At 43.7% G+C, this 288,358-nt stretch overlaps 2 protein-coding genes across 2 annotated transcripts; both read left to right on the top strand.

Annotated features, from left to right (window-relative positions):
* The first annotated feature begins 24,944 nt into the window (after positions 1-24,944).
* Positions 24,945-25,895, top strand: LOC146813125 (olfactory receptor 1L4-like). The gene has a single exon (XM_085615267.1). It carries the CDS (start codon positions 24,945-24,947, stop codon positions 25,893-25,895), a length of 951 nt encoding a protein of 316 aa, XP_085471393.1.
* A 52,097-nt stretch (positions 25,896-77,992) lies between these two features.
* On the top strand, positions 77,993-226,034 carry LOC146813124 (putative DBH-like monooxygenase protein 2). The gene is made up of 13 exons (XM_085620079.1): positions 77,993-78,347; positions 88,854-89,000; positions 122,870-123,031; positions 127,046-127,129; positions 128,926-129,090; positions 153,075-153,177; positions 162,880-163,046; positions 166,000-166,091; positions 199,801-199,897; positions 206,051-206,110; positions 211,686-211,816; positions 213,219-213,324; positions 220,560-226,034. Exons 1-13 carry the CDS (start codon positions 78,084-78,086, stop codon positions 220,770-220,772), a joined length of 1,791 nt encoding a protein of 596 aa, XP_085476205.1. The 5' UTR covers positions 77,993-78,083; the 3' UTR covers positions 220,773-226,034.
* The last annotated feature ends 62,324 nt before the right edge of the window (positions 226,035-288,358 follow it).

Genomic DNA, 288,358 nt, shown 5'->3' with positions numbered 1-288,358 from the left:
GCTTTAAAATGGCCCCAATATGGTAGTTTTGACACAGAGATTCTGGATAATCTGGAGGTTAAACTTTTTAAGAAGAAAGCCCGGCCGGCGATGTTTGACTCTTTCCGCCTATGGCGTAAGGAAGCCAAACAGAAGGAAATTAAATTAGCAAAGAGAAATAAGAGAGAAAAGGGTATCTCGATAGTGCAAGCTGCTATGCAGTTTAAAGATAATGAAGAAGAACAGATGAGTGAGCAGTTGCACAGGCAACGCAAAATGGTGATTGATAAATGTTATCCAGTTTTGCCGCTTCTTCAGCAAGATGCAGCAAAAGAAATTGAAAAAGATCCTTTAATGTCACACTTCTTGAGTTCACCACCCCCTTATGCGCAGAGTGCTACAGCACCTCCGCAACCTTTAATTGTGCAACCTCCGGTTATTGTGCCTCAGGTTCTTCCACAGCCGCCAGCTCCTCTTCAGTTGGCTCCTACTGTTATGGCGCAACCCCCTCAAGGGCCGCCGACTTTGCTACCTGCTCCATCTGTACTTCCTACGACTTTGTCTACTACATCGGCTGCCTCTTCTGGTGTTCTTCCTGATACTGTCTCTGCGTCTGCATCTGCGTCTGCTTTGCCTCCCTCTGTTTTTCCTCCTGTTCTTTCGTCAACTTCTCCTTCTATCCGACAGAGAATGACTGATACTGTTGCTAGCCTTATATTTCCTCTCTTCGGGTCATCTGGTGTGACCCCTGATTCAGAGCGTAAGCAGTTGTGTAGTCAACTGCCTAATTCGAGAGAGAGAGAAATGTTGGACCATATGGCGCGTAAATGCACCGAAACAAATATACATTTTTGAGAAAATGTGTGCTTTCCTTTGTGAGGAATTGGAGGATAATGAGTTAGAAACAAATCCGCCTGATTTGTGCCGTGTACGGTTTGAGTTTTCAAAGGGCACGATTGTGGGTTCCGATGTTGAGAAATCAGTTGCGACATTGTTGTCCTTTAGGAATATGGATCCTTCTCAGTCACTGTTTGAACATGACTCCTCTGTTAAGAAAAAAGTGAGACAGTTCCCAATGAGAGCTGTCCCTCCGGTATGGAAGGACGCCGTTGCGGCTGATGCCGCTCGTCACATTGAGGCTATTCCAGCTCATTTTCAGCGTGTTTGGGTACATGTTCCTTGGAAGCGAGCTGAAGTTTTAGCACTTAAGCAGACCTTGCCTGACCCCCGTAAAAACCCTGCAGGGTATTATAAGGAATTATCACAGACTGCAGACTCATGCGTTATGAATTTAGCCGACATAGACATGTTATTTGGGAATGTTGTTCCACAGCCTTTGTGGGGATTGATTCGCCATACAGATCATGCGCAAGAGTTAGGTGACTCATGGGCTAATATTAGCACTGCTAATGATAGACAAGTTGGTGGTGCCAAGCCTGAGCCTTTGGTAGCAGAACTTCCTGCCAGGATCATTACTTACATGAAGACTTTAATGCCTGCGATGCGTGTGAATTGGGATAAATTGTCTGCGTGTAAGCAGAAGAAAGATGAAACAGTGTCTGACTTCTTCACCAGGTTTGAGGAAACGTTTATCGACCACAGTGGTCAAGATATGAGTACAGAAGGTGGTCAACGGTTGTTCGTTGACAAGTTTGTGCACAAATTGCTTCCCGAGCTGTGTAAGAAATTGAAAGATTCAGAGAGTTCTTGGGCCGTTTCCTCTTCAGCACAAATATTGGCTACTGCACAGTACTACGAAAATAGGGATAAAGATGAGAAGGATAGAGCAGACAAGAAAACTAAAGAATTAAAGACGAAGGTTCTTTTACAACAGGCGTATCCGCCACGTGGTGGTCAGAGTAACTATCAGCAACCTCAACAGTTTCAGAGAAACTCGCAAAAGTTCGAGTATTCTCAACCACGTGTTCCTGTAGGTCCCAATCAGTGTTCATATTGTAAAGAAGAGGGTCATTTCAAGTATAGTTGTCCTATTTTGTTACAGCGTACGAATGGTGCTTCTGGCGCAAGAGGTCGAGGTGTTCAACAAGCTCCTAGAGGTAAAGGACGTGGAAGTTTACCCCAGAACGCGCGTTCCCTTCCGCCTCAGAATTCAATGAATAGTTTTGACCAGCAAAATAACGCGTCTGGTAGGACGGCTCAGTACTATGCTGACGACTACTATGCAGAAGATGAGACTATCGAAGGTAATGATTGCTAGGACAGCCATAGACAAAGAGAGGGAGTTGTTTCAGTTCCATTAGATCAGAGTGGACCATATGTTAAGGTGATTACATCAGGTGTGTCAGAACCTTTTCTGTTGGATACTGGTGCTACAAAGAGTTCTATTATGCACTCAAAACTCCCTGGCGCACCTTTGTCTGGCAAGATGAATGTTTCAGTAGGTTTTTCTGGCGCCCCGGTTAGGAACCCGATTTCTAGTCCTATGTACCTTTCTGTTGGACCTTGTGAATTGGAAGCACCCCTTATTCTGATGACAGGTTGTGGTGAAAACTTGTTAGGATTGGATTTATTGAAAAGATTGTATGCAACATTATATTGTTCTCCTTCAGGAGTACAACTTACACTGGGTAGGAAAGTGATCTCTCCAATGTATTTGTCGAAGGATAAACTTCAGACCGAATTGTCGTTTCTTCCTGATATTCTTTGGGCTACTGGTCCTAATGATGTGGGTCTTTTGGAAATACCGCCATATGTTGTGACATTGAAAGCCAATGATAAATTGCCACGCATTCCCCAATACAAGATCTCTAGTGAAGGTGAAAAGGCGTTGCTAGCGATCATTTATGATTTGATTGAATAAGATGTAATTGAAGAGACAAGAGGCAACGTTTGTAATAGTCCTGTTCTGCCTGTTTTGAAACGTACTGACCCTTCTCAGCCACCTGTTTACAGGTTTGTGATTGATCTTAGAGAGGTCAATAAAATAGTTGTGCCACAGTTTCCAGTTGTTCCTGATATCACTGCCCTATTGACTATGATTCCAGCTTCCGCCACCTGGTTCTCGGTGATTGACTTGAAGAATGCTTTCTTCAGCATCCCGATTGCCGAGGAGAGCAGGGATATTTTTGGCTTCAGTTTAGGAGGCCGAAGTTTCCGCTTCAAACGCGCTCCTCAAGGCTACTGTGAAAGTTCATCAATATATAGTCAGGCTTTAAAAACACAGCTTGATGCAATTGTTTTACCTGATGGCGCTACCCTTATTCAGTACGTCGATGATTTACTAATCGCTGCAGATACTGAGGAGGTTTGTAAAGAAGCCACCTTGTCGTTGTTGCGTCATTTGTCTGATTTACATCACAAAGTGTCTCTTTCGAAACTGCAATATTGTCGACAAGAAGTGACCTATTTAGGTCATCTCTTATCGAAGGAGGGAAGGAAACTGACCCCAGAAAGAATTCAGGCAATTGCAAAATTGAGTGTGCCAAAAACACAGAGAGAAGTACGTGCTTTCTTGGGCATTACATCATACTGCAGGCAATGGATACCCAATTTTTCTTTGCTGGCCAAACCTTTGGTAGCATTGACCTGTAAAGATACAGCAAATCCCGTTCCGTGGTCTGAAGATTGTCAGAAAAGTTTTTCTGAATTGCGTAATGCATTATGTTCGGCTCCTGTGTTGGGTACCCCCGACTACAGTAAGCCCTTTACACTGTATGTCCATGAGAAAGAGGGTTGTGCATTGTCAGTGCTGACACAGTCTTTTGGAGACAAGCAGCGTCCATGCGCATATTTTTCATCAACTTTGGATCCGGTAGCTAAAGCATTGCCGAGTTGCTTGAGAGCCACAGCGGCAGCAGCTGTTTCTATTCGACAGTCTGCTGGGTTAGTGATGAATAATATGTTGATTGTGATGGTTCCACATGCAGTGGACACGTTGTTAAACAGGACCAAGACACAGCACTTAACTAGTGCCCGATTGTCAGGTTACGAGTTAACACTGTTAGCGAGTCATGTGCACATAAAGAGATCCAATACGTTGAATCCAGCCACGTTATTGCCGATTTCAGTAGAGACAGATGATGTTGAACAGCATGATTGTTTTCTCAGGACAGAAGAAGAAACAAAAGGGAGAGTGGATCTTAAAGATACTCCTCTTGTAAAGTGTGATGGTACCTTATGGGTGGATGGTTCATGCTTCAAGCTTCCGAATGGTGATACGACTGCAGCATATGCTGTCACGACTTTGCATACGATTGTTGAAGCTGCACGTATACCACATAATTCAGCTCAAGCAGCAGAGTTAATTACACTTACGAGAGCGTGTGTGTTATCGAAAGGAATGAAAGTGACCATATATACCGATAGCAGTATGCGTTTGGTGTGGCTCATAGTTTTGGACGATTGTGGAAAGAACGTGGGTTCCTGACTTCGCATGGAGCTAAGATTCAGCATGGTCAGTTGGTGAATGAGCTTCTTGAGTCACTGACCTTGCCGTTACAAGTTGCGATTGTGAAATGCAGTGCACACAAGAAGGTGACTGATGATGTTGGTCGTGGTAATGCATTTGCTGACGAAATCGCAAAAGAAACAGCGAAAGATGTGATGAATCGAATGTATGTTGCAGGCCCTGCAAGATGGGTTGGTGACGTTGGAATGTGTGAAGATACGATAGAGAGTGTGAAATCTCTTCAAGCTGAAGCTTCAGAGAAAGTATTGAGTGTGTGGAGAGAAAGTACGGGTAAATTGGATGAAAATGGATGTTGGGTTGACTTGTCAGAACATCAGCGATGGTTGTTACCTGATGCGTATGTGCTTGCAGTGGTGACAATGGCTCATGGAATGGCCCATATCAGTGTGAAAGGGAGTTGTAAGTTGTTGGCTCGAGGATGGCAAAATGCTGGAATTCCTAAATGTGCAGAGAATGTGGTCAAGAATTGCATGGCGTGTCTGAAATACAATCCTGGTAGGGGAACCCCAACTCCAGCTGGTCATTTTGCGCCTGCAACGTATCCGTTCGAGGTTTTGCAGCTAGATTTCATCCACATGGAAAGGTGCAACAATTTGAAATACGTACTCGTTGTTGTTTGTGCCTTTTCAAGATGGGTAGAAGCATATCCCTTAAAAGACAACACTGCCTTATCCACAGCTAAAGCCCTTGTCAAAGAATTCTTCCCTAGGTTTGGAATGCCGAGAATGGTCTGGAGTGATAATGGGAGTGAATTTGTGGGTCGAGTGACGAAAAAAGTATGTGAGGGGCTAGGTATTCAGCAGAAATTTCACGCTGCAAATCACCCCCAATCAGCTGGACTAGTAGAGTGCTATAATGGCACGCTCAAACTAAAATTGGCGAAGATACAAGCAAGCTCTGATCTTAAATGGCCTGACGCTCTGCCTTTAGCACTCCTATCAACAAGAATGACTGTGCATTCGTGAGTGGGACTTAGTCCCTATGAAATTGTGTTCGGCCGCCCGGCCAACATATGGGGAGTGCCAAGGCCGACAAAATTCAGTGAAATCGAACACCCTGTACTGCTTGATTATCTGTATGAATTGACGGCTAAATTGCGTGTTTTACACCAACAGGTTCACAATACTTTGCCTCAGGTCTCTGAAGCTCCAGGACATCTTCTAAGATCCTGGATCATGGGTACTGGTCAAAAACTTTCAGCGGACAAGGAATTACCAGCCCCGTTTGACCGGCCCCCACCTCGTCCTTCTCTCTACAAGATCAGCTGTTCGAGTGGAAGGGAAAAAGAACTGGATTCACGGCGTACACTGCAAGAGGGTCCCTTTGCCTCTACCGTACGACCGGTGGGTCCAGGAGGGGATCGCTGACTCTGAGACTGAGACCGTGCCTCGTTTTCTGCCTTTTAGAGATGCACGTCTAAAAGGAACACTTTCTGAGCAAGAAAGTGACAATATTTTGCAAGAAGCTGTGCCCCCGTCAATTCGATTGAACACTACAGAGCCTGAACTCTTGTTCCAGAATCAGACAGTACCTGGAAAAAGCCGTTATAATTTGAGGCCGAGAACTATGGACAAATACAAATTCTTTTTCTTTGCTATTTTTGAAAGTGCAGCTCTCTCATCTGAGAAACTTTCTTATTTTTGTTTTTCGAACCGCCATCCGGGTTCAGCTGTAGGGTCGTGGTTGCCCAAGCCTTTGGAGTGCAGCTGAAGACGTTAGGTCGACAGTTCTGGTCGGTCTAAGGGAGTTGCTCTGGACTGACAGAAGCATTCCTTAGCATAGAACACCCTACTACCACGAGCAGCAATTAGAGAGGATGGAGTTTTTCGAGAATGAGAGACCTGCCAAACAGATGAACTTTAAAGCCAGAATGTGTATAATAATGACAAAGAAACGATTTTTGATATTATGTATTTTCATGTTACTTAGTGTAATGACGTTTTTAATAGGATGTGTTTTATTCTCTTTTCAAGTGACATTTGCACCCACTACACAGCCCATACCTCCTTCTACTGTTTCTTCGCATTCTTTTCACCCTCTGCCTGAACACGAGTCCGCTAGAAGATTAGAATTTGTCAATAATTCATTTGTTCAGCTTCTACACCAACACCAATTAGTAGTGAACACAACTAACTGTTGGGTGTGTGGTCTTATGCCTCATACTACTGATAAAGGTATCCCTTATCTGGTCCTGCCTTTCAGCCATAATGGTTCTGTGTGGGCATATAGGACGATATTCATATACGCTCATGAAGCCAACCCCCTACGTTCTGTGAAAGATAATCCTAAGAATAGTGCTCTAGTTAAGCGTATAGTAGATATGATTAGGGAAGATATCCTATGAGACTATCCGAGAGATGAGACACTAGCATATATTGGATGGAACATAACAGGATATGGAGTTACTCTGAGTGAGAACCAGCGAGCAAAGAGATCCTCCCCAATCTGGATTGTACCCCATCAGGGTCACCTATGTCTGCAAGGTAATGGCAAGAATCCTAGAGCTCAGTTAGGGAAAAGTATCTGCACTGAAACATATGTTTTTGCGTCTCAGACTTCCCCTTCGTTCTAAGCAGCTAAGGGTACCTATTTCATCTGCCATAATAGAGCCTATACATGGTTGCCCCCTGACTTCTCAGGCACATGTTTTGTTTTGTTCCTGTTGCCTCCCACCTACACGGCCGCGGCAGATTACCATAAGACAAGGATGGTTAGAGGTGTCATCAGTAAAGAAGACACTACAGGACAAGAACTTGGAGATTTCGTAAAGGGTTTTCTGCCGTTTTGGGGGCCTATGGTTAACAGCAGGAACATAAGGCAATTGACAAGGGTGGTTGAATCCACGGTAGATGAAACAGCCGGTGCCCTTAGTAATTTGACTGCTGAGCTCCAGTCGGATCGCCTTATGACTCTTCAGAACAGGGTCGCATTAGACGTCATACTTGCAGACAGAGGTGGGGTATGTAAAGTGATCCAATCAAGTTGCTGTGTTTTCATTCCAGATAACGCTCCGACAGTTTACCAGGCCATTTCCAAACTGCATAAGATCTCCAAATCTATTCACGTGGATAAAGGAGATTGGTCATTGATGGGGTGGTTCTGGGAACTGATATTCGCCTGGGGATGGAAGATTCTGATAGTCATTGGGATGATCTTAGCCATTACTTCCTGTTCTGTCTGTGTGTACAGTGTGCTCCTGCAATATGTGGCCTCTGTGCTACATCGTGTGTAAGGAAACCTGTATCAAGAGACGAGCTAAGCAATAGGATGATGCTACAGCAACATCTCAACGACTTTATGAATATAGACCTGGACTCAGACCTAGACTCAGATTAACGTGAGTGTAGGTTATTGCCTATGTAAGGGCAAAAGGAGGGTCTGTGGTAGTGAAAATTCTGGACCCGTGTTCTAAACATCGTCGTATCTTGACGATTTTGGTATCAGCAGACCGAGAATGAGCAGAATACTATGCACAAGCATTTTCGTCATATTCGGGTGACGAAATCACCCTGAAATCAGAGTTTCCGTCCTGAACCCTCGGTTTCTATTGGAACGCAGCCATTTTGTGAGTGCCCTCACATAGGCCAATGACTAAGGCCAAAAACGAGTCTGAAGGACACATACACCTTTGCTGACTCCTCTGTGACCTGGGCAAGCTGACTCCACTGCCTGACGCCAAACCTGTTCGGCCAGTTTCTTTCGCAGTGGCCGAATGTGATTAGTATCAAGGCACAACATATCATAAAACCTTTCATCACACACAAACCATGCCTAATCTTACACACACCTGTCCCTGTTTCTTACTTTATGACTTGCTTTACGAGGAGGAGGTGCCCGTTTTTATTGGGGGTCCGTCGATATCTGATGAAAGTACTGAGCCTTGCCGGGTAATTGATTGAGGGCTGGACAAACTGAAATATGGGCTTGTCATCATGACTCCGCTTTTTCTTTGTAGTGAAAATATGTGAATAGTCAACTGTAAAATAAGGAATGTTTGCCTAAAGCATAATATTTTGTATAAAAAGAGAAGGCTGGCTTTGTAAGGTTGAGCAGTCTCCTGAGAATATACACCGTGTTGTACTTCTAGGATACCTGTCACTGGTTGCAGCCAATCAATACGATCTCTGACTTCACCAAGAAGACTCTGGGTTTCTGTAGTCTGAAACAGGAAGGACTCGAAGTCTTTGGGTGTGTTCCCTAGCACCGCTGGGTTCTGAAAAACCCAGTACTTCAGGTATAGCTCTGCCCTAGGCCATATGGGCTGAGGGCATTGGTGTCTGCTTCTGAGTTGCACAATGAGATTTTGGAGGCCCCCCCTCCCGGCATCACGGACATCCTGTCTTGTGTTGGTGTTGTGTGTGGCCTGTGACTTGGCATGGCCTTGCTTGGTGCATGGGGCATGGAGCCGATAGTGGCATGTGCGTGTTGTTGGAATGTGGTTGCGTCCGGTGATGGATTTGGGGTATTTGCGTGCATTATCGGGAGTTGGGTTGTGGGTGCGGTTCCCCCATGTGGGGTGATTTGTTTGTGTACTCACCAGGCTCGGCGAGTCCTTCTACTCCGTGTACTCCCACCGGCGGCAGCGTGCGCATCACCTTCTCCTCCCAGGGATGGTAGTGTACCGGTCTGCGGGGCTGCCCACCTCCAGTGATGTTCCCCTGGTTGTATTCGTCGGTCATTTTGCGGCGGACTGTCCTCCGCAGATCGTACCACCTGGCTTGGCATTCATGCCTGGTCCTTCTGATGGGCGCAACAGCATTCACCCTCTCGATGATCCTCTACCACATGGCTGATTTTGCTGCTACGCTGGTCTGTCTGACCAATGTTCCAAAGAACTGTGGCTCGACTCTGATGATTTCGTTGACAAGGATCTCCAGCTCCGCTGTTGTGAACTTTGGATTCCTGTCTGTGGGCATGGTGTGGGGTGTGGGTGTGGATGGTTGTGGGTGTGTGTGTGTGGTTGTGAAGGTGTGTGTGTGAATGTGATGAGGGGGTGTTTGTGAAGGTGGTTGTGTGAAGGTGTGCAAGTGTAAGGTGTAGTTAAGGTTCAAGTCTGGTGCTGTGGGTTGTCTGTGGGGTCTGGCAGCAGTGGGTCTGTTGCAAAGGCTCATTGTTTGTGTTTGTGGGACCTTTTTATTGGTCCATTTGTGGGTGTGGCTGTGTTTGAACTTTGGGTGGGTGTGTTATAAGGGGTGGTTGTGTTTTGGGCCTCTGTTTACCTGTTTGGCTGTTGCAGGTCAGTGTATTGGATGTATTTGGGCTTGTTGGACGTGTTTTGTGGTGTTGTGCGATTCGAATTGACTCTCCTTGTGGTGTTTTGCAGGGTCCTGGTTCAGTACGTGTGTTTTTCGCGTCTGTGCGGTGCGTACATCGGCCATGTTGTTGTACAGTGCTCACATTTGCTATGGCTTGGTACGACTCGTACATGCGCACGGCTGGGGGAGGGTGCTTGTGTAGGGGCCTCGGGTAGGGTACGTACAGACACGGGCAGGGTGTGGGGGCCTGGGGGTACATGCCATACATACGTGAACTGAGGGTACGACGTGTACATGGGGGGCTGGGGGTACGGCGCGTACATACAGGGTGCTGGGGGTACGGTGTGTGCCCCCACCCCCGTAAGGACGGTGCATACCCCCAGCCTCCGTATGTAAGCACCGTCCCCCAGCACATACCCCCACCCCCGTATGTACGCACAGTACCCCCAGCCCCCCCTATGGACGGAGCGTACCACCCAGGTACGGAGCGTACCACCACCCCCGTAGGTATGCTGTGGACCCCCCAGCATGTAACGCACCATACATGGGGGTGTGGGGGTATGCCTCATACCTATGGGGTGGGGGTATGCTCCGTACCTACAGGGTGGGGGTACGCTCCGTACCTACGGGGTGGTGGTACGCTCCGTACCTACGGGGGTGATGGTACGCTCCGTACCTATGGGGCGGGGGTACGGCGTGGACATGGGGGGGTGCTGGGGTACGGCGCATACATGGGGGGTGTGCTGGGGGTGTTCGGCGCGTATGCGGGCAACTATTTGGACGTCTCTATAGTTGCTATGGGAGTTCGCACCGTACAGTGTTTTTTACATACGGTTGTGCATTCAGACGGACGGGACGGATCGTACTTGCGTGCTCGGACTTCAGTTTCCCGATTCGTAGGTAAAACTGTCCGGGGACGTGTCGGACACTTTTTCCGACCCGATGACATGTCGGGGTATTTTCCCAATGCGATTCGTATGGATTTTTTCACATACGAATCGTACTTGCCAGTTTGTACAGGACTTGTACGATTCATACGGTAAAAAATCCAGATACGATTCGTACGGGGGAAATTTTTAACGGATCAGAATCGGCCCCTTGGTTGCCAGGATCCGCTAGCAGTGATTCGGACACGCCAACATAAACAACATCTTCGCTCACCCAGGCTTGTCGAACACTCGGCGGGTGCTTCCAATGGCTGGGGGTGGACCGCATCTGTTACACAAAAACTACGAATCGCGGAGCACTCTCGGGAGTTTAAGGTGATTTTATTGTGCAAATGCATTTCGGCATAGGCCTTCTTCAGTGCATGAAATCATTGATTTGGCACATCTTGCATTCTTCTTTTAAGTTTTCATTATGTTCCCTATTGGTGGAGTTTGGACCAATCATAGGGCGACATTCCCGTATGTTGAAAATATCTATGGCACCCTGGAAAGGCATCAATGTCACATAATGCAATATTATTGTTCAATCATATCCCACATTGGTATGTTGCACTTATTGCCATTTCCCTTTGCTAAATATTTTGCCGCCTCCGTAGTAACTCCTATCTGCCCGCTGCGCCTATCTTCCTCAACTGTTGCTTAGGTCATTTTCACAGTATCCCGTAGGTGTCCCTCATATGGTAGGAAAACTTGGACTCGAATAGACCAGACCCTCTTCAGTTGCCGGCATCCACTAGCAGTGGTTCAGACAGGCCAACATAAACAACATCTTCGCTCACCCAGGCTTGTCGAACACTCGGCCGGTGCTTCCAATGGCGGGGGGTGGACCGCATCAGTTCCACAACAACTACGAAATGCGGAGCACTCTCAGGTGATTAAGGTAATTTTATTGCGCAACTGCATTTTGTCATAGGCCTTGTTCAGTGCGTAAAATCATTAATTTGGCACAGCTTGCGTTCTTCTTTTAAGTTTTCATTATGTTCCCTATTGGTGGAGTTTGGACCAATCATAGGGCGGAATTCCTGTGTGTGGAAACTATCTATGACAACATGGAAAGGCAACAATGTTCTATAATGCAATATTATTGTTCAAACATATCCCACATTGGTATGTTGTACTTATTGCCATCTCCCATTGCTAAATATTTTGCTGCCTCTGTAGTCACTCCCATCTGCTCGCTGCACCTTTCTTCCTCGCCTGCTCCTTAGTTCGTTTTCACGGTATCCGGAAGGTGTCCCTTATATGGTAGGTAACCTTGAACTCAAATAGCCCACACCCTCTTTGGTTGCTAGGATCCGCTAGCAGTGATTCAGACACGCCAACATAAACAACATCTTCACTCACCCAGGCTTGTCGAACACTCAGCCGGTGCTTCCAGTGGCGGGGAATGGACCGCATCTGTTCCACAACAACTACGAAACGCGGAGCACTCTCAGGTGATTAAGGTAATTTTATTGTGCAACTGCATTTTGGCATAGGCCTTGTTCAGTGCGTGAAATCATTAATTTGGAACAGCTTGCGTTCTTCTTTTAAGTTTTCAGTATGTTCCCTATTGGTGGAGTTTGGACCAATCATAGGGTGGCATTCCTGTGTGTGGAAACTATCTATGACAACATGGAAAAGCATCAATGTTCTATAATGCAATATTATTGTTCAATCATATCCCACATTGGTATGTTTTATTTATTGCCATTTCCCATTGCTAAATATTTTGCTGCCTCTGTAGTCACCCCCATCTGCTCGCTGCGCTATTCTTCCTCGCCTGCTGCTTAGTTCGTTTTGATGGTATCCCGAAGGTGTCCCTTATATGGTAGGTAACCTTGAACTCAAATAGCCCACACCCTCTTTGGTTGCCAGGATCCGCTAGCAGTGATTCAGACACGCCAACATAAACAACATCTTTGCTCACCCAGGCTTGTCGAACTCTCGGCGGGTGCTTCCAATGGCTGGGGGTGGACCGCATCTGTTACACAACAACTACGAATCGTGGAGCACTCTCTGGAGTTTTAGGTGATTTTTTGTGCAAATGCATTTCAACATAGGCCTTCTTCAGTGTGTAAAATCATTGATTTGGCACAGCTTGCGTTCTTCTATTGGTGGAGTTTGGACCAAACATAGAGCGGCATTCCCGTTTGTGGAAATTATCTATGGCAACTTGGAAAGGTATCAATGTCCCATAATGCAATATAATTGTTCAATCATATCCCACGAAACCACCGGGGAGGCCAATTGTCTCGTCTATTAATGGCCTTTTAGAGAATGCCTCCATCTATTTGAACTACTTTTTGTCACCTTTTGTTGTAGATTTGAGATCATATTGTAAAGATACGACAGACTTTTTGAAAAGAATTGATGATGTTGAGTGGGAGCCCAGCTATGTTATGATATCATTAGACGTATGCTCTCTATATACTTGCATAGATCAGCGTAGGGGTGTGGAAGCATGCTTGCATTATTTGTTTCAGCAATCATTGGACAAACTAAAACAAAATCTAATGTTGAAACAAATGATGCTGTATTGTTTAGATTAGAGTATCTTCCTTTTTGATAAAACACTATACCGCCAGAGATCCGGGACAGCTATGGGTACCTGCTTCGCCCCCAGCCTAGCGCAACTTTTTCTGGGCTGGTGGGAGGAGTAGGTAGTGTGGACTGACACACTAGAAAAATACACTGAGCATATCCCGTTATGGCTGAGATACATCAATGATCTCTTTATCATCTGGGACGGTGGCCTGGATCTGGCCACCAAGTTCATAGATGTGTTGTCAGCCAATGACCTGAATCTGAGCTTCACACACTATATCAGCAATAAGTCCTGTGACTTTTTGGGCATCAGAGTGAGTGTAGAGAATAATAAATTGACCACAACACTTTTCAGAAAAGAAACTGCCGGTAATGCAATCCTGCACGCACGCAGCCACCATCCATCATCCCTCATTAATAGCATTCCCTATGGGGAGCTGCTTCATGCTCGCAGGAACTGCAGCACGGAAGCATGTTTTAAGGCAGAGAGTGCAAAAATGATTCAGAGGTTCAGACAGCGAGGTTATTCTGAGCGGGTTTTGAAACAAGCTGCAGATAAAGTGAGCACGGTCAAACAATCAGAAGTCCTCTTTAATGAAGAAAGAACCAGACCCATGGGAGATACCACGGCTAACAATCAACGCATGATTAATACATATAACACCAAATCAGGTAGTTTCAGAGCACTTATGAAAAAACATTGGGGTCTGGTCAAAGTGGATCCCGTCACTGGGAAAGTCATGGGAGAATCACCTACCATCACCTACAGGCAACCACTGTCACTCAAGGATAGGTTAGTTCACAGCTACCAAAAGGTACAACCTACTGGGACACGGCTACAAAGAAAGGAGGGATTCTATAAGTGTAATGCTTGTAAAGCGTGTAAACACACAAGTAATTGCAAAACCTTTAAAACCCATGATGGCAAGGAAAGACCAATCAAAAAGTTCATTACGCTTACTACCGAATATGTGTTTTACCAATTGGAATGCCCATGTGGTATACGTTACATAGGGAGCACTAAACACCAACTTAAGAAACGTATGCTTGAACATCAGATGGCCATAATGAACTTAGAGTTCACATATCCCATCGCCCGTCACTTTAACAACTCGCTTAACATGACAGAAATCTGCTTTCATTCTGTGGCATTGACAGAGTTTTCAATCACATACGGGGTGAGAATATGGAAAAACATCTTAGAATACTTGAGTCAAAATACATTATTGATTTAAATACCAGATTCCCCTATTGTTTGAACAAAGAGGAAGAATTGACCACACAGATTAGGCTGCAGATTCATTGCCCCATTAACTATTCTGTAAGCTGTCTACCGCCTACCAGCTGTCTCTGTACCCACGGACGTGTGTCCTATTAAATGTAGTATATACATATATGTGTTTTTTGATTTTGATTTAATTGGTTTCATTTGGGATGCTTCTTTTTACAAAGGTGGCACTGCACAGTGAGTGACTAGATAACCACAGCCAGGTCAGGGAGAGAGAATTTGAGCCTCTGTCAGGGTGAAAATAGATCCACCATTGATGGACCATCACCAGTGGCAACTTCATAGGCCCCTCATGTAGAATTGGAGACACAGCCGATGGGATCATGATTCGTCATGATTTTGTCCAATAATCCCATCATGGGAAGGAACCCCATCAGCTTCATCTGGGTAGACATTTGTCACCACCTAGTGAAAAATAACCCCTCAGCATTTAGGCGATTTACCACTTAGTACATGCCAATTGAATCCATACTACATTACGAGTACCTCCATTGGGAGTGTATAGGAGCCTTCAGAACTAGCCGCCAATGCAATGACCTATGCTGCGCATGAGAGGCACATACGCATTTTTGAGTAGTCCCGGTTTCTAATAACCTACAGTTTATCTTGAGCACTTTTTCACATTGACACGTGCAACCCTTTAAATAAGGCAAGCACATAATTCTTTGTAACTCAAGTGGGGCAGCTGTATGTACATTAAGATACGTCTGTCAATGGAGAGTGTAACTTGAGCATGCGCATTTGGTTTAGGCCTCGATGATAAAACATTGGGTTAATTTTGGGCCATATTAGGACCTGTGACCACACCCCATAACCACACACAGGGTAGTTGTTCAGTAGATTTGGTGCAGTCAGCAACAACATTGGGCTATGATGAATCCATCTTAATATGCTTTTCTATGCTTGCTTTTTATGTAACCGCAACAAATCGGAATGGCGTTTTTCATCATCCTCCTCCATTTTCTTTCACTGCCCGTTACTTGTTGACAAAGTGTTCTGTGGTCCCGGTTGGGATCGTAATGCATTAATAAATTGTGAAGCCGATGCATGCTGTTCACAACAGGATATGGTGTTAAGATGAAATGTGAATTATAAATTTCAATATGATGAACATTTTTGATTGATTCATGGAATGTGACCATTGATGATGATTTATACACAGGTTATGTGATTTGAAAATAATTAAAATTTCATTTATCACTGTACAGAAATAGATTCGGCACTTCTGTGTTAGTAACCCTACCATGTCTATGATGACGTTTCTTTGGTGTGTACAAAATGTTGTTTCTCCCGCTTCCGGGTAACTTGACAAAGACCTTTACGGCTGAAACGCGTTGTTTTTTGAGCAATAAAACTCCTCACAGATGTGGATGGTGTGCCGCCTCATTCCTTTGCGGTCTGAACATTTCAAATAATATATATATATATATATATATATATATATATACATACAAAAAAGTATATATAAACATTCACACAAATATATATGTATTTGTGTTTATATAATTCTGTAATTATATATATAATTACATATTAGTGAGATTTAATTAATTATCATTATAATAATAGTGTATATTAAAATATTTAAAATATACTACTTTAAACTATATATGTATATATCAAGAAATAATATTTTTGTATGATTTTTCACGCTATTAATGTGAATTATATTTTTGACATGATATTTGGGTTTACAAGATATTGTTCATTACGATATTGTGGCAGTGCAGTCAAGCCAGGGGTCCTCTCTGACTGCTGCACATTCGCGAGGCAATCCTGTTTTAAACAGTATAACTTGAGAAGATTATTTTACACGGTAAGTGTGCAGGAGATAATTATTGCACTTTCATATTTACAATGGAAAAGGAGAGAGAGCCGCACCTGCGGCCGACTCCTAGCCTACGATCATGAGCCTCCTCAGACCCACTACTGCCAGAGTTATTTACTCTGTGCTGAAAGCACTTGATTTATGAAGATTAATTTCAACTAAGCTGCCTAATACCTAGCACTTACTTTGCCAAGGTTATTTTATTATTAAGTCCCAGATCCTACCAAAGTACACATATTTCCAACTCCCATAATTGCTGCTAGATATTCCACAAATTTTCATAATTGCAGCCCCAAGCAAGCTCATGCTGAGATCTTTTGAAAGATGGACTCAGTAGCCTTGAATTTCACAGCCTGTAAAACTTCTCATTGGGGTCCCAAACGTCTATTTGCCATAACTAAATTTTGTTGGGCTTTGTTTACCTGTTTTCATATTCTGATCAATCAAATACTGCACACTCTACTTTAGAATGGTATTTGAAATCAGAATGGAAATAGTTAGCATGCTTTTCACTCTGAAAAAGAACACTTCCACAGCTCTGAATGCACTATTGTGTGAGTGATAAACATCATTGTCAGAAAGTGCCCACTCATTGCATAATTTTTCTGGGGTTTTGAGTTCAACCTAAATTATTACTCAAGGGATTTATTGCACATATTTGAATGAACAAATAATGTTTGAGTATACCAGTTCTACAGCTGCGGCTCTCTCCATATCTTTGCCTTATTTATCTTCAGGGATCTGATCTCAGGTGGATATCCACTGATTATAAAATATATATAACCATGTAAGTTACAAGGCAACTGAGTAAAGTCTCATGAAGCTTGTAAACTGAAGGCAGTGTGTTCACCATTTAAAGGTCGGTAGACTCCTCTAAAAAAATGTATAATGTTCTTACTCTTTGTTTTATATGATTGTGGTTTTCTCCTTTGGAAGTTTGAACTCTAGCGTAGATGAGGATTGCATATCCTATTTAGGCTTGCCCATTTTTCAAACCCCTCTTCAACCAGACATCCTACGAAATATTCCTGGGCACATCACAAAAATTCCATTATTACAAGTATTATATAATTTACTAAATGGGTGTTGTTGTTGATCTTATTATTATTATTATTATTATTATTATTATTATTATTATTATTATTATTATTATTATTATTATTATTCATGGGATCCTGCAGTCCCTGAATAAATATCTGTCTCTAATTTCTTTGTGATAGGCAGCTTGTGGCACACGTATACTAAGGAAATGGCAAAGCCTCTCAGCTGTAATAACTCATTGTCTTCGAGTTCTGACATCACAGTGCCTGCTGCCAGAGCCAGCAGCCGAGGGAAGAGGCAGGTTGGACCAAAGAGCTTAAATAAAGCAGCAGTTTAAAGAACAAAAAAGAAACATTGCTTTTCATTCATCTGTTCTGTTTTTCCAGCTTTACAATGACAAGCAGAAAGGAGATATTTATGGCAACGCATATATTTTTTGCACTCCTTAGGTAATTATAGAAACGTTCACATTTTCTACATGTTTCTACACATTTGGAGCTACTGTGTCTTTTTCTAAAAATAAAACTGATGTATTAAACTGATTTTAATGTATTTTTCCAATAAATACCTAAACGGCTTAGGCTTCATTCCTTGATACATTCATGAAAATCCTCAATGACTTGCAATATACTTGTAATGTATGTTATCCCATGCATTATAAAGATTGTATTGTTCCTACTTTGCGGTAAGGTGCTATTAATGCATGAGGGGCTTCGGGCATCTTCCTGTAACCTAGTCTCATTAATAGTAATGTCCAAACTCTATCTGCTGTAATCTGGTAATTTGGCTTCAATACTTTGTCCTCAGGGGATGAAACCCAACATTTCATCAGACTGGATGTCTATGCCCTTTCGTAACTGACACTGAAAAACCAAATGGTAGCCACTAACTAATGTTTGGGCTACCAATTTCCTGAACCTCAGTGACAGCAAGACCAAGTAGCTTATATTCTGGAACCACCTGCAGCATTGGGAGAGGACACTATAACCCTGGGTTTGCTGTCGTATCAGGACACTACACTAAAGTTGCAAGTGTTGTGGCCATCCCCTACTTTACTCCATTGCAACTTTTGAGATAGGATTTCTCTCTTAACAGCTTCATGACACTATAATGCTGCATGCATTTTCTGCAGGCATTACTAGGAGAAAAGATCTGCTTTAGTTGTCTGCCTAGCTCACATTCATCTTACCGTGTGTGCAGAATTGAGAAGCCTTAAATCTCAGAACATTTATCAAATGTTAGTTGCTCAGAGGCAAAATAGTATGTTTTAAAGTCTGTGCCTTATCAACAAATCTTCCTACTGCCATGAAAAATCCAGTTGGCAAATGCACTCATATGTTGCCACCGATTAGCTCTAGGCTGAAAATCTGCGTGTGTCTAATTTCCATGGGTATAGGTAATACACTGGGTGCCCCTTTATATATGTCATGTCCACGCTATGGGCCTACATGGAGAAAATGGGTTTCCCATAGACGCATGTGTGGTGAGCGTCCCAGCCAACCATAATGCTGACATTGTAGCATTGTGATTGGCTTAGAGGAGGGAAGGGAGGCTGTCTGCTTCCTGTTCTGCAGGTCCCAGCCAGGAGCTGAACCGGCACAGGACCAAGGAAGGTAAGTTAAAAAAAAAAAAAAAAACTCCCCCCTTCCCACCCCCCCCACCCGCGACTGGTTATGCATATAATATATGATGGCTGTGACAGGCTTAGTGAGCAGCAGAGAGGCGGTATCTAGTTTCTGGAGATGTTTGCTTTTGTCACCGCTTACTCCCAGGCTTTGCTCATACAGGTGATCAAAGATGAGCAACGTGCAATTCAAGCAGTTCAGTCGATGATTTGTTATCGACATGATCATTGGCATCATAGGGATTCAGACAGTAGTGGAGCATTGCCAAGCAGCAAATTGGAAAAATCTCTACAAAAATCCTATGCCTGGCTGATATGAGATCTGATGTGAGAGGTGAAAACAGGTATCACCCCAGCAGACAGTGGGTGCAAGTTGAGATTCCGCAAGGTGGAGCCCAAAGGTAAACAGAGGGACCTACATTGCCACCAAGTGAGTATATTCACTAGTATTCTCTTCCCGCTCAGCTTTCTGGAAAGTAGAAGAATATATTGTCTCTAGTACCCATGTGTAGGATAGCTGCAACATTAGGTCATCATCCATTTTGAAAGGAAGAGCAGGGAGAAAATTGCACAGTGGTTCAGTATCCAAAGCTTTAGAAGTATTACAGGCAACACATTTGTTGTGGCTGCATAGATCAGTCTATGAAAGTGGTGGTGAGCTGTGCAGATCTATTTTCAATTTATGACCGGTTGCTTCATAGGCTAGTAGGTGTTTCTAATCACATGGGTCATAGCACTTCTCTGAATGAGCAACATTGTTGTGGGATATTTATTAAAGGATCAGAGATCAAATGGATACCCCCACCCATGCACTCATAACCAGCAGACTGGACTACGGCAATGCCCTCTATGCCAGAATAAACAGAACTCTTCTACACAAGCTCCAGACAATACAGAACTCCACGGCCAGACTCATCCTTGAGACCCCACAGCAAAAACACATGACCCAACACCTACAAGACCTCCACTGGCTCCCCCTTGAGAAGAGAGTGACCTTCAAACTTCACCCACGCCTACAAATCCCTCCACACATCGGACCCAAGTACCTCAACGATAGTGTCTCCTTCCACGTACCCAAAAGGAACCCCCACTCTGCCAACCTCTTACTGGCAGAGACCCCCCTCACCTGCAGAAACAGAGCAGCCGGAAGAGCTTTCTCCTACATCACAGTCAAGACCTGGAACGAGCTCCCAGTGAACATCAGAATCTGGCTGACCCTGCACACCTTCAGGAAGAACCTCAAGACCTTGCTCTTTGATTGACCAGAGCTGGGCCCCGCCTTCTCCCCCCCCCCCCCCAGCGCCTTGAGACCCTCACGGGTGAGTAGCGCGCTTGATAAACCCCTGATAGATTCATTGATTGATTGGTTGAGTCAGGACTCAATCCTAGCGACCCACAAGGTGATGATGTTCTCTGTGGTGGTGGGATCTTAGTGATGTAACCTGCTACTTGTGAAGATAAGTAGCTCAGATTTCGTTGCTGTAGTTTTTCAGAATAATGTTTTCTAGCTGAGGAGACTCATTTAGAATGCAGCTTATGTAGACAAATGTTACCCTTTTCATCACACATTTGGAGATGTGAGTTGGTGAGAATATCACTGAGCATTTCTAGGAGCATCCTCCCTTTGATATCAAGACTGTGGATTCAGTGGTGGCTGGCAACATTGCAAAAATGGAGAGGCACGGAGCGATTCTGAAAAACTCACCATATATGCTGCTGGCCCTCCATCCTGTGTGTCGCTCCTCTCCTGGCGGGATGAGAGTAAGGGTGCCTCTTGCTAGCTCTTTAAATGGTCTAATATGTTGCTGGGCCCAGATCTCGTATCACATACAGGACTCGCCTCTCAACTTACTCACATTTACTTATTACATACCTCTTACACAGATCTCCGTGGACCATTACACCACTGTGCACATGCATAGTCCGCAATAAACTTTATTTTCTTTTGCAACACAATATAACTCACGAAGCATACATTGTACTTTATGTCTATGTATCACAATCCGCATATCTGCACACCGTATGTGTAACAAACCTCATCACCAGTCACTGTCACAACTTCATAAGTGATACCACTAATTAACCACATGGTAGCTATGGCAAAGGGCAGGCTTCACTTAGGGCAATGTGTAACATATTTGTGCAGTGCCAAAAAAGTAATTAGTAAAAAAAAAGAATGTAATCAGGAACCTAATCAGAAAAGACTGTATATTTTAATTTAAAACAATGACAAACATATCCAATTAGAGGAAATTGATATTATAATTTTACATTTTTAAGTGAAAATAGCACCAACAATCACTAAGAGACCTGGACCTAGGTTTAGTTTGAGGTATACCTAGATAGACTCAAAGATACACCAAGCTTGATGGCCCAGTTATAGCATTTTATCTTCTAAGTTAGGGTCTGATTTAGAGGTTGGCAGACAGAGTAAAGGACAACAGGATAGCAGGGGACTTCATGTTCGCCAACCCGCCTTTTCTCTGCCTTCTAAATTCACCACTGGCCAAGTATTAAACTCTATGGGGCATATTTACAATAAACTAACGCAGCACGATGCAGCAAGGCATTTTGCTGCGCCATGCTGTGTTAGTTTGGAAAGCATAGCAATGCAACATATTTACTACAAGATGTCGCATCTCTGTGCTTCCCCCTGCACTGGCGCACAAACTGCTGCCATGCGCTGATGCAGGCACCATTGCATCATGGTGCAAGGATGCCTGCGTCGTGGGGAGATTGTTTTTGTTCAGGAAGGGTTCCCTTCCTGCACAAAATCAATCTGAAATGCTGTTTTCAACTTATATGTGTGCTGCATTAGCACATATAAAAGTTGAAAAACAGCAGTCATTAGAGGGGATTTCCTCTTTCAATGTGTGCTATACATTTCTCCTCGTTGCGCCTTGCTACCCGCCCTCCCCCCTTCCCCCCGCGGGAGGCGTAGCATTCACACGCATTTCCAGATTTACGATTCCTCATAAATCTGGAAATGTGTCTCGTTCCATGGGTGTTGTGTGGAACACCCACAGCAACACCCATGGAACGCCCCTTTCACGCAAAGTGCTGCGTGGTAAAGGGCCATATTTACAAGGACAAGTTCCATCACTCCCACAAAAAATGATAAAGTCACTTTCTATGCTGTCATTTCAAAAGCCCAAGAGAGCCAGTGGAACTAACTTGCTTTGAAAATCCAACCTTCAGTTCCATGGTGGCAGATAAATATTTAGCCTTGCCCACTTGGAAAATATGTTCTCTCCCAAAAAATTTCAAAGGTCCTTGTTTGATTTGTACTTTGAAACTTTTGTAAAAGGTTTGAATTCAGGAGTTTCACTAGGATCAATGGTCTTGGTGTATTTCAGCAGGGCTCCATCGCAGGCGCTTTTTTACTTTATTTTCACTTAAGTCTTTGTAATTTGATATTATTTGTTTATGTGTTATTTTGTTGATTACATTATACTCCTGGTTTTTTTTTAATTTGGGATTTTTATTGTTAGGCTTTTTGACTTTCTTACTGAATTGGTACTGCAAAAATACTTTCAGATTGCCCTAAATTAAGTTTATCTGCTCGGTGCCATAGCTACTGAAGGGTTGAGCTCAGATCAAGATAGGGTTCACCCTGACACATTTGTGAATATTCTTTGAGATGAGCAGTGCCACTCCAAATAATATCTAATTTCTTATGGTACCTCACACGTTCTTTTCCAATGTCGATTGCATAGGTGCTTAGAGAGTCAATTTCTCTGGAATGTGAAGACAATGAGGAGCAGATTCACAAAGATGTCATGCAACACAGTGAAGCAACTAAAGATGCTGTGCTGCATTGCATGGGAGGTAGAGAGAAAGAAAGTGGCCTATCTACTGACATGTGGCACTGTCCTCTTCTCTCATAAGTGCAGGCCCACTGTAAGGCTGAATAGCGCTGCATACACACCTTTGCACCATAATGCAACAGTGTCTGCATACTGTCTATCCTAGTTTTTTATTGAAAGGGGATCCTACCAGACCAAAATTACTATGCCTAATAAAACTCTGAAAATGTTCATCCTTTGGATGTGTGCTGTACAGTGCAGCATACCTGCAAATCCAGAAATATTTCCAGAAATAAAAGCATTCTCAAAGTTAATGCCAATTTCAAAGAGGCACTGAATTTTGGTTCAAAACCCTGTCTACTAATGTTAGTTGATAGGCACTTGGGTCAAACCCATGGGTGGTTGATCATCCATGTACTAACTATGGAACACACCCTCTACGCAAAGTTCAGAATACTTTCAGGCAATTCTGCAGCACAGAACACATTTTACACTGGAAAGTAAATTCCAAATAAGTATTTTGGGCAAGTTTCTGTCACTTTTGTGGTGCAAACCCAGTGAAAAAATGTAAGGAAATCTGCACCTTATTAATACACCTTATCCTCTTGCTGCAGTAAAATAGCAGCATGGGACATGCTGGGGCCATACAAACTGCCTACTATATTTGGACCTGCCAGCACTATTTGTAGAGTTTCCTAATATCATATCCTACTTGGGCTGCTTATTCCCAAGTCATAGTGTCCTAGTAGTTCATAAACACCCTTGCTGCAACAGTCATGGATTGTGGCTAGAGGTGGTAATAGCACTGGCATGCGACTGCTGCTGACTACTCTGGTACTGTCAGTGGTTAGAATGATGGCCAGGGCCCGGTCTCAATGCAGGCTTCACATCAGGGCCGGACTGGCCATAGCGGGCACCGGGCATTTCCCAGGAGGGCCGTCAGGGTGGTGGCTGGTTTTAGACCTCTGGGGGGCCATTTTTGATACCAAGGGCAGCCTCTGCAATATCGGCCCACTGCAACAAAAGTGGCACCAAGCTTTACACTACCAGCACCCCCCCCAACCAGGGCTGGCCGAGCTCTTTGCAAGGGCCAGTTTTGGTCCCCAGTCCAGCCCCGCTTCTCATCTAGAGCTAATGGTAGGGGGTTTTGGTTTTGCAGTTGGAGCAGGAGATTTCAAGGGTCTGTAGGTGTTGTAGTCACCTTCTCCCAGGATTTGTCGATTATTTATCATCCATGAAACAGTTGTGGTTAGACATGCTGAACACATTACTTTACTAGCTGGCCGGTGCATGGATGGTTGTTATCACTAATGAAACTGTGCATTTTTGCCAATCACGTTTGTGATCAGCTTGGAACCTCATTGTGTCTTTCAACTGAAAGTCATGTTGCCACCAAAGGTCTAGGCAACACAGATGTCTTACCTTTCGAGGTGAAGGGCTTTCAAACAAACCACCTCCATTAAACAAATCATCTTCTGCATTCTTTCTGATCAAATTGTAGCTGCCAATGCTGTTTGTTCTAGTGTGTGTGTGTGTGTGTGTGTGTGTGCGCGTGGGGGTGTGCGTGCGTGTGTGTGTGTGTGTTTTTGTCCGCTTCAGTCATTCAAAAGGCACTTGGAAGAGAAAATGGCATCTGCCAATGTAAGCAGAACCTAGTGCTCCACCCATGTGAGTTGGTGAGTGCAGAGGAATTAAAGGATTTGCATACGAAATACTACAGGTAAGAGTGACATTCTTTGCACCAACGATTATGTACAGAAGTGACAAAGGTGGTTAGGGGACATATTTGTACCATATTATCATGTGGCGTCCTCTTCCTAAATCCTATGCCAGATTAAGACATGCAGAATAACTGCAAAACTGGTGACATATCTTCTGAAATGAAGTCAGTCTCTGCCTCTGCTTAAGCTACATTGCAGGGCCCTTGTTCATGCACAGATTGTGGATAAGGCTGGTTGGCATGTGTGCATTCATGTCACATATATCCCTCCCCACCGCCCGATTGTGTTTTATATGTGGATGCAAGTAGGGCAGGTTGCAAAAACATAGTTTATCAAACCAACCTTAATTAACACATTACATATGTAATGAATGTTAGCAGAAAAGTATGAGTTGTACCATTACTTTCTACCAGCTGTACCATCTGTGTTCACTTACAAATCTTCTGTGCTTGTTTTCAGAGTGCCTTCCAATTTCCATACGAACTGGGACGAACATAGAAATGAAATGGGTGAATTTTACCTCAATGGAAGGCTTTGTTATTGTTGGTTTTTCTGATGTTCCTCAGATAAAAGTTCCCCTTTTTTTTGCATTTTTACTAGTTTATCTGATGACAGTACTGGGAAACCTACTTATCTTGGCAACGATTGCCTCAATCTCATATATGCACACTCCTATGTATTTCTTTCTAACAAATTTGTCATTCCTTGACATTGTTTACACCTCCTCTATTTTGCCCAAAATGCTGATCGACTTTTTCATGGAAAGCAGGTATATTTCCCTCACTGAATGCTTGCTGCAAACATATTTTTTTGCATTCTTTATGTCCACAGAATTTGTCCTCCTTGCTGTTATGGCTTACGATAGGTTTGTCGCTATCTGCAAACCCTTGCGGTACATGACCATCATGAACAAGGCTCTTTGCACCCGATTGGCTGCTGTAAGTTGGATAACTGGTCTGATGGATCCAGTCCCACACACTATAATGATGTCTAAGCTTTCCTTCTGCGCCTCCCACGCAGTCAACCATTTCTTTTGCGATATTACAGCCCTGATGAAACTTTCATGTACCAGCACCAGTACAGTTGAGGCAATGACATATATCTTCGGAACTATAGTCGTACTTGTACCATTCATTCTAATAATCACATCTTACATCCACATCCTCTTAGCCATCCTCAAAATCCGGTCTGCTGAGGGACGGCACAAGACCTTCTCCACATGCGCCTCCCACCTGACTGTGGTTATTTTATTCTATGGCTCTGTTTGTTCAACATACATGCGACCAACATCAACATTTTCAGTAGAAGCCAATAAGGTCTTGGCTTTATCATACATCGCTGTTACTCCACTGTGTAATCCCATCATATATAGTCTGAAAAACAAAGAGTTTAAGATTGCCCTGGCAAAGGCAAAAAATAGAATATTCAATGTAAGATCTACAACTTGTTAATCAATAAATGGGGAACATCTAGTTTACTGTCAATTAACACATTTTCTGATTTGTGAACAGACACTCAAATAAAGCAAATGAGAAAAACAGGGTCAGTTGTATAAGTCAACCATGTGGCTGTGTTACATCACTCTGAGCCCTTCATCAAGAACATAGTGTACTAATGGAGCAGGGTACAAAGGAGCAAAGTGCACTGATGCAAACATTGACCTACCTCAATTAGGACCCCCTCTCTCTTCCATGAGTCCGAGGGATGTGAAGAACCAGTTGGCTGGTTCCGTGCTTGAACTTCAAACACTTCAACAAGGTCCAGATGCCTCACTTCCTTTTCCCTGACCAGAACCTGGCTGGGCATTTGCTTGCTGCTTTTCCACCTCGGAAGGAGTGAGTCCTGACCCCCCATTGCCTGTCTTAAAGGTCCAGAACCCTTGGGAAATGTCAGAGGGTGCTTCTCCCCACAATACCCGCAAGTTTCTGCTCATTGAGTCTGAGTGCACAAGTGCAGCACTGTGATCACCCACTACAGCTCAGAAGAGGTTCTGATCAACAACTTCTGAAGGGCCAGATGCCCAACCCTCATCAAAGCCTATTAGTGGTTCCACACTCCAACACCCTACTGTCTGACTCCAATGACAGCAGCGCCCATCGACGGCTCCCCAACTCTGGTTCCAAAGCAGACCCCGACCTACAACTCCAGTGCCTCCAACGCACGGCAACTTCTGTTCGACAAGGATGACTGCAACCCCATTCCAACAGAATGCTTCAGCTCCAAAAACACAGCTGCAGCTCCTCTCAAGACTATCTACAAGCAGCCAGGATCATCGATCACTGAGACTCCGCCAGCGAGCGGCCATTGCCTGGAAGCCTCCCAACTCTGTGAACTCTTGCATTTTCAGTGCCCAGCCTGCAGATAACTCTTTAACCAGGCCTAACTTGGTCCTCGATGCCAGCACGACTCCTGTGTGCCCAATATGAACTTACCGGCTCCAGCCCAACTCTGAGTCCTTCTGCACATTCCTTTTCTAAGTGCTATTTTTCCCTAATACTTTACAATTGCATATCTCAAGATCAACTGATGGATTTTTCTCATTTTGGTGTAATTCTGTTCATTAAAATGTACTCTGTTTCTAAATCTCTTTGGGACAGTTGTTGTGTTTTGGTTTCACTTTATCAATGCTTGCGTGTTGTAGAAATACTTTAACTATTGTGCCCAAGTTAATCCTGGCTGCTTGTGTCCACGTTACCTGAAGGTTACGCACAAGGTTTGGTTTGCAACAGTTGTGGTTCACCCTGACTAGGATTGTGGTACTTGCTTGAAGAGGGCTCACACCCACTTCAACTAAGAACCCAGTTTCTGATATTCAACATTCCAGGAACAACATTTGTACTTTACTGTGAAATAAACAATGCAGGGATTGGGTAGTGATCATAGGATTCTTTATAAAGAAAACATTTGCAAGAAGATGTCACACAAATAGTGTCCCACCATAGATTGATTAATCTTTGTAAATAGTTATAAACCTTCCTGGATAGATGGTAAACACTTGAAGCTTTCAGGCTGCGAGACAGCTCCTAAATCATTCATAAATGTACTGGTACATGTTAGGAGAGGCACACACACAGATCACTGTGGCTCGCAATGCATCGCAAAATGGCACTTTTTCTCTGCAGTACTAATTTTGCACATTGTGAATATGGACTTTGCATTGGCAACACCAAGCACCTCGTCCTGTTTTTGCTTTGCTTGCGATATGTCCTACTGTGTATCTGCTACATAACTTACTGATTTGTAGGTGTTGGATGAGTTGTGGAATCTTACAATTGTTTGCCTCCACAATAAAATGCTTAATGTAAAATAACATTTAAGTGTATGTAGCTATTTAAAAGAATATTAACATCTTTTGGGCTTTCCATGTAAATAGTAGCCATGTATGTGCTGCCTTCATGTATGTAATGAACCCATATTCTATTATGATTGCTCCATACATTCAATTGGTTGTTACATTTGATATCTATAAAAATAATACTCCTTTCTTCCATGCATTCAAAATACTTGAGGATTATCAAAAATTTTAATTAAAACAGATTACAAAAATATGGATGAGTTGCTTCATCTGCCAATGGAGCATGATAAAATAGAAATTGCTGATTGTTTTGCCAAATTATTTTCATTTTCTACTCTGGCCCCAATAGGTTTCCAGGTGCTATCACATATTATAAATGTACTGTGAATGCAGACATGCCTTGGAGTGTCAATCATACCTTAGGTCATCTTAAGGCAGTACTTCTGTCTCACCACCATACTTTTGACTACTTGGAGTATTATTTGTAGAGTTTTTCAAAAAATTTGGCTCTGCCGGCAGAGTTTGTAGAGTTTTGACCACTCTGTGCTAAGCGAATATCACAGAGTTCCGAGAAAGCCCTGTCAAGCACCGTGTGGCGACGTTTTCTCTCCCATGAGGCTTGCCAATGTTAAGTTTGCAAGTGTTGGGCAGAATTTGTTTCCTCTAGAGTGATTTTCTCAACGCAGGTGGTCGCAACAGGACACATTGATAAAGCTGCTGCCCGAGTAGAAAATCTACCTGAGTAGCAAAAAGAAGCAGTGCCCTCTGACTTTTGAGAATAGCACGGAACAAGCTTCAGGCGCTAAACGTCTGCAAGAGCAGCACGACGTAATGTAACTCCACAGTCTGTGAGCTCCGTTCACCCCTAGTTTCTCCTCCTTCCATTTAAGTGCATGAGGTGCAGTGTTTTCAACATGGAACTATTTGGTAAATGAAGCAGTCTTTTTGAAATATACTGAAATGCTTAAATGAAGTATATCTTAGTTCATGTGAGCCTTTCTTTTATATATAAGTGTAGCTATTTTCTTGTCTGTGCCAACCTGAACTAGGCAGCATGTAAGCACTCTGGGAAAGAGCATCACCTTTTGTGGCCTTTCTTAGTATATTTTCCAGGTATTTTAGCACTGAACTCTGAGAACAGGGCTTTGCAAGACCAACAACTATTTGTTTATATACCACTTAATTAGACAGGAGCATGGCCTCCAAGGACAAAGCCAGTGCTATACTCAGACAGACACTTTACACAACTTGTTTATCCTTTACAAAAAGGGCTGGAACCCAGCTACAGAATGGAGGAAATCAATCAAGGTGAGGTCTAGGACGATTATGTATGAAGTATCCACTGGCATTACTCAAATCTCTAAGTGGCCTTCAGACTGAAAATTCACGCAAATTGATCAACATTTTATATAAGCAGAGACTACAAACTGTCCACAAAAATCGCAAATAGACCAACCCAGAACCAGTCAGAATTCAAAAAGTTAAATGGTGTTATCACTCTAATTAATGCTCTAGTGTCTATGGGCTGGATTTCAAAACACTTTTATCTGAGCGTTGTTATATGCCCTTAGTGGTAAAAAGCATAGTACCTGTGCACACACTAGAGTAACACAACACCACATGACAATACATAAAAAAGTAGCAAAATGGTAAGTAAAGGTCAATGACACAACATTGCAATTCCACAAAACAAAAGTACATTACAACTATTTTGCAAAATAAAATCCTGCAGGATTAAATCTACTCATGTTTGTCATTCTACTAAAACAATGACTAATAGCGTGGAAAATTATTAACATGGGTGACAAATTTCTATTAAATAGGTGCAAAACAAAGCACACATTGGAAGCATAAGGGAAAAAGTGCAAAGTGAAGCGCAATACATGTAGAAAAAAATGAAAGTAGCATTCAACGTATGGAGAGCATGAAAAATATACTTTATGCGAACTAAGACATTGACGAGAGAGAGAAATGGAAAATATTAATAGAAAGTTCTTATGAAAATGTTATTCATAGATGCTTATTTTCTTTTTATGTCATGTAAAGGAGACATGTTAATTAATCCTATAATTAATTAGAATAGGCTTTGTCGGTTTAATGGAGAAGTGATGATTCAGTTGTCATGATGATCTTTTATGAAAATATTGTGCTAACATAAATGAAAGAGATGCATTACAAAATCCTATGAAGGCCTCAAAACTTTTTTTGAATGATATTTTTCTCTTTTAATAAAACATAGGCCTTTGTAGAAAAAATGTGGTTTGGCTTTCACCTTTTAAAGTGCTGTGTTAGTTTGTTTAGCTGTGCACAAGTTAATCTGAAGGAATTTCCTCTTGATTATTTACTGTCAACAAACTCGTTGAATGAAAGTTACCAACTGGCGGGATGTGCGTGAAGATGTGGATACATTTTGCGAGATGTTTTCCTGCTTCCGCAGAAGGAGAAGGGTCACTTCATTAGAACTAACAATGACTTTCTTCAATGAATTTTGTCGAGCTAGTATGGTCAGATGGTCAACTTATTTTGAAAAATAATGAGAACGAGAAGAAACTGTGAATGATAATTTCAAGAGATTGTACATTAATATTTAGGGTATAAATATTTGTGTAAAAGAGAATTATTTGGAGAGGAGAGTTTTGCTGCTATTTCTAGCTATGCTACTCTGTCTTACCGCATACTTTGCTAAACCTGTCTGAGACTGTCCTAAGATCTTTGAACTTCATCAGCTGGTGATGTTACTTTAACCTATACCTTTTTGGCCAAGAGGTTAGCCTCCTTTCTCACTGCACGCTTCGCTAGGCTTGTATGAAATCGAATTGCATATTGACAATTGCAACAAAATGTTTTTCTCCTTTCTCTCTCTCTCTCTCTCTCTCTCGCTCCACTCAAATGCTTGTTATTGATATTGTGCTGAATTTTATCAAATGTTTCTTATATTTGTGATTTATCTTTAATATTCGTTTATGAAGAAACTAATGATATTTGCTAATATACACATGTATTGACCATTCATATTCTGAAAAACATAGATAAAGTTGACTTGATAAGTATTCAGAGTTTGTCGTCATTATTATGAGGATTTATATATTTGTATATATTATGGCAATTGTTGTTACTGTTAGATATTGCCTTCATTAGGGTCCTCATGAGGGGAACATTATCCGTCTTTCCATTACCAATTCCCTATTAGATTTACTAGAAGAACCATCGGAGGACCTGTTGTTGAAAGTGGTTATTGAGTTCTTTTGGGCCCGAACTGCTAATCATGAAAGAGTCTAGTTGGTATATAATTAGTGATACTATTGAGGATGAGTAAAACTTTCACCCACTTATTCTGCATCAACTGCAAAACAACACAACAAAAAACAACATAATAAAACAGCAATGCAAAGCAACCATAAATCCAGAATACACTACAATACAACAATACTGTAACACAGCAGCACAATCACACAGGAATACAACAAAATATTGCATTGATTCAATCCAACATAGCAGAATAGCATTGTAATTGGGCTCTGTTTCTATGTTGTGCTTTGCCTATGTTGTTACACTGGTATGTTCCATTATGCTATCATGATGTGTTGTGATTTAAAGTTCCTGTATGAACTTCAGCAAATGCTTCGATGTTTCCAGCCAAAATCAGCACTTTTTATTACAGTTCTATAGACAACCAACCATTTACCACTGATAAAGGTGGTAACCTACGGGGGAATGCTAAAAATATCACATTGAGAATATTCTGTGACATAAATATCATGTCAAAAATATTGTATATACCAAAATATCATCGAACAAAACATCTAAGGTTAGAATATTGTTTTCATTTTGGTATAGAATAGCATTTATACAAATATTGCAGTATTTAAAATTGTGAACTTTAACAAAGTTGGAATGGCTTTTTATTGGTCTAATATATATTAGTCAGTATATTAATTTTAACTGATAGTATTATTAGCATATATAATATATAGTTTGTAATTTTAGATTAGATTTTTTGTTCTTAATTTATTTAGTAATTTATTCATGTGGTAGCAGTTTGATCAGTTTGCAGGGGTGGGAAGGTAATTAAGGTAAAATTAATTCAAATGTAATTTTATTTGTATTTTGTTCTTAGTTAAATAGTTGATTTATTTATTTGCAAATTGTTTAATTGTGTATATGTTATTTTATTTGTTTAAATTTAATCAGTTAATTTAAATTTATATATACATTTTTGAAAGTATATTAGAAATGTATATTTTAGAACTTGGTTGACTGGTTCCTAAGTGAACAGGGTGGGATTATTATAACTAATTTAATGTATTTGGTAAGTAATTTTATTGTGAACTACATTATTATTTGATTAATAATTGTTTAATTACTTAATTTTTAATTTAATTCAGTTTAATCTGTATATTACAATGTATATTATAGTTTGTATACTTTTGTTAGTATTTTACTTTTTAGAAACAGGTTTTGAGTTAGTAGGTGAATAAGGTGGGAAATTGCTTAAGATACAGTGCCTGATTTGGATGTCGGTCACAAAGCATCCAACCCTACGTCAGAAGCTTTATGACTGACATCTATGATTTAAACTCCAATGGCCTATTACAAAGACAGTGGTCTTTTAATCTGACTGGGTTCCAATGGGCACTAGAAGCCCATAAACCCTAACAGATTGCTTTTCCGCCATCGGTATTATGATGGCTCTTTCCGCCAGCAATTCCATGTCGGCCTTTCCAAAATGAAACTGCTGTCGGAAAGTGCCTTTGGGGGGCCTAGCAGGGTACACCCTTCAACCCTTGCCCTCCAGTTGTGGCCCTGGGTGGCACATATGGTGGCCCCCTTCACATCCCTTGAGGTGCCTGCCACACAGTGAAGGGATATGAGAAACTTAGATTTGTTAATGGGAGCTTGTGCTGTGAGTGGTTTCAGCCCACCGCACAAGTGACCATTGAAACTTGTGGTTGCACCATATGCAGTCACATCTTAAGTCGGTGTGCGGATCTGCCGAACTATGGTTGGGTGGTTTTCTCACTGAAACAGCACTGTCCAAAATGATAATGAGGGCTAAAGTTTTTTTCAATTAATTGCCAAAATTTATAATTTTTTATTCATAATGAATTATGTATAATTTCAATAGTTTGTTTTATCTGAAAATATTGTGTTTTATTTGCTTTACATAATATTTATTGTTACATGTTTTCAGGAAACATTTTTTCAGCAAAATGTATTATTTCCGTAAAATTATTTTTTTCATTATATTTCTTAAATGTAAGTAATAGTTTAATTTAAATACATTTTCCTTTTTTTAGGTGTTTGTGTTTTTTAGGTTTTATGGATGGAAGTGTTATTAATTTTAAATAAATAATTTATTATATATTTTTTGAAAGTTTATATTGTAAGCAATATCAATGTTTTCCATAAAATATAAGTTTGAATAGTAGATTGTAATTCTTAAGAAACGCAATTCTTTCCCTATGGTTCTGAATTTTGTCTACATAAAATAACTATTGGGAATAGTAAATGGAACCACTCCAAAGTACAACACTTCTGCTACTGTTGCTTGGACTAGAGTGGGAATAGTAACTTTAACAATTCCATAAACTAACACTTTCATTAATGATACATATATTGTAGTGGGAAAAGTAAATCTAACCCCTCTGAAGATCAACACTTTCCCTAATGATGATTAGATTGGAGTAGAAAAAGTAAATCTACCCCCCATGAGAGTTCAACGCCTTCCCTATTGTTGCTTAAACTGGAGTTGAAATAGTAAATCAATTCTCTACAATCTCCAATTGAGTCCCTAATGTTGGATAGAGTTAATTTTCATTGCTGTTGTTATGTATATACATATATATATATATTACCTACTGGTGGTTGCCAGTCGGTAGTTATAGTTATGACCTTGTTTCTATTCAAAAAATGTTTTATCTTTTGCCATTATCTTTGGCGCCGTTTGACGAATGTCCAGGAAATTTCTGAAACAAATTGTTTACTAAGGGCAGCTCCTGTCTTGAAATATTTGGGGTGATTCTTTAAGCGAGTGCTGAGAAAAAAGGGGTGGTGCCAAAACGCATTTCCCCCATGTTAATTTCCATAGGAACTTTAGACACGGTTACAGCCTGAACTGATGAATGGAATTACACCAAATTTGGCAAAAAGGTAGGTCTCGGTCCAGAAAGCGACTCTTTTTATAAATGGTGTGAATCCGTTCAGTAGTTGCTAAGAAATTAAAAAAATAAAAAATGTGATATCTGAGCACCATTGAGGAGCCCCAAACCCTCCCGAGCACGAGTTTCATCCTGATTGGCTGCCGACACTCCAAACCAGAATGTGTTGGCAGCCATCTTGTGACTCGGTAACTGAGTCACAAGATAACAGTCCCAAAAGGACCCCCGGAGTAAAAAAAAACATTTAATTTTACAAAATCAGCCGAATTTGAGCTGGGTGCGCAAATCCGGCCGAGAAAATAAAAAAACAAAGCACGGGCTCCTGCACTTTGATTTAATGAGCCCCTGGGTGGGCCAGGTCCTGAGGGCAATATGTAAATATATGTGGGGCTGTGCATACCCCCGCAGCACCTGGGACCACCACCTACCTGGGGTAAACAGTGTTTGCCATGCATGCCTAACAACACATGCCACATGACCGATTTGTTATTTCGCATACCATTACAACGGAAGTCCAAACAACGACTTGCGATGGGGGGCAGAATGTGTTGGATTTAAAATCCAACACCTTCCCTAGTGTCTGCACAAACTAGAGTTGGAATAGTAAATTATAATATTCCAACATCCAGCGCCCCCTAACGCAAGTGGTTGTTCCGACTTACGTTGTAACGGTATGCGAAATAACAATGACATGTTTTGTAAACGCATGTGAAGAAAACATCATATATTCCCTACCTGGGGCTTGTTTAATTAGGTGTGCAGGTTCTCCCAGGCCCCCCCAAGCCCCGGGGACCGTCACGTCCCCGGGGATTTATTTAATTATGCACGGGGGGCACACGGTCCCCCCGCAGACCCGAGAACTACCATCTCCTTGGGGCTTTCATTAGTTATTTTCTGGGGGGTTTGTAGGTCCTCCCAAACCCCGGGGACCACCACCGCCCTGGGGCTTCAGACATGATGGGAGCCCTTGATGGTCATGGGGACTGCCACCATTCAGGGCCTGCTCCTGCAATGTCCCAGGGTGCCCACCCCCGAGACATTGCCATTTTCTATGGCAGGGTGGGAGCACCGCAAACACTGCACCTCTCTTGCTTCTTTCCGCACCCCTGTTGTCTCTTTCTGCACCCCTGTTTTCTCTTTCTGCACTCGTCTTCCCTCTTTCTGCAACTCTCTTGCTTCTTTCTGCAATTCTCTTGCTTATTTCTGCACCTCTCTTGCTTCTTTCTGCACCCTGCTTCCCTTTTTTGCAGCCCTCATGCCTCTTTCTGCTGTTCTCTTGCCGTTTTCTGGACCTCTCTTTCCTCTTTCTGTACCTCATGTGCCTCTTTCTGCACTTCTCTTGCTTTCTTTCCACACCTAAGTTGCTTCTTTGAGCTATTCGCGTGCCTCTTTTTAAACTTCTCTTGCTTAATTCCGCACCTCTCTTGTGTCTTTCTGCACCTCTGTTGCCTCTTTCTGCACCTCACTTGCTTCTTTCTGTACCCCTGATCCCTTTTTGGCACCTTTCTTGCCTGTTTCTGTACTTCTGTTGCTTCTTTCAGCACTTCTCTTGCTCTTTCTGCACCCTTTGTGCATCTTTCAGCACCTCTGTTGCTTCTTTCTGCACTTCTTTTCTTCTTTCTGCATCCCTTCTGACTCTTTCTGTACTTGTCTTGCAGCCTTGTGCACCTATCCTGCTTCTTTCTGCACCCCTCTTGCCCCTTTTTGTACCTCTGTCGGTTCTTTCTGCACTGCTCTTGCTTCTTTCTGCACCTTACATGCCTCTTTCTGCACTTCTCTTGCTTTTTTCTATACCTCTGTTGCTTCTTTCAGCAATTCTCTTGTCTCTTTCTGCACTTGTCTTCCTTCTTTCTGTACCATTCCTGCCTCTTTCTATACAATCCTTGCCCCTTTGTGCACCACTCCTACCTCTTTCTGCCCCCTCTTGCTTCTTTTTGCACCTCTGTTGGTTCTTTGTGCACTGCTCTTGCTTCTCTCTGCACCTCACTTGCCTCTTTCTGCACATTTATTGCTTCTTTCTACACCTCTGTTGCCTCTTTCAGCAAATCGCTTGCTTCTTTCTGCACTTCTCTTGCTTGTTTCTGCAAATCTCTTGTGTCTTTCTGCACCTCTTTTGCCTCTTTCTGTACCTCACTTGCCTCTTTATGCACCTCTCTTCCCTATTTCTCTACCTCTTGTGCTTCTTTCCGCACTTCTCTTGCTTCTTTTTGCACTGCCCTTACTTCTTTCAGCACCTTTCTTGCAAATGTCTGTATCCCTCTTACCTCTTTCTGCACCACCTGTTTCTTGCCTGTTTCTGCACCTCTCTTGCCTCTTTATGTACCTTTTTGCCTCTATCTGCACCCCTGTTGTTTCTTTCTGCACTGCTGTTGCTTCTTTCTGCACCTCTGTTGCGAATTCCTGCATCCCTCTTTCTTCTTTTTCTATCCCTCATCCCTCTTACTGTACCTGTCTTGCCTCTGTCTGCACACCTGTTCCCTCTTTCTGCACCCCCTTTGCCTGTTTCTGCACATCTTTTGGTTCTTTCTGCACTGCCCTTGCCTCTTTGAACCCCTCTAGCCTCTTTCTGCACCTCTGTTGCAAAAAGAGGCAATGGGGTGCAGAAAGAGATAAAAGAGGTGCAGAAATAGGCAAGAAAGTTGCAGAAAGAGGGAAGAAAGGTGCAGAAAGAGGCAAGAGGGGTGCAAACAGAAGCAACAGAGGTGCGTAAAGAAGCAAGAGAAGTGCAGAAAGAGCCAAGAGATGTACAGAAAAAGAGAAGAAGGGTGCAGAAAGAGGCACGAGGGGTGCACAAAGAAGGAAGAGAAGTGCATAAAGAAGCAACAGAGGTTCTGAAAGAGGCATGAAGGGTGCAGAAAGAGGCACGAGGGGTACAGAAAGGCAACAGAGGTCCAGAAAGACACAATGGAGGTGAAGAAACAAGCAAGAGAAGTGCAGAAAGAGGCAAGAGAATTGCTGAAAGAAGCAAGAGAAATACATAAAGAGGCAAGTGAGGTGCAGAAAGAGGCAAGAGAGGTGCAGAAAGAGGCACGAGAGGTGAAGAAAGTGGAAGAGATGAGCAGAACGAGGCAAAAGAAGTGCAGAAAAAAAGAAAGATGCAGAAAGAAGCAACAGAAAAACAGAAAGAGGCAAGAGAGGCACAGAAAGAAGCAAGAGTGGTTTGCACACCATTAGTACCAATTTAGTAACCACATTTAGAAATAAGTAAGAAGTGAATATTCTATGTTTGCAAAGGGCCTTCCACCACGCTGTAACACTTGTTGCAGCATTTTTGGTAACGTTTGAGCCATTTGAGCTAGAAACAAGATTTTTTTTTGTTCAAATCTGCAGATTGTACAGCAGATGATGGATTATGTGGCAAATGCAGAAAATGCATAATTGTGCAAAAGTCGGTACAGCCAAGCAGTCGCAAAATTCCAGTGGCCCTGCTCATTCCTCTGACTAGGTCCAGATGTGCTCATCAGTAATTCCTTCTTTTTTTTGTCTCATTGAGTTTATAGTTTAGATTCTATGGAAATGAAGAAGACGAAACCTGAGGTTACCACTCCACAACACAGACTATCATACCACATAATTAGCCTCCATAACATATAATCCCACTCCACATAATTCCTATACAATAAATACCACATACTTTCTATCCATATAATTTCACTGCACAGTATACCACATAATTCCAGGACACACAAACTACATCCACTGCACTCCACTCCAAGAAACATTTACAATGCCAATAGATCTAACTCACGCAAATGTGGATCCTATTGCATTGCAAATGCTTCTTTAACTAGTAGTGGTATTTGTAATGGGAGTGATTAGAGTCTCACATCCTTATGCTCATCCCACTGTGTTGCAGCGGCTGGTTCTGTACTGTAGGCTTCCACTATTAACACACTATTCTGTCGGTAGCCACAAGAGAGGCTGCCTATGTTTTTGGAATGTGTGGCTTATCGGAGGAATGTATGGGACAACTTAGCAGTAGCACCTTCTAGCTCAGTGCAGGTGAAGACACAGCACAGTAGATGCAGCCTGCTATGGTCATGTGCAGGAATCAGGCTGTACAGTTGGTGAATCTGAACAAAAGGCAGTACAAACTAACTCATTTTTATAGTTGCATACCAACATGGGCCCTATTCAGATTCACACAGCTTGGCAGTTATTACCGGACAAGGGTTAATGCAGGATTATCACAACACCCCTGTGCCTCAAAGAGGGCCTTTGATCAACCCAGGGTCAGTTTCAGCCCAACGTGGATCACAGCAGAGTCACTCAGCATGAACTTTCAGCCTAATAAAAGGGATGGTGTGTTTATTGTCAAGAATCGCTCAAAGAACAGATGACCAAGATTAGCACAGGTTTCTCCTGGCTTCCGTCTCTCATCATGCCCCTTTCTAAGGCTGTTCCTCTACCAGGAACAAACTGGGGTTTTCTTCTGGGACAGTCTTTCCTCCAGTATGGCCAGGCTGACTCCTTCCCTGTCCTCAGCATGCATGGAGACAGGCAGGCTTCTAGGACTCATATCCAAACAATCAGCTCTTCCAGCAAAAAGTGTAGACTTCAGGTGATGTATTTCAACTCTGTGAGACTGGCTTTCTGGCAGATACTGGCCCTAATCACACAGGAGTCCTTCTAGTACTATGCAAAGTTTGCCTTGCTTGGTTATAAACAATTTGGACCTTGAACAAAGAACAATGGTTTGGGTCCTACGTTTTATGCACACTTTCAAGGCAGGGATGTGGATCCACTATCTCAAACTTCATAACTAGTTTTGGATGGTTCTCTGTCAAGTTTTGTGCTCAAGCTGCTCCCCAGCCATAGCCTATATGTAAAGTAATGCTTCTAACATAAGGTAACACTGGGGCTTTTGCCAAACTTGAGCATACATATCATGAATGCAATGAAGTGTTAGACTTTAGCACACGAACACTATCAGCCTCTCTGAAAAAGTAATCAGGGACAGACAAAAGGGCACACCTCACCTAAAAATGTCCTTGCCGGGAACATCAAAAACTGCAGTCCCACCCCTCTCTCCTACCATTACCTACAGGGCAGTGATCCGGAAGAACTAATTATTCGTTCATGCCCTAATTAAACTATAACTTGCGCCCCGTCATGTACAGCTTTCCCATCAATAATGTAATTGCAAATGTTGCAGTGATGTTATCAATGAGGTCATACAAGATGTCATGATTGATTTAATATGTGGGGTAATTAGCAGTGCATGGCGAGGGTGTAAGTTATAGTTACCTTAGGGCACAACTTATAGTTCCTTGCAAAAACTATAATTGGTACATTTCAGTGTTTTTAGAGTTTAAAACATGATGTTGTTACTGGACATTTTACTTAACTATAATGTTACTTTCACTTTGTTTATAAAAATTCAACATAATTTATCTGAATCTTTTTTTACACCTTTGACCACACTAAATGCAGCCAGTCCAAACTCTAGAGGTCCCTGCACTCTCAAGCTGTAGAGCAAAAGCTCCAGCCCACAGTGCTTTAAAAACTATGAAAAATGTCAGCAGTTCATGCATTCTGGGACTTGGGAGATATTGGGTTAATTATTCACAGTTGACCAAGAGGAGCTGCTGTGCTCCTGCAGCCCACACTCACTTCCTCACAACCATTGGTGGTGCACTTACCTGTCATTTGAGCATCAAGAGGGAGAAAAAGGATGGAAAAAAACCCTTGCAAGGTATTGTGGGGAGCTGCCAACCGGGAGAATGTTTATTATTAGGCTTTTCTGTTTTCAGTTTCTATTTCTGGTAAATTCTGGTGGTTTTTTTCCCAGTGTTTTCAAGTGATTTCAATACCTTTAAAAAACAGTGGTTATCAGTGGTTAAACATTTTCGCGCCATTAAAAACAACCGAAACAGTGTTTTTCCGGTGTTTATGGAATGTTTCGCTCTTATCATTGCTTGCTTTCGGCACTGATAGCACAGTATATAGACAGTGTACGTACAGTGTGCATTTTTTGCAGTGAACATCTGCAAATCAATTACCAGCCAATTCGAGTGAAGGAGACTCATGTAGCAAGAATCACAATAAAGGTAAAAAAGGGGCTGTCAAGAATGAAAAAATCTTTGCATACTAAATCAGTGGAACCCATTTGAAACAAATGTTCAGAGCATCCAGTCAGCTGGTCCATCAGGCAGAATGAGAGGACCAGTATTGGGCCCTTCTTAAGCAGATTCAACAATACATCAAGCAGAGGAAAATACCAAATACCAAAGCACCTTTGCCTGAGATGGACTGATATAAATTAAACTGAAATCTAGCTTCATCTGACTCTATATCCATAGGAAGTTGCTTGAGGCATTTCTTCCCTGAGGAGTCCACTGCCTTGTCCTGAGCAGTGTTTAATCTGTGATGGGCAAACTCTCTAAGGGTTTCAGCAGACCATGGACATATTCAGCAAGATCCAATAGCACCTAATCGTCATCATAAATAGTAACAATAAGAGGCAGAGGAGGTTTGCAATGAGGTTGCAAGACAAGGTGCCTCAAGTTGGCAGCATCAACCAAAAAGGGACAGCTCAGTTAAACGAGAGAGAGAAGCACACGTTAAAGATGAACCTGCCTGAATGCACCTCTGTCACCTCCAGATCTGACATGTTGCTGAAGCATTAGCTGATCCCATTGCTTATTGGCTCAGCCTGCAAATCTCCATTGGCCCAGAGGATATTTTGTAAATTCTCCAGTTGCCTCATAGTGCTGAGACAATGGTAACATACTGCTGCCTTCTTGTGAGTGAGTTGAAACATGTGCAGACTGAATGTTATTTCCTGGTGCTGCTCAGGCTTTGTTAATCGATTGTGGCCACTGGATCCTCAAACGTCTCTACAAGGCAGATGCGTAAGATGCCCTTAATGATCATCTCCTGCGCATGCCTTCACCATGGCCAGCCCTAAGCAGCAGTACATTGCTCCAGTGCCATAGAAATGTCTCTGGATGCAGACTCTTGCACAGTAGAATATTAAGGCAATAAACAAGGAAAAGTCCATGTGCTTTTGACTGAAAGGTCCAACTCGGAATCGGTGCAATGTTGATTGATGCAAAATGTAAATGACACTAGCAACCAGTAATGGTTGAGAGGAGCTGACCCGTTCACCCTGTGTATTATTATATTGCCAAAAGATCTGGCAGACTACTGAATCTGTCTCTGCCACATGTAAAAATTGAAAATATCTGGTCCAGTGGCTTTAGCCCAGAAAATGAACTTGGCTAGTAAATATGGTGAAAAAGGAGAGCTGGTATAATTGTAATTGGAGGAACTTTCTGGTCTAAATCCAAACAGGATTATAAAAATGGGAAATTATTGGCAATAACTATGCCGCCACCAGTGTTTTTGTAAACTTTCTCTCAAATCAAAAACATGACCTCACCCGATAAACAACGTAGCCTATGGTACTGTAAATTGTCAGGGCAATAAATAACACCTTTGCTCATAATCAGTCCATTTGTCAACATGATCATAATGTTTGGGTGCAGCTCATTCTGTCAGTTGTGACTGAGGTTCCTGGAATTTGGTCTGAGTGCATGCACCAAGGGGCATATGTATGGGAATTTTGTGCAGGTAAAAGTGAAAGGGAAGGAAAGCACTGTATCTATTTGCTGGCACCATTTTGCCTTGGGGTAAGGGAACCTGATTTGCATGCAGGACTGTTTTTGTGCAGGAAGGGGCACCTTCTTATACAAAAACAATACTGGGAGGCTATTTCAGAATGCATCACACATAGAAAGAGGAAAAAGCAAGGAGAAAATAAAGAGGCTTATTTATGGGGATTTGGCGCAGGGCTGCGCAGCAAGTGACCTTGCTGCGCTCCCCTGTGTCAAATTGAAAGGGCGGGAATGCACTGTATCTATGGCAAACAGCACATTCATGTCCATTCCCCCTTTGCTGGTGCTGTTTCAGCAGCGTAGCACCAATGGAAGCACCCTTGCACCGTGGTGCAAGGGTGCCTGTGTTGCATCCAGAATTGTTTTTGTGCAGCATAAAAACCAACACAATAGGCATTTTCCTCTTTCTATGTGTACTGCAGAATGCAGCACGCATAGAAAGAAGAAAAAACAAGGAGAAATAAACTTATTTCTGCTCGTTGCACATCCTCTGGAGAGGAGTAAGCTTTACGCACATCCCCAGGTTTACATGGTCTTCTAAATCCAGGGATGCATCAAAATCCATGGGTGTTGCATGGGAACACCCACCACAATGCCCTTGGATTGCCTCCCTAGCGAAGAGCAAGGCAACACAGCAATTTCCACTGCCTTTTTAGGCGAAGATTCACTGATTGACTCATGATCATGCATTTTCAGAGCTCAGAGAGAGACAATAAGCTTGTGAAGTGTGGCACAAGCTGCCATGGAGCTGTTTGAAAATACAGATGGTTTAATGTGTGAGGTGACAGTGCTTTCAATCAGCCTGTGTATCGGAAAAGAATATGGCAATCCTGGGACAATTACTGGGTTATTGATCATATGTGTATTATTGAGAGACTATGTGTTCCAAACTTTAGCAGTGTGAGGTATCACTGAGAGACTTACATGATCTTGGCAAGTAGACTTATTACTTTAAGGGATACAAAACTTTTGCAAGTAAGATTTGTGACTGTGATACATCCAAAATAACCTGGGTGACTGTGAGGCTATCACTATAACACTCCATGGTCACAGGGATTGTTGTGAGTGTTATCAGTACAAGATCCTGCAAGCTAGAGGGTGCCCCATTGTCAGTGAGTCACTGAGACACATATGTGTGAGACTCATACAGACTACACCTCTGCAATAGACTACAGGGAGTGAATATGTGTGTAGGAGAGGAAGCACGGAATAGAATAGTAGCCACGATGAGCAAGAAAGTCCATAAAACAACACATAGGGTCTGATTCACAAACTGCACTTTGATTTACTGCATGTTTGTAGTAACTTACACTTTAGTTTCTATGGGAGGGTGTTGCAGTACCAGTGTTTGGGCATGTTACTGCAAAAGTGTACATTACTACAAAAGTGCTGATTGTGAATACCGAAAAGTAGTAATCTTGCCCAAAAGTGTAAACTAGCATATAATTGTAAGTTACCATTGTGAATCAGGCCCTTAATATTGTTATTTTTTAGAGCACCCATTTTGTTCAATCACTCTTCACTTAATTGGTTTTCCCGGTGACCCAAGCATGTAAAATAAGATAAAAAAACTACTTTGTAGTCAATTTGCCATGTCTCATACAACATCCTTATTATTGTCTGAGGGCCTTTGATGTAAGGGTGCTTATTCTCAAGCTTGCAGGTGCACATCATTGTTAATATTGAATTCAGCACATGCAGCAATAAAATTTAAATATTGTCTTTCTTATCAAAATCGCTCGTTGTGAACTCTACATCAGCCTCGACTTGCAAATATCTAATTAGGCAGGCCCTGAGACCTAGGCCTGAGGATTGCTTACTGATAGTTCACATGTGAGAGGGTGCATAGCTGGTAGGCAAACATTCGGGCAGGAAACTCTTGATCAATCCCTCAGATAGGCGCAGCGACATTTGAGTGGTCAAGAAAGATTGCCCTAATAATGGCCAGTGGGAATATGCGCGCTCCTAGCAACACCAAAATGTCAGATGCCACATGAGTTAGGAATGCATAGCCAATCTGGACCTAGCACACGTAGTGGTCAGATGGTCCCCATGCCAGACATCTGGACACGTTATCCACTGGCTGTATTGTGTCTATGCGAGGTTGCAACCCACCTGTGGTAACCATTCAACAGTACATTTATGATTTTAAAGGCAGCAACCAACATTCCTCACCCTATATGGTACACCAAAACCTATTACAACTTGTCAGACTTCGTATATAAAAGAAGTTGAGTTACGTATTGTAAATTGAGACAATCCTCAGACCCTCTGACTGTTCTCCCGGCCATAAAGTTTAATTAAACAAACTGTTCCTCTTTTGTCGAATGCCTCTTGTCTTCTGTTTTTGTTTTTTTAAGGGATTTCAAACTCAAGTAACATTATGAAGTAGGAGGCCTTATTGGGTGAGTTGTTTGTGCAATTGAGTACCAATTTTGGTAACCTACAGAGATTTTGTACAAGACACAGAAAAAGTCCACTTGGTGTGAGGTTGATCGCAAAAAATGGGGGGAGTGGTCTGTTAATAAAGGGAGTGTCTATGTGCTAAGTGATCTAGCACATTTCGCCCACTTCCCAGTGAAAGGAGCAGCTGTGGTACATTTTTTGGGAGCATGTTCAAGATCTCCCAGTGTGAAAAAGGGATCCACGAAAATCACAACGGAGATCTGACCTGGTTTCTGCAGAGTCACTCAAGGACTATTAAGAGCATGCTTAAACAAGTCTCTGGCGGCATAATCTGGCAAACATTTTTTTGCATAGTTTAGAGACTTTTCATGCATATTCAGATGTTGAAATACAATTTCCTAGGGAATAAATTAAAAGATGAAGAAATGTGACCTACTTTTCACCAAAAGCACAGATTATCTCTGATGCATCAACACCACATTCTGGGCTATATTTAGCACAGTGTCACCCAAGTCAGCACAGCTGCCAAACATCCTGTGCTGCATGACGGGGAGGTAGCAGGTGAGTGCGATATCTACGGAGATATGGCACTCTCCTCCCATCTTGCTGGCGCCGGCTCAGAATTTTACTGCTGAGTGCCACACACACACACACACCTTTACGCTATAGTGCAAGGGTGTGTGTGTGAGTTAAGCTTAAGAGTTGAACTGGACTTTTCCTACTTTGTATGTGCGTTGTACAGTGCAGCACACATTCAAAGTCAGAAAAGAAAGATGAAATGAAAACATTTCTCCTTTTAACGCTTGTTTATAAGGGGTATTAACTTTTTTAAACAAACCACTGTCTACAATTGTTAGTAAATAGTGTTTTGCATCAAAAAGCGTATGGGTGGTTGCATGGGAATGCCAATGAAACACCCATGGAACACCTCCTTGACCCTAAGTAGCGCAAAGCAGTGCTTCATGCTGCTTGTCATTGCTTTTAGGCAACTTTCAAGGGCAAAACAAGTTTGTGCAATAAAATAAAAGTACTGCAGGCCTCTGTTTTACTGAAGCAATTGATGTGCACCCCACATGTCAATTTCAAATCCTAGCAGGCTGACTCAGCCTTTCATACTTCTGAGATCAAGTAACATGTACATTCATTTTAGATTTTTATGAATTGTATAGGTCATAAAGTAAATAGTGACAGCGTCTATTATTTTGTTTTCTTTAGTACTGCATGAGTGGGGCATCATCCCAGAGCATCTACCGCAGAAACCCTGGGAAAATAATGTGAGGGTTCCAAGCAGGGACCAGTTCTTTTGTGTGGCCTCTGTGCCAAAGTGCCACTATCTGAGGGTACCTTGATTTGAGGCATATTAAACATCATACTTTAACATCATAGGCAGTCACTGTACATGTGGCTGTCCTTGCAGACTTGGCAAAGTATGGCTGGTTGAGTGCAGGATGCTGGGAGCTCTTCTAAAGTTAATCAGAAGTAGACATGCTGAGCATTACTTTATTACTCAGTGTAAAACTCTCAAAAGAACAGGTTATGAGAGATCATTCAGCTGTCAAGTTTCTTCCATCACCCCTCCTTAAAATATATCACTCTTCAACTGCTCCTTTCGCAGCTACTATCTAGACTGAGGGCATAGGTGCCAATGCGTCTACCTTCTGGCACCCCTAAGTCTCAGTATATTCTGCTCTGATATGTTTCGGCAGTGGGTGGGAGAAGCACCCTTTAACAGGTAGTCAAAGCAACTTTTTTCTTCTGCGGAGTTATTTGAGGTGAGAAGAGTGCCTATGCACACACAGGGTCTCTTTGGCTGCCTCGTATGCCTATTAAAGTATATTTACATTAGGCAGCACAGGATTCCTCCTAAATGTTGGTTTGGAGCTTATTCTCATTCTCACAGGAAACTTTCTGGCCAAGCAGGCTCTAGTCTGGTACTTTGTTTTCTCTGTCTTCAGAAACGCATCTCAACAGCTCAAGATCTATGGGCCTTACTTTCTTTGGATGAATTTCCTTCTCCCAACATCATGTCCCTTGTAGTCAAGGAACTAATTTATCTATTGGGTAGTTCTTAGATATCAAGTGTCACACTATGACATTGTAAGAGAACAGAAGCCAGGGAGTGAGTTGAGATGCTAAAGTGGCGAGGAGCTAAATATCAGGCATGTATACTTTCATCGACATTAGTGGAGTTCTAGTTTCCTTTTATTACACAGATATGGAAGAGCGTGGTTTGCAGTGTTCCACCTATATCTGCACAGGTTCTGTTGAATGCTGAAGACCAGTTATTCTCATATATGAATTCCTCCATTTCCTTCCAGTTTTTTGGGATGAGGAGGTTTTCAGGTTCCACTAGACCGTGTAATGGTTGTTTTGCTATGTTCATGATGTATTCAACTTGCTCCATGCCTGTGAGCCTCATGACCTCCAGGACCTCCCCAGCAGGCTTTTGTGTTGAAAGACACTGGGGTGTTCTTGTCTGCTGATGATCTTTGGGTCTACTGCCAATAGCGAGCTCCAAATGTTAGCTCCTGAAGACCATTGTCCAATTTAAGTTATGAGGTTGTCCTTCAGAATGCAAGCTTGGAATCATGGGCTCTGTGAGCTCAGTCCTTGAGTATAGCACAAAGCGTCAATCTTCAGTTGAGGTTTTTCTAGGCACAGACACAAGTTCTTGCTGTAGGTCAGGTGTGATAACGCAAATGTGTGTGTGTATTGTTAATTTCTAACGTGGCGGTGGAGTTAAAACTAACTTGAAACTATTACATTATCCTATATTGCTTTGTCTCTATGTATCCTCACTCTTATGAGTTTTTTATTTACAAATACAATATTTTCAACATTTTCTCTGCTGCTATCATTAACACTTGATAGCCCTGAATGATTCTAGACATATAAAAGTAATTAACTTGTGGAATATCATAATGAAATAAAACATGATACAGCTATAACTGCACACTGAAAGTAATGGTAATAGTTGCTGATTATAAACAAACCTATATTAGCAAGTTCAATGTATTTCTACTGTAATAGGAAAACTGCTTGTCAAGCTTCAGTAACACAAAAGACACAGGTGCAGCACGGGCCACAGCAATGCAACCTTACCAGGCACACTTAAGTAAAGGGCGTGGGTTCTGTGTATGTGAGCTGATATGGCGCAAGTTACCTCAGGTAGCAGGGCCTACTTACACTCACACACACTCTCCTCACACTCTCCCCAGCTTCAGCATGTGCATTGTGGTCAAAGCTTCCCTTACAGACACCAAACAGTAAAGACATAGGAAGTAGCGGTGAGCACTAATTATAGTTTTACCAGATCAGAACCTCCTGAATGACCAAATGAAAGGAGAACCACACAAGAGATATACAAAATAAAAGTATTTATTACTAAACACTCTCTGCTAACCTCTTTATGTGATTAGAGCACAAAGCACACAATATTAAGTCACTAGAATGACAGTAAATAGCACAATAGACAGCGGGCTCGAGGGGGAGACCAAACCATATACTAAGAGTGTGGTATAACAATCATGACTTAACTAGACACAGTGCCTAGAGCATGTAGAATCGCTGGGACCCCAAGGAACCACCCAAAATAGTGACACAGGGGACCCACAGAGGACGGGCGCAGTGTGTGAACACAGGCACGAGCTCCGTACAACTCTATGGGAAAGTCACGGTTGAAATTTTAGAGTTTAAGGACACTTCAGGGAGGACTTTAAGCAAACCCCTTAGAACATAGAAGGTTCTAAGGCCAGCACCCTTTAGAATACTGAGATACCCGAGTGACCTATTCCACAGAGGCTGGGTGCATAGAGGTCAAGTGGTGTCGGAAACCTTAGAAGTGCTGCTGCCGGGAAGATGAAAACTGTCAGCTTGTATCCGAGGTGAAAAGAACCTTAAAGCAGAGGGGACAGAGTCTGGGTCACTTCAGAGTGACCAGGGGCACGATAGACGAATGCCCACCGATGTTGGGTGCTTCAGGTGTGAAGATGCGATGCTTGACTCTGCAGCCACGGGGACCACGACAACGTCAACGATGACCAAAGTCTGGAGGTGAGCTATCCCACGAAGGATGTCGAGTGCTGGGGTTCAGTGTTCGGATTGAATACCAACAAGCCTTGGCAACTGCAACCCATGCGGGCAGAGGAAATAAGCTTTGGTGAGGACCAGCAAGGTCCTGGGGACTCTCCAAGCAATGGAGAGTCAGAGCACATCTGGAGCAACCAGGAAAGCCCAAGGAAAGTCAAAGTTACCTCCACAGGGACCCACAGGCCAATGGACCAAGGATCGCAAAGGGACCTCGTGCTGAATCAGGTAATACCAGTCCACGGAACCTCGTGGTGTGTAGGCCGGAAATCTTTGAGTCACTATTGCTCAGGGTCAGGACTACGAGTAGCCTAAAGTACAGCCTCAGGGATTGCCAAAAAGCATATGCAGCTGCAAAAGTACACGATGCACAGGGGTTCGGATTACACGGTCCCACGAGGGATACTGGTCTTAGAATTGCTGAGAGAACAGATCGACCTCAGAGACCTCGAGAACCCACCTCCTGTGTTGCAGAAATCTTCAGAGTCCTCAGGAGCTTGGGAGATAAAACCCGGTCAGATGTGTTTAGGTGCCTGCTGCTGCAGGGGAGAAACTCCTTTCCTCCAAGGGAGATTCTTCAGTCATGCAGCGTAGTGTAGATCGTCGAAGTACTTGGTTTCTGTAGCAGAGATTAGTCCAGGTAAAATCTAAAGTCCTGTAGTCAGGGTTCCTACTCTATACCCAAGGATGGGGTGGGACGAACTCTGGGGACCCACCTATAGGAGGGTCAGGACAGAGGGGTAGCTACACCCATGTCCTTTGTCCAGTTTTGCACCAGAGCAGGAGCAAATGGCTCCTGCAAACAGTTTGAACTGGACTATGCACAGGGACACCAAATGTGCCCTCAGTGCAGACTTTCAGACTCTCAGAGTGCACCCAACCAGCCCCAATACACTAAATCCTGTGTGGGAGGTGGTCACACCTCCCTGTGACAGGAAACCTATTGTCAAGCCTTCCCCTGCTCGAGCTTGGCTCAGCAGCAGGAGGGCAGACTCGTGTCTGTGGCTGGCAGCATCCATTTTGTGATGCCCAGGTCAAGATAGCTGGTACCGGGTGTACCTGTGTTTCACATAAGTCCCTCTAGAGGGGTGGAACCATACCTCCCATACCTGTTACTGTTGTGGAGGTATGATTCCAAGGTGTTTGACAGCAAACACGACCTGTTCCTAAGCAGCTGTTTTAAAGTTAGCATCTGCCGCGAGGTTATAATGCACTTAAATATATATGGTTGGCTGCATCACAAACAACCCCGGAAAAAAGGGTTCCGAAGGTTGCAGAGGGGCTCTGCTCATGCAGGGGCACCCACTCACATAAAAAAAACAGCACCCTGCCTTCAGGATTGATAAGGCCTACCATTCGGGGTATTTAGAATAGATATAGTGAACCTATATCTAAGTAAGGGGTGCATGCACCACCTTACACAGGCTGCAGTAGCAGACCTGTGGTGTCAGTGTGAATGGTCTCTCAGGGGTGGCATAATACATGCTGCAGCTCCGGGGAGGCCTCTGTGGTACCTATGCTGTGGGTACATGGTGTACCATATACTAGGAACTGATAAGGGTACCCCAGTATCCAATCTGGAGTGTACCTAAAGTACATGCACAACCAATTTAGGGAGAACACAGATAAACTGGGGTCCTGATTTGCAGGATCCCAGTCAGACTAGTCAAAAACCAGCAAAAGTCCAGGAAAAAAGTGGGGGTAACCATGCAGTCAGAGTCCACCTTCCTACAAATGCAACATAGGTTGACCAGAGCCTAGTGTACACGAGGTGCCCTCTGGATGATGCCCATGCATGAGCAAGGAACCGGAAAGCTTAGAAGTTGTAGTAGTGATGTATGAAATTGGATGCAGGAGGTGAGTACCCATGATGCTGTACCGTTTTAAAAAGCTCTTATGCACATATACATGGGCATTCAGGCGAAAGTTAAATGGAACGAATTTCAGAATGTATATAATTTCAATAAATCTCTAAATTGAAAAGGCTCAATAAATTTAAAAAGGCTCAATAAATTCAATTGACCTTTGAACATCTTTGTTTACCTTATTGAAATGATGAATTAATTTCACTTTCTGAGTGCAGTACGAGTGACACTCTCCTACATAGGAACGTGCATACAATTGTGATATTTATATTCCGACTCAGGGGGATCTACCCGTCTGCACCTACGACTTACTTGAAAATTCTACACCTTTGATTAAACCGAGTGCGCATATTCTGTTCCTACCTGTTGTAAGGGTGAGTGACTCTCATCTGGAGGGCAAGCCACTTAAGCTGCTGTGGGGCAGAATACCCGCCTATACGAACAGCCTTCTTGTCAGGACTGGCCAGAAATCAAAGGTCATTGGGGCTTTTGGGTGATAAAGGTCTGTTTGTTGGCTCACCGAGAAGGGCAAGCAGAGGTAGTCACCCAGTGAAGGGCTGCCATGTCTGTGTGGACATGACTGAAGAGGATCTGGCACTTTCCAACTATGCCTACTACCACCTTACTATGCAGGCGTGATTACACATAGCATGATGGTTCTACAAGCAGGACAACCTTTCCCAAAGTATGGGTATCTAATGCGCCCAGTGACTTCATGTCTTGAAAGGTATGGCTGCAATTTTCCACTTATTGATGCTAAATAGTGAGGGCAGCAGAAGGTAAACAGTGGGGGCCATCAAGGCTTTCATGGGTGCTTTTGGCCTGCCTGCTCATGCCCTTTCAATATCATCTTATAGAGAGAAGCATCTTCAACATGAAGTTAGGCGACAATTTTGCTATAATGTAAATGCTTTCCTTTTCACTGAAAGAATTCTTCCTTCAATGACCAGCACTTATCCCAACCAACCCAGAGAAAAGGGCTCAGTGTCCTTCACAGCTCTTCCTGAGCGTAACACTAATGGATTTGAGGGGACAATGTCCTTATGATTTTACTCTTCGTCCACAAGTTTGTTGACAGAGAATGAGTTTATAGTGCCTCACGATTCTAATGTCTCTCCTTTGGCTTGGGTGTTCAAACATTCCCTACTAAAGTGGGCATTCTCTGAGCAGAAGGGTCCAGTGTAAGATCCTTGCCTTCAATAAGAGCGACACAAATTAGGAAACATTCAATAGACTGAAAGACCCACTTAACGCAATCACAAATATGTAATTTTCAGGAACACTCATGAAGGGCTATGCACATAAACTGTACACAGCCTTGTTTTGTTAGAAGTGTTCTCAGACCGGAAGCAGCTCCAGATATTTGTTTGTTGCAGGCTATAAATCTAGACAATATTTACTTGCATATAATTAACAATATCATCATTGACTGATACATTTTACATTACACATTCGACGATGAAGGAAGTTTCCATTACTGTATTGCTTGGTGTGTTGTGCTTTTGCCATGATTCAGCAGCACTTGTGACTAGCACTTACAGGTAAAAAAAAATGGTACCTTCTTTGTGTGTTTAAAGCAGACAATGCCGAATCACACATTGTATCTATTTGGTAACACATTGTGCTCTCATTTTGTCGCTTACATATCTTATTATGCGCTTTGTGCAAATTCATTTGAGTTTTCATTGTGGAGTAGGTGTTTGTCTAAAATGTTTATATAACTTGGTGTAGCATCTAATCCATGTGGTAGTTGATTGCACGAACCACATGAAGCTAGTAAGCGTTGTTTCCTGCTACACTTTTAGATCATCATGCATGCTATCTGAAAACACCTCCTCTCACTAGGGGCCAGATGTATCAAGCGTTTTCCCGTTCGCAAATGGGGCGATTCACACAATCTACCCGTTTGTGAACGCGAAAAAGCCTTTTTGGATGTATCATCCCAAAAAGCATTTGCAAAATAGGGAATTGAAATTTTTGCGCTTACCTATCTTGCCAATACAGGAAGCGCTTTTTAAATGGCAACCCTGCTGTAAGGAATCGAGTTGGTTGTAAATTGCAAATCCTTAGAAAAACTTATGGTATGTATGTGTGCCACATGAGCACAAATGCATATTTCACGGGTGTAGCAGGGTGTCCTTGCACCCTTGAAATTGCATGCACAATTTGCAAGTACGTATTGGGCATTTGCAAATTGCGCATGCAATTCCGATTCATTCCTATGGGCCACTAGAAATTAATGGGAAGCCATTCCTTTTATGTGACTCCCAATTAAAGAATGCGTAGGAATTGCAATTTGGTTTGCGAAACCTACATACATTGCATTTTGAGCGTCCATAATAGCGAATCGGTAAAATTCGCTATTAAGGACAAGCAAAATACAATGTAGATACATCTGGCCCTATATTCCTAAAGACCTGCATGAAAAACTGACCTTAACTCAAAACAATTGATTTTTCTCTCTACTTCCTTTCTATCAGAATTACTTTCTCCTTACCTTCCATCCTCCATATGCCTTACTGCCTCTAAGTGTAGCCTACTCCTTGTTGTAGTTCTTGTATCGTATTTCTGCAAATTTCCTACACATCACCTCATAGAACACAACTTCTCCTACTTTAAAACTATATCCCGTGGCATAACAATGCGTAAAGCCACATGTACTAACATTGGAAATTGTGAGTTCCTAATTGCAATATCATGCAAATCGCAATTCCAAATGTACGAAACTCCATTGAATTTCATTTGCGATTCCCAGTGGGTGGCAAATGACCTACCTCGTTAATACTCATGAGGTAGATTGCAATTTGCGATCCTTTGGGAATTGTTAAAAAACACAGGAATAGTGGCTTGCTGGGGACAACAGACCACCATGTCTATGTCTTTGTTTGCTTTTAAAAAAGCATTCTTTTCAATTTTAAGAGTAGGCAGTTGTCTGTGGGACCACTACCAGCTCTGATTTTTTTTTTACATGTATTCACAAAGGGGAAGGGGGTCCCTTGATGAACCCTTCCTGTTTGTCAGTGTGTCAGCACGAAAGTGAAATTGATGTTAACAAGTGAATGTTTTGCAACCACATTCTGATCGCAAACATTTGTGCATACCTTTTTTGGGACAAGAAAATAGCTTTATACATTTGGCCATTTCTTTGTTCAGGGCTACCAATGCACTGCACCAACCATCTACATGAACTTACGTACCACCGCTAATGATCTCCCATCCTATACATGTATTCTACCACAAAGAAACTGGAGTATGTGCATTGAATCACTTATAACCAAGAGTAATTAATAACCCTTTGATTAGCCAGTAATCTTGGTTCTGCAATGACGTGCTACCCACCATAAAGAACCATACCACCTCGTCAGGAGTTGTATAAGCTATAAATGCAATTATAATAGAATGTAAATACCATATGAGTAAATACCATATGAGAAAATATAGAATATACAGACGTTGACAACAAAGCTATCTTTTTGAATACCCAGTGCAGGGTCCTTCCCCTGATAACATAGGGTCTGAGTACGATGGTGGTAAACCCACAACCGTCAGGCTATCTGTTACGGGTTCATCGCCATCATGAGGCTATTTCCCACCCACCATATTATAAAGGCGGGTGGTACCATGGCGGTTGGAAACTCCGGTGCTGCAGAGGCCTCCCAATCCCTGAAATGGCGGCAGTGCCTACCATCACCCCCATAGGGATTACGAAGGTCCATCCCCACCAGCCTTTTTACTGGTGCTTCACCTACCATGGAAAGGCTGGCGAAGATGGACATTGGGGGCCTGCAGCAGGACCTCTTGACACTGGACCCTTTAGTTTGTGGGTGGGGAGGCCCCTCAACATCTCCATGCATCATGTGGCAGGCACCGCATGGTGCCAGCCAGGTAGTGCAGGGAAATGTGAAATGTGCTGCCAGCAGCATCCGCCGCGTTGTAAAATATGGGAAGTGCAACCGCCATGGTGGAAGTCTCATTGTAATCAGCACTGTGGGACCGCCGCCTTCTAGGAGGGCAGTTCCACTTCGTGATACGATGGCAGATGGACTGAAGTCCGTCAGCCATCGTAATCAGAACTGGGGTGGCATAGTGGGCAAAAGAACGATGGATTTAACCCAGATCTCTTGACTGGGGGAGAATGTCTGCATTGTCAGCATTCCGTCCATCATTTGTTTGTTTGTAACCCTTTTCGCCCTAAGTGGGATGGGTATTCCCAGACGTGGGACCCGTGCTCACTACGCCACTGGAGTCAAGCTATCCTGGCTGATGACGGCTGATAGCCAGAGACAGGTCCTAGGATGCTTGATTCCGGTCCAGGGAAGACATGGCTTGGCAGTTCAGGCTGGACTGTTCCCATGAGGCACAGGGTCAAGACTGATTTGCATATGGCCATGTCTGACCTGGGGTGGCGTAGTGGGCAAAAGAACGATGGATTTGACCCAGATCTCTTGACTGGGGGAGAATGTCTGCATTGTCAGCATTCCGTCCATCATTTGTTTGTTGTATCGCTTTTCGCCCTAAGTGGGATGGGTATTCCCAGACGTGGGACCCGTGCTCACTACGCGACTGGAGTCAAGCTATCCTGGCTGATGACGGCTGATAGCCAGAAACTGGTCCTAGGATGCTTGATTCCGGTCCAGGGAAGACATGGCTTGGCAGTTCGGGCTGGACTGTTCCCATGAGGCACAGGGTCAAGACTGATTTGCATATGGCCATGTCTGAACTGGGGTGGCGTAGTGGGCAAAAGAACGATGGATTTAACCCAGATCTCTTGACTGGGGGAGAATGTCTGCATTGTCGGCATTCCATCCATCATTTGTTTTTTGTAACGCTTTTCGCCCTAAGTGGGATGGGTATTCCCAGACGTGGGACCCGTGCTCACTACGCCACTGGAGTCAAGCTATCCTGGCTGATGACAGCTGATAGCCAGAAACCAGTCCTAGGATGCTTGATTCCGGTCCAGGGAAGACATGGCTTGGCAGTTCGGGCTGGACTGTTCCCATGAGGCACAGGGTCAAGACTGATTTGCATATGGCCATGTCTGAACTGGGGTGGCGTAGTGGGCAAAAGAACGATGGATTTAACCCAGATCTCTTGACTGGGGGAGAATGTCTGCATTGTCAGCATTCCGTCCATCATTTGTTTGTTGTAACGCTTTTCGCCCTAAGTGGGATCGGTATTCCCAGACGTGGGACCCGTGCTCACTACGCCACTGGAGTCAAGCTATCCTGGCTGATGACGGCTGATAGCCAGAGAATGGTCCTAGGATGCTTGATTCCGGTCCAGGGAAGACATGGCTTGGCAGTTCGGGCTGGACTGTTCCCATGAGGCACAGGGTCAAGACTGATTTGCATATGGCCATGTCTGAACTGGGGTGGCGTAGTGGGCAAAAGAACGATGGATTTAACCCAGATCTCTTGACTGGGGGAGAATGTCTGCATTGTCAGCATTCCGTCCATCATTTGTTTGTTGTAACGCTTTTCGCCCTAAGTGGGATGGGTATTCCCAGACGTGGGACCCGTGCTCACTACACCACTGGAGTCAAGCTATCCTGGATGATGACGGCTGATAGCCAGAAACCGGTCCAAGGATGCTTGATTCCGGTCCAGGGAAAACATGGCTTGGCAGTTCGGGCTGGACTGTTCCCATGAGGCACAGGGTCAAGACTGATTTGCATATGGCCATGTCTGAACTGGGGTGGCGTAGTGGGCAAAAGAACGATGGATTTAACCCAGATCTCTTGACTGGGGGAGAATGTCTGCATTGTCAGCATTCCGTCCATCATTTGTTTGTTGTAACGCTTTTCGCCCTAAGTGGGATGGGTATTCCCAGACGTGGGACCCGTGCTCACTACGCCACTGGAGTCAAGCTATCCTGGCTGATGACGGCTGATAGCCAGAAACCGGTCCTAGGATGCTTGATTCCGGTCCAGGGAAGACATGGCTTGGCAGTTCGGGCTGGACTGTTCCCATGAGGCACAGGGTCAAGACTGATTTGCATATGGCCATGTCTGAACTGGGGTGGCGTAGTGGGCAAAAGAACGATGGATTTAACCCAGATCTCTTGACTGGGGGAGAATGTCTGCATTGTCAGCATTCCGTCCATCATTTGTTTGTTGTAACGCTTTTCGCCCTAAGTGGGATGGGTATTCCCAGACGTGGGACCCGTGCTCACTACGCCACTGGAGTCAAGCTATCCTGGCTGATGACGGCTGATAGCCAGAAACCAGTCCTAGGATGCTTGATTCCGGTCCAGGGAAGACATGGCTTGGCAGTTCGGACTGGACTGTTCCCATGAGGCACAGGGTCAAGACTGATTTGCATATGGCCATGTCTGAACTGGGGTGGTGTAGTGGGCAAAAGAACTATGGATTTAACCCAGATCTCGTGACTGGGGGAGAATGTCTGCATTGTCAGCATTCCATCCATCATTTGTTTGTTGTAACACTTTTTGCCCTAAGTGGGATGGGTATTCCCAGACGTGGGACACGTGCTCACTACGCCACTGGAGTCAAGCTATCCTGGCTGATGACGGCTGATAGCCAGAAACCAGTCCTAGGATGCTTGATTCCGGTCCAGGGAAGACATGGCTTGGCAGTTCGGGCTGGACTGTTCCCATGAGGCACAGGGACAAGACTGATTTGCATATGCCCATGTCTGAACTGGGGTGGCGTAGTGGGCAAAAGAACGATGGATTTAACCCAGATCTCTTGACTGGGGGAGAATGTCTGCATTGTCAGCATTCCGTCCATCATTTGTTTGTTGTAACGCTTTTCGCCCTAAGTGGGATGGGTATTCCCAGATGTGGGACCCGTGCTCACTACGCCACTGGAGTCAAGCTATCCTGGCTGATGACGGCTGATAGCCAGAAACCGGTCCTAGGATGCTTTATTCCGGTCCAGGGAAGACATGGCTTGGCAGTTCGGGCTGGACTGTTCCCATGAGGCACAGGGTCAAGACTGATTTGCATATGGCCATGTCTGAACTGGGGTGGCGTAGTGGGCAAAAGAACGATGGATTTAACCCAGATCTCTTGACTGGGGGAGAATGTCTGCATTGTCAGCATTCCGTCCATCATTTGTTTGTTGTAACGCCTTCTAGGAGGGCGGTTCCTCTTCGTGATACGATGGCAGATGGACTGAAGTCCGTCAGCCATCGTAATCAGCCCCATAGTACTTACAGATTGTCAAATAAGCACATATATGATATGTGAGGCTATGTAGAATATAAGAGATCTAGCCTTAGGGAGGATGGTACACCTCAAGTCACAAAGAAAATTCAAGCACAGGTCTTAGACAGCAAGTCACTGTATTTTGTTCAGTCCGCAGGGGTATTTCTCTGGTCGGACAGATCTGACAATCGAGGTCTTCTCGAAGCTGTCTCTATAGTTAAACTGCTCCTTTCACATGGCTGAATTAACATAACATAGCTCAACTGTATGCGTAGGGAAAGAGCGCAGCAAGAGTCTGAAAGGAACTAGAACTTCTCATTTTATACACATCTCATACATTGCCTTTCTGCTCTTCTGCTCATTGCTGTCTCTCATTTATGCTGTATCATGAATTTTCAGTAAAGAAGGGGCACTTGGATTGCTATATTGATTATATTCTGTGATTGATTATATTACTCTGAATTAAGCAGCCAAAATTACCTGTTGCAAAGCAGTCAGAGTCATTGAAATTAAGCAGCTGGAAAGGTGAATTATGTGACACTTAATTCAATTGAACCAAAATTATGTAGCAAGCCGTGGCCATGAGCGTAGCTGCAGGGGACATCTGTGTTTGAGGTGGTGTGTCACCAAATATATGCATTCTAGGCTTGGTAGTTGGATCTTGAGGCCCTGAGTTAGGTTTGCATCTTTGGGTCTGATTCATAAAGGCATACTTAGACCTGAAGTCTAACTTTAGACCTAAAGGCTAACTTTACACCTGAAGTCTAACTTTACATATGAAGTCTAAGGGACCAAAAGTCTATTTTTACTACTTCTCGGTATTCACAAAGGTAAGTCACTACTAGTAACTTTACTACTAGTAAAGTTACTAGTAGTGAAGTCACTAGTAGTAAAGTTATTACTAAGAAAAGTACAAGCAGTAAAGTTACTATTAGTAACTTATCTTTGTGAATACTGAAAAGTAGTAAAGTTAGACTGTTGGTCTAAGTTTACCTTTATGAATCGAGCCCTTTGTGTAAGTCAAGATTGAAAAGAAAACAGTGACCTTTTCTGGAAATAGGAGTGGGAGAGACAGAAACAGAGATAACCATTTTGTGGCTAGATTTCAAAATGTAATAGCAGACAACCTGTAATCCACACCAGCTTCTCTGCTTGTCCAAATTGTGTGTTCCTAGGCCATTTCAGAGAGCCTCCTTATTCTTCATTATTAAAAACTTTAAAATTCTTAAGTTCAGGCTGAACTTTTTATTTTTGATGTAATAGGCTATAATGTTGCTTCATATATAATTAGAATATAGGCCACATTTAGGGAGTTATATGAATACTGGCTTGTCTCTTAGCTCACTAATGGAATTGTCATTGGGGGCGATGATGAATGTTTCTAAAAACTACCACTTTAATAAACGTTCACCTCAGCAGTTATATAAACTGATATACTGAGGTGAAACGCTTCTGCATGTTAAAGAAATACACTTTTTTGATTTTGAAGAGATTATTTTTACATTATATTTGTTACACAATATACATGGCAATGTTGTCATTGTTTGGCTCGAATGATGCATCTCTGCCCACATGCACCAATTTGACAACTCTACTGTTAAGGCTTCATGAAGCAGAGATGAATAAGTGTGCGTACAGTGAAAATACATTTACATCTAAGGGGCCAATTCTGATCTCGCTTGGAAGGGCTCCAAACGCGATCCGGCCGTAAATAGTACGAGCCGTAGGCGTGTTTACTGACCAACTCGTACAGCTGTACAAGTGAGCAAGTACGATGCGAAAGACGCAAAATCACCGACCGACTTGTGTCTGGGTCCGAACCGCTCCGTACGTCTCTTGCGTAAGCAAACCATGCCATGCAAATGAGGCAATTTCCGACCATGCCAGTAAGATGCACGATTTGGACAGCCGGATCGAGTCAGAGCCCCCGACACATAAATGCACCGGGTAGCAGACTTCACCCATAGACTTACAAATCGGTCACAGGGGGAGACCCAAGGGTCCCCCCTACACATGCATGTATGGTGCAGATGGCACCAACGTGTACACACTACAGGGGGCACCCTTGTTTGCAAAGTACCCATTCAGTTAATGGCAGCCCGTGTACGCGTCGTACGAATGTCCCCCATTGACTTCAATGGGAGTCCAAGCGACCCGAGTCTGTCAGCAAACGGCTGCATCGTACTGGCTCGGTCGGACTCCAGGGGCACGGCTCGGTCGGAAAACCCTCCGGATCCAACTCGGACGGAGGGCTTTCTTAACGAGATCGGAATTGGCCCCTAATTGTTGTGTATGACCATACTCATGAATTCCCAGGAAGAACCATTAGGCCCAGGTGGAATGGGCAAGACGTAGGTACCGCAAGGGTGTTCAGGTTCTGTCACCCCTCAATTGCATTCTTGGTTTGGTAGTTGGGGCCGGGCGTGCTTGAGTTGGGTCTGCTATGTCTGTGTCACCTTTTCTCATCATTCTCATTTCACTAAGAGCTTTTCACTTGTTCATTTGTTTGGAGCTGAAACATAAATGTGTAGAGTAAACAGTTTACCAAAAAGTACTAAGGGACTCCTGGGGGTGCAGCAGTGGCGGTCTTCTGACCACACATTTATGACCAGGGCAGTCGGACCACCTTGTATCCACTGCAACCACTAGGGTTCAGAATTCCCTGGCGGTGGTGCAGAGGTCTTGATGCTGCAATATGCTTGGCGGGACTGTTGTGGTCCCTCCAAGCATATTACAAGTTTCTTCTCTGCTTTGGTTTTCATGGTGGTGAGCCCGCCATGAAAACCACGACAGAGTGGAAACAAAGAGGGCCCTACAGGGCCCTCTGCTGCCTGGGGAGCATGGGGTGCAAGCAGGGGGCACATGTTTCCCCCCTTGTGTGCATGCACCCCAGTACCAGCAAGCCATGGACTGCAGCAGTCCATGCCGTGCAAGTACTGATTTGGATTTTTGCATTGCGGTGCCTATTTCATAGGCACCGTAGTGGGAATGCCAAAGAACTGCCTGCCAGAAAGGGGCAAACTCCTAATCTGGCGGCGGTTCAACTACGGGTTTGGTGGTGCGGGAGCGAGGCGCTCCAGCTTTGCCAAACTCGTAATGAGGCCACAGATTGCACCTTTAGAAATTCTCCCTGAATAGATGCAAATTAAATATATTTTGGAATTCATGACCATTGGCAGTAGTAAACTTGGAAAGTTGCTCCAGTCTCAACATTCCAGGCACGCTATGAGTAATCAAACACCCAAAATGTGAAGAGATACGCATTCTGAAACCATGTTTTTTTGCTTACTGTGTCACTCAAGACTGAGAATCACCTGATGCAAATCAGTACTGACCCTGTCCCTCATGGAAACAGTCAATCCTAAACCGTAATCATCTCATCCCTCCACCCTGCAGCCCACTGCTTTTTTAGTTGGAAAATTTGAGATTCACACCTCCTCAGAATATCACTGACTAAACTACACCCCTGGCTGTGCCATTATTATGTAGCAATATTGACATTGTAACACGGTAACTTGAAAGGTATGCCATTACTTAAAAACAAATGTCTTAGTTAATTATAAACATGTATCAGATTCTATTTAAGTCAAAATTAATACTTTGATCTAACATCAAAGCACCGGAATGCCATTGTATTAAGAGTGTCCTTTAAACCATCAACAGTTATCAAGCATTGGCAAAACAAGTTGGTTTGATATTTGTATTACAGCTGCACACTTGCATATACCATTTATAAGGGGACAGAACACAGCATACTGTCCTGTCAAATTCAACTGCAGTCTTTAACATGAAGTGTGACTCACACATTTAACATTGTGCTGATAAATTCTGGTCTCACCTGCAAATAAAACATTTGAGTTTTGATGGGATAAGCTCAGCATTTCATCCTTCCCAAAGTGGTTATCTTTACAATGCTATGTGTGGGAGTTGACTTGAATGGTACTACAATATTATACGATCTTGCGACCGGCGGCTTACTTGAGCATAACGTACTCTATACATTTAAAAAGGAAACTGCTAGCAATACGTCTTGGGGCGCTACCGACTAATGCTGATCAACCACTCTGGAAATATAGTGGTCCGACTTATGCACTTTATGTGGTGCTCCGAAGAAGGACTTTATTCATCTGATCTGTATATATCCCGTTTTAAAATTAAATAGTCTTTTACTGTTAAAAATCCTTTTAATGCCAGGGGCATACACACTTGTAGATCTGCCATAATAAGGTGTCTTGATCCAAATGACCTGCAACTTAACTGTAAATTGGTAAAAAGTTTACTTTCATATGAGAAATTAACTTGAATTTTATTTAAATGGTATTTAGGACTCCTAAATGCCTTCTGTGAATCCCGAAAGTCTTAAAATTAGGATTTTTCTCAGTTTAGGAGTCCTAAAGTTAGGACTCCTAACTTCTGTGAATACCGAAATGAGTAAGTGCCTTCTGTGAATACCAAAATGAGTAAGTGCCTTCTGTGAATACCAAAATGGTAGTAAGTTTAGGATTTTGTCTTAAATTAGTTCTGTGAATCGGGACCCTTGAATATATTTAATGTAATATTACATTCTGAATACATTTTTATGTATCCATCTCTATATTTTTTAATTTGCAAATGTTTTGGGAGTGTGTTCTCTTGGGGGTTTATGTGGTGAGTCTTTGTATTTTTTAGTAAAAGGTCTATATTTTATTTAAAATGATATTTTATTTAATTAATTTTGTCTTGTTTATTTCACTTAAAAATGTGGTCACATATTTATGTTTTGTAATTTTATAATGATACTTCCATTTATAGTTCTGTAAAGTATTGTTATTTTATTGTTGGTTATATATTTATTTTCACAAGTATTAAATTGTATTTTCATAAAATTATTTAAATATTATTTCTAAGAAAGTAAAATTATTTTTTTTGCAAAAGTTCAATAGTTTTCGATTTTTTTTTAGGAAAAACTGTTTTATTTCATTGAAATTGTTTTAAAATATAGATTTTGTAAAGTGCATATTTTAATCTTTTTAGTTTATGTTTTTTTAAATTGGAAAAGAGTTAATGTATACCTTTAAAATTATTTATATTTTAAAGTAAATAACATTTCAATGAATATCTCATTACCTATATAAATTTTAGTATTTTTAAATGTTTTTCTATTAAACCTATTCTAATGGATTTTTATTTTGTTGGCTATAGGTTTTCTATTTTTTATAGTACTGCCACTGATATGTTTTTTATTCGATGGAAAGTATTTTATTTATATTTTATAAAGTCTGGCTCTATTTATATTTAGGGATTAGATTGGAGTAGGAGTAGTTGATGTAGCTCCTCCATAGACAAACCTATGCCAAATAAGGCTTAGATTTGAATGGTAATAGTAAATCTAACCCACTCAAATTTCAACGCTTTCCCCAAATATCTTAGATTGGAATTGGGATTGTCAATATAATCCCTTCAAAGTTGGACAATTTCCCTAATGTGATTTAAACTGTAGTGAGAATAGTAAATCTACTTCCCTCAATGTCCAATGTTTCTCCAGTGTGGCATACATTGGAGTGGAAATAGAAAATCTACACCTTTCAATGTTTAAAATGTTTCAAATGTATCTTGGTTTGGAGTTGCATAATTTAATCTTTTACGTAAAAATCTTTTTAATAAAGAGTTAGGAATAAATATGTTGTTTTTGATCATTGTTAATTTTTGGGTTTATGGTGTTTGTAGTTTTATGAGTGAAAATACTGTATTTATTTAAATGTGACATTTTTAATTATATGTTTTTCATTACATTTTAGGTTGTCAAGTAAAAATTCAAGAATAATCATGCTGCTTTTATAAGGTAAGTTGTATTCATTACATGTATAATAACGTATAGTGGAGAACTTGCTATTTGCATATGGATTTAATTCGAATTCCAACATAACTTTTCATACATATTTTAATGTAATTGTCATACACATACATCTTTTATCAATTTCTAGATATCTTTTTGTATTTTTTTCAGAACATGTTTTAACATGTGTTGAACATTTTCCAGTTATATATTTTTTGAGTACATATTGTTTTAATTATTTATTCACACAAAATATTTTGCATTGTTACATACAATTGTATAAATTGCATATTCAAATGTATTTTAATATTTTATAATTACTATAAAATATTTGTAAGTATGTAATATTCTTTTTAACATGACTTTCAATTATGGAACATTTACATTTTTAAAAAAAGATTGTAATTTATTTATTTATTTATAATATTTAAAAAAAATAAAACTAAAAAACATAAATAATATTTTTTTAATTTGTATTGTTCTCAATGGGGTATGAGTATTTGAATATGTATTGTTTTCCGCATTATTAATTAAGTGGTCTGTATTTGTAATTTTGGGCTGTTCCTGGTTTCCTTTGGTCCCAATTCCCTGTGTATGTTATCCAGGTCGGGAACATAATTGTTTTATTATTTTCAGGGGTTTTAGTGTTGTGGGGTGGCTATAGCAATAGTTTGGTTAGTTTGGGTTACTGGAGTTTAGTAGTTAGTTTGCTTAGTGTTAAGATATGTTGCAGTGGTGATAGACAATCGTGCAGTAGGACTCATTATATTGAATTCATAGGTATATTTTGTTTCTTACTTATGTATTGATGATGTGTATTCTTTTTACAATGTATGATTTTCCTGTTGTGTGGGTGGTAGTTTTGTGATTCTTTTACAGGTTTCTCATTTGTCTTGTCAGAGATACGTTTGTTTGGATGCTACTTTTTAAATTTACTAATATTATTTTTAATGTCTTTGTTTTTTTCAGTTTTCCTAGAGTGTTTTTTTATGTTCATAGGTCTCCATGCATTGTTATACGTTCTTTGGATTTACACCTGTATTGATTGCAATGGATTTTGAAACATTTCACATAGAAATATGTTTTTGTTAATTCTGTCAATCACGCACAAACCTTCACGCACTTCTCATTCACTCTCATTATTCTCAGCACTGTTCACACCAGACCCCTCACCTCAACATTGTCAAATATGCCTCTGAAGTACATCCCTATTCTATGATATCCAAACACTTTTACCACATCAGATATGGATTGAACTGGTTAGGTAAGCTGCCTTTTTTACTTCTGGATTTACAGTGCAGCTGTTGCTGGACCTTTGTGATCCCAAAATAAAGATCTTCAAGAAGCAATATTGAGAACAGGGTTTAGGTTCCACCCTCATGTTCCTCTTTCTCTCAGAAAAGGGCAGAAAAGGAGGTATTTCACTGTACCTTTTGTGTTGTGGAAAAACCTATGATCAATACTAAAAACCTGATTTGGTGACAAGCCAATGATCAAAGCTTATCAGTTTATTTATAAATGTTAGGGTAAAGGAAGCAGGACTGACTTATTTATGGATTTTATGGCAAAATAAACATGCTAAAGCTAGAAGGTTTATAAGGTTGAATTGTTACTGCACATGGGCCGATTCAGATCCGGGTCGGAAATCACTGCGACCGAGTCGGATCCGGAGTGTTTTCCGACCGAGCCGGACCCCTTCAGTCTGACCGAGCGAGTACGATGCGCACGTATGCTGTCGGACTTGGTTCGGTCGGACTCCCATAGAAGTCAATGGGAGCCGGTCGTACGACGCGTACATGGGCTCCCATTGACTGAATGGGTATGTCTCGAACAAGTGCGCCCCCTACAGTGGGTACGCGTCGGTGCCACCCGCACCATACATGCCTGTTTTGGGGAGACCCATAGGTCTCCCCCTGTGTCCGAGTCATAGGGCTGCGGTTGTCAGGGGGGCTGACGTGGACCCCCAAAGTCCGACTCCGGGAGCTTTTGCGAGCCGGACACTCCGGCTCGCACAGCCTGTCCGTCGTGTGCATCGTACTGGCTTGGTTGTAAATCGCATCCATTGCACGCCACGGTTAGCTTCCGACCGGGACGTACGGAGCGGTTCGGAGCCGGAAACGACTTGGTCGGTGAATTTCATGTAGCTTGCATCGTACTTGCTCGCTCGCACAGCCGGAAAACACGCGAACGGCTCATAGTTTTTCCGGCTGAACCCGATTCGGTGCCCTTCCGACCGAGATCGGAATCGGCCCCACAGTGTTAAAGTCTGTAAATAGTCATTTTGTGGAATAAACGCTTGCAGACTATCATAGTAGGCAAGCAAGTTGGTTGCTGCATTTGATCAATTCTGGGGTGGAAGATTTGTACTGTAATGCTGATAATCATCATTAATGCTGGATATTGCTTTGCAAAATTTAAATTTGCACATTTGTTATATTATAATAGCATGATAGATATATGCACAGTGACAGTGCATATGCTAAATACAGGAAGTCTGAGTTAGTTGTAGTTACAAGCCAATGATACAGGTTAAATGCTTAGTAGGTTTATTGCAAATCGTTAGGTCAGATGTGGCATGTCTGTTCTGTTTATTAGTAAAAGGTCCTCAGCATCACGCTTGCAGCCACATTTTGCTCTGCCTCAGTCTAGAAAAACACTACAGAAATATGTTGCGTATATAGAGGAAGCTTCAATGTATCCTTGTGAACCAGCCTCATGCTGAGTAACTCTTCAGAGAACTGTTATTAACATGAATGTAGGAAACCTTAGTCTCTGACTCAGATACTTAGGACATGCCTAGCCTGAATATAGCCTCACAGAGGAAAATGATTCACACACATCCCTGCTTTTCACACAGATGGTGGGCTATGCCTAAATGTCCAGAATGCTAGTGGTCCTTATACATCCCTACAAGGTGATATTCCATATCCTTTAGTCCCTCCTTCTGAGGAAGTCTGTTCATTTAAGGGTATGTTTATCAACGTTTTGCATAGCCCTTACGCCACGCATTGTAACCCAATAATAACATAAAACCTAGATGACATTTACCAAGTTGGGCAAGGCTACCTTGCATGCCCTTTCGGTGCTTAGTGAATCTGCAGTACTGTAGGGCAGCACAAGTCACTGCCTTGTGTTAGTCTGTCCATGGGTGGAGCATAGGTGTTCCAATGCTTCACCCATGGATTCTGGCACATTTCCAGATTTACCATATGTGGTAGAAGTGTGGATGCGTCAAAATGCTACGCCTTCCCAGGGGAGGCCTAATGAAGATAAATATATTTATTTCTCCCTGTTTCTCTTCTTTCGATGTGTGCTTCATTCTGCAGCACAAATGGAAGAAGGATAAAGCTTCAAATGATTGTTTTCGTGCAGGAAGGTATCCCTTCCTGCACAAAAACACTCTTACCTACAACGAGGAATCCTTGCACCATGGTGAAAGTGTGCCTGCATTGGCCCTAGGCAGCCAAATTTGTGTCATCACAAGGAGAGACTAGGAATGCACCATATCTTGGTAGATATGGTGCCTTGCCACCCTCTCACATTGATGCAGCTCAGCTCAGCAAGGAGTCTTGCTACACTGCATTGTGTGAAATAACAATAGATATGGCCCTAACAGAGGTGTATGTTTGCCTTCATCAACTGAAGAGCCCACACCACATATATTGGTAGAAATCCTAAAGTCATATTTTGCAGCCTAAGAATCTGTTTATTAATTGACTATGGCATTGCGCAAACTGGTTCTGCGGATGTAGGAGTAACTTTTTTCTGAACTAGCATTCCACAGATCTCTTAGTGACATTGGCCTCTGACTTTAAGTTCTTATAGGTGCATCCTACTCCAGACAACTTGACGGTTAAAGCATCAACTGCAAATAAATAACGGTGCTCCTTTCTGGTAACACCATGAGTCCACATGACCTGACTCCATGTCTCAAAATTTGTTTGCTTTGGGCACTTAAGTCCTGCGCTCTGCTACCATTGTGTGCTTCATTAGATAACATGTCTCGGTCTTGTGTGCATTTGCTAGGATGGCTGTTGTAAGCCTTCTTGATCACATGAAGAAACATTTTCCTGATTTGGTCAGAGGACGTCTGCACTTGTTTAAGTATGCAATAAACCATTCATGATTACGGTGGTTACTCTCTGCAGGTATGGCTGCATGTATTACAGAAGCTTTCTGAACATGCCCTTCGATAACAATCAGCTGTTTATTGGCAAAACTGGATAAGTGGCATTTCTCTCTAATGGTTCAAAAATAGACTCGCTAAGGTGCTCTTGCAGGCTCTAGCCTATGGTTTGTATTGTCTATCTATCCTCTTCTCTCTAGTGCTCCTCAATGTATGGTTCATGGTCCACTAAAGTTCATTTGTAAACTAATCCTTTTGCTTTGAATATATATTAATTTGGCTTTAATTCACACATTTATGCTGCCGGCTCTGAGGCATATTTCAAGTTTTGTTGTTTTACTGATTTTCCTAGTAATACCTGTCTTTCTGCCCTTTAAAAACTGGAAATCATTTATTTACTTAAAATTAAACCATAAGAAAACAGAGATTCTTTTTACCTGCCTTTTTCAGCTATATTTATTCTTTCTTTGATGTATTTCTCTTCTATTTGCATTTTTTCCTCAACTAGGAATCTTGAGATCTTTGAATCACCACTGAATGTTTCTGAACAACTCTCATCGGTTGTTAAGAGTTGTCAGTGTCAGCTTCTTAATATCTATAAAATTAAATACCTTCTACCCTTTTTCCTTTGTCAAACTGTTGCTTCTATGTTGACATTTCCTTGAATGAACTACTGTTCCTCACAGCATGTTACTATTGTATTCACCTTCTTCTCTCACTTCAGAATCATACACAAGTTTCAGCCTACTGAGGTCAGCTTTGATGGTTACCACTCGGGGTGATAAATGCAAAGACAACAGTTAATGGATAGAATGCAGAACAATGTCATACATTCACACCAGTGCAAAGATGTGGGCCTAAATCCATCGTTTTTATGCTCATCATGCCATTCCAGTTTGAACACAGCCATATGCAAATCAGTCTTGACCCTGTGCCTCTTGGGAACAGTCCAGCTCCAACTGCCAAGCCAGGTCCTCCTTGGACTGGAAACAAGCATCCTAGGACCGGTTTCGGGGTTTCACCCCTGTTCAGCCAGGATAGCTTGATACCATGGCATGGAGAGCACGGGACCCACGTCTGGGCATACCCGTACCACTCTGGGTGACAAATGCAAAAACAACAGTTGATGGGCAGAATGCAGAACAATGTCATACATTCACCCCAATACAAAGATCTGGGCCTAAATCCTTTGTTGTTCTGCTCACCATGCAATTCCATTTTGAACACAGCCATATGAAAATCAGTCTTGACCCTGTGCCTCATGGGAACAGTCCAGCCCGAACTGCCAAGCCAGGTCCTCCCTGGACTGGAAACAAGCATCCTAGGACTGGATACAGGGTTTTACCCCTCTTCAGCCAGGATAGCTTGATTCCAGTGGCATGGAGAGCACGGGACCCACGTCTGGGCATACCCGTACCACTCGGGGTGACAAATGCAAAAACCACAGTTGATGAACAGAATGCAGAACAATGTCATTCATTCATCCCAGTACAAAGATCTGGGTCTAAATCCATAGCTTTTTTGCTCACCATGCCATTCCAGTTTGAGCCCAGCCATATGCTAATCAGTCTTGACCCTGTGCCTCATGGGAACAGTTCAACCTGAACTGCCAAGCCAGGTCCTCCCTGGACTGGGAACAAGCATCCTAGGACCGGTTTCGGGGTTTCACCCCTCTTCGGCCAGGATAGCTTGATTCCAGTGGCATGGAGAGCACGGGACCCACGTCTGGCCATACCATACCACTCGGGTGACAAATGCAAAAACAACAGTTGATGGACAGAATGCAGAACAATGTTATACATTCACCCCAGTACAAAGATCTGGGCCTAAATCTATCGTTTTTTTGCTCACCATGCCACTCCAGTTTGAACCCCGCCATATGCAAATCAGTCTTGACCCTGTGCCTCATGGGAACAGTCTAGCCGGAGCTGCTAAGCCAGGTCCTCCGTGGACTGGAAACAAGCATCCTAGGACTGGTTTCAGGGTTTCACCCCTCTTCAGCCATGATAGCTTGATTCCAGTGACATGGAGAGCACGGGACCCATGTCTGAGCATACCCGTCCCACTCGGGGTGACAAATGCAAAAACAACAATCGATGGACAGAATGCAGAACAAAATCATACATTCACCCCAGTACAGAGATCTGAGCCTAAATCCATCGTTTTTTTGCTCACCATGCCACTCCAGTTTGAACCCTGCCATATGCAAATCAGTCTTGACCCTGTGCCTCATGGGAACAGTCCAGCCCGAACTGCCAAGCCAGGGCCTCCCTGGACTGGAAACAAGCATCCTAGGACTGGTTTCGGGGTTTCACCCCTCTTCAGCCAGGATAGCTTGATTCCAGTGGCATGAAGAGCATGGGACCCACATCTGGGCATACCACTTGGGATGAAAAATGCAAAAATAACAGTTGATGGACAGAATGCAGAACAATGTCATACATTCACCCCAGTACAAAGACCTGGGCCTAAATCCATCGTTTTTTTTGCTCACCATGCCATTCCAGTTTGAACGCAGCCATATGCAAATCAGTCTTGACCCTTTGCCTCATGGGAACAGTCCAGCCCGAACTGCCAAGCCAGGTCCTCCCTGGACTGGAAAGAGGCATGCTAGGACCGGTTTCGGGGATTCACCCCTCTTCAGCCAGGATAGCTTGATTCCAGTGGCATGGAGAGCACGGGACCCACGTCTGGGCATACCCGTACCACTCTCGGTGACTTTTGCAAAAACAACAGTTGATTTACAGAATGCAGAACAATGTCATACATTCACCCCAGGACAAAGATCTGGGCCTAAATCCATCGTTTTTTTTCTCACCATGCCATTCCAGTTTGAACGCAGCCATATGCAAATCAGTGTTGACCCTGTGTCTCATGGGAACAGTCCAGCCTGTGCTGCCAAGCCAGGTCCTCCCTGGACTGGAAACAAGCATCCTAGGACCGGTTTCGGGGTTTCACCCTTCTTCAGCCAGGATAGCGTGATTCCATTGACATGGAGAGCATGGGACCCACGTCTGGGCATACCTGTACCACTCGAGGTGACAAATGCAAAAACAACAGTTGATGGACAGAATGCAGAACAATGTCATTCATTCGCCCCAGTACAAAGATCTGGGCCTATATCCATCGTTTTTTGCTCCCCTTGCCATTCCAGTTTGAACCCAGCCATATGCAAATCGGGGGTGGTGGAGTGAGCTAAAGGGTGAGTGTTTGATTTGCTCAAGCGCTCCGTCCATCATCCCCTTTGGTATTGCTTTGCTCGCCCTAAGTTGGCAGGGTATGCCCGACGTGGGTCCTTTGCTCACTTTGCCACTGGATTCAAGATAGCCTGGCTGATGAGGGTTATTAACCCGAAATCGGTCCCAGGATGCTTGTTTCCGGTCCAGGGAAGACATGGCTTGGCAGTTCGGGCTGGACTGTTCCCATGAGGCACAGGGTCGGACTTATTTGCATATGGCCATGTCTGAACTGGGGTGGTGGAGTGAGCTAAAGAATGATGATGGATTAAACCCAGATCAGTTGACTGGGGGTGAGTGTTTGATTTGCTCAAGCGCTCCGTCCATCATCCCCTTTGGTATCGCTTTGTTTGCCCTAAGTTGGCAGGGTATGCCCAGATGTGGGTCCCTTTCTCACTTTGCCACTGGATTCAAAATAGCCTGGCTGATGAGAGTTATGAACCCGAAACCAGTCCCAGGATGCTTGTTTCCGGTCCAGGGAAGACATGGCTTGGCAGTTCGGGCTGGACTGTTCCCATGAGGCTAAGGGTCGGACTGATTTGCATATGGCCATGTCTGAACTGGGGTGGTGGAGTGAGCTAAAGAATGATGATGGATTAAACCCAGATCAGTTGACTGGGGGTGAGTGTTTGATTTGCTCAACCGCTCTGTCCATCACCCCCTTCGGTATCGCTTTGATGGTTACCACTGCCATCTCGGTTGAGATTCCACTTTCCCTGTATAGTGTGTAAGTGCCTAAACTCATGTGCTTCACCATATGTTCTTTTATTCCCCTGTACACCTTAATTACGTAATACAATCAATGAATTAGTAAACTAACATTTAAAAATCAATAACAAATACAAAACTTAAATATTTAAAAACACTTCCCACCCATCTCCCCTACAAAACCCACAACCCGCCAATGAAAAATAACATACGAAAAATAAACTATCAATTAATATCATTATTTAGAAAATATACTACTAATACAAACACAAATAAAAATGCAAAACATTACAAATATAAATGATTAATAATAAAACATTTTATTATTTAATTATTTAGATAATTAGTACATTAAGCTATTAACATTTTAGTTAAACATATACAAAAATAGTCTCCCTCTACTTCCAATGAACCCAACAGCCCGCCAAACAAATCATAATAAAACAATATATGACTATATACCATTAACAACATAATTAATAAATGAAATTGCAGAAGCAAACATGAACACTAAGACAAAATATAAGTTAATAAATATCCTCTAACAAAATACAAATAGAAATATAATAACTTTAAAGTAATCAATTTATTTTCTAGTATGAAGAATGTAGTTATGTTTACATCTGAGATGATCTCAGGTGGCTACCTGTCAGCATATAAACAGTGCAGACCCAAGGGCAAAACACTTGTTAGTTATAGACATTTCCACACATTTTCTTTCAGGTCTATGGAATATATGCCCTGATGATCGTTACTAGTGAGAAACTGTGTAGTGTAAGGACTTTCTTTGCAACATGTTTCCGCTTGCGCATTGGATCGCAGGTGCGGCCTTGCCCTGCAGGACCCACTTTGTTTTTCTGCAGTGTCAGGTTTCCTAATAGCACAGTGGATTCTGGGGGGGTTTGATGCATGCTGGGTCCTGGCATATGCTGCCTGCAGGAAAAAAGTTACACCTACTCTCGCGTCAAATCATCTGTTTTCTTTGTATACTTATATTGCTCTAGGCATTATTTACAATGTCAATATTTTTTTATCATTAGATATGTTTCTTTTCTTCCCAATTCACGATAGTCAATACTTTTCTAGAATTGCTAATTTCTTGTTTTTCAAAATAAAAGTAGTTCCATTGGGATGTCCAGTTGTGTCGCAATTGTTCCTGAGTCATTGCCTACCCACTGGACTATTTGGACTCCACATCTCTCCAGTTCTTGCCTTTATTCTCTACTTGTCCTCTGCTGCTTGGCCTGGTCAGCTTGAAGGTTTTTCTGGTCTCCAGTTTTTTCTCCTTCCTTCTGAGTTATGTTCTGTAGCAGCTCCGTACATCCTGTTTCAATCTGGATACCTCTACTGCCTCTGGAAGTAAGGGGCATTATCTTCGAACGAAGAAGACTCTGACAGCGTTGCACAAAAGACAGGCCTTTCAACTGGTCTAGATTCTTTTGAAGACATGGCCATGCTTCATTGCATAGTCCTGGTTATCATTACTACAGCCTTTGTGGAATATTATTAGTACTTTGGATGCATATGTAGCATAAAACACTGACCAAAGCCATAACATACAAAGTATCTACTGTAGGTTATAAATTTAGACTATTAGGAACCCCTATTGATTCTGGACTATTGCGTTTATATTCACTTTCTAAAATGTCATATAATTTTGCATCTACCAATTAACTTTATTTGAATGAAAATAAAGATGTGCACATTTCGAAGCAGGGCAATGTATGGCTTGCTTATGTAAAGACTTTACAAGCACTTTGGATACTCAACTTAGTGTGAGTAACTTACAACTTAACATCAGCATACCTGATATTCCTATTCTTCAAACTAACAAACAGTTCAAAACCATTGCCTTAGGCAGTTTTTACCACAGTGGCACCTCTGCATCCCATGGACCTCTCAGTTGTTAAAAAGCAATAACCGTGTTCTTTGGTAGGACTGATCTCAAGAAGGTAAATTTCCCATTTTAGTGATAACAACTGCCCTCAACTACACCTAACCAAAGAGAAAAAAGAGAATACAAGTTATTTTCTGCTCGTCACCAGCCCAGGACATTTGCCTTTCTCATTCATTCAGGCCAACGGGCTGCCGGAGTAGTCACCCCAAAGAGAATCACACATAGTTTCTCTCAGTGCTACACCTGTGAGGGTCCTCCTGGTATATTGTTTATCCTGTGATACATCAGACTATATCTAATCTCCCAGTACACCACTGAAGTATGGCTGTAGTCTGGATCCAGATCAAAATTCCCAACAAATGTGAATTTCCTCATGACCTAAGCGGCCCCTATAGTATTATTTAATTGTTATCTACTCTGTGAATTCTTTCATGGAAGCATCTTCCAAGAAGCTGGTCTGCACTTTCTTTGTCTTCAATGCTAACTCCTGACCCCCTCCTAGTGTTGTCTGTCACATGAAAATCCCCTCACAGTGCTTTTCAGGCTGGTTAACACCTCTAAATTGACATTTGTTACATCATACAATGACTAGGATCAGGTTGCCCCCATGTAAGACACCACATCACACTAACATGGGCTTATATACTATGGGGCAGATTTATGACGATTGGCGCATCCCTGCATATCAGCAGGGATGCACCAGTTATTATGCGCCACAGCTGCGCCACCATGGATGCGCCGCATTTATAATGCGGCGCACCATGGGGCAAAAACAGCACAGATGCGTGACGCATCTGTGCCGAAAAGTGGCGCATTGCTGGAGTTGCGTCGCAAGCGCGACGCAGTTCCAGCAATGATCTGGGGGGCCCTATCTTTACAATGCTGCGTCAATCCTTACGCCTGCTTCAAGCAGGCGCAGGGTTTTGACGCAGCATGGGCCTAAAAGTGACTGAGTGAAATCTTGTAGATTTCACTCAGCCACTTTTAGGAGGCGTTCCTGCGTCGGAACGCCCCCACCTGCCCTGGAACGCCTACATGTGGCGCAGGGCTTTACAACGTGACGCATCTCCCAGATGCGTCACGTTGTAAATACCCCGCACCATGGCGCAGGATTTGCGCCGCTGCTGCGTCACAAAAGTGACGCAACGGCGGCGCAAAAGTGGCGCAAGTGCAACATAAATCTGCCCCTTAGATTATACTAAGGATATACTAACAATGAGTCAATAACCTAATTATAGTTCCTCCCATGTGCTACACCTTCACCAATCTATCCATTTAACTACACCCATACTTTCCTCATCCCAGGATCCATGCACTGCTCTGTATGTCCATGAATTCACATTCCCATCCACCCATGTATTCTCAGTTACTTACCTATGGGCACTTCTACTCATCCTACTATCCAGACAGCTATTGACACCATTTACACATCCATCCACGCATATCCATGCATCTAATATACAACCTTCCAATGCATGCATCTAATTATTGTCATCCATGTATTGATCCATAAACCTAAAGTAGCCCAGATCTAGTTATCTAACCATACCCGTCATCCTTCTCACAATTATAAGCAGTCCTACTCACCCAGCCATCTATCCATTCCTATATACACCCACACAACCATCAATCCATTCTTAAATTCATTGATTATTTTCAAATGCCAGACCCAGTTCAGAGGGGGAACATGGAAAGCAGGGGATAAAGGGTGTCAGCTGTGTGCTGCAGTCCTTATCGTCTGATGTCCTGGGGTGCTTCTGCTATGGGTCCACAAAATAGGGCCAAGTACAATCCCTTAGGAGCTTCACTCTCAGTGGCGGCAATGACAAGGGGTCACAGCTGCTCTGGTGTTTCACTTATCTCACACTTAAGCAGGGTTAGTAGGCTCTCTCTCAGCAGCATGTTGGTTACAAGGTGCTTCAGTCAGAGGATCAGTGTTTTCCAGCAGCATTAGACCCCAGATGGCTATCAAGCAGACCCTCTCTCTGGTGGCACAGCAGTCCCGGGTCCTCTGCAGTGCACTCCCTTACTTGGTCAAGGAGAGCTTGAAACTGGGTTAAAAGTGGTTCAGTGTCTCATGCACATTCAAAGCAGGAAGGGGATGTGGTTTCTCTATGATTTCAGAACAGGTTAAGGCTGATTCTCTTTCCATGTGTCCTCTATGGGGTGTTCTCCAGACATAGCCTCTTTGTAGAGTGATGTTCATGACAGCAGGATGGTTTGCAGCCTGGAGTGCCCACAAAAGAGGCACAAAGAGGTATGAGATTTTTGTACCTAGCTATCAACTTCTAGAATGAACAGTGATCAGAAATGAGACCAAAGGCTGGCCTTGTCAGAAGGAGCCCTTATAGTATCCTGTCCCTGAGCACATTAACGCATCATGCATACAGAGAATGACCTAAATACAATGTGATACACCACATCAGACTAATAAACGCACATGCACTGATGATATAATCAGTTTACAACAGCCATTAGATGAGTCACAGGTAGCTTTACCCACTGTGACCTCTGCACATGAATAAACTAATTATAATTCCACCCATCCATCCAGAACCACGCCCATATATTCTTCATCCTAGATGAATACTTTCGTCTATACATGCCATCATATAAACATCCACCCATTTATTCATACATACACTTGGACTCATCTGTTCATCTTTCTATCCAGACGTCCATCGTTATACACACCCACACAATCATCAATCAATTAATCCATCAATCCAGTATTCACAGTTGTTGCTTGCACCTGTATGTGTATCTGTAAATGTGTGTGCATGTGTGGCACATTTAACCCACACTGTGGGTATGTGGGAGCAAAATCCAATAATTTCACTAAACACCAATATTTCAGATCACCTCGAATGGATTCAATCAAACACCCTTGATCTCGACGTAAAGACGCCACTATTATCACAATGGGGGACAACCAAATAACATCAGTAAATAGGTGAATAAATAAGGTCACTAAATAACTAAGTTTTAGTCCATGGAAAATGTTTAAAGAATTTAGAAAAAGACAGTACAGAATAATTAGTTGTCACGAAGATAATGCAATACAGAGTACATAGTCGCACAAATACAGCAAAACCAATAAAGCATTATTGAGACCTAAGCCTGAATGGTAAATTAGGAAAACGTGGGCACCCTGATGGTAATCAACAGCATCTCTGGGTAAATGGCATGAGCATTACCTTCTACATCCCCACCTCACACCTCTTCTCAGCAAACCTTCAGCTCTCCACTACCCACGCTCCCTCCATCCGAGGAGTCAAAGCGGTGGCTACGCCTTCCCGTACCTATCCCCTGATGCCTGGAACATACTCCTCCTTCACATTAGGGCCACCAGTTCAGTCTTAGAATTCAGGCAGAAACAGACAACTTGATTTTTCACATAGGACCCAGACAGGGTGGAAGTAACACTCCTCATCAGTTTCAAGATACCCTCCCGGGTGGGTAGTGAGCTTTCAAAGTGCACATAACATAACATAACACGCTCCCTTCCTCATAATCCTAGGCTTTCTAAATCACGAAATATGACATTTAACATTATGCATTTTCATTTCCTGCTTTCTTTCCTTTTTCGTTCTTACTTGTCTTCCTTCTTTCCTCCTTACTTTCTTTCTTTTTGGCTCCTTTTCTACTTTTTTTCTTTTTTAACCATCAGTCCTTCCTTCCTTCCTTCCTTCCTTTCTTTCTTTGTTTCTTTCTTTCTTTCTTTCTTCTTCCTTTCTTTCCTTCTGTCATCTTTCGCATTTTCCCCTTCTGTTTTCTATTTTGCCCTCTTTCTTTCTTTCTTTCTTTCTTTCTTTCTTTCTTTCTTTCTTTCTTTCTTTTCACATTCCTTCATCTCCTTTTACCTACCTCCTTTCTTTCCTTTTTCCCTTCCTTCGTTCTTCCTTTCCTCCTTTTTTTGTCCTCCATCCTTCCTTTTTTCTCATCCTTCATTCTTAATGTGGCTCGAGGTTAGTGGCCTTATACGAACGTGCATTTTTCAGTGCTACTGCTAAGGAAATCAGTCACATCTCAAAATGAAAAGGAGCTCAGAAACTAGTCAGTCTGCGTTTTACACCTGCTAGTTCACAGCCTGTCCTTTCTACAATAAGTGATTAACACTTAGAATAAAATGTACTTCCTCAAAAGGAAACCTAAAGGCAGAATCAGATCAAAATGTATAACTAGGGTACTAGATTTCGCCCACGCTGATCACCCACAATCCACCTGGAACTGTAGAGTGAGTGAGCCTCTTTGCTATAGAAAGCCATGCAGCAAAGTAGAGGTCAATGGACCAGATCAGGCAAATGTTTTTGTCCCAGTTCTGGTGAAAGTTATTTGAAAAATAGAAAATGATTTGTGTTGGCAGGATTTCAATAGATCACCTATAAGATATGGTAGTTGTATATAAATGTGTTGTAAAACGCTATTCTTTGAAACACTCGTGACAAAAATGAAAAATACCATATAACACAACTAATTAATTCACCGCTGCCTAATTAGATGACTTCTTGCAGCTCTAATTAAACATATAAATTGTAGATCAACATTTGTTTATGTGAGCAAAAGAATATCACAACAGATTCCAATACCACCAGCTCAAACGTGTGTAGGTGGTCCGTGCCACCCAGTTTACTGAAGATAAAATCTCAGTCTAGAAACTTCAGTCCAAGCCTAAGGCACACAAAAAATATCCTTTGGAAAATCTAAGATTTACCCCTAAATTCAGAGTTGTAGTTTACATTTCCTCACTTACCTGGGAGATCCTCTGCAGACCATCTCCCTGCCCCCTCGCCAATTGTCTACAAAAATGGGGGCAATTTATTGCAAAGAAAGGCAAGATATTTGTTCATTTTGTCTTAATGAAATAGCAGCAAATAAACAAATTAGCAGCAGTAACGACAGTACAATACCAACAATGCCAGCCAACCAGTTAGACAGTAATGTCAGAGGAATTTGATGATAGGCGTGAAATCATGGGCAGTTTACTGCACCAAAATAGAAAAGCCGCCACCCTTCCTGAAGGTTGCTGCTCCGTCTGATCATGACCTCATTTGTTTTGACTTAATTTAATTTTGCGTGTTTTGTATTTAAGCTGGGTTGTCGTAAAAATGCAGTGGGTTGGACTTGAGAACCTCATTCCAAGAGTGGGTGATAAATAAGAGGTGCATGCTCTGAGATCCTCAGAGAAGGACTCTTAAAAAAAGCTGCTGTTCTGTCCATTCTGATATTCAGTGGACCACTGTAGGTCCAATTCATTAAACATGAGCCACCAAGTACTATATTTTCTTTCCTTACTGTCTCTGGCTGCAGGTCAGATGGATGATCTGAGATTCTCAAAGGTCTTGAACCCTGAAGGTACAATGGTTCTTTGGTGGGGCGTCAACAAGGCCACGGAGGAGATCACACTGCAGATTGAAGCGCCGACGACCGGATGGGTCGGCTTCGGAATCAGCCCCAGCGGAGGCATGACTGGGGCAGACATTGCGATTGGTGGAGTGATGCCGAATCAAACTACCTATTTTGGAGTAAGTGGACCAATTCTTGGGGTACATATGCTGGTGGTTTCGTGGGACCAAATCTTAGACTATGGTGGATCCTCCTCTTAGGAATAGCTCACCTCTTGTTAGAAGATGCCCCTTTTCAAACAGTTGTGTGAAGTTCAGAATAGAGGACAGGTAGTGGCAGTGAGGAAAAGAGTGGATGTAGCAGTTATTGGAGAAAGAAGGAGTGATGGAGGTAACCCTTGATTAAAGGTCTAGCAATAATAATAATATTAATATACCAGTATTTGTAAAAGTGCAAACAATTACCCAAGGGTATTAAGGCGTTGGGGGACATCGGGAAGATTAAGTGAGCTATTACACAGAATCACATTGTGCTGGGCTAACCAGCCGCCGGCGATCAAAGAATGAGCCCACAGGTACCGTATACAGCCACCGAGGCCACTGTGCCACACCTCTTTACTAGTTGACTAATTATGCATGATTGTGGAAATAAATAACATAGGAGTTGTCCAAGAAAACTGAACTAAAATTCAGATCTCTCATGTTACTTCTAAAGCGATAAGCTTTCAACACTTTTCCTAAATGTTAAGAGTACCTGAGCACTTACCTTGTTCTTTATGCTGCTGTGCTTTCGTGCTGCATTATTGCAATGTGGTTTGTTGTATTCTTCAACCGTATTTAAATAGCCTTCTGTTCTCACTGTTTTGTTGTGAAGTGTCCTATTATGTTTGTGCTGTTATGTTGCTTTCTGCATGTTATTGTGTTAGGATCTGCTCATCACTGTAAAATATGTCAACAAATTGTGCTAAAATTCCAGCAAAAAGAAGTATTTGCATTGAAACTTCCTGTGTCATTAACCAATGTCTATGGTGGTAAAATATCGCTGCTCTCGCTCCTCAACTACCTAAGACATCACTCAGCCCAAAACAGCGGCAGATACTGAGTCTAAACTTAGAACTCACAGCGTTAGTTGAATGTGATACAGACACAGGTGTATAGATTTAAGCAGGCTTCAGAATCAAACAGTCTTGCTTTTGCTTTGGGGACAAAACAGTGCTTAGTTTGTTTAAGAAAAATACAAGCACAGGAGTCAACAGTTTTTCTTAGGAGCCTGCCCACGGAGCGGCAACATGTATATATGGGATATTTTTACAGATAGATAGATAGATATTTATAAACATATAAATATACATATTTTAAAAATAAAAACACATTATAATGTACTAATTAGTAGTTAATAGTAATCTAGTCTATGCTAAAATGAAAGAAACTATTAAATTAGTAAATGCTAAATTCCTAAAACTTATGAAATCAAACGTCATTCATGTAAAATTAAAAAATATATAAACACATTAATTTACATAATATTATTTTAAAAATGGGTTCAGATGTGAATACCGTTTTGGGGATAAAGCAACTTTTTATTTATAGTTGTGGGTAGCACTTTGTGGGGTAAGGGTATTTTAGTCCAGTCAAATCAAATCAGCTTTATTCAGAGTAAAATCTACAGCCATAAAAGCATACCAAGAATACACTAATCTGATTTAAAAACGACATTTTCAAATATATACATTTTTTATAAATACCAATAGTTCATAACTTTCTAATTTCAATTATAAATATACAAAATACATATGCAAAAATTCCCTATGTACAAAATAGAATGCCTGATGTGTAGAATAAGTATGATAAGCTATGAAATATTATTTTGTTATTGCATAACATTTTAAATGGCTAAACTAAATTCAATTACTGAAATCTTCATATGTTAAGACATCCAGATAAGACAAGTCTTTTCTCATCCCAATTGCCCTTTGTATAAAAGAGATAACAGATTGTGCTGTTTTTATATTATCCCATGTTACATAAAAGATGAAAAGCACAGTTATAATGATAGAGCCTATTGGTCAAAAAAAGTAGTTTTACTTTTATACCTAATATCATTATAAAAGCTACAGAACAATAAAAAGTGAAAAGTGGACTGGGGTGTTTTTTTTCGTCGCACTGACAATTTAGAAGTTTATAAGACAACTTTTCCATGGTGGGAAATGCTATTATATAGTGTAATGTACCAAGTCTAAGCCTTTTTAGATAAAATCTGTGTTGGATATTGCTTACCAGGAACAAATATGCTTGTCTACCCAAAACAGAAGGGATTTCGCAATAAACAATAACACTTTGTTTTCGACTTGCGTTTTCCATTCTGTCAAATTCCTTTGCAGAGGCATATCTCAACTTCAAGTCACTTTTACTAACATCCTGGATAAGCTCAGGGTTCACCTTATCAAGTGTTATCTTACAATATGCTAGCAAATTATAGATATGCACTAGCCAAGGAATGTTTCTGCTATGGTCAAGGGTCAGATAATTCTTTATTAAATCTTTAGTTAATTTAGTTTCTTCTTTCACCCATATTTCTCTCCAAAAGGTAAGCCTGGCTATATTAATAAAATCACTTATACACGGTACAGACGTTTCTTTATGCACTATATAATTAGCTGTGGATTTTGGAACTGCCAGCACTCTCTTTAAAAATGTATTTTCTTTAATTTGTAGGGACACAATATTCGCCCTCCCCCACATAGCTGCCCCATAGCAAGCTCCTGTCACACATTTACTTCTGTACAAAGCAAGGATTTCCCTTACAGGTTTATTTCCTAACTTCGCTGAAAATCTAAAAATACTCTCAATAATTCTTAAAAATGTTAAGTTACAAGATTTGTTGTGTGTATCCCAGGTGCCTTTTCTAATAAAAAAATAAACCCAAATAAGAAAAAGTTGGAACTCTACTTATAACTACTCCTCCCACGTGATGTAAAATATGCTTTGGCATGTTTACTAAGATTTAACTAGAGATCTTTTTCTGACATGTACAGGGCAAATGTTTCTATTAGACATTTTAGTCCGTTTGCTGTCCTGGACAACAACACCACATCATCTGTGTACAGTTTTACTGGGGTTATGCGTGTTCCAACTTTTGGAGCGTCTACTTTTTGTTTTTGTAAAAAGGGGTCCACATTATTGATATATAAAGAAAAAAGGAGAGGCGCCAGTACGCAACCTTGACTTATTCCCCGTGTAACCCTAAAATCCTGGGTACATTCCCCCATCTTTCCAAACCATGCTCTAGAGGTTAGTAGAGTGTAAATCTGGGATACATATATAATAATATCAATAGGTGCTCCTAGCTCTTTCAGGGTTTGCCACAATTTAGCGTGATAAACAAGATCAAACGCACTTGTGAGATCTACAAAGCAGGGATTTAATACTCTATCCTTAGCTAGGGTATAGTTTCCGATTAATAACTCCAGATTTAAACACTGTTCCACTGTTCCGATACCCCTTCTAAACCCATAATCTGCTTCTGAGAGGATATTATTCTCATCACCCCATTGTTCTAACCTACCCAGCCGGATTCTGCCTATCAATTTGGAGGTGAAGTCAAGAAGGGATATGGGGTGGTAACAGTTCTCCTTCCCTCTGTCCCCTTTTTAAAATATGGTAACAATAATACTTTCTACCAAGGAGGCTGACAATACCCCCCCAAAGCAGCATTAAAAACATTTAGCTTCAGTGATAGCTTGTAAGTTCACGGATGGCTAATTTTTTGGGTAAGGTTTTTTAAGGTTTCAGGTGTGGGCAGTGATTTAGGGGTATGGGAAATTTTAGGTTTCAGAAGTGAGTAATGAATAGGAGCATGCAGGGTTTTTCGGTTTCATTGATGGCTGTGGTTTAGAGTTAAGCAATGTTGGGCTTAGAGTGGGTTTTCTCATGTGGTTGGGGTTGTGACACCATTGTGGCACTCATCACATCCCCACTGTGATGTCGCAGTGGTGTTGTAGGGTGTGCAAATATGCCTTTTAGTTACAAAAGTTTGTATGGACCAGTTGGACCTGTTACCAGAGTCAACTGTAACTTACACCCCCACAATGCGCTGCTTATGACCTCACATATTACATCACTCATGACATGGTCAGTGACATCACTTGTGACATCACTAATGGCATCACTCATGACACCCTTTATGACATCTCAAATGACATCACTCATGACATTACTCATGACATCACCAAGTGAGTATAAGTATTTTGTAAGCGTTTATGGCTGAAAAAATTATACTCACATATAACAAAAGTTAACATTGAATTCTAGGTGCAGTTGTACTAAGTAATACTACTTTTAACAAATATATTGCGAATGGCAGTGTCATTGTATGTATGCTTGTTTGTATCAGAGTATATAGTTGTATCTGTATATAAGTGGGTGTGTGAAATGCTGTGTGGGTGAGTGAGATAGTGTGTGAGTGGCTGTATGAATGAATAAGTGGGTGTGTTTCTATAGAGGAGTAAATGGGCTCTATAGAGGAGCAAATGCTTGAATGCGTACTGGAATAACTGTGAATAAGTATGTAGGTGGTTGTGTGGCTGTTTAATTTCCTATACAAGAGGTTGTATGGGGGTGTGAGTATGTGTAAGATATCATCCAGTGAGTGATTTTTAAATGTGTTTCACTAGTAAACATATATACTAAGGTAAGTGGCTGTTGGAGTACCTCTATGGTAATGTGAGTGGGTGAGTAAGTGGTAAGCAGAACCTTGAGTGGTATGTGAGGCAGTCTAAATATGAGAGAGTGTGTGTGTCAGTTTCTGTATGGATGAGTGAGTGGCTGTGTTAGTGGGTGTGAGTGGTTGCGTGATTATCTCTATGAGTGAGTGGGTTTATAAGTGACTGTACTGTCGAACGAGAGGGTGACTGAGTGAATGTGTGGGTGTGTGGGTGTATCAGTGTCTGTAAATGTTAAATGAGAGGTTACATGAGTTGCTGAATGGGAGAAGATATGTAAATGTATGTATGGGAGAGTGAGAGGGTACACGACTGGCTGAGTTCACAAATGTGTGCGTAAAAGGGTATATGGGTAGGTACGTGGGTATGTGAGCTTTATGGGTGAGTGAATTGGTGTGTGAGAGTCTGTATGGGTGAGTAAGTGAGTGTAACAGAGAAGTTGTATTGGAGAGTATGTATTTGTGTCACTAACTTAGGTGAGTGGGTTTGTGTGCAACTATGAGTAAGTGTGTGGGAATGGGAAGAACTGTATGGGTAAGTGGGTAGTTGTATGGTTGAGTATATGGGAAGTGAACAGGTGTCTGAGTAGCTGTATGGGTGGCTGATTCAGTATGTGCATATTTCTAGAGGTGTGAATGTCTGTATTGATCAGTCACTATGTGCATAATTGGCTGTAGATGTGAGTAAGGGGTTACATTAGTAGTGTGTGGTTCAGTTGATGTGTGAATGGCTGTATGGATGAGTGAGTACATGTATTAGTAACTGTATGCATCTGTGAATGGGTATGTCATTGCTTGTTTGAGAGTGGAAGTGGGGGTATAAGATGCTGTATGGTGAAGTAGTCGATGTGTGAGTAAATCCGTGGATGATGTCATGAGTGATGTTATGAGTGATGCCATTTGAGATGCAATGAGTGATATATATATCAAAAGGAGGGACACAGGGGCAAGTTTATCGAGGTCCAACGTACATGCCCCACCAAGACTGTATACAAGAAGGGTACGAAGTTCCTCTAGGATTCAAGGTAAGGCAAGGAGAGATACTGTAGTGTGGGGGAGGGTCACTTCTGACCCCACTTATGTTGGAAAAAAGGGGGGAATCCCCCTTGTCGGAATTAGGGCTCTCACACACCCAGCAAGCTAGGTGTCATGCTTCATCATTTGAGCCTGCCCCTTGTCAGGTCGGCGCTGCAATGCCTGACGGGCACTCGAACCGAGGCTCTTTATCGGGGATCTTTTGTTCCTGCCGGTAGGTGAAGTGGGGGTGAGGGGCCTAGTGTGTGTAGATGTGGGAGGGGGGTGAATCTAAAACAGGTCAGTTAGTCCTAACAACAAGTTTATTATGAAGGTAAACGGCCTGATTAAAAGATCGAGAGGGGCAAGAAACTAGAGACAATGGGCCTCATGCAGGAAGCCAAATACCGGTCGGTAACGGCCGAAATTCGGTAAATATCCCGTTACCGACCAGTATTTAGGCATTTGCTGTGTAGGGGGCTGATTTCTGGATTCGGTATTTACCTAATCGGAAATTAAGAAATCGGTAAACTACCGATTCGGTAAATACCGAATCCAGAAATGCAATGTAGGGAGCACTCTAAAGAGTGAACATCAGTATTAAGTATTCGTTATTTATTCACTAAATACAGGTTGGTGATAAATAACGAATACCTTGCAAAAAGCAATATTTTGCTGATTTAAGAGTGCCATGTGGCAGACATACATGCCCTTAGGGCATGAATGTGTGCCACATGTTCACACATGCAAGATTCAGGGGTGCAACAGGGTGTCAATGTGACACCCTGCCACCCTTGTATATGCTCCCCCCATTACCGAATCGGTATTTACCGAATCGGTAATGAGGCATACCTTCCCATTGATTCCTATGGGCCTCCAGGCCCATAGAAATCAATGGGAAGGTATGCCTCATTACCGAATCGGTAAATACCGATTCATAATTTCCGATTTTTTCCGATTCGGTAAACTTTACCGAATCATTACCTACATCACATTTACCGATTCGGTATTTATGAATCGGTAAATGTGAGGCTACCTACATATGGCCCAATGTGTCTAGCTGTGTATGGCCTACTCTCAGGTGATCGGCATGTTTCGTGCCATAAGTGTTGTAAAGATCTGGGCACTTCCTCAGGATCAAAGTGAACGCTATCTACACTGCATGGATAAGTGAAAATCTACAAACCATGTTCTCTGGTTGATAACCTGAAATTGCAGAAATGAAAAAAAAAGTTTAAAAGAATGCAGCTGGTGCAATCGTACAGTATCTCGTAATTCCTTTATTAGAAAATGCCACAGTGGGCATGTGTGCTGGAAATAAAATAATGGACACACAATGTTATCACCATATTATACTGTGCAAGCCAGTGAACTAATGTTAATGGTTAACAATATTGTGTGCAAAAATTATCTATAAAAACTCATAAAAGAGCATGGGAATCACATGCAGTCAGGACAGTGACAAAACTCACCTACACTATCATTAATAGAGTTTAAAATCATAAAGTATTGTCAGTGTGCCGGAAAGGTTAGGGTCGTGTTGGTATATAAAGCCGGGGTACACTCCATGCTGCAACTTCGTATTTAGAGACTGCATCGTAATTATTGACATATATAGCCTCTGTTAATCATGAGACTAAATAGTCGTCATCAAGTGTACGTCCATGGGATGAAATAGGAAAGGGGAAGTCAATGGAGCCAGCATGGCCAAAGGATGTCTTGTTTGTTATGACTTTAAACTCTATTAATGATTGAGAAGTGTTGCTCTGATAAACATCCATGTTTCCGTACAACACAATCTTGTTGACACCGGCTTTCCGGGATGTTCAAATATGACCGCTGTGTTTACTACTTTTTTCCATTAATTACACACACAGCGCTTGTAGTCACGCGACTCTGCCACGTCATCTGACTTGTGGCAGTGTCTATTGAGAACACTTTGTTCCTGGTTTATTCATTCTTGTGAGATTCCCCATGCTTGCCCTTTTCTGATACCCATTCTTTTTTTCCCAGTTTGAATATGGATCCATCACTACAGTAGTTGGTCCTAATGAACTGAAGAGTCCCACTCATTGCGGAACAGTGCTCCCACACGTAATTGACCTATGGCTTAGTTGTATCCAGACAGCTTAAAGAGGGTGTGAATGATTAGGGTTCATTTATTGGATTAACTCTATAACTATCCCTTTGAGTCAGGCCACCAGCAGCTCGACTGCAGCACTTAGATATGCTACATCTGACTGTGAAATCATTGATTTGGAATCACAATTACTAGCATCACCCTAGCCCTAAACTGTGTTTCAAATTCAAGAGTTGCAAATCCTTGAAGACATGCTGATCTGCCATTTTAGGATTAGTATCTACTGGTTCCATTAAAAGTAGAATTATTGATAACTCGAGGTCCTACTAATCTAGATGAGAATCTTGTTGGGCATAGGAGTAATATTGGCTTGGTGTATGAGCTGAACCATCCTCTCAATGCTGCAGCATGTAGTCACTGCCTATTGGAGATCTTGGGTTTCTGCTTCAGCCCTTGATTACCAAGTAATTCCATTCAGGTTGGTCAGAGAGGTGGCTAAAGGGGCTGAATTCCAGGACTTTCTTGGCAGCTCTCCAGTAAACTAAATGCTGAAATGGCAGGAGGATGTTCCACTTCTTCTTATTCTGGAGCAGTCATCAGATTTTTCATTTTTTGTGAATAATTTGTAATTTAATCTGCAATCATCCCAAACACCTTCATGCAATGGATATGAAGTGGGGTCCTCTCAGAGAGACTACTTTTGAGAAGATGGGTGAAACAATGGTTTCAAGATTGATGCATAACTAATCAGACAGATATGCTCCTAAATTACAATGTGTCAGGGAATTTAACAGAAAACTCAACCAAAACAAGAGTTTATTTGTTAACTAAAGTGGTAGAATTGTTTTGATAGCTGATAAATGTAACCCCTACACTTTAAAACACAAAATCAAACTCTGGCATTAACACCAGGGGAGATGCCATTTTACTACAAACCTTTGGCAAGTTAGGCATGTCTAGCAAACCTATTTCACATTTAAGCACATTCTAAACAGTAAAAATGTGTACTCCTCAAAGATCTTATGTGCCATTGCAAACCTTTGTGTAGCAGGCTGGAATCCCAGCCTCTTGTTGGCCCCAGTTTCTGTGTAAGCCTGAACACAATCTCCACTACATATGTGTATTCTTGGGTCATTTCTGGTATTTCACAGATATGATATATAATGCTTTGGATTTAACAATTACGCCACACTGTGGAGAATGTCTGAGGTTTGGTAGTTTAAACCATTATGTTTTAACTGACCTTTTCACCTAACTGTAACATCACCATAACCTCAGCGATGTACATAAAAAAATGACATAAATGTGTACACCTCAGCTTTTTAAATCCGTTACCTCACTGTTACTTTTTTTGTCAACTTAACCTTAAAAATCTCTTAGCTCCCTTTATCTCTACCCACAAATAAACCCTAAAAAAACGTTTGTCCCTTTTGCCTCTGTGTGCCTTTTAAACTGAAAAAGCCCTCACTTCCTTTAAGCGCAACCCATCTTTGAATCCAATCACCCTATACATCCATTACTACCCCATACCTTTAGACATCCCTGAACATTAAAACCCCTTTACAAACCTTACTAACCTGTATCTTAACCCACCCCTGAACCCTAAATACACCTTTAAAACCCATACCACCCTGAACTCTTACCCATCACTTAACCCATACATCCCTGTTTCTTAAAATACATTTCTTTTATGCCATTTAAAAAAAAAAAAATACTTACCTGCATTATAAAGTGCAGCATGGTAAAATAACAATAAAAATAAATGTGTGGTACTTACCTGTGCGGTAATCCCCTCAGGATAAGGACCCTGGGATGAAGGCTACATACCACTGAGATAGATGGTGGGTAGTGTTGCGATATCCTTTCCTGTAGAGGTGGTTGTGATACATGTGATCATGGTTGGTTTGGAGGAGGATTAGCCTAAATTGAGTGTTTGCTTGTAATGGAGAGTAACGAGAAGCAGACCAAAGTAGAAACTTTTTTAAAGATACACGCCTCGGTCAAGGATTTTAACAAGCTTAGGTAGGCCAACGCATGCAAGCCTGCTAATAAACCAAGACAATCAATGATGCTTCTAATATGCAGAGAATGTCATCTAGAATTGTTTGTTTCACAGTATCTGTGCGGCGCTATTTGGTTACAGATTGGTATGAGAACAACAGAGAGATTTTATTGATGTGGGATGATATATGTTTCCCCATGACTTTTTGCCACAGAAAAGTGGTGCCAGCTCTATAGTTCAACACATGATTAGATCTGCCTATTTTATTTATTGTTAATTAGTGATGCTTCTGAGTTTCAGAGCTTGTAGTGATATTGCTGGAGTTCCTTAGCAATAGATGTTGTGTATAGAAATGTCTTAAACATGTCAAGTTGGGTTGCATTGATAGGTTACTGTTATAGTGGAAGATTCCTTTGTCGTAAGCAGGAGTAACGTACCCTGTCCTCATAGGTTAACAGGTTGTCGGTATATTGGTGAGGTTACAGGCTACTTAGAACACTCCACCAGAAGCACCATCCTCTCTGCTCAACCCACTCTTTCTGACTGACATCTATCTTTTCAGTCATTTACCAACATATGACATTAGAAGCTTGGCTGACCAAAGTAGGCGAATAAGGTTGTGTGCACAGAACACATTACAAACACAGCATAACATAAAAGATACCTTCCCATATCTCTTAATAGTGATATTAGCTTTTATAATAAAATGTAATTACACTCACATTAACATTATGTAATGCTATTATGTACTCCAACCACCTCCAACAACCTAATACAAACATATTTGCAAAGGCATCTGTGCTGACACTTAAAACCAAGAAAGGGATATCTATGCACTGATGAATAATCGACAAATTGTGTTCATTTCAGGACTACCATGCGATTGGGCATATTAAGCCAATATTGGATCCGGTGCAGAACTTCAGGCTCCTTTCTGTGACTGAAAACGAGACAAGTACCATTATGAGGTACATCCGCAAATTCAGAACATGCGACCCAGATGATGTCGATGTCACAGTAAGTGGTGATGGTTTGGTTGTGGGGTTCTTGATTTTCACCAATCGCAGTATCATGAATCCATATAGGCGCTTGTAGGATCAGGATTGACTTGAGAAGAATGCGATTATTAAAGCATTTCCCCTGTGCATTGATGAAAGCAATCTCTAAGCTTAGAAAGATGAGATGACAATATCATGCAATCTGATGTTGGTGATGGTGATTGTGTGTTATTGTTGTCTTGTGATTTTGAGTCTACTGATTGGCATAGAAATAACCATCCCCAACAGTGTCTTGTAGTTGAGGTTTCCAGCCAATTAATAATGACAATGTCCAGCCACTTAGACATGACTCTCCAAGGTTTCAGCCTAGTCTCATCTTATGGTCGTAGATAATATACAGACCTAAATGAAGTACAGCATCATTCCATTTAGTTAAAGAATCAGGAACAATATGTAATATGCTAATCATGAGACACATGCCTAATTACATTTCAAAATGATCTCTGAAGATCAAAGTAAGTCAACAGGTATTACATTAAATCAAGTTTGTCTTGGGCCAAAAAGACAGCAAATGGTCCTAGGTATTGTTTTCAGTGGTTTCTTATTAACGACAGAGTGAACTGGGGTTGTTGCAGTCCTGATTGTTCAAGCTTTTCACACAAGAGCAAATATTAGATCAGATTGGAATGAAAGATTCTTTGATGAGTTGCATGAAAGGAGAACATTTGAGGAGTGCCATATCTACTAAGATACAGTGCTTTTTGTTGCTCCCTCTGTGCTGCTTTACTTTAGAGTGTCCTGTGTCAGCACATATTGTGCACCACATTGCAAGGGTGTGTGCGTGATATTAAGCATAGATTTTGTAAGGGAAGAGTACTCCAGTAGAAAATGTATTAATTTGACAAAGTTTAACACATGTTTGGAATGTGCCAAGTTTGTAGAATTTGGTTGTGCCTATTTATGCAAAATGACAGAAAGATTGCGTGAAATTACAAAAAAGCAGTGTGCATAACAGACACTCGCATTCAGTTATGAATCAAAGTCCTGTGCACACTTATAGATGCCTGCAGGACTTTGGTACGTTACTTTGTGCGGGTTTTCTCCTTCACATACATAGGGCTTATAGGGTGTTTCCCCTACCTTTTGGCACCGTACTTACAGGCATCCAGCACATTACACGCAGTAGCAGCAGGGCGCCACCACTTCCTAGACCACCAACACCCCACTTTCAGACTTTTAACTCGCATTCAGTTATTTTTGTGCATTTACTGTAATTTATTTTACCACAAATGGTGCGGTTCAGTAAATGTTTTACTACAAATGACCAGTACAAACCATTCGACTTAGAGGTTAGGAACAGGACGGATAATATACAGTTGATGGAGGCCCATTAAAGGTAGATGGTAAAAATGTATATGGCTTTCATGTCAATATTCGCCCTGATTTACTGGGCATATTATTCTCTCAACCATTTGAATTTCAAATGGTTGACAGAACATGATCTTGAAATAAAGCCAAGAAGAACATCTCAGTCATTGCCTGTTTCCTTTGGAATCAACTTGCCTGTCGGGCTCTCTCAGTGGTTTCAGAATTCTGGTCTACATAAAAAAGTTGAGGCACATATCACTGTTTCAGCTAAAGTTTCCCAAATGACCAGCGTCCGAAGTGAAAAGTTCCTAGCATTGCAGCCTACTCTCTGCAAATGTTTTATCTTATTTGTTCTCCTAGATTTAGCTACCATGCTGATCAAAATTCATGGGAAATCTAAAGAATTTTGTGATTCATCAGACTGTAGAATTGTGTCAGAGACACTTCTTTGTGCAGTGCTGGGCACTCTAAAACCTATGATTAGAAAAAGCAAATTCCTACACCCTTGCTGACCAGACTGAGAGTGACCAGGGAGAAAGATTGCATGCCGATGTACAGGCTCCAGAGAAGGAGACTTCTAACACTGCTTATGCTGACCATTAAAACACCACAACCATTATTCACGTTGCTTCCTCTTATTAGAGAACACTAGGCTCAACTCCCCCAAATCTTTTCTCAATATTTACTCAATCAATCAATCAAACAATCAATCAATCAATCAATCAATCAATCAATCAATCCATTCGTAAAGTTTAATACTCACCCGTGAGGGTCTCAAGGCGGTGGGGGGGTGCTGCTACTGCTCGAATTGCCAGGTCTTGGGAAGCCTCCTGAACGTTAGTAGGTCCTGGGTCTGCCATAAGAGGATGGGGAGGGTGTTCCAGGTCTCGGTGGCGAGGTGGTAGAATGATCTGCTGCCAGTGGTTGCTCTTCAGGTGTGGGGGAAGGTGGCGAGGGTGAGGTCGGCGGAGCGGAGCTGTCGATTCGGGGTGTAGAAGGTGAGTCGTCTGTTGAGGTATGCTGGTCCGGTGTTGTGGAGTGCCTTGTGTGCATGGGTGAAGAGCTTGTAGGTGACCCTCTTGTTGACAGGAAGCCAGTGAAGGTCTCTCAGGTGTGGTGTGATGTGGCTGTGGTGCGTGATGTCGAGGATCAGGTGAGCGGAGGTGTTCTGTATGCGTTGTAGACGTTTCAGGAGTTTGGCTGAGGCTCCTGCGTAGAGGGTGTTTCCGTAGTCCAGCCTGCTGCTGACGACGGCTTGGGTGACCGTTCTTCTTGCTTCGGTGGGGATCCACCTGTAGATCTTGTGGAGCATGTGGAGGGTGTTGAAGCAGGAGGACAAGATGGCGTTGACTTGCTTGGTCATGGAGAGAGTACAGTCGAGGATAAACCCCAGGCTGCGTGCATGGTCGGTGGGTGTCAGTGCTGCTCCCAGAGCGGGCGGCCACCAGGTGTCGTCCCAGGCTGAGGGATGGAGCCAAGGATGAGAACCTCTGTCTTGTCTGAGTTCAGCTTCAGACGGCTCATCTACTCAGCGACCGCTTTCATTCCTTCCAGGAGGTTGGTTTTGGTGGTCCTTGGTGAGGGAGAGGATCAGCTGGGTGTCGTCGGCATAGCCAATGATGCTGAGGTCGTGTAGTCGGGCGAAGTGGGTGAGCGGTGCCATATAGATGTTGAACAGTGACGGGCTGAGGGATGATCCTTGGGGTATGCCGCTGATAATCTCAGAGGCTTCGTAACGGAACGGGGGAGGCGGACACTCTGGGTTCTGCCGGAGAGGAAGGAGGTGGTCCATTCCAGAGCCTTGTCTCGGATCCCTGCGTTGTGAAGGCGTGTGCGTAGAGTGCGGTGGTAGACAGTGTTGAAGGCGACTAATAGGTCCAGGAGGATGAGGGCCACGGTCTCGCCATTGTCAAGTAGGGCCCTGATGTCATTGGTGGCAGCGGTGAGGGCAGACTCGGTACTGTGGTTGCTGTGGAACCCGGACTGGGACGGGTCCAAGATGTTGTTCTCCTCGAGGTAGCAGGTCAGCTGTGTCTGTTGACGGTCTTCTTGATGACCTTTGCTGGGAACGGAAGCAGAGAGATGGGCCGGAAGTTCTTGAGGTCCCTTGGATCTGCCTTGGGTTTCTTCAGTAGGGCGTTGATCTCGGCTTACTTCCAGCTCTCCGGGAAGGTCGCGGTCTCGAAGGAGATGTTGATGGCCTTGCGGAGATGGGATGTGATGGTGGCGCTAGCTTTGTTGAAGATGTGGTGTGGGCATGGAGTGGATGGTGCTCATGATTATGATGATCTCGTTGTCGTTTATGCTGGCCCAGGTCAGTAGGGGATCGAAGTGGGTGGAAGCCATGGGGTATGAGGTGTTGGTGGTTGTTGGGGTGGTCAGGTTGTTGAAGCTGTCATGGATGTCTGCGATCTTGCGATGGAGGAAGGTTGCGAGGGAATCGCACAGGTCTTGTGATGGTGGGATGTCGTTGGTGTTGGAGCTGGGGTTGGAGAGTTCCTTCACGATGTTGAAGATCTCTTTGCTGTTGTGTACATTGTTGTTGAGTCGGTCCTTGAACGAGGCCCTTTTGGCGAATCTGATGAGGTGATGGTGTCTGTGGATGGCGTTCTTGAATGCCGCGTAGCTGTCTGGTGTCTGTTAGCGGTGCCATGTCTTTTCTAGTGTACGGCAGGTTTGCTTGGAGGCCTGGAGGTCTGCGGTGAACCAGCTGGCTTTCTTGTTAGTGTGTCTGTTGGAGGGTTTCTTGATTGGGTCGAGAGCGTTGGCATAGTTGTCGATCCAATAAAAAAAGGTTGCGGGCGGCGGTGTCGGCGTTGGTGGGGTCAGCGGGTGGGACATGCTAAGCCACTACACCACAGATGATGTGCACAGCTAAACCAGGAATTCTCTGTAAAATAATTGCCCACCTTGTAGATATTTAACCTTACACTGCACATGATTACAAATGTAGTTGGTTATTTCATCTGCTGAAAATTGGAAACTTTGGAGATGCATACTAAGAGAAGAGCACAAAGCCAGAAACATCAGCTTAGGGAATTTTCTCTGCAGAAATACACTAGTCTGGCAGATGTATTGTTCCAGTCACACTTCTAAGCTGGCACAAATCCTACCAAGATAGAGTGAGCTGAAAAAATTAAAGCATTCAGAACTAAAAATGTATTCTGCACGGATCAAACCAATCTGCTTTAGTTTCAAATGCCAGTTATGACTCTTGGCCAGTACATTTTAGGCCCTTGTATACATTCTATCTTACCTTCTCTACCCTAGCCACTGATATGAAATATAAGACTGTTAAGGGATTAAATAGTTCCTTTTGATGTACAGTGATGTTATGACCATCAGCATGCATTCCTTCATTTGGGCTTATGTAACAGATACTGCAGTACACATTTACAAAGTTGATGGATCAGATGGACTCATAAAATTGCTGATTGTGTGAATAGGGCATATTGATGCAATTTTTCTCTGTAAATGTGATTGTGAATGTATAATTTTCTGAACAATTTAACACATCCAATTTGCCAATTCTTCCTGCATAGTCTGTACGTTATGAATTTCCTGCAGGTGCCAGTTTGGATGCAGAAACTTGTTTTCTCTAGCAACAGCTCTCCTGTGACACCAGGTGCATTCATGTGTTATCAGTATTGACTTCCTCTGATCTAGATATGATGATATAAGGGAATATAGTGTTCTAACTGGTGTGCTGGCATCAGTTCACATTTTTAATGTCGGAGTGTTTCACCAACAAAACTCTTCAGCTTTTGACAGTAACTACATCAAATGTTCCCTTCTTAGTTTCCAGGGTCCAAATCCTATTGCAGATGGTTAAAGCAGAAGTTCTTCTCAGACCTGCAGGTCATCCTTAAGTGGCGTCTAGGATCTGAAGACTACCCCTCAGCCAGTTTCTGTTTATTGATGCACCCAAAGACCCCAAAGACCATCACAAATTAGCCAAACTAGTTTCGGCCAATAACTGCAAAGTCATACAGAAGCAACCCCTGTACCCTTCAGGTAAGCCTAGTGGACCAGATTCACCTTCCAGCAGGGCTTTGCCATCACTAGCAAAACACATTAGTCCTGCCAAATTCCCCTGGTTCTGTTGCCTCCCCCCTCTACAAAACCACCTTCCACTGAGGGGTATGGTCTTTATTTATCAGCCAATTTTGAGCCAATACAACACACCATTGGGTGATCGTGCTGATCCACAAGGGCCACCTGATTGCCCTTCAACTGTAAGACAGGTCTTTTTGCACACACACCCATGATGAAATTGGAGCTTCTTGATCTGATGAAGAAAGGGTCCTCAAAAGTGTTAGAAGTACAAAATTCTGTTCCGATTATTTCTTACTTCCTAAAAAAATATGAGAACAATCTTCGACTTGGGGGACAAGTTCAAAATGCCTTCCCTGTGCTAGATTCTTTTGCCCATTATCTTGAGGGGATGTAACCGAGCCCCCTAGATCTCCATGATGCCTACTTTCATCTGCTGCTCTGTCCTGCTCACAGGCTTTCCAAGAGATCTGAGATTTGCTGTTGGGTCTCAGTTTGTCATTCCATTGTTCAGGCATTTAACATAGTGCTGGTTTCCTTGGTAGCTTCACTGTGATGGTAAGGAGCCTGTGTGTTTCTCAATCTGGATGACTGACTGATGAAGGTAGGATCCCCTACCAAGGACACAGAACATCTTCAGCATACCATGACCCACCTGCATGACTTGGACTTCACAAAAAAACTCAGAACTACTATCTAGGCACAGAGGTTGACCTTCGTGGGAGCAGAAGTGAAAACAACTTCCATGATGATTTAGCCTCCTCCTTAGAGGTTTGTAACTATATAGGATGTGATTCAGCAAGCCCTGTGCTTCTAATCTTAGGTTCAGATCTGCCATTCTTTCCTTCTGGGTAAGCACTACTGTTGGTTGGTCCTCCCTTTAGTCCTTAACAGTTGTAGGCTGCCACAGTTACTGACATCTTCTTCATTGTGCTACACTGACGACATGGACAACATAACAGAATTGAGTCTGTGGTCTGTGTTGGAGCAGCCTCTATACATAAATGTGTTGGAGCTGTGGATTTTCCATCTTGCCATTAAGACTATCTACCTTACTGTGAGTGCTGTTTAAGTTCAGAAATAAGATCCATCTGAAGAAAAAGTTACTCTCCTAAAATTGCAGGGTTTATGGCTTAGGTTGCCATGTGGCCTGGCCAGTATTTGTATGTCAAGATTAGTGAAAATAGAACCAGAAACAGCCAAAGATGTATTTTTTTCCTTTTTCAATATCATCCTAAAAAAGTAAATGTAAGACAGAAGAAATCACTTAAAGGTATTTTAGAGTGGTCAATAAGACTTTTGAATGATAATGAAATTAAATGGAGGCACAATTGCCATGTTAAATTTGAATAAAGAGGATCTTCTTGAGATTCACTTTCAAGTACCCAGTTGCTCCAAAATCTATTACACATGATCAAATAGCGAGTAGTTGCCTCTGTAAATTGTGGCAACCCTAAGAGGGATGCATGTTTTGTATTGCATGGTCACAATTAGAAACATTAAACATGATTATATGAAACATGATATTGTATACAACCCCTTAAGTTTTGTAACCCCTAAAGTATTGCATGATAAAGCAGATCCAAAACCAACAAATGAATTGGCACAAATGACAGATGAATGTTTTGATTTAAAGTCCCATTGAGGAAGACAGGTATGGTATAGTTTGGCACTTTACAAAAAATGGGCCTAGGCAAGCTACATTTTACATGCCAGAAAGCAAATCAGGCAGAAAAGCAGCTCAGCTCTTCTTGCCAGTTGCAACAGTTGGAAAGGGAAGACACTGAAGACCTCAAAATATGAACAGTAAAATACAATTTCTGACATGTTTTCCAAAGCAGGTACAAATAAAAATGCAAAAAAAACAGAAATGTGTTATATGTTTAATTCTCTCCTTGACTTTATACTGCCTCTGGTTTTGCCTCCGTCTAATTTGTTGATGATGGGGGACTTTAAACTCTGGATTGAAACATCCTCTCCCTCTAATCCCATTTCCACTTTCATTGAAGGCATAGCCTCCATGGAGCTCTTCCAGAATGTCCAGAGTCTGCAAGCACTACAATAGCCACACATAGGATTTAGTTTATGGTTCAGAAAAATATATAGTGTGGAAACCCTACCTCAGGCCTGGTCAATGCCTATCTTGTTATTTTGAATCTAAATTCTGACTGTTCACAGGGCTTTGCTAGCTATATGGCACCATGATTTAAACGCCTATGGAGCAACATTTCTATTCCTAAGCTCATCAACTACTTGGCGGAGGTCAGGAAACAACTGAACTTTGATTCCTTAGACATCAGCTATACTCACTATTCTCTCTAGATTGAACCTTAACTGGATGTGGTTCTGCACTTAAAAAAGTCAGTTAAGAAAGAACCAGACAGATCACACACTGTGGCGAAAAAAAGGTGTAGGAATTTAAGAAGGGATGTGGTGCATTGACTATCCTTTCAAGTCTTAAGTTTTAGTTTAAAACAGGAACTATTTAAATATGAAAAAAAACTCATAGCATCTGCCAAAGCTGAATTTTGCTCCTAGCAGGTTATAGCAGCAGAGAACACCACGAAGGAAGCTTCTAAAGTTGAATGGTCACTTGCAGGATCAACCACTGTTCTTTCTCAGGAATTTGGTGGCAAACTCATTCACTACTTTTCTGAGAAAATAGGTAAGATCTGCGACTCATTGCAAGCTACAAGGCAGAAAATAGAGCCTAATTTGTACTACAGGTCAAAACGCACTGATTCCTACATCGAGCCTGTAGGAGAGTAGGATCTGCTTCACATGGGTACCCCCACTTTTTGCTGGTGTTTCACTGTTTTTTTACCTTAGTCTGGCTGTGGCCCTGCTAATCAGGACCACAGCCTGCTGCTTCCTCTCTAAAATGGTTTGCATGCACATTAGGTACATATCTAATTGGATTCTGGAGTGCCTTATGAGCCCCTAGTATATGGTATACTATGTAACTAGGGCATAGGTACCTCAGAGGCCTACCAGGGGCTGAATCATGTATTATGCCACCGCTGGGAAGCACTCCAAAATGGCACCACAGGTCTGCTACTGCAGCCTGGGTAAGGGTGTGCTTGCACCCCTTACTGTTGTATAGGATTTCCTATATCCACACATATATACAGACACATATAAAGCTATAAGCCACTTCTATGGCAGGCCTTGACAATCCTGAAGGCAGAGAGCTTGGTTTTGTGTGAGAGGGTGCCCAAGCATGAGCTGAGCCCCTCTACAGCCTTTGGAAATACTTCCTTATGGCTGTTCTGTGAGACAGCCATACCATATACTCTTAAGTGCATTATAACCTCGCGGTAAATGCTTACTTTGGAATGGCTGCATCAAAACATGTCGTGTTTGGTGTCAAACACTTTGGAATACTACCCCCCCCCACCAATTCTGGCGGCAGGGGTAGCATTCCACCCTTCTAGAGGGAGAGACATGTTCACACTGGTCAAACCCGGTAGGACTTTCCTGAGCCCTGGCATCACAAAATGGATGCCTTTGCCACAGACACGAGTCTGGCCTCCTGCTGCTGACTGAAACTCTGGCAGGGGAGGCCTGGACAATAGGTTTCCTGTCGCAGGGAGGTGTAACCACCTCCCCAGACAGGCAGATGTGTATTGGGGCTGGGCGGGAGCACTCTCTGGTGCTTTGAATTCCTGCACTGGGGGCACACTTGGTTTCCCTGTGTATAGTCCAGTTCAAACCAGTTGCTGGGGCTACCCGCCCCTGCTCTGTCGCAAAACTGGACAAATGAAATGGGTGTAACCACCCCTCTTTCCAAGCCCACCCATAGGTGGGGCCTTAGAGTTAGTCCATCCCTTAAACTTGGAATTAACCCTGGGCGTAGCACTATGCTTCGCCCACGTAGTGTACGTAGCGCTGCCTGCTTCGCAATTATCGAAGTAGGCGAAGCAGGCAGCGCTACGCACACGCCGGGGCGAAGCGTAGCTGCCTGCCGCCCGCCACCCGCCTCCCGCCCGCCCTCTTTTTAAATAATACCCAGCATGTGTTAAATAAATAAAGTAAAGTGACTTACCTGAAGCGCGGCGTCTCCGGGGCTCCCTCTTCCTCCTTTCCAACTTCTTGCGACAAATGCGCATGCGCATTTCTTGCAAGAAATGTGCATGCGCGGGCGTCCGCGCATGCGCATTTGTCGCAAGAAGTTGGAAAGGAGGAAGAGGGAGCCCCGGAGACGCCGCGCTTCAGGTATGTCACTTTACTTTATTTATTTAACACATGCTGGGTATTATTTAAGGAGGGTGGGCGGGAGGCGGGCGGCGTGTAGTGGGGCTACGTGAAGCGCGCGTGTGTGCGTAGATTTGGGCACACTACGCGCTGCTTCACGTAGCCCCACTACGCCCACTACGCCCACCCTTACTTGGAATAAGTATAGGAATCCAGTCCCTAGGACTTTAGATTACCCTGGATGAAACTCTGCAACATATATACAGGACCTTCAACTTTCTATCACGACTACAAGATGGAAGAAATCTCCCTTGGGGTCAAGGAGTGACTCCCCTGCTTGGCAGGCACCAAAGAAGCAAATGACCGGTCTGCATCGCTAAAGCTCCCGCTGGACGCTGAAGTCTTTGCATCACCAGAGGTGGATTTCCAGACTTCCCCGAGGCTACCCTGAGTCCAAAGCAAAGCTGTGGCCCGTGGCTATCGTTTGTGACGTGGAACCATGACCCCTGGACACCGGGATCTTTTGCAGCAACAGCATCTTTCTGGTCTTCCTTGAAGTTGTGCTTTGGGCTTCAAGTAGCCCCAGCCTTGAGCACCTCCTGCACCGAAGATTGCTGGCCTCCACTCCACGAGTGACCCATGGGCCAGTTTCAAGTGCGACTGCTCAAGGCTCCTTTGCGATCACTAGCAGGTCCCCATGAAGGCAACTCCTCTTCTGTTTGGGCTTTCCTGCTTGCTCCAGACGTGCCCTGACTTACCCTCGCTGGCTGAGTCCCTCAGACCTTGATGGTCTGCACCGCAGTCCTTTCTCTGAATTCCTGTGACTTGCCGTTACCAAGGCTTGTTGGGTCCAATCTGGTCGCTGACACTGCAGTACTTGACAGACTTTGTGGGACAGTTTGAATCCGGCTCATGGACTTTGTCGACATCTCCTGGACCTCGTGGTTGAAGAGTCAAGACACCCATCAACTCACCTGAAGCACCCGACATCTGTGGGCATTGATCCATCCTGCCCTTGGTCACTGGCTAGTGACCCAGACTCTGTCCCCTCTGCTTTCAGGTTCCTTCCATCCCAGATCCAGGTTTGGATCTCTTCGGACACTTCTCCTCTCCACGGCAACAGCAGTTCTTTGCAGGCTTCCATTGCAATCGACGACGCAACCCGACACCAAAAGACACCTATGCATCCGGCATCCCTGGGTGAGGTAACTTGAGTACTCTGGTACTCCCATGGGTGCTAGCCCTAGAACTTCTTAAGTCCAAAAGTGTTTGGACCTGACTCGATTAGAAGTGTCCCTAATCTTTAAATTTCCAACCGCGACATTGCCCATAGAAGATAACGGGAACCCGCGGTTGTGTTTACACACTGCATACAGTCCCCGTGGGTCCCCTGTGTCACTACCTTGGGTGGTTCCTTGGGGTCCCAGCGATTCTACAGGCTCTAGGCCTTGTGTCTAGTTCAGTCGTAGTTCTTATGCCACTTTTTTGGTATATTGTGTGGTACGCCCCTAGGGCCCAAACGTGTATTTGTGCTATTAATGGTGATTGCTATCTTGTAACTTAAGTACTTCGAACTCCAGTCTCATAAAGAGACTAGAGGGGTGTGTGTTAACCTAAATACATATATTTTAAATATATACCTGGTGTGGTTGTCCTTTCATTAGATCATTCAATAGGTTATAGACTGGTAAAACAAGCTGCTTTACATTCCATCAAGACTTAGCCTGAAGGCTGCTCTCCATAGCTACCACTAGGATAGCTTTCAATAAAGGTTGTCTTTAACCTATCACCATAAGGGGCTGTTTGGACTAATACAAGGTGCCCATTAGAACTAGTGGACAGCATGTATCAGGCCACCTTCTCACATTGGTGTGCAGCGTGTGGGATTCCAGCTTGCTATTGTTTTACCAGATAATCTCAATTTAATTAATCAACTGAAAACCACTAAAGGTACCTGAGGTACATATAATATCAAGTTTAGCTACAGTAAGTTCTACTGAACTTAGAGTGGTGTGTTAAGGGATAGCACACCCTTTAAACAACTCAAGAGAGTTTAGTAGGCCACACTATTGTAGGTAGTGCAATACACCACACCACATTAGTAATGTCTAACCAGCCAGGAACCAGTGGGTCCCTAAAAGGAACCAGTGAGCTCCTTCCCTATAAATATGAGTATCTCCCCTTTGCTCAGCTAAGGGCCTTATGTTCCGTTAGGAAGCTGAAGACAGGCAAAAGTCCATCCTCCCAACATCTCATAAAGATACTTAAGCTGGATGATATCACAGGGCCTAGTGGGCCTTATGGGATAGACAGTGTGGGTGGGTCAGCACCTGAGGGTGGGCCTAGGGGTGGACACTCCCCTGACCCTACCTCTGATGCTGACCAGACTGGTGACAATGACCAGACTCTGGTGAACCCAGATCTCCTGGATGAGGATGAGGAGGATGACAATAATGCTCCTGCCTTTATTCCTCCAGGTAGACCTGACAACAGGGCTAGAAGGGATAGATCTCTGTCAAGGGGATCCATCCAGTCTAACTCCTCTATAGGGATATCTGTCTCTTCTCACAGAGGGAGGGAAACTTCCCAGGAGAGGAGAGAGAGACTGCTGAAGTATGAGCAAGACAAGTTCAACCTCAGGAAGCAGCAGATGGCCTTAGATAGGGAAGCCCTAGAGCTCTACATAGCTAGTACAAAGAAGGGACTAAAGTCCCTTGGTGGCAGCAATTTCCCTAGAGATAGGGAGAGGTCTTATGACCATAGAAACCTAAGTAAGATTGTCCCTCCCTACCAGAGTGGGGATGACATCCACAAATGAATAACTGCCTTGGAGAGGGCCTGTAAAGTACAGAAGGTCCCTCAAGGTGAGTGGGCATCAATCTTATGGCTCTCCTTTGCAGACAAAGGTAGAGATAAGCTCCTCACTGTAAAAGGAGAGGATGCTGATGATTACCAAGTCTTGAGAAGTGAACTAACAGATGGGTTTGGCCAAACCACTGAACAATAGAGGTTAAAGTTCAGAGACACCCAAAAAGCACAAAATCAAGACTGGGTTGACTTTGTTGACTGTGTTGCTAAGGCTCTGGAAGGTTGGTTATTGGGCAGTAAAGTGTGTGACTTCAAAGGATTGTACAATCTGATAATGAGGGAGCAGATTCTTAATAACTGTCAAAATCAGCTGTTGCACCAGTACCTGGTAGACTCTGATCTGACCCCTCCCCAAGAATTGGGAAAGAAGGGAGACAAATGGGTCAGAACCAGGGTGAGGCAGAAGGTACAGAACCAAGGTGGTTACCCAAAGAAGCAAGATTCCAAAAACTCTGACAAGGGTAGGGACAAGGGTAAAGACTAGAAGTCTTCTCCGGGCCCAAAAAATCTTCAGGTGGGGATTCACAGTCAGGAAAGGGTAAAGGCCAAAAGAAACCTTGGTGTAAAATCTGTAAACAGAAAATTCACTGGACTAGTGACTGCACCAAGGCCAAAGAAAATACTCCAGCCCCCACCAATGCCCCTAAGGCACCTGCTCCCCCTAGTGTGGTTACAATTAGTGGTGGGAATACACAGAATAAGGGTGTAGTAGGGTTGACTCTGGGTTCTGAGATGGACTCTGGACTAGTCAGAGTACCAACTCAGGCTCTGCTTGTCAGTGATGGGGGCATGGATATGTCTCCCTTTGTGAGTCCCAGTAACTTGGGCAAATACAGACAGCAGCCTTTAATAAATGGAGTAGAAGCTTGGGCATTCAGGGACACAGGAGCAAGTGTCACAATGGTGACAAAAGATCTTGTGAATCCTGGGCAGATTATACTTGGTGAAATGTACCAAGTGACCAATGCTACCAATGTCAGAACAGCCCATTGTCTGGCAGCTGTTAACGTCTCCTGGGGAGGTGTAACTGGCCTTAAGAAGGTTGTGGTAAGTGCAGACCTACCAGTACAGTGCTTGCTTGGCAATGATCTAGAGACTTCAGCTTGGGCTGAAGTGGAGCTCAGGACACATGCAGAAATGTTAGGGATCCCTGCACATGTCTTTGCTTTGACCAGGTCACAGGCTAGAATGTCTAAAACTGGACAGGCCCTGGATTCTGGAATAATGGACCAGGTGCCTCACAAGAGGAGGAGCAGTAGGGTTAAGGCAGAGCCTTCCCACCTGTCTCAGGATACTGATCAGTCTCCTCAGGGAGATGAGCTTGAGCCTAAAGAAGGAACTGTCCCAGAGGAGCTTGAACCTGACCAGGTTGAGTTCTTGGGGACAGGGGGCCCTTCCAGGTCTGATCTGAGCCAGGAGCAGAAACTCTGCCCCTCTCTTCAAAGCCTCAGACAGCAAGCTGCTGATGAGGCTGCTGGGAATGCTAGTGGCACCCATAAAGTTTATTGGGATGATGGGCTTCTTTACTCAGAGAGTAGAGACCCCGAGCCTGGTGCATCCAGGAGGTTGGTTATACCTCTGAAGTTTAGGGGTTTCCTATTATTATTTGCCCATGATATTCCCCTAGCAGGACTCCTAGGCCAGAAAAAGACTTGGGACAGAATTGTTCCTCACTTTCACTGGCCCCACATGTCTGAAGACACAAAGGAGTTTGTCGCTCCTGTGTAATCTGCCAAGCCAGTGGCAAAGCAGGTGGCACTCAAAGGTCCCCCTGATACCACCACCTGTGATGGGGGTGCCCTTTGAAAGGGTTGGGATTTACATTGTTGGTCCCATGGATCCCCAAACAGCATCTGGGCACAGATTTATACTGGTGGTAGTGGATCATGCCACCAGGTATCCAGAAGCAATTCCCCTAAGGACCACTACAGCACCTGTAGTGGCAAGAGCTCTCTTGAATGTGTTCTCAAGAATAGGCTTTCCTAAGGAGGTAGTATCTGACAGGGAGGCAAACTTCATGTCTAGTTACTTGACTGCTATGTGGAAGGAGTGTGGAGTGAACTACAAATTCACCACACCGTATCACCCACAATGCAATGGTTTAGATGAAAGATTCAACAAAACCTTAAAGGGCATGATCAAAGGACTCCCAGAGAAACCTAGGCGAAAATGGGACCTGCTCTTGACCTGCCTTTTATTTGCATACAGGGAGGTGCCTCAAAAGGGGGATGGTTACAGTCCATTTGAACTTTTGTTTGGACACCCTGTCAGGGGTCCATTGTTTTTGGTGAAGGAAGGATGGGAGTTACCTCTCAAGCCCCCAAAGCAAGACATAGTGGACTATGTACTTGGTCTCCACTCCAGGATGGCTGAGTACATGAAAAGGGCAAACAAAAACCTTGAGGCTAGCCAGGAACTGCAAAAAGCCTGGCATGACCAAAAGGCTGTACTGACTGTTTATCTGCCAGGACAGCAAGTGTGGGTGTTGGAGCCTGTGGCCCCAGCAGCTCTCCAGGACAAGTGGAGTGGATCCCACACTATTGTTGAACAGAAGGGAGAGGTTACTTATTTAGTAGACCTAGGAACTCCCAGGAGTCCCCACAGGGTTCTCCATGTCAACAGGCTAAAGCCATATGTGGACAAGGCTGACATGGGCTTGCTCATGGCAAATGATGAGAGACAGGAGAAAGAGAGTGACCCACTCCCTGACCACTTCTCACAGAACCCTGATGATGGGTCAGTTGATGGTGTAGCCTTGGCAAGCAGCCTGACTGCCCAGCTACAAACTGATTGCAGACAGGTGTTCAATCAGTTCAGACAAATGTTCTCACTGACTCCAAGTCAGACTACCTGGTACACTCACGAAGTGGCCACTGGGGACAGTCTGCCTATTAAAAATAAGATTTATAGGCAACCTGACCATGTCAGGTACTGTGTAAGGACAGAAGTCCAGAAAATGTTGGATTTGGGTGTTATTGAACCCTCAGATAGCCCTTGGGCTAGTTCAGTGGTCCTTGTGCCAAAACCTCACACCAGTGCTGGAAAAAAAGAGATGAGGTTTTGTGTGGACTACAGGGGTCTCAATGCAGTCACAAGGACTGATGCCCATCCAATACCAAGGGCAGATGAGCTTATAGATACTTTGGCCTCAGCCAAGTACCTTAGCACATTTGACTTGACAGCTGGCTACTGGCAGATCAGACTAGCTGATGATGCAAAGCCAAAGACAGCATTTTCAACCCCTAGTGGGCACTATCAATTTGTGGTAATGCACTTTGGTCTGAGAAATGCACCTGCCACGTTCCAAAGGTTGGTGAATACAGTTCTCACAGGTCTGGAAGCCTTTAGTGCAGCATATCTAGATGATATTGCTGTCTTTAGCCCCACCTGGGAGGATCACCTGGTCCACCTAAGGAATGTTTTGGAGGCCCTGCAAAAAGCAGGCCTAACTATCAAGGCTACTAAGTGCCAGATAGGGCAGTCAGGTTGTGTACCTGGGCCACCTTGTAGGTGGAGCCCAGGTTTAACCATTGCAGAGCAAAGTCCAGACCATAATGGAATGGGTTTCTCCAACTACCCAGACTCAAGTGAGAGCCTTCTTAGGCCTGACTGGGTACTATAGGAGATTTATTAAAGGGTATGGATCAATAGTGACACCCTTGAATGACTTAACTTCTAAAAAGATGCCCAAAAAGGTTCAGTGGACAGCTAGCTGTCAAAAGGCATTTGATGACCTGAAGCAGGCCATGTGCACTGTTCCCGTTCTGCAGAGTCCTGACTACTCCAAGAAGTTCATTGTCCAAACAGATGCATCTGAATTGGGGGTAGGGGCTGTACTGTCACAATTGAATGATGAAGGTCAGGATCAGCCAGTAGCGTTCATGAGCAGAAGGCTGACCCCTAGAGAGAAACATTGGTCACCCATTGAGAGGGAGGCCTTTGCTGTGGTTTGGGCTCTGAAGAAGTTGAGGCCATACTTGTTTGGAACTTACTTCCTTGTTCAGACAGACCATAAGCCCCTCTTATGGCTAAAACAAATGAAGGGTGAAAACCCCAAACTGCTTAGGTGGTCCATTTCCCTACAGGTGGACTCTCTAGGAATTTCCACTTAGAACAAGAATCAACTGGTCAAGGTTAGTTTAATGTCCCTGTGTTTGGGGGGGTTGTGTAGGAGAGTAGGATCTGCTTCACATGGGTACCCCCACTTTTTGCTGGTGTTTCACTGTTTTTTTACCTTAGTCTGGCTGTGGCCCTGCTAATCAGGACCACAGCCTGCTGCTTCCTCTCTAAAATGGTTTGCATGCACATTAGGTACATATCTAATTGGATTCTGGAGTGCCTTATGAGCCCCTAGTATATGGTATACTATGTAACTAGGGCATAGGTACCTCAGAGGCCTACCAGGGGCTGAATCATGTATTATGCCACCGCTGGGAAGCACTCCAAAATGGCACCACAGGTCTGCTACTGCAGCCTGGGTAAGGGTGTGCTTGCACCCCTTACTGTTGTATAGGATTTCCTATATCCACACATATATACAGACACATATAAAGCTATAAGCCACTTCTATGGCAGGCCTTGACAATCCTGAAGGCAGAGTGCTTGGTTTTGTGTGAGAGGGTGCCCAAGCATGAGCTGATCCCCTCTACAGCCTTTGGAAATACTTCCTTATGGCTGTTCTGTGAGACAGCCATACCATATACTCTTAAGTGCATTATAACCTCGCGGTAAATGCTTACTTTGGAATGGCTGCATCAAAACATGTCGTGTTTGGTGTCAAACACTTTGGAATACTACCCCCCCCACCAATTCTGGCGGCAGGGGTAGCATTCCACCCTTCTAGAGGGAGAGACATGTTCACACTGGTCAAACCCGGTAGGACTTTCCTGAGCCCTGGCATCACAAAATGGATGCCTTTGCCACAGACACGAGTCTGGCCTCCTGCTGCTGACTGAAACTCTGGCAGGGGAGGCCTGGACAATAGGTTTCCTGTCGCAGGGAGGTGTAACCACCTCCCCAGACAGGCAGATGTGTATTGGGGCTGGGCGGGAGCACTCTCTGGTGCTTTGAATTCCTGCACTGGGGGCACACTTGGTTTCCCTGTGCATAGTCCAGTTCAAACCAGTTGCTGGGGCTACCCGCCCCTGCTCTGTCGCAAAACTGGACAAATGAAATGGGTGTAACCACCCCTCTTTCCAAGCCCACCCATAGGTGGGGCCTTAGAGTTAGTCCATCCCTTAAACTTGGAATTAACCCTGGGCGTAGCACTACGCTTCGCCCACGTAGTGTACGTAGCGCTGCCTGCTTCGCAATTATCGAAGTAGGCGAAGCAGGCAGAGCTACGCACATGCCGGGGCGAAGCGTAGCTGCCTGCCGCCCGCCACCCGCCTCCCGCCCGCCCTCTTTTTAAATAATACCCAGCATGTGTTAAATAAATAAAGTAAAGTGACTTACCTGAAGCGCGGCGTCGCCGGGGCTCCCTCTTCCTCCTTTCCAACTTCTTGCGACAAATGCGCATGCGCATTTCTTGCAAGAAATGTGCCTGCGCGGGCGTCCGCGCATGCGCATTTGTCGCAAGAAGTTGGAAAGGAGGAAGAGGGAGCCCCGGAGACGCCGCGCTTCAGGTATGTCACTTTACTTTATTTATTTAACACATGCTGGGTATTATTTAAGGAGGGTGGGCGGGAGGCGGGCGGCGTGTAGTGAAGCGCGCGTGTGTGCGTAGATTTGGGCACACTACGCGCTGCTTCACGTAGCCCCACTACGCCCACTACGCCCACCCTTACTTGGAATAAGTATAGGAATCCAGTCCCTAGGACTTTAGATTACCCTGGATGAAACTCTGCAACATATATACTGGACCTTCAACTTTCTATCACGACTACAAGATGGAAGAAATCTCCCTTGGGGTCAAGGAGTGACTCCCCTGCTTGGCAGGCACCAAAGAAGCAAATGCCCGGTCTGCATCGCTAAAGCTCCCGCTGGATGCTGAAGTCTTTGCATCACCAGAGGTGGATTTCCAGACTTCCCCGAGGCTACCCTGAGTCCAAAGCAAAGCTGTGGCCCGTGGCTATCGTTTGTGACGTGGAACCATGACCCCTGGACACCGGGATCTTTTGCAGCAACAGCATCTTTCTGGTCCTCCTTGAAGTTGTGCTTTGGGCTTCAAGTAGCCCCAGCCTTGAGCACCTCCTGCACCGAAGATTGCTGGCCTCCACTCCACGAGTGACCCATGGGCCAGTTTCAAGTGCGACTGCTCAAGGCTCCTTTGCGATCACTAGCCCGGTGGCTAGCAGGTCCCCATGAAGGCAACTCCTCTTCTGTTTGGGCTTTCCTGCTTGCTCCAGACGTGCCCTGACTTACCCTCGCTGGCTGAGTCCCTCAGACCTTGATGGTCTGCACCGCAGTGCTTTCTCTGAATTCCTGTGACTTGCCGTTGCCAAGGCTTGTTGGGTCCAATCTGGTCGCTGACACTGCAGTACTTGACAGACTTTGTGGGACAGTTTGAATCCGGCTCATGGACTTTGTCGACATCTCCTGGACCTCGTGGTTGAAGAGTCAAGACACCCATCAACTCACCTGAAGCACCCGACATCTGTGGGCATTGATCCATCCTGCCCTTGGTCACTGGCTAGTGACCCAGACTCTGTCCCCTCTGCTTTCAGGTTCCTTCCATCCCAGATCCAGGTTTGGATCTCTTCGGACACTTCTCCTCTCCACGGCAGCAGCAGTTCTTTGCAGGCTTCCATTGCAATCGACGACGCAACCCGACACCAAAAGACACCTATGCATCCGGCATCCCTGGGTGAGGTAACTTGAGTACTCTGGTACTCCCATGGGTGCTAGCCCTAGAACTTCTTAAGTCCAAAAGGGTTTGGACCTGACTCGATTAGAAGTGTCCCTAATCTTTAAATTTCCAACCGCGACATTGCCCATAGAAGATAACGGGAACCCGCGGTTGTGTTTACACACTGCATACAGTCCCCGTGGGTCCCCTGTGTCACTACCTTGGGTGGTTCCTTGGGGTCCCAGCGATTCTACAGGCTCTAGGCCTGGTGTCTAGTTCAGTCGTAGTTCTTATGCCACTTTTTTGGTATATTGTTTGGTACGCCCCTAGGGCCCAAACGTGTATTTGTGCTATTAATGGTGATTGCTATCTTGTAACTTAAGTACTTCGAACTCCAGTCTCATGAAGAGACTAGAGGGGTGTGTGTTAACCTAAATACATATATTTTAAATATATACCTGGTGTGGTTGTCGTTTCATTAGATCATTCAATAGGTTATAGACTGGTAAAACAAGCTGCTTTACATTCCATCAAGACTTAGCCTGAAGGCTGCTCTCCATAGCTACCACTAGGATAGCTTTCAATAAAGGTTGTCTTTAACCTATCACCATAAGGGGCTGTTTGGACTAATACAAGGTGCCCATTAGAACTAGTGGACAGCATGTATCAGGCCACCTTCTCACATTGGTGTGCAGCGTGTGGGATTCCAGCTTGCTATTGTTTTACCAGATAATCTCAATTTAATTAATCAACTGAAAACCACTAAAGGTACCTGAGGTACATATAATATCAAGTTTAGCTACAGTAAGTTCTACTGAACTTAGAGTGGTGTGTTAAGGGATAGCACACCCTTTAAACAACTCAAGAGAGTTTAGTAGGCCACACTACTGTAGGTAGTGCAATACACCACACCACATTAGTAATGTCTAACCAGCCAGGAACCAGTGGGTCCCTAAAAGGAACCAGTGAGCTCCTTCCCTATAAATATGAGTATCTCCCCTTTGCTCAGCTAAGGGCCTTATGTTCCGTTCGGAAGCTGAAGACAGGCAAAAGTCCATCCTCCCAACATCTCATAAAGATACTTAAGCTGGATGATATCACAGGGCCTAGTGGGCCTGATGGGATAGACAGTGTGGGTGGGTCAGCACCTGAGGGTGGGCCTAGGGGTGGACACTCCCCTGACCCTACCTCTGATGCTGACCAGACTGGTGACAATGACCAGACTCTGGTGAACCCAGATCTCCTGGATGAGGATGAGGAGGATGACAATAATGCTCCTGCCTTTATTCCTCCAGGTAGACCTGACAACAGGGCTAGAAGGGATAGATCTCTGTCAAGGGGATCCATCCAGTCTAACTCCTCTATAGGGATATCTGTCTCTTCTCACAGAGGGAGGGAAACTTCCCAGGAGAGGAGAGAGAGACTGCTGAAGTATGAGCAAGACAAGTTCAACCTCAGAAAGCAGCAGATGGCCTTAGATAGGGAAGCCCTAGAGCTCTACATAGCTAGTACAAAGAAGGGACTAAAGTCCCTTGGTGGCAGCAATTTCCCTAGAGATAGGGAGAGGTCTTATGACCATAGAAATCTAAGTAAGATTGTCCCTCCCTACCAGAGTGGGGATGACATCCACAAATGAATAACTGCCTTGGAGAGGGCCTGTAAAGTACAGAAGGTCCCTCAAGGTGAGTGGGCATCAATCTTATGGCTCTCCGTTGCAGACAAAGGTAGAGATAAGCTCCTCACTGTAAAAGGAGAGGATGCTGATGATTACAAAGTCTAGAGAAGTGAACTAACAGATGGGTTTGGCCAAACCACTGAACAATAGAGGTTAAAGTTCAGAGACACCCAAAAAGCACAAAATCAAGACTGGGTTGACTTTGTTGACTGTGTTGCTAAGGCTCTGGAAGGTTGGTTATTGGGCAGTAAAGTGTGTGACTTCAAAGGATTGTACAATCTGATAATGAGGGAGCAGATTCTTAATAACTGTCAAAATCAGCTGTTGCACCAGTACCTGGTAGACTCTGATCTGACCTCTCCCCAAGAATTGGGAAAGAAGGGAGACAAATGGGTCAGAACCAGGGTGAGGCAGAAGGTACAGAACCAAGGTGGTTACCCAAAGAAGCAAGATTCCAAAAACTCTGACAAGGGTAGGGACAAGGGTAAAGACTAGAAGTCTTCTCCGGGCCCAAAAAATCTTCAGGTGGGGATTCACAGTCAGGAAAGGGTAAAGGCCAAAAGAAACCTTGGTGTAAAATCTGTAAAGAGAAAATTCACTGGACTAGTGACTGCACCAAGGCCAAAGAAAATACTCCAGCCCCCACCAATGCCCCTAAGGCACCTGCTCCCCCTAGTGCGGTTACAATTAGTGGTGGGAATACACAGAATAAGGGTGTAGTAGGGTTGACTCTGGGTTCTGAGATGGACTCTGGACTAGTCAGAGTACCAACTCAGGCTCTGCTTGTCAGTGATGGGGGCATGGATATGTCTCCCTTTGTGAGTCCCAGTAACTTGGGCAAATACAGACAGCAGCCTTTAATAAATGGAGTAGAAGCTTGGGCATTCAGGGACACAGGAGCAAGTGTCACAATGGTGACAAAAGATCTTGTGAATCCTGGGCAGATTATACTTGGTGAAATGTACCAAGTGACCAATGCTACCAATGTCAGAACAGCCCATTGTCTGGCAGCTGTTAACGTCTCCTGGGGAGGTGTAACTGGCCTTAAGAAGGTTGTGGTAAGTGCAGACCTACCAGTACAGTGCTTGCTTGGCAATGATCTAGAGACTTCAGCTTGGGCTGAAGTGGAGCTCAGGACACATGCAGAAATGTTAGGGATCCCTGCACATGTCTTTGCTTTGACCAGGTCACAGGCTAGAATGTCTAAAACTGGACAGGCCCTGGATTCTGGAATAATGGACCAGGTGCCTCACAAGAGGAGGAGCAGTAGGGTTAAGGCAGAGCCTTCCCACCTGTCTCAGGATACTGATCAGTCTCCTCAGGGAGATGAGCTTGAGCCTAAAGAAGGAACTGTCCCAGAGGAGCTTGAACCTGACCAGGTTGAGTTCTTGGGGACAGGGGGCCCTTCCAGGTCTGATCTGAGCCAGGAGCAGAAACTCTGCCCCTCTCTTCAAAGCCTCAGACAGCAAGCTGCTGATGAGGCTGCTGGGAATGCTAGTGGCACCCATAAAGTTTATTGGGATGATGGGCTTCTTTACTCAGAGAGTAGAGACCCCGAGCCTGGTGCATCCAGGAGGTTGGTTATACCTCTGAAGTTTAGGGGTTTCCTATTATTATTTGCCCATGATATTCCCCTAGCAGGACTCCTAGGCCAGAAAAAGACTTGGGACAGAATTGTTCCTCACTTTCACTGGCCCCACATGTCTGAAGACACAAAGGAGTTTGTCGCTCCTGTGTAATCTGCCAAGCCAGTGGCAAAGCAGGTGGCACTACAAAGGTCCCCCTGATACCACCACCTGTGATGGGGGTGCCCTTTGAAAGGGTTGGGATTTACATTGTTGGTCCCATGGATCCCCAAACAGCATCTGGGCACAGATTTATACTGGTGGTAGTGGATCATGCCACCAGGTATCCAGAAGCAATTCCCCTAAGGACCACTACAGCACCTGTAGTGGCAAGAGCTCTCTTGAATGTGTTCTCAAGAATAGGCTTTCCTAAGGAGGTAGTATCTGACAGGGAGGCAAACTTCATGTCTAGTTACTTGACTGCTATGTGGAAGGAGTGTGGAGTGAACTACAAATTCACCACACCGTATCACCCACAATGCAATGGTTTAGATGAGAGATTCAACAAAACCTTAAAGGGCATGATCAAAGGACTCCCAGAGAAACCTAGGCGAAAATGGGACCTGCTCTTGACCTGCCTTTTATTTGCATACAGGGAGGTGCCTCAAAAGGGGGATGGTTACAGTCCATTTGAACTTTTGTTTGGACACCCTGTCAGGGGTCCATTGTTTTTGGTGAAGGAAGGATGGGAGTTACCTCTCAAGCCCCCAAAGCAAGACATAGTGGACTATGTACTTGGTCTCCACTCCAGGATGGCTGAGTACATGAAAAGGGCAAACAAAAACCTTGAGGCTAGCCAGGAACTGCAAAAAGCCTGGCATGACCAAAAGGCTGTACTGACTGTTTATCTGCCAGGACAGCAAGTGTGGGTGTTGGAGCCTGTGGCCCCAGCAGCTCTCCAGGACAAGTGGAGTGGATCCCACACTATTGTTGAACAGAAGGGAGAGGTTACTTATTTAGTAGACCTAGGAACTCCCAGGAGTTCCCACAGGGTTCTCCATGTCAACAGGCTAAAGCCATATGTGGACAAGGCTGACATGGGCTTGCTCATGGCAAATGATGAGAGACAGGAGAAAGAGAGTGACCCACTCCCTGACCACTTCTCACAGAACCCTGATGATGGGTCAGTTGATGGTGTAGCCTTGGCAAGCAGCCTGACTGCCCAGCTACAAACTGATTGCAGACAGGTGTTCAATCAGTTCAGACAAATGTTCTCACTGACTCCAAGTCAGACTACCTGGTACACTCACGAAGTGGCCACTGGGGACAGTCTGCCTATTAAAAATAAGATTTATAGGCAACCTGACCATGTCAGGTACTGTGTCAGGACAGAAGTCCAGAAAATGTTGGATTTGGGTGTTATTGAACCCTCAGATAGCCCTTGGGCTAGTTCAGTGGTCCTTGTGCCAAAACCTCACACCAGTGCTGGAAAAAAAGAGATGAGGTTTTGTGTGGACTACAGGGGTCTCAATGCAGTCACTAGGACTGATGCCCATCCAATACCAAGGGCAGATGAGCTTATAGATACTTTGGCCTCAGCCAAGTACCTTAGCACATTTGACTTGACAGCTGGCTACTGGCAGATCAGACTAGCTGATGATGCAAAGCCAAAGACAGCATTTTCAACCCCTAGTGGGCACTATCAATTTGTGGTAATGCACTTTGGTCTGAGAAATGCACCTGCCACGTTCCAAAGGTTGGTGAATACAGTTCTCACAGGTCTGGAAGCCTTTAGTGCAGCATATCTAGATGATATTGCTGTCTTTAGCCCCACCTGGGAGGATCACCTGGTCCACCTAAGGAATGTTTTGGAGGCCCTGCAAAAAGCAGGCCTAACTATCAAGGCTACTAAGTGCCAGATAGGGCAGTCAGGTTGTGTACCTGGGCCACCTTGTAGGTGGAGCCCAGGTTTAACCATTGCAGAGCAAAGTCCAGACCATAATCGAATGGGTTTCTCCAACTACCCAGACTCAAGTGAGAGCCTTCTTAGGCCTGACTGGGTACTATAGGAGATTTATTAAAGGGTATGGATCAATAGTGACACCCTTGAATGACTTAACTTCTAAAAAGATGCCCAAAAAGGTTCAGTGGACAGCTAGCTGTCAAAAGACATTTGATGACCTGAAGCAGGCCATGTGCACTGTTCCCGTTCTGCAGAGTCCTGACTACTCCAAGAAGTTCATTGTCCAAACAGATGCATCTGAATTGGGGGTAGGGGCTGTACTATCACAATTGAATGATGAAGGTCAGGATCAGCCAGTAGCGTTCATGAGCAGAAGGCTGACCCCTAGAGAGAAACATTGGTCACCCATTGAGAGGGAGGCCTTTGCTGTGGTTTGGGCTCTGAAGAAGTTGAGGCCATACTTGTTTGGAACTTACTTCCTTGTTCAGACAGACCATAAGCCCCTCTTATGGCTAAAACAAATGAAGGGTGAAAACCCCAAACTGCTTAGGTGGTCCATTTCCCTACAGGTGGACTCTCTAGGAATTTCCACTTAGAACAAGACTCAACTGGTCAAGGTTAGTTTAATGTCCCTGTGTTTGGGGGGGTTGTGTAGGAGAGTAGGATCTGCTTCACATGGGTACCCCCACTTTTTGCTGGTGTTTCACTGTTTTTCGACCTTAGTCTGGCTGTGGCCCTGCTAATCAGGACCACAGCCTAGCTGCTTCCTCTCTAAAATGGTTTGCATGTACATTAGGTACATATCTAATTGGATTCTGGAGTGCCTTATAAGCCCCTAGTATATGGTATACTGTGTACCTAGGGCATAGGAACCTCAGAGGCCTACCAGGGACTGAAGCATATATTATGCCACCGCTGGGAAGCACTCCAAAATGGCACCACAGGTCTGCTACTGCAGCCTGGGTAAGGGTGTGCTTGCACCCCTTACAGTGGTATAGGCTACCTATATCCACACATATATACAGACACATATATAAACCTATAAGCCACTCCTATGGCAGGCCTTGACAATCCTGAATGCAGAGTGCTTGATTTTGTGTGAGAGGGTGCCCAAGCATGAGCTGAGCCCCTCTACAGCCTTCGGAAATACTTCCTTCTGGCTGTTCTGTGATACAGCCATACCATATACTCTTAAGTGCATTATAAAGTCACGGTAAATGCTAACTTTAGAATGGCTGCATCAAAAGTAAGTCGTGTTTGGTGTCAAACGCTTTGGAATACTACCCCCCACCAATTTATTTTTACACGCAAGCCATCCCTTCTATCAAAGGTAGAGCCAAAGGGGCTCTAATAACACTCATTGTCAACACACTTGTGTTTGACAAAATAGTATTTGTTAACAGCTCAAATTATTTTCACATCATAGTAGTGAGGGGACGGAAAAATCCTGATTTAATATTAATACATTTCTACACCAACAACTTCATAAATCCAGCAGAGGTTGTAGAAGAACTGGGACACACAATGGAGGGATTGGTTTCTAGATATACCAAATGGCCATGTATTATATGGGTCGGGGATTTTAACTCTCACACTTATAATCACACTAACCCTAACATATGTGGGGTTATTTATGAAAAGGGTCATCCCCTGACACCCTAAATAACTTACTGATCGCATGGCACTTGGAAATTGTCAATCCAAAATGCTCTATCACAGGACAAATGGCGGCAATGTTTCATCGGGCAGGGGGGTCCTCAAGTATTGATTTCATTTTGTTCCCTATGTCCTCATGCAGAAGCGTAAGGAACTTTGAGGTCACACCATCTGAATTCCTTTCTGCATTTTACATTTAGCTGGCATTTACCCAAAAGACTGGCCACCAATTGCTTACTCAAACCAACACTAGCCAGGAAAAACGGCTACACTTTGAAATGGGAGAACATTGACCCCACAAAATTGTTACCGAAAATAGTGTCCTCCTCATATAAGGAGATTTGTCTATGTTTGAACTTACTTTCCAAGGTTAACCAAACCATGGAAGCATTTAGCAGTATTCTAACTTCCTTAAAGGAGCACCTTATTTGTCAAATATCCCAAAAAACACCCTCACAACAAAGGTGGTTTGGGAAAAATTGCTCACGAGTATTAGCAGATCTTCATAAAGCACTCGAATTGCAACCTAGAGACCAAAATCTTATCAGAAGCCTCAGGTCTGCTTATAAATCTGCAAGGCAGGAAAGAAATAGGGTGATGGCCAACGAAGCCTGAGAAAACCTGAGATCAGCTTCCATTTCCAAAGACAACAAATCTTCCTGGAAAATAGTTAATAGTCCTCTTTTCCAGGAAGAGAGTGGGCCATCGCTGGACCTCCACATAGATAAGGCGACATGCATAAGCCCTTTCCTAAAAATATTCCAGGATCAAACACCCAAAATGCTAGAGCTACCTGAGCCATATTCGAGGACTCCACCAGCACTGGAGTTCTCCATAGATGAAGTAGAACTAGCTTTAAATCAATCACCTGTGCTGAAGGCAACCGGGCCAGATGGGGTTCCATTGGATGTCTTTACAACTAATAAACCTCTCTGGGTACTGGTCCTCACAATAGCATTGAATGCCATAGCTAAAGCCAGCCCTCTGCCGTCTTGGAGACAATCCGTCATAGTCCCAATCCATAGGAAGGGGAGCAGCGCAGATCTTGCTAACTACCACCCGATCTCTCTATTGGACAGCACAGTAAAGTTAATGGGCAGACTGCTGCTAAATAGGCTGGAGGAGTGGGCATTTGAGAACAGAATCCTCACTGAAGCTCAATACGGCTTCAGGAAGGGGAGGGGCACAAAAGACCAGTGCCTCAACCATGCCTATTTTTGGCATTTATGGATCTGTCAGTGGCCTTTGACTGCGTGGGCCACAATAAATTGTTGTCGACCATGGAGTCATTGTCCATGGACCTATCCATAATCTCATCAATCAGAGAATTGTACGGAAATGCAGAGGAAGTAGTCCGATACGGAAAACAAGGAGCGTGCACAAAATCTTTTAGGATTGATAAATTGCCTTAAGTATATGCTGCAAAATCGTGCCCCACTGAAGTTAATATTTGAAAACCTATATCCAGGGGTATAATAATTTTACAGAATATTTAGGATAGTTTATATAGAATAAAGGTGCACCACAATCAAACTCAATATTGTAGCAGCTTCCATACAACTTTTGTCTCAGAAGCGTCACTCACATACTGATCATTAGAGCAATTGACACCAATTGACACCAATAATATCAAAGAATGGGCGGTCTTTTACAGCATCCAAAAACAATTCAGGTTATTTACAAGCCTTTTGCGCCGTCCGTGCGTCACTTTTAATATTGGAAAAAGTGACGTACCGACGGGGCACTGGCCTTGTAAATAAGCCCCAATATCCTGTTGGAAGCAAGACCATTAAATGTTGCAGATGAATAGAGGGAATCAATCCGTCATCACTCCAGGATATGAGGGGGTGCTGTTATGTGGCTGATGCCGCTTATTGTAGTGCCATCACGGACAGACCTGAGGCACTGAGCGGTATATGTTAGACAACCTTTGAACCTGATACCCCCATAATACCCAATAAAATGCCTAAAATTGACCTCACCAAAATTTTCTTAATTTCTTTTACAGTGTAATAATGGCCTGGGGGAAGGACTTGGCATTCACTGGGCACCTCTTTTTTGAATGCTCGTCTACTGCCAATTCCAACCTGTTATCTACCGTCAAGACGCCAGAAGAGGTGCTTTACAGATAAACGTTATGTTATGCTAGCGCCCCTTAATCAGGAAACTGACTTTGAATAATATTGAGAAAGAAAGAAGATCTTTAAAGTTCAAAACATATCAGATCGGACACTTGGGGATTCTACAGTATCGAAGATTGTTTTATTAAAGGCTGTAGTGTCGCGGTGCAGCCTTCTGCCATCACGTTACTCGCCGCAAGGCATTATGGGAGTGACATGACGCAGACGGCATTGCAATAGCGGCACAAAAGAGTTATGGACGGCTCTCCCTTTGAGGGTTAAATAAAGTGTTTGGCACCATCCACATGTCCTGTCCTCTCTCTGGGAGGACCGCATCTATCCTACAAGTTGGTGACGAGGCGGCAGTCCCACGGGGCCGAATCCAGCCGCCGCTATGGAAGGGAGAGCTGGCAAAGTTGATGCGGCAGGCATGGCCAGTCCACCGCATCCATCACAGCAAGTACTGAGGCGGCAGCATTCAGCCCTCTCCGCGTGAGATCACTGGCGTGCACTTCTGCGCGTGTGTCATGACATCCACCTCCTGCTTCTGCACCCTGCTACACCAGCTCACGTGCATGGGCTGCGAGGGCGGCGCAAATACTGCCACGCATGTGTGCCTCACGGAGAACCTTCACAGCCCCAGGGGAACATCCACGCGCTAGTCTGCGCGCTCCACGGCCACACAATGGGCAGCTCAACCACCGCTGCAAGCCAGCCAGTATGAGAGCACCCTATTCACGGCCCTGTATTGCCCCACTAAAAAGGGGGTCAACAGTGCATAGCACAACCCCAACTGGACATCCCCGGGTCTGACGTTCCCAACTACAAGGCAGCAATCGTCAGCGTAACGTACTCTGGTGCACAACTACCGGCCACTACTCTCATCAAGGCACACCGTCCCCCCTCACCTTCCTCACAATGTGCGTGCAGACCTTCTCCTTGACAAATCCAGTCCCTTTCCCACTGAAACCAGGAGAACCAGCCATGAAATGGGCCGACTGGAAAGGGTATTTCCTGAACTACCTATTGGCGCTTGAAGACGAAGGTGAGGAGGCGTTCTCCAGTAAGCGCATGAAGAAAATCCTACTGATAACTTGGGACCAGAAGGCCTGCGCACCTAAGAAACATGGTAAAGAACAAAGAGCCGCCGCCGCTGCCGACGTCTATCAACATGCTTTGGAATACTTAGACAACCATTATCAGCCAGTAATTTGCACAGCCATCGACCAGTACAGTTTTTCCAGTGCAAACAGCACGAGTCGGAAACAGTAGAGGACTACGTGGCAGCCCTCAAGAAGCTCGCCATAAACTGCAAGTTTGGGACCTTGCACGAGGACCGCATAGGAGACCAGATCATAATGCACACCACACACACCAGCGTACAAGAGGAGCTGTGGGCCAGTGGCAAAGCGCCCCTCCCTGAGATCATCGCAATCGTCAAGAGAGCGGAGCTCTCTAAGTGATGCGTGATCGGTGCCAAGAAAGAGACTGAACACCAGCCCACAGTTTGGAAGGGAACAGACCGGAAGAAGCCGAACTTAAAACCCACAGCCAGTCCTGGCTCAGCCATCAACAGGCAATCTGCGCCCAAACCCACGGGGCCCAACCGTACCAGTTTGGACAAGAGGGGAACCTGCTACAGATGTGGCAGTCAATCCCACATGGCCAACGACAGGAAGTCCCTGGCATTCCACGTCAAGTGCTCCTTCTGTGGAGTCACAGGACACTTCGGCAAAGTCTGCATACGGAGACCTAGAAGTGCCGCAGTCAAATATGTTCAGTATGAATCCGACGACCAAGTCGGGGTGGACCAAACGACCAAGATTGCATCCTCTGCATCGAAGACCAAATCCTGGGTGTTGGCAGCACCACCACGAAAAAGCTGTCCTGCCTGTTAATAATTGGGGGCGTACAGATAGCCATGGTGGCAGACTCCGGTTCTCCATACAAGATCATCCAAAAAACCCTATGGAACAGGGACTCTGCCCACGTGGTGGGGGACCACCTCCATCCCACAGATGTCAACCCCATCACCTATACAGGAGAGAAGATCCCCATGGTGGGGTTCCAGCAGCTACGTTTTGGATTCAAAGGCAAGCACGCGACAGGGAAATTGTATGTTGCACAGAAAGGACCATCCGTCCTTGGGTGGGTGGACCAAGGGGCACTTGGCATACAACTCAACCCTGGTGGTGACACACATTTGCTCATGATGGACGACCAATCCATGCCAGCCTCGTTGAAAACGGAGTTCCCAGAGGTTTTCAGGGACCACATCGGGAAGATGTCCAAGTTCACCCACAAGATCATGCTCAAGGAAGGAGCTGTGTCAGTCTCCCACAAAGTCAGGAATATCCCATTTAACTGCAGAGAGGCTGTACAACTGGAACTGAAGTGTTTGGAGGACAATGACATCATTGAACCAATAGAATGGGCCGAATGGCTAGCGCCCTTAATAGTGGCGCGGAAACAGAGTGGGAAAATACGTCTTTGCATAGACCTTTGGGAGCTGAATAAAAACATCATCGTTGACAAGTTCCCATTGCCCAAAATCAACGAAATGCTGGCCCAGACCAACGGAGTAAAAAGGTTCTCTACCATTGACCTCAAAGCAGCTTACCACCAAGTATTGCTCCATCCGTCGTGCAGGAAGCTCACCTCCTTCATCACACCCTTCAGCTGCTATAGATTCCGGCATCTGCCTTTTGTCCTAGTATCCGCTGCAGCTGTCTTCCAAAAACTCATGCACACACTGTTCAAAGACGTCCACGGAGTCCTATACTTCCAGGACGACATCCTCATCATGGGGAAGACCAAGGCTCAGCACAACGACATACTGCACACCGTACTGCACACTCTAGCAGCCAACAGCCTCACGGCGGAGCTTGAGAAGTGCAAGTCTGGCATACACAAGGTTACCTATCTGGGACTTGAGATCAGCGACACAGGCATCTCCCCAAAAACAGCCAATGTGGAAGCCATCATGTCCGCTCCCACCCCAAAGAACAAAGACGGTGTCCGCTCGTTTCTGGGACTGGTGGACTTTTATAGTAAATTTGTCAGGAACTTCGCCACTAAAACGCACTGCCTACGTCAACTGCTAAAAGAAAGGAATGCCTTTTCCTGGACTGAAGAATCCGAAGCAGAATTTACATCCATCAAAAGAGATATTGGCGAAGTGATTCCCTTGCACAGATTTGACAGCTCCGCACCCAGAATCCTGACCACGGACGCCAGTGACAAAGGGTTGGGGGCAGTCCTCTCCCAGAGAGCAGCGGAAGGCACAGAAACCACCCTGGGGTTCGCCTCACGCTTCTTCACCCCCAGTGAAGAGAAGTTTAGAGTGATAGAAAAGGAGATGCTAGCGTCCATCTGGGCGATGGAAAAATTTCGACAATATCTGTGGGGGTCAAGATTCACGCTTCGAACGCCCCACAAACACCTGATCAAAGTCCTCACATCCAGCGGCAACGTGACGGCCACCCCACACATCGCGAAAATGACTCTTCGTCTCTTGGACTTTGTTCACGATGTCGAATACATCCCTGGCCCAAAGAACAGGGTAGCGACTTCCTCAGCAGGGCGGCAGCCATAGAAGGGGCAGTCATACAATCTGACTGGGACGAGTACAGCATAGCATTCATGACAGATCACGAATACACCATCAGTGCCCAGGACTGGGCAGCAGCGTACGCACAGGATGCAGAACTCTCACAGGTCAAACTGTATGTTACTCAAGGCTGGCCAGAAAAGAAGCACACAAGGGACAACCTCAGGAAGTACTGGGAGGTCCGCAACAAACTCTCCATTAGCGACGACACAATGTTCCTGCTACGAGGCGACAGAGTTGTGCCACCAAAGGGGTTGGTCGATTGCCTACTACACACGAAGGCCACCTGGGCATCGTAAAAGCAAAAAGAAGAATGAAACTATTGGACTGGTGGCCAGCCATGGACAACCATGTAGAGAGATTCGTGAGAGCATGTGAGCATGGTGTCAGAGCTGACAAAACACTCACAATGACGTGACCCCCCATGGGGGATTTCCACACCCCCAACAACCCCTGGGAGGAATTATCCGTTGACATTGTGGGCCCCATTCTGGTCTCCTGGGGCACACCCAAGCACCTCATCGTCTTAGTGGACCGATACTCGAAGTGGCCTGAGGTCAAAATCTGTGAATCAGTGGACTCTGACACTGTCATCTGCTTCCTCACCAATACCTTCCTGAGGGAAGGCATTCCCAAAATAATCACAAGTGACAATGGGCACCAGTTCACATCGGAAAAATGGACAGCCTTCACCACCCGAAACGGTATCCAAACCAAACATACCCCGTCTACCACCCAACCGGCAATGGCCAGGTAGAATGCTTTAACAGTGTGATCATGGGCTCCGTCCAGGGGGCCATCAGTGCAGGAAAGAATTGAGAGACAGAAGTCAGAAGCACAGTGTGGGTGTATTGCATCACACCCACCCTCACTGGCTATAGCCCATTTAAAATCCTAAGGGGCAGAGAACCTTTCACCAGAGACAACACTCCAGAGCAAATGGTCCCCGGCAGTCGTCCGGAGCAACATAGAGAAAGTCCAGCACATCTACAAAGCCAACTACGACAAGAGGCACAATATACGAGAAGTCAAGCCGGCAGAGGGTGACTGGGTCAGAGTCAAACAGAGCCACAGAGGAAAAAAGGAAGACAGCAAATTCAGTAAGCCCCTACGAGTTTTGGACCTGTATACATGCTCGGCCTTGTTGAGAGACGGCAAGGTGTGGTCACAATCCAGAAAGGACAAGTGCAACAAAATCCTTGATTGGGGCATGGACAGTACCAACACACACACCAGCGATCAGAAAGGATAGACCTACAGCGCCAATGAGGAAGAAGCACCGACTACAGAACCAGCGAGAGAAGACATTGGTAATGCTACTATGAGTGAGACTAGTACCTCGGCAACTGCTAATGAACTGGTAGCCAAGAGGCAAGCACCGTGTCTGCCAAGTTAGGACACAGACAGCGCTGGTACCTTGCAAGAGATTTCTGATACTCAAGAAAGAGGCCACAAGGAGACTACGAAGACGGCCAGATTCAGGGAAGGAAGGGCGCAGGGGATCCAAGTACCTGTCATGCACACCCGCAAGGGCCGAATAGTGAAGCTTCCGAAACGGTTCAGTGAATTTCACTTGTGAATCTCTCTCTCTCTCTCTCACGCTCTCTCTCTCTCTCTCTCTCTCTTCCTGTTTACTGGCACCCCTGTTATTGTTCATTGATGTTAAGGGGGAAGATGTGTAGTGTTGCGGTCCAGCCTTACGCCGTCAGGTGACTCGCCGCAAGGCATTGTGGGAGTGACGTGACGCGGACGGCATTGCAATCGCGGCGCAAAAGAGTTACGGATGGCTCTCCCTTCGAGGAGTAAATACAGCGTTTGGTACCATCCACATGTCCTGTCCTCTCTCCGGGAGGACCGCATCTATCTTACAAAGGCCACCATTAATACATTCACTTCTGCGTAAAAATGGGAGAAAGTGCAATTCCTGAAAATGTGCCTTTTCTTCAATTTAGTATCAATATGAAATAACAAACAGAATACAAATAGGAATTTTAGGTAACATAATGGCTTCTATCTTTCCCCTCTATAGGCAAACACCCAGCGCATCATTGCTGCCTATGGGACATCCGACACCCTTGAGTACCATGGTCCGACTCATCATTTCCAGGAGTCTGTACAGTTGCTGTCAGAAACACCCGTTCCACAGCCTGATCCCGTTCCGTCCTTTTCCTATGACCTAAAAATGACGAACGTGAGCATTCTTTATTTTTATTTATCTAAGAATTTATTTGCATCTGTGTTAAAGTGTGTCTTAAAGAGGCCTTGTTTGATGGTCATTGACTATATATGTTCGATGGGATGGGATCTATAGGTATCAATTATAGGCAATTGCCTTTAAAACTGTCCACTTCTCAGCAGGTAAAATGATTCCAATTGTTGGTAATTTGGAGTTGATTGAACCAAAGGAAATGTGAAGCATGCTTGGGTCACCGAAGAAATCGATAATTTTGCTACTGAAGTATTCAACATGCACTAATAAGAAACAATTTTAAAGTCAACAGGTCTTCCCTTTACAGATCAATGTTGGTTTATGGGTATTTCCAGTGGTTGTGTGTCGTATAACTTAATTAATCTCGATACACGTGCATCCATTGTTTGGATGAATTTGCAGGCACGTGGTACCAAAGCAGCCATCTTTCATCCCATTCCAAGATGGCCACTATGTGTGCACATGTGCTCATCCATCGCAGCATTTGCGTCATTGCACAAGAATCATGATGCACTAATGCAAAATATTAGGTGCTATTTCCACTGTCTCTAGGCAGACTTATTGTTTCCAAAATATACCATATGTTTGTAGTAGACTTATGTTCAGACACATGCTCATGATTGGATGGTATTATTGTCTGTACCAGATTTTTGCTCTTGATTTGAGGGCTGTATTCCCCATACTTATGTTTGTACCATCCAGGAGCATTCTGAAAGGATGACTAGAATCCTTCTACTGCTGACTTCAGAGGTTAATTTGTAAAAGTGCCAGGGCTCCCGTCAGGAGGCAATTGGCACATGCACATTTCTCCTCTTAGCGCTGCCTAAAACATAACCAACTCCTAACCGTGCAAGTTGGGAGAGGATGTGGTGTAATGGCCACAGCTGCTGACTTCAGAGCTGGGAACCAGGTTGGAGTCTCGGCGTCTGGCTCAAAATCCTTTGATTCCAGGCAAATCACTTAGGGGCAAATTTACAAGCCCCTTACGCCAGATTTGCGCCGTCATTGCGTCACTTTTGTGATGCAGCGGCGGGGCAAAGCCAGCATCATGCTGCGGGCTATGTACAACGTAATGCGTCTAGGGAGATGCGTCACATTGTAAAGTCCTGCGCCACATGTGGGCGTTCCTGTACAGAGGGGGGGGGGGGGCATTCCGGCGCAGGAAAGTGGCTGAGTGAAATCTACAGGATTTCACTCAGTCACTCTTACGGCCATGCTGCGTCAAAACCTGCGTCTGCTTGAAGCAGGCGTAAGGATTGACGCAGTATGTTAGGGATGGGGGCACCCCGAGCCTTGCTGGAGCTGCGTCGCGCTTGTGACGCAAGTCCTGCAATGTGCCGCCTTTCTGCAGGGGGGATACGACACTCATCTGCCGATCTGTGCGCCACGGTGCGCCGCATTGTAAATGGGGTGCATCAGTGGTGGCGCACGGGTGGGCAGATGCGTCGCAACTCTTCTGGGGCATCCCTGCTGATTAGCAGAGATGCGCCAGAAGTAGTAAATCTGCCTCTTAATCTCCCCATGCTTACCATAAATAAATGTGTCCTTAACTGATGCTCATGAAAAGCGGCAGTGCAGAGCAACAGGAACCACTGGCTCAAATTAAGCACTTGCTGTATGAAAGAGTATATAGGTGTGTTTGCAGGATTTTGGTCCAGATAAGCTATTTTCTGCTTGCAAAATCCTACTACAATTTTTGTGACCAGTATTTTTTCAACCAATAAATAATTTTCCAAAGTGACCTAGTACAAATAGGTTGGTTTGGAAAATTGAGATTTGGAGTATTTTTTGCTAACTACATAGGCAGCAATAGTGCCTCTGTAGTAAGAGGGCCTCATTACAAGTCACCCGGAGCCCTGCACAATGATAAAATCTTTGAGGTGTTCTGATTTTATTCAGTGAAAAATTAGCCACAGAATGGGTCATAACAAGATGTTGGGGCTTGTCGTGACAGTTTCCTGGTACGTTTTCCCTGGTGAATTGCAATACTTTAAATCGCCACCAAGTATGTGTGTCCTACCTTACCCCCATGCCATGAGTAGTTCTTGGAAAGGAGGTGGGTTAGCTATGACTGCCACACAGACTGTACTAAGGGGAAAGACAAACACTATACTGACGAGCAGCTTATGGCTGCCACCTTTCTTTGAAAAAAATGATGGTCATTTGTTTATGTTTTGCTATACTGAAAGAGCCAGGTGCCTGAAGGTGAAAAATATTGTGTAAAATTGTCAATGTTATTTCATAGTAACACAATTATCCCTCTGTTCGTTTATATAATCAATTATATACTGTGAGACAATTGGTTCTGCCCTTCTAATCTGCCCAGAATTTGCGCTTTTTGATCACCCCTTGTTGCCCTTTTACTGTGGGAGAGCCTCATAACTTCTGACTCACCCATGGTAAACTCATGGAAAATGGATTGCACATGTTTACCACCAGAGTCTGCCTCTTAAGATAAGGCCACTGCCGCGCAGCATGTGTAAGTGCAATTGGCTGGTTACACATGAACATGTGAACACGTGTGTGCACAAATGTTAGGGCTGTATCTGAGAGACTCCTGTCCTTCGCAGCCTGGTAGCTGCGCACAGGTAGCTTGGTGCATCGGGGACTCTGCAGTTTTGTATATTGACCTGGGGTGGGCCTCATAATGTTAGTGTACACTCATAGGGAAAGTCACTGATGTTTCCTATCTTGTCTGCAGAGACACTCCCTTGAGTTGGCCTTGGACTGATCTCCTCTGTTATCCTGAGAGAGTCAAGGGCTTCAATGGAGTGTGTGGTTCCCATTGGACGGCAAATGTGGACCCATTAATTGTGCGTGGGAAACAAGTGCCATATAGGTAGCATCCAGGACATACAGGGTGCTCAAGAGGGACCAGGCAGCCCTGAAAGAAAAATAAAGCTAATAAAACTGTAGTTTGCGCAGGCTACAACTAAGAGAGAGGCCGAAGCCGCTAATAGAATATACATTCTATTATCAGGAATCATGAATAGTGGTTACATGCCTACATCACCTCCCTTGAGTAGGCCTTGAACTACTCTGCTCTGCTACCCTGACCCTGACAGAGTCAAGCGCTACAAGGTGGTGTTTAGTTCCCAGAGGAGGGCAAATGTGGACCCATTACTTGTGCAGGCCACACATCTAGTGGCCTGTTTTCTTACACTTATGATTTTGCTCTAAAACACTTCTTAATGAAATTCCTCTTGTGATTTCTGCTTTAGGATTAGATTTAAACAGGTAGAAAGTAATGGGTATCACTGCTTGTTTCAATGTTTTTATTGGCAGATGCAGAAAAATAAAGGCTAGGTGCTACATCTGCATGCAATGTATGCAAATTTCTATTGAGTCAAAAGCAAGGAGCTGACTGACTATGCCAGTGATGCAACTGTATGTAGCATGGGTTGCCTGCAAACTCATCCATTCATTCATTCAGTTACTTAGTCGTTCATTTATGCACTCATTCATCTTCCCATTGACCTAGTCTATATTTGGCCAATCACATGCACACGTGCCCATCATTGAAAAAGCTCTTTCAGCACACAAGAACTTTTGGAAGTTTTAATTTTTAATTAGAATTCATTACTTGCTTTCAAGTGTAAGGTGAAGACCCTGCTTGGCTGGTAGACACATCACTCAATTCCACCTGATTGTGGTCTTTAACACAGCCAGTTTTGAAGACTCCTTGAGCAGGTGTTTGGAATTTCCTTAAGCAATGTTACTGCTCATAATTAGGTATTTTAACATTCTGAAGGTGAAAGCATTCCATGCACATATTTGAATCCTGCCTCTGTAATGGCGAACGGGTTGATTTTCACTCATAGTTTAAGCAAGGGACACACATGTAAAGCTAGGGAGTAAAGCAATTTTTTTTCTAAATACTGTCACCAAACACTTGGGAAGGTTTGTTCTAGAAAAACTCTTATTGATAGGATCGTCTATCAGGGTATTGAAAACTGTTCTCTTACATTATCGTTTTTCATCATTCCCTATTTTTAGTTTCCTGTGCCATCTACTGACACGACATATGGCTGTGCATACCTACAGCTGCCACAAGTGCAAGTGAAGAATCACATCTATCAGGTAACTTTATGTTTACTCAATAGAGTTCATTGCCTTGTTAATCCGCTTCCCATGCTCATCATTTTAGAATTTAGAAGATTACATTGATTGGCATTCATGTAATTGACCAATTTATTGCTTGATACAGGTGGTTTACCTGACTTTACACCACCAGCATCATGAACAGGCATGTTTATCCAGTTAGATCGCACCCTGGTCCGTAACATCCACATTGCACATCTATCAGCGGCCAGTGCTATGAAAGATACTTGATAGTGGTAAAATATGGACCCTGAAACCAGTCCATTCAATCTCTAAAACCTGTTGGCCAAATTCCACTCCACCGGTGGAGTTCGACAACTTTTGCACACTCCAGTTGGAGTGAAGATGTCCGAAAACTCAGCGAACTGATGCACAGTGGAGTTATTTCTCTTGCTCAGCTTGCCAATGTTAGGTTGTGCGAGGGAGAGGAATCATGCCTTAGACGACCGCCCTGCTAGATTTCTGAACACGGGCAGTCGTGGCAGGTCACTACCGTGCATACTGAGAAACCTGCCGCTCGCATTGAGGAAGCTGCCGCTCGCATTGAGGAAGCTGCCTCTCGCATTGAGGAAGCTGCCGCTCAAGTAGAAAAGCTACTTGTGCTGCAGAAAGAAGCAGGGTCCTCTGCATGAAGTCATTCGTGCTGATTTTGCTGCATGGGAGAATCTCAGTGTGCTAAATATCATCATGAAAAGTGTGAGGTACTGTACTCTGCCTCTGGTGGATTGCAGGTGGACTTTTTTGGGCACTTCACAGAGTTTTGCGTAGCGCAACTCCGTGAACTCCGACCAGACCTGCTTAAAACTCCTACTATTCAAAACGAAAACCGAAAAGCGAATAGATTATGAATTATCTAGAGACACATGGATGGGATATGTGTTTACTTGTTTGACTAATGAATAGTAAATCCCAGTTGGGTGTTAAGGATGACTAGCAAGTAGGCAAATACTGTGTTTAGAGTATCATTATATGTCATTTTATTATGAATATTCATTGTGGATCTCCAGAAGAATTGAATTTCACCTTTGGTGAGTTGTGAGCTCCAGTTCAAGGAATACCTCTATCAGAAAAAAACATTGGTGGTCCAGCAATATTCTTAAATTTAAATATTAAGAAATGCATGCCATTAATAGGTTGAGCAACACATTCAAGGGTGTATCTATCAAGGTACCCCTAACATCTTTAATAAATGTAAAGCAATCCTGATGCCTTAAAATGGAATAAAAGCTTGAGGGTGTAAGTAAATATATCAATATATCGCTAGTTAATGGTCAGGGTAAGTTAGCTCAATGCCTGTTTAACAGTGGACTGGACTTCAGTCCGGTGAATAATTGCCACTGTACAGATTGACATTATAATTTGTTATGATCCTCCAATGAGCAAGGCTTGCCTAAATAAACTGGAGTGACGTGAGAAAGCCCATGGGTTCATACAAATGTATTTAATTTTCATCTACAAGTTTCAAATATAAAACAGATTTTCTGGATAACCATAAAGTAGCAAGATTAGACTTAAGTTAATTTGTATGGAAATGTATTCTATGTGTGTAAATGGCCTGAACATTACTCTTGTCTACGATCCCTGTATTGGATACTTCAACACAAATGAGTCTCTAGAAAAATAGGAAAAGTTGTGACTAGTGAAGAACTCCACTGGCAGTGAATTAATTATATGAAATGTTACAAGCACCTGAGAGCCATATCTGAATGCAAGTGTGTCCTCCTGCTCATCAATACAAGAGACCTTTCTATAACATGTGTCTTTCCCCTTCACAGTTTGATCCGATCATACAAAGTGGCAGCGAGAATCTGGTTCATCATATGATTGCCTACGGATGTCCCAATGCTACGAACGTCTCCATCCCACCGGGGATTTGTATGAACAATACAGATTTTTTCCCCTGCAGACAAGTAATGGTTGGATGGGCTGTTGGTGGTGGGGTGAGTTAAAGAATAAAGCACTGAGGTTGTCCAAAGTCTATGGTCATAAAAAAACATGTCTTATATACTTCCACACAAAATTTTCAACAATTGGCATGCGACAAGTGACATCCCTCTTGGCCAACCACCATTGCTTGCTTCTATGTTCAAACACCACTTCCCATATAGCATCACACGCGATTCTTCTATATCACACCATCTCTTACCCTGATTCACTACTTTTATCAAACTTGAAACTCAACTAAAGCTTCTCCTCTTGTGCCCTTGGTTGCACCACCATTACGTTATATGATTCTCATCTGTCACTGTACGATTTCCTTAACTCAAAGAATGAGAGGTTCCTTCAGCGCTGGTTTTCAAAATATCAATTATGGTGATTTTGCTCAGGAGTAGAACAGCTTAAAAAGTCTGAAAAGCCATTTAACACCAAGAAGATAAAAGATAAGGGCAAGGGAAGAAAGGGAAAAAAAAGAAAGGAGGAGAAAAAACAATCAGAAAAATTGTCAAGCATATGTCAGAAAAATTGTTTAACAAATGTTTCTGAAATGTAGTGAATAAAAAGTCGGTAACTGGGCAACCTGAAATCACAGGGCTTCAATTTTAACAACCAGAGTCTTTCACTTCTATCTTCCTGAAACCCCCGTTGCGTGGAATCCAATGCTGGAAACCAAGTACCTGTCTATCAGGGAGGAGAAGTAGCTCAGTCTAAGGGTTACTCCCAGAGGTGTCTTGGTGAGAGATACAGAACTCAGCAACCGAAACAAATAACAATCAATCAAATTTCAATCTGTGATTTCTCTCTAAAAATAAACCATACACAATTACAGACATACACAATATGGCAGGTAGAAATACCAATGATAAGATTTGTAAGGTGCCTCGAAATTTGCATGGAGCTCACACTAAGGACAGGTCATGGTCACCAAATAACTCCATCCATGCCAGCTAGACCCAAGGCGGGAGACATTCCTCATGGTTGGTGCTCAGAGGCAGAGGCCTAAAGCTGCAATACTCGCCTACATCCCTACAGCAACTCACCAGAGATGTTCAGCAGATCAGTAAAGCAGCTGGGAGTTCCTATAAAAGAGACCTTGAACATGTTGCAGAAGTTGAATTTTATTCAAACCTATGGAAGGAGCTAAGGAAGCTTCTTCAAGAGAGGGCAGATGTGAGTAAATTTCCTTTTCTCAGTGAGTAATTGGGCTGCAGAATGCAGTACGAATTTTAATGGTAGCATGGTGCTCACTGGAAAGCCAAGGTGGTATTGCGGGTTTCTAACTTCTGAGCAACAGTCTTTAATTGATCATTGGATAGCAGATGCTTTATTCTTTTTAGTTGTTGCAAATGGAAATGTGCAGTTCGGACCAGTTTACTAATGTGTAGTTTAAATAAGAGGTGCTGTAAATGATGAAGCCATAGAGGAAGAAGGAGGACATCCATAGTATGGATTATAAATGGATCAATCCTGTTTGTATTGATAACAAGGTTGCTGAACAACCAGAGAAGACCAAAACAACTCAGGTACATGCACTCCTAGTAAACCAGAAGGAAGATGCTGGGAACACTGACAGGAGCTTAAGCCAGGCGCCTGTTGCCCTGTAATGAGGGAGCACCCCAGGGTTCCTTGTTTTGGAGGGGGCCTCCTCACCTCCTAAAGCCATGCCCATTAGTAAACGCTCAGGAAGTCAGTCTGCTATCCTAGCAGGCCCCTGCATAATAGATACCCAGCATAGACACAAAGCACCAGGATACCCAGGTAAAAAGCTGTGCTATATAAGCACTGCTTGATTGATTGATAGGTGGGTCCTAACCCTTCAGGGAGGCCCTATTGAGCCCAAGACTAATGGATATCTGTGTGGTATTTAAATTGATAGGAGGGTACACACTGCTGCTACGACATGGCCCCCAAGCAGAAATGTGCTGCTTTTTCAGTGCTCCGACCCTTCTGGGGCATGGCCATCAAATATGCCCATTTCCCTGCAGAGTCACAGTAGCTTTCAGGGTGATACACTGGGTCTGGCTAGGCTTTTTATATAGCTGACAAGGGCCAGTAATTGTCTACTTTTTGTTTTTGTTCAATGTTTGTTGCAAATACTTTTTTTGTGTGCATGCCCATGGCTCCTCCTTTTAGCCCTGACCCACACTAGTTGGCCCATGTACCCACATGGCACCATTTCCCCCAGCTCAACGGTGGAGCCTATTCTCTGCTCTCCTTGTTGTCTTCACAAAAGTTGCACCGCTGAACCTGTTTTTTCCTACTCCCCCAGGTGTAATCATAGGGAGTGGGGAACAGAGTGCAGCAGTTCTCCAGAATCTAAGAGAGCTCCAAGCTCCTAATGGGCCATTAAGCTCAGCCCCAGACGTACCCCTGCGCAGAAGAAATGTAGTTGCGATATATCACCTTTAAGGGAAAAATTTAGAAATATTGTGACTGCACTTCCCATCCTGTTGGTCCTCTAGGGAGACCCAAAGCCTTACAGGCTTCCAAGGGGTTTAATGTAAATTCCACTTAGGATTTCCTTGCTTCAGTGCATGTCTTTGCACAGAGCCCAAACTGTGGTGTTCCAGAGAGCTGCACATGGATGCTTTAGTTTTTAGAGAGTATTTAAAGGCCTGTTAGCTTAATCAAATGGGGTTCATAGCTCACTGGACCAGGTGGTGTGAGTTAACATCCAGAAGTGCTTTTTGGACATTTCATGACCCTCAATTTCTGGGTGCAGTCGCTGTGGTGGATCCATTACTGTTTTAAAGTCCCAAAGAATGCTGCCTCCTCCCTTTAGCAGGAGTGGGGTGAAACAAATTTGCAACTACTTTCCTTTCTTAGCCCCTAGTGTTCTCCTGACCTGTGGTCTCCCTGGAGCAGCGCCCATGGTCATCAGGCAGGCCACTCTGAACAAGAGAGTGATTATCTTGCATGTTTGGGGATAATCTGACCTGAGCCACAGAAGGTGGATGCGGTAAACACTTTACTACCAATATAGTTTAACCAGAGTTCTACCATTGCTCCTCCATTCATACTCATGGTCTGTAAACAGTTTACAGTCAGAATCCCATCCCAGATCCTATTTGTTTGTGCAATAATCCAACATTCTGTGAGTGATATGACAATATTGACTCAGTTCAAGTTGGGGACTAGAGCATTCTCTTCCAGAGGATAAATATAATGTGTTCATGTATATAAAGGCCAAGGGGAGAGGCTGTGGCTTAACGGCTAGATCGGTTGACCTCTAAGCTGGGGAACCGGGCTCAAGTCTCGGCAGGGACGCTCAATATCCTGTGATTCTGTGCAAATCACTTCATCTCCCCGTGTCCAACAAAAATTAATGTGTCCTTGTGTAACACAACTGGTGCTAATGTAAAGATCTCTGATACCTTCGGGTCAAGTTCGCGCAATTTAAAACTCTGGGAAAAAAAAGTGAAATGTGAGCACCTTGACACCTAAATCAGATCTCGATGCTTTGCAAATGCCCCTGATGAAACACATCCATGTATAGTTTGCACAATTCAATACAAAAATATTCTCAATCTGAACAGGTGAAATACTTTAGCGGTTTTCACTTTGATTTGTCTTCAAGGCATTTTAAATCTGTCAAGCCACCTTGGGATTCCAAAACCTGCCCACCGCTTGCCTCCTACAGCAAAACCATATGGGGTAGTTCTGGGGGCAGAAAAGAAATAGTTGACCATTTGTGAGTATTACAGATGACATACATGTAAACCAGCTATGTATACTATCAGAACTGAAGTTTCCTACCATTACTAAGTCAAAATCCTCCAGCCACAGGTGATGCTGAAAGTGCATGCAACATTTTGTGAGAGGTAGATTTTGGCCCCTTGTCTGGGTATTTGCTACATTTGCATTTTATGTGAGTAGATTTCATTGTACTACATACAGTCTTTACTACAGCACTATCCACCTCAGGTGTGAGCCACCTATCTAGGTTCTTAGACTTGATGCATCTATGGGCACATACTTATGCCTGGATCTCACCCCTCGTACTTTCGCCTCTGGTGGTGGCATTGTCAGTTAATATAGTAGAAGTACACCCCTATGTGTTATAGTGTATATCAGATACCACAAGTTAGCACCATAATGCAAATCCCATGATGCTCTGTGATTGTTACTTTAATGTGACCTTTATTAATTACACAACAATGGATCACACCTCAGCTCTCTTCTGTGTGGTGAGGGTATGTGATGTATTCTGCTAGTAGTCATTCCCTCTGCAGAGATATCTCTCCACTATATACTGTTTATGAAGATTATCATGTGAGATGATCCATGGAATAGAGCTCAGAATTGCATCACCACCAGATGTACATCACAAACCAGATACATGTCAATAATGTTTTATATTTTACTATTTCCATATACCTGCTCTGGCTCCTTGGAAGGCACACATTCTTCATGGGTACTATCCGAAGCGTCAGATGGCTTCGGGAATCCCTTCTTGTATAAGACATGTCTTGAGAGCATTTACTGTCTGAGGTACTGTTGCTCACACATACACTACTTGATATCCTGCTGAAGGTGGTCTCAGCTACAGCATACTAACTGCACACTGAGCCATGTAGTCTTCTAGTCTGGAAATTGGGTTGGGACTAGTCCATATATTTAGGTTTAGTTCCAGTGCATCTTTATTGGAAGTCAGCAGGAGCTAGATGGTCCCTTTATGCAGCCTTGCAGAATACAGACTGTGGACATGTTGAGGTGAGCTGCTGCAAGATTAAAGCTTGAGCTAGTGACATCTGTCAGATACTGTTCAGTGACACTCTTGGCTGTCTGACACTGTTGAGGACTGACACCTATTATAAGCATTTTAGTTCTTTCACTGAAGAATAAGATGTTTAAGAGTTCTTAAATGCTGTTTAAAAACTGCAATTATTTGACATTTGGAATTCTTGTTTTTATTTATCTTTCTTTCTTTCAATTAATTCAAATTCTCATTGGTCAGTGCCACTTGTGAAATTAATTAGGAATTCCTTTGGATCACCCAGAGAGTTATGGCTTAACAACTCTTAGCTGTCTTTTGATTTCTTATTGGTCCCTGGAGCTGTATGTGATGTTCTGCATTTGAGTTCTGAAACTTAATCAAGCAGATTGAATGCTCCGGCTGTTGCCACTTTGCCCCTTATGATACCATAGCTCTGCCAGTTGTGTCTCTTTCTAACACTAAATGGTAAATGTGGTTCAACACAGCCGCTGTTAATACTACATATATGTACCAACCAGGTACAAAAGACAAGTGCATGTCCTCCAATATGTATCAATACTCTTTTTAATGAACTAGAATATGTAATTGGCTGGACGATTAAAATATGTTTTCACATTAAAAAGAAATTAAAGGCGTGAAACTGAGGAAATATGAATTTTGTGATCAGTTATGTCCCCTATCGTAGACCCCAACGGCTCCATGTACATGCTATACGTACATGTATGTTCCCTCCTGCTCCAGTTTTGAAGACGCAAATATATGTGCGTCCACCGTCAACATGTCCTCTTTCAGATCCACCATGAATGGGTCAGATATTCCTTTCCTAAGTATGAAAGGCCACCGACTTTATGTGGTTCACTTTCCACATTTTACAGATTCAGGCGAGTAGGCCCGAATTCTGTCATCAAGCCTTTTCCTGCCTTCTGCCTCTGAAAGCTCCAGTCTGAGCTTGCATCTATGACCATGAACTTTGTCTTACTCCCTGCGCGGCTAACGGTGCCTGATCCAGCCCGTCGCCTGCCAAGAACTGTATTTCACCTTCAAGATTATCTCCTCCGCCCCTCATCCGATGCATTCCTGTCTAGTAGTTTAGGTAAACATTCCTCCAGCTACCGTGCAAAGGGGCCAGGCCTCGCTGTCCTCATGCAAGTAATTCATAGCCCTGTTACCATGGAATATTCCTACCCCCTCGCATCTAGTGTAGACACTTAGACGCTTGTACACGCACTAGTCAGTATAGTCAGTATAGAATAAGATTCTATCCTAAGAGACCTCTCTTTTTGGATAACACAGTTCTTTAAACATAGGATATTAGATATGATTTGGGATTAGGTTGACATAACCCCAGACTTTTGTCTCCACATGTAGAGCTAAATGTCAAGTCCCTTTCTCCCTCTAGTTGCACGTCAATCACACGTCATGCGGCTGCGCACGCATCTCTGCCAAATATTTCTGCTGACATTGCAGGATTCTCTTATGGATCCACCCACTAATGACATCATGTATGATGACGTTGTCTAGTTACGCCTATTCTAGTTACGCATGCATAGTTTATTTTTCTTATCAGTTGATACGCCTACTACATCTGTTTTACTGTAATGCCTTTTCTATAAAAATGATTACCTGTCAATAATATATGCCCTTCCTTCCTGAACTTTCGTGGTGATGGAATAGAACGCCTACAATTTAAATTGTATTCCTTTGTATAGGAATAAAGCCTTTTTAAACCTCTAATACCACGGATTCTGCCTCTCATTTTACTGAGTTATTTTTAATAGACTTTACCGCATAAAAAATAGTACCGGTAACGAAATATTTACCACATAAATTGGCGCCCGAACAGGGACACTTTCTCATCTCACGCGCCGGCGGTGCGTTGCAGGCCCGGTCTCCTGCCACAGCTGAACGGACAAAAACGCGTACCCGCAGGATTTCCTGTATCTCCCTCCGGCCAAGCGGGGACGACTGAGGCTGCGATCAACACCCAGACGAGGCGGTGAGAAGTGCGAAGTATTCCGACCAGAGCCTAGCTGAGAGAGCAAGATCCGAGGTATACAGAGACCCGCCAGGTTCCGAAGTTCCGAGTCCAGTCCGGTCCAGTCCAGTTTCAGTTCCGTTCCGAGGCCTTCCGTTCCGAGCTACCCGGTGAGTACCATTACCGGGGAGGCATTTAACGTGCACACAGTTTGTGCCGGTCAAGACGGGTTTGGGTACACAAATCCGGTCTGCACTGTTTTAGCAGTGTATTTGTACTGTTTAGCAGTATATATAGTATGTTGTGCATATAAATAAATATAAATAAGTATTATCTAGTGTCAGTATAATGTCAGTAACTAGTTTTCTATTAGTTATCATTGTTCGTAAAACTGTTAAGTGTTAAATGTTTTAAATACGTTCTATATACTGTGGTGTGAATGACTGTTCATTATTGTGTTTTTGTAAAGTGTGTTCTAGTAATAAGGTCTAAAAATGCCGCTCTTTTCAAAACTAAGACAGATCAAAACTAGAAAAGGTGTACTCGAAGAAGCCGTTCCCATCCCACCTAGGGACACTCCAGGGTACTTTATGTATCATAAGCATGGCCTAGATGCCGTATTATTTCTTGATTTATGGGTGGACTACACCAAAGAATTACCAGAGAGTCAGAGATGGCCCGCAGCGGGGACCTGGGATGCAGATTGCATCATGAGAGTAGAAGAAGAATTATGGAAAAAGAAAGCCAGACAGTCGCAGAAAGATGCCATTGAATTATGGCGTAAAGAATCATATAGACGCACGGAAAAAGCGCTCAGACAGGAAGAGAAAGGTAGGGAGAATTCGAATAAAACCCGAGAAAATCTATTACTTGAGGAAGGTACCCGAGATAAATCAGAACAAGTAGACAGACAAAGAAACGCTCTTATGAATGGTATGTATCCACTTCTGGCTGAAGGGTTACCTAAGGCTACTCCGGAAATACCAAAAGACTTGCCACCTCCATTGTTTCCGATAAAAGCACATCCCACCGGGCATCCTAGAACCGCAGAAGATGTTTTCCTTTCCTCCTATTTAGATGACGCAGCTCCCGAGTATGCAAATACCGCAGCACATAGACCGCTTGCCGATGGTGCTCATCGCCAAGATTCTCCGTCTGTACCTCCACAACAACAAGCTTCGACACACATTCCGACAAACACATCTGTTTCTACAGTTTTTCCCGCAACGACGGTTGCTGTCTCACCTTCAACAAATCCTTTTACGTCCAGCACCCCAGGCGGTGCTACAGGAGGTACGACAGACATTTTCTCTACGCCACCCAGAGGAGATAAATTTTCCCTTAGAGAATTAGCACACCAACGTACGCCCAAACTAGCAACCCCCGACATGCTCAAGGAACTTCTAGTAGATTGTAGATATGATCCTGTACCCGGTAAACGGGACGAAATGCTGCTGTCATCATTACGTATTCGACGAGCCGCAATATATTTAACGAAGCTACCAGGAATGGCTACACATTTAGAAAATATATATCACTTTGTCCAGTCAGGACGAGGTCCTGAAAGTATTAGCAGAGCCATGGAGTACCAGAAAGTGGAGGTACAGGGACAACTGTTACGTTTCCTCATAAACTGTGTAATCAGAAATCAAGACCGGCCAGGGGTAAATCCGGAAGAAATGCAAAAACTTGTCACCTGGGGTAAGAATATATCAGAAGGGAGACATGATAAACTATTATGTATAATAGCTATGTACCGAAAGATCCGCAAAGAAGTAGAACGAATACACGAAGAAAGATTAGAGGTAGACCCCACTGACTTAAACAGAGAGGAGGGGGAGCAAGAATCAGACCAAGCAGATACAATAGCTTATGTAGGTAGAGGAAGATCCCATAATAATACCAGAGGTTTTAACGACCCAATACGTCCAATACGTCCAGAATGTAATAGACATCTTCCAAACCCTATGCTAAATGCAAAATCCCCTGAACACTTATTCCAAGCCGCTGATAAATTACTCCGAGATCGAAGGGGGTACCACGTGCTTGATTCCATGGACGAACAAGAATTAGCCAGGTCAGCAGTACAATGGGCAGACAGTCCCGGCGAATACAATGACGATGTACTTGCACACACGTTTCTGAATCTAGACCCCTATGAACAGCGTTTAGCTAGTATATACATGATTCAACACCTCCTTATATTATATAAAAACCAACACTCCGATCCAGGACCCTTACCTGACATATTGACAGAACTACTCACGAATATATGGAGAGGGTCAGGTACTGATTTAATTAAGGAAATTCTAGTATCTCGAAATCAATATTTAAATTTCGTATGCCCAGAACACGTTCCAGTTCCCATCATGGGGAGAAAAATGTATCACATAGATAGACAGAATCCGTTACGCGAAGTACACCCAATTAGAGGTGCCGATGATAATTTTACACGCGTGTTTGTATACACGCCTATAACTAAACTGAAATTATTAGAAATGAAGAAAGTAGTACCCAGCCATGACAAGGACCCAGCAGGTTTCCACCGTGAGATAAAAGACATGTTACTCATGGGAGAGTATACCTACCCCGACATTATGAAAATATTGAAAGTCCTATTACCTGCCGGTGTTTATGAGAAACTCAAAGAAAAAGAATGGGAGGTGGGAGACCAAAAGATAGATTGGACAGCATTAGAATACGAAGAAAAGGCCCGAGCTGCAGGAGCAGGGCTTGGGGATAAGACTACAGCACTAGCAGGATTACTAATACAGTGTCAAGAATTCCTGTCATACGAGGGGAGGAAAACGGTAACCAGCGAAAACGGACTACATCTCCCAGGATGCTTAGCGGTTGAGAGGTTATGTAAACAGGAGAGCTGTTACATAACTCAAGGGAAACACGCCCTTATGTAAACAGGAGAGCTGTTACATAACTCAAGGGAAACACGCCCTTATGTAAACAGGAGAGCTGTTACATAACTCAAGGGAAACACGCCCTTATGTAAACAGGAGAGCTGTTACATAACTCAAGGGAAACACGCCCTTATGTAAACAGGAGAGCTGTTACATAACTCAAGGAAAACACGCCCTATAAAGGGAGGAACCGGGAGGTACAAGGCTGTCGGATATTGTGTTTACACCGACGTACCTGCTTCGTGAAGAGCAGTGTTCCGGAGTGGTGCTCCAGTAAGGCAAGAACGGAGGTAGGTCGAGTCGTTACTCCCTGGGCCGTGTCTTGCCCCATCGTCACCTGTGAAGGACCCGGAAGCTCTACCGGTCAACCATTGAGCTTCGCTTTTTGACTCGGCTGAGTCCAAGCGCAGTGGCGCTTTTGCTGGTTGGAGTCGTAACTCCCAGCCCGACCAGAGACACAGGGACTGCCAGCTGTAACGCACACCAGGAGGTGTTTGCCGCGTTACAGACTCGGAAGTCCACAGGATCGATCGAGCGGCTGCTCTCGGTTCAGTCTTCTTGCTTGTGATTGGGGTATCGGTGACGCATCACCAGGAGGTGACTCCGCGTCCCGGTGCAGTCTGAGGAAGAGGTTGAGCGGCTGCTCCCTTCAGGTAGAGACCCCGGCTGGGTGTTTCCCTGACTCCTCGATTCTCCCCAACACTCTTCGTGCCCCTCACAGCCTACCGATTGGCATTGTCGGCCATTTCATTTCTGCCCTCTGTTGGCATACGCCGGGATCGGCGTATATGCAGAGGACGGTTAGGACCATCCGTGCTGTGGGCTGGTAACGTACTTAGCCTGGAGGATTCCAGTGACTATAACTTTTGTTTGTTCTTTGTATTTTATTTGCCTTCATTAAAAGAACTAACCCTTCACAAGTGGTTGCGTCCTCATTGTTGTGTCTGTTAAACGATCCTGAGACGTTCAGGGCGTTACAAAATATCCGACCTTAATAACACTAACTGTCTCCCGGTCGATAACAGACATGGCAACACTTGATGATGTGCTGGCTGCTTTAGCGGCCATGCAAGTTGAAGTGGCTGCCTCTAGGCAAGAAACAGCCGATGTAAAAGCCAGACTGGATGCTATCCAATTGGACCCGCTCACGCCCAGCACCTCCCTCACGAACCAGACCCCTGCGGTAGTAGTGGAAATGCCGGTAGCCATCCCCTTGGCAACACCAGAGAGGTACAGTGGGGATCCTAACACAGTGCAGGTATTCCTCACACAAGTGGCGCTACATTTATCGTGCAAACCAAAGGCGTTCCCCACGAGTCAGGCTCGTGTGGCTTTCCTTATATCCTATTTGGCTGGAAACGCGGCACAATGGGCCGTACCTCTGGTGAGCAGGGACGACCCCCTCTTATGTGATTGGGGTGCTTTTCGCGAGGAATTCCTGAAGGTCTTCGACAGAAGGGCTGACTCGTACACGGCGGACCGTGAAATGCTTGAGTTGAGACAGGGATCCAACGACCTGGTGCAGTATCTCAACGCGTTCCGAAGGCTGGTTGCGGAAACCAAGTGGCCTGTTGCTAAACAGACGGCGCTCTTCCATCAAGGGCTGTGCGATGAGCTCAAGGACGCCGTGGCTCATATTGACCCTCAACCCAAGACATGTGAGGGCCTTATCAACCTGGTATTACGGCTGGAACATAGGCTAAGTGAAAGAAAGGGGGATCATGGGAGAAAAGGAAAATCCCTTCCATCCTATGTGACGGTGGGAAGTCCTGAAACTTCCACCGCATCCAAGGGAGAACCCATGGACATCAGCGCAATACGAGCGAGCCTCACAGCCACGGAGAAAGAGTCACGCCGTATACAAGGATTGTGCCTATATTGTGGCAAAAAAGGCCACTACGTACGTGAATGCCCTGCCAAACCGAAGACGTCACGTTATCGGGCCAACCGGTCGGTAACAGCCGTGGTGGACATACCGGCGGAAAACTAGAGGACTCCAAGACCAGAGAAGGGGCATCTCGGAGTCACTCATCCATCCCTTCACTTTCCAACTCGGTCACTAAGGGACAACGACACCTGTTTATCACGGTGCACGTGGGAGTGCATGACCAGTGGATACCCGTTGTGGCCATGGTGGATTCAGGGGCCACTGGCATGTTTATGGACCACAACGAGGCATGCAGGCTAGGGCTAGTGCTTCTTCCCAAAGCAGTACCCGAAGACGTCTATGCGGTAGACGGAAGGCGATTGGTGACGGGGCCCATCGGACAGCACACAGGGGTCCTTCCGATGAGATATGGGAGGAACCATTTGGAACAAATCGATTTTAACATCATCCGAGCGCCCCAATATGGCGTCATATTGGGATTGCCGTGGCTACAGAAACACAACCCCTTTGTGGATTGGCCAACACATCGCATCGAAATGACGTCACCGTATTGCATCCTGCATTGTGGAATAAGAACGGAATCCCTTGACGCAGATGAGAGCGGGAGTCAGACGGTGGCTACAGCGGCAGAAAAAGATGTGGCTCTCCCCCAGGCTTATCACAGTTTTGAGGATGTATTTGATGAGGTGAAGGCGGAAGTGCTACCACCACATAGACAGTTTGACTGCCAGATCGACTTGGTGCCAGGGGCCAGCGTTCCCAGCGGCAGGCTGTATGCCCTGACGGAGCCTGAAAACGTGCATCTCCGGGGGTACCTGGATAAACTCCTCAAGCTAGGATTCATCCGCCCGTCCAAGTCTCCGGCCGCCTCGCCACTCTTCTTCATCCCGAAGGCTAATGGGGAGCTGAGAGCCTGTGTGGACTTTAGGGCATTGAATGCGATAACCATAAAAAATCGGTACCCCTTGCCTCTCATCAGTGTACTTCTGGAACAGGTCAAGAAAGCTCGTATCTACACCAAGTTGGATTTGAAAGGGGCATATCATCTGGTGCGCATGAGGGACGGAGACGAGTGGAAGACCGCCTTTAAGACCAGGTTCGGCCTTTTTGAGTACCTCGTCATGCCGTTCGGTCTGTGCAACGCCCCGGCAGCCTTTCAGTACTTTTTGAATGAGGTATTCAGAGAGGAGTTGGATATCTACGTGGTCGTATATATCGACGACATCCTCATCTATTCGTCCAGTGTGGAGGAGCACGTACACCACGTCAAAGCTGTGCTCCAAAAGCTGAGGGAAAACATGCTGTTTTGTAAACTCAGCAAGTGTGACTTCCACGTCACATCCGTGGAATTCCTCGGAGTGATGCTGAGTCCAGAGGGACAGGAGATGGCAGAACGAAAGATCAAGGCGGTGAAAGAATGGCCGGTGCCCCAAAGCGTGAAGGACGTCCAAAGTTTCATTGGCTTCGCCAACTTTTACAGGCGGTTTATAGATGGATTTTCAGGAGTGGTGGCCCCAATCACACAGCTACTGAGGAAGTCCAAGGAGTTTGTCTGGTCCCCTGAAGCGAACAAAGCCTTTGAGGCCCTGAAAAGCGCCTTTGGTAAGGCGCCGGTGTTGGCTCACCCCGATCCGGATCTCCCCTACGTGGTGGAAGCGGACGCGTCGGATGTGGCGCTGGGGGCTATCTTGTCCCAACGCAACCACGACACAGGGGTGCTTCATCCCGTTGCGTACATGTCCCGCAAACTCAACGACGCCGAACGCAACTACCATATTGCGGAGAAGGAGCTTCTCGCAATCAAGGACGCCTTCACCGAATGGAGGCATTGGTTGATGGGGGCAAGACATGTGGTATCGGTGTACACGGACCATCGGAACCTACAGTTCATGACGGCCACTAGACACCTTTCTCCCAGGCAGCTGCGGTGGATGATCTTCTTTGCGGGGTTCAACTTCCGCATCACATATCGGCCGGGGACGGAAAACCGGAAGGCGGACGCCCTGTCCCGTCAATCTGCAGTTAAGGAACCATTGCCTGCAACCGAGCGTTCCATCATTTCCCCGAGGATGGTATTGGGGGTTATCCAACCGGATACTTTCCTGAGGGGAATAAAGAGAGGGATCAGGTCATTCGCATGGCGTAGGTGGCTCCTCAGTCACAGAGAATGGCAGCTGAAGGACGGGATACCCCTGAAGGGCAGGTGCCTATTGATACCCACGCCTAGGCTAAGGAAACAAGCATTCATCTGGTGCCATGACTCTCCATGCGCAGGTCATTTGGGCTTTGAAAAAACGGTGGCTAGCATGGGACGGCATTTCTGGTGGCCAACCATGAGAGTGGATGTCAGGAGGTGGGGACAGGAGTGTCCTACGTGTGCTACCATGAAGGCCGACCATGGCCGAACCCAAGGGCTCTTACATCCACTTCCGACCCCGGATAGACCATGGGATAGCATATCACTGGACTTCGTGGTGGGCCTACCGGTAGACCAGGGGATGACGGCAATACTGGTGGTGGTGGATTACTTGACGAAAATGGGGCACTTCATCCCCTGCAAGAGAGTCCCTACGGCCGGGGAATTGGCGTCACTACTCCTAAAGAATGTGGAACGACTGCATGGATTACCTGGGGTGATCGTGTCGGACCGGGGGTCGCAGTTTACTGCGCAATTCTGGAAGACTTGGTGCACTGCGCTGCATGTTAAGACCGCCCTGTCCACCAGCTACCACCCTCAAACGGACGGCCAAACCGAGCGCCTGAACCAAACGCTCAAACAGTATCTGCGATGTTTTGTGGACCAGGGCAGGGAAGAATGGGTCGACTTGCTATGGGTTGCAGAGATAGCCTATAACAACGCCACTCACAGCTCCACACAGTCATCTCCGTTCTATAGCAACTATGGCCAACATCCCAGGTTCTTGCCATTTCTACATCCGTTCAGAGAGGACAGGATTCCCGCCACAGCGGACAGGGTGGCACACATAAAAGACACGTTGATGCGCTCAAGGGCTGTCCTAATAGAGGCCAAGAGAAGATACAAGGCTGCGGCAGATAGGAAGAGAAGGCCCGGGCCACTGTACCGCACTGGAGACTACGTCTGGATATCCACAAGAAACATGAGGTTTCGAAAGAACAGTGTGTTCCATCCCAAGTACATGGGCCCCTATCGAATTACCAAGTGTATGGGTCCCGTGAACGTGAAGGTGTGCTTGCCCCAGTCATTGCGGATACACCCTGTCTTTCATGTATCATTGCTCAAACCAGCACCCTCCAAGCCGTCTGGGACACCTAGGCCGGTATGCGTGGAGTCGGAGGTGGAGTATGAAGTGTCGGGCATACGGGCGTCCAAATGGCGCAGGGGGAAGCTGTGGTACCTGGTTGCGTGGAAAGGCTATGGCCCGGAGGAGCATTCATGGGAACCGGCTGAAGGGGTTCATGCTCCGCGCTTGGTCTCCTTGTTCCATCGGCGTTTTCCTGCCAGCGCTGGACCCGTGGGGAGCCGCTGAGAGGGAGGATGTACTGTCAAGAATTCCTGTCATACGAGGGGAGGAAAACGGTAACCAGCGAAAACGGACTACATCTCCCAGGATGCTTAGCGGTTGAGAGGTTATGTAAACAGGAGAGCTGTTACATAACTCAAGGGAAACACGCCCTTATGTAAACAGGAGAGCTGTTACATAACTCAAGGGAAACACGCCCTTATGTAAACAGGAGAGCTGTTACATAACTCAAGGGAAACACGCCCTTATGTAAACAGGAGAGCTGTTACATAACTCAAGGGAAACACGCCCTTATGTAAACAGGAGAGCTGTTACATAACTCAAGGAAAACACGCCCTATAAAGGGAGGAACCGGGAGGTACAAGGCTGTCGGATATTGTGTTTACACCGACGTACCTGCTTCGTGAAGAGCAGTGTTCCGGAGTGGTGCTCCAGTAAGGCAAGAACGGAGGTAGGTCGAGTCGTTACTCCCTGGGCCGTGTCTTGCCCCATCGTCACCTGTGAAGGACCCGGAAGCTCTACCGGTCAACCATTGAGCTTCGCTTTTTGACTCGGCTGAGTCCAAGCGCAGTGGCGCTTTTGCTGGTTGGAGTCGTAACTCCCAGCCCGACCAGAGACACAGGGACTGCCAGCTGTAACGCACACCAGGAGGTGTTTGCCGCGTTACAGACTCGGAAGTCCACAGGATCGATCGAGCGGCTGCTCTCGGTTCAGTCTTCTTGCTTGTGATTGGGGTATCGGTGACGCATCACCAGGAGGTGACTCCGCGTCCCGGTGCAGTCTGAGGAAGAGGTTGAGCGGCTGCTCCCTTCAGGTAGAGACCCCGGCTGGGTGTTTCCCTGACTCCTCGATTCTCCCCAACACTCTTCGTGCCCCTCACAGCCTACCGATTGGCATTGTCGGCCATTTCATTTCTGCCCTCTGTTGGCATACGCCGGGATCGGCGTATATGCAGAGGACGGTTAGGACCATCCGTGCTGTGGGCTGGTAACGTACTTAGCCTGGAGGATTCCAGTGACTATAACTTTTGTTTGTTCTTTGTATTTTATTTGCCTTCATTAAAATAACTAACCCTTCACAAGTGGTTGCGTCCTCATTGTTGTGTCTGTTAAACGATCCTGAGACGTTCAGGGCGTTACATACAGGTACTGCCACGTTTATTAACTACGAAAAAGGAAGACTGGGGTGCAATCTCAGCCTGTAAACAAAAACCAGATGAAGACACTAGTGATTTCTATTCCAGATTTGAAAAATGTTTTAGTATAAATAGTGGCATAAAAGCCAGTAGTGAGTCATATCCACATCTGTTTGTGACAAAATTAGTTGAAAATTCTCTGTTACAAGTCAAGAATAGAGTATTGAAATTCGAAAGTACCTGGCAAGGTAATACCCCATCACAGATGCTGCAGATGTTACAATATCACCACAATAGAATTAGAGAAGAACAAGAACACGAACAAAGACGTATGAAAGATTCAAAAATGAAAATGCTTGTTGCACAGTCAGTTCCAGCCGATAGTCATCAAAAGAGTGATTCCGCAGGTCCTGCGAAAGGGACATGCAACTATTGTAAACAACCAGGTCATTATATACACGATTGTCCAGTCCTGAAACATAATATTGCCACAGGTAGAACACATGAGAGACCACGTCCACCTAGACAGGATCAGAATCAACAACTAATGCCTCAGCAGGCACAACCTAGGTTAGCTCCGCAACAATTAGCTCCGCAACAGGCAGCTCCACAACAGATCGTAGCATCACCACAAGCGCAGCCTGTTGCTGCAACACAAGCAACAACACAACAAATGTATCAGTACGCACAAACAGATTATCCCGATTATCAACGATACTCATGAGATAGCCTAGAGAGGGAAGTTGGCTTACCCCTTATAGAGGTTCCTGTAGACCAAGAGGGACCTTATGTACATAGTGAACTATTAGGGGAAGACAGAAAGTTTTTACTTGATACAGGGGCAAGCAGAACAACTATAAGACGCAGTGAAGTTCCAGGGGCACCCCTCTCAGGCTCACAAAATATTTCCCTTGGATTCTCAGGAAAACCTATAATTAATGACGTAACACAACCTCTTCCACTTACAGTCGGTCCATTAACACGTACTACAGATTTATTGCTTACTAAATCATGTCCAGAAAACTTGTTAGGCATAAAGACATTGAAAGCTCTAGGAGCCATTATATGTTGTTCTCCGGAAGGAGTGCGACTATTTTTACGTGACTTTAAAGGTCACTACGTGTCCAGAGACATGGATCACCGACTGCAGAATTTACCTACACATTTATGGGCACAAGGCCCCACTGATGTTGGTTGCATGAACACTACACCATATCGAGTCACACTAAAAGCAGGAGTGATACTACCACGAATGCGACAATACAGGTTACCACCAGATGCTGTAGTGGCTTTAATGCAAATCATTGACGAGCTTATTGCCCAAGGAGTGGTTGTCGAAACTGACTCCAATGTATGTAATTCCCCGATAATTCCAATTCTTAAAAGAACGGATCCAAAAGCTCCGCCAGTATATCGATTGGTTATTGATCTGCGCGAATTAAATAAATGTATTGTACCACAATACCCTGTGGTCCCAGATATCTCCTCATTACTCACAGCTATTGACTCAGAAGCAACGTTTTTTACTGTAATTGATCTCAAGAATGCTTTCTTTAGTGTCCCAATTGATCCAGAAAGTCAATACTTATTCGGTTTTAGTTTAAATGGACGAAGTTTTAAATTCACACGCGCACCTCAAGGATTTACAGAAAGCCCCAGCATCTATAGCCAAGCACTGAAACGAGAACTTGACAGTATCCACATGCCAGTTAACACTGCCTTGCTTCAATATGTCGATGATCTGCTGATCACCGCCCGAAGCGAACCTGAATGTGAAAAAGCGTCACTGACGGTTTTGAAATTTCTGGCTGACAAGGGGTACAAGGTGTCCCCTTCCAAGCTGCAATTCTGTGTCCAGCGAGTTGTTTATCTTGGGCACTCGCTGTCCAAGGAGGGAAGGCAGCTTACACCCGACCGCATCCAGTTAATTGCTAACATGCCACCACCCAAGACACAAAAGGAGGTGCGGGCTTTTATAGGCCTCACTTCATACTGTAGGCAGTGGATCCCTCAATATGCATTTCTAGCAAAACCACTCATCCAGTTGACAACACAGGAGGCAGCCACATCGACTGTCCTCCCTTGGACTCCAGAACATACACATGCCTTTGAAAGCTTAAAGAAAGCTTTATGTCAAGCACCTGTCCTAGCAACACTATGTTACAGTAAACAGTTTACACTCTTTGTTACAGAACGCGAAGGTACTGCTTTGTCAGTACTCACTCAGGAACAAGCAGGATCACACAAACCATGTGCCTATTTCTCTAGTACATTAGATCCAGTAGCACAGGCACTTCCAGCGTGCCTAAAATCAGTGGCAGCAACAGCTTTAGCAATCCGACAAAGCGATGCCATAGTGTTAGGACATCAATTGACAGTACAAGTACCACACGCAGTAGAGGTTCTCTTGAACCGCACACAAACACAACACTTGACTATAGCGAGACTCACCGGTTATGAATTAACATTGTTTCAGCCACACATAGAAATCAGACGTTGTAATACGTTAAATCCTGCCACACTGTTACCAGTAGGCGGAACAGATCCATTGGCACATGATTGTGTCGAAGTCATTACTATCACGACGAAACCCAGACAAGACTTGACAGATATCCCTTTGACAGATCCAGACTTGACATTATATGTAGATGGGTCATGTATGAGAACAAGTACAGGAGAGTTAGTGGCCGCTTACGCAGTCACAACAGACACTGAAGCCATTGAAACAAATTGTGTTAACACTTTGTCAGCTCAAGCAGCAGAGCTCATCGCTCTGACACAAGCCTGTATTCAAGCCACGAATAAAAAAGTCAACATATACACAGATTCACGTTATGCATTCGGAGTCGTCCATGACTTCGGCGTACTGTGGCGAGAGAGAGGTTATTTAACTTCTCACGGTGCCCACATCCAACACGGACCCCTCATTCAAGCCCTATTAGACGCGATTCATCTACCTACTGCAATATCAATTATGAAATGCAAAGCCCACACAAAAGTCACCGATATTATTTCTCAGGGTAATGACCTAGCTGACAGAACAGCTAAACAGACTGCTCAGAATCAGACTCTCGCAACTGACATGACAAAGACAATAGTCCTGACACCAACACATTGCATGACAGTCAAGGATCCCGCCCTTGATGTAATTGACATACAGACACATGCTACACCTGAAGAAATAAAGAAATGGACTGAATTAGGAGGGATCCAAACAGATCAAGGATGGATGACGAAGGAAAAATCTATATGGTTTCTTCCCGACTCAATGGTCCAAGTCATCATTAACACTATACATAGTCCAGCGCACCTAGGAGAAAAAGCTATGCTAGACAGCATTCAACACATTTGGTTCAACAAACACTTGCGAGCCGCCGCGAAACAAAAAGTTCGTACCTGTATGATATGTTGTCAGTTTAATCCAGGTAAAAGCATCCCCGTAGAGCAGGGTGGATTCCAAACTCCCGATCACCCTTTTGATGTCCTCCAGATGGATTATATCCAGATGGAACGATGTAGAGGATTCAAATATGTTCTCGTAGTTGTCTGTGCTCTTTCCTGTTGGACAGAAGCATACCCGGTTTCAGATTACACTGCCCCGACTACTGCCAAACAGTTAGTTCGAGAATTCTTCCCACGGTACGGTTTACCACGTGTTGTCTACTCAGATAACGGCCAGCCGTTCTCGTCCGAACTAATGAAACACGTTTCCCTTCTATTAGGATACCAATGGAGATTTCACTGTGTCCGACATCCCGAGGCGGCAGGTCTCGTGGAACGTCATAATCAAACTCTGAAAATTAGATTGTCTAAAATATGTAGAGAAAAAGGAGTCGATTGGATAGTAGCTTTACCAGTTGCGCTCTTTTACATGAGAATGGTAGCACATTCTCGAACAGGGCTATCCCCGTATGAGGTGATCTTCGGTAGACCACCAAATATGTGGGGGACGCCTGTACCTCGTAAAATAACTGACGTTGACTGTAATATGCTGACAGATTACCTGGCTTCCTTGATGTCTGCACTACAATCTTGTCGTTCACAGGTATCCGCAGCTTTTCCCGACAATACTGAGGTGAAACCCCATGACGTGGTTCCTGGGGATCTGGTTTTAGTCAGGAATTTCGACCGGAAGACCCAACTGGATCCTAGGTGGAAGTCACCGAAGTTGGTTTTACTCACCACAAGGACAGCCGTGAAAATCGAAGGAAGAAAAGGGTGGTTGCACTCGAGTCATATCAAGAAATTTTATGGACTACCATCCAGCGTAGAGACTCAACCCTGTATTCCCTCACAGACAGACTCAAAGCTCCCCTTGGTTGAGCAATCGAACTCAGAACTGTATAAACTAAAATTGAGGTCCAGTAAGTCAGACAATTTGATTGTTTAAGTCCTCTCCAAGGTGAATCGGTTGAATTTGTCTCTGACATGTATCCTCTGGACCGGAATAGAGAAAGAAATAATCAAATGCTGCTCAAAAAGCATGCGTATTGTAAATCATTTCGTAGTCATTGTACAGTAACATTATTAATTTTGTTTTTTCTAAGTCTTCTGATCATCATTGTCAGCATCCTATTGCACATGTATTACCCTATTCCTAAGCATGCTTATAATATAACTGCAGAACATTCTTTTAGTGAATTACCTCCACATGAATTATCCTATAGATTTGCGCTGCGCAATAACACTTTCATTAGTATGCTACATCATTCTCATCAAACCAGCAATGCCACAAATTGTTGGATATGTGGCCGACTCCCTCCCTATCAGAACTATAAGGGAGTTTTGCCCCTCTTTCCCTATCCGTTCACACACAATGGCTCCTGTGGAGCATGGTTTAGTTTGATCAATTCCCTAGATTCGAATTCCGCAGTTTATCAAGACAACTGGGTATGGGGAAACCTGAACTTAGTTTTGCTCAAAGTCTGCTACCCTAACAAGGAGGGACTTCCCAAAAGAACAGGAACTGATCTAGAAAATGAAGTATATGGATTAGGTAATTTTACGCTTAACCTCATGATCCTGAACGTTGAATCTGAAGCTACACCAATCTTGCCCGCCATGTCAGTATTCCCAGTAAAAGGGGAACTATGTATAAGAAAGAATGGCTCCATACACATGGGCCATAGTAAATGCACCACTGTAATAAAATTCAGTGATCAAGGCAAGTCTACATTTAGAGCTTCTCGTCATTCCTACTTTATATGTGGCCAGACCGCATATATACGCCTACCTCTGGATTGGGATGGTACCTGTTACATAGCATTCCTCCTACCACCTGTTTTCCTAGCTCCTCCTGATTATCACAGAAATACTCATTTAGTACACAATAGACAGCAGAGAGATCTCCCAATTGTTGATTACACTGAAACAGCATGGGAAAAATACACAGATTTCAATAAAGGTTTCTTCCCCTATATAGGTACAGTCACTAATAGTAAGCTGATACGTAGATTAACCAGAACCCTTGAAGCAGTAGTGAACGAAACTATTTCCGCCTTAGGCAATTTAACAGAAGAGCAGTCTGCTATGCGGATTGTTGTGCTTCAAAATCGTCTTGTCCTTGACGTCATCCTAGCTGATAGGGGCGGAGCTTGTAGGGTCATCGGATCAAGTTGTTGCATTTTCATACCAGAAAATTCGCCGTCAGTATATAAAGCCATAACACGCCTTCATAAGATTGTAAGCCAGATACACCAGAGTCCAGGCACCTGGACTTGGTCCGGTTGGTTCTGGGGCGTGTTGTCAGCCTGGGGATGGAGACTGCTCTCCTTCCTAGGTATTGGCTTTCTCATACTATTCAGTTGCTGCTTATGTGTACAATGTGGGCCAGCGATTTGTGGTCTGTGTGCCACCTCGTGTATCCCACATCCAAGTTTTCGTTCGAGATCCCGGAAGAAGAAAGAAGAACAAATGATGCTATATGAACAGATCGATGGATTGATGAAGATCGATATCTCCTAAGGGTCCGAAGGGGACAAGGAGGGAATGAGGAAATATGAATTTTGTGATCAGTTATGTCCCCTATCGTAGACCCCAACGGCTCCATGTACATGCTATACGTACATGTATGTTCCCTCCTGCTCCAGTTTTGAAGACGCAAATATATGTGCGTCCACCGTCAACATGTCCTCTTTCAGATCCACCATGAATGGGTCAGATATTCCTTTCCTAAGTATGAAAGGCCACCGACTTTATGTGGTTCACTTTCCACATTTTACAGATTCAGGCGAGTAGGCCCGAATTCTGTCATCAAGCCTTTTCCTGCCTTCTGCCTCTGAAAGCTCCAGTCTGAGCTTGCATCTATGACCATGAACTTTGTCTTACTCCCTGCACGGCTAACGGTGCCTGATCCAGCCCGTCGCCTGCCAAGAACTGTATTTCACCTTCAAGATTATCTCCTCCGCCCCTCATCCGATGCATTCCTGTCTAGTAGTTTAGGTAAACATTCCTCCAGCTACCGTGCAAAGGGGCCAGGCCTCGCTGTCCTCATGCAAGTAATTCATAGCCCTGTTACCATGGAATATTCCTACCCCCTCGCATCTAGTGTAGACACTTAGACGCTTGTACACGCACTAGTCAGTATAGTCAGTATAGAATAAGATTCTATCCTAAGAGACCTCTCTTTTTGGATAACACAGTTCTTTAAACATAGGATATTAGATATGATTTGGGATTAGGTTGACATAACCCCAGACTTTTGTCTCCACATGTAGAGCTAAATGTCAAGTCCCTTTCTCCCTCTAGTTGCACGTCAATCACACGTCATGCGGCTGCGCACGCATCTCTGCCAAATATTTCTGCTGACATTGCAGGATTCTCTTATGGATCCACCCACTAATGACATCATGTATGATGACGTTGTCTAGTTACGCCTATTCTAGTTACGCATGCATAGTTTATTTTTCTTATCAGTTGATACGCCTACTACATCTGTTTTACTGTAATGCCTTTTCTATAAAAATGATTACCTGTCAATAATATATGCCCTTCCTTCCTGAACTTTCGTGGTGATGGAATAGAACGCCTACAATTTAAATTGTATTCCTTTGTATAGGAATAAAGCCTTTTTAAACCTCTAATACCACGGATTCTGCCTCTCATTTTACTGAGTTATTTTTAATAGACTTTACCGCATAAAAAATAGTACCGGTAACGAAATATTTACCACAAAACTAATAATTGATTTTTGGTTTAATTATTCTTACAACTTCTTGCTGCACTTCAATATTTTTTAGAAATTGCACAAGCAATGTAATTCTCTTTGTAATGTCAAAGCAAAAGAACCTCACTTCGGAAAGAGAATACATCTATCAATGAAGATGGATTTAAAAACATATTTTGGATGTACACAATTCAAAAGTTGTACCTTTTGTTTCCAGAAGTGTGGATCAGTTTGTTTATGGTTGAACGTAGCACTGCATGTTTTGTACAAGTTGTTGTATTCTGGGAGTTAGAGAGGACAGTATAAAGAAAAAGGCGATATTGAGTTTCTTTGCCAGAAAAAAAAAACATTTTCCACAGTGTTTGTCCGATTTGACTGATATTGATTTTGTATCAATGTACGTGTTGAAATGTCAAATAGCAAGATAATAGTTCACAGAATGTGCCACACAATTCTGCATAATATAGTCTACCCACTCATCCACTGCTGCATAATTCCAGTGGCCAAGGACATAAGATGCATAGTTACACACATACATATCAGTGGAATATTTTTTCAATCCCAAGTGCATTGTAGGTTGCATTTTCTATGTGCCCCATGGTACAAAGGGGGTGATGCTGAACAAAGTTTGCAAATATCATTGCTCCTATTCCTTTTGTAAAAATTGATTCTTGTTTCCCCATTCCAGTCATTCAGATTGCCAGACAATGCTGGAATCTCATTGGGCACAAGCCTCGATCCTCAGTTCATCAGACTAGAAATCCACTACAACAACCCGCAGATGCTAAGTGGTAGGTGTTTGACTGTGGGACTCATTGTTTCCTTCTAAACTTATCATTGCATGATTTACTGATATGATCAGTGTCAGAGACAATTCTTCCCATCGTCTTGGGACTTCCTCTAAAGTATACTGCTCTGTTTTTCTATTCATTGTTGTGTCTGATCTATGACTAGTGTTCTACATGCATCTGCTTCACCTCAGTGCAGTGGTCCACCTACCTATACGGCGTGGATGTGAATTATATGTGAATTTTAGTTACCACAAGGAAAGGCTTCCACTGCCTATGGTCACATAGGTGCATTCAATGTGCATCTTATGTGGTCGCAGAGCAAAATATTGGAGGCACAAATAGTGAAATGCATACATTTATCCAAAACCCTGTAGTGGACAAAAATATCAAGTTTCCATTCTTACAATGTTAAACTAAAAAATATTGTCTACATAAAATACAAAAGACCAAAATATTATTACAAACCAAATGAAACACTGTTGGACTTTGGAGAGGTCAGATTTACTATTCCCACTCCAGCATAAACAACAGCTTAAATTTGTAAGGTTCATATGTACTATTCTCACTCCAATGTATGCAACAGAAGGGAAACTGGTGGATATTGCAGGGCACTATTCCCACCTCAACCTGAGCAACAGTAGGGAGAGTGTGATCTTTAGAATGGTTAGATTTACTATTCTGACTCCAACCTGAGCAACAGTAGAGAAAGTCTGTTCTTTTTAAGGGTTACATTTACTATTCCCACTCCAACCTCAGCAACAGTAGGAAAAGTCTGATCTTTATAAGGGTTAGATTTACTACTCCCACTCCAACCTGAGCAACAGTAGGGAAAGTGTGCACTTTAGAAGGGCTAGATTTACTATTCTCACTCCAACTTGAGCAACATTAGGGAAAGTGTGATCTTTGGAAAAGTTAGATTTACTATTCTCACTCCAACTAAATCGACACTTGAGGCAGCCTTGGACTTTGTAGGTATTGATTGTGTTATCCCCACCACAACCTGAACAACATCAGAGAAAGTGTTGGTCTTTGGAGGGCTCACATTTGCTATTGTCAATCTAGCATAAACAACAGTAGGGAAAGTGTTGGACTTTGGAGAGGTCAGATTTTCTAGATTTTCTATTGCCACTCCAACCTGAGCAACAGAAGGCAAAACGTTGTACTTTGGAGGGGTCATATTTACTATGTACACTCTAGCATAATAAAAAATAGGGAAAGTGATGGACTTTGGATGGGTTACGGTTTTCTACTCTCACTTCAACGTAAACAACAGTAGGGAAACACTGTGGCTTTGGAGGGGTCAGATTTACTATTCAAACTCCAAAATAAGCAGTATCTATACTTAAAATTGTTAACATAAAATAAATTTTAACAAATGTACAAAATACATATTTTGTACATTAGGATTTTATAAAAATCATTACAACTTATAACTAACACATTCGGAATAAAAAATAATTACCAATTAAAAATGGCAAAACACTTTCAACTTAGTGCCCCAAACAAAACCCACAAAATAAATTAAAACAACACTCAAAAAGAATTAACTGTACACATTAAGTTAATAAATAAAACAAAAAATATTTCATATACATATTATTGCAGTCAATTAATATACACATTATTTTATCCAATTAAATATTAAAGAATCAATTCTCTAATTCACCAAGTAACTTTTAAAAATAATAATCCTTTATTTAACTGATCTATTAAATGATTTACAATTAACTTGATGAACATAATTAATCAATAAATAAAGACATGCTTTAGAACATTTAACAATAGATAGTGATAAAGCTTCCTCCCACACTTCCCTACCGACCCAACAACCTGCCTCTCTGTATATATATATTTATACAGATATATCTTCAGATATATATTTATACCTATGTATCTGTGTTACAAAATCAAACAAACAAACTATACTGAACAAATTACAGATTCTTAACATTAAAGCAATAATAACTGGCAAAATAAACACAGAGGGGCCGATTCACAGAACTAACTTAAGACAAAATCCTAAACTTACTACTTTTGGTATTCACAGAAGTTAGGATGTTGTCTTAAGTTTGTCTTAAGAAAAACTTAAGACAGACTTAAGACAGTCTTAAGACAGACTTAAGACAGTCTTAAGACAGACTTAAGACAGTCTTAAGACAGACTTAAGACAGACTTAAGACAAACTTAAGACAGACTTAAGACAGACTTAAGACAAACTTAAGACAAAATCCTGACTTAAGTCTGTCTTAAGTTTGTCTTAAGTCTGTCTTAAGTCTGTCTTAAGTTTGTCTTAAGTCTGTCTTAAGTCTGTCTTAAGACTGTCTTAAGTCTGTCTTAAGACTGTCTTAAGACAAACTTAAGACAAAATCCTAACTTCTGTGAATACAAAAAGTAGTAAGTTTAGGATTTTGTCTTAAGTTAGTTCTGTGAATGGGGCCCTAAGTAAACACAACAAAAAATAAAAATTAGACTGTATTTGAAACTAAAACAATATTTTTACTCTTTATATTGTGTCCTGCACTATTTATGACATACAAATATTTATGACTAATTTTGTTGTGTCGAGCACTCTTATTGCTCCTGTGCTTGCACAGTGCTGTATCCTGGACAGCCATTTATTTATATTTCATATGCATCATGTTCACCTTTGTACAACGACCTGAGGTTGCCATATTAATAAGTCATTTATGTCTATTCTGTAAGCTTCCTATACTCTTCAGTACAGTGACCACACTCCGAGGTAATCTCACACTATTCCCAACTCATAAAATGATTCAATAATAAGTCAATCAAATTAAAAGAATGTCATACAGAGTCTAGCAGCAGACACTAAAAACTGTTTTAAATTAACTTTGCTTAGATCTTAACATATTTTTTAGTTTATTTCAGATCACATAGGACCCATCAAATATCAATAATTTTGTATTTGAATCCAGCGGCTGCTACATACAGAGGCTGCTCTATGGATATGGTGATGTGAAATACTTACTTTTTAATGTTAATGTTCGTTTTTAATTAGAGTATAAAACATAATGGAAAAGGCCCAATTTTTGTAGATCGATACACTTTACCTATTCACGCATTCAGAAAGTGAAAACACAAACGTACACAGAAAGAGATGTTTCACTCCAAGTTGCTGGTATGGTGCCAAACTGCTGGAAAGCCATTAGGCCCAGCAAGTTTAATATTTTGGAGCCCTAAGGTTGCCACTGAAAATTGGTTCTAGTAAATGTGACGACCAGTTTCTTGATCATGAGGTATCAGTATAATGCACTAAAAGCCAATGGATTTAATTCACTGATCAAGAGTGCTCTCCAGAAACTGGCAGGAAATTACCTCCGCTAAGACCTTCAAATATTCAGTGTCACCCTTTACCAATAACAAAAATTGCTTCACTTAAGCTAGTCTGTGAGAGTCGACGTATGTAATACTGATCCAGACAACCCTTATGGTGATTTTAGTGGTCTTAGACAACCTTAGAAAGCTCTCTAACTGGTAGCTGTGGAAAGCAGCCTTCAGGCTTAGTCCAGAAGAAGTGTAAAGCAACTTGTTTTACCGGAACATAATCCTGTAGTTATAGATTAAGTGAAAAAGAACCACACAGTGTAGTTATAAGAATATATATTTATTAATAGACACTCACTTTCATACAGATATCTCCTAGCCAGAGATATATACAATTCCCACAATACTTGGCAATAGAAATAGGTAAGTAGCACAGAATACACAGTGGTCCCCAGGGGGAGACCAAACCATATACTAAAATAATGGTTTGCGAACCACGACTCGAGTCAAGACAATACTCAGAGGACGTAGAAGTGCCGGGTACCCAAGGAACCACCCAAGGTGAGTATTTAGGAGCCCCATGGAGGTTGTGTTCACTGTAGAAACATGACAACGTTCTCCGTACAAATCAACATGTAAGTTGCGGTTTAATTTTAAGAAAAAAGGACCCTTCCCAGTGGATCCTGACGAAACCCTGTGGGAGGCAGAAGGTTAGAGAGCCACCCCACCCGTGGATACCTTAGGAACCAGGGTACCTGCCCAAGGGTAGCCGGGTGCATAGGCGTGAAGTGACGTCAGAAACCGCAGTTGAACCCATGGAGGACTTCAGGAAGATGTCACTGCTGGAGAAGGAGAAAGTGTTTGATGGAACCCAAAGTTGGATTCAAGTCGATAATTACCTGAAAGCAGAGGGGACAGAGTCTATGCCACTTGGAGGTGACCATGAGGCACAGTAGAAGAATGTCCACCGATGTTGTGTGCTGTAGAAGAGTTGAGAGTGAACTTGGAGCTGCAGCAGTGGGGACCAGACAATGCTGTGGAAGACCAGGAGCCATTCATGAGCTGTCCCACATGGGATGTCAAGAGTTGAGGGGTCGGTGTCCACTAGAAGCGCCAACAAACCTTGGCAACTGTAAACAATGTGGAAAGCAAATAAGGTGCTGTGTCAGGACCATCAAGGTTCAGGTGACTCACCACAGCCAGGGGAGTCAGGGCAGGTACCCAGCAGTCAGGGGAGCCAAAAGAATTCAAAGATGTCCCTCAAGAGGACCCTCAGGCTGGAGGCACTGGAGTCGCAAGAGGACCTTGAGCAGCTCATCAAAGAAGCAGGCTTACGATGAAAGTGATGTGGTGAGGACAAAGATCTCCGTCTCTGGAGATGCTTGAGGTTGGCGCTACTTGGGGCCTGAAGATCTTGGTGGAAGCAAGCCAACAAGCCTTTGCAACTGCAAGTCGACGCTGTGCACAGGGTTTCAATTCCTGCAGTTCTGACGAGGGATACTGGCTACAAATGTTGTCAGAGGACAGGGCAGGCCTTGAGGGAGTGCAGAACCACTACCTGTGTTTCTGAGCATTTTGGAGTCTATGGGAGCTTAGTTGCAGTGCCTGCAGATGCAGGGATGTGACTCCGTCACTGCAAGGGATATTTCATCAGGTATCTTGGATGCCCAACGGCATTGGAAGGTTTCAGTATGGAGCACATGCACGGACATTGCAGTAGACAAGCAGGGTGCCAATACACTAAAACCTGTCTTGGAGGTGGTCACACCTCCCTCTGTCAGCATACCTATTGTTCTGCCTTCCCCTGCTCAAGCTTGGCTCAGCAGTAGGAGGGTAGAATCGTGTCACTGGTCGGTAGAAGCCATGTTGTGCTGTCCGGGTCTAGAAGACTGGTACCAGGAGCACTAAGAGCCTAACGGAGGGCCTTTACAATGCTTGGAACATACCTCCACACCATTTACGGTGTGGTGGTATGATCACAAAATGTTTGATACCAAACATGACAGGGTTTGTTACAGCCAGTTCCGGATAGTCATCGTGTAATGATGCTCACTTACAAACCTGAAGCATGGACTCCAAAGGCTGTAGGGGTGTCCTGTCTCATGCAGGGGCATCTTAACACTTAGAACCAAGCACCCTGCCTTCAGTATTGAAACGACCTGCTGTAGGGGCGTGTTACAGGTTATAAGTGCAGTGACCCTAGATATAGGGAACCTATTTCTGTTTTAAGTGGTGTAAGCACCGGCTAACACAGGCTTCAATGGCAGCAGGCCTGTAGTGACAGTTTGATTGGTCTCCCATAGATGGCATAACACATGCTTCAGCCTAGGCGGGACCCCTGGGGTACCTATGCCCTGAGTACCAAATACAAGGGACTTATAAGTGTACCTCAGTATCCAATCTGGGATGTACCTAAGTACTTACCATAACAATTTAAGGGAGAAAGCAGAGACACTGAGGTCCTGATTAGCAGGATCCCGGTCAGACAATTTAGAAACAGCTTAGCACCAGGCAAAAAGTAGAAATAACCATGAAAGCAGATCCTACTTTCCTACACAGTCCTATCTGAGGCTTTTGCCAATTAGGCTAACGTTTTCTCGGTAAGATGGTTGGATGAGTGCTTGATTGATTTTTTCTGGATGGAATATTGGACTGAAATATAAACAAAGAATTGAGAATACAACAAAAAAGACTCTCTGAAGACTTTCCTTGAGTGGGAATTTAAATTGGACAATTAATAACCATTTTGCTTTTGAAGTATCAATGAACTGCACGCGCCTTTTGTATATGTTGTAGCTTTGTTGTAAGTGGCCTAGGGGTGGTGGGACCACAGAAAGTAGAGCGTGACTGGAGCAAATAACAAACTTCCCAGACTATACACCAGTGTGCACATTTTCTTACTGCCCTTGCCGCTATTGAGATGTGTTATTGGTAGATGTCTGCTTGATTGCTTGATCTTCTAAAACAGGATTGTCCAAGATATACCCAGAGGGCAAAAATGTGCCACTTTAAAGTGTTTTGTTAAGCCCACAAGAGTGGGTGTGATTTTCTTTAAACTATGTTAGCTCTGCAAGGAAAGAACTCTCTGAGCGCACCATTGGAGGAGTGACAGATCACATAACACTAGGGGCTTAATGACCATTCAGCAGAATGTTGGCAGCTGGCCAGCTAATCAGAACGCTACATTTGCTGGATATATTTAACCTTGCGAGCCTCAAAGGTCATACTGTTCTACCAACTTGTAACTTCTATTCACTGTGCAATGGGCCTAATGAGCACAGTGGATAAGGATGGGGTAGGTACCTGGAAAGTTTGCTTAATGAAATGGAACACAGTCGGGAGATACTGCTTTACATCTCCAGCCTATAAATCTACTCATTTATGTGCCCCAGCAACTAGAATACGGACCAAGATGACTGCAGGTCACTCCCCAGAAGTGAAAAAGATAATATTTGGCTGGAGGGAACTCTACTTCAGCCAAATTGACGACGAGCATTACCAGCCTGATTTAAGTGACAATCTAGTGACATCTTTCGAAAGTGCAGATCTAGTGTGTGGAAAATAGATAACTCCACCACCCTCAATTAGTTATGAAAAGATGGACCCGTGATGGAAAGTAGCAAGTTAAAAAACATTCCAAATTTCGACAAAATGCATAAAAGATCTCACAGATGGTCAAATGATCAACCATGATGCACACTTCCTGGATTCTCTGTGGAGTACTTTATAGTCAAAAACCAAAGGAAATGATGGACGGAGTGTTGAACATTGCAAGCACTCACCCCCAGTCAACTGATCTGGGTTTAATCCATCACCGTTCTTTAGCCCACTCTGCCACCCCAGTTCAGACATGGCCATATGCAAATCAGTCTGACCCTCTGCCTCATGGGAACAGTCCAGCCCGAACTGCCAAGCCATGTCTTCCCCGGACCGGAAACAAGCTTCCTAGGACCGGTTTCTGGCATTTCAGCCGTCTTCAGCCAGGCTTGCTTGTATCCAGTGGCAAAGTGAGCAAGGGACTCACGTCTGAGCATACCCTGTTAACTTATGGCGAACAAAGCAAAAACCAAAGGAAATGATGGACGGAGTGTTGCTCATTGCAAGCACTCACCCCCAGTCAACTGATCTGGGTTTAATCCATCACCGTTCTTTAGCCCACTCTGCCACCCCAGTTCAGACATGGCCATATGCAAATCAGTCTGACCCTGTGCCTCATGGGAACAGTCCAACCCGAACTGCCAAGCCATGTCTTCCCTGGACCGGAAACAAGCTTCCTAGTACCGGTTGCTGGCATTTCAGCCGTCTTCAGCCAGGCTTGCTTGAATCCAGTGGCAAAGTGAGCAAGGGACTCACGTCTGAGCATACCCTGCCAACTTATGGCGAACAAAGCAAAAACCAAAGGAAATGATGCACGGAGTGTTGAACATTGCAGGCATTCACCCCCAGTTAACTGATCTGGGTTTAATCCATCACCATTCTTTAGCCCACTCTGCCACCCCAGTTCAGACATGACCATATGCAAATCAGTCTGACCCTGTGCCTCATGGGAACAGTCCAGCCCGAACTGCCAAGCCATGTCTTCCCTGGACCGGAAACAACCTTCCTAGGATCGGTTTCTGGCATTTCAGCCGTCTTCAGCCAGGCTTGCTTGAATCCTGTGGCAAAGTGAGCAAGGGACTCACGTCTGAGCATACCCTGCCAACTTATGGCGAACAGAGCAAAAACCAAAGGAAATGATGGACGGAGTGTTGAACATTGCAAGCACTCACCCCCAGTCAACTGATCTGGGTTTAATCCATCACCGCTCTTTAGTCCACTCTGCCACCCCAGTTCAGACATGGCCATATGCAAATCAGTCTGAACTTGTGCCTCATGGGAACAGTCCAGCCCGAACTGCCAAGCCATGTCTTCCCTGGACCGGAAACAAGCTTCCTAGGACCGGTTTCTGGCATTTCAGCCGTTTTCAGCCAGGCTTGCTTGAATCCAGCGGCAAAGTGAGCAAGGGACTCACGTCCATCATTTCCTTTGGTTTTTGCTTTGTTCGCCATAAGTTGGCAGGGTATGCTCAGACGTGAGTCCCTTGCTCACTTTGCCACTGGACACAAATTATGGATATCTGATTGCGGCAGACCAGAACGAAGTTACAAGTTCAGGCTGACCACAATTGAGCACGCTGGTTGTGGAATCAAGTTGGCCCACTGAGCAATGTACTTTAAATCCTGGTTGCAAACTCTTATAAGGGTTGCGTCAAGGATGCGTTGCACTGCAGCATTTCCAATCAGCTGCAGGGCTGCAATATGGTGCCCAGTGTCTGGGATGCATCATACAGTGCCGGTTCTCATGAGGTGTGGTTTAGTGATACAAGGTCCTATGTCCGGGTTGCATTGCTCTGTGCGGCGAGGAGATGCATTGCACTGATCGGTTCTTGCTGAAGGCCACAGCTGTGCTGGCAGAGCACCTTTATCCCAAACTCCATGTGTTCAGGACTGGAGTGGCACCATTTGGGAGGTTAAGATCCACAGCAGGCACAGTCCTGGGTGCAGAGTTCAAGATGGATGGAACCTTTGCTGTCCCTGAGGCTCTGATCAGGAGATCAGCTTACTAGTCCTTGGAATCACATTGGGTTCAGGGTGCAGGCCCAGTTCTCCTCCCTCAGGCAACAGGGCAGCAAAACAGAAGAGTAGCAGGGCAGCAGAGGAGCATGGGAGTCCTTGTTAGAAGACTTTCACACCTCCAGAAGTGACCTGAAGAATGGGTATAAGGGTCCCATTTTTCTACCTGGTGCCTGGAGAATCTTATGGAGACTTCACCCACAAAAGTGTCTCAGCTTTTCTGCCTTCCTGCTTTGACTTCAGAGTGGCTACAGGCACAACAGGCTAAGTGAAGTTCTTTATGTGTAAGCAGGACCCAGCCTATTGATGGGCAAGTGGGGCTGTTCACAGCTGTGCCCCCATCGTGCCTGTGATGGCCCATCCACGCACACCTAGTTCCTCTATTGTGTGGCTATTCAGGAGGAATACACAAAGACCAACGGCCAACTATACATGGTCATGTGACACAAGAACAGGCTGCAGGCAAATGTGTAGGGCAAGAAATATCAACTTTGTGTGCTTGATCAAGAAACTTCATAACAGAGAGTTAAAAGAAATAAAGTATATCCAATGTTTTAGTGTATCTTTAAAACCAGCTTTGGGATAAATAATTGTAACTTGGACAGTTTTTGTTTAAGACAAAAGAGTGTAGCTAGAAAATTAGCTACACAAAAGAAGGCTAGAGATATGAATGCAAATTTTACCCAAACTGTTTTAACTGAAACATATTTGGTGGCACATTGTACCGTTTGGAACGTAGACTGATATAAGTTTCATGTGTTCAAAGAATTGCAGTTATGAGGTGTTGTTTGTCTCTTTTCTTCAGGTCGAATAGACAACTCTGGTTTTCGTATTCACTACACCACAGTGTTGAGGCCACTAGATGCTGGAGTTCTGACGACAGGGATCTTTGTAGAAAGACTTGCCTTTATCCCTCCAAAGGCAGATGCATTCAAATTGACCTCAGTGTGCAAAACAGATAAGTTCAATAAGGTGAATACATTTAACAACTAGATTAATTTACAATTATGCTGTCTATCCTAGGCATACAGGTTAAAGTGAAATTACTATGGGGCAGATTGAGCAACTGCGTTTTGTAGTGCATTGTTTAGTATTAAATTAGTCATACTGACATAATACAAAATTCAGATCACAAACCTATGACCAGAGACTTCTGCCTCTGCCTTTCGTATCTTTTCTGTTCTTTGCACATAGTTCGGATACTACTATGTAGTAAGTGTGGGCAGAACCAGGGACAATAGAACATATTTGTGGCTGAAAGGGTGGAGTTTTGGGAAGTTTAAGGAGGGACCTGACATATTCCCAGATTTACGAGAAATGCTCCTTTGCATCATTGTACATGTAGTCCATAATTTGCACTCCTCTCAATGTTGACTATAGTGTTACACCCCACTCAGTTTTGGCTGTAGTGTTGTACCAAACTTTGGTGTAACACTACAGTCAACACTGAGGGGAGAGTATATTGTGGGCTGCATATACCATGATGCAAAGGAGCAAATGTTTCTGGGATGTGATGTAGTGTCTAGCCACACCCTTTTCCCTGCCCAAACAGATTTTCATGACCTGCTCTACCATGTATCTCACAATCCTTATGTTCCTTTTGTAAAAATTGTATTCCGGCCCATTGATTGTACTTCATCCAGCCAGAACCATGGATTCCAGCCCAAGCCTGAGAATATGGCTTGAGCCAAATATTCCAGCCTGACTGCAGACATAAAGTATGACTCATAAATGACCTCTGGGAATACCAAAAGTCGTTAAGTTAGACTTTTGTCTCAGATTGCCTTTGTGAATCTGCCCTTTGTAAGGAACCCCAGATCTCCTAATATTTCATAACAGCCTAAAACACTCAGGCTCTTTCTACCATAATTCTCTCTTCCTGATTGCTAGGGAAAGTTATGATAATTGCCGTAGATAGTCATGGGCATCTTTGTTGGACGCTAATGTTATAAGTGTTCTATGTTTTGAAATATTTTTAAGTAATCTGCCTTGTTGCTTTTACAGTGAGACGAAGCAAAGTAAGGATTCATAATTACAAACAATATCATTAATATCTTAATCCATGTGGTGAATATTTGTGCATCTCGCCCATCTACTTTATGATTGGATGATCAGTCAACATAAAGTTTTCGATTCCCCTCACACATGTTCTAGATATGCTGCAGTGGCAGCATTGTCAAGATTCATTTTCTGACCCCTCAACCTTCCCTCTTTTGTGTGCAATTTGAGAGCCATTATTTTTGTAAAGTTGTGAAATAAATATATATTTTAAAAAATCCACTTATAGAATTATTCACTAAAAAGCTACATACTGATGTTAACCACTGGTTAAATCCTGCAGCATTAACAGTCTATGATAATAATTAAGTTGTAATGTATTTTTCAAGTGGCAATATCAACTATTTGCCCACTCTCCTAATATGGGACTAGACAAATGTGAGGATGTAAAATGGAAGGGAAAGCAAGTAGTTAATTCCCAGCTCCATGTGGTCATGTCTAGAAGTAGCCACTAACCAAGCTCATGTCAGTTAGAATGCAGGCCAACTACAGCATTTACAACTTATAAGCTTTAAAATGAGGTAGGTCAATCTTACCATATTGTGCAGAATGCCCCTATAAGATTAAAACGTACTTATAAGGGTGTGATCAGCTACTCAATGTCTTCATCCAGAGTCAAATGCCCAGCTGCACTTGAGGGTCTCTAATGAGGGAGTATGGCCAGGGCCATCTTCAGCTATCTACATAAAATACAGGTCTGTTATTTGCAGCCGGAATATTAACCCTCTGTGCTACTTTATGGTGAGTCAAATCTGCCACTAGACAAAACTCAAATCTCTCTCTGTTGCAGGAACATTATACACAAGAGTTCTCTTGATTCTTGACCTTTTTATTGTTGCCTGACGGCTGAACGCACATTGAACTCAGTAGCAGGTGCTTTTAAATTTTAAGTTATTGCTAAACAAAGCACACTACCCTGAGCTCAGTGCCCCCACTCAACCATTACCAAGGTTGGCCACACTGGTGGCACCACTCTAAAGCCGGCCCTGGGCATAGTCAATGGCATTATGGGTTTAAAGCAACTGGAATGTGCAATCTCTTGAGAGCAATGTGTTCCCGAACACACACACAATCCTGAATCACCCCCACTAAACTCAGTATGTACCACACTTTAGGATGCAGGTGAATGCTGGGACAAAAACCATCTGCTGCTCATTGTTCATCATTTTATAATTTGTTTATGGCAATATTTCACAGCTCAGTGCAACTAATTTTATCAAGCTCAAAAGAATAAAAGGTTTAGACAGCTTCACAGGCATAAACATGCAAGACTTTCTCGACACAAAAACATCTTTGCAAAAAAGCCAATAAATATTAGATTGACTTTAGCTGTTACATCACACTAATAGATATCTGAATTGTACTACTTTTATCAACCATAGATGACTGTAATGCGGAATGTCCATGTCCAGATTCAATTGAGTGATTTCCACATTATACTCTCTCTGTCTCATGAGTATTAACATAGTACAAACTCACAAAGTTGCTACCGATTTTTATTTAAATATAATACATTGTTATACCATTGTTTCAACTAAGTCAATTGTTGTTAAAACAAACAGAATTTATATCACTATTGGCTACCTTCTTACTCTCTTTATTAGGTAGTACCACATTTCTAGATCATGTAAATTCTACAGACATTTGACTACTGATTTTTTTTTTAAAACTATTCAAACATTAGAACAAAAAAAATATATGAATGGCTTTTGTAGCTCACCATTCAGAGTTAGCACCCCAGCCCTTTAGCTGATAAATCTATTGATGTAGTGTAATTATTGTGATTCTGAAGAGCTCTGATGGTGGCTGGCTGTTGGCTTTTCTATTTTGCAAAATGATTAAATGTGTGTTTTATGTCTTCTGGCAGGTGGTCGGTGAGCCAATTCCAGACCTGCAGGTGTTTGCTACACTTCTCCATACTCACTTGACTGGAACAGCTCTACAAGTCACTCAGTACAGGTAGGCTGTCTCTAAGCAATGGTTTGATGCCACTGCCAAGGAAAATTGGAGGACAGGATGGCCTTATGTGAAGTACCAGTAAGGAAGGTTGTATGGTGTCCGAGTCTGGCTGGATCGCTAAATATTGTAGGAATTATGTTGAACCATCCTTGGACTCTGTGGGTGTATTTACAAGCTGAAAAGACTGATTTGTCATTTAGTTAACGTTTAGAAAGAAGCAATCAAAAATATCTATTTTTTCTTGAATTTTTGGTCTTTCTTCAGACTGCCATTTGAGTAAGAAACAGTAAATGAGATCTAGGGGTAAATTGATCATGGTTTTGCAGGGGTAATGCAAAAAGTAAGGTGCCACTTCCTGCACACAAAACAATCTTCCCCGAAACACAGACATCTTTGCCTCCATTGATGCAAGCAGCACGTAGTGCACCAGCACAAGGAAAGGACAGGGATGCGCCATATTATGTTACATACAGTGCATTCCTGCCCTCTAACACAGCACACCGTAGCAAGCTGTGGGAAATAATGATAAATCTGTCCCTTAGTGTAGCTTGTCAGGTTCTACTATGGATGGAGCTGTAGGCTTCACTGAGGGTCACTAAAGAAGTGAATGTGTGGTTAAATGGTCCCAAGGTATGTCATATTGTTATTATTGATGAGGATGTATTTGTAACCGCCTTTTGATCTCTCTGGGTTTGCCCATACAACTCCTCTCTCTATGCTCCAGCATAGATCTTACCACAATGATACAAGGGAGTCCTAGCATTCTCCTCACAGTGGGGTTCACTGAACTGAATTTATTTTTAATTTATGTAGGTCATTGTTGACAGTGTGACTCCTTAGTAGGTTTATAATGCCATTTGTATTCCGACCATCTGTTACAATACATGGATCTATGTGTCTCTAATTTACCTACGAAGGTAGCTGTGAGAATAGGATAAGCTGTTCTCTTTCACCTCTTTTGCAGTTACCCACAGAACAGTGATCAATGAAAATTCTCATTTTGTGTACCTGCAGTTCTTGAGTGTGTGAATACTTTCAGCTTACCAGCCGCTTGAGGGAGTGCTGTGGCCTTAATATCGGGGTCATTTATTTACTATATATGAGACATGGTGGACATTTCCAGACTTGCAGTTTTCCTTAACTATTATGACTCAAATAGTTTTTACAAGTTGCTAATAAGTGATGCCATCTTAGATCATCAGAATCTGTCTTTGCTGTAATAATAACCCACACATAGTTCCTGTGTGCCTCACTCAGTGCATCTTAGTCTGAGGTTTTAATGAACAACCACAAACTTCTGAATGGGGAGGCATATTTCAATTTATGGTCATTAAAGGCAGTTATCTTCTCCCTAGATCAGCCCAAAATGGACCACAAATATCCACAGGTAACATTGTACAGAATAGTAGTGGATTCACAGTCTACGCAACTAGTAGTTTTAAAGTAACTTCACCACCCCATTCTTTAAGGGCATCCTTCACTCTAGAGGACCATAAGCACAGAGTATTTGAACACATCAGTTCTCCCAACACACTAAAAGACTATCAGATTGGGGGGGCGTGGCCAACCGGGCAGCGAAATGGCCGCTCTGTGAGCTAGCTCCGCCGGCTGCATGAACTAATCCTTCTTAAAATCCTGCCCCACTCACGTAAAGTGTCCCGATTTATGCACCGGAGGGCGCCGCGTAGCGAGACGAGCTGCTGCCAGGAATCTTGAGGTTGCCGGAGACCGTGGAGCTGAGCTGTGCCCCTGGACGTCCTGCCCGCACAGATCCTATGGTGCGAGCCCGCTGCCGTGGAGGTCGGAGGCGGACGGGTGAGGCTGCGAGAGTCCGGGGCTGTGTGGGCCTGGAGCGGAGCGGTCGGCTGCTGTCTCAGCCCTGTGGAGTGCGGACAGGAGGTGGTCGAAGCCGCAGGAGCGGAGCAGTTTGGGGGCCTTGCCGCTGCGCTCCGTCCGCCGCGCTGTGTGAGGCGCTGCCGAGCCTGCGTGCGCCTGACCGTGGAAGAGGAGACCCGAGCGGCGCGAGCGCCATTTTGTGATCACTGTGTGAGACGGACGCGAGGCTGGCCGGAACAGTGATTGGTGGGTGCCGGACTGTGGCTGGGCCCACGCTTCTAAACACTCGCTGCGGTGGAGGTCGGTGGCCGTAGTGGGGAGACCTGCGGGAGCACCTGGCACCTGGGAGGCCACCGAAAGCACGTTGCAGACCGGGATTGCCTGTGCTGGGTGGCGGCCTGTTCGTGTACGGACCTGCAGGGAGCCACGGAGCTGCCTGTACATACCGCGCCGCTCCAGTCAATGAGCTGAAGGTTGCCGGACAGGGGACGCAGCTGGGACGTGTAAGACCGGAGGGCATCTGAGCCTTGGCGACTATACTCCTGTGGACACTGGCGGACGAAGTGGAGGCGGGATTGAGGCCCCATGAGTTGACACAGGTGAGAGATCGTTGGGCTGCCTGTAGCTCGTAAAACCGTTCCCACGTCGCCCTGCGGAGTGGGGACTGAAGCGACCCGGCTGGCGAGTGTGCCTAGCTCGGGGGGGTGCTACTCTGTGGCCCTATCCTCCTGGCCTGCCCAGGCGCCGCTCGTGACTTCACGCTGTGCCCCTGCTGATCTGGAGTCGTAGGAGTGGAGGTGGTGCAGGGAGACTGCTGTACCCCGGGGGTCGCAGCCGGCACCTACGGCGCCGCCAACTAAATACTGCCATACCGGACTGTCTTCGTGGCAACCGCCCTATAAGTGTCCGCGACTGGCTCGTCGCCATGGGGGGGAAGAATGAGGCGAAGCAGTCCAGGCTCACTTTCGACCACAAGCGCCAGGCGGCGGACCAGGAGACGGCGGAGTCTACCTCGCAGGGGACGGGGCCTGAGGGCGAATACCGCGCTCTGATGCTGGAGGTTCGGTCGAGCCTAAAGAGTATTGATGCCAAACTAGACGCCATGGCCTCCCAGCTGGAGTCTGTCAAACAACAAGTGGACTCGCACGAAACACTGCTAGACAGCCTCGAGAACGAACGCACTGAATGCTGTGAGTTCAGACGTGAAACCAAGAAACACCTTACGTTCGTGGACAAAGAACTGGAATTCCTCCGGGCCAAAACTGATGATTTAGAGGCCAGGTCCCGTAGATCCAACATTCGAATCACGGGCATACCAGAGACAACGAACACGGGCAAAATGGAACTATATGTGTCAGAGTTGCTCCACGAACTCTTTGATCCGGCGCTTTCCCCGGTGTTCGCGGTTGAAAGGGCGCACAGGTCGCTGGGGAAGAGGCCGCCGGTGGGGGCGGCGCCGCGCCCTATCCTGGCTAAGATCCTGAATTTCCAAGACAGGGACCTCATCTTACGCCTTGCCCGTGAAAAGGGGAAAATCGTACATAAAGGGAATAACATCTCCTTTTACCCGGATTTCACTCCTTTGGTGCAGGCTGCCCGGAAGGAATTTCTACCTGCCAAAAAGCTGCTACTCCAGGCTACCGTCCCATATGCACTGCTATATCCAGCGAAGCTGAGGGTGACACACGAGGGCACCACACACTACTTCACCGAGGCAAAGGAGGCGTTGAAGTTTGCTAAGCGGCTCAGAGGTGCTGCGGCTAGACGCACGTCGCCACAAGTGGAGATGGAAGACGGTCGCCTGAGTGACAATGACTGACCAGGGCGTGAGTAGGTGGCATGTGCCACCCGTGCTGTGCATTGTGTTTGGTACGTGCGGGCCGTTCCCTTCCCGCCGGTGGCCCAGGTTCCAGTTTCTGGAGTGACGCGGGGTGCCTGCCCCCGGCATGTGTACTTTAATTCCCGAACTGCAACTCCTTGGCAAGGCGAGTGACACTGATGTGATGTGGGGTTCACTATGGTGCAGCCACCCTGTGCAAGCGGGGGAGTACGCCTGGAGCACCACGCCCCATGGGGTGTCTCCCATTGTTTGTGGATTTCAGTTGCAAACACGTTTTGCGTGTACATGGTGGGGATCTGTCACAACCTGATTGGGGGGTTGGTGAGGGTGGGGGGTGGCGGGGGGAGTTGGGCTGGTTAAAGTTTGGTATGTTTTGGTACGATGGCTATGAGTCTTCGCAGTTTATCACTATGCTGCCACACGCAGGGCACAGGCTATACATTGGGACGGCGATACAGTGTAGTTGCAGGGGCGGAGGTGATGTGACATAACATGACTAATGGGATGGCGAACGTTAGGTTATTGACGTGGAACATTAGAGGGCTTGGGGACTACAAAAAGGCTCGGCTCATGCAGGGGTATCTCACTCGGCACAAGGTAGATATCTGCTTTCTGCAGGAGACGCACTTGTCCTCCACACCCTCACATCGGCTGAAGCACTCAAGTTGGGCGTGGGTGTACTCCGCTGTTTATTCGAATTATGCTAGAGGGGTGGCCATACTCATACGGGCCGGGCTGGACTGGAAGGAACACCACACTCTATTGGACAAAGAGGGCCGATATGTTATTACCCATGACGTGCTGCAGGGGAGGGAGATTGTATTGGCGGCGGTGTACGGACCTAACGTTGATGACCCCGAATTCTTCAGGGAGCTATGGGCACAGATCATGCTACTAGATTGTTCCACGATTATTCTTGGTGGGGATTTTAATGTAGCACTGGTGGATGCGGTAGATCGCAGGGGTGCGGGAGGGCCTACACACACCAGAGTGCGGCAGGCCGTTTTCGATATCATGGAAGAGGGGTTGTTGTCGGATATATGGAGAGCTAGGCATCCTAATGACACTGTGGGGACATGCATAACGAGCCAGCATGCGGCGTGGTCCCGTCTGGATTACTGGTTGGTCTCACCGGATGTGGCATCCTGGGGAGTTGAGGTGGACATTCAAGCACGGTCACTCTCTGATCACGCCCCTTGCTTGCTGGGGGTTAGGGTACCTGATGCCCCTACCCGCGCGTTCTCCTGGCGGCTGCCCCCGCATGCGCTTACGGACTCTGCTTTCACTGAAGAAATTAGAGAGGACATTGTGAAGTATTTTGAAACCAACACGGGGTCAGTGTCTACCGAGGCGGCCCTCTGGGACGCATTTAAGGTGGTGATCCGGGGCCAGTGCATCTCTAGGCAGGCCAGGGTTCTAAAGGCCATTCGCGGGACTCTGGGCCGGCTGGAGGGGGAGTTACGGGAGTTGGATGTGAGATTCTGCACTGACCCGTCACCCGCACTGGCGGTCCAAATGAAGGCTAAGCTCCTAGAGTTCGGAGTCGAGGCGCAGCGCGAGGTGAAGTTCCTGGGCAAGCAGGCGGAGGCCCGTCGATACGGTGAGGGAGATAGACCTAGTAGGACCCTGGCACGGCTAATTTCTCCGCGAGCGCAGTCCCAATTTATAACTTCCATAAAGGACGAGGAGGGGGAGCTCCGGTTAGGGCACGATGCAGTTCTGACTGCTTTCGCTCAGTTCTACTCGACCCTTTACACTTCCAGACAGACCACAGTTCCAGAATCCCTAGATGCCTTCCTAGACTCGATCGCCATTGTCTGGTTTAGCGACCACCACCGCCGATACATGGATGTCCCGTTCACTGCCCGGGATGTGGCGCAGGTGATAAAGAGCATGCCCGCGCACAGGGCCCCTGGCCCTGACGGACTGACCACCACCTTCTATAAAACGTACTATTAAATTCACAACGCTTGAATTTAATATAAGATAGATTTATTCAGCATGGCACGGCAGACCTGCTTCCAGCTCCAGACTCCAACAACCACTCAGTCTTACGCTGGAATCGTACAATAACAGTTCCACATTAGAACATAGAACAACACCTAAAGATAAACACAGCGCATGCCAGGAATACAGTGAATGTTACATACGTAACCAAATAAGAATACAACACATCCCCCTCCTTTGAAAGGAACAAACCCAAAACCAACTAAAGAAAAACAAAACTAAAAAAAACAAAAATACAAGTAACAAGAAATAGACAAAGCACAATCCCCTTATAAGCAACTAAACAAAATCATTCAATTTCTTTGGAAAATATTTTACACGACTTGACGTTCTGACATTTAATCCAACAGGAACTTTTCCACTCACACTGTTAGAATCACAGGAATCCCCAACATTGTGCTCACTGTCACGAACACCATTTCCTGACACCGGATTAGAAACAAACTTGTTTCTACTGGGAGGGCACTTTGCCACTCTTCTGACATTCCAAACCTTCCCATCTTGAGTAGCTACAGAGTTTCTAAAGACTCTTTTAATTTGTATAGCTTTCCCAAATCTACTAGAGCCCTTACAAAGAATACCAGGTTTTTTGATCCTAACCCAATCACCCTCTGCAAAAGAAGGAGATTGAGTTTTCCATTTTTTATCAAACCACGCACAAGTCTTGCCTTGCTTACTCTTAACCTTCAAAGAAATGTCATCCACACAAACATCATTAGAGTCTTCTTTCGTGCACTTTTCTCTAAACCACCACGGACAAATCTTTGATGCTGGCTCTCTTCCCTTCAACAATTTAAACGGACTGACTTCTGTGGTGGTATGAGGAGTAATTCTGTACAACCAAAGCTTCTCTCTAACCCTGTTTAACCAATCATTTCCAAACTTAACTGAATCAACCACAAACTCCTTCAACACTCTATTAAACCTTTCAACTTGTCCATTTTCATGCGGTCCATACAGAGAAGTGAAAATATGTTTTATACCACATTCACCAACAAAATCCTTCATTTCAGCCGACTTAAACTGCACTCCATTGTCTGTGACCAAATACGAAGGACAACCTTCACGTGCAAACGTCTCTTTTAAAAAATTAACAACAATATCCGTTGTAATCCTATTTACAAACTTTACCTCCGGCCATTTTGAGTGGTAATCCACCAACACCAAAGCAAACCTGCATTTCTCTGGAAGCATATTAAATGGCCCTGAAATATCAAAAGCTAACCTTTGCCAAGGTACTTTTGGCCATTCCACCATTCTCAAAGGTGGAACTCTAACGCTCAACATTCTTTCACTAGAGACACATAGCTCACACTCTCTTACTACTCCATCAATAAATCTGTCAATTCCAGGCCACCAAAAAAAATTCCTTACTAAACGTTTCATAGATGAAATACCAGGATGTGTTTTATGTGCAACTCTTAGAATAACATCCCACATCCCTTTTGGAGGGATACATTTAGAATTCTTGAAAATAAAATCTCCTTCCACCTCCAGTTCATCTGCAACCTTGCAAAAAGACAATAATTCTGATCTTATTTGCCTTTTATTAGGCCAACCTTCCATCACAAACCTCCTGACCTCCAACAAATCCTCATCCTTACACATGCATTCTTTCCATAATTCCTCACTGATATCATTAAATTGCACTGGAATTACATCACTAATCTGAAGCACAAAATCGACCTCTTTCACAAAATTTACACCACTACTACCAGATGGAAGTCTTGACAAAAAGTCAGCCGTAACATTTTTTTTCCCTGGTACATACTCTGTCTTGAAATTGTACTCCTGTAGCCTTGAGGACAACCTAGCAATCCTAGCAGTTGAATTCCACCCTCCACCAGAAGAAAGGATGTTTACTAAAGGCTTATGGTCCGTCCTTAACGTAAACTTGCTCCCCCACACATACAATTTGAAATGTTCAATACCCCACACACACGCGAGTAATTCTCTTTCAATTACGGCGTACTTTCTCTCAGTCTCATTAAGTGTTCTAGAGGCAAAAGCCACGTTCCACTCTTCCCTTCCATGCCTTTGCGATAACACACCCCCAATACTGTACAAACTTGCATCTACAGTTATGATGCATTCTTCCTTAACACAAAAAGGCTTCAAAGTTGGTGCTTTCACAATATCTTGCTTGATGTTTTCAAATGCCACTTGTTGGGTACCACTCCATTTAAAATCAATATTCTTCCTGAGTAACTCTCTCAACGGCTCCATTTTGTTTGCAAAATTCACTACAAACTTACTATAATACTCGCACATGCCAGCAAAGCTCAATAATTGTTCCTTGTTTGTAGGAGCCGGAGCATTGATAATGGCATCAACATTTGACTTCTTAGGAACTACCCCATTCCCAGATAATGTATGCCCCAAATACTCCACCGACTTCTTATACAATTTACATTTACTCTCTTTTAAAGTGAGACCGTTCACTTCCAACCTTCTGTAAACTTCCTTAAGGTGTGAATCATGTTCTTCATTATTCTTAGAAAAAACCAAAATATCATCTTGAAAACACTTTACAAAACGGTCAACATCTCTAAAAATGCTAAACATTACCCTTTGGAACACCGATGCCGCTGAGGCTAAACCAAAAGGCATTCTGGTGTAACGGAAAAGCCCTTGTGGGGTAATAAATGCTGTAAGGTTCTTTGACTCTTCAGCAAGACAAATCTGATGGTATGCAGAACGCAGATCCAAAGTTGAGAATACATTAGCTACTTCCAACATAGATACCATCTCGTTTATATTTGGGAGAGGATGGCAATCAATCACTATGTTAGAATTAAGTGATCTGAGATCGACACATACCCTCAAATTTTTATCAGTCTTGCGTACTAAAACAATGGGTGAAACCCACTCTGAAGATTCAATTTCTTCAATAATACCCTCATCTGTAAGTTGTTTTAACATCTCTCTAAGTTCTTCTCTCACATTAATGGGTACTCCTCTTAGTTTTTGTACAACTGGGCGAGCATTTGACTTAAGAATGATCTTGTGTTCAAAATCTTTAAGTTTTCCTAAATTTTCACAAAATACTTTCTTAAATTTGTTTACCAAATTTCTTACTCTGACATTTTGATCAACCACAGCAATATTTCCAATTTCCCAATTGTCCCCTAAAATGACAGGATCTTCTGCTCGTGGATTTAACATAATGCCCAACTTCCACTGATCGCGCCATCCTAAAACATTAACTCCTCTTTTCGCAATGTACAATTTGATATCTGCGCATCTGCCCTTGCACTGTAGCGATACCTTGAAAAAACCTTCCAAATCAATCCTAGTGCCATCAAAACTTTCAGCAACAACATCATTAGCATGTAGAATTCTTCCAACACAAGCTTCTTGCAATCTTTCTCTGAAATAATCTCTTGAGATTATGGTCCATGGCGAACCAGAATCAGCCATAAGATGAAGTTCAACCCCCAAAACCTCTACTATACATTTTGGAGCCTCCAACCGTAACTCTTCCTCTCCTACCGACTGCTTATTAATGATTGAAACTACAAACCCTCTTTCACATTCGTCAGAAGACCTTTCTTTCCCTTCTCCATCCTGCACTATATCTGTACCACTAATGGTCGAGACAGAACCAGAAAAAGATGTTGAAACATTATATCTCCTTATCTCCCTGCAGACAGTACTAAAATGGCCCATTCTCCCACACTTCCTACATTGTCTATTTATGGCAGGACAACCTCAAAAAGACGCAAAATGTGACCTACTGCCACATCTGAAACACATATTATGTCCTCCCATATTCACATTACTTCTGAACTGGCTCCCACCATTATATTTATTGCTTAAGCTTCTCTTTTGGACAACTTCAACACTGTCTTTCTTCAACTGCGTATTGTTCCCAGAACTACTCTTCAAAGCACACACTTCTTCCACACATTCTCCCTTCTTAGTACTCTGCTTAATGGTTTGCATCCAGCTCTCTGATTGTTCCACTGCTTTCGCATTAGCTATTGCTTCAGACAGACTAGGGTCTCCCATGACCCACAAATTTTCTTGTACTTTTTTGTTTTTTACATGTACAATAATCTGATCTCTAATCATTTCGTCTGCCATAACCCCAAACTTACAATGTACACATAAAGATCTTAACGACGTTAAAAAATCGTCAAAGGATTCCTCCTCCTTTTGTGCTCTAGTATAGAAGTTGAATCTGTTAAGAGCAAAACTTGTTGTTGGTTTGAAACGTTTTTCTAGCCTCAGTAAAGCCTCATTATAAACATTCAAATTTTCTTCCCCCACTTGTGCAGTCATTTGTGGAAGAGCTCTGAACACGTCTTGTCCTTCCGATCCCAAGCAATGTAGAAGAATACTTTTTTTCCTCTCTGCACCCATACGTTCTCCGTCAATAGCTTTCATGTAGGTTAAGAACTCTTCTTTCCACCTTGACCATGGTAGTGGTGGATCTCCTTTACTTTGCAAAAACTTGGCTGGAGGATCAAACTGCATTTCTTTTACTGCACTAACTGAGTGTCAAATGACAAAACCCAAAAATAATTAACACAAAAAAACGATTGAGACCCAACACCAAACTACCTTTAGACTAGGTTAATAGTTCAAGTCACAAACTATGTATGTAAATTGAGAAAACAAAACAAAATTAGTCAAAAATAAGGTTCATTCCAAATCAAACACCTCGTATACTTCCTTAAACCAGAAAGGTAGAATGACTCTCAACTACAACATGTGTAGTCCTGATCTGTGCTTAAAAGGTGCTAAATAGAATGAAATCCCACCTTGACATCTGCCTTTATGCTCAGAACTTCCTTCCACTCAAAGCACCCAACGATTACCGACACTTTATTGGCTTCCTTGCCAAAGCGAAATGTTTCCTTGCTCGCGTTACACTCCTCGTTGCGCAGGCGCTCTTCTTCTTTCCTTGCCCGTGAAGTTACTAAGCAACCTCTCCAAACAGCATTAGACGTCACAACGTGTACGCCTGACGTGCGCTCTCACAGGTTCCCCTACAGCTTGTCAGCGCGTTGCCAGGAAACGCCCACTGACGTGCAGACTCTCTCGTTCCTTTTCCGCCTGTCGTAGTCGTTGCCAGGAAACGCCGAACCCGTCCTTATGATGCGCTCCTGTACGTCCTCGTCACGCTCGCTCTCCTCAGTGCCTGGATACCCCGAACACTCCTCGAGCGGTAAAGTACGTTACCACTTATGTTTCCCTTTGAAATTGTCGACAAGTATTTTCAGTGAATTCGCCTCTTCACACTTTTCCTCTTGCCACAACAAATCTTCTTTCTTCCTCTTCCTTGCTCCTCTAATACCACGACGTCCTTCTCTTTTATTTTGCTTTTTCCTTTTTCTTCTTCGATTTTCTTCGTGGGTTCTTCTGCTCTCCGTACCCGTGCCTTCCTGACAGGAGAGACTTAAACTCGTCGCCAATATTAAATTCACAACGCTTGAATTTAATATAAGATAGATTTATTCAGCATGGCACGGCAGACCTGCTTCCAGCTCCAGACTCCAACAACCACTCAGTCTTACGCTGGAATCGTACAATAACAGTTCCACATTAGAACATAGAACAACACCTAAAGATAAACACAGCGCATGCCAGGAATACAGTGAATGTTACATACGTAACCAAATAAGAATACAACACGTACGTTGACGAACTGGCCCCCAGGCTCCTCTCGGTATTTGCGGAGGCCCAGGAGACTGGTTCCCTACCGGACTCGATGCGGGAGGCACTAATAATTACGCTGCTGAAGCCGGACAAGGATAGCCAGCTGTTGGACTCGTACCGTCCACTCTCCCTCATTAACGTAGACGTCACAATCTACGCTAAACTGATCGCAGACAGGCTTCAACCCTTGTTACCGATGGTGGCGCTGCCCAATCAATCGGGGTTTATCCCCGGCCGAGCCACGTCACACAATTTGCGAACGATATTTTCAGTACTGCACTATCTACACCCCTCAATACAGGCGGCGGTCATTTTCTTGGACGCCACGAAAGCGTTTGATTCGCTAGAGTGGCCCTACCTGTTTCGGATTCTTGGTAGAATGGGATTTAGTCCCCTCTTTATAAACCTGATACGGCCCCTGTACGCCGCTCCCAGAGCGCGGGTGCGGGTAAATGGGCTGATCTCCCAGCCCTTTGGCATATCACGCGGGACCAGGCAGGGATGCCCTCTGTCCCCTTTACTTTTTGCCATTGCCATGGAACCTCTGGCGGCTCGGGTCCGCCAACACCACACGGCCCGGGGTATAGGCTTCAGCTCTCGCAGCTTGCTAATTTCCCTGTACGCAGACGATGTGACGCTGTATGTTACTAACCCCGCCGAGAACCTGAGCCCACTGCTGAGGGAATTCGTCCGTTTCGAGGGATTGGCGGGAGTAGCTATTAACTGGTCCAAGTCTGTCGCATTCCCTTTGACGGATGCCACCTCGGAGGTGACCTCGGACTATCCCCTGCGCTGGGAAACTGACTCGGTCAAGTACCTGGGGGTCTGGATAAGTCGTAATCTGAACGACTTGTGGACGCTGAATTTCGGCAGGGCGGTGGACTGGCTGGAAGGGAAAGTTGAACTCTGGAACAAGCTCCCCCTATCTTTGGTTGCACGGATCGCCCTAGCAAAAATGGTGGTCCTTCCAAAGTTTTTATACCTATTTGTGAATGTACCTTTGCCCCTGACGGCGCATTTCCACGCTCGGGTGCAGTCACTGCTGTTGACGCTGGTTTGGGCTGGGGGCCAGGCGAGATCGTCCTGGGCGCTGCTCACCCTCCCGTTGAGGCAGGGTGGACTGGGGGCCCCAGACATGGCACTATACTCACTGTGCGCGCAAGCGCAATTTCTGCACTTCTGGGTTTTCCCCACTCCCTACCAACCGCATGTTGCAGTGGAGATGGCAGTTGCAGCTCCTTTGCCCCTAAGTGTGGCATTATACGGTAAGTCGCCCCGCCCCTTTAGGGATGTGGACACGGTGGCCTTGCTTCGCTGGACGTGGTGGGAACTGGGAAGGCGGGCGCGTCTCCCTCTCCTGTATGCGCCGGCTGCTCCCCTGAGGGGCAACCCTTTACTTCCCTGCCTGCATGACAGAGGGGGGGACGTAGTGATTAGAGGGAAAACCCTGCGCACCTTCGCCGACATCTACCCAGGGGGCACCTTCGGGGTTCCCACGGAGGGTGAGACTGACTCACAGGAGACGTTCACTGATCTTTTTACCCTACACCAGCTTAGAGAATCCTGTAAAACACTATGGCCTCACTTCCCGGATGAGCCCCCACAACTCCAGGCGTTACAAAATTTACTCTCGAAAGCATCTCCCAAAAAACTGGTTTCCCGGTTATATAACTGTATGCAAGAGCAGGCCCCTGTCGTTGTACCTTCCTCGTTGAATGCGTGGAACGCGGAGCTGGAGGCCCCTTTGTCTGAAGAGCAGTGGGCCTTTTGTTGTGGGCAATTGAAGGAACTATCACCTAATTATAGGCTGCGCCTTGTGCATTTTAAGTTCTTGCACAGGTACTATCGCACACGCATCGTATGGGCCTTAGGGAGGATGATAACTGCTGGAAGTGTGGGGCCGAGCGGGCTACTTTCATGCATGTGGCATGGAGCTGCCCACGCCTGGAGGAATACTGGGTGAAAATCTTCACTGCTATTAATCAAATCCTCCATAGAACCGACACGCCGACGCCACATCTGGGGCTGCTGGGATATGTACAAAATACCCCACCAAAGACTAGGAAATTACATGCGCTATTGCTCCTATATGCTAAGAGGCAGGTGGCGGTGCGCTGGGGCCGTAAAGCCGTGCCTACATTTACGGAATGGGTGAAAGATGTTACATATGGGAATACACAACTGGAATGTTATTGGGAGTCGATGCCGACCGCTTCCCGTCCCAGGGACATCTGGGAGCCCTTTCTGCAGTGGGCCCGGGAGGGGGCGGGCTCCCCCGGCTCTACACGTTCCTTGTCTGGAGCGGTTTCTGATGACATGGGTTGAGGGTGCTGGGGGTGGGGAGGTGTTCGCCTCTGTTATTGGGCTCTAGCCTATTTTACAACCGTCGGCAGCCGGCTGAGCGCGTATGAGTGGAGGTGGGGCATTGTAGGGTGTGGGGTGGCTCGCCGTGTCTGGCTGGTCCCTGTGCCCGTGGGTGGTATGGCTGGGTCCACGTCTGTCGCGTTATGTTGGGGTCCGATATACACACAAGATCGTTACTGCTGTGCGCCACTTGATATTGGGTGCTCCCTTTGCAGGTTTCGCTCCTCAATTGCCAAAAGTGAACTGCTTGGGTACTGCTGCTTTCCATCTGTAACAGTGTTTGTGTTGGTTATGGTTATGTAAAAGTGTATTTGGGTGTAAATGAAAACTGAGCATTATATTCACGCTGATTTACAGTAATCGATTTGCTCGGATATAGCCTGCTGTTGCGGGAGCTCGGTGCATCTATAACTGTAATGTCATTGACTTGCAGACCTGAATAAACAAATATAAAAAAAAAAAAAGACTATCAGATTTGCCTACAAAAAGTGGAATTTCGTCTAGCTGGTCACAAATGAATAACATAATTTCTAAACCACATGCCAGGCTAAAGAATGGACTGATCATTAATACAAACTGGCCTAATGAACTATGTACAGCAGATGCGAAATCATACAAAAGTCACATATGGTCCGCCAAGAAGTGGGTGATCAGTTCACAGATAGTGTTGTGGCAACAAAAGATGTCAATGAGAGTACTTGCCTACTGATAGTCAAAAAATAAGGTTTGAGATTTTTGCCTGTCAATGCTTGTGTACTGTGTGGATTAATCAATTTTAGGATCCATCCATACACTAAGATTTTGCATTAAATATTTATCCGGTTCTCAAACAAAATTGAACTTTGCTCCTGAAATTGAAGCAATGGTTAAGAATGTGTGAATTATCAGTGCCCACTTCCTCTCCTCACCCAATTTTGAGACAGATTTGTAAATGCTTAAGTAGGAGTGGGATTACAAATCAGCAGAGATGTAGTTAGTCTTGTCTGGTTAGCGAGCTGAAAAGAGTGTGAATGGTTGTGTGCTACTCATAATAATTTGAAATGTGGTGGATAAGCTGCAAATGAAAGCTATAACTATAACTTTAGAATTTCTAACGTTTGTTAGTTTAAATTTGGTTTGTATAGAAACAAACATTTTCTTAACTATAACTAAGCTTTAACCTTTCGTTTTTTCTTTAAAGTTATGTTTTTTTTCAAATTGTTAATAAACATGTGTTTCAAATTGTAGAGTTCAGTGTCATTGAGTGGAATGCGAGTCATTATAGGGAGTGTCGTACCATGGAGTGGAGAAAAAAGTTATACAGTTTAATATAATAGAGTGGAGTAGAGTGAAGTGGAGTACAGTGGAGTGGTGTAGTGTATAGTGAAGTAAGGTGCCATAGAGTGGAGTGTCTTCTCTTAGAGTTGAGTCATCTCGAGTGCAGTAGAGTGGAGTGGCATATCATGGAGAAAGTCTCATTACTTGGAGTGGCGTGTTGTACAGTACAGTGGAGGGGTGTGTCATAAAGTGTGGGAAAGTCTCGTGAAGAGGGGTAGAGTGTTGTACAGTGGAGTATTGTGGGATACAGTGGAGTACAGGATTGTAAAGTGGAGTGTAAGGGAGTGAAGAATGTAGTAGAGTTATGTAGAGTAGGGCTGGGTGGTAAATTCCATTCCGCTCGCGGAATTTGCGTAATTTCGCGTTCCGCGGAGAACGCGAAATTGCCCAAAAGTCTGCTTTCCGCGATTTCGCGAAATATTTTGCTTGTTTGCGTTCTCAAAATGCGTGTTCGCGAGATATTTCTCCCCGAGCACGCAAACATTGATTGTGAACAGGAAAAAAGCATCGCGAACAAGCAATTCCGCGTGTTCGCGGAATTTCTGCGTGTTCGCGGAGATTTTTTACCGTTTCGCGGAGATTTGCGTAACGCGATTACGCAAATTCCGCCCACCCCTAATGTAGAGTAAAGTTGCATAGAGTGGAGGAAAGTGAGGTAGAGTGGAGTGGTGTCAACAGGAGTGTCGAACAATGGCGTAGAGTGGGGTAAAATATTGCAGGGTGAAGTGTCGTCGATGGGAGTTGCAGAGGATAGATTGGATTAAAGTTCCATAGAGTGTAGTGTTATGTTGTGGAGTAGAGAACCGTGGAGTGGAGTAAAGTGGCCTGACATACCATAGATTGTAGTAAAATGTCATAGACTGGAGTAGAGTGTTGTGTCATACAGTGGAGCGGACTGCTATGTTGGAAAGTGTTAGAAAGTGTCATACAGTGGAGTAGAGTACAGTGATGCAGAGTGTATTGGTGTGTTGTAGAGTTGAGTGCATGGAGAAAAATAGAGTCCAGTACAGTGTGGTAGAGGGGAGTGGCATTGAATGTTGTATAGTTGCCAGTGGAGTGGAATACAGTAGAATAGCATACAGTAGATTGTCTTAGACTATAGTGGTATACAGTGGAATTGTATTCAGTGTACTGTTGTACAGTGGAGTGCGTAGAGTGGAATAGTATATAGTGGAGTAGTGTACAGTGGAGTGGCACATAGTGGAGTACGTAGACTGGAGTGGCATACAGTGGAGTGGGCTAGAGTGGAATACCATACAGTGGAGTGGCGTAGACAGAGTTGAGTACAGTGTAATCATGTAGCGCCGCGTACACTGGAGTGGCATACAGTGGAATAGAGTGGAGTGGAGTGGAGTAGAGTGTAAAAGAGTTGAGTGGAGCACGGTACAGTGAAGTGGTATACAGTGGAGTGGCATACAGTGAAGTGGTATAGAGTTGAGTGGTGTCTAATGGAATAGCATAGAAGGGAGTGGCGTAGAGTGGAATGGCGTCCACTGGAGAGACAGAGAGTGGAGTGGAATACAGTTGAATAGTGTACAGTGGATTGCCATAGAGTGGATTGCCATAGAGTGGCATACAGTGGAATAGAGCCCAGTGGACTGGCATACAGTTCAGTGGCGTAGAGCGGAATAGTGTACAGTGGAGTAGCGTGTGGGGAGTGCCATAGATTGAAGTGGCATACAGGTAAGTGGGGTACAGTGGGATGCCATACAGTGGAGTTGCATGCAATGTAATAGTGTAGAGTTGAGTGGTGTACACTGTAAAGTGGTATACAGTAGAGTGACGTACAGTGCAATAGCATATAGAAAAGTAGAGTGGAGTGGTGTAGAGTGGAATAGCTTTGAGTGGAGCACTATATAGTGGGGTGGCATAGAGTGGAGTGGCATACAGTGGAGAGGTGGACAGTGGAGTGGGGTACAGTGTAATTGCATATAGTGGAGTGGCGTAGAGTGGAGTGGTGTCCAATAGAATACCGCATAATGGAGTTGCGTAGAGTGGAGTGGCATGCACTGAAGTGGCATAAAGTGGAGTAGCATACAGTGGAGTGGCTTACAGTGGAATATTGTAAAGTGGAGTTGTGTAGAGTAAAGTGGCATGCAGTGGAAGAGCGCAACGTGGAGTGGCACACAGTGAAGAGACCTACAGCAGAGTGGGGTAGGCTGAAATACCATACATTGTAGCGGCGTAAAGTGGAGTTGCGTACAGTGTAGTAACATAGAGTAAAGTAAAGTAGCGTACAGTGGGGTGGCATAACGTGGAGTGGTACACAGTGGAGTGGCATACAGTGGAATAGCATAGAGTGGAATGGCTTAGAGTGCAGTAGCGCACATTCAAATAGTGTAGAGTGGAGTACAGTGGAGTGTTGTACAATGGAATAGTGCAGTGGAGTAGCATACAGTGGAGTAGCATACAGTGAGGTGGCATAGACTGGAATGGTGTACAATGGAGTCGGATAAAGTGAACGTTTTTAAGTGAAGTGGCATAGTGGAAAGTGGCATCCAATGGAATAGCATAGAATGGATTAGCATACATTGGAGTGGCATACAATGAAATAGTGTACAGTGGGGCGTCATAGATTGGAGTGGCATACCGTGGAATAGCAGAAAGTGCAGTGGCGTACAGTGGAGTGGTGTACAGTGAAATAGCACATAATGGAGTAGCTTGGAGTACAGTAGCATATAGTGTAGTGGCATAGACTGGAGTGTAGTACAGGGGAGTGGGCTAGAGTGGATTAGCATACAGTGTAGTACCATAAGGTTGAGTGGCATCCAATGGAATAAGGTACAATTCAGTGACATTGAGTGTAGTGGCTTACACTGGAGTGGGGTAGAGTGCAGCAGTGTACAGTGGAGTTGCATAGAGTGGAACAGCATACAGTGGCAAGATTACTGCTAAGTGAAGCTGTATACTGGTACTGACAGTGCTACAGATTTAGATATCCCCATGTACTACTCAGACTTTTGCAATGACCAATTTAGCTGTGAACTTACTGCTCAGGCAGTCAACCCTCCAGTTGAGCATCCATCCTACAGTCATCTGCATCAATCCCGAGGCCCACAGCCTTGAATTTAAGCCCAGAGCAGCAAGACAAGTCAAGCTGTGAACAGTGAGTGGACCTTTACCTCGAGAAACCAGAGATGCCAGCTACGGTTTCCAGGTAGGGCCCAATGACACCCACTGTAAATAGTGGGCTGGTTGTCACAGTGCCGCATAGTATCGGCTGGCTCACTAGACTTGGCTTAGTGCAGCCTCCTCAGCCCCTCTATTGCTACACCTATTCCACCCTTAGCATCCCTCGATTTGGGTGCAGAGTCTCAAGGGGGGTTACAGGGTGTAGGGAAACTTGTGTCCGGAAGTTCAGGCCAGGTGCAGTGAGACGGGGGAGGCATGGAGTGGCAGCTGGGCTGGACTGTGCAGAAGACTCACCGATTCAATGACTCAATGAACCTGAGAGGGGAGGGTGGGAAAGTACAGTCTACGGCAAGAGTAGTTCTACTGCAGGTGATAGGCCTCAGAACAGCTGGGGGCCCACAGATGTTTTCACGGAAGCGGGCAACTGTAGGGATTGGTGAGGCTTTTGTTTCTGATCTTTGTGGCCCCTCCACTTCCTTTGAGTCACTCAACATCAATGTGCCTCCCTCTTTAGGCACTATAGAGCAACAGCCCTAGCTAGTCTGTGCTGGTCACTGTGAAGTACAAGGCACTATCAAACCACAATTTTAATGAAAAATTATTGTTAATAATTTAAATTGTCTCAATAATTCAACATAATTCCAGGCACATGCTGTGTAGCTGCTAAGACAATAAAGAGCCTAAGGCATCATAACTACAACCTCATCCTTAACTGTCTCTCTTTGTCCTCTAGGTAGATTTACTTCTTCCAGTACCCAAAATACCTTATTTAAGCAGGATGAGATAAACAAGCGTGCGGTTGAAGGTCCAGTGGGGAGGGAATGTGCCACAAAATCCTCATTGAAAAACTACTGGAAATATACTTCCACTAATCCACAGCCCTGCTTGTACAATCAGGGAAATGAAGTCTCATAAGAAACCTAGAAATGCGCACTATAGTGAGGGAGCTGCAACTGATGTCGATGAACTTCCAATATGCACACATAGCTCACCAACAGTACTGACCCCTGAGCCTATTAAAATGCAAAAAGGGATTCAAGAACCCCCCAGGTCTCGGCCTAGTTTGACCAGCTTTGGGAACTGTGGAATAGTAAATGCTGACGTACACTGAGAAACTTTGCACCCCATCTTCAATTTCATGTCCGATGAAAAGCTCCCAAAATATTTGCAACCTTAATCAACACATACCAACTCATCAACTATGGCACTAAATGCCCAGGAAGAGGGATCTTGCCTGAAAGCACCAAATTCTCAGATCACCTAGGTTTTTGTGAACAACCCAGCATTCCAGGAAATGGATATAATGCAGAAGTACCCTGGAAACTTAACAAGAAAAAATTAAAAAAGACAAACAAATACAAACGTGTAAGTAATATTGCAATATTCTTGAATTTAAAAAAACAGCAGTTAATGCAAACCCTTGAGAACAAAACAAATGGCTCAGAGAAGGCCAGCCAACTCCCAATCTACGCATATATATCCGACAAAGCCCCAGAGAGTCTCCACCCGAAAGGGCACGTTCCCACTTATTCTGTGCAATCACAAGCAGCTCTGTTCTCTGAGGCTGCCAAAAGTGGGGCTCTCCCCTAAAGTGTGATAACTTCTCCCAAATAGATAAATCTTACAGAAAATACATTTGCACAACAGGAGCCAAGTGTAAGGGAAACAATGATTCCCAAGTTAGGCAATCCAGCACCTGCACCAATAGAATGAGCAATAGTTGCTGAAATACAATGTTACTTAGCACAAGCAGATGGAAGTTTCCAGGCTCAATCTTGGGATACAATACTTAAAATAGAAACTGTGTTTGATAATCCTTCCACCAGATGTCAAGCCCTGGCACTCAAGTTGCTTCCACAATCTATGTCAACAAATAAGATGGATTCAATAGAACATGGTTTAATTGTGACTGTGAACATTATCAAGCATCAGCAAACTCTAGCATCAAAATAGCAAGCCACTTGAAGCACTTGGAACGGGGATCTGAGACCAATTTACCTGCTTATGAAAGCCTTATCCTTCAAAATCATTGGAGAGCTCCACCTAATTGTTCAATACTATTCACACCCCTACATAATAGCAAAGTCCCACATGACATTATCAATTGGGGAATGATCTTCTGTCTAGTTGCTGTAATTCAGTCCCTTTCAAATATTAAATCAAGCAACATTGATTGCGTCATCTTTTTAGAGGAGACACATTACAGCAGAAAACTGTACCTAAGGAAAACAAAAGTTACCTGTAATAATGAGGATGTCTCTACCCTGATTCAGTTACAACGAATTAGCTTTCTTGAATGGGGTATCGGTATGCAGCCAGTAGCTAAATTGTAATACCCACTGCGTTGAGACTACCTATAACCAGATGGTCTAGCCCCCCCCAAACAATAAAACTCAGTCCTCCATGTAATCTGTGAAGCACACATGGCCCAATGACAGCCCCAGTGTTAACTGAAAACATATCAATCACTGGAGATGGGTCTAGAAACGGGACAGTCAATCGTCTTGTTATAAATCATAAAGTAACCCCTGAACAAGCACATAAGATGTGGAGCTGGCTGCCCGGCGTTCATTCTGCTTCTCCCATGCACTAACTACAGTTTTGCAATGAGAGTGCAGATGCTACAGCTCAATGTCTCTCAATGATCTCTTGGAATTTGCCGGGGGCTCATTAACTCAAAAATGACACATAACTGACAGGATGCCTCACAAGTGTTTCTATAATTTGTTTGCAGGAATCTTGGGGTAGGCACAAGTTTGCCCTTCCTGGCATTATTTGTATGGGAAAAACAGCAGTGCATGTATCCATATATGGCTGACTCTCGTGAGGATTGCCCACCTATATTTCATTGTATTTGAAATTCAATTGGTCTGCAGTCTTGATTTCATCAGATTATCTCCTGATTTCCAAAATATTATCTCACAACATGCCATGAGTTCTCCTTAATATGGTGCATATTCCCCCAAATCCTATCAGATAAAGACCTTATCACAACATTCTATTTCAGCATCTTGGCACTTATCAATCAAACATTTCGGAGCATGAAGTGATAGTAGATGGAGACCCAAATGAGATACTTACCTCTGAAGCATTACAATCACCAGTTCTCCATAAATTAAATAAATTGTACTACATTACACCTATGTCCTTTTCCCCAAAGAAGGAAAGTATGAAAAGTAAGCACTTCTGGTCACTATTATTTGCTCAGGTCTTGATTAATCTAAATGGCCAGTTTAAACTGTTCATTCCTGCAATGGCCATTCATGTATCCACACATTTTACCACAATACTGGACAACACTTTGGTCCCTCCATGTCTCTTAGCGGCAATTGAATTATTTCGAATTGTATTCGGCAAGAAAAGTGATAATTTTCATCAAGTGCTAAAAATGAATTGAAAGCCAAAGCTTAGTGACGCTTAAAAAACAATCGCTTCAGAGAATACTATTACTAGCCAGTATAAAAGAACAGGATTATCCATTCTGAACTCAAATATAAACAATGGAGGCAGATGGAAGGCATAACCTGATTCCCAACTCTCCAAGCAGAATGCAAACAACAAGATCAGCCCTGGATGGTCTATCATTTTGAATTCTTTAGTCAACTATCATTATAATCTGTGCCTACAAATAGGCCCAACACACTGGGGCAAGAAGGAGAAAACTGAGAAGGGTACACTCACCACCTGGTAGTCACCTGAGCTAAGAGATCTAATAAAACCTTTACACAAATTAAAAAGGCACTCATACTATGCTGAATAAAATCATATAATATGAATCTGCATTCAACAGCTAAATAAAATCTAAAAAGCTAAATGTTGGAATGCAAGGACTGAATTTTAAGCCAAGAGATGGTTTGACATCAATAAATAGACTCACATCAAAGACAGCTCAACATTTTGGAGCCTGATTCACATCCTAATCACACTCAAGTGGTCATTCAATACAATTGGTGAACGAACCTGGGATGCTTATTTGACAAACCTCTATTAGATCCAAACTTCAACAACTAATGGTAGTTGCATTTCTTCCACCATCATTTCAAACATAGATGCCAGATTGTCTGGCAACTTACGGTCATGATCCATGTTGCTACACACTCAATATGCTATATTCCGAATCTCCAGTGATAAAATTATAACAGCGATAATGGGATCAAATGAAGTTCCTATGACTGTGTTCAAGCAAGTCTTAGCTAGTTAGCTCACTCTGCCCTTAACTCTATACTCAGAAATATGATCTCGTAACAGCATCTCAGGCAACTGGCATTGCTCAGTTCTTCAATCCAATCATAAGAAGGTACCAAATAATGAACTGCAACATTTAAGAACTATTGTCCTATTAGATGCTGAGCCTTTGCCAGCTTACTCGTAAAAGAACTAGAAGAGTGGACCTTGAATCTGAAATTCTAGAGTGGGTTTAGGAAAGGCTGCAAAACTCTCAATAACATCTTTGAAATCAGCCTACTCACAATCACAGCCTTAAAACAAAACTTGCCTCTTTATCCCTGCTTCCTAGACTACAGCATAGCGTTTGATAAAGTTGAACTGTGGCATAATATGGGAGAAATTGCAAGGATGGGTTATCTCTGACAAGCTTCTCAAGCCAATAAGACTGCTGCACATGGAGGTTTGGGTCTGTCTTAAGGTGGGTCCTAGCTTCACGTTCTCAAAGTCTAAAAAATCTGGACTTGAAGCAAGGCTGTGTATTGTGTCCAGCTCTTTTTAATTTTTACACAGCTGACCTATTACCATCTCTTGCAATCTTGAGAACTCTACTACCAAGATTGTAGTCAGCATGTGGCCTTACTAAATATGCCGATGATACACTTTTGCTTCACCAAATTCAAATTGGCCTTCAAAGGGCCTGGTCTTGTTGAAACAATATACAACATCCAGCCCCGCCGGGGTTGGCAAAATGCCCACTAGACGCCAGGGATTTTTTTGGGGCAAATTTGAATTAGGGTGGGGGTTGCCCAAAACAGGCATGCCCATGCCCCCACCCCCTCCCTGCAGAAATTATAGCCTTCCTACCCCCCTGGTGGACAGATGGGGGCATTAGCCCCCAATCTGCCCCACCGGGGGGGCAAAAAGGCCACTAGACACCAGGGATTTTTTGGGGGCAAATTTTAATTAGTGTGGGCATTGCCCAAAACGGGCATCCCCAATGCCCCCACCCCCTCCCCACAAAAATTACAGCCTTCCTGCCCCCCCGGGGGACAGAAGCCCAAAAGACTCCAGGGATGTTTTGGGGCAGCCCAAAACATGCATGTCAATGCCCCCACCACCCACCCACAACAATTACTGCCTTTCTGCCCCCCCTGGGGGGAAGATAAGGGCAGTAGCCCCCAATCTGACCCCCGGGGGGGCAAAAAGCCAACTAGACGCCAACGATTACGCTGGCTGTTTTTATGCGTGGGGGTGGTTGCTGCCCAGAATGGGCATACCAATGCCCCCATCCCCCCAAAAATAGCCACAGTGTTTCTGCCCTCCTTGGGGGCATATTGGGGCAACCCCGTCCCCCCGATATCCCCCCGGGTGTCAGAATGCCAACTAGGCACAGAGTTGTTTTTAGCAATATGCCTACCTGTGGATTTTGGGCCCTAGCGCAGCCGGCACATAGGGAAACCTACCACACTTTTCTGAAAACTAGACACCTGGGGGAGTCTAGCGAGGTATGACTTGCGTGGGTCCCCCATCATTCTCCTACCCAGAATCCCCTGCAAACCTCAAATTATGCCGAAATATTCACTTTTTTCTCAAATTTCTGTGTCGGAATGTTCTGGAATCTAGGTGGATCCACAAATTTCCTCCCACGCAGCATTCCCCCAGGTCTCCTGACACAAATGGTACCTCACTTGCGTGGGTGGGTCAAAGGCCCGCAACAGGCAAGGGCCCAAAACCTATTGAGGCGACATCAAAATGACCTATCACAAAACAACCTGGTTTTGCAAGGGGGGGGTCACCTGGGTTTTTGTCCACGGGCTCGGCGGCCATCTTGGAAAACTACCAAACCCAAACATTTATGGAAACTAGGCACCCAGGGGAGTCCAGCGATGTATGGCTTGCATGGGTCCGCCATCATTCTCCTACCCAGAATCCCCTGCAAACCTCAAGTTTTGCCGAAAAATCACTTTTTTCCCAAATTTCTGTGTGGGAAAGTTCTGGAATCTGGGTGGATCCACAAATTTCCTCCCACGCAGTGTTCCCCCAGGTCTCCCCACACAAATGGTAACTCACTTGCGTGGGTGGGTCAAGGGCCCACAACAGGCAAGGGCCCAAAACCTACTGAGGCGACATCAAAATTACCCATCACAAACCAACCTGGTTTTGCATGGGGGTCCCAAGAGTTTTTGGCCTGGGGCTCAGCAGCTATATAGGGAAACCTACCAAACCCACACATTTCTGAAAACTAGACACAAGGGGGCTTTCAGGGAGGTATGGCTTGTGTGGATCCCCCAAAGTTTCCTTACCCAGAATCCCCTGCAAACCTCAATTTTAGCTGAAAAAATCACTTTTTTCACACATTTTTGTGAGGGCAAGCTGTAGCATCACCGGTCTCACACAAATTCCCCACCACCCAGCGTTCCTCCAGGTCTCCCGATAAAAATTTTGCCTCAGTTGTGTTTGAGGACCAAGTACCCGCGACAGGCAAGGGCCCAAAACGTAGTGAGGCAACATCAAAATTGCCTATCTCAAAACTGCCTGCTTTTGCAAGGGGGTCACCTGGGTTTTGGCCCCGTGCTCAGCAGCCATCTAGGGAAACCTACCAAACCCACACATTTCTGAGAAAATAGACACCCGGGGGCTTCCAGGGAGGTATGGCTTGTGTGGATCCCCCAACGTTTCCTTACCCAGAATCCCCTTCAAACCTCAATTTTAGCTGAAAAAATCACTTTTTTCACACATTTTTGTGTGGGAAAGTGTGGCATCACCGGGCTCACACAAATTTCCTACCACCCAGCCTTCCCCAGGTCTCCCGACAAAAATGGTGCCTCACTGCGAAATTGAGGTGTGACCACGTTGTGTTTTGCGCCGTTACCTGTCGGGGGCACTAGGCCAAACCACACAAGTGAGGTACCATTTTTCTTGTAAGACTTTGGGGAATGCGGGGTAGGTGGACATTTGTGGAGCCACGAAGATTCCAGAATATTCCACCACAGAAATGTGGGGAAAATGTGTTGTTTTTTGGATAATTGTTTAGGTTTGCAAGGGATTCTGGGTAACAGAACCTGGTGGGAGGCAGTCAAGTAATCCCATCCTGGATTCCCCTGGGTGTCTAGTTTAAAAAAATGTATAGGTTTGCTAGGTTTCCCTAGGTGCCGGCAGAGCTAGGGTTAAAAAACAACAGCTAGGCACTTTGCCAAAAAAGGGTTATTTTCACTGTGAAATTGAGGTGAGAACACGTTGCATTTTGTGCCGTTTCCTGTCGCGGGCACTACGCCGACGCGCACAAGTGAGGTACCATTTTTCTCGTAAGACTTTGGGGAACGCGGGGGGGGTGGAAATTTGTGGATCCACGCAGATTCCTGGACTTCCACCACAGAAATGTAGGAAAATGTGTTTTTTAAATAATTTTTTAGGTTTGCAAGGGATTCTGGGTAACAGAACCTGGTGGGAGGCAGTCAAGTCACCCCATCCTGGATTTCCCTGGGTGTCTAGTATTCAAAAATGTATAGGTTTGCTAGGTTTCCCTAGGTGCCGGTAGAGCTAGGGTTCAAAAACTACAGCTAGGAACTTTGGCAAAAAAGGGTCATTTTTCACAGCGAAATCGAGGTGTGTCCACGTTGCGTTTTGCACCGTTTCCTGTCACCGGCACTATTCCGACCCACACAAGTGAGGTACCATTTTTCTTGTAAGACTTTGCGGAACGCGGTGTGGGTGGAAATTTGTGGATCCACGCACATTCCAGAGCTTTCCACAACAGAAATGTGGGGAAAATGTGTTTTTTTGGATACTTCTTTAGGTTTGCAGGGGATTCTGAGTAACGAACCCTGGTGGAAGGCAGTCAAGTCATCCCAACATGGTTTCCGCTGGGTGTCTAGTTTTCAAAAATGTATAGTTTGCTAGGTTTTCCTAGGTGCCGGCAAAGCTAGGGTTAAAAAACTACAGCTAGGCACTTTGCCAAAAAAGGGTCATTTTTCATTGTGAAATTGAGGTGTGACCATGTTGCGTTTTGCGCCGTTTCCTGTCGCGGGCACTAGGCCAACCCACACAAGTGAAGTACCAATTTTCTTGTAAGACTTTGGGGAATGCGGAGTAGGTGGACATTTGTGGATCCACAAAGATTCCAGAACATTCCACCACAGAAATGTGTAGGAAAATGTGGGTTTTTTTGGATAATTGTTTAGGTTTGCAAGGGATTCTGGGTAACAGAACCTGGTGGGAGGCAGTCAAGTAATCCCATCCTGGATTCCCCTGGGTGTCTAGTTTAAAAAATGTATAGGTTTGCTAGGTTTCCCTAGGTGCCGGCAGAGCTAGGGTTAAAAAACAACAGCTAGGCACTTTGCCAAAAAAGGGTTATTTTCACTGTGAAATTGAGGTGAGAACACGTTGCATTTTGTGCCGTTTCCTGTCGCGGGCACTATGCCGACGGGCACAAGTGAGGTACCATTTTTCTCGTAAGACTTTGGGGAACGCGGGGTGGGTGGAAATTTGCGGATCCACGCAGATTCCTGGACTTCCACCACAGAAATGTAGGAAAATGTGTTTTTTAAATAATTTTTTAGGTTTGCAAGGGATTCTGGGTAACAGAACCTGGTGGGAGGCAGTCAAGTCACCCCATCCTGGATTTCCCTGGGTGTCTAGTATTAAAAAATGTATAGGTTTGCTAGGTTTCCCTAGGTGCCGGTAGAGCTAGGGTTCAAAAACTACAGCTAGGAACTTTGCCAAAAAAGGGTAATTTTTCACAGCGAAATCGAGGTGTGTCCACTTTGCGTTTTGCACAGTTTCCTGTCACGGGCGCTATTCCAACCCACACAAGTGAGGTACCATTTTTCTTGTAAGACTTTGGGGAACGCGGTGTGGGTGGAAATTTGTGGATCCACGCACATTCCAGAGCTTTCCACAACAGAAATGTGGGGAAAATGTGTTTTTTTGGATACTTCCTTAGGTTTGCAGGGGATTCTGAGTAACAGACCCTGGAGAGAGGCAGTCAAGTCATCCCATCATGGATTCCCCTGGCTGTCTAGTTTTAAAAAACTGTATAGGTTTGCTAGGTTTTCCTATGTGCCGGCAGAGCTAGGGTTAAAAAACTACAGCTAGGCACTTTGCCAAAAAAGGGTCATTTTTCACTGTGAAATTGAGGTGTGACCATGTTGCGTTTTGCGCCGTTTCCTGTCGCGGGCACTAGGCCAACCCACACAAGTGAGGTACTAATTTTCTTGTAAGGCTTTGGGGAACGTGGGGTGGGTGGAAATTTGTGGATCCACGCAGATTCCAGAGCTTTCCACAACAGAAATGTGGGGAAAATGTGTTTTTTTGGATACTTTTTTAGGTTTGCTGGGGATTCTGAGTAACGAACCCTGGTGGGAGGCAGTCAAGTCATCCCAACATGGTTTCCGCTGGGTGTCTAGTTTTCAAAAATGTATAGGTTTGCTAGGTTTCCCTAGGTACCGGCAGAGCTAGGGTTAAAAAACTACAGCTAGGCACTTTGCAAAAAAAGGGTCATTTTTCACTGCGAAATTGAAGTGTGACCACAAGGTGTTTTCTGCCATTTCCTGTCGCGGGCACTAGGCTGACCCACACAAGTGAGGTACCATTTGCTCGTAAGACTTTGGGGAACGTGAGGTGGGTGGAAACTTGTGGATCCACGCAGATTCAAGAACTTTCCACAACAGAAATGTGGGGAAAATGTGTTTTTTTTGGATACTTTTTTAGGTTTGCAAGGGATTCTGGGTAACAGAACCCTGGTGGGAGGCAGTCAAGTAATCCCATCCTGTATTCCCCTGGGTGTCTAGTTTTAAAAAATGTATAGGTTTGCTAGGTTTCCCTAGGTACCGGCAGAGCTAGGGTTAAAAAACTACAGCTAGGCACTTTGCAAAAAAAGGGTCATTTTTCACTGCGAAATTGAAGTGTGACCACATTGCGTTTTGTGCCATTTCCTGTCGCGGGCACTAGGCTGACCCACACAAGTGAGGTACCATTTGCTCGTAAGACTTTGGGGAACGTGGGGTGGGTGGAAATTTGTGGATCCACGCAGATTCAAGAACTTTCCACAACAGAAATGTGGGAAAAATTCGTTTTTTTGACAATTTTTTTAAGTTTGCAGGGGATTCTGGGTAACAGACCCTGGTGGAAGGCAGTTAAGTCATCCCATCATGGATTCCCCTGGGTGTCTAGTTTTCAAAAATGTATAGGTTTGCTAGGTTTCCCTAGGTGCCGGCAGAGATGGGGTTAAAAAACTACAGCTAAGCACTTTGACAAAAAAGGGTCATTTTTCACTGCGAAATTGAGGTGTGTCCACGTAGCGTTTTGCACCGTTTCCTGTTGCGGGCACTGGGCCGACCCACACAAGTGAGGTACCATTTTTCTCGTAAGACTTTGGGGAATGCGGGGTGGGTGGAAATTTGTGGATCCACGCAGATTAAAGAACTTTCCACAACAGAAATGTGAGGAAAATGTGTTTTTTTTGGACAATTTTTTAGGTTTGCAAGGGATTCTGGGTAACAGAACCTGGTGGAAGGCAGTCAAGTCACCCCATCCTGGATTCCCCTGGGTGTCTACTTTTCAAAAATGTATAGGTTTGCTACGTTTCCCTAGGTGCCGGCAGAGCTAGCGTTCAAAAACTACAGCTAGACACTTTGCCAAAAAAGGGTAAATTTTCATTGTGAAAATGTGGTGTGTTCACGTTGGGTTTTGAGCCATTTCCTGTCGTAGGCACTATGCCTACCCACACAAGTGAGGTACCATTTTTATCGGGAGACTTAGGGTAATTCAGATTTGTAAAGCAACTGTTATTACCTATTGATTTTTGATGCATTTATGCCTTCCAAATGAAAGACTTTGTGTAAAAAAGAAGTCATTTTGAAAAATGACCGATAATTCTCATGCTAGTATGAGTATTCCCAATTTCGAAAATGTGTAAATATGTACTGTTTCTAAACTCTATAATTTGTTCCCATTTCAGAAATGCATAGGTGTCTTTCATACCGATTTTTCCATGTATATATTTTCCCACAATAATATACCCAGAACATAATAAAAAAACATTGCAAATTGCTGCTCAGCTTTTGACTCTGGGTTCGTCGGGTTCTTAGTGAACCTACAAGTCCTATATATCCCCACAACCAGGAAAGTCCAGCAGATGTAACGGTATATTGCTTTCAAAGAGCTGTCATAATTAGAAGAAGTTACAGGTGAAAACGTTGACACAAAAGGCTGTTTTTTTCAACTAATTTTACATTTTTTCTATATTTAACTGTTAGATCTAGAAAGAAACCTTGATGGATCTACACAAATGACCCCTTGCTGAATTCAGAATTTTGTCTACTTTTTAAAATGTATAGATTTCCAGGATCCATTACTACTTTCACACCCATTTCTACCATTAACTGGAAGGAGGTTGAAAGCACAAAAAATATCAAAAATAGGCTATGTCCCAGAAAAATGCCAAAACTGTTTACAAAATGTTGGTTTTGTGACAAAAGTGTGTAATTCCCTAAAAGCTGGGGAAATGGTGCTTTTAGCCCCACAAACCCTATTTTGATAACGTTTGCAGGGGAAACCCCAGATGCTTTCATTTGCAGCCTGTTTTTCCCATTTTTCCCAAACAAAACAAACTTTAGCTGTATTTTGGCTAAATTCTGGGTCCCTCCAGGGGAATCCACAAACCCTGGGTTACTTTAGAATCCCCATGATGTTGGAAGAAAAGGATGCAAATTTGGCGTGGATTCCTTATGTGGTCAAGACGTTACAGGGACCTAAGCGCGCACTAACCCAGATAGCCAAAAAAGGCTTAGCACAGGGGGGGAAAAGGCCTAGCAGTGAAGGGGTTAAAAAAACGGCCAAAGCAGTCGTAAAGTGTGTCTACATCAGTACCAACCCAGAGGGCTTTGCTAAGCTACCAAGAGCACAGCTATTATTGGCATCTTTCACATTGCTAATTCAACAACTATACCTTTCTATCAATTTGAAACATTCTTTACATCTCAGTTCACCAGATGTAAATATCTAGTGTTATCATTCAAGTCCATCCAGCCCTGCACATTTAGAGAAGCCTGTCCATGCTGTAGGGAGTGTGGTAGTAGTTCAAAATTATTATTGCACATCATTTGCCTCTGTCCCTTTCTCTTAGACCTCAGTAGGAAACTTTTGCATGCAAATTTTTTTCCCCTGGGAAATAGATCCACCAAATTAGCACTAGATGTATGGCTGCATGGAACTGATATACAGATAAACAGATCTTGACTAGATTTCTGAAGTGCCTGGACCTCGCACTAATTCAGCTGGGGCAAACCAGCATCTATCGCCACAACCAGACATGCATTGAGTCCAATCATGCACCAACAAAGACTTTCATCTTATAGGACACTTTAAACTTTTTTTTACTGAAATGGCCATGTATTAGCGGCCTAAGGGCATAGCTTCAAATCTGGTTCTAATCGACATCAAGAGCCCAGATGTTTGATTTCTATCACAGTAAGGATTGGCTCTCATCATATGGGAGCGCTCTTTGTTTGTCTTTTCCACATGAGCTATCCAGAAAGGCTATCAACTTTTGATACTGTCTAATCTGACTTAGAGTTTAATGACATTTTATTTTACTGGGGGGTAGAATATATGTTAGATTGTCATTGATACTCATATTGTAATGGTTTGTATTACCTATCAATAATTTAAGCTGAATTGATTGTTTTTTGTGACGTGTGGAATATAGAAAAGTGAAGTATCATACAGAGGAGTGGCTTATAGTAGAGTGGAGCAGACTGGAGGTGTGTACAGTGGAGTGAGGTAGAGTGGAATATTATACAGTGGAGTGGCAAAGAGTGGAGTTGCATACACTGAGCCTATAACTAGGGTGAAACTGCTTGTGGATTTCTTGTATTTCTGGCTTGGAGCTTCGGGGGTAGACTGTTCCCATGAGGATCAAGGTCAAGACTGATTTTCAGATGGCTGGGTCTAAATTGCCTCCTATCACATTTTGTGTGTTTCATGTATCACCCCCAGTGACATGGGTGTGCCCAGTAGTGCATTCCATGTTCAATGTGTCACTGGAAATTAAGCCGTACCCGGCTGATCAGCCCACAACTCGGGTGAATCTGGTTCTGGATTGCTTGTGTTCCAGTTCAGGGAGGACCTAGCTTGGCAGTTCGGGCTGGACTGTTCTCATGAGAAGCAGGGTCAAGACTGATTTGCATAGTGCTGGATCCAACCTGAGGTGGCATGGTGATTTAAAACAATGATGGGTTGGTGCTTTACCCAGAGCTATTGTTGGGGTGAGATTTATTGCAAGCAGCCTCCAATCACCTTCTGTGTGTTTTATCAACTGCCCTAAGTGGCATGGGTATGCCCGACATGGGTTCCGTGTTCACTGATTCACTGGAGACAGGCTGTCCTTAGCTGATGAGTCCATAACTAGGGTGAAACCAGTCCTGGGTTGCTTGGGTTCAAGAATAGGGAGGACCTGGCTTCACAGTTCGGGCTGGACTGTTCCCATGAGACGTAGGGTCAAGATTTATTTGCATATGGCTGGTTTCACGTACTGCCCTAAGTGGCATGAGTATGCCTAGACGTCGTGGCCCGTGAGCTTATAACTAGAGTGAAACTGGACCTCGCTTGGCAGTTCAGGCTATATTGTTCCCATAAGGAGCAGAGTCAAGGCTGATTTACATTTGAGTGGGGCCAAACTGATATGAAATGGTGAGCCAAAGAACGATGGGTTGGAGTGCAACCGCCAAGCTCATGCCGGGGGATAGATTTATTGCAAGCAAACTCCTGTTGCCTTTTGTGAGTTTCATAAACAATAGAATGTCATTTGCATATGGTGTAAATGTAATTTATTTATTCTTGAAATGTATTCTGCAGCAGACATAAAAAGAGGAAAATGCATCTGAGGATTGTGTTTGTGTGGGAAGGTGTCCCTTCCCGCACAAATACAATCATGTCTGCAACAGAGACACCCTTTTTCCATTGTGCATGTTGATATTTTTGTTATTCAACAGCCATTTTGCTATTTTCGTCCACAACATATCCTAAAAAATGCTATGATGAAGGAGTATTTCCTTGCAAGTTGAAAACTGAACAGGAATTTTAGACGTAACTTTGAATTACAAGAGGGTGAAAATACATCTATACTGTCAATTAATGTCACATAAACAGAAACAACAAAATGAGCCAGATAATGTCTGGCATCCCATTAGTAATTCATTATCTAAGAATTAGATTTGAGGCCAGAATGGATTGGTTTTCCTTTTGGAGTAAGACATTATTCTGTGCTGGTCTCAAAAAGGTACCAAAAAATTCCTTAGCAGGAAAGAAAAAATCAGACAACTTGTCCAAATATTCAGGGTTTTTTTATAGTTAGACTATTTGTCTTGTGGTCTTCCATAGTTTTGGAACATGCTAAATGAATCTGAGGCAAAGGGGTACCTCAAGTGTTTGCACCTGATGGGAAAGGTATCTATAATTCAGACTTTTTAATGCTAAATTAGGGTATAAAAACGTATTTCTTGCTTGACGAAGCCTGATGACTGTCTTCCGCCTTGACAGTCTTGAGCTTCATTTTTTTTTTAAAAAGTCTGTTTTGGCCGATGAGAGTTTTATCTAACATACTGTCTGGATAAAGATAGGATTAAAACTCTTAGGGCCAGATGTAGGTAGCCTAATACCGGTCGGTAACGGCCGATTGTCGGTAAAAATCCCGTTACCGACCGGTATTCAGGCTTTTGGTATGTAGGGGGGACATTTCACGATTCGGTAATTTACCGAATCGGTAAAATTACCGAATCGGTAATTTTACCGATTCGGTAAATACTGAATCCTGAAATGAGATGTAGGGGGAGTGTGTGGGTGTTGTGTGGATTCGTTATTTACCACCAACTAAAAGTTGGTGGTAAATGACGAATGGCTTTGAAAAAGCATTTTTTGGCACTTAGAAGTGTGCAATGTGGCAGACATACATGCCCTTAGGGCATGTATGTGTGCCACATGTGCACACATGCAGGAATCAGGGGTGCAACACGGTGTCACTGTGACACCCTGCCACCCTTGATTGTGCTCCCCCCATTACCGAATCGGTATTTACCGATTTGGTAATGGTAACTGGCTTCCCATTGATTCCTATGGGCCTCCTGGCCCATAGGAATCAATGGGAAGCCAGTTACCATTACCGAATCGGTAAAAAACGATTCTTAAATACCGACCCATTCCGAATCGGTAAATATTACCGATGGATTACCTACATAGCATTTACCACTTCATAAATACCGAATCGGTAAAATTCGGTATTTATGAAGTGGTAAATGTTAGGCCACCTACATATGGCCCTTAGTCTTGTTACTCAAAGATGTTAATTAAGTGAGAAAGATCTCAACAGCCTTTCTTTTGTTCAAGGAATGGAGAACAGATCGGATTCGTTGGCCGTGACATGACCTATGATTTCAGCCTGCAGGAGGCAAGATACCTGACTAAGCTCACACCCATCAAAATGGTAAGGACACCAACCTAGAATATATGGAAAGGCATCTAGAATGAATGACTCTGAATATATAGAGCGCCACTATATCTGACACAAGCTCCATTGAAGAATTTGTTGAAATTTTTACACAATTTCACTGCAGAAAAATATATTATCATTACACAAATTGTGATTTTAGTAAATTGATTATTAGGGAAACAATAAATACCCAAAACCCTTGGAGCTTCATTACATAGCACAATATGTGTAGGTTTGCATTATTGCTGCAGATACCATGTTGATGATGGTCACAAGTGCTTTTTTGTAGCCTAGATTCCTGGACTATCTGCATAAATAACCCCTATCCCTTCATAGATAAGTGACCTTTATGTCAGCAGTTCTAGAGTCTTTTTTCTATGAACCTTCCACAAGTTTTTCCTCATTTGTACCGGCCTCCCTGCATTTCTTCCCTAATCTTTTGCTGTCTCCTATTGCTCAACACAGCAACCATATGGTGGTAGCATCACAGTGTATTTTCTGTCTATGACATTCGTCCTCTGTCTCCCTTTATCTATCTTCCCAGTTGTGCACCCTACTTGCAACCATGGCCATCATGTGATGGTGGTCAGCAGCTGAGTGTACACTCAAATAGTGTGGAAAGGGGCATTCTCTAATCTTTGGTGAATGTCCTGCATCCACATTTCACTATATAACACCCTTAAAGTTTCTTGATATTACAGTTATTTTCACAATGAGAATTAAAACAATATAACTGTATAGGGAAAAAGAAAAGTGACACCTCTGATTGACTTTATAAATACAGAAACCATTAGCCAGTATTTAGTTGTAGATTTGGTGTCTCTATATTCAGTAGAAACAGTATGCTAGGCTAAAAATAAAAAAGAATTTAAGTCACATCTAGGTTTAAAAAAAGTCTCAGTTTTTACTGGCAAGTTCTGCATGATCATAAGTTTGTACAGATTTTGCGGATGATTTTTACCGAGACAGTAGCTAGTCATATAATGATGCAGTAAAGAACTCATTGCTCACTTTTACAAATATGGATACAATTCTTCAAATTATTTGGCAATTGATATATCTGACCAGGAATAGAATAAAGAGGTTGATTCAAGACAAACTTTGCTTTAGACTGCAGTGGGCATTGGTTGCAATGAGGAGACTGTGGATTCTCACATTGTATATGTGTCAGAAGTGCAAACAAGATTTATTCAGCAATAAACCTTTGTGGCCACCATGTTCTGAAAGTACACATCAAAACCTGTTCAGGTTTCATGAGGAACACAGGAAGTCTATGTCACAATCTTGGTGATTTACTCATTGCACCACTGATGATCAGTCTGTCCTTCTATGAACTCTGAAAACTGAGCAACATGTACACTCCTTTAGTAGCTTACAGGGAGAATAGCAAACATTTCAAAGCTTATCTGGGAGATTGGTGTGGGGTTAGAGACTCAGAACTCATTAACCCCCAAGCACCTTGTGCCAAGAAAATACTGTAACTTGATTTATAAAAAAAGGGACTTTATTCTACAAGAAATACAATACTACACAAAGAAAGTGTGTGTGATACAGCAATTAGTATCAACTACAGAAATTACTAGCAAGATTTGATATTATTAGTAACTATAGAACATAGTGTGTCCCAATTCTGGTATAACAGTTCTGATCACACCCCATGTCTCTCAAAGTGCCAGTTGGCTCATTACCTGTGTGACTGCTGCTGAGATAACTAAAGTTTTTAGGGTACTCTCTGGTTGCGACTGCCTGATCACAGTTTTCCCCATCTGCCCCCACCTTCTCTCAGATGCCTGTACATATAGCAAGGTAGTTGTTTTTCATTTGTGGCCCTTCAAGCACTGTTCACAGGTCCAAACACAATTGTCTGTGCTAACTGTGCTAGACCTAGGATTCTTCAGAAGCAGATTCATTTGGAGGCCTAGAAGTTAGCCTGCAGCTTGTGATTCAGGATTCCTGAGTCATGAAAATGTTGATGATGCTAAGAGGGCAAATGCCAAAGTGGTGCTCATGCAAGTTCTGGGCATGGCCTTTAGCAAACTGGAAATATAAACAGAATGTGCGCACTCAGTTTGGTCATGGGGTATCACAGTTTAAAGTAAGGTGTAGGTGCAGACGGGTAGATCCCCCTGAGTTGGGATGTAAATATGAAAAGTTTGCATGTTCCTATGTAGGAGCGTGTCACTCGTGCTGCACTCAAAAGTGAAATCAATTCTTCAATTCAATAGAATAAAGTAAGCGTTAATTTTGCTCCAAGGTCAATTGCGTGTTATTGAACCTTTCAATTTAGGAATATCTTGAACTCATGTACATTCTTTAACCCAGATCTCTTGACTGGGGGAGAATGTCTGCATTGTCAGCATTCCGTCCATCATTTGTTTGTTGTAACGCTTTTTGCCCTAAGTGGGATGGGTATTCCCAGACGTGGGACCCGTGCTCACTACGCCACTGGAGTCAAGCTATCCTGGCTGATGACGGCTGATAGCCAGAAACCGGTCCTAGGATGCTTGATTCCGGTCCAGGGAAGACATGGCTTGGCAGTTCGGGCTGGACTGTTCCCATGAGGCACAGGGTCAAGACTGATTTGCATATGGCCATGTCTGAACTGGGGCGGCGTAGTGGGCAAAAGAACGATGGATTTAACCCAGATCTCTTGACTGGGGGAGAATGTCTGCATTGTCAGCATTCCGTCCATCGTTTGTTTGTTGTAACGCTTTTCGCCCTAAGTGGGATGGGTATTCCCAGACGTGGGACCCGTGCTCACTATGCCACTGGAGTCAAGCTATCCTGGCTGATGACGGCTGATAGCCAGAAACCGGTCCTAGGATGCTTGATTCCGGTCCACGGAAGACATGGCTTGGCAGTTCGGGCTGGACTGTTCCCATGAGGCACAGGGTCAAGACTGATTTGCATATGGCCATGTCTGAACTGGGGCGGCGTAGTGGGCAAAAGAACGATGGATTTAACCCAGATCTCTTGACTGGGGGAGAATGTCTGCATTGTCAGCATTCCGTCCATCATTTGTTTGTTGTAACGCTTTTCGCCATAAGTGGGATGGGTATTCCCAGACGTGGGACCCGTGCTCACTACGCCACTGGAGTCCAGCTATCCTGGCTGATGACGGCTGATAGCCAGAAACCGGTCCTAGGATGCTTGATTCCGGTCCAGGGAAGACATGGCTTGGCAGTTCGGGCTGGACTGTTCCCATGAGGCACAGGGTCAAGACTGATTTGCATATGGCCATGTCTGAACTGGGGCGGCGAAGTGGGCAAAAGAACGATGGATTTAACCCAGATCTCTTGACTGGGGGAGAATGTCTGCATTGTCAGCATTCCGTCCATCATTTGTTTGTTGTAACGCTTTTCGCCCTAAGTGGGATGGGTATTCCCAGACGTGGGACCCGTGCTCACTACGCCACTGGAGTCAAGCTATCCTGGCTGATGACGGCTGATAGCCAGAAACCGGTCCTAGGATGCTTGATTCCGGTCCAGGGAAGACATGGCTTGGCAGTTCGGGCAGGACTGTTCCCATGAGGCACAGGGTCAAGACTGATTTGCATATGGCCATGTCTGAACTGGGGCGGCGTAGTGGGCAAAAGAACGATGGATTTAACCCAGATCTCTTGACTGGGGGAGAATGTCTGCATTGTCAGCATTCCGTCCATCATTTGTTTGTTGTAACGATTTTCGCCCTAAGTGGGATGGCTATTCCCAGACGTGGGACCCGTGCTCACTACGCCACTGGAGTCAAGCTATCCTGGCTGATGACGGCTGATAGCCAGAAACCGGTCCTAGGATGCTTGATTCCGGTCCAGGGAAGACATGGCTTGGCAGTTCGGGCTGGACTGTTCCCATGAGGCACAGGGTCAAGACTGATTTGCATATGGCCATGTCTGAACTGGGGCGGCGTAGTGGGCAAAAGAACGATGGATTTAACCCAGATCTCTTGACTGGGGGAGAATGTCTGCATTGGCAGCATTCCGTCCATCATTTGTTTGTTGTAACGCATTCTTGGGTTAGTTACATGTGGCACTTGTTATTCGTATTGGCCTGAATGTCCAATGCATTTCGGGATGTCAGAGCCCTTCATCAGGGGCAGCACTACAAAAATAAGAGGAAACGAGGAATCAGCCAGAATTTTAGCGATAAAACATTGTACAATGTATTGAAAATAATTGTGGGATCAAAAGGAATGAAACAGATAAACTGGTGAAAAACAGAACAAGGATGTGGTAGTCCCAACGTGCCAAAAGTTGTGATCTGAACAGAAAAGTGGTGTATCACTGTTCTAAACATTCATGAACCAAGCCGGTAGTTTAAAGTCTTGAGAAAGGTGAAAAAATACAGCCGTAATGAGACTAGTGTGTTGAAATGGGCGGAAGGACTGTGTTAACAAGAGCAGCGTGAAGACACACCGTGATTGAACCGGGAAACTAGTGCGTTGGAATAGGCGGAAGGACTGTGTTGACAAGAGCAGCGCGAAGACACACCGTGATTAAACCGGGTAAACCCAAGAAGTAACTAATAAAGTAATAGATCATATACACACAGTTTCAACTATAAACAAGATCATTCTTTCAATAACCACACAATGTTCTTTGTGCATACACACCTTCCCTGAGGTCCCAGGATGCTTGTTTCCGGTCAAGGGAAGACATGGCTTGGCAGTTCAGGCTGGACTGTTCCCATGAGGCACAGGATCAACACTGATTTGCATATAGCTGAGTTTGAACTGGGGTGGCGAAGTGAGCTAAAGAACGATGATGGATTCAACCCAGATCTGTGACTGGGGGTGAGTGTCTGAAAAGTTTCAGCGCTCCGTCCATCATCTCCTTGTGTTTGCTTTATTTAAAAGCAGTCCCAGACGTGGAGGTCTGCTGAGCCTAGCAGGCCACCATCCCTGGGAGGGCCAGGAATTCCCAATGGGGTCACAAATTGCGAGTGGCTCATTAATATTCATGAGCCTCTCTTTTAGCGGCCCCATTAGTCTGAGACACTGTTGTACATTCATTCACAATTTGGCGCAATTTGCGACTCACAAAAATGAACGGTCGTACATCGGGCCCTTAATGCTTACCTAGAGCTATATGGAATACCTCATACTGAAATGACAGTAAAAGTGTGTGGACTTAGGGGACACTGTTGAGGTCATCAGTAAAGCTATCCTAATCATTTACAGACATCCGCACATGCTGTGAAGAGAGGAAGAAGGTATGTGAGATGAAAGTGGTTGGTAGGAGAAGGGGGTGTCAAGAACATAACCTGGTTACAGTTGAGAAGAGGTCCTATGGGAGTGATGTGAGGAGGTAACAGGAATATCAGGTGAAAGTGGCCTGGTGCAGGGAGTTTCCACAGTGGCTAACTATTAGTGTTGTTATAGAAGAAGAGTTAGAGAAGATGAATCAGGAAATAATGGGGGGGGCTCAGGTTGTTTGTTATGGGCTCCACCGCAGCACTAAAAAGAATAGTAGAAAGAGGAGTGCAGGCTTCCGTGGGAAAATTAGGTTAGATAGTGGGAAGAGAAGAGGAACTTGGAAAGATAGTGGTGTTAGTCATGTGATACCGAGGTACGTGAGAAAGGACTAAGAAACCCAAAAGGCATAGCCGTTATGGATTTTCAGGAAGGGGAGATAACATTTTTGAAGGTTCTCACCAGAGGCCTGATCATAATCTGTTTGTTCTTGAAGGTGCTATCAAGAGGTTTGCTTTGAGGGGGGATTATGGAATAGAGGTAAGTTAAGGATCATAGGGAATCTTGTTCTTATGATAAACTTTCAGTCCACTAGTGAAGAGATCAATCCACAGGGACATTTTGCGAGAGATAACCATGAGAGTGGTGTTTAGATTTCCATTCCTCAGACGTCTATGTTTGGTCAAAATCAGGGTTGAAGGATGTTCTTGCATCAGCCTGTATTATATTTTTGCAGCATTTCTTGAGAGTTTTGGGAGGTAAATAATCTTGTAGCATTCTGAATTCCATATGATTCAGCTTAGGTGCACCTTATTTTACTATGTATTGTTCTCTTTGGCTATTCAAAAAGTTTGAAATGTTACAAATACCAACACGGAGAGCACATTGTGTAGAGCATACTGCAAAGTGTAAACCCCGATTGTACAAATACAAATCAATTGTCTTTCTTTTCTCCTACAGGGTGATGAGTTGCAGGTAGAATGCACCTACAACACCATGCAACGTGCCGGTGTAACATATGTAAGTTTACTTTGACAATAGTGCTTTCATTCACTAGTTTGAAATTGCTTGGCACAACACGTATACAAATCTGTTCCTTCATCAACTGATAAAGACCCACTGTGCCTGCAAGAAGTAAAGGAAATCAGCGTCGAGCTGATAGGCCATGACAGACAAAAAAAAAGTTAATACTAGCCCTCAATTTCTGGTGAATGTTTGAATACAACAAATATTTCCTTAACCTGGAAAAATCCATTCAAGGGCCCTAGAGCCTGGGTCGGTGCTACAATTGGGTCAATGTACACAGCTATTTTGACTCTGCATAAAGAATGTAGGCAAGTGTGTTCCCATGTACAATAATGATCTATAATAGGCTTTCCTGCTAGGAGAACGAGAGTACCTGAACAGTAAAATTACATTTTGCCTGGTTCTCTAAAAATGTTTCACCTGATCAGTATAGAGGGAAAGGGCAGCAGGAACCATGCTGCAATAAAGCGCTCCCGTCTTTTCAGGTGTTGGTGTCTGGGTAACAGGTCTGATGACATTTCCAAACCTTTCATTCATGACGATTCAATGTTCCTGTTTATTCCTTTTCTTTAGTACGGATGTTAGGGCCTGAACCACTTTTTGGCCCCCTTTCTAATCGTGTTCCATCCCTTTCTTCAGAATACTTCACTTCCCTCACAAGTTATTTAATTCCACTTTCAACTGCCCTCTTACCGTATAGCTAATTTCTTCAAATATCATTTAAAAAAAAATTACACTAATGCATAATTATGCACAATATGGTTTGTCACAATATGTTGGCACATCATGAAACTGATGAGGTAGATTAAGCATAGTACTCTCACACTCTAGTCAGATAGTAGATGTCCAAAACTTCTCTTCATTTTGTTAATCCAATATTTAATACATGTCATATCATATGTAACTTTATTCAGTCATTTGTACAAAACACCATCAAAGTATGCAAAAAATAAAAAATAAGTAAGCAATTAAAATAGTATTAAACCATTTTGAGCACAAGTACAAATGACATCCCGAATCAGGTTAAAAAACATAAATATACAAATTCATTTGACCTGACCAAGCTAAAAGGGAGTGCTATACAATCCACCAGACATTTTGGGTGCTGAACCATATGTACCAACTTAATATTTTAAGATACATGTACAACATAAGGAGGGAAAGAATCAAAAAATGACTTCATGACTATAATAAGATTTTTTTCCGAATTAGCCAGAAGGATAATAGAAAACGACTAAGATCAAAAACTATTGGCCCTGAAGTATCTGATTTTAAAATAGTGAACGCAATCTGGTGCTGCCTAGCACCCAGATTAAGGAAAAATGTTCTAATCCATTTCCTACTCAACTGCCGATACTTTGTGAAAAAAAAACAAGATGTGTTCTTCAGTGTGATAAACTTCGCTGCAAGCAGGGCAAAACTCTAAAACCAGGCCAGTTGCCTCTTTCCCTGAAAATTTCAATAGCAGATTACCATATCTAAACCTAATATACAAGCTCTTAGCAAAAGGGGGTGAGATCAGGTCAAGAAAGGGTTCAAACAGAAAGCTAGATTTAACATTTAAAAATGTAGATGTTAGCTGGCCACTTCTTTGATTATTAGTATAATGTTCCCCTACTGCACTCCAATACGTAGGTTTGAGGATCAGGATGTCACGTTTAGTGGCCCTTTCTGGGTGCTCCCACAAGTCCATCAGGTTCAGTAGTTTGCACCATTTAGCAATATGTCTGAACCAAGGTAGTTGTTTTGCCCCATTGAGTGCTAGGACCTCCTGTAGGGAATTACGTTAATCGATTAATTGCAGAGTGGTCCATAGACGCAGCCAATAAGTTAGTGGTCTCAGGACGGTTAGATCACCTATTCTTTTTATGCCAAGATCACAAAAAAGTGGTGTGAGTGGTGTTGCGACAGGTAGGGAGATGAGCGCCCTTGCAAAATTATTCTAGCAAATCGTTAGTTTGTTTACAGAGATAAATCCCCATATCTCTGCTCCATAAAGGGCACCACTTTGGGCTTTTGCACGATAAATTTCAAAGGCCGGTGAGAGGGGTTGGGTGTAAGATTGCTTTAAAAATCTTTGGCAAAGTATTAGAGGGCTCTTCCTCAGCTGATACTCCCAACTAAGCATCTCATTTAAACCTATGCCTAAATAATCAAAACTTTTTACCCGCTCCAATGGTTCATGTAAAATCTTAACCTCTCGTATAGTGCCAGTACTTTTTCGAACACCATAAATTTAGTTTTGGAGGTGTTTAGTTCTAGTTTCCTCTCTTTGCAAAAGCACAGAAATGTATCTAATAGTGCCTGTAAACCCATGGGGGTTGTAGATATTAATAAAGAGTCATCTGCAAAGAGCAGGATGGGGACTTTTGCATCATTCATCGTAGGGGCATCATTCTTACAACCCATAAACAACTAACCAAATCATTGATAAACAGGGAAAACAGTGTGGGGGCGAGAACACACCCTTGTCGCATCCTCTGTTGATTCGGAATCCTCTCTGTCAATTGCCCGTTTTTCCCCCACCTGATCTGAGCATAATTGTCCTTGTACAATCTGGCAATTATAGACACCAGATTTTCCGGGGATCCTTGTTCAAGCATGGTCTTCCACAGCAAGTTGCGCGGAACAGAATCAAATGCGGCTCGCAGGTCCACAAATGCTACGTAGAACCGCTGTTTCCTAAGTACCACGTACTTCCATGCCAGAAGGGAAAACCTGAAGGCTTGGCCGCATGTGCTGATTTTGGCATGGAAGCCCGCTTGGGCAGGGGACAATACCATATTAGCATCCATCCATTCTTGAAGTTTATCTAAAACTTGCCTGGAAAAAATCTTCTGAAGATTATCGATTAGACTAATAGGTCTATAATTGGAGGGAATCGCAGGATCGCCCTTTTAAAAAATAGTTATTACCTCTGCTCCCCTCCAAGTTTCAGGAATATCCCCACCAGCCAGTATAGAATTAGACAGAAGATTTATGTATGGTCCCCATATCATTAGTTCCGATTTATACAAATCCCCCGGTATCAAATCGGGTCCTGGGGCTTTGCCTGCTTTTAGTTTGTTGATTGCAGACATAGTATCCTCTAGGCTAAAAGGTAGTGGGGGATTATTTACGGTGTTATTAAAAACAGTGTTAGCTACGATTGGGGCAGCCCGGTCTGTGTGTAAATCCATAGTGGCCACATCATCGGAATATAAGCGCGAAAAATGTTCCACCCAAACTTCCTGTTGATTGGTTATTGGAAACGGGGTTTTCCACATTGCCCTTAGATACAATGAGCCAAAACTTGCAGCTATCTCTGGCTTGGGCTGCTAGAACCAGATCATTCCAGTTTGTGTCAGCATATTTGCTCTTTGCTTTGCTAAGTGCTACTCTATAAATATTACGAGCTGAGATTATATCCAATCTATAACGCTCTCTAACTGCTTTTTGTAGGGCCTTTTTGTCTTTCTTACAGTCGTTGTTAAACCAGTTGCAATCCCTTGAGCTGGCAGTTCTTCCAGGACGAGTCTGTTTTAGGAAAACTGATTCTAGGACCTTAAAAAATCTTTGTGTACTGAGAAAACATATGGAGCATCGACTGAATCAAGACTATCCTTGTGGCCGCACAAGTTAGCTAGAGAGGACACTGGGAACTCGTATATTCTAGCATGAAGGACCTCGTCTGCTTGAATTTTCGGCCACGATTATTGGTTATACTTGGCTCTATTGAATTGGAAATATGACAATGAACATCCCTATCCAAAACCATACCCTTTAATTTGAAAAATAAAGAGTTATGATCACTGTCTAACCTTGGTTCAATGATCATATCCTCTATTAGTAGCCATATTCTGACATCAGCAAAAATATAATCTATTATGCTTGTTTAGGCACCCCTCTTAAAAGTAGCCTTCCGTTCTATGTCAGATTGAGTTCTTTCATTACATGCCCTCAGATTCCTACCAGTAATTAGGGAAGCGATCTGTAGTGAAACATTTGAGTAGCGTTGGCCATGTTTACCAGCTACCACATCAGGAGAAGCACTTAATATAGCGGAGGGCACGAACGCAGCATTAAAGTCCCCAGCAACTATAATTTTAGAGGACACTTGAAAACCCTCTTCTAGATCATCTAATAAGGAGACTACTATGGATTCGCTATTAAAAGGTTCTGACCTAGCATAAACATTTAGCACGGTCAGAACTAGGCAGATGGAAATGTGAGCTGGATGCCCATAATGTCAAGTGAATTTATTAAAAGTTGCTGGTATCTACAGGCTAAAGTGTTTCTAACCAAAACTAACAGACCACCACTGGCCCTACCTGACATTTTTGGAGGGACGGCATCCACGCAATATGAGGTGTAGCCATTGATTTGTACCTTTTCTACGGCCCACGTTTCTTGGAAAGCACAAATATCAATATTTCCTAGACCGAGCAACCATTCGGGGTCTTGGAGCTCTGAGTGTATCCCTGCTAAGTTCCAGGATAATAAGTTTAGGCTATTGTTTGTCCTGTTTCCACCAACAGGAACACACTCAGAAACAACTGCTGCACCATCGGTTGTATGTGCCATTCTGACCTCAGCGCCAATAGTTAAAAAAATTCCAACTGCTTGTCCTTTCAAGCACATCAGTCTTTGACTTTTGGAAATAGAGAAGATTTAAGAAGGTGTGCTCATATTAGGAAGAACAATATTGCCATCTATTTGATATTTGCTCCTAGCTGTACTCACCTGGTGAACCCTTTTGGATTTTTACATCCATAAACTATCTCTGATTTCATTTGGTCCTATACACTTCCATCCTTAGTCAATACTTAATCAATATGGCCACTGCTGCCCTATTTAAAGTGAATAGTGTTCCATTGCGTTGCTGTTGGTCACTGCCAAGTAAACCCTGGAGGTGAGGGATGGTGAAAAAAAAAATGACCCCCACACCTGGTTAACAACTCCCATTGTGTTGGTTTTACTTTGAAAGTTTGTTTTTCCAAAAATACAAAACGCTTCAAAAGTTTGACGGGCAGCCGTCATTTTTAATGGAGCATTCCATCAACCTTTCACAACATTGACAGGACCCACTGTGACAACACAAAATTAGGTGGTAGGAGGACCCTAGGTCTGCAGCGTTGAAAGTCCTATGCCATACCGACAAATGTATCTCTTCCCGCCAAATTCTAAACCAGGCTCTAACAAAATGTGCACTTTGCAGGAATAAGCTTGGAATTCCACACATGGTCCTCTGATGACCTTGAAATTAATTTCAAGATGTAATAGCTAAACAGTTCTGCAACTGTTAGGAAGAATGGGTAGGGCTACATATTTGTATCACTGACAGAATACCTTTTTGGCCATGGTTTATGTCAGGCAAACAATTTAAGAGGAGTTGCCAGGCAAACAGCCCTTGCAATTTTGAGATATGGAACAAGAAGCAAAACTTGTCTACAACCATGCACCTACAATATTGAAGACAATATGTTATCACTTGGTGTGCAGGTAAAGAGTCTACTCACTAATGTGGCCATGCACTGTGATAGCTGTACATGACTAAACAGTTTGTTGTTTTTATTTTGTCTTACTTCAGGGTGGTTATAGCACAACCTCTGAGATGTGCTTTGGTTTCCTGTTTTACTATCCTAGGAACATGATCGCTGAGTGCTCAAGCAACCCAGATTATGGATCGCTGTCATCAACTTTTGGCTCCAATATAAATAGGTATGGCTACATTCTCATTTCATGTGTCATGTAGGTAATCATTGTCCTGTAATTTTCTCTAGACAACAAGAATACCTTTCATGTAGTTTACAAAAAATGCTGCAAATTTTTCAGTTTCAGTGTTGATTCTATCATAACTGGTTTCTCAGATCTTTCAGACTCTGCATTTGAGACATCTGCTGTTATTGGTAGTAGGCCCATTCAAATCAGCAAAGGCAGCCTTTTCTAGGCTCAACTTCTCTCAAAGCTGCTTCTTCCCATTTTTTTTAGAAATACAAACCTATGGATCGAGATTACTTATTCAGAAGATCCGATCCACAAAAGATTCTACAATTGCAACATTGACCTTGAGACCTAATGCTACAGCTCCATTTTAAACTGTACCACCACCAAAAGGAGAGCGAGAAACTAGATTCTGTAGGAGGAACATATATGGCACCTCCACTGTATCCATGAAAGCCACTAATACTACTGCACTTTTAAGCAGATAGATTTTACTCTGTGAGGCTCCTTCTAACAATGATTACAGATTTACTCAGGGATAGACAAGATGACTTCCAGGAGACTTTCAATGAAGGCATGACAGTCTTAAACCAAATATTATTAGCTACTGCAGATTTGGCAACCTTTGAATACTACGATGGTCTCACAGAGCAGAGAGCTTATGGGCTCCATCTTATCATAGTTAAAACTAGCTCAATAATAGCTTAAACATCATTAACTACCACCATTACCACAAAGCTGTAGAAGCTTGTAAACATAGCTGCTTGCAGTCCTAGAATTCACACCTTAACATCAAGAATGGTGCATGTCTAGGTCCAGTGATTGTGAACAATGTGCTAGAAGGTTGTGTCAGAGGGGTTTCCATACATGTTTCACTGAAATACATATCTGCTCCTCAAGTTCCTCTAGTTCCTGTTGGTAAGATTGCTTTCCATTGAGAGATATTGCATTGATATTGGTCCACCAAAATGCCTGGAATTTGAGATCATGGGACATTGACCACCTGTGGTACGACAGTAATGTCTTCTTGTGCCACTGCTGTTGTAGAATTTGCTATCTTGTTTGCAGCATAGTTGGCTCTAGTAATGAAAAATAATAGAATCCAAACATGGTTCCTATAGGCGTTTTTACTTTGTTTTCCTTCTGCTGCCTTCACAAACCAGCACCATCGATAGCCGGGGCAGTTCCGGGGGGAATCAAATCAAAAGCGTGGAAAAGTAGATTCTATTCATGGCTGCCCATCTTCATGATGTGTTATTTGTCTTTTTTTAGAAGAGTCTCTCTAACTCTAAATTATGTGACGCTTCATCATTGTGGGGGAGGAGGATAATTACTAAATGAAATTGTGTGTCGCAACAATCTCTGCATCCAAACTGTCCTCTCTTTAACTTTTTTTAAGCAACCCTGCTGCATTGAACATGGTATCCTGGACACCTGAAAATGTTTCGCTGGTACAAAAGGTCACCAAGGAATCAACTCAGAATATTCTAGTAATACATTTTAATGTAAGTTTTTCTATTTTCATGTCAGGAATGAGAGAGTTTGTAAGATGTCTTAGAGGGATAGCAATACTGTGACCTGGAGAAATATGCAGAATGCTTGAGCATTCAATATGTGCACAAGTCTTCAGGTTGAGTAATATGGCATGGACACAATCACCTTTCCCACTGATGCACTTTAATGAGGAGGATGGAGCAACCATACTACTGCCTTATAAGCTGTGGTAACTATTTAAGGCCTCTTTAATGTGGAAATACCAGCATATCCACAAGCTAGATTGGACTCATCATCTAAGATGCTCCCTGTGGTGTGAAAACACCTGTCAGCATGCATGTCCCCAAAAAGGGAACACCTGACTGATATCTCTTACAGGCACTGTCAATGTTCAGACAGGCAGCATGTGCAATTGAAGCTTGTCTCACATTCTGTGCACTGATGATGTTTCTTTTCCAACCATCGTATTTCATCCATCTTCAGAATAAACGTCCAAGTGTTGTCCTTGTTTCCCTCCTAGATATTTTGCTAATAATGACTTTTGCTAAAATTAGGTATCTTATGGAAATCTATCTTGAAGTTGCCTTAGGATATCTCCCAAAAAAGGCAAACAGGTTACCAATTGCCATAATTGGCCTTGTTTCTAGCGGAGAGGTAGCACCCTAAAAACAAACTGGGACTCATTGCACCAGAACCTTGCCTAACTACACTATACAGCAAGGGAAAACATTTTTATAACTTGCAGGCTATCATTGGGTACACCAACACAAAACACCATATTGAAGAGTAAACAAATGATGGAGAGCACCTCCTGAATCCTGAACAGTATACATGTGGGGCTGCTGGTTTTATGTTGCACTTTATAAATTATGCAGAAATTAGTAGGCATGTTCTGTGATTAAATGTTATTAATACCATATGTTATGCTACATTATTTTTGGACAATTATTAGGGGTATTTATACAACATGGATTTCAATACCTCATAACAGAAAGAATTGCTGCAATTCTTGCAGATACTAATTCCCAAACAATTAATAAATTGCCACTGACCTCAGAGTCAAAGGTTTGTGTAAAGTATATACAATATTGACCAAATCTTACTTCAACATTTATTGCTGCAAATACACTGCTGCTTTTGTGAGAATTTCTTGATTGCTCTCTCTCTCTCCCTCTCTCTCTCTCTCTCTCTATCTTGCTCTCTCTTGCTCTCTCTTTCTCTCTCTCTCTGTCTCTCTCTCGCTCTCTTTCTTTCTCTTAATATTCCAGAACAAAAGAACATCAAAAATTGAAAGAGATTTACACTTACAATTTTGTTTACATATTTAGTAACTTTTTTACATGATTGCCTCTTCGAGAGATCTGCGATGTAAATATATGAATCACAACATTTGTATGACTGAATCGTCATTTTGAGTTTGGGGTTCAAAGGTTGGGGAGAGAGTCTTGCACCTGCAAACTCAGTGCATATACATACATCTGTCCTCTTCTGACCGCTATAGCTGAGCTGGTTGTAAGAACAGGGTTGGAGTATGTACAAACATTGTTTCATTTTTTATTTATATAAAGAAATCATTCTCCTTAAAAACTGTTTATAATCAGATTTATGGTATTAGGTTTACTTAGGAAGTACAAATTGAGATTTGAAAAGTAGTGATGCATGGTGCAGAGTCAGGGTCAGGGCTCACCATCTGGCATTTGTGAATTTTGAAAAAAAGGTTGAGAGGGCTATTGATTGATTTATGTGCATTTGAGAAATCAACATGGACAGAATTAAAGAGTGACTCCCAAGAATGGTCTTATCTCGATATATAATGCATAAAAGTTTGATCCACTCACTTTGCCTGAAGAGTATTCACTTACCAGAGAGATGTAATCATTATCACCAAAGTCAGTGTTTATGTTAGAATGCTCATGCCACATCTGTGCATGGGCTGATAGAAACAGTTTTGATGGTACAGTATGAGGATCCTCTAGAAAGCCGATGTCCTGACTAAAGGAAGTACGGACAACAGGTAAATGTTATATGTGGTGTTATGACTCAAAAATGATCTCTTATCAAAGAATGCTGAAGATATTACTTTGCAAGCAGTCACAAATGTAGTGCAACCACCTCTCTCTGGCATGAAAGGGGATATTTACAATGTGAAAGGCACTACTTGCAGAACTTCCTTAATTTTCTATCATAGGAAGCATTTGTTAAATATTGTATGCTTGCCATTAACATGTCTATGTATTTCTGTGGAAAGGTTAGAGGTCCATGATGTGGGACCTCAGGACCCAGACAGTCAGGCTGAGAGAGAGCTCAAGTTGTGAAAGAATAGTATTCCCTGGTTTCTGAATAGCATGTACAGTATGCTAGGAAGTCTTATAAAATGTGACAGAAAGCATCAAAATGCCAACATACCATATCTGCCTTGCTCCAATGAGAATGATCATGGATGCCAAAGTCCAGAACATCTTCAACAGAATTGACGGGAGGGATATAATGATGCCCCTAACAATCATATTCTACCAAGACACCAGAAACTGATGATCACAGGCATAGTGTTTTGCAGCAAGTAGACCATCAAGAGATTCAGTCAAAGTGTTAGAGATTTTGCAAAGTATCTAGATTCAGCTCTTAATTGTTCTCCTTAGATCATTTGCTTCCTCATTGCATAAGCCTGGGAGGAGAGCACTTGAGGTTGCAAGGAGAACACTGTGTCTTATCTCTCTCTGCCAAACCTATTGGTCTTACCTAGAAAAAGTGATCTACCTTGTTCCCTTCTGCTCCACCTAAACCGATGGATTATTGTCCCTGAAGCTTTCAAAACACTATGTGAAGCACCAACCTGATATCAGTGAGAATCAGTATGATTAAACAGTAAAAGATCCCAATGGCCATCAAAGATTTTGAGCATTTGAACTCTGTTTTGCTGCCTAAACTTTAAGGGAAGCTTCCCTAAATACAGTATCTTGAATTTGCAGTAGCTCCTTAAAGAACATATTCATTGTGTTTCTAAGGTCCATCCACCAGCCTAAAATATGAATCTCTTTAGACCACATTACAATTCTGTTTTCACAATTCATCAAAGTCTGTGCCCACTGGAGTTCACCACATTCTTGCAAAAGCTCATATGGAAATGGATGTTTGAGATCAAAGAGGAGTAACACAACATCATGCTTAATAGAGATGCAATTATTCTTGCCAAAGGGAATTGCTTGAATCTGATGCCTTTGCGCTCTCTCTGAAACATAAGCCTTTCAAAGGAAAGTGGATCAAGTCATTAACAGAATAATCTTTCCTAAAGACTGCGGGCCCAATTCACAAAACTAACGTAAGACAAAATGCTAAACTTACTACTTTTGGTATTCACAGAAGGCATTTAGTAGTAGTAAAGTTAGTATTTTGTCTTAAGTCTGTCTTAAATCTATTCTTAAGTGTCTTAAGTCTGTCTTAAGACTGTCTTAAATCTGTCTCAAGTATGTCCTGAGTACAATGTTGATCTTGCGGTAAACAACCATTACAACGCAGTAATCACAACGCACTACATTTACAATGCAGCCATTACAACACAACTGCCTTTACATCGCATGCCATTGCAACACAGCCATTACTACGCATGTCAGTACAACACATGCCATTACAGCGCATGTCACTACAACGCATGCCATTACAACGCATTACCCCTACACTATCCAAGACTTACCCTACTGTTGCACTCACTGGAATGGGAATAGTCATTTTTACCCCTACACTATCCAACACTTACCATACTGTTGCCCTACAAGTATTATGTGTTGTGATGGTATGCATTGTAGTGGTATGCGTTGTAATGGAATACGTTGTAAATGTAGTATCTAAAAATGCATTGTGATGGCATGCGTTGTGATGTAAAAACTGTCTTGTAAAGGCATACGTTGTAAATGTTTGCGTTGTAACATGTCCTATTCAATCTTGCAAGTTTACCCAAGTGCAGGTTTAGACTACCATGTCGATCGGGCAAGTGTACCTTTTTGCCAGGCCCAAACCTTCCCTTTCATCACATGTAAGGTACCACTAAGGTAGGCCCAAAGTAGCGAGTGGCGAGGACTCGATACCAAGCCATGCCCGGGCCATTATGTTTGTAGGTATAACAGTACTAAGGCTCTGTCTGGCCAAAGGATAACTATACCCAGTCCCGATCACAATTCAGAATTGAATGGCTCGAGTCTTAGCTATATATCATATGAAATCAGCAGTTAATGTTCAGACAGGCAGGGTAGCAAAGAAAAGGGGGCTGGAAATGTGGGCACCTTTGAGGAACTGGATAAGAAATTTGGATGGGGATGCCATAGAGGGGGAAGGTGCTCGGGGGTGTAGGCCAGGGCTGGAAGGGAGTGGGACAGCCTAGGCCATTACCCGTATAGGAAAGTTCTAATGATGAGCTTGTTCTGATGATTTCTTTTATCCTTTCCTCTATGTGGGAGTTTTGTTTTTGTTTTTTTTCTTTTTCTTCATTTGTATCTTTCTCAATGGATGAATTGGATTGTTCTTGGCTTGGAACTGGTTTAGAGAGAGGGGGGTGCACTGGGGGATTTGTATGTTAAAAAGTGCAATAAAAAGATCTATACAAAATTAAATGTTCGTGCCAGAGGAAGACCAACTATGACTTTAACTATTCCTTGCAGGCTGCCCTTACCCAAGTATATGTTTTAATGTCTGATGGCCTAAACACTTCCTCTATGTGGATCCTACCCCTTTTGCAATCTCAGGAGAAATCCTGAGGAAAATAGGGCAGCGTTGTTAAGGGATTAAAACAGTTTCTAAGTTAAGTCTTTTTAACTATCTGATTATCAATAATAATGGCTAGTTGATGCATTACCTACTGGCCCCATGTCACCAACTCCTACTTATTTTTAAGAGATGTATTCCACAAAAATAAAGAATCATGTTATTCTTAAAACATTATCCAAAGAAAGAGGAATGAGGTGGCAATTCTAAAGTATAATATATGTTATGGTATATGCCAAATAACAAACAATGAGTTCACTCCACCATTTTCCTTTCCCTTTCCCACTCATTCCTTCCCTTAACTAATTGTTGCAGGATAACATTGTACATACTTGGGCAATAATAGGTTCCCAGATATGTTTCAGGTGTTCTCATAACCAACTCCTAATGAGTTAAACTATCATGTGCCTCAATACCTATGGGAAGATGCTATATTAAAGACTATATTGATAAAATTGTGTGACATATAGTTTATCGAAACAGATTCTCTGAAATGGAGAGATCATATCCACATACTTGAACTCAAAACCTCTATGGCTTCAAACGTAATCTCTAGGAGTCTGCAGGCCTCTGATTTGGGATTCATAAGGCATTTAGTATAGTGTTTAGCACATAAAACAGATGTTTTTCTCTAACGAGGTTCTCCTTCAATGACTAGAGAGTTTTGTGGCCTAAAGACATACATTTGATCCTATAAATTCCTATAAAATCAAACAATTAGACTAGTTCCCTTCATGCTGGCTGACAGTACAAAATAGGAGAATCTTCATCAAACAGGAAAGATGATGTTTTGAAGGAAGTTCATGACAGGGAATTATATATTAGATGAAGGTATTATCATACTTTCCCTAGTATTGTTTTCCCTAATAGACAAATGGTTAATAGAATGGGCAGGGAGCTCGGTTCTCTATTGTGGGTGCCCAAAGACTTTTTAGACCTACCATATAGTCAGTATATGAAAATATCTTCTACATGCCAACCACCAATTTGTTCTTCTTGTTTGTCTCTTGTATTTGAAGACTTTTCTCTTTGATGTCAAGCATTCACTTGAGCTACTTTAAAGATTTGATTTTCCGAAACCTTGCTCATGGTCCTGTGCACTTCAAAGTGTTCTGCTGTGTTAATAGAGTGGGATTAGTAGCACTTTTTAAGCGTCAAATCACAAAAAAAGTTCTCAGAAGGCAGATGCTGTTAATATAATACTTTCCATTTCTGTTTAGATCTGTGGATTGTGGCCTAGACAATGTGGGGTTTACAAATGTACATATGCACACATATATTTTCTCACATGTATACTTACTACTACACCTAGATGCAAGTCTTAACTTTTTTGGTATTCATCTTTTCCAAGTGAAGACTTATTTGACTTTACCTCCTCAGTTCAGGAGGATAAGGAAGGATTTTACTACAAGTAACTTTTTACATGTACGTGGAGACCTCCACCACCATGTTGAAAATTTGCATATGGGAAAGCATCAGGACATTTAATGCTATTTTTTAAGAAATGAATACCATCATTTAATGTAAAAGTATAGTAATATACTTTAACCCTACAAGTTAACGCACAACTAGTGTAGCTGTCTGTTGAATTTTTTATGAGCTGGTTTTTAGTTGATTTCTTTATTATTTTAATTTATATTTTGCATTACAATGTATTTAATGTGTTGCTTTTCTAATAATTTCCCAATCAACAGGTAAAAGGTGACTAGCAGTAACTTTACATGTAGGAGTATCCTCTCCCTCATGGTACATTTAAACACAGAAATAATGAATGGCAATCAAGTGGAGAGTTATATCTTGCTCCACATGAGCAAATCTACACATGTATTTTATCATTTGTAAATCAGAACCTATAGGTAAAACAAATGTATTAATTCATTAAATTGAAAAGAAATCTATTGAACCTGTATTTGAAAGGACCTATGAGAACCTGAAAAAGAATCATAAAAATGCAAAACACCAACATGGAATGCAATTGACAGCTTGGAAATATGGCATTAGGGTCTCGGTTTCACTATCATGCTGTCCTTGCCTTGGGCTGTAAGGAAGGTGCACGGAATTTGCACCTGAAAGGGCGCATCAATAAACCCTCTTTTCCCAGAGAAAACCAAAATGCATGGTCAAAAGTGACAGGCTGACCAAAGCTTCCCTAGGTTCCACAACCAAAATAATGAATCAGCTCAGTGCCTCCTTTTATTTGAGCCACAGTTGCTGGTGTGGTTGTGTTATGGCATGAATGTGTGCACCCATGCATGCATATGTGCGCTAGCGTGTTTGAATGCAATTCGCTGAGACATGTCACTAATCATAGGAAATTGGAACACATGGAGGATGGAGCATCAGCAGGCCAATCAGAACTATATGTTGGTGGGTCTTCAGGTCTTTGAACAATTGACATATTATTAGGTAGTTTATTATCTATGTCAATCTCTGTCAACTGATGCAGTGTTTTGTGATAATTAATGTCTTCCAATATGTTCTCTTTTTTCAGGGATCACTTATACAGGATACTGGATCTCTTCGCAACATCACCCCACCAGAAGTCCCTCCCTGCAACAGTTCAGAGACATCCAGCACCGCTCCAACTATGTCATCCATGTCACCAATGCCAACTACTGTAGCTCATTCATCAGGACACCTTTGCCTCTCACTGTTTCTTCTCTCAACCTTCTCTGTAATTGTTTCGTTATTTTTAGATTTCTAAAGGCTAAATATATGTACACCAAATAGTACTGGGTAAATGCAATAGAAATGCGAGCACACAATTTAAAACATACATATAACATTTATATATGTGTGTGCATGTGTATATGGGTTGACTTTTCTTCACAATAGCCAATTGGTCCCCTTTGCTTACTCATCCAGAATATCTCCGAAAATAGCAAAACACACCCATTTACCAACTATTTACCTTATTAAGTTAATTAAAACTTGAGCTCAGAGCAGCTATGAGGAAAACAGGTGATATTTGCCAAAACTGCTTTTTTTCACCTCTATATTGGGCAAACTTGGCCCAAGTGCATTATTGCAGTTCACACGGAAAACACTTTTACATGAGAACCAGACACTAAGGGTCTCATTCACAAAGGTAAACTTATAACTGAAGTCTAATTTTAGGCCTCAAGTGTAAATTTAGACCTGAAGTTTAAGGTCCTGATTTACAAAGGGCCTCTGTACGCGTGGTGAAGGTCCTGCAGTTGTGGGGGAGTCTCCACCCTTGAGGCGGAATCTCTGCACTGCGAATTCTCAATGTAGAGATTCTGCTCCGAGTGAAGAGACTCCTCCACAACTGCAGGGCCTTCGGCATGAGTGTGGAGGTCCTTCGTGAATCAGGCTACTTGTTCATACCTGAAGTCTAAGTTCACCTTTGTGGATTAGGCCCTACATTTTTGGCATAGGGAGGTTAAGGGATTTGCCCAAAACCTGGCTGCCCTAAGTCTCCAACTTTGCCCACCAGCCCACATCTCCTTCTTACTAATTTCATTGGGTTTTCATTTTGTTGATTCTTGATTTGAAGGACCTCATTTTGAATGGTTCAGCACACCATTGCCTAGAGCGCTTATTAACAAATGTTAGTCAAGCCAATAGGTCTGATATCCAAACTGCTGATCTTTTTGAAGATGCATATGCATGCATTCAATGGAAATTTTGTGATGGACCATCTAATGAAGAAAATCCATTCCAAGATGTCCACTAGTTTCATGATACATGTGCCTGCATGAGTTGTAAAATATGTTCTTAGATTAGCGCATATGCATGGTGACCACAGTCTAAACTTTTAATTTAACAATCTTATATGGAAGATGCCAGTGTTACATTGATAAAATGAAATACAATATTTAAAAAAGAAAAGAAAAAGATGAAAAAGGTGTATGAAGTGTAAAAATGAAGTCAGGGGCCTGATTGCATTTTGCAGCTAGAAGCCCTTCTTAAACAATATATTTAAGGGGGCTGAGCACAGTATTGGGGAGACAGAGTTTTCAGTGACTGAATATTGAGTGAGTGGTAACTATACTAGAAGGAGATTAGATTAGAGATTAAAGAGAAAAAAGGACACTAGTATGTATGCTCAATTTATGTACTCTCTGGGCACTTTGTTAATGCAGAAGGGCTGTATATGCTTATGCTACCTCTTCTGGGGTGCAGATTGCACTGCACACATATAGCTCTGGAGGGAAATTAACTGGGAGTTCACTCATTTGCATGGGGTTGAGGCATTGTGCACACAAGGGAATAATGTACAGCTGCAGCCTAGCTGATTTACAGATGGATGCACACAGGCAGCAGAGCTGTCAAATAATGCACAGGCTGTGCACCAGAATGTGGCATTCCACAGTCAGTGTGCCCCTGGGGTTGATCCTTGAAAAGGAGGAAAAGGAGTCCCCTTGAACTCCCCTGACATCCCCTTGCAGGCAGATGTAGTTACATACTGCCTCCCACCGGCAGAGGATTATATGTCCCCCTTTCCTGTGCTGGCTGGTTGATCCCTGCGCTGTGAAAGGTAGACTGGCTTCTTCAAACAACAAGTCCACCTTACACTAATGTGCTGCCCCCAGGGCAGGCACAAGCTTGCCGTTGTGCTGTGGAGACCAGTCTGCAACTTGCGCACCCTGTTAAAGGTGTGATATGTTGCACATCAGTTCAGTGCACACTATACATAACACATGCCCAGGAGAAGACATTTGTTTTGTGGGGCTTAGGTAGTATTCACGACTTAGAGATTAGAGATGAATGAAAAACTTCATTTAAAGAAACAGGAATAAAGCAAACTTGCTGCTCAGAGAGAGAGAAGGCTGGGTGAGTAAGACCCTACTACTGAGTGAGTATATGAATCTATGGTGAAGATGTACCTATAAAAATTGTAGCAGGTGTAGTGGCCCAGGAATTTAGCGGGCTCACTGCATCCCTATTAGGAGCTGTTGTTTTCTCTCCCAAACCTGGTGATTGGGGACCCAGTTTCTTGCTTGTATTAGGTTCCGTGCCTCCCTTTCTACACTACTGAGGGAACATTGTGTCCTTTTTTTTGCTGCAAGAAGTAACCCAGTGGAAAAATTTATTTGCAAGCATGGGGAGGCTCTGGGCCATATTCCAGGAATTTTACTTTTATGGACAAGCTCAAAATATAAAACAATAGCTTGTGAATGACAATAAACACCATAAATTGCATGTATTCCATGTGCACCACTAATATGCATGTCATTCACTGACCAACATGCTTTGTGATAGATTTTGATGCAGGGGTTTAACATTGCTAGCAAACATGTTAATTATTGCAAGATGTATTATTTATTCAGTGTTATCTTGCGCTGACTGATATTAGAACGAATCATTCTATATGACCTTCCAAGTATGTAAGACATTAATCTTTGGTGCTAGTTTACCATTTTAGGTTTCCTCAGGTGTTGTGTGTCAGATATGTGATGTTGTTGTTACACTGATGAGCCACATATAGCCATCAGCAATTACAGTGACTCAAAGGGTTGTGTATGAGATGAGTTCTAAATTGGTCTACTGAGTTAAAACAGGTGTTATTCATGAATGCATATCAATATCTCTAGGTCAATATTTTGAAGGGATCAGCAGACTTTGCTCTCTTGTCTTTGCCACTGTTCTCTTTCCTTGTACTTCCTTTCTGTCATTTGGTTGGATCTGGGAGGTTCTGCCCCTCCTACTTTTGTAAGTGATCTATTGTAGATTTTGTCTTGTATCCATCTGTTATTTTTTTGGGGGGGATATCGAACATTGTAATTCTTTGAAAAAATACATATTAACATATTTTCCAAACATGCAAGGTAAACAACAGATTAACTACACAATTCATAAAATAAGACGTCAGGAATTAAGCTCCCAATAAACAAAAACTGATATAAAAAATAATAAAAATTGGCAAAGATGAAATAGTGCAGAACTATAACAAAGTAGGGCTACCATACTAAATGAACTTGACTCATAATACCTTAAATACAACATAACACTATTCATCATAACCATTATAACTTACACAAATCATAAAAGCCCTCAAAGGGGTTAAAAATGAGTGTAGCATGATGTAAAAAAGAAGTTCAAAGTTAAAAGACACACAGGGATGTTTTACAAGGCACTAACAGAACAATGAGCTCATGTCATGTGGCTGAAAGGGGGAATTATACAGGGGCCATTACATTCTGTCCATACAGCATACAACAATGTGGATACTGAAATCACCACCACCCCCATAGAAGCACTTTTCCAAATTTGCAGTTCCATTACACACTCCATCAGCGTAAGGCACATACGAGCTCCACTTAGATCCTGGCTTGGAGTAAGTCATGCAGAAGAATACAAAGTTTTCTTCTATCTCATCAATGTGCCGACAAGCCAGACACAAGTTAGATTTATTCCAGTGATCACAATCAAGCTGAAGTAAATGTGGTAACTGGAAAAATACCACATCTAAATTGCAAGAAAATAGTTTTCTTGAATGTGTGGAGAGATGTAATGTATCACCCCTAAAAACGTTTTTGTGCCGAAGAAATTACCTACAGCACCCACCCATGGAGTCAGAAAGCTCACAATGGGTGTCAAATTGAGTCCAAAACCTGTGGTTAACAGCCACTGATATGGATGATGGAACAAAAAAAGGATCATGCCTTAAATTGCTCTATTCCAGGTCCTTCAGTGACTGAACCAGCCAAGGGATCTTCTGAGTACTGCCAACGCTCAAGATATCACAAAGGGCTTCCCTGTGTGATTGTAATTCCTCAATGGACTATATGCAAAGTCAATGAAGAATGGGTCTTAAGCTAGCCAACTCAGCTATGGCCTTAAGAGCAAGGTCTAATCTGAGAAGAAGTAAAGGAGGACCTCGTCCAATAAAAACGTGTGCCCTTAAAAAATTGTTTTTTGGTGAGTTTGGGTGAAAGGAAGCCCTCTACCAATTCTGAGGATTGCAGAAGCCCAGTTCTTTGTCAGGAGACTGCTTTTGGAGATCTGGCATACCCACAACTCTGAGTCCAACAATCCAACAGTCAATAGTCAAACTCTCTTGTGACTCAATGTTTTTTGGGTGATAATATCTAGCTTATGTAAATCACAAAACAGATGAAACCTAAGTTTGTAGGCCTGAGTTTGTTTTTGAAAGAAGGAGAAAGTCAGCTGCAAAAAAATAGTGCTGGGGTCCTCGAGCCTGGTAGAATCGGTAGGTCATTAACACAGCTCAACAGAAAGTTTGTCTCACCAAACTCTCTATACATTTGTTGATAAATAAAAGAAAAAGATTCAGGACCAGAACACAACCTTGGCGGACTCCTTTGTTGATGGCTATTTTCTTGGTCAAATGGCCAATTGGTTCCCTAATTTTTAAGTTTTGCATCCTTTTTATTCTATGACCGTTCACCATTTCAACAATCTTTTCTTTAAACGTTCCTTCCTTTTTTCTTTTCACCTGTCCTTCCTTCTGTGTTTCTTTTCATAATTCCTTTCTTTTCTGTTTCTTTCCTTTCTTTTTCCTGGCATCCTTGCTTGCATCTTTCCTTCTTCCCAACTTCCTTACTTATTTCTATCATGCATCCTTTCTCATACCCCTAATTATTATGCCACTACCATTATGTCTCCCATTCCCTTTTTTTGCCCTTCATACTTTCTCTTTCTGTACTTTATCCATTAGTGCCTCCATCCCTCTGCTCTGCTCTTCCCTGATGTTCCTTTGCAGCATCATAGATGAGCTTTTCTCAGCAGCCCGCAAGACAGAATAACATTTTAGCAGGACAAAGCTAACCAGTTCATTAGGCTTATTGGTAATACCCCTTCCGTAGCTTCTAATGTTTGGGTTCACAATACTTTTGAGACCATCCCACATACTTCTTGCTGCATTAAGTATAGATTTTTGATCATGTGTGAATAAATATTTTGTGTAAGTACCTGCATTCATTGATGAATTGTGACAATAAATCATGAACTTTGGAAGTGATCAAAGTGATCAAAACTGTAGATGTCTTTCTAGAATTTGTATACATTTTGGCTGACTTTATAGAGTTTTGAATACTCCATATTATACATAATTGAAACTAAATCAAGTAATATAAAATATGGATCAGTTCTTGAACAATGCAACCTTAATATATTGCAAGAGTTTTGATGAAAGTTCTAGGCCACTCAAACGTGTGTCTGGGAATATGAAGTAATCAGAACAGAGGAGCAAATTTACAAACATTTGACACAACATAGCAAATAACCTGCACTGCATCAAATAGAGAGAGAGATGGAATGAGCCATATTTACTAGGATTTGCCACGTTTCTGCTCTCTCTCCCTAGCCGCACTGTGTGCAGCCTAGCCATGATGCAGGCACCCCTCTGCCATGGTGCAAGGGTGCCTTCATTGCAAACAGGGCTGGTGCGGTGCAGGGAGGGACACATTCCCTCACAAAAGCAATAATCAGAGGCTTTTTTCTCTTGTGTGCTGCAGTAAGCTCCCCCTCCTGAGTTCTCTCCACCTGTCTCACCGCCCTTTGTTTGTGGCGGCCGCCACTGGAATATGACGTGTTAGATAGGGCCTTATTGAGAGTTCACATTTGTCATGTATTATACTAGAGCTTCCCTGCGTGGTCAGCAAGATGTTTTTAATTAAAGTACTTCTGCTCTCACAACAACGGTCAATCACCCCATTTAAGTTCATAGAAGGAAATCTGCACCCAATGGAGCAGTATTTTTGGTAAGTGATATATCTGACACAATATTTATTTCAGATGGTGTTTGTATTATCCATATTTTGTCATGCAACCATAGCAGGAGCAATCTTGGCGTATCGCAGCTGGCACAATGTGCCAAATTGGCATGGAGGAATAGCTGTCCTTTTTACATATTTCATTTACAGCCCCCCTAAGTGACCATTTGTTGCAGAAAAAGACCATTGCATGGTGGACCTGCCCAGGGAAAACTAAGGGGCTTATTACAATGCCGGTCAAATGCACGTCCAACTGGCATCATGACAGAATGGAAACTGACCGACTAGTAGCAGGCGGTTCTATCCAACAAATTAGGATGTGGATCGAAACATCAAATTTTCCATTGAGGCTTGTGCTGCAGCAAAATCTGCATTGGTAAAATGTATGTTTTCAAACATCCATGCACCATGTGTCAGGCACCATGTGGTGCATGGCATGCAGGGTATGGATGTTTGGGGGGCACCACAGATGCCCCCAGGCCTCATAGCAGAGGCCACGGAGGAAAGATGCCCTGCTATGGGGGCCCCAAGTTCAGTTTCTAACAGCCTTTTAATGGAGGTTGGACTGCCACTGAAAGGCTGTGCATCATAATCCGTGTGGCGGTGCCTGAGCAGGCACCAACATTATTGTAGGGAATTACATTCCTCCTTGAGCCCGTCAGAACCATCGGTTGGTCCCTCCGCCCAGCCTCTGGCTGCTGCGCATCATAACGCAGCAGTCAGACTGTGGCAGCAGATGTGGGTGGACTGCAACTCACAGCCTGTCGGTTTCAATCCGACCAACATCATAATGACCTAAAATGTTAGAAGATCTGCCTTAACTAGGGAGGGTCTCTGACTCCATGAAGTTGCCTTCAGAAACATAGTAATTTCTCAGTTCTAAATATGTAAAAGAAGACTGGGTGATTGGGATCACAGATTAGCACTATGACAAAATGAGCCCAGGAATATTTCACTCCCCCCCCCACGCCTGTAAGTAAATAAGTGGGGTAAACTTTTACTCCACAGTAAAATCAATGCCACTTTGCTAGGCTAAATTTGGGGAAATTATGTGATGCAAACTCCTAAGGAGTAGTCTTAAAACAAACAAGATTAGTTACACTCCTGGCTTTTCTGAAGTGATATGTAAGATATGCATAAATCAAACTTGAAGTTTTCACTTTTTAGGCTTTGGGGCGAAAGGGGCAGATATTACTCTGAATACAAGGTGTACACTCAGGGTATCCTAAGAAATGAGGAATTACTGGTGAATTTGGGAATACCACTACTGATTCCAATTGACTTCATCCTTTTTCCATACCGTTTCATCTGGACACTTCCCTACAAGAAGCAGGTGGACTGTCCATCTGAAATAATCTAGACCCATAGATCTCATAATTCTGATGGGGCCAGAAGCCTTTAAGATTACAGGTCAACTTGTACTATGGGCTTTCTTTGGACTTTGTCTGGCACTGAGCCTCACTTGAGTACCTGCCCAGCTAGGTCAAGACACAGTTATTCATAAAGCAAAACCAAGCCTCCCTATTTAAACCTTAGGCTTCCAGAAAATAAAGCCAAATTCTCACTGAGGTTTAGAAGGTTTAATCTGTGGAAAGGAAACTTTAAATGTTGGAACTTAAGAAAACTTCAACAAAGTCAAAAGGAATGTGCCCTGTTGTCTTTCTGTACTGGGACTTTATTTGCAACTAGGATCTCTTCAGATCAGTGGTGCCTGCCTCCTGCTGAACTTATTGGTGGATCTGAAGGCTTGAGCCAGATGGTTCCCAGAGAATTTCTGTTGATGTGCAGACTCCCACAAGAAAAGGTAAAGAGATCCACTGAGGTGCCTCAGTCTGTGGAGGCTGGCAGCAATAGATTCCCTTACCTGCCAATGTTGAAAATGAAGGCTACCCTCCCTGCCTCCCTCCATAGCACTCATGGTGCTCGCCACCTGGGGCTTACTGAAACTAACGTTCTTTTAACGAGGGCTCTAAATAATCCTGCAGCCAACTAGAGGGTTTAGTACACAAAATCATGAACCACAAACAGGAGCAAGCTGTGGCAGCACCAGCTGCAGCAGTAACACCAGGAGCTTAACTGATAATTGCTGACAAGACTCGAAAGTCTAGTGATATTAAAAGGGAGGGAACAACCCAACAGTCTACATACCAGCTTGACCAACATAGGATTATATTATTATTTATTTAATTTTTGCAGCTTATAAAGAGCAATGGTTATTCCATTATGGAGTGTCCCCGCGCTGAATTCCAATCATGGCAGAAACACATACTTAGAAGAAAGAAAGCAGAGGAAACTAAGGGACAAGGTTTCTTCTAAACGGACAAGTTTTAAGCTGTTTCCAATAGATGTGTTCTGAGGTCTCCATTCTTAGGCACAGAGGTAAAGAATTCCACTGCTTGGCTGACAGGTACCTAAATGAGTTTTTTGTTGAATTTTGGAATGCAGACCAAGTCAGTTCCGGCTGATCCCAAACACCGTGTAGGATGGTAGGAGTGTATCATAGGGTTAAGATATTTTGGGCCATTGCCCTGCAGTATTCTATGGGCATAGCAAAAGGTTTTAAAGGATATTCTCTCCTCCATGGGAAGCCAGTGGAGGGTCTCCAGGGCATTGCCGGTTGGAGAAAATATGGGGATATTTAACAGCATCCAAGCTGCTGCTATTGGAGCTTATGAATGCTCTTCTTTGGTGCCCCAGATATAGAACATTACAATAGTGCAATCTGGAAGTCACCAGAGCCTGGCCCAGTGTCTTTGCGGGAGCGCCCAGAATAAGCCCCAGAATTTTTTCAGCATTTTTAGAATCCCATAGCAGGTACATGTGAGGGTGGAGATCTGGTCAGAGAAAGAAAGTGTGAAGTAAAACCAGTGACTTTTATGGCTCAGAAGAAGTGGAGACTCTAGCATATTCAATCACCAACTCGTTGACCAAGTATAAGGTTGTTTTCCTACTACTTGGAGATCTGTTTTATTTACATTAAGCCTGAGATAGCTGTGTTACATCCAATTTGCCATGTCCTCCAGGCAGAGCTTGACATCCTCTGTTGCCTTGCCGTTGTGTTAGGCCAGGGTGAGGATCAGCTGTATATCATCTGAATATGATACTGTCCGCACCCCATGTTTGTTCAACAGATCCGACAGTGGTCTCATATATAGGTTAAAAAGGGTTGGGCTCAGTGCTGATCCCTGCGGAACCTCCTGTTTCAGATTTTGGATAGACGAGACATATGGTTAAGAGTAGTCTGAAAGGTGCAATCCTCAAGAAAACTCGCCAGCCAGCCTAGTACCATACCTCCTATCCCTGTCTGATGTAACCTATCAAGTAACACCCCAGGAGAGACCGTCTCAAAGGTGGCACTCAAGTCAAGCATGACTAGAGCCGCCGTTTGACCTTCATCAGCAATTTTGTGTATCGAGCCTGACGCATTAAGTAGCACAGATTCAGTGCTAAAAAGGGTCTAAAACCAGATTGTGTCTCGAGGAGGAGATCGTGTTTCTCCACAAACTGCATTAATTCCTGGTTGACAAACGTCTCTGTAATTTTAGCAAATTAGGGTAGTAGCAAGATAGGTGTTAAGTTTTCAGGTAGTAGTCTATCAAGATTGGGTTTTTGAGTAGAGTGATGATCAAAGCATGCTTCCACTCCTGTACGGAATGACAAATTCAGAAGCTCCGTTAGCACTGGTTCAATGGCAGCAATATACCTTGTTCCAGAATTGCCGGCGATGCAGGATATAAAGGGAAGCCAGATTTTACATTAAGCATAAGGCTGGATGTATCAGTCTCCATAATCGGTTTCAGATTATGAAACTTGCCCGGACCATCTGGGATCATGTCCATGACCCCTTAGAGGCAATATTATACCAATAAGTATAATAGATACTGAGCCGAATGGGCTGATAAATAAGGTTGGGAATATTGACTGGGCAAACTCTATATCCAGTTATGACATTATATGTCTACAGGAAACCTGGTGTCTAAACCCTGTACACAAAGATGGATATTCATCCTATTTTCTAGCAGCCACCGTGTCACAAGCAGGCCGAGCAAAAGGGGGCTTACAGACACTTATTTCTAACTAAATTTCCGTTATAGTTAAAAAAGCTACATCAGTAGGACCCCATGCACAGATAGTATGGCTAAGTAAAAAGGAAGGAAAAGACCTGATATTAGTACATTTTTATAATAATAATTTTGATTCGACGCAGCATTTTAATATACAGGCATGTGATATGCCCAAGAACCAGTTATGCAGCCTCACCTATGCTGATTGGGAGAGAGATGATCATTTCCGCCATAATGAATATGGAGAAGCCCTAAAGTGGATGACCTCAAGATACAATTTCAACCTACTTAGGGGGGCTGTGGACTCAAAAGGGATTTACTCCCAACTTTCACAGGGAGAAACATGTAGTCTACCATTGATCATGTACTAGTGTCTGCCCCGGATACATCCAGGTGTGGCAACCTTAGTGTTGTTCCCTCTTTATTTAGTGACCATAACTTACTCACTCTATCTTTTTCTTTCTGGGGCTGCTGGAGTGAAGTATTTGATTTAGCTAACCATATTAATCCTTTCAAGATGAATTGTATTAGAATAAATTGGACAGGTGTTGAGCAATGCATGATATTGCAGCAAATATTAATATATAACCAGCGAGAAATAGCTTACTGTCTTCAGGATGAGATTTCCTCAAATACAGTAGTTATCAACTTTAACTGTATTACAACATCTATTAAATCACTTTGAACCAGGTAGATTAGCACACCAGCCAATAAAAAAGGGATGGTTTAATGGTACTTGCACCAAAGCACTACAGGTGTTAAAGTTAGCATTGTCTAAAATATAGCGAGAGACATTGGCTATTAAATCCCTACGACAAGAGTATAAATTAGCCCTAACCACCCGGAAAAAGAAATTACAGAAAGAATCATGGGAAAACTTGATTGTTTATGCAGAAACTAGGAACAATAAACTCTTCTGGGATACAGTGAAGGCACCATTCCTAAAGAACGATGATATCCCAGAGTTTTGGTCCTTTATTCTGGCAGACAAATAGGTGACACATTTTACAGGGATTTTCAGTAATAATGAGAAGTCGCTGGGGGTACGTGACCTCAAGTCCTATGGAGGGAGGCCCCACGCCCTGGACATTACTTGTGAAGAAGCTTTCCAGGCCATCCTGGAGAGTGCTGAGGGACGGGCACCAGGCACTGACGGACGGTATCCCAGCTGATGTTTTTAAATCTGCTCCTAAATTATGGGGACCTATTTTAATTAGGGGTGTTTAACTCAGCTGTAACTGACACAACACCACAGACATGAGGCAAATCTATTACTGTCCCAACATACAAGAACAGGGACAAAACTGATCCTAAAAGCTATCGCACCATTTCACTCCTAGATTCAGCCTTAAAAATTATGAGTAGGGTTTTACTAAAGAGGCTGAAGGAATGGGCCGACGAGTACTCAATCCTCTTTCCCTGTACAGTATGGGTTTAGAAAACATTTGGGGACAATCTAACAATACACTCATTTGGAGCTACTCATCGGCAAATATACCAGGGCAAAGACAGGTACCATGTATTTATGCTTTGCCGACTTGAGTAGTGCATTTGATTTAGTTGACCATAATTCACTCTGGCAAACTCTGACCTCCATGGGAGCCCCTAGGGCAATTGTCGGCTTTCTTGGCTATACGAGAATTTAACTAGTCAAGTTTGGTTTGGTCCACAGGGCGAATGTTCATCTAAATTTAAAGTAGGGCGACAAGGATTCATGTTAGCACCAATTGTATTCTCCCTTTTTATTAACAAGGTTGACAACCACTTGCAACAAATACAGGCAGATGCTCTGAGGGTGGCCGGTCATCCGATACCCGTATTGTTGCGGACTATGCAGTACTATTGGCACGGACCCTGTTAGGCCTCGAAAGACTGAGGGATGGTTTTTCAGATTTTATGAAAAAAAGGAGAATGGTAATTAATAAATCGAAAACACTCACCATGATTTGCGGGGCCAAACAAAAATCCTGTAAAGCCTTTTTTATTGACTGTACCCCAATACATACAGTGAACTCCTTCTGCTACCTTGGTATTTTATTTTCAGGAAATGGTACATGTACCCAACATATTGTACATACGAAAGCAAAAATGAGTAGGGCTAGCCATGGGATTTTTAAATTTGCGGCTAAATTATGAAATTGACAAATCAAGGAGAGAGTCACCATCTATAAAGCTAAGGGCAGGCCTTTGAGGTTACATTTATCTGTATCAAATACCATAGTAAATCATAAGGCGGGGCTTCAATTTTTAGTAAATACCCTGATGGTAGGGCCAATGTTATTATGGGCATCAATTCTACAGCTACCCTTGAGGCGGAAGCCGGGGGTGTTGCATTCTTAACTTTTTAAAACTTGTATTCACACGCTATTTGCACAGAGTTATTTGTTTGTAATTGTACTTGCATTTTACCTGCGCTGCTGGTGCTTTAGGGCCGGTAACCTTCCCCAATTGCAGAGCCAGTGCTGGGACGAAGAGGGCGAGTCCTTTGCCGCCATTGCCACCCACGAGTCGCCTGGCCACGCCCCTCGCAGTTAGCCACGCCCCCTTCCCGACGCATTTAACGCCGTTGCTGAGTTACGAGCCGGTGTTTCTACAGCTACCCTTGAGGCGGAAGCCGGGGGTGTTGCATTCTTAACTTTTTAAAACTTGTATTCTCACGCTATTTGCACAGAGTTATTTGTTTGTAATTGTACTTGCATTTTACCTGCGCTGCTGGTGCTTTAGGGCCGGTCACCTTCCCCAACTGCAGAGCCAGTGCTGGGACGAGGAGGGCGAGTCCTTTGCCGCCATTCCCACCCACGAGTCGCCTGGCCACGCCCCTCGCAGTTAGCCACACCCCCTCCCCTCCCTATAAAGTATGCACACGCCTTGGAAGCGCAGCGGACAAGCGCAGCGGGCACGCACTCAGAACGGGGCTAGGGGCAGAGGACTATACACCCCCCATCCTCAGACAGCTGGTCAGATCCTCGCTAGAACTGCGTGCGTTACGCCCATCTCCCAACCTAAGTTGCTCCACACTAAATCTCCACAGCACTGGAGTGGTGTCGTGTAACAAGTGCAAGCTTACCACAACCATCCGCCAACCGTTTCCTGATGATGTTAGAAGACACAGGAAATACAAACAACCTTGTCCTGTCGAGGGAAGGGAATTCATGCTTTATAGTACAAACTGCCGTTCACTTCCCAAGCACAGACTGGACATTTTCAACCTCTTATTAGAGGCTAGTCCCAGTGTCCTTTTTCTTACTGAAACATGGCTCCACGAGAGTGCGGGCCCTGATGTGGCCACCGCCCTCCCCGCTAACTATGCTATCACTAGAATTGATAGACAAAACCAGTCAGGTGGTGGAATTGCTATAATTTTCGACAGAAATGTGAAGTGTACCTTTGAACAAATTTCCATCCCTGACTGTGAAGCGGGTTTCTTTAAAATCTCCCTGAATCCCAATTGTACAATGTCCGGCATATTGATGTACCGGCCCCCTGGAAATTTTTACATTTGGGCTTCAAATTTAGCTAACTATATTACTCCTTATTATATGGCATCAAAAAATTTCTCTCTTATTGGTGACCTAAACTTGCATTTGGAGGACCCTTCCATTCCCGCTTGTACTAATCTACTTGATGACCTAAAGGCCCTAAACTTGACCTTAATTAACACTGGGCCGTCTCATAATAAAGGTCACCTACTCGACCCCATTTTTTCCAACTTTATCGAGCTTAAATGGCATAACACGTCTCCTATCTGTTGGTCGGACCACTACTTAATTGAATTAAGTATTAAACTTCTACCCACCACTGCTTCGACATCCGATATTCCTGCCGTATCTAGGAAAAATTGGAAGTCACTTGATATTGCCAAATTAAATGAGGCACTCCATGAAAACCCTCCTAAGAAGGGCCAGAACATGAATAGCCTGGCTGCTGCCACTCATAGATGGCTCAGCGTTGCTGCTGATCACTGCCTACCCACCTCTTCCATCAAAAGTAACAGACATCGCCATCCTGCCCCATGGTTTAACGACCTTTTAAAAATCGAAAAATCAAGATGCAAGGCATTGGAGCGAAAATGGCGTAAAGACTATGACCCAGAAGCTAAAAACATCTATCTCGTGGCCAGGAATTTATACCACTCTGCCTGTGCTAAAACCCGTGCAGCCTTTGTGTCCCAGGCTATCACCCAAGCTTCAAACAAATCTAAAACTCTCTTTAACATGGTCAAGGATCTAGCTGGTGCTCATACTACAGCTGTGCCCCCCCCCCACTAAATTCACAACAATGCCAAGACCTTGCTTGTTTCTTTTCTGACAAAATTGAAAAAATTATCAGGGACATCAAATCTAATAACACCATAACTACCCCCTCTATTGATTTGGATTGTGCCCCACTCGGTGGAACTACCTTGGAAGCGCGGCCACTCATAAAGGTAGACACAATGAAATCCATCCTTAAAAACATCAAATCCGGTTCCCCTAGGGACCCTGTCCCAATTAAATTCCTCAAACAACTTGATGACCAGTCCTTAGGAGTCATTGCTGATACGCTCAACGCTTCCTTTGAACTTTCTTCAGTCCCGAATCTTTGGAAACATGCAATGGTTACGCCACTGTTAAATAAGCCTACAGCTAACCCTGAATGCCTGGCAAACTACAGACCAATTTCCCTGCTCCCTGCATTTTCCAAGTGTTTGGAGAGACATGTTCATACGGCTTTATCCACCTTCGTCGAAAAGAACTCTCTCCTACACCACTCACAATCTGGTTTCCGAGTTGGTTTCTCGACGGAAACCACTCTTCTCGGAGTCACGGAGCATATTCGTACTCTCCTCGACAAAAGTCAGACGGTCGCGCTCGTGCTCCTCGATCTGAGCGCGGCCTTCGACACTATATCACACGATATCCTCATCAAGACACTATATAGAAATGGTGTCCGGGGCAAAGCGCTTGATTGGATTCGCTCTTTTTTGGGAGACCGGACTTTTCAAATAACATCCTCCTCGGCCTGCTCTGAATCGTTCAGCGCCCCCCACGGCGTGCCTCAGGGATCCATTCTGAGCCCCTTATTTTTTAACATCTATCTTAGACCCTTGGCCGACCTTGCTGAAAAATCCGGACTCTCCCTTATGACCTACGCAGATGATTCCCAAATCATTTTCTCTCTATCCGAACCAGTCACTTCCTCTTCATCTCCCCTTAAACTTGGTCTTCAAAACATCCTAAACTGGATGACGAGAAATCAATTAAAACTTAACGGAGACAAGACTGAGGTTCTTCTCTTGGGAAAACAACAAGAACTCTGGAATCCCACTCACTGGCCTGACCAGTTGGCCGTTTTTCCAACACCAGTGACTCAAGTTCGAAATCTGGGTTTTATCTTGGACAGTGCCCTCTCAATGAGCAAACAGGTCAATAAAGTTGTTGGGTTGTGCCTCACCATTATTAAATGGTTGAGGAAAATTATCTGGATGCTGCCCCTTTCCACCCAGAAGACTGTAGTCAATGCCCTCATCACTTCCCGGCTTGACTATGGTAACATTTTGTATCTTGGGTCAAATAAAGCTGTTGTCAGTCGACTGCAACTTGTTCAAAATGCCGCAGTCCGATTGCTGTGTAAAATTCCAAAAAACTCTGAGGTCTCTAGCTACCGCCGTGAGCTTCACTGGCTCAGGGTTGATAACAGAATTCGCTTCAAAGCCTTGACGTATATGTTCAGAATCAAGGCAGGTACAGCACCTAAATACTTTCTTGCTTTGGCCCATCCCTACCTTCCCAAACGTAATCTCCGTTCACAATCTCTTTCATACTTCTGTGCTCCTAGATTTAAATTGGCAAGAATGGGAGGCAAATCATTCGCCTACCTTGGTCTGGCCCTTTGGAATACTCTTCCTCCCTTCATTCGAAAAGAAGACAACTATGGCAGGTTTCGTAGAAATGTTAAGACCTGGCCATTCGAACAATAACTTGAATAGCCAGTCTCTTCACCCCTGACTTTCTTGAATTTCGTGGCTGTAGCTCGGCGCCGGGAAACCCTTTTTGGGTAGCTGTTGCGCCTTACAAGTTCATAAAATAAATAATAAATAAATTTGGAGACGGGAAGAGACGGTCTTTACCAGGTCAATTATTTTGGACTGTTTAAATTTGGATGACGTTTTAAAAATTCCGTAGCTATCCTATATTAATGCCACACTGCGGAACTCGTTTAATACATCTATATGGTCAAATCTTATAAAAATATTGTCCTTTACTAAGAAAGAGATTTAAGACTTCTTCCTCTTACAAAGTCCGAATCTCAGAGCAAAATTATAATTAAATTAACTGACCATGGCCTTCTATAAATCTTTTATGCTAGAGGAGGGAGCCAACAGTTATCTGTCACACGTGACCTATGTACAGCACCGCTTTGTGTTACTGAGATTGAAATGTGGTATTGCACATTACTTCGTCGCATTCCCTAAAATGAAATCACGTCCCCCAGATCTGGTACCATGTCCATGTGACAATAAGAGCAAAAAAAGTACATTGCACTATCTACTATTCTGTAATTTTTATCGTAATTTTAGATGTTTTTATCATAAGCCTCTGTTTGTTGCCTACAATATTAGGTCTCACAAAATTGCTATGGAATTCTTGGTTACATAAGAGGATCCGTTAACATATAATGTTGCCTTGTTCATCCTGAAATCGATTAATGCAAGAAAAAATATTCTGCTATAATTTAGAAATGAATTGCCCCAAATAACTGGAATTTTAGACTATGTGCAAACTTTTCTCAAATGTATTTTATTGTATGTACTTTTATGGCTGTTTTATCTTTCAATAGCCGAATAAAGATTTTGAATTGAATTGCAAGGGCATGTCTGAGATCTTTATGGTACTTCTTCAAGGCTGCAAGGTAAATAAGTTTATGCTGTGCACTGTACTCTGCGCCACTCGCGTTCCAACTTTTTACAACATCTCTTAGTTTCTTGAAGAGCCTCAGAAAACCAAAGTACAGAGGGTTTGGACTGCCTGATAGTGATAGATTTGAGTGGTGCTAGGGTATCTAAGGCATGAATTATCCACTCCCTAATCTGTTTGTTAGCTGATGATGGACAGGCATCCAGAATCGGTCTATTGAGATGTGAGGGACATAGGAGTGATCCGGACCCATTTATGCGAAATATATTTTTGAGACAGTGCCATTGCAGAGGGGGCGCCAAGGACCCAAAAGGGATCACAGAGTGTTCTGACAACGCCACTGGGATGGGTTCAGCCGAAATTAAGGAGCGCAAATTTGTAAAAATGGAGTCCAAAGTGTGGCCCAAAACATGTGTTGGGACATTCACCAATTGTGTAAATTTTAATATGCTTAAATCTTCCATCAGATTTTTTGTGGATGGGCAGTCCCAATTATCTATGTGTATATTGAGGTCCCCCAAAACTACTAAATTAGCATATCTTACTGCATAGTTCGGTATTATATCTGCTAGACTTTTTACAAACGTCGCAGCTGACCCTGGGGGGCGATATATTAGAAACCCGGTCAGCGTAAGCTGACTGTTCAAGCTTAAACTAAAAAAATATGACAGAGTTAGCAATGTTGGCCGGTTTCAACTGACAAGTTCAAAAACACGAGGTTCCCTTTGGATGGGATATAAATGAATCCACTCACACCACTCACAGACCTCTCTTTCACTCGTGCTCTAAAGGTTAAGAATTAAGGCACTTATAAACTCATTAATGATATAAATCAAATTATATTTCACAATTTTATTCATAAAGAACAAATACATATTATACATCAATAGTATTAATCAATTGTTAAGAACAATTAAAAAGGAGAATCTATAAAGACAATAAACTATGTCTTTCATGTGCTAATTAGGCCAACACATGTAGACAGCTTAGAGCATGGATACAAATTTCCTGTCTCTAATTTGGTGCTGGCTCTTGCCCAATTTGAACGCCCCTCTATTAATAAGCGTCGACACGTTTCGGTGGTATGCTCTTAATAAGAAACCCGGTCAGCGTAAGCTGAATGTTCAAGCTTAAACTAAAAAAACTGACAGAGTTAGCAATGTTGGCCGGTTTCAACTGACACCGCAAATTACTTTTAAACATTATCACCAGACCTCTACCCCTGAGAGTAGCGTGGTCCAAGTGAAGTATGGCATAGCCGTGGGGTACTGTATCTAGTATTTCGGGGGCTGAGGCGGCTGTCAGCCATGTCTCAGTTAAAAAGAGGGCGTCAGGCCAGAGCTCTGAGATGAGGTCTGCTATCTCCATTTTATGTTTGGGTAAGAAGTGACAATTTAATAGTAAACATAGCATCTTCCCGATGTCGGACTGATAAATCCTGCCAGGAGGGTTCATTGAGTGGTGTTCACCCAGATGGAAATCACAAACGCTACTGTCCGTAGGGCTTAGGGATAGGTTTAAACTATGCAAGCATATTTTTCTTAAAGGGCGATTGAACTACACTAGGTCATTTCAAGAGTAGGAATCATGTGCACCTACCTTTAATCTTCTGGTGGAGACTGGGGTGGGGAGAGAGGCAGGGGTTCTGGTCCCTGGCACAGTCCAGACGCGGACGGGTGCAGAGGGGCTTGCTTTTGGTGCACCTTCGGCACGCCAGTGGCACAGCCAAGCAGCTGTAATGAATTTGTAGCCCACCTCTAGGGGCGTGGCTATGGTCCGACTCTGACTCCGGAGGTTGGGAACAGCTGACTGCCACAGCAGGTAGGCAGGAAGAGAAACGCAGCAACCAGAGGCAAAGCAAGGAGATTACCCCTCAATGTCTGAACCAAGAATTGGCATCACAGAAATATCAGATTTTTGTGGTCTAAATGAAAGCTGCAGTGATGCATTTGAAAAAGGCGCTGGTGAACAAAGATTATACAACTAGTGTTCAACATCATCTCCTACGCTGACAACACCCAGATGATCATCTCCCTCCCCAGGGAACCCACAGCCACCAGAATCAACTTTCACAATGGAATGAAGGCCGTTGCTAACTGCATGAAAGACAGCTGCCTCAAGTTCAACTCAGACAAGACTGAAGTACTCATCCTGGGACCCAAACCCTCGGTCTGGGATGACTCCTGGTGGCCTGCTGCACTAGGAACCCCTCCCACTCCTACAGACCATGTACATAACCGTGGCATCATAATGGACTCCTCGCTCTCAATGAACCGCCATATCAACGCAGTATCCTCATTCTGTTTCCACACGCTCCGCCTGCTTTGAAAGACTTTCAGATGGCACCCCACAGACTCCAGAAAGATGGTCACCCACTCACTCATCACCAGCAGACTTGACTAGGGCAACACACTCTATGCCGGTGTCACACAGAAACAGCTCAGAAAACTACAGAACATCCAAAGCGCTGCAGCCAGACTGGTCCTCGACATCCCCCGCAGCAGCCATATCACACACATATCCTCCAACATCTCCACTGGCTCCCAATTAACAAGAGAATCACCTTCAAGCTCCTCACATATGCACAGAATGCTCTCCACTATATAGGACCAGAATATCTGAACCACCACCTGGCCTTCCATGCACCAACCAGACGATTCCGCTTCACCCCACTCGCCCTGACCCCCGTTCCATGGACCCGCAAGACCAAAACTGGAGGAAGATCCTTCTCCAACCTCGCTGCCAACCTGGAACACCCTGCTTCTCTACCTCAGGCAATCTGCATATTTGACCCAATTCAGGAAGGACCTCAAGACCTGGCTCTTCAACTGAACCTCCATGCCCAGACGGATCAGCACCCCCCCCCCCCCCCCCCCCCCAGTGCCTTGAGACCCTCATGGGTAAGTAGCCATGATTTACAAATCCCTGATTGATTGATTGAACATGGTGGTGCAGAAATGGAGATTCCCCTCTGAGATTAAGCTGGAGCAAGTCATAGTCGAAGCATGAAGAAGTGCAGTTGACTCAAGCTGCTTGATACAGTCCCATGAGGAAAATAAGACTCTTTCAGTACAAATGATGTCTTCTCAGCTTCCAGATGAATTTCATATTGGAGCAAAGTAATTTTCTACAGAAATCAATAGGAGGAGAAGATGCAGCAGAACTTGAAATTAACCAAAAGTACTGAAGTGAGATTACCGCATGATTACGCTCAGACATTAGTTTCTTCATCATCCTCTATGACCACAGACACCTCTCTGGGTCAGTATATAAAGGGTTCAATGATCCCTGTTGTGAGTTCTTAAAGTAAAGCAAAACTGCCATAACACACACTGTTCCACTTGTTCACAATGTTACTGCAGATACTCTAGATTTCCCTAAGAAAGCAACACACTGTGGGCAAATGTTAACATCTATTCTATAATAATCTGTCAACCAAAAGAAAACAGCCAGATTACAGAAAAATAAGACCTAGGACCAGATGTAGGATCCCTTCTAGTGTCCAAAACCCCAAGATAGGTTTTTAGTATGCATTAAACCCATTGTATGAACCAGTAAGTGCTTACAAAATCACTATACTATGCTATGTAATAATGGTTTGTATTAATGGTTTGTGACTGTAATTATGGTCACTAACTATTGATAGTATATTGACTGAAATGAGGTGGTAAGCTATTTGCAAAGGGAATGGGGCCCCAAAGGACTCCTTTCGATTTGTGAATGAAATATAAAAGTGTGCTTATTATTATTAATATTATTATTATACCATTATTATTATTGTTATTATTATTATTATTATTATTACTTCTTTTTGAATTATATTATTATGATTAATATTATTAAATATTGTTACACTATGTGCTGTAATTACCAAATTATTATAAGAAAAAATGTACATTAATATCAAAATTAATTATAAGAAATGAAGATATGTAGATGTATAATATACATCTATTTATTTATCAATATCTCTATATATCTATATTTCTATATATCTATATATCTATATGTCTATATGTCTATATGTCTGTCTGTCTGTCTGTCTGTCTGTCTGTCTGTTTGTCTGTTTGTCTAGATAGATAGATAGATAGATAGATAGATAGATAGATAGATAGACAAATAAATGCAAATAACATTAAAGATGTGAAGTAACAGCACTCTCAATATGAATACTATTGTTGTAAAGATACTCTTGATGTACTTACCACAATGTAGTTCTTCATATTCACCCTCTCTTGACAAGCCATGATGTAGTTGCAAAAATGGAAAAACCTACCAATTTCAATAGTCAGCAAATCAATTTGATCATCATGTCAATGATAACATCATTATATTTTTTGTTTTGTACACTTTCGTTATATATGAATGTCACATTTAAAGAAACAGGACACTCTGGGGCCTACTCACAAATTCATATTGTAGTATGTTTAATAGTAATGGTATACTACATATGCACTAAGCAATAATATTCACAAATATATGCATAGAGGTCTCTGCATCAGTCTCGCCTATCTTTTATGTACAGCGATCTCTGCCTCAACTATGGAATCTTGGCACACGCAGGTATGGTATGTGTATTTGTGAAGCATTATCACTTGATAGGTGGCGGGTAGTGGCTGAAAAATTGTGAATATTTACCATTAAATAGGAAGGGTTTATGAAAAAGCAATCATGGATTATGGGAGGGCAAACAAGGAGTTTAGGGAGGAGCATGCACCCACCATGAAAAGAGTAAGGACATTTCAATTCACAAACTATATTTACATAGTAACAAGAGCCAAAAAAGGACCCCAAACAGTTATATGTGTACTCAGCCCAGAACTAGAGTAATTGCAGCACCGTACATGGCTATCCATTGGTACTGCAACACTCTCACATAGAAAATAAAGCTGGTGGAGACTTACAATAGAACCCCAAAGGAAATAATATTTCTACCTTTCAAAAAATATATACATTTCATTAATGTTCAGGAAATTACATATACATGAAGGGAAATATTTATTTTAAGCTATTGCAATAACCTTTCTTTAAGTCTAAAATAAATATAAATATAATATTTAAAAGAATAATTCCAATAATGTAATTTAATACAATGCATACAATTTCCAATACATGATGAATATAAGCAATTTACTTTAGGTGGGATTGTTCATTATATTGTTTAATAAATAATTTAAATTTTTAGTTTACATATTTAATTTATTAAATTTTTATTTAAAATACTCAGCATATTTTTTTTATTTTGTACTACATTCAAATGTTTAAAAGAATATATGAATAGATTAAAGTTAATATTTAACATAATCTTATTTTTCTAGTATTTTTTAAGTTTAATAACCTTTTTAAATGTTGCCTATGTTTCTCTATAGGGAGATGATCACCCCTGTATGGCTACACTTTGTAATAAATTGACAGTTGTAAAAGGTGAATAATCAAAAATAGAAAATTCCCTACAAAATATAAGAGTACATTTACACATATAGGTAAACCCATAGGTAAATTCAGCTTTGTGATAAGCCTCTTCTGATTTCACATTCCATATGGCAGAAAATGGTCCCTCACACATTCTTAATGTTCCTAAAACCATGTATGGATGGGAATCACCTGCCTGGAGGGTCTATTTTTGGGCTAGCATGATGATGTGGCTAATAAATAGGCAACTCTCGAACGAGATCAATTGACTTATAAATTCTTGAACTTTAGTCACACGCTGTTCCACATGGCAATTCAGACTGTATTCCATGATAATTAATATTTTAAATGAGATAAATCAGGAATTGCCATATGAATAAATAATGTTCATGAATTTACGTCACTATTAAAGTTCTGCTTCTATAAGCCTCCTCCTCTTTTACATCTCACAACCTGGCAATTCTGAGTCATGGTGGCCCTCAGCAATCAAGGCATTGTCCCAATTTTCTCGCGACACAGCTGACTTTTTCCACTGACCTCCCAGCAATTCCTCACTATCACAACAGAAAGCAGAGCTTTCTTAAACACTGCATCCCTGTTCAACAATGAAAAGACCACTGAGACATGTCCCTCTCCATATTGTCATAAATTAGAAGTAGAGGAATTTTGGCAGATCAAAATGGCTTTGGATAGTTCTCTGCAAAATAATTCCTGCACCTAAATACTTAATTTGGGCCTGTGTAACTCTGCATGTGTGTTTATTCGAATTCCACGGTTACTCGGGAATCTGCGCAACTTCTTAGGCATTGTTTAAATTGTATTTGGTGTCACTTCCAACCTGGGACACTAACATCATACATTTCCTACCAACTTTCCAATGATGGCAAATTGTGCACTGGGTAATCCAGGCCAAGCCTTTGCTGTCCAATCCACCAATCCATGAAAGCAAACTCCTTCCAACTTGTCACTGCAAAGAGGGTACAGATGATGGACACGTCTGAAATATCATGCACTCACACAACACTACTTCTACTCTTCAGTATTATCAATTTTAGTTGAACATTCCTTTCTCACCCTTTGCACAGCTTCCTGACTCTTTCTCCCACTTAGATCACAACTCTCAAAATGTGCACATTCCCCATATTATGTTTATCTTTTTTTCCCTCACCCTACATGAATTTATGTAATTTAAACGGCAAATTGCAAATTAATTCAATTTTGAATATTTTACAGAACAAAAATCTACCAGAGTGATACTCATAAAAGAGTATATTCTCTTGCATTAAGAAAAGTAAATGTGATCATATATACACATACTCTTCTTGTGATACTTACAAAATAATGCTTATTAAGCAGAGCAAAATGTAGATTTCAGACTGTAAGGGATTCCGAAGAATACAGCCTAAATCCTGCAATTGGATTTCAAATCACTGTAAGATTCAATGTCAAAATTTGAGACGTAAACCCCATGTGAGAACATTGTAGATGAGCCATTCAAGAGGGAACACGTGTTTTGCCTTCTTGAGGAGCAAAGGCTTTTTCAAGGCTCAAAACTTCAGGTTCATAATTAGCAGTTAAAGTGTATTTGTGCTGGCCAGTAGGCTCACAATCTTGTAATGCTGGCAAACTAGTAAATAAAAAAAACAAGAGGGCCCCTCAAAACAAGGGGACAGAGCACAGTGAAAACAGAAGAATAAAGATCTCCCCTTTGGAGAACCTATGTAACACACCTCTTGTAATTTAGTCCATCCAATCACACTCAATCGGACCACATGCATATCCAATCCGAACTCTGTTATCAAAACAGGTACACATGGATTGCCTTGGGCACAATCGTCTAGAGCACATCAGCTTGCAATATAGATCATATTGGGTAAATCACTGTAAAGTTAAATGACTACACATCTTACAGATTAAAATCAGTTCACAGATCACCCACCCAAATACCGCGCAAGTTAATAGCCCACAAATAGACACACATCTTTTAAGAAACAGAAGGGAGAGAGACACAAAACAGTACAGAACATCAATCAGGAATCCTGATGAAACAGATATTTTTCATCTATGGTTCGGCAAAAAATCTGAAGATGCCGTTGTATACTCTGCAGGACCAGCCAATAGTGTCTGTTGCAGAGCGCACCCCAGGACTAGCTGCAACCGGTAGGGGAGCAGCCGTGGCAGACACAAGACCCGAGGTAACATGACCATCAATATGTTACACAACACATATTTTAAAATGGCTCTTTAGCATACTGGTAGCATATGTCAGAACTGTACTGTTCACCAACGAGTTCTGATAGCAGCATGTGGGCCATAATGTGCACAGGCAGCGTGTCAGAATCCTTGCAATATTCAAGGAACTGCTCTGAAAGAAAGTGGGTGAGACAGGAAGTGTGGAGGTCATATGGTCAACGGTGGTACTGTGGGCATGGACTACAGTTGAGAAGGGCAGCCACGTGATCTTAAAGTTGTTGCAAACATGGGAGTAAGTCCTGGTTTCCCCACTTGACCAAACTGCATGATCCTGAGGGAATCAGTAACTCTGCCTTGAATCCATTCCTCTCTTTACAGTAGACTGGGAGTACCTAGGGTCGATTTGATATAGACCAGATAAAAAATAATTAATTCACAAAATTCATTAATTCAGTTATACGGCAAAGCACTTTCTGCATTCACTCCACTTCTATAGCTGAAACATCAGCTAGAACACAATGGTGTTATAGTGCCCTGGGCCTCAATTCAAATCCTGTGACCCTTTCAGACAGCCCTAGATTTCCAGCCACCAACACTTTTCATAATTTGAACAGCAAAACTACAGGCCCAAAATCCAAAATGCTGGACCAGAACTGGTTTAAGCCTGTCCCACTTGAAGAGGGGATGTGTAAGAGGAGGCAGCTGCTTCCGCTGACATAACGTAATCCACACTTCTTGTTACATTTATGAGGTGCATGGAGCTAGCCAGTGGAATGAACTAGAAGGATGCTGTCAAAGAGAATGCTGCTAGGAAAGGGTTTGTAATTTTCTTGACTGTCCCTTGAGAGTACTCTTCATGGCCTCTAATCCGATCCCCTTCCTTCTTATAGGCCTGTCACCAGCTCCTCTGTGTCCCCACCACAGCCTTGGTTTGCCAATAGCCTTTTAAATCTTTGATCACTCTTGCATCGGCTTGAAATCAAGAATAGAAGGGAACACACTGTCTGTGTGCTGCTGGTCAGCTAAGACATTGGGCATATTTACAAGAAATTGGCATACGGAGGCACTGCAAGGCTTCTTCTACGCCAACTTCTTGCACAAAAACAATCACAAGAGGCATTTTCCTCCTTCTATGTGTGCTGCTGAATGCTGCATAGATAAAAAGAGGAAAAAACAAGGAGAAATAATAACATTTGTCAGCCCTGCCAAGTGCTACGCATTTCACTGTAGAATAGCGCATTTCTGGTAATTACCCTGCATTACTGCAATGCTCAAGATTGTCACGCAGAAGAACCGTGTCCTGAGGTGTGATAAAACTGTGTAATTCTAGTTGCTCACTTTGATGGGGGCAGGGGGGCATAAAACCTGAGATTGTTTTTCAAAGGCCAAATAATGACACTAGTGTACAATGGGAGGTGCAGGAATCTCAATATATGATGACATGGAACTCTAATGCAGTCACAAAAACTCATATAAAAGCCAAACAAACTTCAGAGATTTTGAAGACCAAAACAGAAAAGCACACACCCACATAATTAATGCAAAAAAGCACCCCCTGTTCAAACAATAGTATCACACATATGTCCAGGCGTAAAATAAAGCTTCTAACAAAACTGGGTCGGTATAAGCTGCAGCGAAAGAGGGGCCTAATTGGAGAACTGTGCAGGGAGAAGATCCTAGGTCCCCTCTCACATCCTGTAGTTGCCTTTTGTCCCACGTGGCAGAGAGTCTGGACATACTCTTTCAATTCATCTTGATGTGATCATGCCATTCATTGTATTGGTTGCCAGCCAGCCAGCTGGCTAAGGCAGGGAATCTCTGTTTAATTTATTGTTTCTCTGCTGCCCCGCTCAGCAACAGCTGTCCAACCTAGACTGTGCGCTGTGCTATGCTACTACTAAATGTGGGTGACATTATACTGTTTGCTAGAAATTGTCACTCATAGTCATTGAATGTCACTCATATTTACCCTGATATTATGAAAATGTCATGCATAAGAAATCTGAAACCTTGGCAGCTATGATTTCTCCTCATAATGCCTGCTCTGCTGAGGCACAAGGTTTTGGCGCTGCCCCAAGTTTACCTAATGTAAATATGGGGCAGCGTAACATTCCATGGGTAGTCAGTGGGAACACTCATGGAACGCTTCTTTCACGCAGAGAAAGGCAAGGCAGCAACTTGCACTGCTCAGCTTACTCCATATCTACAAGGCAATGAAAAGCGTTGCTGGGTGGCTTTGCAAGGCCTTGTAGATATGGGCCTGCACTGTGTGCCACCGATGAGTCAAAAAAAGTGACGCTTTGTTGGTGCAAGAGGCTTGTAAATATGCCCCATTGTTTTTAATGCTGAGCTCTGATTTAACCACACATATAAGTTGGTTGCAAGTTTGGCTTTTGTTATAAATGAGTTTATTCATGAGGTGCAAAATGAACTGGAAAGCACTAGCCCACCCACTATTCAGCTCTGTAAATTCTGAGTGAGTCCCTACATGGGTAGCAGGTGAAACCCATATGCTTTGTGCCAGAGCAGCTGTATTTCCTTCTCTCGGTCCCCCTTCTCAGCCCTCCTCCAGTTGCAATTCCACACAGTCCGGTGCAGCTGCTCTGTGAGTGCTAAACTTTGGTTTATGGCCTTATTATGTTGCAAATGTGGAGGAACCATATCTTTCAAACTGAGCTCCTAACCGCCCTACTTGGAGGACCACCAGCTTTCAGTAGATGGAGTCCCCGTTGTCTGTGTCAACCAAAAGCTTCATGTGATTACTCGGAAAAAGCAGAGGCCGTCAGGCAGAGGAAGGGTATTACATTGCCATAGTATTGAGGTTCTAGGGTCCATCAGCTTCACAGTTCTGGTTCCAGTATTTGTTTTCATCTGCTGGCAGAGCAATCTCCAAGTACCATAAGTTTGCCAGTTAATGACTCAAGGGCCTAGTTATGAGAGCCCTGCGTCACTTTTGCACCACATAAGATGGTACATGCATGACGCAGGGCTCTCCTAACCCTTTCTGAAGCCACACTAAGCCCCCCTGGATGGCTTTCAGTGGCCTCATAAATCATGAGTATGGCCATACAGCGAAAATCACTGCCCCACTCTGCACACAGGAGTCATTCCAGGGGCATTGGAATTTGACGTTGCCCCAGATTTACAAAGTGGTGTAAACCTGAGGAAGCATCAATCCCATATGCCTCCCGGGGTGAGGGGTATCCAGGAGAAAATCTTTTTTCCCCTTTCCGTGTGGGTGGCATTTTGTGCTGCATTTTGCAGGAAAACACCTTGCAGGATTGTTTTTGAGTAGGAAAGAGCCCCTTCCTGTACAAAAACAATCCTGCCTGCAATGAAGGCACCCTTGTACCATGGGGCAACGGTGCCTACTTTAGTGCTAGGCTGCCAAAACAGTGCCAGTGCAGGTGCCTTGCTGTGCTGCCCTATGCATAAATGAGCCACTCGGTTACCATGATTTGTGTGCATTTGACACTTTCCTACCTCAAGATTGCCTTTAGGACTAGTTCAAACTTTTACTGAAATACGGATTATTTAATTGAATTTCATTTATCTCATTATGTAGGCATTACTGTTTTGTTTTAATTGTGGTAAAGTGCCACTCATAACGTCTCACATATGACACACAAATGTCACACATAAGCAGCTATGCAAAGCACCAAAAACTGATCAAGATAAAGCCATCTCTGCTAAAGTAGCAACAGCGTCAGCTGGCTTTGTGTGAAACCCTATCACCAAATTAAATCAAGAGCAAGCAATAAAGAAGCAAAATCTCCTGCAATATTTCCATACCTAACATGCAAATGATGCACAATTACATATAATGCATGTCCTACCCTCAGATGGTGCAGTGACAAGGTTTATGATGATAGTATAATGGGATACCTAACCATGTAACTAGTTCTGTATTGAAACAAGTGTTGTGCATTACAGTGTCACCTTTGAAACGGAGATCAGACCCTGGTTTGAGACAGTGGAGGGGGCAGATGTGTGTACGGGGGCTTCAGTAAGGTGCTTCACTTGGGTTATGACTCATTGTCTTTACAGATGGGTACCACCTCCAAGAAACGTGAAGTTGAGTGTGTACCAGTAAAGACTCTGCTGGCATGTTGGAGCATCGTTTAGCATTGTGCTAACACTGCATGTGTGTGCAATGACAGGGCATGATACCAGAGGCCCAACCCTCTGCAAAGGTTGGAGTTCTAGGCCAGGTAGAAAGGCTCAGGTGCAGATCGAGCCAAGCTAATTTTTGTGCCATCACATATTTTCAAATAGTCCCTGTCAGTTCTCAACACAGTTGCAGTATTACAGTCCCTTTCAAGTGGCCAACAGGTGCCCACAGCACACATCCTTCTTGCTTATTGTCCGGGATGAGAGGCATCAGCTAGGCGGTCCTCCCTGCAGGGCTGAGGACGGAGGCGTAGTGGAAGCATTCAGGAATCCATCCAATGCAGTCCTTGGGTTGATGATGAACCTACGTCTTGTGTTCCGGTCAAATATAATATATTAAAAAGTTTAATGAACATTTTTTATTTTACCATATACTGTACCATAGGGAGATCTCCACCTCTACTGTTGGTTTATCAGGGGCAGGTTGTCTCCTGCTCCCACTGGCAGTGGAAACAGCAATGTGTGGCTCGACCTCCCCCATCCATCATGAGTGTCTGGGCCCCTTCTACTAAAAAGCAGGTCGAGTGATGGAGTCCCTGGGCATAATAGAAGCATGAGGAGGGGAACCCATGCACCCCCCTTCCTGGAAATAATACATTATAGCTTCTGCTGACCCTCAGGCCCTGGCCCTTCCATGGGAAATTTAAATTAATACTGTGGAGCATCACATGTTTATTTTCTCGGGGGGGGGGGGGGGGGGCGGCGCTCAAAACTCAAATCTCTTGGGCCCTGTTTGGCCTGTTTCGATAAGTTTTACTCCTGGTGGTGAGACAACCTCCTGGGGCATTTGCAGCAGGCATCCTCTCCTCAAAAGGGGCGCACTCTGGTCCCAGCACCAGCCTTCTCTTCTGTACCCTACACAGATCCTATGGCCGCCTGGCACAAGTCTTTCCTCATGTGTTCCTCAGGCGATGTAAGGAGGCCAGCCTTGCTGTCCTTTGAAGAGACCCACTCGTCCTGGGGTCAACGGTGAGCAGAGTCCTTGGTCCACTAGGACATCAGGGGGCTTGCCCTTCCACTTGCCCATGGTTCATGCCTCTGTCTCAATCCCAGTGTCCACATCCAACAGCAAGCAGTTTAAATACCTAAAACAAATTAACAATATGGAAATGTTCAAAATTAATGTAAATCAATTGAATATATTTATTTTATGTGTGGAAAAAAATACAATGCTATAGGTCTATTAACATACATTTGAATACAATAATTATTTAAATGCATAAATAAAAAAAAATTAGAAGTTGAAATTAAAAAATACATTCCCACTTTAAGTAAACAAATACAATTTTATTATACATTAATAATTGTCAAAAGTGTTTAATGAATTATTTGAATGTATCTCAATTATAATCAAATACAAAATGAATGTTCCATTAAGTTAATATTTACCAAAACGTTGTCAAATGTCCTATAACAAAATAATAAATATATTTTATTGTTAGAATGTTAGCATACTATAATTATTTATATTTTAATTGATATTACCTATTTAAATTCAATGTAACATTGTTTTCGATGGGGTGTGACTTTGAGTTCCTTCCTTCATTCTTTTCAATGGGAGGGTGTTACAGTACTAGCAGTTGGCCTTGTGTGGTGCTGGACTTACTCCAGCACTGAGGTGGAGTAATTTAATATTGTGTTGGTTTCCTTTTTGGTTGTAATAACTTCAGAATTCCATTTTGTGAAGGGTAATGCAGGTGCTCCTTTTTGGGTGGGTGCATGCCACTCCCTAAATCCCTACATACGCCTTCCAAACCTCTTCCAGCTAGGAGTAAGTTTGCCCATTTCCCAGTCACTCCCATTAATCTGGCTCATATTAAATACTAAGGGGCAGATTTATGAGCCCCTTGCGCCACTTTAGCGTCAATTTTCCCATGTTAAAAGTGACGCAAAAGTGGCGCAAGGGGCTCATAAATCTGCCCCTAAGAGCCCAATTATGATGTCATCCAGTAGGGCATCCGAGAGCCTTTCGGATTCGCATCTTCCAACCGACTCGTACTGGGATACGCTTATCGCAAATGACGCATTACGATGCCCAAAACCCATTACTTACAGAACAAGTCATTTACAGCGTATTTCAGCTCCGAATCGCACCGCAGCATCATTCCTGCAACTAAGACTGTGAAGCCGTGCATCCTATCATGCATTTGATCCCTCTACTCTACATCTACGATGAGTACTTCAACCCAAACTGATGCATTCCTCACAGACGGTAAGTTTGGCACCTACCCCTACACAACAACGCAATTCCCTCGCAAAAAGACAATATAAGGGAAAGCAGGGGTGCAACCACACCCAAATTTAGGGGAGAAATTACTTCCAGCAATGTAGAGCCAATTTAGAGGGGTTGGCTGCTAATACTCCCAGCAATATTGAGCCAAATATGGGGTTTGGGGGCAAATACCCCCAGCGATGTTGAGCCAAATTGGGGGTTTGAGGGGCAAATACCCCCAGCAATGTTTAGCCCAGGGCCAGCTTTAGCACTGGTGACGCCCAGTGCGACAATGTTTTTTGGCGCCCCCAACGACCACCTCATTCACGGATGCCCTCACTACCACCCTTTAACAGTCTCCATAACCTCTCTCTCAGATGCATTTAATTAATTTGATAGCGTCACTCATAAAAGTGAAAGGTGTCAAAGCATTTCAAATAACACACGCATTACACAGAGACAATCCATCGTAGGTCTGTAAATCAATGTATAGTAAATGTTGCAGAGTACTTGCTCTGGAGAAGCACAAACCCTGAATTTAAAATGTAACACAACGGATTGGGGATCTCTTTAATGACAAGAACTGTTTGTACCCAAAATGAACCCTTTTTGCAACATTACAATAATGAAAGTCTGGGGTAAAAATCCATAGCTCTAATTTATACCTTGAAGTTTTTTGATTACAGTTAATAGCTCACTGTAAACTGAAACTAACAAAAGGAAGTCTCTGACAAAAGCAGTAACCCACTGACCTGTTTACATTATATTCACTTTGTTATCTGCATGGTACATGTTATTTGCAGCAGGCATATTAACCCTCTGCGCTACCTTCACAACTTCCATAAGTCACAACTTCTACTAAGACAAAAACTCCTATCTTGCCTGGAAGAACATTAATCACTGGAGTTTTCTTGACATTTTAATTGCTGACTGAAAATTGCTTGAGGTCAGGAATGCAACAGCAGGTGCCTTTAAGCAAACAGGCGCCCCCATGTGAAGTCAGCACCTGGTGCGGTGGCACCGGTCGCACCGCCCTAAAACAGGCCCTGGTTTAGCCAAATTGGGGGGTTTGGGGTTAAATATCCCCAGCAATGTTGAGCCAATATAGGTTTTGGGGGGCAAATACCCCCAGCAATGTTAAACTAATGTGGGGGTTGTGGGGCAAATACCCCCAGCAATGTAGTGCCACATTGGATGTTGGGGGGTAATACTCCCAGCCATGTGTAATTCACTAATGTAACTGGTGCTCATGCAAAGTGCCTCAGTACGTCTGCGTGGAGTGCAAGCTATACAAAGGAGCAAACAAAGTAATCTTAAGGTTACTTGGCAGGAAATTCATTCTCACACTGTGGCAGCAAATGTAAGTGTCAACTATATGGAATGGGAAGAGTGGAGATGCGGGTGTTCTAGGGACTGTTGAAAAACAACAAAGACACATTAGCTAGTAAATGGTCACCTAAAAACCTGTGAAATACTCAGATGCTGTAGCGCAAAGACGACAGACCAGCCACCCACAGCAGCCCAAGAACTGTGTGTGTGTGGGGAAGCTGTCTCAGCCTGGGTTGACACACATGATGGCGGCTGAAGCACTTTGAGCCCTATGGGAGTTGAGTTCCATCAGAAAGTATCCTGTATTGGCTTGAATTGGGAATGTGGGCAATCAGGCATTGGTAGATGTGCTGGTGCACCAGGGTCACATGTGGTCTGGTCTTTTTTGGGCATATGAAAAACACCCCAAGATACTGACTTACTTCCCCAGTCCTCATCATGCCACTGCAATGTGATGCCAGTATCTTGTCCGTTCCACAGCTGTGCTGTAAATTGACGCTGGGGGGGCAGCCTTTGGAAAATACTCACATTGGCACTCCTGCCTCGCATGCCCTGACAGAAGCAGTGTCATCTCCCCTACCCGCCCATCACTGTCAGGTCATGGCAGGCGCATGGAGGTTGCATGGTATATAGGGGCCTAGCAGGAAGGCAAATCTCATTTGGCCAGTCTAACCTACCCCCACCCCCTTGATCAGCAGCAGTGTGCTTTTTAAAACCTCCCTTGCCAGGGAAATGCACAAACGCTAAAAGTCGTCATTGAATTATGTGTCGAGAAAATCCACCTGGATTTAGGAATAAGCATGGGCCAACAACAATGTAGGATACCGGACTGGGGGTACGCCACACAATGCAAAATCTGTATGTGTAGATGATCATCTTTGCAGAATTTCATTCACACCAATTCTGCATCTAGCTCCTCAGGCTGCAGTGTGTGCCGCAAAATAATAATTCCTTTTAGAATGTGCAGATTGTGTCCTACAGAGTAGTAGGAGTATGCATGAATCTAAGGACGTAGGAACCACTAACAGTTTTGTGTTGTTAGTGGTTGCTGCTTCCGCCTTGAGTGATCGCTCCCCTCGCTGCTCCTCACAGCGTGGTATCGTATTGCTGCATTGTAACCAAGTTGTGATATCTGCATAGCTCCATTTTTAGTAAGCTTCGTAATTTCATAGCGCTATTATCCCACAGCGCTTACATTGCTTTGATTGCATTGTTGTGTGTGATTTCCCCCGGCGCCCTGCTCTGACCTCCCCTCCATTTTGATCCTGCTGTTGTTGTGTTCCCCTGAGCCCGCCACGCCTCCCAGCTGAGCCGCCCTCCCACAAGCACCCAAAAGCATTCCCCAAACCTCGCAGCGCTGTGATTCACTCGCTGCTTCCGCCTTGAGTGATCGCTCCCCTCGCTGCTCCTCACAGCGTGGTATCGTATTGCTGCATTGTAACCAAGTTGTGATATCTGCATAGCTCCATTTTTAGTAAGCTTCGTAATTTCATAGCGCTATTATCCCACAGCGCTTACATTGCTTTGATTGCATTGTTGTGTGTGATTTCCCCCGGCGCCCTGCTCTGACCTCCCCTCCATTTTGATCCTGCTGTTGTTGTGTTCCCCTGAGACCGCCACGCCTCCCAGCTGAGCCGCCCTCACCCCTCCCCCTCCGCTATCCATATATGACAGTAGTTCCCGCGCGCAGCGTCCACGCGCAGCGTCCGCGCCCAACCCGCGCCGAAGGTGCGCCAAAGGTAAGCCCGTCTACGCCCGTCCGCGCCTGGACCGCGCCCAGCGCCAGACCCCCTGCCCCTCGAGCTGCCCAGCCCTCCCGCATTACCTACGATGCCGCCTCCCTCCTAGCCCTCGACCCCGGTCGCGCCCCCAACTGCGTCCATGCCGCTCCTGGACACACCCATGGCCCTTTCTCCTGCTACTCCTGCAAATTCAGCGGCACCGACAACATCTCTGCTACGTCCACACCACAGATTCCCGACCCCAACCACCTACAATGCATCCTTCTCAACACCCGATCGGTCCATAGGCATGCCATTGACCTATGGAATCTACTAGACACCATTTCCCCGGACATCGCCTTCCTTACGGAAACATGGATGAATGCTTCCTCCGCACCAGACATCACCATTGCCATCCCTGAAGACTATAAGATCACCCGCAAAGACCGTACCAGCCACACAGGAGGAGGAATCGCCATCGTCCACAAGAAATCTATCCGCATCTCAACCAGCTCTGACGTCAATCTCGCCAACTCCGAACATCTTCACTTCCAGATCCACATCGACCCCAAAACAACACTCAGAGGCACTCTCCTCTACAGACCACCAGGACCCCGCGCAAAATTCAGTGAAGACATCACGGACTTCATCACCCCACACGCGCTCCCCTCCAAAGATTACATCCTTCTGGGAGACCTCAACTTTCACCTTGAAAAGACCAACGACCACAACACCTCCACCCTCGTGGACAACCTCGCCAACCTCGGACTTAAACAACTAGTCACTTCCCCCACCCACATCGCAGGTCACACACTCGACCCCATCTTCACATCCAGCAATCATATCTCCTTCTGCCACACTACGGATCTCCTCTGGACCGACCACAGCTGCGTTCACTTCATCTACAACAAGCCGAAACCCATCATCCACTCCCAACCTACCCTGCAAAGAAACTGGAACAAAATCACCACGGACCAAATCTCCGCATCGCTCCTTCGAAACTCCCCAGCCCTCTCTTCTAACGCCAACGAAGCCGCCGCCAACCTCACCCTATGGTTATCCAACACCGCCGACACCTTAGCTCCACTGAAAAAACGTCAAAGCAAACCTGGCAGCAAGAAAGCCTCATGGTTCAACGATGATCTCAAGAAGTCCAAGAAACTCTGCCGCTCCCTTGAAAAGGCCTGGAAAAAAGACCCAACCACCAGCACCAAGGACGCCTTCAAAAGCGCCACCCGCACCCACCACCAACTGATCCGAAAAGCCAAGAAAACAGCTTTCAAGGATCGACTTGACAACAACGCCCACAACAGCAAGGAACTTTTCAACATCGTCAAGGAATTTTCCAATCCCTCGGCCAACTCCAACGACATCACCCCCTCTCAAACCCTCTGCGACTCCCTAGCCTCTTTTTTCCACAACAAGATTGCAGACATCCACAACAGCTTTGACAACCAACCCGGAAACCAACCCACCCTACCATCTGCTGACCACCTTCCCCCCGTGAACACCCTTAACGCTTGGAACCCAATCTCCACTGAGGACACCATCCGCCTGATGAATTCCATCCACTCAGGATCCCCCACAGACCCATGCCCTCACCACATCTTCAACAAAGCAGACTCCGTCATAGCACCGCACCTCCGAGACGTCATCAACTGCTCCTTCAACTCCGCTACCTTCCCAGAAGACTGGAAACACGCCGAACTCACTGCCCTTCTGAAAAAACCAACAGCGGACCCCACCGAACTCAAAAATTACCGCCCCATCTCGCTTCTTCCATTCCCGGCCAAAGTCATCGAGAAAGCCGTCAACAACCAGCTCGCCGCTTTCCTCGAAGCCAACAAATCCCTCGACTCCTCACAGTCCGGCTTCCGAGCCAAACACAGCACTGAGACCGCCCTCATCGCAGCAACAGACGACATTCGAACTCTACTGGACAACGGAGACACAGTCGCCCTCATCCTCCTCGACCTCTCTGCAGCATTCGATACAGTCTGCCACAGCACCCTTCTACAACGCCTCAATAACATCGGAATCCAAGGAAAAGCACTTGAATGGATCACCTCGTTCCTCACCGGAAGAACCCAGAGAGTCCGCCTTCCTCCATTCAAGTCCGAGGCCTCTGAAGTCATCTGCGGCGTCCCTCAAGGATCCTCACTCAGTCCCACCCTCTTCAACGTATACATGAGCCCCCTCGCGGCCATCGCACGCCGACACAACCTCAACATCATCTCCTACGCGGACGACACTCAACTAATCCTTTCTCTCACCAATGACCCTAGCACCGCCGAAACTAACCTACACGAAGGAATGAAAGAAGTTGCCGAATGGATGAAACAAAGCCGTCTGAAACTGAACTCAGACAAAACTGAAGTCCTCATCTTAGGTACATCCCCCTCTGCATGGGACGATTCCTGGTGGCCTGAAGCCCTCGGAAAAGCACCCATCCCGACAGACCACGCACGGAACCTAGGCGTCATCCTGGATTCTTCACTCTCAATGAACAGACAAGTCAGCGCCGTATCCTCTTCCTGCTTCAACATTCTTCGCATGCTCAGAAAAACATTTCGCTGGATCCCCCTCGAAACAAGGAAAACAGTTACCCACGCTCTAGTCACGAGCCGACTGGACTACGGAAACACCCTCTACGCGGGTACTACCGCAAAGCTCCAGAAGAAACTCCAACGAATCCAAAACGCATCAGCCAGGCTCATATTAGACATCCCTCGCAACGAACACATCTCTGATCACCTTAAAGACCTCCACTGGCTACCCGTCAATAAGAGGATCACCTTCCGACTGCTTACCCACGCACACAAATCACTCTACGACATCGGACCAGATTGCCTCAACTCTCGACTGTCCTTCTACACCCCCTCCCGCCAACTACGATCTTCCAGCCAAGCCCTCGCCACTATACCTCGCATCAACAAGACCACCATGGGAGGCAGATCCTTTGCATACCTGGCTGCTAAAACATGGAACTCACTCCCCGCCTACCTTCGCCTCACCCAGAACCACCTAGCGTTCAGAAAGCAGCTTAAAACGTGGATATTTGACAAATAATCCTCCTCCCCTTCCTAAGCGCCTTGAAACCCTCTGGGTACGTAGTGCGCTATACAAATTTTATGACTTGACTTGACTTGACTAAGTGCACATGCATAGACCAATGGAACCAGATGGTCTTATAGACAGGGATATTTATTGGTCAGATTGGAGAATATTGATTCCCTGAAAAGCTTGTTTTCTGTGCCATTTTTTACGATCATTACTGCTTATTTCCCACTGCTATATACATTTATACTAAGCATTTCCTGAAATGTGTTAATATGCTGCAGACAAGATGTCTCTCTCTCTCTCTCTCTCTCTCTCTCTCTTTACTGTCACTCATTAGGAATGAATATCCGATTGATGGACCATTAAAGGTATTTAACAAGTCTGGAGAAAAAAAAAGGAACCACTAACAGTTTTGGAGGGTCTAGTTCACAGCCTATTGCGTTAGAGAAGCTGCCAAAACTGGTGAGGATGCCAGGTTGGGTGGCTCGAACTGTGGCTCTCCAACACAATTACAAAGCCATTCTCAAGCCAGGAGACATGTCCAGATCTTGTGAGGATGAGGGAAATGTACAGATTGAAGTCTGCTATGCACTAAAACACTGTCTCCAAATCTATGAAAATGTCAACGAGACCTTCAACAAAGACATTTTGCCCTTAGGCTCTAGTACAGTGTTAAATTGACAACACGGGAGCCCTTATGGACACACACAGGGGCTACCCATTCAAAACCAGATTAAAGGTTAAAAATTAATGACAATTCAAACACCTATGGAATTGTGTGTACTTTTACAGTGTCCCATGTGTGTTTGCTTACAGTGCAATGTGTTTTCATCTGCACAACCAGAGAGACCACCACAATGAGCCCATCTTCCCTGGTGTCCCCATACCTCAGACATTCAAAGTCAGAATGTCACCAATACCTATGCGTGTGTAGTCTACTGGGAAGTGTGGGGATGCATTTCTGGATTAGTCTTACCCTAGGTGGCACAACAAAACACATCCTTGACTTTTTACTTGAGGGGGCTATCGCCCTCTAAGCAATGGACTACCATCCAATGTTCCGGCATCATGACATTTCAATATAAGCAATCACCACCTCCATCCCAGGGCAGTATCCAAGGGCAAGAATGACCAATCTGTGACTACAATTACATGCAAAGGGAACTCACCACTTATGCCCACACACAACTCAGACAAGGTATTTCTGGGTGGAGGCTACTTGTCCTGTGATGCCAATATGTTTTGCATATGCCAGTGTGCTCAAAGTGGCCATTAAAACTATCAGTCATGATCATTCATTGGCAGACAGCAAGCTGCAGCAAACACATTCCACATCTTCATATTTCCTCTGGCTGATGTTTTTACCTACTTACATAATAATAATTTACACATAAGTACATTGCAACATTACCCCATGACCTGCATGAACTCCATTTGTGCGGGTATGACCCTCTCACATCCAACCCAAAGTACATGCTCATCTCTCAAAAATATCATACACACACAAGCATGTCATAAACCCCCTCTGGTGCAGCTAGCTGGAAAAGCATGTCTGCCCCACAAGCTTCAGCCTTGTACTCAAACTCTTCAACCCGATTCTTACAATCTCACACTGCCCTTCTTAGATCCACACCTACATTCACAGCACCACTCTCAATCACTATGTGAGTGGAGAGGTGTGGTGCAGCGGCCAGGGCAGCTGCTTTTGGAGCACAGGGTTCATGGTTTGATCCCCGGTTCCGGCGGCAGCTCAGCACCATGTGACTCCGGGCAATAGCTCACTTAATTTCCACGAGGGCCCCCAGCGCCTGTGGGGGTAAGTAGTTTGCGCTTTACAAATACGGATTTGTTTATTTTTATGTACACAACACCTCTAACAAACATGACATGTACATAATGTACTGTACTTATCACCTCCTCAGCAGACGTCCAATGTTACATGTCAAATGGATCACCCTCATCACCAGTCGCACCCTCAGTAATGTCTTGGACTGCACTCATATCACAACATGCAGCATCACAGCCCACTCTGAAATGCACACTTAATACATCACCACATCTCACAACAAGACACTTACATTGCTCAATGAGTATGTCCTCAGTCATTTGCATATCACCATACACCCACCCTACTCTGCCTAAGTACTACAGACTGAGATTTCTAACACAAATGCATCCACAGATGCAAACACACATACATCACCGGAACAACACATCACTTTTCACTATACAGCACCCTCAATTACACAACTTGTGTATACCCTTTACAAACACTTATCCACTTTGTTACAAATGAAATGTTTAACCTTGTCTTACTGTGGGCCCTGTCACATCCACTTATGACGTGTATGCTCAATAACCACATTGACTTATGCACATTAACAACTATCCTCACTCATTGACACTGCCCTGTTACAGTCATCTTTCACCGTAATGCCACAGACTACAGCTCTCATCTCCTGCAGGAATCCAACCTTGTCTAGCTGGGTATACCCCTATCACATCTACCAATTCATACCATACCTTGCACAGGATGAAAGCAGTTTAACAAGATTCCATACTCTGATTCACACTCCCGCATTTAAAAACATTCACAATGGAACAATGTGGATACTTTACATCTCCTGCACAAGAACTGCCTATTAACTTAACTACTACTTTACGGTCTCTGACAATCTCTAACTTTGTCCTGCCCCCAGTACGTATGAGTCTCCACTCCATTTCAAAATTGGAAACACTAGTCTCTCTCACCTTGTTTTAACTAGCATAGTATGTAAAACACTAACCATGCAAAACACATCTGCAACTAGGCCTCAAATTCTAACATCCACCTCCTCCCCTGTGTGCCAACTAAGAGCATAGATGTGACACTGGCTCCTATAGCATTTGCACAGCAGACGGATCCACAACACTTATGTGCACTCACTGTCAACTCAGCTTACGACATTTAGGGCAGGGCAATCCAACAGACATAACAGCACTCCTAGTTCAGCTCTGCGTGATCTGGAAGAGCATCAAGCATAGATGAAGAGGAGCCCATTGTCATGCAAGCACAAATGACAACCTACATACAAACCATATCCTTAACTACGACTGATGTGTGGTTATAATTATGAAATCCAAGCTTGGACAGACAAAACACACCATCCACATGATGTACCTAAACAAAAGCAGGATTGCATGACTGACATATAAATTAGAACACACTGGACTATTAAGACCACAGACACCTTGCTGAACAGGAATATCTGCAGAAAGTGTTGTCCTTGGAGGCAACAGGGTCGGAACACTGTGAGAATACTGCTCACCTTACACTCACCATGATCTCAGGAAATGTATCAGATGAGTACACAGCTATGAAGGGAATTTACCTACATTGGCATGCCACCTGTGTCAAGGCTGTCATTGTCATTACTCTAACAGATCTAAAGAAGACTCACACATGGGTCCACCACTATCAAGTCACATACACATTTTGTACCATTACTTTGTGTACATGGGTGTGTCAAAGTCACTACCATGTAGTCAACCTCCATATGTACCCAGGTGTAATGATGAGGTAGGTGTCTTTCTGCACATCACAAACATAAGCAGCATACTTCTCCTAAACTGTTGCACTTTGAGACACTTGCTCTGTGTTGGCATATGAAAGCATGACCTATGTGCAAATGGGATTTAAAAAAAAGTAAAGGTGTGTGACTTTATGTCACACTTATGGCCAAATCTGATGTGGATGATGACAGCAGCAAATGTAGACACCAACATCTTGACAAAATACTGTCAGAGGGCACATACTCAAGGAACCATATGCAATCCCTGCCATACAAACATCATTGTATATTTGCACTAATAATTGTACATGATTTACAGATAACTTTAAAAAAAAAATAGGGGGACACAGAAATCACAAATAAAAAACTGTAAAGATGCTTTATTCTGCATGAAAATACTTATAAATAAATAGCACAAGGCCAATGGCCAGTCCAAAAATGATCATAGGCTTTATGGTCCCAAACTGCTTGTCCATCGACTCTTGCCTGCACAAATACTGCCAGGGGTCATCTCCTCTGGAAGGGGCAGATGCCAGGTACCAAAGAGACAAAACTAGGGAGGACTAGGTTGAATTTTTAGAGGGATGGGATCAGGAGGTGTGGCTGGGGCCACTGAAGTGGTAGTATAAGATTCAGGGGGCTGTGGGTCCACTGCAGTGGTTGGCTCAGATTGGGGGGAGCAGCTGGAGTAGTTGTAGATGGAGGGGGGATGGGCTGGGCTTGACTAATTTGGGTGGACAGGAAGAAGGAGGTGTTTGGTCTTTTTATGAGTGGTATTTTGGGGGAGGGAGGTACTGGGATGGGCTGGGGAAGTATGGGTTACTGGAGGGGATTATTTTGGGGAGACCGGAGCGATTTTCTGGTGTGAGCCGATTTGTGTCTTCGTTTCCTCTCAGGGTGGGGGGTGACAGGTGTAAATGTATTATTCATGGGGGTGAATTTACACTTCTTGGGAGGGGTCTTGCAGGATTTCGTAGGGAAGAATTCAATGGGAACAAGGTGGGGTGCCTGGGCTGGGGGGAACAGGAGAGGCAAGGCACAGGCACAGGTGTGGCGGCAGAGGTGCCTGAGGTCTACGGAGTGTCTGTGGATGTATGTGTGTCATCTGCTGGTGTGTCTGTGGGGGTAGGTGTGCTGTCTGCCTGTCTCCTAAGCAGATGTGTGTATGTGTTTGTCCTTGTGTCTGTGTGTTTACGTGCTGCGCGTGGCTGTTAATGTGACTGCATGCGTATGTTTGCATGTGCTTGGGTCAGGGAGGGTTATTGGGACTGTGGATGTAGAAGAGGCAGGAGGGGGAGGGTCTGCTTGAGCTGGGACACTGCTGCCATCAGTGTGTGGGCCAGAGCCTAATTGGATCTGTGTAGGGCAGACATGTCTGAGTGAATGCCCTCCAGGGATGATACCAAATGATTAGTATGCACCTGGAAGACATTCAGCACTGATGTCTGCCTCACAGAGATCTGCCTCAGGATGTCAATGGCCTCCACACTCTGGGAGGGACGAGATGGTAGTGGTGGTGGTGGACTCCAATGTAGAGGATTAAGTCCCCGTCTCCTCCACCACCACAAGGGAGTCATCGCGGGAGCTGGATAAGTCTTCAGATCCTGCAGATGATATGTCTGACATGCCCACAGTGTGTCTCCCCTCAACCTCCGCACCACTGGGTCCCTCTTCCTCCGACTCAGCATTGGACCCAGACTGGCAAGCTCCTACCCCTACATCCATGGCACTGCGTTCTTGGCCAGTGAACAAGTATGAAAAATAATCACATAAGTCATCTGTATGTGCTTGACACATGGGTAACATCACAAATCTTCACAGATCAAACAAATACATACTTTTGACTAGTTCTATTACTTTCTAATACATTTACACACATGGCACTTGTTAGTCTGCCAGTTAACCATTGCTCCCTCATACATAATGTTATCTGCAACATTGGGTGTATCAACATCAAATGCAATAACTAGGCCTGGGCAAAAATTTCGTTCCGTTCGCGGAAATTGCGATAATTTGACATTTTTGCGTTCCGCGGAGAGCGCGAAAATGTCAAAAATTCCGGTTTCCGCAGCTTGGCGATAATTTGTTTCTTGCTCGCGCTGTAAAATGATACATTCTCGCGCGCGCGCGATCGCCTTACCTGAATCCCTGCGTTCGCCGACAAGTTTTCTTGATCCGGTCGCGTTCTCCATGAGATGTTGTATTGTTTTTAGCCATTTGCGCTGTCTCGCGACAGTTCGCGCCCGCAGTGACGTCATGCGTCGCGCGATCACGTCTTTCTTCTCGCGATCATGCACCGCGAGAACAACTCAAAACAAGATGGCCGCGCCCGCAAGCAACCACATGGGTAAGTTGGCGACCCGCAACCATGCAGAAAATCTCGCGAACATGCCGGAAAAAAACTTCCGCATCTTCGCGATATTTCTGCTTGTTTGCGATAATTTTAAACATTCTCGCGATAATTTGCGAAGGTTAATTCCGCAAATTCCGCCCACCCCTAGCAATAACCACAATGTCAACTACTTCACTATGTAGCAGGTAATGTATCATATTTTGTTCCTGATGGTCTTGTGTCCTGGCAAACCTGTCTCATCTCCTGCAAGGAAGTTTACAGCTCACAATGGAAATAGGATTTATACAATTGAATTAAACATGGTATGCATTCTGCAATCCCTAGTCAACAAATTGGAAACCATTGGCTCTGATGTTACAGGTCATATAACTCTATTGTCAGACATCAAGCTGGCGTAGTCATTGCATAAGTCTTCTCACACAGATAACAGTGATTGTGCTCATTTGTCCTGTAATTTAGGTTCTCAACTGTCAGGTCACACATCTGACTCTTACTGTGGAGACACCAAGGTATTAGGCATAGCTAGAGTGAAAGGCGGTAGCACACTGTCTTGTATCATATATGCCCAGCTGTTAGACTTGGGGGTCTCTAGTTGGCACAGGTATGCACTTGTGACAAATAGGGACCCTCGCCTCTAGTCAGGGTAAAGGGGCGCACTCCTAAAATAACCCCTGCTCTCCCCTTTGGTAGCTTGGCACGAGCAGACAGGCTTATCTCAGAGGCAGTGTGCAAAGCATTTGTGAACACATACAGTAATCAAGTGACAACACTACAGATGGACACCACACAGGTTTTATATGAAAAATAAGAATTCTTTATATAGATTTACCACAAAACCATTAAACAACAAAAATACACAATACTGTTACTTTAGATGGTAGAATTTAGCTTAGTTCTCTTTAGTTCTTAAATGCGACACTTTAAGTCAATGTACCTTTCAGATGCGACACGCAGGGCAACAAAAGTGTTGCAACTATGTTGATGTGTTGAAGATTTTGATGCAAAGAAATAAAGATGTGAAGATCTTCCAGATGCGGCACACTTCTCCGATGTTGTGAGAAGACTCGATTCGATGCGTCAGCTGCAGCGGCGACACACTTTACGTGATGCGATGACAGCAGCCTTGGCGGCGACACTCTTCGACGACGTTGCGAGACGCTTCCGCTCGATGCGACAGTTTGCAGCCGTAACACACTTTACGCGATGCGACGACAACAGCTCTGACGGCGGCACGCTTCTCCGTGGATGCAAGGCGCTTTTCTTGATGCGGTGCAATGCGACAACTACGATGGCTGTGATGGCGACACGCTTCTTCCTCGATGCAAGACTCTTCTCTTGATGCGGTGCAATGCATCAGCTATGATGACTGCGATGGCGACACGCTTCTTCGGCGTTGCGAGACACTTCTTCGATGATGCGAGACGCTTCTGCTCGATGTGACAGCTACATCGACAACACACTTCACGCGATGCGACGACAACAGCTCTGACGGCAGCATGCTTCTCCTTCTTGAGTCGCGCTTCCAGCTCCTTACGACACGCAGTCCCTCAGAAGGCCCAAAGACAGCAGCAGGCACTTCCAAAGAACTCTGGGGAGCTGGGGGTTGAAGTCTGTTCTTCCTGAGACTTCATCAGGAGACAAGCTCTTTTCCAAGCCCTTGGAGATCCTTCACAAGTTGTGCAAAAGTATACAAAAGTTCCTTTCTCCTCTCTTTGGCAGTAGGCAACCCCTGCAGGCCAATCTGCCAGTTTCAGGAATAGTCTCTCCTCAGTTTCTTCTTGGTTCCTCTCCTCAGCAGAGTTTCTTCTTGTTTCCCAAAGTGAGCTAATTTCTTGGGATCAAGGTCCCAATATTTATACCCCAAAATCCTTTGTCCTCTGAGGGCCGAGGGGCCTTTGCCTTGTTCAAACCGGTTCTGGTCAGTCCTGGAGCACTTTGTTTACCTGACTCCTTCTTTCCTTTCAGAGTGCAGGGCAGAGACATCAGACGCACCACAGGAGGTGATTGTGAAGGGAAGGCACAGCCCTATTCAGGTCCCAGGTGCAACTCCTCCCACCCATCTAGATGCAGATCTCTCTATTCACCACTGGGACACCTCACCCTGTCTCCTGGGATTCCCCAGCCCTGTCACTCAAACACCAGACAAGGAATACACAGCCTAGCAGAGGCAGGTTTGAATGGTTAGACAAGAAAATGCCTACTTTCTAAAAGTGTTATTTTCAACCACAGAATGTTAAAACCAACTTCACTAAAAGATGTATTTTATCATTCTGAGTTCAGGCATCCTAAATTCGAATTTCTACCATGTTCCCTGAGTCAGTTAGGATTATAAAACGGAATAATCAAACTGCCCATTCTGGCCTATGGAGAATAGGTAGCCTTGCAATAGTGAAAACGAAAATGGTGTAATTCACTATTAGGACATGCCACATGCACCAGGGCATGTCCTACCTTATCCTTACAATTCACCCTGCCCTTGGGCCTACCATAGGGGTGTCTGATATGAAGAAAAGGGAAGGTTTAGGGACTGGCAAGTGGGTGCACTTGCCCAGTCAGCATGACAGCACCAGACTGCACACAGGCTCTGCAATGGCAGGCCTTAGACACACTTTTACAGGCTGCTTCTGTGGGTGGCACAACCAGTGCTGCAAGCCCATCAGCAGCATTTGGATTTACAAGCCCTGGGCACTCCTGGTGCACTGTACTAGGTTCTGACAGGTAACCCAAAACAATCAATCATGGAATCACAAATTCATACATAAATTTACAATAGGGAGCACTTGCACTGTGGCACTGGACAGCAGTGGCACAGTGCCCTGAGCATCTAACACCAGCAAAAACGTATGCGGCAACAGCAAAAAATGGAAGGGAGACCCACGCCAATGTGATAGGTCTAACAACAGTGTTATGAACATAAATCAGAATGTTTTTCAAATTGTAAACAGAGCACCATTTTCAGATGTGAAAAATGCTCAACACACTTCCAAGTATGATGACTGCATCTTCACAATGCTTCAGGTGGAACACCGTGCCACTGGCTCATCTGGGTGCATTGTCTGTACAGACTGTTAGTACTGAACCTCTATTCTTCATCAGCCCATTCAGCACTGTGTGTCAATCCTGTTTAGACTGCAGAAGTCCCTATTTGAATGGGCCAAGTCTGAATGTCCCTCACTTCTTTTCAACATATTGAACACTTTGTACAGCTTACATTGCTCTTGTTTTCCATATCATTTTGGTAACTTACTCTAAAATGATGCACATTTGCCATCTCTCAATCTGACATTGCTGCATCATACACATGGTTTTGCAAGCCCTCAATCATGAATATCCATGAGCATTTACACATTTCAACCGTTGGGATTTGTATCTCGCATCATACCTTACAATTTTACCCATGTTTCCACCAGTAAACACGTGTTTGACACTGAATGGCATGTGTTGTCACTGTTACAGAGTCAGACACAAGGACTCACTATTTTTTGATGGAGTGAATTGAATCTTCCACACAATCATGTGAAAGGCCAGTGTGACAGGTGACCAGAGTTAGCATACCTGTAAATGGCCCATGGGAGACATTTGATCACACTGAGCACCACGACTGGGAGCTAACATTGGCACCCTGCCTAAGCAAAACTCACCTAGGCCTCAACATAAAATTAACCTGCTGCCGGGAAGTTTATCATGCACTTCCACACTTGAGTTCTCCAATAACAACATACTTAACAAATTTGTTGAAACAACACTGAGAAAAGGAGGTCCCGCCACCTCTTGATGCAATGACGGACGTGCCAAGTTTCTCCATAGCTTGGCCTTCTCATGGGAGTTGACCAGTAAGGATGGCATCGTGACAGATCCTTAGTTCACATGCAACATGTTTCCCAGTCAGACACTTGTACACACAGGTCATGGTCAGATTAGCAACAATGTCTTAGGGGTAGGCAAGTAGCATTATATGCACTTTTCCTGTGTTCAATGATTACTCTATCCCATGAGAACAGTGATAAGATGTTTAGCCCAGCACACACACTTCTACAGCAGCATACCTGCCCAGAACCGTTATCTACACACTGTTGAACTTACAAAAAAACAGCTTACATGCTTGCCTATGAGATTATTAATGCCAGTAATGCATGATAAGTTCACATGTCCATTAATAATGTAGTGTAATCATCAACTCACCTGCTCCTCTGGTTTGCCATAGAGTTGGCTTTACAGTGGCAGGAGGGTGTCCAGCAGGGTCTGGCTCTCCTCCTCAGTGAAAGCTGGGTCCCGGCCAACTGTGCGTGCCTTAGTGGCTCCCAGAGGATGTGGACACGGCAGAAGAGAGATAGGGAAGTTCAGGAATGATGCAGGTAATGCAAGCAAGTGAAGTCTGTAGGGAACAGACAGACATATCTAATTTGCAGAGGCAGTCTTCATTCCATGCGGCCAAATCTATTGCTTTGTGTCAGTTGCATTATTCGAATCGGTCCAATGCATTACATTGGTTGCAGACAACACACCTACAGCGACGTTCAAAAACTCATCATCGGACTGCGATTGACTTTGATACATTGGTATGGGAGGTTATCGAGTCTGTCACCACGCGATGAGGACAAGATCTGAAACCAGCGTCTGTCATCATAACAAACAACAGCCAATGGCTGTGTCCGAATCTGTGAGGATGCAGCTAGCGCGTCCTTTTGAATATTCACCTGCGTCTGTCACCCTGGCTCTGTCTGAATCGGTGAGGTTGAGGCTATTGTGTCCTTTGTATATCCACCCGCATCTGACACCATAACAACTTGTAGCCTATGGCTGTGTCTAAATCAGTGAGGATGTGGCTAACGCCTCATTTCACTAATCGGTTGGCAGCGCAGACACTTCTGTAATTGATGTTTTTCTGTGCATTACTTGTGTGGAATCCGTTTTTAAGTTATGAAATGGACCATTAAAGGAATAGTTCAAACTCCCTTGAGGAGCTAACATTGAGGGGCACACAACACACTGATTTGAATCTAATACCAACAGGAAAGCAAACCACTACATTTACACTCCTAGGCTTGGTCACAGTGCCAAAGATTTTTTGGGTAAGTACAAAAGCATTCTTTACATATTCACTGCATTTATGGCCTGTGTGACCCATTTTGCAATGTGTGTGATTTTTTACTCTAATTATTTTTTGTCTAAGTAATGGATAATGCATTTCTCTTTGAATGAGAACACTGTGACATTATGCAGCCACATCAGCTTATGTTTGTAATGGGATTGACTAGTGTATCTTTGTGTCCCCAACTTAAGTGGATGATGGCATCATATATGCAACTCCTACATAGTTAATGGTGTGAGTATGTGATGTATGTGTATTGCAGACATGACAACATGACAGTGTCCCCCCTGTGACTGTAGTGTACATAATATACGTTGTGAGACACTGTGTTTACATGGTGTCCCACATATCTGGTATTACTTGATCTGTATGTGGGTACAATTTAACCATGTAATTGTTATCACAAAACTATATCTTGGCTTATTTGTTGCAGGGATGTTTAGTATGTGTTGCGTGATTAAAATGAGCGGTGACAGACACTAGTGAATTTGTCACTATGGCACTCAAATTGCTGGGTCACCGTACCTTGGCAACAAATACGGCAATGGTAATAATGCTGTGATTTGTATCTGAGATCAACCGTATTCCATGTAACATGTATTGCAAATGTTCTATAGTATAATTTGTGTACATATTTCATATTCTGTTTGTATAAATGCATGTAAATTTGTAGATTTGGAACTAACATCAACTGTGTTTACACTCTACAGATAGGTATTGCAGATGACGTCTAGTGTACAGGCCCTTTCCAGACCTGCAGACTATAGAAGAATGTGATACAATAAGAAAATACCATTTCACAAGGCCAATAATTGAACAGTTGGCTGAGCAGTTGACACCTCATTTGCTGCCTGGTCGCGTATATCCAACTGCACTGACACCTAAGTTGAAGGTTATGGCTGCTTACATTTATTTGCCACTGGTTCCTTCCAGTATACTGTGGCAACATCTGGTGGAATGTCCCAAGCAATTTTCACCCATGTCCTGCATGATGTGTTGGAGGCATTGCTCCATTTCCTGGAACAGTACATCAAGTTCCTAACACCAGAAGACTTTCTGACATCAAGGGGGAATTCTATGCATTTGGACGGATACCCCATGTCTCCGGAGCAATTGATGGAACCCATGCTGCTTTGGTACCATCACAGGCCATTGAACAGGTCTATTCCAACAGGAAGCACTTCCACTCCGTCAATGTCCAGGTGGTGTGTTTGGCTGACATGTCTATATCACACATCTGTGCACGTTTCCCTGGCTCAGCACACGATGGCTACATCCTAAGGAACAGCGTCATCCCCGGTATGATGTCTCAGCTGCAGCGTGATCAGGCCTGGCTTGTTGGTAGGTGATGTTTTATGTGTATGTTGTGGTGTGTGTCAATTGCATGTCAGATAGTGCTCTTTTGTTAGACAACTGAACTTTTTGCTGTGTTTCTATGTAGGGGACTCTGGATACCCCAACCTTCCCTGGCTGCTGACACCACTGTGCAACCCTGTCACCACTGCAGAAGTGTGGTTCAATGAGGCCCATGGACAGACTAGGGGAGTTGTTGAGTGGACACTTGGGCTACTGAAAAATATATTCCAGTGGCTGGATCACACAGGAGGAGCACTCCTATATGACCCATTGAAGGTGTGCAAGATCATCACAGCTTCATGCATGCTCCACATCCTCTCAATCTGTAAGGCAATTCCACTAATACTGAAAGACGGGGACCAGCAGCCACCAGCAAGGGAGGATCCAGGCGTTGGACATGATGCCAGTGGAGATGAGACTGATGGTGGGTATTTGAGATAACAACTTATGAACAACTCTTTCACAGGAATGTAAGTATGCAATGAGAGGAGGTGACAAACCCAAATTGTTTGTGTGTTGCTGTTGTACAATGTGTATGTATGCCGTTGAGTGTATGACAATTTTCCTGAGGTTTATACTGAGATGGTTAAAAAAATTTTACCTGTTCACATCTACAGTACCACCCTCAATACTAGCTTGTGTTCACACTGTCATTTTTGTGCTTTAGCTGACATAGTTTGCAACATTATTCCTGAGTTACTGACTCTGTTTTCTCCTTACCAGGGAACTTTGTTATGTCGTCAGCAGAATTCTGACCTCACCAGACCCATCAGGCTGTGACATACTATACCATAGAACTGTTGCGGAAATCCATGGCACACACTTCGTTCTGACAGATGTTTTTTTTTTATTTGTGGTCATTTTGTTCCTGTGTCATGTGACTTGTGTTTGTGTTAATGCACCAGGTTGTATCTGTAGAATAAACCTGTGCTCCACATTGAGGTGTACCTTGTCTATTCTCACACATCCAAATATTTTTATCAACAAAAATGGACTATGATGAACAGGTTGGCTAACAATGAGTGTTGATTGTGCTGGCAAATGGTGATAAATTTGTATACAATAGGCTTCCTTTGAATCTGTATCATGTACTACATGTTGTGTGATCACCTGGTTGTGTCTACATATTATGCTGTGCCAAGGTACATTTACTGACAAGCCCTTAGTTTACTTTGGGTCAGATGCACAACGTTTTTTTGTGTGTGCAAATAGGTTTTAGACCCATTTGCGCACGCAAAAAACCTGTGGCACATGTACTAACCCTCTTTGGCAAGTCACTAATTAAATAGCGACTCGCAAAATAGGGTTAGCGACTCGCTATTAAGAAGGGACGTTCCATGGGCATCCCTTCTTAATAGCAAGTCCAACATCTCTTTAAGAATGTTTTGCGACCGTAATTGCGGTCGCAAAACACTCACAGTTTACCACCCTCTTCAAGAGGGTGGTAAACCATTCACAAATGGGAAGGGGTCCCCAGGGTACCCCTACCCTTTTGTGAATGGGTGCGCAAACATTTTTTCAGAGCTGGCAGTGGTCCCAGGGACCATTACCTGTCCTTAAAAAATGAAACAAAAAGGTTTAATTTTTTTAAAAAAATGCATGCCGTTTTCCTTGTAGGAAAATGGGCTGCATTTAAAAAAAATGCTTTATTTAAAAGCAAGCCCCAGACATGGAGGTCTGCTGACCCCAGCAGGCCACCATCACTGGGAGTGCCAGCCATTTCCAATGGGGTCGCAAATTGCGACAGCCTCATTATTAAGCTTGAGGCATGCAATTTGCGACCCCATTGGGAATCACAAACAGTGTCTCAGACACTGTTGTACATTAGAAATTGTGACTCATAAATTGCGAATCGCAATTTGGCGCAATATGCGAGTCGCAATTTCCAATGGTTGTAAATCTGGGCCTTTCTTCCTAGTGACTTTACGGATCATTACAATATGTACATTTGGGATTCTAAGTTACGACATGAGCAAGTACTTTTTTGAAAAGTAATTTAATTTTGGGAATGAAGGTAGGAGATATTTCCACTCAATGGTGGTGTGCTCACAACTAAAACATAGAAAAGTGCAGATAGGAGTTGAAAGTGTTTGTAGATGAAGTCCTCAAAGGTATATCCACATTTATTTGAGTCCAAAGTCCAACTTTGACCCTCTGTCCAATGTTGTTCAGTTCAATGACAGTCAACAAAGTGAATGCTTGGCCCACAAAGGAGGATATCAGGAGAAGATTGTCACTTCCTGGGGGTGATGCACTGCCATCTGTCTCTTAGGGATTCTTCCTCGGACGACTCTTTTTACGTTTTGTGGGGGACCCTCAGGTGCAGCCAAGTGGTGTGATGGGTACTCTCTGCCAGACTCAACGTCCTTCTCTGTGGCTTGGGCAGATGTTGACGCACCAGATGTTGCGGGCACACAGGAAGGTGTGGACAGTTTGTTGGCAATTTGGCGGAGGCAGTTGACAGCATCAAGTTGCATGTCAGTCATTGCATCTATTTTTGCCATGAAAATGTCCAGACGTTGATTTTGGGCTGCCTGAAGCTGTTCAATGTTCCTGAGGATCCCCACGACCTGGCAACATTCTCCCTGGTAACCCTCGTAAGTGTTGATTATCCAGGAAAGGATTGGGTGATCTTCTTCAGCAGCACCAGCTGCATGATGGTGCTGGTTCCCACAGCCCCTCCCACCACCCCTACTCACCCAAGCAGGACCAGGTGGTGCTGGCGCAGTAAACACTGAGCCTTCTTCCTCGTTGACAGTGGTGTTGTTGTCCGCCAACTCCAGAGTGCCCCGTGTTGCTGTGCTGTCAGTTGTGGCTCGGGCTGCTGCGTCCGTCAGGGTAGGGTGCAGCTGGATGTTTTAAAAAAGCTACAGCTGGTGCAGAATGCTGCGGCCAGACTGATTACGGCCACCCCCAAGTACACTTCTATCTCTGGCCCCATTGAACAGCTTCACTGGTTGCCAGTGAAGAAAAGAACTAAATTTAAAGCTCTTTGCATTGCGTATAAGGCAATTCACCTCCAAGGTCCTGCCTTTTTAAAGGATGCTTTTTGCCCTTACAATCCAGTTAGATCCCTTCGATCTTCTACTGCTGGTCTTATGCAGATCCCTAGGACTAAGAAGGTCTTATGGGGCGACAGGTCCTTTATAGTGACCACTACTAAACTATGGAACAGTCTTCCACGCTGCATCAAAACTTCTACCTCCCTTCTCTCTTTCCGCAAACAGATAAAAACTTGGCTGTTCAAACAATAACTACTCATGGACATCTTTAGTGAACACTCAGCGCCAAGACACTCTTGGGTATTCGTGCGCTTAACAAATTTTCTAAAATAAAATAAAATAAATGTTGTCAGCTGAGGCAGGAGTGGTCACAGGAGATCCTGCAATAGCTGCTGCTGGTGCTGTCTGGTGACCCAAACATAATGGGCCAGGTCGTTTCTCGTCATCCGAGGATGGTTGAGAGACATCTATGCCGGAGAGCTCCTGGTCAACCAGAGTCTGGGACTGGCTGTCCTGGTTAGTTCCAGTGGAGTTTCCAGATCGCTCTGTGGGTACATAAATGACACAATGATTGATGTAAATGTCCACTGCCCCTCAAATCATACATATTACATTGGTACTGAACCTAATGATGAGTTGATGTAGATAGATTGGCCTCCTTCATTCATAATGCTGACCTATATTTTTGATAACAATGTAATTTGGCAAGAAGGGAATGATGAGCATGTCCAGCTAGGTGCATAAATGTGCATGTTGTGGTTAGTTCACATTACATGTCCAAAGACATTGACTGGTTTATGACACCATGTGAATGACACACGTTGGTTGGTGTTGGCCACATCTGTACTTTCACAGTGACATACATACTGTTTGTCTCCCAATGTTGCTATTTTTCAAACCTTTGTGCTGGGCTTATCCAAGTCTTTACCAGTCACATAGGTGTGGCTGCCTTCACACTCGGTCTGTTTATTTAATTAGTGTTGACGGTGTGAGTGAGGTGCTTTTTGTTGTCATCTCATTGCACATAAGTGAATATCTGTGAGGACCCAAATGTGTGGCAGCTTTCCTTGTGCCTACACAGATCATGTATTGTGTACATTGACTCAATAGTCTGATGAGATCAAAAACTCTGCTTTCTGCCATTTTCTGGGATAGATTTTTAATGTGCTGAGGGTTGAGTGTGTATGGTGTATTTGTGATACTTACGCTCCCAGCCTAACTATACCACCAGGAAGAGTGTTGTCCAGACAATGCTGGAAAGTGTACTTGTTTGATGGTTGTCAGTGGTGGCTGGTGTTTGTACAACAAAGGCAAATATGGTAGTTATTATTGTTTCAGACAGCATTCCCCAATGCCAGGCATCTTGCCAGTACACATCAACTCACTGTCAGGTAGACATAGGCCCTGTTGAAGTGGTTGTGCTGTGTGTGCTGAGGAGTGTTTGTTGTAATTCTGACTCCCTTCAAGCCCAGTCCTACATATACCTTCCCAGCCAGCCCAACCAGCCAACCTGTAACTATGCTTTACTAACAGAGTTACATCATAAGTGTGGAACATGCCAGGCATATAATTCAACCATGGAAGATATTGAATTCGCGGTTGGAAATGACAAGTGGAAGCACGCTGAGTTTTCGACGTGCAAGACCAAAAATGTGATTTATGCCATCACTTGCCCCTGTGGTTTGGTGTATATTGGTAAACCCACACAGGAAATCAGGCAAAGAATAAGCCAACACCATTCCAGAATTAAAAACAGAGTTCAAAATGCACCTCTCATGGCCCATTTCCAAGAGTTCAAACATACAGAGAGGGACCTCCTTTGGACAGTGTTAAGTATCATAAAAAAAAACCACAGAGGTGGTGATCTCGAAAGAACACTACTTCAAAGAGATGCATTCTTAATTATGCGTTTCAATACCACTACAGTGGGATTAAATGAAATGTCTGAAGTGAATAAATTGTAGGCTCAATCGCCTAAAAAAACTTTCTTTGCCTCTTTTCACCTTAATAGAAGGATGAGCTGTATGCTTTAAACCTTTGATTAATATATAGCACGAGCGGAGGTTCCCCGAGGTTCATATACACACACAAGTGGATCGTTATGCATAAGTTGTTTCGTATATACTACAACTACCAACATGCACTGTGTTGACCCCATCACAGTCTGGACACGCCCAGAATCTATTAACTCTGCTACCAGAGTAGCAACATCTGCTTCCGCAATACGGAGATGCGGGAGAGACGAGGTAAGGGAGAATGCCTTTCCAATTCTGATACAGTGTTTCAGGCAAGCACCGCTGCTACTCAAACAAAGAGGAAGTGAAGCGGTAGTGTCCGAAAGGGCACTGGAGGTGGATACGTCGTCCTCAGGAAATGTCTCAAAAACACAGAGATCCACCGTTAGATATATGTAAAAAAAAATACTCGCAGGTCATGTGTGTTTCCTAAGGTGGTTGTTTAAATACACCTCACACACCAATAGGGCCCTTGGTGTCATGCTTCATCATGGAGGTCTTCCCACCCCACTGCGGGACGGGGCATGCTGCAACCTACAACTACATGGGAGCACTGATTTTCAAAACTATGTGTAGTATAGGTACTTTTTAATACACCTTTATCACTCACCTCTGACCATTCCACTCACATCTTCCTACACAACACATAGTTTTGAAAATCAGTGCTTCCACAAAGTCGTAGGTCGTAGCACGCCCCATCCTGCAGGACGACCCCCATGATGAAGCATGACACCAGGGCCCTATTGTTTTCTGAGGGGTTTTTAAACAAACACTGTATGCTTCTAACCACTGTAGGAAACACACATGACCTGAGACAAGTACTGCTGCTAAACACACAAACTCGAGCGAAAAGCGGAATAAGTTCCCCGCAGACTTTGAAGTTGATTTCCCTCTATCTCTCTTTATCGTAGGATCTCATCGCCAATTTTTCTTTTAAATCCACGCGTCTTCCAAAGCAGCCGCAGCGCTTCAAAATAGTGAGTCATTTTGCTCTGTAAAATCATTCATTTTGACCACAGTTATGATTGACTATAACACCATCAGTGCTCACCTTATTTTTACAGAAGGTAAGAATACATTACCCCAATGGACTTAGATAGGGAACGAAATTGCAGGGAGCTTGAATTGTACAACTTGTCCATTTTATTATTTTCCCCAGTGTGCGACAAAGTCCCGGTCCTGAGGAGAACCCTGAACTTGATTAGGATTCTGAAACGCTTCGACCCAACCCAGCTAGCAGTATCCACCTCTGAACTCACAGTACAATACTGTGTACAAACAGGACAATCAGTCTGGTGTAATGATAGTGTTGCTTAGCTGTACATGGCAGGTTGTGACCAACTGCCATCTGGGCCTTGTGATCCAAACACCATGCTACAGTGCCAGACATCTTTCTGGAACATTTCCACTCACTTTCATGAAAACCAGATCGCAGCGGTACTGTTTGCGATCAGTGGAATGAGTGTTTGTTTGGCATTGCCTGATGAGATTTAGAATAATGTAAAAAAAACCTCCCCCCATATGGCAGATCCACTTCATCTGGGCCCATGTCTAAATGACACTGAGTGGAGAATGGACTACCAAAACGGCAGACACTGGGAATGGGTCTTTGTTTGGCAAAGCCATGATGTTAGTTGTGCTCAATTCAGACACCAGGGATCACATGGAGCCATCTTGCTAATACACTTCCCCTCACTGCCAGGTAGCCATAGTCCCAGATGAGCTGTTTGGGTTGGGTGGGAGGAGAAGTGTTTGCACTGACTCCATCTCCAATCAGGCCCTATACTACACACACTCTTTCCACCATGCACAAACAACACCCATGGAACTGTGACTTCCTGAGAGTGAGTGGATATGCACTAACAAAGATGTCTGACACTGGTGCCTGGTGTTTGGAGCACAAGGCCCTGTTGGTAGTTGTAGTAAAGTCAGAAACCAGTACCCAGTGTCATGCATCCTGCTGGTACATTTTGAAACACTGGTTCAGCTTAGTTCCTGTTAAACTTGTGGTGGGTTGGAAGGTGTAGGTTGGACAGGGCCTGATGTGAGTTGTAGCAGATCAAGATACTCTTCATCCCAAACAGCCCATCCAACCCCTATGAGACTATATCATGACAGGTTGATGCTGCTGCATGGTGTGAAACTTGAATCCCAACAAGGCCTTGTGCATCAAACACCATGCACCAGTGTCAGCCATCTTGCTGGCACACTTCCATTCACTTCACTATATGCGCTATCCCCAGAATCTGCGATACTCAGGAGGATTCACCAATTAGTACCACACAGACTACTCAACTCAATTTACCAATCCACCTGAGAGTGCGTGAGTCCAATCAATAGTTGGATTGATTACAGCACTTCCAATAATTGTCAGGTAGCCATAGACCCAGAAGAGGTGGTTGTGCTGGGTGGGAGGAGGGAGTGTTTGTCATTCCTCCAACTCCCATCAGGTTCTGTCCTACACACACTCTTTCCACCCAGAGAAACCTGACCACATGGCAGAATAGTTTCCTAACAGTGATTGGAAATGGATTATCAGATGTGTGAGACTTGTGCCTGGTGTCTGAGTTGGCCCCAAATCTCAACAAGGTCTTGTGCTCCACACACCAGTCTCCAGTGTCACATATTATGCCAGTACATATCCACTCACTGTCAGGTAAGCAGAGTTCCGTGACTGCAGTATGTGCTGTTTGGGAGGGGGAGTGTTTGCCCTGACTCTATCTCCCATCAAGCTGTGTCCCTCACACACTTTTCCAGCCAGGCCAATGTGACCACTATGCATACCTCACAGTGAGTGGCAATGTCCTGCTAAGATGGCTAACACTGGGGCCTGCTGTACAAGCACCAAGGCTGATGGGAGTCGTGTTAAAGTCAGACAACAGGAACAACTGTCAGACATCTTTGCAGTTCACGTTCCCTCATTGTCAGGACACCACTCTTCATGGAGGGCTGGTTCATCTGAGTGACAAGGTGTGTGTGACCTCATGCCTGATAGGAGTTGTAGTGACAGCATACACTCCTCTTCCCGCCCAGACCAAGAAGCCCACCCAGAACTGTGTTTCCCTGACAGTGATTCTGAATGTACTGTCAAGATGTGTGCAACAGGTGACAGGTTTTGGAAGCACAAGACCTTGATTGGAGTTGAATTCAAATTCAACCCCATGCAGAAGTGTCAGCTTTCTTGCTAGTCCACTTCCACTCACTGTGAGGGAGGCTTAGGCCCAGAGGAGATAGCAAGGCTGGGTGGGAGGAGGAGTATTTGCAATGGCTACAACTCACATCAGGCCTTTTCCCACACACACCTTCCCACTCAGCACCTAAAACATACCTGGAACTCTGCTTCCCTGACAGTGAGTGGGAATGTACTTGTAAGATGTCTGACACAGGTGACTGGGGTTTGATATGGACCCACCTCACAACAGGGCCTTGTGGGCCAAACACCAGTCCCCAGTTTCAAACAGCCTACCTGTGACTCTGCTTTCCACTGAGTGAGTGGAAATGTGCTGGTGATAGAGATCAGGGTATCTATAATATGCCCACTACCACGGATAGAGTAATCTCACAGTTACACACACATACATTCATCAACAACTTTGCCCAGTTCCACAAACAAGCTCAGAGAATACCTATTACTCCTCCCGCAATAAGCTTTAACGGAAATCCTTATGGATCCCTGGGACTTAAGACCAGAGTTTCACAGATAACCTTCACTACCATACACACTCCTTATATACCAGGAATATATTCTAATAGTAACATACAATAATGTCACTGATTCCGAACTCAGACAATGTGACGCGCAACTTCAATTGTCACACGTTATTCCTTACAATTCCGTCTTTCCCGTGAGCAGCATATACTTTCCTCTGCCCCACTACGGAACTGCTACCAGCTTCCAAATTCCAGAAGCACTACATATAACTCAACATGACGACTCCAACATATAGTATTAGTACATATACCAATATCGACCAAATAAAATCAATAATCAATAAGCTAATGTACAAGCAATCTTATCAGATCAAGACAACCATCAAAAACCATCCTCTGCTACCAGGAAATTGATAGAGATCAGGGTATCTATAATATGCCCACTACCACGGATAGAGTAATCTCACAGTTACACACACATACATTCATCATACGCTAGGGCCCATTTCACTAACACACGCTCAAATACTCTACCGGTAATAAACCTGTGGAAGAAAACTCCTAAACACCCTGCATCTGTATCGGGGTCGATAAGACCTAATTATTATGACTGTCCTGATACATAATCTAAACAATCTATACCACAATAATCAAATATGTACACAATAATTGACAAGAAATGATGACCAACACCGTATTCAAAAGTATGATACTTTATCTAAATTAGTCAAAGAAAGTAAATCAGAATAAATCATTTTCTCATAGTTACCTATTCTAGCTAAATGTCAGAACAGGTCAGGACAAGTCTCTCGGTAAAAGTCTCTCAAGACGAAGTCCTTTTCAGCATCGATCCTCAGCAACGCAGATTTGGTACGCGGCAAAGGCGTAATGGCAAGTGGCAAAAACCCTCCCTAGGCTAACATTTTTTATAGTAAAACACACAAAGGAAAGACACATTAAAATTTGTAATATCCGCTGAATCACTGAGCAGAGCGAGAAGGAAAGGATGTAACATCGCTACATTTGAAAATCTCCGCTCAGGAAAAGTTCACAAAATGAAGACCACGGAACAGGAACCAAGAAACCAATAAAGTATCTAGTTTGTTCAACTTCTCCCCAGCAATCGAGCCATAGTTCACAGTCTCTCTCTAAGGCTCCTTTGTTTCCCAAGGCTGCCAAGGACGTTCCATTTCTTTTGGAGATCCTCCAAAACTGCTGCTGTCCTCATGGAAAATTTCTCAGGCGAGGACTATGGTCAGTTGACTTCAGGACCATTTCCAGCAGGGGTCTCCCTCGTCACAGTTTTCATATCATAAATCACAGGCAGGCTCATAATTTAGCCAACTCGGCTTAGGCCACCATAGGCCATAATTGACCATCTTAATTAAAGAAACAAAAACAATCGTTACTATAGCATAGTGATTAAACAGTGTTAACCCCACTAATACCCTTATGTGTATGTAATTATCTAGCTTCTGCGACATAGAAAAGCATTATTTCAGAAAGCGTTTTGTGCTCAAAAATAAACAGCACACAGCAACGTTTAAACATGAAAACACGCACATTATTTTTAAAACGGAAACAGCACATTTATGCTGACCCTCGTGTAACTCTCTCTTATGTTAGGACAAACAGATTGATTAATATAGACACACTTGCACAAGACGAATAATTAATTGTTAACTATTAATAAATTAATAAAACGCATAGACATGCTAGAGCTTCAAAGCCTCTGAATTTTCAAACTGAAAACTCTGCTCCAGCACTGGCAAGATGGCTGACACAGGTGACTAATGTTTGGAGCACAAAGCATGAAGTATGTACATGGTAATAATTTGATACATTATAATTTTCATTGCAGGCATGTTGTTTATCAGTATGACATAAAAATCACATGTTCATTGACTATATATGTGTTTTCTCGAATGACAGTCATTTGTATAACTGTATCCTTTACAGTGATGCTTATAGCGGTGAAATTGGTAAAATTATTTAAATGTTGGGCAGGGACTTACCAGACTCTGGTGCTCCTGGTATTCCATAGATGCCCTATGGTGGAAGGATGGCACGCACCTTCCCCTCTCAGGAAGTGAAGTGGACAGGTGGTGCAGGAGGGCCACCGCCAATCTGATGACTTTAGGTGCGTTCTTACGCTATCAGTTTTTTTGCCCTCCTTTGCACATCATAGTACCTATTCCTGATATCATCTATTGTGCACAGGACACGTGCTTCAGCGCTCACCTTCTTGACTATCCTGTCCCACATCCTATTTCTCTGGGTCGGGGGTCTGTTGGACTAGTTTCCTGTAGTGGTTTAAGTATTTGTTTTCACTGTTTTCACTGTGGTATTACAGTATGACACTGATGTCATTGTTGATGTATTTACATTCTGTGTTCTGGCCCGTGCGTGGAGTGTTCATCATTGGGGGTTCGATCGGTTACCGGCAGTTGCTGACCGAGCCTCTGAGGGTGCGATGCTCCTGGCCGTGGCTGAAGTTCTTACCTGAAATAAACCTTATCTTCTGAAGAATACGTCTTCTTGTCAGAGTATTCATCTTTCAGAGTTCCCAAATAACTGTGGCTCTTCTCTGACTATTTCAACTACAAGCACTTCCAACTCCTCTATAAAACGTGGCTGTTTCCTCTGGGGCATGGTGACTGTGAGGGTAACTGTGAAGGTGAAGGTGACTGTGAAGGTGAGTGTGAATATAAAACAGGGTGTGTGTTTGTAAAAGGCTTTTTAAAGTAAAATCTGTGCAAATTGTGTGGTGGGCGAAGTGTGAGTGGGTGAAGCAGAGAGGCAGAGAGCAGGGAATATGTACAGGCTCATGAGACCTGGCAGCAGTTTTGTTAGAGCAGAGGATCATGGTCATGTTGTTTGCCTTTTATGTAGGTGGATTGGTGGGCGTGGCTGACATTTGACCTTTTTTAGGCATTGCTAATGCTTTTTTTCACTGTTTTTCCCATTTTCCAGTTGCCATTTGTAACACAAACCAACATGGTTCACAAACTGCGTTGTATGCATTGTAATCTGGTTGTGGGGTAAACAGAGTCTGATTCGTCAGCGGAATGCCTATTCTCCAGCGTTTCAGTACGAGTCGGTCTGATCGGGCTTGTTTCGGTACGATTTGGTCGTGCACATTGCTTTCCTACCTACTCGGTGGGAGGTTTACATGCAATGCATCGTAATAGGTTGTTCAGAAAGCTCATGGTCGAGTTGTTCAAAAACCAATCCAGAACGATGCATTCGGGAGGCTTTCCGGACGGCATCGTAATCAGCCGGGGAACAACCTTTACAACGCAACTTTTACAACGCACTACCATTACAACGCATTTTTTACAACGCATAATCCATTACACCGCTTGACATTACAACGCATGACACTACAACGCATTTTTAAAAACTACCTTTACAACGCATTCCATTACAACGCATACTACCATTACAACGCATACCATTACAACGCATAATATTACACTATACTATCCAACACTTACCCTACTGATGCACCCCCTGGAGTTAGAATAGTAATTTTTACCCCTATACTATCCAACACTTACCCTACTGATGCACCCCCTGGAGTTAGAATAGTAATTTTTACCCCTATACTATCCAACACTTACCCTACTGATGCACCCCCTGGAGTTAGAATAGTAATTTTTACCCCTATACTATCCAACACTTACCCTACTGATGCACCCCCTGGAGTTAGAATAGTAATTTTTACCCCTATACTATCCAACACTTACCCTACTGATGCACCCCCTGGAGTTAGAATAGTAATTTTTACCCCTATACTATCCAACACTTACCCTACTGTTGCACCCCCTGGAGTTAGAATAGTAATTTTTACCCCTATACTATCCAACACTTACCCTACTGTTGCACCCCCTGGAGTTAGAATAGTAATTTTTACCCCTACACTATCCAACACTTACCCTACTGTTGCACCCCCTGGAGTTAGAATAGTAATGTTTACCCCTATACTATCCAACACTTACCCTACTGTTGCACCCCCTGGAGTTAGATTAGTAATTTTTACCCCTATACTATCTAATACTTACCTTAAATGTAATTTAATATTATGCGTTGTAATGGTATGCGTTGTAAAGGTAGTATGCGTTGTAATGGTAATGCGTTGTAAAGGTATTTTTTAAAAATGCGTTGTAGTGTCATGCGTTGTAATGTCATGCGTTGTAATGGATTATGCATTGTAAAAAATGCGTTGTAAGTGCATGCGTTGTAAAAGTGTGCGTTGTAACGTCATACATCCTAATCAGCCCCTATGTAGTAAACTTATATGGATCAGGTTCTCCTCCTAGAAAACATAGAAGATGTGGACGCAATGATTTTTATTTGTAGGTTTGTGATAAGCATTTTGTTGTACTTTTGTAGCACTAATGTAGTTCTATTAAACATACTACAGAATGCAGTTTGTAAATAAGCCCATATGTATTTATGTGAACCAATCAACACCACGACAAATTGCAATACCAGGAGCACAAAGGTGGTGAGGCAGTCCCAGTCACCACAGCTTCTGAGAGGCATCTGTTCAACGCAAAGTAAACTATCCTTTAAGGAACCTGAGAATGAGCGCCTAAATTCATAGTTGTAGTTTACACTCCCTCAGTTAACCAGTTTTGTGATCTTGGGCAGATCATCCACTCCCCGCTCACTAAACCCATGTCCTCTAAAAAATTAGAGCAGTTTAATTCCAAGAAAAGCTGGATATTTCTATTTGTTATGATTTCAGAGCATCAAATAAATAACTAACACCAATGACGACTATACAGTTTGCAGTAAAAATCTCATGGGAAAAAAGCATACTGAAAATAGCGCTCTCAAAAATGTAGTGTATTTAAAAAATATAATGAAAACATTGTGGCTACAAAAGAGTCGTAAGATGTTGTGCTTCATATGGCATGTGCACCTGGAGCAGTGGCAAGGGTCCATTTTTCTGCTGAAGCACAGATGGACATGTTTGGTAATTTCACTAATAAATGTAAAATTGTTGAAGCGCAGTATCGGGCCATCTGAGTCCCAAAGGATGGGGACATTTAAGCAGATGAAGAAACACTTTGCAGGACAACATTCAAAGTCAACATCTGTAATGGTTTATTGCTGCAGATAAAAGCAAGGGGAAGTCTCTAACTATACATCAACTGAGTAAAAACTACCAACAAAGTCTCTGGAAAGACTGACCCACTGTCTAGAAAATGCATCTTTTCTAATTTAGGAGCAGAGGAAAACAATGCACTCGACATAGTGTGAAGTGGTACCATAGGGCTGTACTAGCAAAGATATATGACATGAACGAATCATCAATCGTACTACATAAAATAAAATGTTCCAGTAAACACCTACATTATTAATAATTAGTGGACACTCTTTACCCTACAAGAAAAGGAAACAGCATTGCACTATTGAAGTGAACTGAACAGTGCCATTTTTAAAAGAATGAAAATACAGCTGTGGCTGGGCCAGCATCAGGCCTTGAATATTGCAACATATTGATATGGTTTCCTCCTAAAGCAAACAGACAGAAGCATTTTAGTCAGTATATGAAAGCAACACCATGAAATAAATACAATGTTGACAATTTTGTAAAAAGGAAAAACACAGAATATAAACATGCATGTAAGAAACTTGTTCATGCAATTTAAAAAGCACATGTACAGAACTTTAAAATGGATGTCAGTGGGGCAATAGTTCCGTAAATTAAATGTGCGGTTTATTGATTAAACATTATTATCAAATTAATAAAAACAGTTTATCAGGCATTTACAGTCGGCTGGCCAAGGGGGCAGAAGACTAGTAAGGGGTTGTTAGGATTTAGGGAAGGGTGGTATTATAAAGTTGTGATGGACTTGTAGGGCTTCAGGGAAGGTTACCATTCATGAGCATTAGCAGGCTTTTCGGACTCAAGGAAGGGTAGCATTTATGGATATTCAATTGTTTTTAGGTTTCATGGACCAGTGTTGAAGGGTAGTAAGGCATTTTTAGGCCTCAGGGAGGGGTAGCATTGAGAGTAGTAAGACACCGGTAAGGTTTAGGGAACAATTTCAAAATAGGAAAATAAGGCAACGTTAGAGTTCAGGGAAAGGTAGCGTTAAGGGGTAGTTAGGGTTTTTTAGATTACAAGGAAAGAAGGAATAAGGCGAAGAAAGCAATTTTGAAGACCAGGTAGCCCGAAACAATAGTAAGGGATTTTTAGTGTTCAGACATGGGTAGCATCAAGTGGTAGTAAGGGTTTTTAGGGCTTAGAAAAGGATGTGAAGAGGTAGCAAGGGCTCAGGAGGGGTGCAATAAAAAGGGTATCCAACAGTTTTAAGAGTTCTGGGATGTGTAGAGTTAAGGAGTACTTGAGAGTTATTAAGGTACAGTTAGTTAAATTAAACAAGCATTTGCAATGCAATAGGTCTCGCATTTATGAGAGTTTGAGCTATTGGCATTGTAAATAACAATGCATCTTATTTTTGTGTAGCGCTGCGTAAACAAGCACTTAATACTTATAGTTATTGCTTATGATAAGCATAACTGGTAGTAACTGCATCTCTTTTACTGCCAGCCTTGCTTCTTGAAAGCAAGGACTATAAGTACAAGGTGTGTATTTACGCATCGCTTGCAGTTTTTCAAAACACATAAATAAAAGGCATTTTCATTTACAATGCCAATAGCTCACATTTTTGCAAAAGTGTAATGCAGATGATGGATTATGTGGCAAATGCAGAAAATCTGAAACTATGCAAAAAATACAATGGCACAAAATTGCATAAGTACAGTGGCCCTGCCTATGGCGTAGAAGCGTGATTTACATCCTTGGATTGCAGTGACATCGCTGTATCTGCTTTTGCAATCTACAAGTTTCCCATCATACTTCAGGAATCCGTATAACTCTCCCACTCCAGGGTCGGACTGGGTCATAGGGGAATCAGGCAGTGCCTGCTGGGCTGGTTTCACGGATCAGTAAGTGAAATAATTTTTTTGACGTTTGTGGGGAGGTTTTATGGCCAGATTTTTTGTTGTTTTCTCTGATATTGAAGCAAACATTACCTGCAGCAAACACAAATGCATGCAGTCTCCTATATTCTGCAGAATACTCACGTGGCGCGCCTTTACAAGTTCAAAACTGTCCTGATTCACAAATGTGGGCCACTTTTTTAGCTATCTGGTTCGCAGGCCATTATTATTTTAGTGCCTGGCAAAGATATTTTAAAGCATGGGCAAAGTGGGCTCTGGCCTAGGGCCCCTGCCTTTCATGGCCCCCCCTTCAAAGAGCCAGCTCTATTCTGCAGAGTCTTGTCCTGATGAACTTGAATAATTAATAAACAGATTGCTTTGAATACCATTTTCCTTTATTTTGAAAGTGGTTGATGTGTGAGATGATATTTCGCAGAGAAATATTGCGTTTATTTTTCATGCAATATCCATGACAAAGGTTTCTTTTGGATCACAATAGGACCAAACATATAAGAAATGGGGGACTTTTTGGACAATTGCGTCTGTATACTGTCAGTGACCTGGCCAAAGAGGGCATGAAATAGCTGAAATTGCTTCTAAAATCAAAATCATTTCCAAACAGGGGCCCCCAAAATAGATATGGCCCAGGTCCCCCAAAATCCCTGGTGCTTGGGCCTATTTTGTGTCCCAGTCCGACCCAACTCCACTGAGCTGGTACGGTAACAGAATATTAGACCTGCAATGTAGTTCATAAGAGTAAATGTACACCCAGTGGAGCAACATTTTTGCTAACAATACAAAGGGCACGATAAGTATGTATGTCAGACAATACTTTTGTTATAAATTTTATGACCCAATTACTTTGCTTGTCTATGAGGACAATTTGGGCAGGAATGCCTGCAAATAATGAGGGGACCCACGTACATCATTACATTTTACATAGGCAAGTTCTCACCGAAGGATATTTTGTGACACCACATTCAATAAACTTATTTTCATAAGTAGTGCTTCCTACTATAACTTTGTAAATGACTGGTGTTGATATTACCCTATTTAGGGTCTTCAATTTTCATGACCTGGGAAGGATGAAAGGCTGAGTTTTCCTTGCCAGTATTTAAAACTGTGCCCTTTAGATCAGTGACAGCAACCCTTCAAATTCATGAGCCAAACTGCCCTGCACGTTTTGCTCGATTTAGCAATCCGTATAAATGTGACCCTTACTACAGTAATACATTCACATCACACTAATACATGTTTAGCATGCAAGCAACGTCTCACTAAATACACGCACCGGACAAAAAAAACAGCAATAATGGCAGTGGGCATTTTATAAGGAGAACAGAGGATCACACTTGGAATGAGTTGAAAGATTTATCATGCGCCGCGTTTATTAAAGTGAGTTTTCCTTAGAAACGACTCTAGAATGTCAGAACAGTGTCTAAATTGAAAAACCTTTAAGTCTGAACTTCGATTCAGAGCCTGTCACTCACAATGGAATGAATATTTGATATGCAGAATACCCCTGGTACCCCCAAAAGGTACGTATAAATAGCCGGTTAATCTCCCATGAGCAGCTACTAAACGGGTCTGTCCCTCCCTATCATTTCCTGTCAGCCAGAGGAGTTGGGCGGAAAGGCATCGCGTTTCCAGGAGACTGAGGCTGGAGCGGAGAGGTCTCTTGTGCTTGTGGGAGCTCACAGGCCGCACTGTAAAAGCTGAACATGTCGCTTCTCTTCTTAGTGCAGCTACGCCACCTCCACCTCCTCTTGCAACCTTCATTAGAATTCAAGCGACCCGAGGTGTGTTTCATCCTCAGAATGCTTCATGTTCTTTTGCAGGTTTACATAGCGCGACCTCAATATTGGAGGCTTTACAACTCAAAATAACAGAACGGCAAACCCGAACCAATATGTAAACTGAAGAATTCAAATATATGACGAAAAAACCAAATTACAGCCGTCGAAGAGAACGAGGACCCTAAATTACAAATAGAGCAACGGTATCAATCCCTGAGACGGCAAATCCTTATGACACCGGAATTTGACTCTAAAGGCCCACAAGACACACTAAATAGAGGGAACATATTGAGATTGACGGCAAGTATTGCAGCCCTAAAACATCTGCACTCGTCGAATCTACTGGCTGTAGAATTTATAATAAAGGGAAACAATAAAGACATAGAGCAAACTTTAACAACATGGCAGTCAAAAGAAGATGTCCAGCTAATCATGAAAAGTATTCTGCAATTTGAAGCTTGGAGAATTAAACTGTCAAGGCCAATAGCACCTCGTTACCCAGGCCCTTTGATCTTAAATCCTGCCTATAATAGGAAGAACGGCTCAAACCAAAACTAACGAGCATAAACAGACAGTTCTCAAAGGAGCAATAGGTAGCAACCTTCCGGCTTTGTTAAAGAGAGTAAAACTGAATGAACAAATAACCAAAATTACTCCATGCCAGGATGAATGGGGTTGGCTTCCAGGAGCGTTAAGCTTAGAAAAAGGACGCCGACCACAGGAAGTAACAGCAGATAAGCAAGACCTAGGAAATA

The sequence above is a fragment of the Triturus cristatus genome, chromosome 7 (assembly GCF_964204655.1).
Source record: "Triturus cristatus chromosome 7, aTriCri1.1, whole genome shotgun sequence".
Lineage (NCBI taxonomy): Eukaryota > Metazoa > Chordata > Amphibia > Caudata > Salamandridae > Triturus > Triturus cristatus.
The sequence above is the reverse complement of the archived record's forward strand: the minus strand, read 5'-3'. Positions and strand labels throughout refer to the sequence as shown.

Excerpts from the sequence above, each read along its gene's own strand:
- LOC146813125 (XM_085615267.1), top strand. The coding sequence starts at position 24,945 with ATGAAATGGGTGAATTTTACCTCAATGGAAGGCTTTGTTATTGTTGGT.
- LOC146813124 (XM_085620079.1), top strand. The coding sequence starts at position 78,084 with ATGAGCCACCAAGTACTATATTTTCTTTCCTTACTGTCTCTGGCTGCA. Across the intron at positions 166,092-199,800 it reads CTACAAGTCACTCAGTACAG|GAATGGAGAACAGATCGGAT; the intron begins GTAGGCTGTCTC and ends CTTTTGTTCAAG. Across the intron at positions 206,111-211,685 it reads AACGTGCCGGTGTAACATAT|GGTGGTTATAGCACAACCTC; the intron begins GTAAGTTTACTT and ends GTCTTACTTCAG.